This window comes from Lepisosteus oculatus, chromosome 6 (genome assembly GCF_040954835.1).
Source record: "Lepisosteus oculatus isolate fLepOcu1 chromosome 6, fLepOcu1.hap2, whole genome shotgun sequence".
NCBI lineage: Eukaryota > Metazoa > Chordata > Actinopteri > Semionotiformes > Lepisosteidae > Lepisosteus > Lepisosteus oculatus.
Window position 1 is genome coordinate 25715358 of NC_090701.1, and position 279401 is coordinate 25994758.

The 279401-nt window shown below is 38.7% G+C and overlaps 7 protein-coding genes and 1 long non-coding RNA gene across 20 annotated transcripts; 2 read left to right on the forward strand and 6 right to left on the reverse strand.

The window, feature by feature from the left end:
* Positions 1–31878: 31878 nt before the first annotated feature.
* cnbd1 (cyclic nucleotide binding domain containing 1) lies at positions 31879–114618 on the reverse strand. Of its 9 annotated transcripts, XR_011189889.1 has the most exons (15): positions 114444–114618; positions 113729–113801; positions 113182–113295; positions 109964–110098; positions 66848–66993; positions 52507–52601; positions 51932–52066; positions 50999–51155; positions 46431–46540; positions 45718–45853; positions 44537–44604; positions 43131–43177; positions 42503–42562; positions 40044–41844; positions 34431–34583 (listed from the first exon to the last, which is right to left on the reverse strand). XR_011189889.1 is itself a non-coding variant. In XM_069191108.1 (14 exons), exons 1-13 carry the CDS (start codon positions 114502–114504, stop codon positions 42538–42540), a joined length of 1302 nt encoding a protein of 433 aa, XP_069047209.1. In that variant the 5' UTR covers positions 114505–114618; the 3' UTR covers positions 34431–34583; positions 42503–42537. The 9 variants fall into 9 exon arrangements, 2 of the variants coding, with proteins under 2 accessions (XP_069047208.1, XP_069047209.1); XR_011189887.1 differs by lacking the exons at positions 40044–41844; positions 43131–43177 and adding an exon at positions 31879–33053 and having other exon boundaries at positions 33102–34583; positions 52507–52565; XR_011189886.1 differs by lacking the exons at positions 40044–41844; positions 43131–43177 and adding an exon at positions 31879–33053 and having other exon boundaries at positions 33102–34583; positions 50999–51131.
* On the reverse strand, positions 83646–91182 carry LOC107078260 (uncharacterized). Its single transcript, XR_001479204.2, has 3 exons — positions 90898–91182; positions 83954–84334; positions 83646–83768 (listed from the first exon to the last, which is right to left on the reverse strand). It is a non-coding gene; the product is annotated as an uncharacterized lncRNA (long non-coding RNA).
* A 1880-nt stretch (positions 114619–116498) lies between the features above and the next one.
* LOC102695735 (cyclic nucleotide gated channel subunit beta 3) lies at positions 116499–140406 on the forward strand. The gene is made up of 18 exons (XM_006634331.3): positions 116499–116686; positions 117779–117845; positions 121128–121242; positions 124426–124586; positions 125681–125881; positions 126243–126451; positions 127036–127086; positions 128198–128284; positions 128732–128796; positions 129468–129590; positions 132072–132213; positions 132514–132673; positions 132963–133060; positions 134001–134084; positions 135788–135906; positions 138251–138397; positions 138488–138638; positions 139009–140406. Exons 1-17 carry the CDS (start codon positions 116543–116545, stop codon positions 138630–138632), a joined length of 2118 nt encoding a protein of 705 aa, XP_006634394.1. The 5' UTR covers positions 116499–116542; the 3' UTR covers positions 138633–138638; positions 139009–140406.
* Positions 140407–142428: 2022 nt separating this feature from the next.
* Positions 142429–167451, reverse strand: cpne3 (copine III). 3 transcript variants are annotated; one of them, XM_015354481.2, is made up of 17 exons: positions 167343–167445; positions 164060–164166; positions 163201–163339; positions 162534–162713; positions 161867–161941; positions 160991–161062; positions 158084–158164; positions 157183–157272; positions 154258–154356; positions 153366–153452; positions 152733–152792; positions 151686–151819; positions 149516–149570; positions 149323–149374; positions 148908–149041; positions 146955–147191; positions 142429–144705 (listed from the first exon to the last, which is right to left on the reverse strand). In XM_015354481.2, exons 3-17 carry the CDS (start codon positions 163330–163332, stop codon positions 144586–144588), a joined length of 1608 nt encoding a protein of 535 aa, XP_015209967.1. In that variant the 5' UTR covers positions 163333–163339; positions 164060–164166; positions 167343–167445; the 3' UTR covers positions 142429–144585. The 3 variants fall into 3 exon arrangements, with proteins under 3 accessions (XP_015209967.1, XP_015209966.1, XP_006634349.1); XM_006634286.3 differs by lacking the exon at positions 164060–164166 and adding an exon at positions 145473–145584 and having other exon boundaries at positions 144615–144705; positions 167343–167451; XM_015354480.2 differs by lacking the exon at positions 164060–164166 and having other exon boundaries at positions 167343–167451.
* Positions 167452–169085: 1634 nt separating this feature from the next.
* rmdn1 (regulator of microtubule dynamics 1) lies at positions 169086–178805 on the forward strand. The gene is made up of 10 exons (XM_006634330.3): positions 169086–169256; positions 170620–170728; positions 171625–171712; positions 172269–172428; positions 173527–173616; positions 173989–174044; positions 174224–174311; positions 175162–175192; positions 176618–176751; positions 178106–178805. The coding sequence occupies exons 1-10, from the start codon at positions 169131–169133 to the stop codon at positions 178148–178150; spliced, it is 927 nt and encodes a 308-aa protein (XP_006634393.1). The 5' UTR covers positions 169086–169130; the 3' UTR covers positions 178151–178805.
* A 1079-nt stretch (positions 178806–179884) lies between these two features.
* LOC102695344 (NEDD4-like E3 ubiquitin-protein ligase WWP1) lies at positions 179885–227610 on the reverse strand. Of its 2 annotated transcripts, none has more exons than XM_015354424.2 (25): positions 227480–227610; positions 216501–216559; positions 213434–213524; positions 208445–208583; positions 205539–205663; positions 204888–205025; positions 204529–204592; positions 201598–201773; positions 200452–200749; positions 199755–199850; positions 198078–198252; positions 197714–197768; positions 196751–196835; positions 196079–196207; positions 195399–195471; positions 195230–195301; positions 195043–195131; positions 194649–194808; positions 191045–191178; positions 190599–190739; positions 188862–188982; positions 187995–188099; positions 187330–187426; positions 186510–186582; positions 179885–186000 (listed from the first exon to the last, which is right to left on the reverse strand). In XM_015354424.2, the coding sequence occupies exons 3-25, from the start codon at positions 213501–213503 to the stop codon at positions 185901–185903; spliced, it is 2715 nt and encodes a 904-aa protein (XP_015209910.1). In that variant the 5' UTR covers positions 213504–213524; positions 216501–216559; positions 227480–227610; the 3' UTR covers positions 179885–185900. The 2 variants fall into 2 exon arrangements, with proteins under 2 accessions (XP_015209910.1, XP_015209911.1); XM_015354425.2 differs by having other exon boundaries at positions 204529–204595.
* Positions 227611–230318: 2708 nt separating this feature from the next.
* On the reverse strand, positions 230319–242474 carry LOC102686622 (V-type proton ATPase subunit d 2). Of its 2 annotated transcripts, XM_006634285.2 has the most exons (8): positions 242288–242474; positions 239245–239416; positions 238816–238994; positions 238554–238633; positions 236141–236218; positions 234376–234552; positions 232936–233013; positions 230319–231100 (listed from the first exon to the last, which is right to left on the reverse strand). In XM_006634285.2, the coding sequence occupies exons 1-8, from the start codon at positions 242415–242417 to the stop codon at positions 230939–230941; spliced, it is 1056 nt and encodes a 351-aa protein (XP_006634348.1). In that variant the 5' UTR covers positions 242418–242474; the 3' UTR covers positions 230319–230938. The 2 variants fall into 2 exon arrangements, with proteins under 2 accessions (XP_006634348.1, XP_015209842.1); XM_015354356.1 differs by lacking the exon at positions 236141–236218.
* Positions 242475–250736: 8262 nt separating this feature from the next.
* Positions 250737–257827, reverse strand: asip2b (agouti signaling protein, nonagouti homolog (mouse) 2b). Its single transcript, XM_015354381.2, has 4 exons — positions 257748–257827; positions 257420–257586; positions 254707–254783; positions 250737–251913 (listed from the first exon to the last, which is right to left on the reverse strand). Exons 2-4 carry the CDS (start codon positions 257565–257567, stop codon positions 251746–251748), a joined length of 393 nt encoding a protein of 130 aa, XP_015209867.2. The 5' UTR covers positions 257568–257586; positions 257748–257827; the 3' UTR covers positions 250737–251745.
* Positions 257828–279401: the final 21574 nt, after the last annotated feature.

Sequence of the window (279401 nt, forward strand, 5' to 3'; positions counted from 1 at the left end):
CCTTTTGCTTGAGTACTTTCACATTCAGCTTTCTTTCTGTTCTCCCTTCTAGGAATTCTCATTAAAATCAATCTCAGGACACACTGGAATTGGAATGTTCCCCTCCTGTGATTTGTCAGTGTCAACTGGTCTCTGATCTTGGACTTCCGATGCTTCTTCTTCCCCAGAGTAAAGATTTCTGGCACAACCTCACACACCAGTCTCTGTACTTCTCAGGTGCACACAACTTTCCTAAGGATCCATCACCAAGGTTCTGTCAATTATGTTATTAGGTACTGCAAGTTGACATTGACAATATATATATAAACAGGGCTCAGTGCAGAGAGTTACAGACGTGACATCACTCCGCTGAAATCAGTTTAGATCTGTGCTACGGCAGAGGACCTGGTCGTTTAGTATGGCAGAGCTGTCCACTGTCGGGGGAGTGGAACAGTGCAAGCTCAAAGCATACAGCAGAGTGTGTAAAGAATCCCACCAGGGCCAGGGAAGAAAATGCTCTCTCACTCTGTAATTTCACACAATGCACACAATACAGCGTGGCATTTCAGATGACAGATATTAATTAGAATAGATGTTTCTGGCTACTACTGGAATGGGAGTCTAGGAAACTTCTTTGCTTCTGTTATAGATAATGTTCATCCTCTCCAATATATAAAGCACTTTTGGATTTCTTTCAGCAAAAAATGCTATACAAAAACAATATATTCTTCTCCTTCTAGGAGAATTTAGAAGTTATTTGAGTGTTTTGCATGTTTTGTATGCAATATTTATGAGGTAAGCACATAATTGTGGCAGGCTGATTTGTGTAGAGACTGTTTACCAGCCGACCCGTATTTTATGTTTGTAATATACTGTACACAGTGGATGATAATTAGTTAATTCATGTTTAATAAATAAAACAATAATCAGTTATAGATGGTGGTTCAATTTATCAGACAGGTGTAATTAACAATGTTTGAGGATATAAAGCACTTCTACAAGTTTGCAAGGGGGGCCTTGAAAGTGGGGGGAAGCTGCCGATGAGTATTTTGTTGTTCAGTGATAAAGATCCCTGTACTTTGAAGTTAATCATGAGTTTTAATGTGTTCACACCACTCAGGCCACTTTAGTTAAAGCGTGGTCTGACACAGTAATGAAGCTCAATAAATTAATTGTCAGTATAACAATAGATGTACAAAAAATTATATTTACAACAAAAACAATGGCTGGGTTTTGTAAATCCTGAAATGTGTCACAAAACTGCTTAAGGACAAACAGTGAGAATAGGGCTCAAGGGCACAAGTGGGAACAGAGATGGCTGAAATTTGAAAGCACTTTCTGGAATATTCCTGAGTTCTTCCCTGGGATACAGGAAGTGCCTGTTCAAGACTCTTTCATTTGTAAAACTAATGGCATATCTAATAACGAATGCCAACCAAATAAGCAAGATGGGCAGAATGGACCTGTATAGATTGTGAAACTCATTATGTTCTTATCTCAGTTTTAACAAAACCTGTAAACTACTGTAAAAACAACCCAAAATAACTAAAACAGTCTAACAGAAAAGTAACATTCATCTTAAATCCATAATAAAGCTCCATTGTTTTGCCATATTATTCTCCCTTTTATCCTAAAGCCTGCACTTAGAAGGAACATTTTGGTTACAAAACCTAAGTGGATTATTTCAATTAGACCTTCAATATAGGCAATACTTAAGCATTCTTAGTGTGCAATCCATTATTGTTAGAAAAATGTAGTTGCCTTACTGAGACCCTGCAGTAACTTTGGTAGCACTGCACTGAACAAATTCTTCTTCAAGGTTTACAATTATAGATTTTAAACAGTAGTACTACAAGTTCTCCATTAAATATTACCAGGTTTAATATTTGTATTTAATTTACTTTCTCATGGTTTACCATACTTCTCATTACTTTTACATATTTCCTATGTTCTTTCATTATTTGAGTAAAAAATAACAAATACCCCCATATGATAAAAAAATAGTTTAAGAAAAGAATGACACAAAAGAGGCTACAATAGCCTTAAAAAATGTGAAACCTAAGTGAACATGAAACCCCCAGTCAAGTAAATTAGCTAAACCAAAAAATAATCTTCATGTTCTTTCAATCTTAATCCCTACTCTATCCCTAGTCGATACTGGAATAAGAGGGTCTCAGTGTTAGGTGAGCCACCAAGCTATACTAACTGCATATGGGAGACTGAGGCATAGCAACATGTATCTGGTACCAGATTTATACTAGGGTAACGCACGATGCTGCTTGGTAAGTAGTAGGTGCCCCAAACAGAACTGGTGTGGAATTAGTAAAGGTGCCAGAACTCAAGTCCTTACTCATTTCCATCTAAACTGACTCTCTCTTGCCCATGTATCCCTAACCCTAATCACCTTCTTAAAAAGGAAGAAGGCATTGATTTTACTTACAGCCCTACCTGCAGCCTTTATCTAAACACATACAGTATAGACATGAATCTGTCTAAGCAGGAAGGGTGGAGTGTGACCATAATACTATCAGGGTTCAGAGCCAGTTGTCTACACTACTACACACAGGAGCCAACGAGAGGAGATCGTTTGGTTACTCTGGGAACACCACAATTAAAAGGAGGAGTCAAGGGAAATCCAGGAAGAGTTTTGTCTAGTCCCCAATCTTAGGAACAAAAATCCAGTTGTCTTTCTTTGCAAATCAGGTCCAGACTCTCTGTGGTTATTAAAAATCCCAGGGTTTCTCGAAAAGAGTAGGGGTGTAATCCTGGTGTCCAAATTTCCCCCTGGCCTTTACCAGTCATGGCCTCCTAATAATCCCCATCCATGAATTGTCTTAATACTCTGTTCTCCTCCCCACTGACAACTGGTGTGTGGTGAGCGTACAGCACTATGGCTGCTGTCGTATTATCCAGGTGGGGCTGCACATTGGTGGTGGTAGAGGGGAGTCCCCATTACCTGTAAAGTGCTTTGAGTAGAGTGTCCAGAAAAGCGCTACAGTATAAAAGTGTAAGCAATCATTAATAATTATTGTTATTAAATCAACATCACCAGGAAATGTTACATTTTCATTCTAAGAAAACATACTGTAGAACCTAAGCATTAAAGATAATATCACAATATGATTGAAAAAACTGCATTTGCGGGGATACAAAACCCAGCATTGGAATGTGAAACTCTATCAAGTGAATAAGATAAAACCCTCCAATTAATCAATACTAGAATGAGAGGGCTAGAGACTGAAAGTGCCGCAACATCACTGTGTGGGAGAGACTGTTTTCCTGATATTGAGCTGCTGTCAATATCATAAATACCTTTATATCTAACCAGAGAATGCCCACAAATATTTGTAAGTGTTCAATTTATCCAAAAGCAGATGTCACAAATGTAGTTAACAGCATTGTGAAAAACCAAAGTTATAGTCATTGATTGTAGAAAGCCACCACCAGCTGCAAAACCAATAGTCATTGAGGAGCAAGAAATTCAAATTAAGTTACAAATTGTTTTTTACAAGCTAACTTTTGAGGACAATATGGGTGCCATATGTAGGAACATCCAACAGTGATTGTTGTACCTGAGAAAACACCAATCTTTTAATATATACCAATAGAAAAAAGAAACACAATATTTTCTGCAATGAGAAAACTATAGTTATACAGTAGCTTATGTACTTTCACAAAACATGGTCAATTTGTTTTAAGCATTCTGACCAGCAATTCAGCTTGTGCAGTGAGGCATTGCAATTTGCCAATCACACCAAAGCTCATTTCACGAGGAATGACAGCAGCCGAAAGTTTGGAAGAAATTAGAATTGTTTATTGTGATGTGGAGATTTGGCGTAACCCGGCCGTTAGACGGGGAGGATAGGACCCCCATGCGACCAATTGGGTAGCTGCAAAGGTGGAGGAGGGATGCAGAAAACGAACGAGGAAGAGGACAGGGTGACGTTTGATATTTATGGAGAACGTTTGCTTACGTCAGGATTTAGTGAGAATTGCAGCAGCTGTGTCGAATGAGCGTGGCTGCCTTCATTCCTCCCGAACTTTCATTAAAAACTCCATTTCACGAGGAATGACAGCAGCCGAAAGCTTGGGAGAAATTAGAATTGTTTATTGTGATGTGGAGATTTGGCGTAACCCGCTTGGGTGAGGGCCAACCTCCCGGCCGTTGGACGGGGAGGATAGGACCCCCCAAAAGAACCAAGCGGGACCCCCAGTCACCAGTGCAGAAAAACAAAAACAAAAGATTATTGGGCCAATTCAGCTGAGGAGAGAAAGTGCCTGCTTGAGGATACCGGGGTTAGTTTTAATGTATGCATGGTAAGCCTTGGAGGATCGACGGCCGAGTTGCTTGATGAGATACTGGGGTATGCCTTGGCGAGCGCATCCGGAGGATGCGGCCCCTGATCTAAAGTGCCCGGAGAATTGTTTAGGAGGGTATCATGATACGGCCCTTCTCATTTCCGAACAGAGGGACAGTAGGCAAAGCTCCAGCAGAGGTGCGAAGATGTGCGTAATGGCCAAATGGATGAGGACCGTTTTTGTTTCCAATTGTGGCCCCAAAGAGAAGCATCAATGACAATTGGAAATATTTCTTACAAGGCTGATGACTGGTTGGCGAGAGGGATTGAAGAGAAATCAGGAGGCCAAGGGGCCGCAAAGCCTCCGAAACCGACTGAGGGGGCTGCGTCTGGATATCCTCAGTGTCAGAGAGGAGGTCATCGTAGAAGAGAGATATGCCGTTCCAGTTGGCCAAGAGAAGCTCCAAAGCCTGAGCTCGGATTTACGGTTGGCTGAAGGGCTTACGTGGTGGTAAAGAGAGATCACGGAAGAGGCAAGGTCGAGAAGGTAGACCGTCCTTGAGGAATGATATGCATGGCGTAATTGAGGTGGCCGGGCAGAGAGAGAAGTTCCCTCTTTGTGCAAAATTTGGCAGAAGTATAGATAGAGATATACATCTGGATCCTGTCAATTTTGTCGCGAGGCAGGGAAGCGGAGAAATTGATGGAATTGAGGGTGATCCCGAGGAATTGGATTATATGAGAGGGGCCAGTTGTTTTGTCCATGGCAAGGGGTACCCCTAGTTTCCTAAAACGGAAATAAGTGTGGAGGAGGCTCTTGCAGGTGGGGTGTGAGGAAAGTCTATGGTAAGGAAAAAGTCAAGAAGGTGGACGAGAAAAGGAAACTTATAGTTATTCGACGGGATCCGGCCGAGAGCTTCGGCTAAGGTACCGAAAATGTTTTGGGCTACCCCTACGTCCGAAGGTAAGGTGGACTGCGAAGAACTTGTTCTGCCAATGAACTCCGAAGAGGTGCCAGAGGTCTGGGTCAGGAGGCATAACTTTAACGGCACTGGTGATGTTGGCCTTAGCGAGCCAGGCGCCCAGACGGACCGCTATACCAATGGGATTGATGTGGTATGCAGGGAATGGGGAAGAGTCAAGTGGGCTGATCGTGAAACCAACCATTCTCGACTTTGGATGCTAGCAAGGAACAAACGGACTGGAGATCGGCGGTGGCAGATTGCAAATTTTTGCAAAAGACGAAGGAAGGAAGTGTGCACGGGCCTGGTGAGAATCCGAAGGAAAGGCCGTCGAGTAAGATGTGGGTGGAAGAGGGGTCAGGGTGACGGAGCAGGGCGAAAGCAAGAGTGGGGATGTCGATTGGGGTAGACGGAAAAGCCAGTAGTCTTTTGGGAATGCTGAAGGTGGAGCGAGCATGAAAGGTCCGGCGGGGGCAGGCAGAGCGAGCGAGCATGAGCTTCGCCGCAGAAGCTGCAAATGTGAAGGAAGCGACGAAGGGGAGAGGTACGTGTAGAGGAATTGAAGATGTTGGAAATTTCTTGGCCTTTGATCATCACGATGGGGCGACCGCGAACGTCTTTGGACCGGGAAGGTTTGAAGAAGACCTGATGGGAGAATAGATGCTGTGGGGGAGAAGGGGCGAAGTCAGGGTTGGGCTTGCGGACGGTATCTGGGCAAAGATTTGATGAATGTGTCCAAGAGGAACAGAAGTCGCAGGAAAGAGCTTGGACACCGGTGAAAGTGCGGCAGTAAAGCTCAATGTCGAGGGCTCCCCAGTAGGTGCGCTGGTTCCATTGGAGTAGGTGGGCAGCGGCCTCGGCCAAGAACTGCTTATGGTAATCGTAGAACAGGGAGCCCTCGAAAAGGACAGATAAATCGGGGATGCTGTGCATGTAATCGTCGAGTTCCTGACGACGTTGGGGAAAGGCGGAGCACGTGATGTCGCGGAAAATGCTGAAAGCCAAACAGAAGTCGAAAATTCGAAGGACTGAAGCGGAGTGAGGGTCAGAAGATTTGAGAGTAACGGAAATCGAGCCGCAGTCGACTGTTCTAGAATCGGAGTTGTAAGTGGAGGAAGAGAGAAGGTGAGCTAGATTGACGTCCGCACCTCAGAATTTGCTGCCGGAGTGAAAAGGGGATGGGAGGAGGACTAAACTTTAGTGTTAGGAGGAGCTGGGAGAGGAACGGCTGTTCGGAGAGGAAAGTCCTTAGTAAAGGGGAGATTGGAATCCAGGCCCGAAGGCATGGGATGACGTATGCCGTGTTGGACACCGGGGAAGGGAGAAGATGAGGAGGGAAGAAGAGCGGAAAGCAGATTGTGGTAGGAGGGGTTTAACGGATCTGGGACCTGGAGCTCGGTGGCTTGGGATATGGAAGCCGAAGACTGTTGAGGAATTGAAGCAGGGGCGAAGGCTGCGTTAGGGACTGAGGAGGCTGCCGAGTCATCTTGGACGCCAGGGGGTGGGGGAGGGTAAGGGCCGCCTGCTGGCTGAGCTGGGGGTCGTTTACTAGCCGGCCTTGGGGCCGTGGAGACAGCAGCAGGGGCCGAAAGAAAAGAAACCGGGGCGGAAGGCACCAAGCTGGCGGAGCTTGAGCCGTGTTGGACGCCGGAGGTAGAGACAGAGGAGAGTGCAGAAATTAGATTAAGCGGAGAAGGGGGGGGGAGGGGCGTGAGCCTGGGGCCTTAGACTCGGCAGCGAGGAGATTAGGGCAGGAGGCCGGGTGGAAGAGGCTAGGTGCAGTTGTTCAGCAGAGGAATGGATTGCTTGGGAGAAGAGACAGACACGGATATATCAGGACAAGACATAAGATGCGACAGGCAGAGGCGCGGGCGGCCTTGGGGTCCTCACGTTGGGATGAGTGGCGGCGATGCGGGTGATGTCATCAGAGGGCGCCGGGGGAAGCTGGGGAGTTGATGCTTCCTTGTGTAGACTGCGGTTAAGTACAGGGAAAACAGAGCTTTTTTTTTGGAAGCGTTTCTTTTAAAATGGACGCCATGTTTTCGAAGTATTCTCTGGAGGCTTGCTACGGTCCGGTTGGAAGTCGCGAGAGATGATCCAGGAGAAGGGGGAACAGATGTGCATGAAGCGCGGCGGCAGGGACATCCTCGAGAGAAGCGGGGGTTATTTGGAGATTTTGCCGTGGAGGAACGGGAAGGCTGGGTTTGTAATGAGAGAGGGACTACGACAGCGGAACGCAGTCTTCGGTGAGGAGTTGGATCTTGTGAGGACTGGCTGGGAGATGAGCGGCGCTGATGTGGCACGGCGGCTGAAGGAGGCGATGAGACGGAGGTGAGGGGAGCTGTGGGGGGTGAACTGGACTAGAAGGGTAGGAGAGTCTCCTGCGCTGCAGAAAAGGTCTTCATCGGAGCGGCGGATTTGTAGATCCATGAGAAGGGAGCACAGATTCGAGCTAGGCGAAAACAAACCATGCAGAAAACGAACGAGGAAGAGGAGAAGGTGACGTTTGATATTTATGGAGACCGGTTGCTTACGTCAGGATTTAGTGAGAATTGCAGCAGCTGTGTCGAATGAGCGCGACTGCCTTCATTCCTCTCGAACTTTCAATAAAAACTCCATGAGGTGTACTTTTACCCAATGAAGTCCAAGTGGAACAATGCTTGATCAGGTCACCTTTAAAAGGGCCTTAATTCAAAGCTTAGGTCACTACAAGAACAAGGCCACACTTAGTCAGTTTTCTGTGCATTCCATATTGCCTTGAATGTCACCAGAGGCAAAGGAGAGGGCAATTGGCATGCTGCAGGCAGGCATGTCATGTGCCAGTGTTGCCAGACACTATGGATTAAACAGCTCCACTGTGTCCCAACTGCAGAGAAGGTTTCATCAGACTGGCAGGACAAATGAAGGTCCAAGACCTGGTCGCATTGAGTGACCACACCAGAGCAGGACCGACACATCAGACTGGTCCATCTGAGAGATCATTTCAGATTTGCCACCCGTACTGCTGCAGAAACTGCCGGCAAACACAATTCCTGCATCACTGACAGGACAGTGAGGCTCCATGCTGCTGGCCTTAGAGCAAGACGACCTGTTAGAGGCCCTCTGCTCACACCTCCTAGACGTCACACCCGTGGCTTGGGTCAGACAGAGGCTGTGGTGGACTTGTCAGCAGTGGCATCAGTTTCTCTTTACGGATGAGTCTTTCTTCAGCCTGTTCCACGCAAACAGGAGGGCCTGAGTCTGAAGGAGGTGTTGTGTTTCTTTATTCCATTGGTATACATAGTACAATGATGACTTTATTCTCCAGATTTTTTTTTTATTCTGTTAGAATCAGTTCTACCAATTACTGTGGTAACCAGGTTTGGTAATCTGAATATACACATTAAAGAAAAACTGAGCATAGTGAGATAGCCAGCAAAGATATCAATGCAAAAGAGCTACTGTACAGCTGGCAGACATCTTCATCAAACAAATATAATCATTCACTGTCATGACCCCCCCTTGCACATTGAATTGAGTTCATTCCATCAGGACATTGATGTTTGCTACCTACTTTAGATTTAAACTCAAAAGAACCTAGTTATCCTTTATTCCTATGTTAATCTTCTTAATCTGGATAATTGATTTATTTTATCTTACTTATTTTTTCATCATGCATGTATCTTATGTAGCAATCTCACACAGTGATGACCCTATTTCTTTCTTTATTTTTATAAATTGTGAGGATTACTTAAAGCTGCTCATTTATTTTTCTTATCGTGCATGTACAGTACGTTTCTTATTTGTTAATTGGTTAATGATGTGTTAAATGCATTTATGTATTCTGTTGTAAATTTCCCATCTGGCATATATATTTTGTTTCCTGATGAGACCCACCTGCGTCTCGTTGTCTTTCAGACTGAGCCCTTTCCACCTGCGGGTCAGCTGGTTTCTCTTAGCGGCCATCTTGGTCAGGTCTAAGTCAAGTATAGCGAGCAGATCGTTCCTAAAATACCTGTCCAGGATGACCCTTACTCTGGTCCTCTTACAAGAGATACAAGTAAATATGCTTTTACGATCTTGAACTAAACAGCAAACATAAAGAAAGAATGCAAAAAAAGAAAAGTTTTATATTCAAAGATCCATTGGCCATGGTAAGTTTAAACTTCTTGCTGAGAACACAGAGAGGAGCTAGATTGGTACATGGTCCTACTTGGCAGCTGCTTGCTCTGTGCAAAGTGTCTCCCAGGTGCAGAGAAGAGAGAGAGGAGAGCTTTTCCTAAATGAAGGGCAGCTCTGCATGGAAGTAGCATCTCTCTGACATCTGTCTTTAAATGTAGCATTTAAAGCAGTCTGTGCAAGGTTGTCTTCTTAGGGTCTAGCCACAATGTAAGACATGTGGGAGACCTTGGTTATAGCTTAGTGCTGAATATGCTTGGATATTTAGGATGTCGGTAAAAAGAGTCCATTTGTTTGATTGCATCGATTAGGTAAAATACAGTGGCTTCCTGAAAATCACATTCTGGCAGGGAGTGGCCTGCAGTCTTTGGTTGTTACACACAACTGCAGTACTCCCAAAATTGCATTCCCCATCGTCCCAGCCTGTGAAGACAAAACTGGTGCATTTGTTTATTAGAACAACTGCCTAGGACCGGCGCTCAGATATTGTTAAGCTTCAACAAGTCAGGTAGTAGACAGCTCATCATTTAGCTACTGAACTCTGTGTTACTTTTCACTCCAGCTAATCTTTCATCTCACGTTTTGAGCAGCAGTCTTGTTCCAGCCAGACCCATGACACCAATTCTAAGCAGACTCTTTTCAGCCGGTCATTCGGTGTCACTCACAGCAGCTTAATTCTAGCCCGATCTACAGCACCAATTCTGAGCTGCCTTTCTCCAGCCAGTCAATTGGTTTCAACACAAAGCAGACCCGCTTTCATGGTCCTGCCTTCCTGCCTGCCTTTCTGTTTGACTCCTCTCAGCTTCCTCCACAAAGACCCCAAGCCCTCCACTTGGAACCCTGACAGCTGCAGTCCGCAGCACTGCAGGTAACTGCGCCAGAACAGTGAACATAAGATTTATTTTGTTGCAGCAGGAATATATTGGGCCAAATATGTTATTAACTCACTCTCTCCGCTAGGCATCTTGGAGAAAAGTTCAAGTCCTGACTCAGACCGCTTGCAGACACGTGATTGGAAAGGTCACTTTGCCAGTTTAGAGAGACAGAGGAGGAGCCAGTGAGTTAACCAACTAAAAATGAGTCGGATGCTAGCTTTTATGGTACAACATCAAAGTTTATGATTGGTCAGGAGTTTATCAGGTAGAGTCCTGGTATGCACTCTGCAGGTCCCCCATTGATAGATTGTTTTTTGGGTGATGGACAGTGACCTTGGGAAAAAAACAGACTACAGACTCAATCTTTCAATCTAAGGTTGTTGCTGGAAGAGGTGTTTGTGGGGTCAGAGAAGCCTTAGCCACAATCACTATATTTACAGAGTGGCACAAGCTGCCTTGTCAAGACAACACAAAGATTATTAGAATACTATAATACTTAAGAATAAGTATTAGAATACTTAGAAACTTGATTCTAAGTTTAACAATAATCAATAATTTGAAATGTTTCATTGGCCCCTACATAAACACAGTATGAGGTTTCAGTGTGCGTGGATGTGGTTGAAGGTGCTCAAAGTAATCTCCTGCTTCACAGTCTGCTCGAGGCATAGTGATACTGTATACCACTACAATAAATGTGGTAGAGAACCACAATGTTTAAATATTGTACTGTAAATTTCTTCCAAGTAGGTAACTAATAGTTCATTTATGTGTAGCCTGTAGATATCCTATAAGTCATTAGGATATCATTACAATAAAACTACAAATATCAGTACAAATCTCAAAGCTGCTTTGAAACAGTCATGTATCCACGTTTACCACAGCAGGTAAGAATAGCAAATAACAAACTGTTGCAAGCCTATGCCATATCCTAAATTTAAGCTCATATTCTATGACTAATGACTCTTATAACCATTTGTGACTTGCATGTAAAAAAATGCATTTTTTTTCTAAAACCCCTTCAGCTTTAAAATAAAAGTTTAAATAGGCCAAGAATTTTTAACAATCATGTGTGATGGAAGACTAATGTAAAGAGACAGTCCATCATTTTGAATGAATGGCCAGAGACAAAACCATCCAGATAAGTTAAAAAAACCAGTCAGACACAAGACACATGAGAAAGCTTGTGTATGTTAGATAGTCTTCTGGAATGTGAAGCTCATTTTAATTCCTTAATCTGTGTGTCTTGAAGATTGGTATTTGAAATAATCATTTTGTATAATGAGTTCATTTATACCTGATTGTCAGGGCCTTTCTTCCCCCTCTCCAAGGATTTATGTGTAGCTCACAGATTCACAGCAGGGAAGAAGTCATATGTCAAATGTGTTCTGCTGATGTCTTGATTGAGTGTGGCAGATTTCGAGGTCCAAGCTAAGGTTCTTTACACTATTTCTCTCACAGCAAAAACATCATAAGTCATTGATGCAGTCATGCATTATTCCAGGCACCTACTTACGTGAACTGTAAAAATGCTATCACTCACTTATATAGGTGACAGACAATAAAAGAAAAGGTCTAATATCAAAGGTAAAGTGTAGAATGTAAAAAAAGCTGTCTCCTTTTTATCAAAGAAACAAACAGCATTAACCAGATCATATATGTAAATATTGGTCTGTAAAGCACTTTAGAGAACATTTTCTATTAATATAGGTTTATGAGATAAGAGTTTTAAGGGAATTGAGCTGTTCCAACAGCCTGACAGTCACTACCATCTCTTGACGATGGCATTATTATTATTATTATTATTATTATTATTATTATTATTATTATTATTATTATTACTATTATTATTACTGAAACAGATTCAGGTTTTAGGGCTTGTGCCCTTGCCGCTCCCACCCCAGTTCATCCCTCCACCACATGGGCACCAACCCAGGTCTCAGGCAGGGGCATATTTATTACATTATTAATAATGTTGATGAATATTTTGCAGATTTTTCTAGCAACAACTTTCAGTTGTGCTTTTCATGCAGTTACAGAGAATAAAACTATATCACTATCATAACAAACAAATGTAATTGTTGTGAGAGCAAAATTGAGTCAAAGGGTGCACAACAATATCTTGGGAAATGTGGCCCAGCATTGTATCAGTGGCTCTAGCCTTTAACTGGAGGACAAAACCAGAAATTGCCTCTAATGAGAATAAAGAACCAGACTCAATGATGGCAAACTGTTTTGTCATTCTTAACAGAAAGTAATCTGTTTTACCACAGCTTCATTATGTCAGCTAATCAAGCAATGCATAGACGGGGTTTGCTTTGTGCCCTGACATTTAATCTGCTTGAAATACTTCTGGAAAATTGAGTGCCAGGAGGTACAGTACTGGATGAATTAACACGCTACTTGCAACAGACCTTATGGCCCACTTACCATTGTTATTAAAGTATAAGCACTCACAGACACACAAAGTGACTTCAGTTTATTGTAATTTTAAAGAGTGAAGAGGTATTATTAGTTATAGTGTTTCTCTATTTTTCAACTTTTACCCCATAGTCACCTTAAAATTTAGTCTACATCAAATGAAATGACTAATATTTCTGTCAAAATTAGGCAGCTTTTAAGGTGTTCCTAAATTTTGCTGGGATGAAAGTGTAGTGCGTTCAGTCTGATTAATTGTATCAGGATAGAGGATCGTGCTGAGGTTGACTGCATTACTTAGAGTCTTTCACTCAGCTATATTTATCATAAAATGTTTCAATACAAGACACTAATAACAATACAGCAACACAAACCTAAAGTGTGTTTTTCCTATTTTTGGAATAACTGATTAATAAAGTAAGCACTTCAATGCATTTATTTAAAGAAAAGAAACGACAGACTTTCTTCTCAATTATTTTTGAGAAATTCACATGTAGTTTTACAAGTTACACTACTTAATCAGAAAAGTCTCTTGCCCTGCTGTGGTGATGGACTGAGATGTGATGATTACAGCTGTCACTCTCCCAAAGGGTTAACAGGGAGCTTTCGTTGCCATCGGATCTGAACTTTCTTCAGTTAATCCAAATGGAGATATATGATTAAAGAAGAAATGTAGATGAACTTTCCTCTTCTCAATTCTCTCTCAGATTCATCTGTTTACTTTGGGACAATCTATCCTGCCATACTCAATAAAGAACACAGACCTGGGGACAACCAGAAACTATGTTGCAATATAACACAAGACATCAAAGACATCAAAGCCCCTGCAGAGCAGTGGATCAAACATGATGGAGACAAATATGAACGACATTAACACATACTGTATGCATTCTTTTGGGAATTCCCTGTTCACTAGTTCACTGAAGGAAAAATTGTTTCAAACAATTATGTTTCTAGTGGCAAATTATTCCCATTGATGTAACATGATCATGATTTTAAAAGTACAGTCTGCCAACTTAACCCCATGAAATCAGGGGGAAATGCCCCCAGTCATTTACTGACCATGTTCAATATACAATAAAAAATCTTTAGGGTCTGTTTTGAACTGACTTTAATTACCAGTGGGTAGGCCCTTCATCCTATATTTCCCTCTACTTCAAGAAACATTTATATCTAATGCTCAGTTCATCAGATTTCTAGTTCATGCCTTCTATTTTCCAAAAAAAGCCAGGAGAATCTTAGATTGTATTACAGTCATGGTATTGTGTTTCATACTTTGTTCACAAAACATGAAGTGGTTTTGTTGTTTCTGTTAAAAGTGCAACTTATATCCTTACAAATTTATGCCAAAGCTGTGGTAACAATTTTGTCATTAACTGTATGAAATGATCTAGCAAATGTGACTGAGGTTGTCCACCTGACAGCTACTGCTCATTACATACACATCCTAAGAAATCAGGTTTTATGTATATAATACAAAATATAGTTCACAAACATCTCACATTTTATAGGATCATTCAGCATAGCAGTTCATGTGAGTGAGCTTGTGTATATCGAGTAACTTTATAAGAAGCTATTTCGCTGATTTCAAAGACGTCAGGTTGGAGTGATAACAACCTGTAAATCTGATTCCCCAACAATTTCTCTTTTCCCTCAACCCCCTGCAATAGCTGCATGGACCATGAGGTTGCCAAAATCACAATGATAAAACAACAATGAAAATAAAACCTTGAGTGAAGAAATTTGAACCATGCCAGTCACTTCACTAAAAAGGTACTGGACAAGCAGCAATTCTTATATTACATTCATAACAAATATTCCTTAGAAACATTTCCTAAAGCTTAAACATGAATTTCCAATGTCCAGGGTGGGAAAACACAAGAAATGCATGAAAAAAACATAGGAACACATAGTAAAAGTAAGGTAAAACTTCTGGAAAGTGGGAAAAAAATATCAAAGGGAAAACATTTGTTTGGGGACTCTATAATTCATATAGTTTCACTTTTTTAGACCACCTGACTCTGCTCTTTCCAAATGAATATGATTTATAAAAAACATTAATAGCAAGACTCAGGGTTGTTCTTGGTCGAACATAATGTGCAGCCTAAGCATACAGTGACAATCAGAATTCATTGTCTGCATCTCAGACCAATGAAAGTATCGAGTTTGGAGAGTGCAGCTACTTTATACTTTACATTTAATTTAAAGCAGGTGTACTATTTATCTACTCAGTTTGCAGCTATCCATCTCATAGTGTACTCCAGAGTCACTGTTCTGACTCTGATGATGAACAACACCTTTAGATCAGCTGGTTTCCTTGGATTTGGGGATTTGAGAATCGTCTTTTATGAGATACAAAAGAGTGTAACATTATAGTATTGTATTGCATGCATTGATAGACAAAAAAGTAAATGAGAGCATTCTGCACTGTGCAAAACCCCTTAATCCCCCTTCTCTCCATGCTATACCAAACCAACAAGTTATTTAACAAATCATTTAATTTTTTTCTGCCTTGCTTGCATTTCAACTGAACTTAGGATATCAGTCCTGTGGCTCCTTTCTTTCACTCACCTCCCTGTTATCTAACCTAGAACTGGACAGCCATGCTCAGGAAGACAGCTCTCCTGATACTATTCCAGGATTTTCATCCACCCTTCATACTGTGTCAAAAACTGCAGAACTGCAGTAAACCCTGATCCTAACCACTGAAAGGAGTGCAAGTTGGGGGATCATAAGAGATTATAAAAATACTCTTCCCAAGCTGCAGCCAGGAAAATAAACCAGCATAACAAGATAACTGTCTCTGACAGCTGAGCATGAAGCAATATTTCTCCTTTGCATTGAAAACCCTATCAGTTTTTTTTAAAATATTTTTCAGAAAATAGAAGGGAATTTAGTGAATAAATCAACTCAATTTCTCTAACCTGTTCAGTATGATTTGCTTATAAACACAATTTTTACCAATGAAATAAAGCCAACACCTTCACCTTCTCAAAATAACAAGGTTTGAATCTTGTAGCATCAGTACTCTATAAGGACGTTTCTCTTCACTGAAAAGGAATACTGTCGGAGTACCCTAGTGTAGCTTTTTTCTTCTTGGCTTATTTCTAAACACTGAGATGTACAAGGCAAGTTTTCTAAAAACATTCTATGATCTTTGCTGCTGAGACAGAATACAGGTAGACAAAAAGGTAAATAATAATATCACTTTATTAACCCTTTACAATTTCTTGCATTAGGAATTGTCTTTTCACATACCCCAGCTTGCTCTCCATGAGACACAGATAGGGAGAGAGCCTGGGGTCAGAGTGCAGGGTCTGCCATTGTACAGCACCCCTGGAGCAGTTGGGGTTAAGGGCCTTGCTGAGGAGCCCAACAGAGTAGGATTCTTCTACCAGCTGCAGGATTTGAACCAGCAACTTTCCAGCCACAGGCACATATCCTTAGCCACAGAGCCACCACTCCGCCCAATGCTACATCTGTCAGCCTGACTGACTTTTCCTTCTCAACTATCAATCTAATTTTGTGCTTAAAATCTTCTGGGACAGAACACATGCTACACATTCAAGTACAATTCAGTTGCTCAAGAGAGATTCCAATAGCAAGCAATGGAAAAGCATTTTAATCAAGCTTGGGTAGAGCTACTATTAGTGAAGTAAATAGTTGGGGAGAAAGTAGTGAAAGCACAATAGCAAAATGAACAATTTAAAGTTGCTCTTCCTTGCAGTGCCAAAATATTAACTCTCTTTGTCTGCTGGTGGAAGCACTTTCCTTCAAGTGGATTCCTATCGTGCGTCGTCCCATGAGGTCCTGACAGTAGCTCTGATCAATGTCAGACTACTGCAGCTGCTGAAAGGATCAATTCTTATGTTACCACCTCCTAACAGCAGCTTGATTTGCCACACAGAAAAAGTTGCCAGTTTAAAGGACATGCATGGAAAGCAATCTTTTTAAATGTTTGAATGAAAGAAATTTAACTGGTAAGACAAGACAAGTATTTTTTCCCTCAGGTACATAGTGATTAAAATAAAATAATCAAAAATTACACTTTCTCTAAGAAGCAAAAATGTTCTGATCTGCACCTAAAATTAGATTGGAGATTTACACTCATATTGTATTTTGACTATGGTTTGTTTGTACACCTTTAAGGTAATGCATCTATGTATTCACAGGAGTCTGGAACATTCAGACTTAAGTTATTTTTTAATTTGGAAAACAGGTCATAATTTATTTGCATCTTACACATCGCCTTCATATAATATCCAACTTGTCTGCCATTTTTCAGACAATTCAATTTTTTTCTTCACAGAAAGACCCATACTGTTAAATGGAAGAGAGGTACAGAAATGAAAATACAAAATAAATTGAGGGAATGTAAGTGTTCAGTCCTGTTAGCGGAGTGACATTAGCTTTTTAATATTACATTAAATTTAAAGTTAAACACTGGGAGTTCCTCAACATTACATTCACATTCATATCCCATTCTTGTGTCTAAAATGAATATCTTTACAAATAATTCTTTTGCAGACTCTGCAATGGCTCTGTCAGTAACGATGTTGGTTCAGAGTATACTGTATATTGAACCTTATTATCCAGATAATACAAATATCCAACTGGTGATGTGGTTTTTATTCTGACTGGCCATCCCAAATGGAGTTCCACTGAGTCTGAGTCAGAAAACCTTTAATTTGCCCAGGTGTCTTCCTAAGCACCCTATGCATTTGTGTTTTGATTGGAAGCTGCTGCTTCTAGGATATTTTAAGTGTAAAGTATGAAAATCAATGGTAATGTTTTTGTGGAGTCTATGGGACTCTTACTGAGTAAAATGGCAGTTGGTTCTGGCACATGCATGTTTTAAAAAAATACCAGATTCTATCAAGTCGAACAGTTGGTGTGAAGCCAAAAGAAGAGTGGGTGTTGTTGGGGTGTTGTCTCAGACAGTTGGAATAAAGTATTATTACTATTATAACTGGGTGACACAGAGTTCTGAAAAGAGAGCAACAATATTTTCACGCATATATTCAAAAACTGTAAATAACTGAGAGAAAAAGCTCTCCTGTCTAGTTAACTTGAATTTTAGTCAATCATTTACAGTATACTGTATGCAAGCAGTCAGTTTGCCCTGCAAATATGAGTACACACCCACTGTATATGGATAGCATTTTGCTTAAGTATAATAGTGAGCTTCAGACCTTAAACACGCAATGTTTAGTGTGAAGGAAAATAAGGAAACATAAATTAGTGTCGGGCATAAATGCCTTAAACACATGGTATGTTATTTGGTATTTTTATTTGGTGTGTATCATTAAAATCTGAAAATGTTAATGATTGCTCAAAACTCCAGTTTGAGTCATTTCTAAGTTGGAAATAACTTAAACTGGGATGCTGACCTGGCTGAATTGTAGTAATTGCTGATATGAAAATATAATTTTTCGGTTTAAAAGTGTTCATACTATCCCATTGTAGCTCTTGCATAAATATTGGAGTGTAAAATTAAGGAAATCAAATGCACACTGATCCAATCCAATGCCGTGTGTAGCCATTTCAGGATTTGTTAATACTTTCATCTACTGTGTCATGCTAAACAAGTGTGTACTAAAATTAAATGAAATAGAATAATAAAAATAGAAATAGAATAATACTCAACAACACTGTCTTTAAGTGAAGAAAAGAGCTTTGACTAATGACAGTGAAGTAAAATACTGTCTGCTTGCATAACTTTTTGAAAGATGAACTTGATTCAGACCATCTGTAATTGTTTTTAAATGCTAAACATTTCAGTGGAACGAAAACCAGACACTAATCTTCCTTATCCCTCAGTTCTTACTGTACAAGAGCATTATCAGGACTACAAGGCAAACATTACTCCACTTGGGTTGAAGACAGTTATAGATTTTTAGGTAACATTTTTAAATATTATGGTGGATGATATATTGAAAGTCAATGTCAAAAGTCAATTCCAAATATTACCTTAATCTGACATTTAGTTGCTGGCTACACAGAATGACTTTCGTTTGTTTTAATTCCCACAGATACATTTGCAGAACATGTACAGGGGAAAGCAGAGTGCTCTTCGCTCTCTATAGAATTCTGTTTCAGTCTACCATGAGATCATTGGGGTTCAGAAGTCAGGGCTGGTTTAAAGAATAAACCAGAATATTGAGTTTGTTTAATGGCTGGGGCAAACTGTAAGAGTCATTCACATAAATATTTATCTTGAAATTAATGTGAGAATATAAGAACAATCTGCAATTAAAACACAGTTTAGATGCTTTTCTAGTAAAAAAAGCTGTCAAGTAGCTAAGGAAATTATTAAGGAAATGATTGAACACTTCAACACACACTTTTCAACACTTTATTTAAATGTGCTCTCTCAGGCAAATTCTAGGCTGTTTTTATTTAATATACAGATTCTAAAAGAATAAGTAAACATACTGTTATTTCTTTAATCAAGCATTCTCTTCCCCCTTTTCTGTAAAAGTTGAAAAGTTAAAGACAAATTACCATAAACAATAATCAAAGATTTCCCCTTACAATTTGGTATAAAGTTGCTGAAGAATCTAGCCATTATCTGATAATCACCAAAAGACTACTTCAAACTTAATAATCAAACAAGGATCCAAGGACATACTGTACAGTACGTTTACGTCCATGTTAGACAGAAAACAACAGGCTCATTTCTAACCAATAAAATAACTGGACACAGCCTTTGGCTCAATAAGTTACCAACAGCCAGCCCAGCAGAATAGGCCAAATATCTACCCTTTTCTTATTTTCATTTATGAGCTAATATTTATTATTAAATTATTTTACTATTATTATTTTAGTTATTGTTTTTTAATTATTAATTCCTCTTTACCCAGCCTGCTGTCTAAAATAAAGTCAGGCAGACTATTTGTCATGACTTGATTAGGTGGGTAGCTGCGTCAGCATGCGTAGGCTGCAAAGGAACAAGTAATAGGTTTATTCCATGCTGAAAAAAAGAAGAAAGAGAACACAACGTTTCGGCCGTGGAGCCTTCTTCACCTGAAGAAGGCTCCACGGCCGAAACGTTGTGTTCTCTTTCTTCTTTTTTTCAGCATGGAATAAACCTATTACTTGTTCCTTTGCATGACTTGATTATATCTGTAGCATCACTCCAAGATTCCAAGCCCTTCCTGACGCCATGGATCTGAGCAGTGGGGAGCTGTCTGAAACAATGTTACATGAGGCCAAACCCCATTGGTGCCAGGAAACTCTCAACACTGCACCTGTATCTTTTCATCTACTGTACCATCAGACGATCCAACCCTATCTATCTCACTGCCAGAAGCCAAGATTGACCATTTTGGAAGTGTACTACATGAGAGCTTGGAATATTCTTGCTTAGAATAAGAAGGACCTAACTGCATTGACAATTAAAAGTTTCTGAAACACCTTTTCATATTTTGATCACTATCATCTTATTTTGGGGGACCATCTTCTCTCTGTTCATGGTCTGTAGTTAGAATAGTAATGTCCATGTCTAACAAAAGTATTTATATTTAATGTATTGGTCAATTGTTTGTCTCATCTCCTCACTTCTGATGTTAACTCATAAATGTATTTATTGAACATTTAATTGGATTTTTATTAAATCTTAACAAAACCATTCTACTATATTTGATTTCCAGTGCACTATAAACAACTGCTTCTTAACATTCACTCAGACTCTATATGGATCTCTTGCAAACGTTGTACAGGCACTTCCTTATTTGGGAAAATAATGAAATCCTGGTCCTCAGTTTTGAATTCAAAGGAAAGCTGCATGAAAAAGGAAGCATAGTTTCCCAGACTAAACAATAGCTGACCATTTCTTCATTAAATATTATGGAACTTGTAGGATATAAGCTGCTTATTAATATGAAGGATAAGAAACATTACAAGAGCCCTTTCAAAACATCTTGAGCTGCATCTTACAATTTTCATAAAACATCTTGGGAAATAATGTTTGTGTTCCTACTTTTACATAAACGATTACTAATCATATAATTGTCATCTCCTCAACAAGAAATGAGATCTGCAATACCAAGCACAAACTTTGTTTTTGTTTTTTACTACATTTCTGAAATAGCATTTTCATTTTCTTGAGGATTTTAAAAGATCATGGAATGGCAATGTTTTTTAAAGTGAATAACCAATAAATTCTGAGATTAAGTATATACTGTAAGTACATGACCTCCAAACCTAAAACATTGTACAATGTTTATATACAGTATAAAGAGGGCTGGGGAATAAGGTATGGCAGACTGCAATCAATTTAAAGCTAAATAATAATAATAATAAGAAGAAGAAATAAATCTATACAACTCGCAAGACACTAATTTGCTTCAAACCTCGTCACTAAGGTTATATTTTCTTGTCAAATGTTGTCTTGTGAACTTCACAATTTATTAAATCTCTGAAAATTTGCAAGTTATCTGAAACTCTTTGTATTTGGATACATGCACAGCTCTTTGGGCACAGATTGTGAAGAAATACTCTCAAAGTCTGTTAGCATACGGTTAAATTGTTCTGCTTGCTACTGTATCTTTTTTCCTATGGTCATCTTTAAACATGATAAATTCATCCTCTGTTCAGAATTCAGGTAATTGCTGAGGCATTCCTTAATGAAATATTTAAAATATGGAGTATATATATACAGTCCCATATTTACTACACGGATGAAGCAGACAAACAAAAACTGTGAGGAATGTCAGTGGCCATACAACTATGCTTATTGCATCATTGCATGAATAGCTTCTATTAAACCTGTCCAGATAGGTTTCCACAGGACTCAACAGGTAGTGTATGCTTTGTACTTTGTATATTAAAAATATAATAGGAGATTAGTGAAATCTAAGCATTTTGTACAGTATCTGTACTGCATGCCTTGTGGCATACAGACACACAGACACACAAACCCAGCTATTTGGTAAAAACAGCACTTTTTATTTACAGTGCTGAATAAAAATACCCAGACAGAAAAGCCCATACTCCTCCTTGAGCTCTAACTAAACTTCTTCACTACCTTCCCTAGGTACCTCAAGCTGCTTAGTTTCTCTGTGAAAGACTTATATCAGGGTTTGCAAAACTATGAAACACTTCTCCTTGGGCTGTGTAGCACACATTGTTCCACGGGCTTGTCCTTCGGTCACTTCCTTCTCTCTCTAATGCAGCTCTTTCAGATGCCCTGCACTTCTCTTGAACAGTAGCGCTAGAGCCACCAGAAGCCTGTTTCCAGACCAGTTTTCATCCACCATTTGGTCAGATCTTTCCCCATTACCCTCCGAGGAATTTGGTTCAGACAAGAATCTCTATCTTGTCTGCACCTACTGCCTTCTTATACTATTTTACATCACCCCTTCCATTAAGGCTCTTATATACTCATAGGCATTAAAAGAGCATCAAATACATTTTGGAAACAATGGTATTTGTTGCCCTTTTAATGTGTTTGAGTATTAATAAGTACTATAGTACTTCTTTATATGGCAGATACCATGTATTGTAGTTCAAATATTAATTCCCTAATCCAAATAAAGACAGTAAGCATTTTACTATCTCCTTACTTATAATAGTGAGTCAATGCCTACACTTATAATGGATAATAGAAAGCTTATTCACATTCTTAATGAAAAATTCAGAAGAGACTAGGACTAGAGTCCAAGCACATTCTTGCATACACATACTAAAGACTTCCTTTACGAAATAAAGCTGTTGATTTTGTGTCAGTTTATTTATTGCAAAGTCTTATGATGTGGTTTATTTTTTACCATGAATTGCTGCCTCTGTCCAATCGTGGATCAGCTTTAGAATGGGACGGGTGGGGGTGACCAAGGAGAAGTGAAGGTGTAAGTATGCTCAAGAATGAAAAAATACTGTAGTTTCAGAACACATAGACAGATGAGATGAGAAAGCAGACTCTTGGTATTTATCTCCTGTATTTTCAGTGTGGCATTACCATTTCATGTATGCCAAACTGTGGTTTCAAAGATGAAATTAAGTCACTGATCTTCAATCATGTCACATTCATCATTTTACTACTTTTCTCCATGGTAAGGCTGTGATGAAGCCTCATTTACATCCCTTCACACTTCAATTGTTCCTTCTTATGACACTAAAAAAAGATTGAAGATTAGCTGCAGTGTGGAGTTCTGTCGCATACAGTTATCTTGGATTTGACCTTTGTACAGCGCAATACCAGTGGACTTTTTCTAAACTCTGAGATTCTGGTGTATCTAGCTGTGACACAAAAATAAATTAAGTACATAGCAGGGTTGTCTTCTTTTGTTTGCTCTTTGTAAAGCCCAGCTGAGGCTGGGAGTAACTATGATTGTTTATAACTATAGTACAAGGGTGGAGTGTATTTTGGGCCAGACCACTTGAGGTTCTGTAATTTTCAGTGTCAGTCTGGTTAAAACCACTATGGACCTAATTCAAGACTTACAAAAAAGGTCATATCTAAAGACATTCTTTAAGATATTTTAGAGGTCCTACAGGTATTACATATCTTAGCATTTATACTATACTATTAGTATCACACATACTATTATTACAGAATAAACTGTAATTTATTTTAACTGTCTCTGTTCTTTGCACACAATCATATACAATAAAGACATTTCTAACTTAAACTAAATTAACTCCTTTTTACCATCTGGCTGGTTGAGTTTTCCACACGGTATGGCTGTACTTTAGAGGGTATTGATGTACTGTATACACAGCACAGTAATTAAGAACTACCAGCACTACAGAATTTTGCTTACCTTTCATTCAGTTTACTGCTGTTTTCTCTGTGTCCTGTTATCACTGAATGCTACCCTGGCATTTTACATTAGTACATATAGTAAACACCTCAGTGATTTGTGTGCTGGACTTTCCTGACTTTTTATATAGAGATAGTTTTACTGCTAATATTTTATTGCAGTGGTACTTTCATTTCCATGTGAAATTATCTAGAAATTTGCTAATTACTCGACATTTCTCTTTAAATGGCAAATATCATGTTTGGATTATTTTGGAACCTCAAGCCTCTATTTCTCCATCTTGTTTCTTATTAAATGTCCAAAGGACCGTGTGTAAATATTTCCTTTAAGCTTTTAATTCATTTGCTTTTTTTTGTCCCTTAAATGCTTAACCATCTAGTGTTCATTGTTTTTTTAAAGATGTCTAAATTCTAAATAAGTTGTTAAGGTTTAAAAAATGTCATTGTTTTTAAAATAGTCAGCACATCCAGAGATGTCAACTAGTCAGCTTGTGCAGAGAATGCTAAATAAATACAACTGAAAAGCCAATATAAATGTAAATAGCAAGACCCATTCAGATTAAAATCACTGATGTGTAAAAAAAAAGGTGTTTTATTTTTTGTACTAAAAGTAAGTTCCTTTCTTATGAAGTTTAAAAGACCTTCAGGTTTGAACAACTGCAGTAATTTATAAGGTTAAAGTAAGGTTCTTTACAAGAACAAAACATTAATAGCACTTATTTCCAGTTTCAGAAATATTGTGAGAAGCACAATATACAGTAGTACACAACCTGTGGCCCCTCCAGTCTACTGCAATCTTTGACACAAACTGCATGTTCTCTTTTACTGTATATTGATGCAAGGAATGGTCCACTGAACATAGAGTCAGTTGCAGTGGAAATTGGCACCATACTGTGAGCACCACAATCCTGATATCAATTATTCAGATTCTAGGAATGATTTATAGATAAAATTTTAAAATGCAATGGGACAGGCATCTGATGTTTTTCTTAGAAATTGTTAATTTAAGAGAATTCACATGAAAATAGATTTTTGCTTGAATGTACATTGTATTCTGAAACTATAAATAAACCACAATGTTGGCTGTCTGCATCTGTATTTGTGTTTTAATTCAGAAAATGTTTCTATGCATGTTTTCAGTAGCTGTCACTCAATCACTGTTATCTTTGGTTAGAATGTCAGTTTCCATAAAGTTGAAATGTTTTGCTAAACCAGCTAAAACACCCTCTCCTGTACATTAAAAACAATCTCTCTGCTTTTGTTCTCATTTTGACAGATTTCATCACCATCAATGTATTTACTGTGTATCCCAGTGTGTTCTTCATATTAGCCTATTTCACAATCTATTTTCCGTGTTCAATGTTGGCTTTTCAATAATGGGTATTTTACAGTAAGAAAGCCATTTAATTTTAAGCATTCAAAAAGTGTTGTTTTTTTGTCAAATGTAAGTCTAAACTGTTACACCAGCACATATCTATGAATTGGCTTCATTACTCTCTGCTCTCCTCCCCACTAATAGCTGATGTGTGGTGAGCGTTCTGGCGCACTATGGCTGCCGTCGCATCATCCAGGTGGATGCTGCACATTGGTGGTGGTGGAGGGGAGACCCCATTACCTGTAAAGCGCTTTGAGTGGAGTGTCCAGAAAAGCGCTATATAAGTGTAAGCAATTATTATTATTATTATTATTATATGTGACCATTATAAAGAGGAATCAGTTAAACACTAAGCCAATCTGTCTCGCAGAGATGCAAGTGGCTGTTATTCACAACTGCTGTATATAAACTGCCTTATCTTATGTATAGTACAGTGGTCAATGATGGTTTCTTATGTACAGAAAGTGGACAAACAAATGGAAACACCAGGGTTAATGAGGGATACCAAGTATATTGAAATGAGTTTTCATACAGGTTTTCACATGCATTAAGCAAATAACATCATCTGATGTTTAAGGTAAAATGTTTAAGGTTCAAGCCAGCAGCTATATCACTCTGCAACTCACAATTGACAACCCGCTGAAGCTAAGTGTCAAGCAGGGGCTGACTGCGGAGGATAGGGATCCAATGCGGTTCCCTAGGTAGGGTTGGCACTAGACCTAGGCGTAGTCAAAGTAAACAGGCAGGGGTCCAAGTCCGGGAAGGCATAGTAGAGGCGTAGGCACAGAATCGGTAGGCGAAGGCGTAATCGATGAAGCAGGCTGGGGTTGGAGTCCGAGAAGGCGTAGAAAAGGCATTGGAGTGGATTTGGAAATCGAAGAGACAGGCAAGTGTCAGGATCCAAGAGAGCATTCTAGAGGCGAAGGTACAAAATCAAGTGGCAAAGAGGTAGTCGAAAAAGCAGGGTCGAGGTCCAGGGGAGAATCAGTAGTAAGGCAAAGGCGTAGATAGTAGGTAAGCACAGGGAGAGAATCTCAATCGTGAGCACTGAACGGGGGACTGATGAGGGTTTAAGTAGTGGACTGATTGACGCGTGCACGTTTGGTACTGGGGAGAGCTCATGGGAATGCAGGAGCGCTTGCCTGAGTGAGGGAGATTCATGACAGTACCCCCCCTCTTCAGGGGTGGCTTTGGACGCCGTAGATAGAGGAGGAGGACGGGAGTGAAGAAAGTCCGAGATAAGGGTTTTATCTAGGATGTCCCGTGCAGAGACCCAGGTTCTTTCCTCAGGACCATAGCCGAGCCAGTCGACCAAAAACTGTCTCGAACCCCTGTGCCAACGGCATTTGAGGACCTTATTGACTGTATAGGTGGTGGATCCAGTGATGGAACGAGGTGGAGGCGAAAGAGGTTGTGGTCTGGAGAGGGGTGACTTGTGGTAAGGTTTGAGAAGGGAGACATGAAAGGCGGGGTGAATGCGAAGAGTGGGGGGGAGAGCCAAGCGGTAAGTGATCTGGGAAATGACCCGGAAGGGACCAATAAATCGAGGGCCCAACTTGTGGGAGGGTTGATGGAGAGAGATGTTGCTGGTGGAGAGCCAGACAAATTGCCTTCTGCGAAGTCTAGGAAAAGGGCGTCCGTGCCGATCCACAAAAGATTTATAATGGTGTGAGGCCTTTAGGAGGGTGCGCCGGGTCGTCTTCCAGAGTTTCCTTAAGGCAGAGATATATATTTGAACAGAAGGGAGGTCCGAGTCCGAAGGCGGTTTCCGGAGGAGCGAAGGTCGATAACCCAGGGAGCATAGAAAGGGAGACATGCCAGTAGCCAAAGAGTATAGAGCGTTGTGAGCATACTCAGCCCACGGGAGTAAAGAGGTTCAGTCATCCTGTCATCCTGAGTGGCTGAGACGTAAGGTCCTGGTTAAGCCTTTCGGTCTGGCCGTTGGATTCTGGATGATAGCCAGAAGTAAGAGAAACGTTGGAACCCAGAGCAGAACAGAAGACCTTCCAGAAGCACAAGATAAACTGTGGACCCCGATCAGACACGATGTCCTCTGGTGTCCCGTGGAGACAAAAAACGTGCTGTACAAAGAGATTGGCCATTTGTTGAGCAGAGGGCATTGAGGAGCAGGGAACGAAATGAGCTGCCTTGGAGAACCTGTCAACGATGACCATAATCACTGTGGTGGTCCGTGAGGAAATCCACAGCAATATGGGACCAAGGCCGTGCGGGTACTAGGAGAGGTTGGAGTAAGCCAGCCTTCCGGTGACGGGGCGTCTTAATCTGAGCACAGGTGGGACAGGCTCTCATGTAATCCGAACCATCAGCCCGTAAGGAGGGCCACCAGAAGTCCTCAGAGACAAGTTCCAAAGTTCGGCGGGCACCAGGATGACCCGCAAAACGAGAGTCATGAACCCACTGGAGAACCTCGGAACGGACCCGATCAGTCACAAACAGCTTATCCGAAGGGCATGAGGGAGGTACAGGCTGGTCCTTGAGGGCATTTCGGACGATGTGCTCAATGTTGGGAAGGATCGCCGCAATTATCTGATGAGGGGGTATGATGGGTTCAGGAGGGAGTTCGAGCTCCAGTGGATCAAACAGACGGGAGAGGGCATCGACCTTGATATTCTTAGAGCAGGGGGTGTATGTGATAAAAAAGGCAAAACAGGCAAAAAATAGGGACCATCTGGCCTGGCGAGAATTGAGACGCCAAGCAGACTGGAGATAGGAGAGATTCTTATGATCTGTGAGAATGGTGAACGGATGTTGAACTCCCTCCAGCCAGTGCCTCCATTCTTCCAGGGCGAGCTTGATGGCCAAGAGCTCTCTGTCTCCCACAGCGTAGTTAACCTCGGCAGGGGAGAGACGCCTGGAAAAGAAAGCACAGGGATGGAGAGATGAGTTGTCCCCAGATCGCTGCGACAGGACTGCTCAAACGCCGTGCACCGATCCGTTGACCTCCAGAACGAAGGGCAGAGAGGGATCAGGGTGATGAAGGACGGGAGCTGAATTGAAGAGTTGTTTCAGGTGTAGAAAGGCATGATCAGCCTCATCGGTCCACTTGCCCAGAGTCGGACCGTTACGAGTGAGGGCAGAGATGGGAGTGGCAACGAAGCTGAAATCATGAATGAAACGATGATAGAAGTTAGAGAATCCAAGAAAGCGTTGAACTTGCTTCAAGTTCCGGGTGGTTGGCCAGTCCCTAATGGCCGCCATCTTGGAGAGGTCTATTTTGATGCCCAGGGGAGAGATGACATAACCTAGAAATTGGACAGTGGAAACATGAAAAGAACATTTTTCCAGTTTGGCATAGAGGCTGTTCTTAATAAGGCGGGTGAGGACCTCCCTGAGGTGAATAACATGCTCCTGAAGGCTACTGGAAAAAATTAATATATCATCCAGATAGACGAGCGCATACTGGTGAATGATGTCCCTGAAGATGTCGTTCCTAAAATTCTGAAAGACGGCCTGAGCGTTGGCAAGACCAAAAGGCATGACAGGATATTCATAATGGCTGTGAGTGGTGATAAAAGCCGTCTTCCATTCGTCCCCCTCTCGAATGCGGATAAGGTTGTAAGCACCTCACAGGTCGAGTTTGGAAAAAATCTTTGTGCCACGAAGAGACTCCAGAGCAGCAGGAATGAGAGGCAGAGGATAACGGTTCTTAACAGTAATGTCGTTCAGACCGCGGTAATCAACACATGGCCGCAAAGAACCATCCTTCTTGGTAATAAAAAAACTGGCGCAAGCAGGAGATGAGGACGGGCGGATGAAACCAGACTGCAGGGCGTCCTGAATGTAGGTATCCAGTGCCTTGGTTTCCTGCATGGAGAGGGGGTAAACACGCCCTCTAGGTGGTAAGGCTCCGGGTACCAGATCAATAGCGCAATCGTAAGGGCGATGAGGAGGAAGCGAAAGAGCTCTTCGTTTGCTAAAAGCAACGTGAAGATCGGCATATTCGGGGGGAATAAGTGGGGAGGTGACATGAGAGATCTGAAGAACATGAGGTTTCATGGGGAGCTGACACCAGTGGGTCAGGCAGTGATCACTCCAGGCAGTGAGTTCCTTGTCGGACCAAGAAATACGGGGATTGTGTAACTGTAGCCAAGGGAAACCGAGATTAAGTGGGAGAGAAGGAGAACGGAGGAGGAGAAGCTGAGTACGTTCCAGGTGGGTGGCACCAATACGCAGGGAGAGGGGAATGGTCTGCCACTGCACCAGTCCCGGAGAGAAGGAGGAGCCATCGATGGACTGGATGCAGATGGGTGGGGAGACGGGCAGTAATGGAATCTTCAATGAGGCAGCGAGTCCGGAATCTAAGAAGTTTCCCGGTGCACCTGAATCAACGAAGGCAAACAGGGATTCGTGAGAGTCACCCCAGGAGAGCGCGGTAGGGAGGGAGAGTCCAGAGGCAGAAGGGTTGAGGGAGAGGATACTGACCTTTAGAGGCGGACGGACAGAACTAAGGGGTCGCACCGGACAGGAGACTCAGAGGTGGTCGGAAGCACCACAATAGAGGCAGCACCCCTGACAGCCTGCAGTTGCGTTCCTCAGGAGTAAGAGTAGACAAAGAGGGCGTGGGAGGTGCGGCAAGAGTGGAACTGGGAGCGTTGCGGCTGGCAGCCGAACGGAGCATGAGATGTTCAGTCCTTTGTTGTTGTAGACGGACATCGATCTCGGTGGCCAAGAGAACAAAACTCTCCAGGGTCGGTGTATGGTAAGGGAATTGGGCTAGACAATCCTTAAGTTCCTCAGAAAGGCCAGCACGGAACTGATGAATTTGGGCTTCTTGATTCCAAGCGAGCTGGAATCGGTCCAGTGTGGGAGGAAGCAGGGGAGAAGAGGAGGCAAGAGCAACTGGTGGCAGAATGGGATTTACAGGAGGGTGGGAAAAGAGAGGCTAAAGAGGGGAGCTGGAGACCAGGTTAGTGAGGTGTTGAACGCTGGCATTGAGCTGGTCAAGAGCCTGAGAGTGCTGGGAGAGCAGCGCCATGGGGTTTAAAGAGCCCATGGGATCCATACTTTGGCTCACGATTCTGTCATGCAGGGGCTGACTGCAGAGGAAAGGGATCCAATGCAGTGCCCTAGGTAGGGTTGGTGTTACACGTAGGTGTAGTCGGAGTAAATAGGCAGGGGTCCAAGTTCGGGAAGGCGTAGTAGAGGCATAGGCACAGAATCGGTAGGCAAAGGCGTAATCGAGGAAGCAGGCTGGGGTCGGAGTCCGGGAAGGCGTAGAGGAGGCGTAGGGACAGAATCAGTAGGCGAAGGCGTAATGGAGGAAGAAGGCTGGGTTGGAGTCTGGGAAGGCGTAGAAGAGGCATCGGAGTGGATTCAGAAGGCGGAGGCGTAATCAAAGAGATGGCCAGGGGTCTTGATCCAAGAGAACGTTCTAGAGGCTAAGGTACAAAATCGAGTGGCAAAGAGGTAGTCGAAAAAGCAGGGTCGAGGTCCAGGGGAGAATCAGTAGTAAGGCGAAGGCGTAGGACTGATGAGGGTTTAAGGAGAAGACTGATTGACGCGTCCTGGCCAATATTCCCATTGGCCTTTACCAATCATGGCTTCCTAATAATCCCCATCTATGAATTGGCTTCATTACTCTGCTCTCCTCCCCACTGATATCTGATTTGTGGTGAGTGTTCTGGCACACTATGACTGCCGTCGCATCATCCAAGTGGATGCTGCACATCGGTGGTGGTGGAAGGGAATCCCCATTACCTGTAAAGCACTTCGAGTGGAGTGTCCAGAAAAGTGCTATAAATTATAAGCTATAATTGCTATAAGTGTAAGCAATTATTAATTATTATTATTATTATTATTATTATTATTATTATTATTATTATTATTGTGATTAAGGTGGTCAGAATATTTTTTTTCAATTTCAGTTAAAGACCTTATCAGCAAAGGGCAAAAACAGACAGAAGAGCACACTCCAGTACTAAAATATCAATAAATTAATTTGAAGTGCAAGGTTAATTAAGTGCTCATCTACAGATCAACGGACTGACTGCCCGTTTCCACAAAAATGGTCCACTCCCAGAGCACCCTTGTTGGGTTACAATGCACAGTGCATTCATCCCATCACACCATCATGTTTGTGAGTGCAGTACAGCAAAAAACACAAGCAATGGAATACCAGTGGACTATGAAGTGTAGAAATGCAATATGGTCTGTTGAATCATCCCACATCGTGTATGTACTCAACAAACATAGAAGTAAACATGTGGCACCAAATTTAAGAATTGTACAGACTTGAGTTTTGGTTCCAGTGAAGGGATCTGATGGTTCTGTTATAATGCTGGACAAGGTTAATGCTAGTCACTATGGACGAATAGATGGCTAACACCATTTTCCAACAGTATCAAATATTTCACAACATGTACGGTCACTTGCTTTGTTAGGCACCATGGGGCAACCTTGCTGTGAAAGGTGCTATATAAAATTAACTTGAATTGAATTGACATGACCTTCTCATGGAAGAATGGTGCCATATCCCACCTGCATTATTCCAAATGTTGGTAGACACTATGGTTAAATTCAGTACCTTTTAAAATGTCGTGTAAAATGTATTGGTGTTTACATTATTTGTCCACTACTTTTATTAGCATATAGCAAAAGAGAAAGTTTTTAAACAATCTCTTTGTCAGAACAAGGCTAAAACCCAATGTGTTTTTTTTAAAATTAGATATATATTCTTGTCTTGAAAAACAATTCTATATTATTCTTGGCATATAGACAATCGCTTTTCCTTATGCAGTATTAAAGTCAATTGTGGGTTTTTTATCAGCTCAAATTGCAGTTTAGACAAGTGCCAGACTCATTACACCAAAAGGACAGCCCCCTCATTTTGGAGTTTGAGCAGGGAAGTTCTAGGTTACATTACTGTAACATTCTTCTCTTGTTATATATAATTAGGAGAGAAATGTTTAAGAGACAAAATCTGTTAATATATACTGTAGCAATCAAATTTAGCAGCATTTTGTATGTTCGTCAACATATTGATTCTCAGCTTCCATAGTAGCAATCACCATATAAGACACATGGGGAAGGTCAGTTAGACACAGCACAGGAGTTTCCATACTTTATTGTGTTGACTACAAATGTCTTTAGGTAAAGAGGGTTTCTGTTCATTGGAATAAAAAAATGTGTTTTGTTGTATTTAACTACACATAATGTAAAGACAGAGATGAGTCACCTTAGAGATCATAAACATTTCCAGTCAAAATAAAACAGAAGCTGTTGATAAAACAGTTCAGCTCCCAGATTAAACTGAATCTTTATTACATATTTATTGTTATGGTGAAACATTCTCAGTGCTTTGCACAAACTATGACCAGTGCAAGTACAGTTTACAATAATTGAATCAAAACCAATGCAAAACCCAGCAGAAAACTACAACTTTAAAAAATGCAATTCAAAAGTCCAGCAAACCCTGTGGAGGTGCAGGAAGGTTTTTGAACAGCTGCTGTGCTCTTAGGAGTCTCGTTCCAACACAGGGGTGTAAGGGAGGAGAACAAGTGGATACAAGACGAAACAGTCTAATTTCGTTAGAGAGAAAAATGAATAAAAAACAGGGAGATGTGGTATGGTGGTGCAGTTTTTAGCATTGCTACTTTGCAGCACTGGGGCCACAGGTGCAATTCCTGGGGTACTATCTTCCCAGAGTTTGTAGGTTCTTATTAGGTTTCCTCCAGGTGCTCTGGTTTTCTGCCACAGTCCAAAGACATATTAGTAAGCCTACTGGCTTCTGGGAAAACTGAGTGTGAGTGTGTGCATGCCTATTTGTGTACTGTGATGGACTGGCCAGGATGTATCCCACCTTATGCCTGTTTCTTTCCACAATATGCTCCATGACCCTGTATTGTAGCAGTAAAACATGGATGAAAACAGGAAGACAGTTCCATGGAAGAGTTTTAAGGTAAAGGGTTATGGAAGCCTTTTTAAAATTCATAGGGAAAGTAGGCAGAGGGTAGAGAGTTACCAAAGAAGATTGAAAGTTATTAATCACTGTACTGTTCTCACTTTATTAAACTTCTGAAGCAGGATTATCATTATATTTTTAATTTGGTTTTTGTTTAGAGTTTAAGTACAGCTTGCTCTAGGCTTTAAAATGCTTTAAAATGTAAATAAAATGTACAACTAAATGCAAATGATAATCATGGAACATAATGCATAAATAACGTATATTGGGATTTTTAAGTACTGTAAGTAAATTAGGGTTCTTAAACCCTTGAAAGTTAGAAAACTTTCAAAGTTAGAAAGTTAGAAAACTTTCACCTTGAAAGTTAGAAAACCTGATGTGCTGTACAACAGTGCCCCTGTAGCCAGCTTGTTGCTAGTGAGTGTCATCAGTGAAAGCTGCATCTGACCTCCCCCCAGACTTTGCTCTGCTGCTTACACTGTGTGCTCACAGAGAAGAAGTCAGGTGTTTGACACCACTGTCTTCAATTTTCATGTCACTGTGCCAGCACAGCAGTGAAGTTGTAGAGTTCATTAACAGTTAGCAGTTCCCAATTGTAATAAATGTAGTTTTGTCTGCAAGGTTTTAAAAGAAAAAAGTGAATGAGCCTGTGGTTCATAGCAAAGTTCTGAACAGAAGAACAGAAAATAAAACCAGAGTTGGAGAGTTTGGTTTTTCTTCAAACCAAATGCACTACACCAACTATGGGGCCAACTGATGATTCTGTGTTTTCTTGTGAACAGTTTCTTTGTTGTGTGTATTCTTTTATGGAGAAAACAGAGGGCTACTTTGCTACAGGGTGGAAGAAATCCAGTGAGAGGTCTCATGTTGAGTAAAACTAAACAAATAATGTGCAGGAAATTAATGTAATTCTATGGGATGTCCTGCACAACAGAGAGAAGAGAATTCGATCTTTTCATAAAATGTTGATTGAATTTGGGCATTTGCAGCGTGATTCCTTATCAATAAATTATTCAAGCCCTCATGAAAGATTCACCATCATGCAAGGCTTGATGCACTTTCCTTTTTAAGACGACAGTATATGCTGCAAAGGGAACTAAAGAAGCCTCATCCTCTGGGATCAATCAAAGAAACCAGTCTGAAGATTCAGAGACGGGAAGAAACCAAAGCTTGTGGAGAACTAGGGATTTTGCTTTCCAAAATAACACTAGACAGTAATACAAAACAACACTACACAGTTATGATTAGAAAAGGGTATTCCCCTAGCTGGCTGTCCTGAGAAGCTGACACTTTAATCCAGCAGGAGGTTAGTTTTTTTATTAACCACCCTTCTTGTTATCTCAGTATTTTAGGATTGTCATTAGCTGGAGTAAATAGGCTAATTGTGAGGTTATTTTGTGTTCTGAAAGAGATTTCCTTCCTTTGAGTTTCCAGCATGACATTAGGAAGCACAGCAAGCTGGCTAATTGAGAATAATTACATTGTGTTAAAGTTTTTTATGTTTAATTTTCACAATGCAGTGAAGAAAACAGACGGAGGTTTGCTTGCAAGGAAAAGCACAAAGATCAGAACTCAGGCAATACTTTTCCTGGGTTCTGATGAAGGTTTAGGTGATGGCGTTCTGTCAAACTCAAACTGTCAGTGCATTTGGTGGAAAAGAGATGGAAAGAAAAAACATCCCCATATTCATTTATGATGCTCATGTATAGCTCATGTATTTACTGAGACTGTGAATGACAGGCGTTTCGGTCATGTTGTCTTCCACCCCTGCGTGGAGACCACTTCCCAGTGCCAGGCATGATTCCATTGTAAAACAGGGCCTCTGCAACCACTGTGCGCTGAGAGGAGAGAAGAAAAAAAACTTCTAAAAAATCAGAATCATTCATATGATGAAATTGTATTCTTATTAAAATGAAAGTGTCCTTAATGAATGGCTCTTTGTTTTCCCAGAATTCCATGTTAAGGTATTTCTATGGGCATTTTTTTCTTGTGTTGTACATGTCTCTCCGGGTAGTCCTATAAGTCCTATAAGAAAGACATCAGCCACACACATTCTGAAATTGAGAAGCGTCTTTTTATATTACAATTGAACCTTCAGGGCCCCTGCTGTTTATTGCTATTTTATAACTGAAAAGGTGCAAAGGTAGAAATAATAAAACCATGTAGCACACTTTATATATTTTGCAGTAATATATAAAGCACATACTGTATACTCAATATGCCTATAAATATAAGTATCATATAAATGCACTTTATTAACATTCACAAATTTACTGAAACTAAAAGCAACTCGAATATTACTGAGGCGAAAATGAATCACATCTTCCAAATCTAAGAAGAAGAGACCAGCTGCAGTTATTACGTGATTTGCACATGAACAATGATCATACCATAGTTTTCATTTAATGCTGATTTTTATGCACACTCTCAAATGAAGGAAACCTGCTCCATTGGTATTACTGTAGCAAGGACTGCATGACCAAGGTAACTTTCTAATGCCTTTATGAGATCCATTTTTGAAAAAAATGTGATAATTACAATAAAATCCATCCCACATTTGACTTTATTTTCTTCTAGGTTCAATGATTCACTGGCATGCTGTGTATTCAAATGTCATTGATTAATTCAAGAGATCACCCAGGCTGTTGTACCAGAAGAATCATCTATATTGCTGAGGAGGAAATTGAGTCATATTATATTAGCTGCAAATTCTTCTGAGCACATTGGAGCATTTGCTCTCTGTCTGCATACACACAAATGTGCATATTTCTGTTCTTATTGTTATAATGTTACAATTTGTCTACTTACCTGTACAAATAGTGCTTGTATCTGCTGAAATATTTAGTTAAACTATAATAATATATAAATATTAAATTAAAAAATGTAACAATTCCAATGAGACCATAAATTAATGCAAATTTACGTAATATTAATTCAAACACATTTCTCTAGAGTGTCTCACAAAGGATGTCCCAGAGATCCTTAAGACACAGAGGCACAGGCCAGTGACACTCCATACCCTCTGTGTAAGACACTAAAGATGCTTCAGCCATTAGACTACACACCTGAACTAAAGACCTCTGGTGAATAACAGGGAGGCAGGGCGACTCAGCCAGGCAGTGCAATGAGACTTTTGCTAAGACCCAACTGAGAGACTTGTCTAAGTCATTCAAAACCTTCTAGTTTTCATGAACCAAAATTAACTGGAAAACTGTTTCCATGCACATTATACCACCAAGAGATGAGACTACTCTAAAGCTACCTTTGTTTGATGTCAATTGATAAGATTAAACAAAATGGAACTCTTGAATCAAATCATGCAAGTAATAAAAGTTAAATCCACATACTGTACATACCCTGTACAAGGGGGGTCTGTTTGGTCTGTCTTAGAAGAAAAAGCTTCATATAATACAATGAAAGAAGTGTCATTTTAATTCCACCATGCAGCAACAATAAAAACTAGAATAAATACTTCAGCTGCTCAGCCATGGAATTCTAAAAGGATTGCATATTCAGTTATAAACTATAGTAGGTTGAACTAAATACTGAATGTACCACCACAGCAGTTAAATGACCAATAAAAAGACATGATGAAACATGCCTGTTTAGAATTAAATGAAATAAAAACATGAATTTTAAACTGCTCACTCACAAAACGTTAAAAGGTTTTAGTAAATTCAGGATATTCCTCAGAAAACCTAGCAGGTTGTTAAGTAACAGATATACATCAACCAAATGGCTGAAAGGTACTGTAGAAGCAAACATCTCAGAGATGGCATATTGCAATTAAGTTTCAGTAACATGGCTGAAAAAGTTTGGAATTTCCTCATTCATACCAAAGAAAAAGGACAAATTAGAACTGACAGTAGGGCAACCAACCCTACCGTCTCTAGAACTTCTATACAGAATTCAGCAGGACAGATATCAAATTAAGAGACAGACCATCTGACTCTGCTATCAGACATTTACTAGGCTGCATTCATCACACAAAACATCTAAGGATCATTAATTCCAAGAGGACAGGTAAACTACATACAGCTTAATTGCATTTGTATATAATTTGTTTAATTTGCTGCTTAATCACAGGCTGCTTTGAGCTGAGGACTTAAGATATTTGATTTAATTTACAGTACTTAATTAGAAACTGGGACATTAAATTCAGAGAGTACCTTATGACTACTGGGAATCAACCAATCGGAATAAACAGCAATGTACAGAGAGATTCAAGGAATACAATATACAATTTTTATAATACAACAATAAAATGTGACAATCAATACTAGATTATATAAGGCTTAATCAGCCATGATACACACAAAAGACTGAGAGATTGTAAGAGATATTACAAATACAGGGCTAATCACATTGGCTATAATACTCAGGTTAGTGTAGTCAACCTCATCAACCTTTATAAAAACTCAAAACACTTTCTGCAATTTCCCTCATGGGATCAATAAAGTATCTATCTAAAACACAAGTAAATATTAAATAGCTTTCCTGAATTCATCTTTATCAAACAATTACTTGTTTGGAATAAAAGTTTAAGTTTAAGTTTAATTTAATTTAAGTGCTAATATGCAAACTTCCGATATACTGTATACTCACAGGAATTTGACATGTTTGACCAAACACAGTTCTGATGAGGCATTAAAAGTCCCACAAGGAGAGAAACAACTACATCACAGGGCACATGGGAAACAGCCACAAGTGAGGCTTAAATGGGAAGAAACCTAAGAAGTCTGTTTGCCTGTATTTTGCTGTTGCTATGCTGAATTTTAGTTGATATCCAGTGGCATTGACAAATGTCTAAATGCATTATGTCAGTAAAATCAGTCAAAATCACAACTGGGAGATTAACACAGAATGTCTCCTGTTGCCAAGGAATGGTCTCAGTCACATGATCAATTCAATGTCAAATAGCCAGAACTGCACAAACTGCTTGTGCAATGACTTTTACATTGTCACAGGTGGTAATTAGTTGTGACATCATCAGGTGTAGTGAACATTCCCACATGGCATGTTCCTGGTGGATCATTCTGGTCCTGTAAGTGGATTTATGACAGGTGTGTGCAGATGTCCCTTCCTCTTGGAGATGCAGACAGAGAGGCATCAGTTTTGGCACTTCAACACTGAAGGGGTCACAACACCTTACCACAGAATGTGGAGAATTTTTTCATATAGTTAGGCATGTTTTCTTGTCTGTCACACCCTACATCAGTCCTGAATGTTACAGCATTCCTTCGAGCAAATGACCAAGGGCAGACTTTCTCAAGCTTGTGCTTAAAATCTTCCACAAATAGTAACACCATAATTACAAGCGGAGTCTTTGTCTTCTATAATTAAACTTGGGCTAGATGCATAATCCATGTGGTATTTTCTGTTTTAAAGAAAGGAGACAACCAAGGAGAAAAACAAACACAGACAGCATTCTCTATCCCTAGGGCAAAAATCCTTATTTGTAAGTAAAGAAGTGCACATAATGTATAGAGTTTGCCAGCCCACATAGATATAAAGACAAATCTGTGAAGCAAAAAGTAGTCAATGAACTTTCAAAGCAAAACTCTTTCAAGATTAATTTAAAAAAGGAATCAGAGATATTTGACAAATAGTTATTATGTGTTGAAATGTTTGCTGCCGCTCATTTTGCAGCTTTCTGTTTTGGATGTACTGAGGAATGCATTTCATAACCTCTTGTCATAATCAGGACATATTCAAGGAAATACATCAAACTCATCATTTAAAGACGCATAATTCATAATAACTGGTGATAAAAATATATATACTGTATACATACAGTATATTGCATTTCTAAAGTGTTCGCACATTTTCAGGAAATTAATATGTGATTCTCCCAGATTTATCCTTCAATTCTTTATGGCATAACTAAACTTGGTATCTAAATGTGTGCAATGTTTTCTTGTAGTGGATTCAAATCCATTCAACTCATCCTGATGTTGCAAATTAATGTGTAACTATCTCCAGTTTTTTTAGACAAATAAGAAAGCCTAAAACATCAAGCCTGATCTGAATTATCTTCAGGGTAGGACATACACAGCCCAGATCCGGGAATGGAATGCGAAGGTGCTCAGTAGCTGGCCAACAAAAGGAGTCTCAGCGGAAAAGGTGAGAGGACTGGAAGGGTTAAAGAGTGCACTGACACAGCAGGGAAAGAGCAGTGCTAATGAAAAGAGGAGCTGACAGATGGCAAAGCTATATTCTGCTCCGAGGCTCCTGGAGATGTGAATACTACATCGATCTGAGGAATGCACTGAGGCAGTCAACAAATAACATGTTTGTCTTCCTTATTGTTGTCTGAGTTCTTCTCCTTAGTGAAGACTCAGACATATCAACATTAATAACGGTTGTTTCTTTTTTCTTTAATCTTTCCCAAAATATACATATTCTTTACAATTTTAGTGTTAAAAATCACAACTTTACTTATGATGTCCAAAGCAAAATAAAAGAGTTATTAAAAAAAAACTATTTATATACAGTAGCAATATATAGGTATATTTAACACATTGATTAAATATATAATAGAGGTGGCCATTTCCCCACTAGATATTTGGTAGGAAGACACACTGAGGTTTTGGTTGGCTGTCTGTTCCAGGGAGGAGTTAAGAATAACTGGGGGTGGAACTCCATGTTGCCCTGGTTATGGGAGAAGGTAATGAGTAGTACAGTGTTCACACCAGAATAACCAGACAACTAGGACACTCACTTAATCCTCCATTTGCTTCCTCAAAGTTTATCAATTAATTCCAGGATTAGTCTGTGCATTAGTTAAAGGTATTAAAAGTTCATTCTCTATACTGTACACCAGTGTTTTTAAAGGCTCCATAAGCTCATGCCACAACATGTTTAAGTAAAATTAGTCAATCAATCTTTATTGAATTGGGAAATTTATTTTTTCTTTCATGCTGACATAACTATGTTACAGTATAAAGAACGGAGGAATGGGGAATGCAGAGAACTCGGAAAGAGAGAACTGATGGGTGATGTGTCATCTCAAACATTGTGAGCTTGCAGAAATAGAATTCATTGTTTATCTCTGTTGCTCAGGGCCCAGGACAAACAACTACTCACTGCTTTCACAGCACTCTACCAGGCTAATTAGCTGTCTCTCTGCACTTCCTTGCAGTCACCTGAGAGACTGCTTTTCAGACAATGCTTGTACGTGAAGTGTTGTTTATTAAGACATGATACACAATACAAAACAGGATACAAGAAACATGAGAGACTACAAAATACACATGCAACCATATCAAAAATTAAATAGTGTATACACAGACACCTACCTTAAGAAGTACATAATATCTGGAGTGTCTCTTAACCTTTCCAGAAACAAGCAGCGTTCTCCAGGTGAGTATTGTGTCACCAGACTTTCAGAGACCAAGAGTTGAGTGTTAGATTAATGTAAGGAAAACATTAGGATCATTCTGTATATCAGACAGGGACAGAACTTAACTAACAAAAAAGTCTTTCTGCATCACATACAGGAAAAGGGTCTTGCTCTTTCAAACCAGTTGTCTTACTCCCATAGAACAGGTACACAGAATCAAGTGAAAGTAGCCATATACTTTAACATAAAATCCAAAAAAATGCCATCTGATGACTGCAAAGTGGAAGACATCATTAACACTACAGCTACATGACCTTTTCTCGCTGAGAACTGGATTTGTATTCCACATTTGTAATTCATGTATTCTGTAGCTGATTACTTACACTGCTCAAGTGACAACTGTCAGCTGACTCACTGAACAGAAATCAAATATTATAATAGCTCACTGTTTAACTTTAAGGACTAATTTTATTTATGACCAATAGAATAGTTTACATGGAAATGTAAACACAGAAAAGCAAATTATAAAAAGGAATAATACATTACTGGGACACAAGCATTCAAGAATCAGTTTTTGTCACATTGTATTCAATTAAATCTTTCCATTTAATAAACATGTATTTAACACTAAATCCTAGACTTTACCAATCAACCATTCTGCAGAGTAAGCCTGTCTAAATTTTTAACAAAAGCAGTGTTTATAATGTGTGCTGATTAAACACATAAAGATGTGTTTATTTATTCATTCATTAACTCTTCTTCCTTAAGATGAAGAGATAACATCTGGTGGAGTATAAGGAAAGTTGGTTTGCAATAGATATTACCTGAACTCTCTTCAGGAATGGTGAAAGGTGAATCTCTTCATTTCTAAGTGATGCTCCTATATGTAATTACAGTACATGTATAATCCAACAGGCCGTGGAAACATATCGCTGACCTTCTGTCCACACTAAGAAACCCTGTATCTTTAAATAAAATTACTGAAAATTCTTTAACCACTAGTTTTTTCTCTATGGAGATGGATTTTTATTATAGACCTACTTTAATACACAACTACTTTTGCCTGAGAGAAGGGGGCCTCTTATTAAAATTCATTCTGATACATCAAACGTTAAAATATCTAAATGTTACTAGGAACAAGGACTTTTTTCTCAATACTTTTTTACCTTCATAAGAGTTTATCTTTGTGTTAGGGATAGTTCTGAAAAACTGTTATCACCTGATGAACAAGAGCTATAAAAGGAAAACCACTGAAATCAGCACGCTCCATCTGCAGCTGAGTATCACTTCTGAGATGTGCATATTCAACTATATTCAGTGAAGGTCCCCTGTACTTCAGCAGTCTTTCCTTCAGCTTGACTTACCTTGCTGTGTTTAAGGCATTTAGACAGTTCGGGAAAGTATCAAACCTTCATCTCTGCATATTTCATTTCCCATGGCATTACATCCAGACTACTATGTCAACATTTTATGTTTTGTGCTACATCACCATCATTAAGATAGTACAATACATCAAAGAAGGTCACCCCAAAAAGTCATCATTCATACACAATGTAGATTATTAGATACATATATTTCATGTTTCATAACTGAACCTCTGAATGCCTGTATAGAAAGAACTGGTAAAAGAGCCCACTCTGCTTATGGCCAAGTGATGAGGCAGGGAGCCCAGCCACTCCAGGGACCAAGGATCAGAGACCAGGGATCAAACCCTGGGCTGACACTCTAAAGTATCCAATTAAACCTTGCCTGCAGGTCTTGAGAGGGATGAATCCAGAGCACCCAGAACGAAAAAAAAAACATGTGGAAATGTAAACAACCCACAGAGAGATGGTGAAGGACAGAATTGAAGCCAGGACCCTGGAGCTATGGGTTAGCAGTGTTGAATCACTACTAAATTAATAAAAGATAGTTTATGTATTGTACTAGATAGTATACTTTGTACTTGTATATTTTTTTTACCAATATTTAATTATTAATTAATTATTTTGATACCCTCTCTCCACCACCTATTCAGAATTACTAAGTGGTACTCAGCTCGGCATGACTGCTGTAAACCTACAGCACATATACAGTATATAGCATGAAGCACATATGTAATGTGAGATTTCCTCCTGAAAAGCATATTAGTCAGAGCCATCCACTATTTTTCCCATTCTACACAAGAGGTGAACCTGCTTATGCTTCCAAGCTCACAGGAATCTAGCAAGTCAAAGGTCACCATTGTGCAGCAAGGACAGGACTCTGCTCTACCAACTGTGCACTACTGATAAATCTAAGTCATGGTTGGTTATTGGCACTTCTCTCAGTCCTAAACTCATGGTGGCATTACATCCAGACTACTATGACTCAGTCTGCACTGAAAATTGGACAGAAAGTTGTTGAAAGCCTGTTAACTAGATGTATCCACTATACCTTAATGTGCTCCCATTTTTTCTGCTTCTCTCGTCTCAGATACTCCTTGTTAATCTCCTCCTGTGGGAATAGAGTAGTGAAAGAGCCAATATATTAAAATATATTTAGCATTCTACTTACCTCATTTTTTATATGTAACTTTAAGTAACTTATTATGTGATCATCATGAGATTTTAATTCTTGTTTTACAAAATGAATTGTTTTATCTGAAAGCAGTTCTCAGTGTCCAAATTAAAACAAATGAATATTACAAATGTAAAAGGACTTCAATGTATGTTATATTGAGCTCTATCGCAATGTTTTTAAATGTTGTAAATAATGAAAAGAAACTTAGTGCAGTACTTTGTATACTTTGGTTATGCTTGCATATCTGCATTTAGTCAAAATGTTAAAATAAAAAACACATATACCTTCTAAATTTCACTATCTATCAATCCATTTTCTAACCACTTCAGTCAATTAACTGTCACCAGTGAGATGAAGCCTATCCCAGAAAGCAACGAGCACAAGGCGGGATGCGAGATGGGATATCTTTGCGGGATGTCAGTTTATCGTAGACAGCACACAAAAACAGACATGGACACACACTCACACCAGGGCCAGTTTTCCCAGAAGCCAATTGACCTACCAGTCCTGTATGTCTTTGGAGTGTAGAAGGAAAGTGGAGCAGCACAACTGCAGCAAAAACATACAGGTTCACAGGGTGAAAATACAAACTACATGCAGACAGCACCCAAGGTCTGGAATAGAACCCATGGCTCCAGGGCTGTGAGGCAGCAATACAACTGCACCACCATACCGCCTGCTAAACTTCACTTTTTATCACCCAGTGTCAAATTGCTGTACAGAGTAATTGCTGTACATGTTATACATTTGTACATTTATTAAAAAAACTCCCATTTACACTGAAAAGAGTGAAGAAACCTGTAGGGAATCTATGGGAAAGTAATTATTCTAATGTAATGAAGGAGGTGGGTGTGGTGGTGCAAAGAAGCCAGAGAAGAAGGGGCCTGGGTGCAGAGTCAGGCGATTTCCATAGCTTCACGGTTTAGAACATATGACTCGGCTCCTTATTACACCATGGGAAGAGCTCAAGTAACAACAGCATGGAATCACCCCCTGGGGGATATCACTAGCAAAGGAAACAAACAGTGTTTTTTTGCCTGAATACAGAGAACCCTGAAGCTCTCACACTCCTGCAAATATTAATTCCAAGGTTCTGTACTCACTGGCCTGGTGAACCAGCTGCTTTCCTTCTGTTTTCTCCTTTCAGTATTTTTGAGATACAGAATGCAATGAACACATGCGAGAGTGCTTATAACGGCTTCAAAATCCTTCTGAAGATTGAGGAAAACTTTAAAATGTTTAATGAAGAAACCTTATTTATTAGTGTCTTGAGCAGATTATATTTAGCCAAAGACACAGAAAGAGTGTATTACATCAGCTTTTTATTGTTTTTGGTAATATGAATACTGTATATATCAAGAGAGAGGTTTCTTAAATCAATGCTGTTGCAAAATACCAAATACCTAAAATACTACTTTTTCATAGCTTCATTCAACCCAATGTTTGTGATTACACAGACCTTGTAATAAAACATGCTGTTGGGATAAAACATACTATATATATATAAAATATTCAGAAGATAATGAAAACCAGTAAACTAGATGTGCAGGAATTGCAGGAGAGGGTTCTATCATGTTAATGAAAAACTCTCCCAACATCTGTATTATGGATTATTGTCCTCATTTAAAAATAAATAAATTCAGGCTAACATCTTTACTGTTTATAATTTTTCCTGACTGGTAAATTCTCTCAGTATTTAAATATCTTAGTCAGATGATTAATCCACTCATTTGAAGGGAATCAGAGCAACAAATGTGGGTTCACAGGAATACAGGCATTGCGCACTCTTCAGTCTTTGTCCAACTCGTGGTTGAAAAGCTTTGTGAAATTCTCTATAAAATATATTATAAATGAATTATATATATATATAAGCGTGTTGAAATATAAAGTATGTGTAATTTCCCTTACCTGAGATAGTTTTCCATATGTAGGTTGTGCTGTCTGTAGCATCAGTGATCGTGTCACTTTATCAAGACCTGGGTGAAACAACACACAAGACAAGTATATGGAAACAATTCATGAAAGTTGCTTGAGCAGAATTCTGGTATGTCAGCCCAAAATTAAGGCCCTGCCACAGACTCAGACAAAATCTTTTTAAGTGACTTCTTTATTTTTGTATAATGAGTTTCATTTCTGAAGGGACTGTGGGGTGGAGTGTGAAGGAAACTGGACTCGGTTTCCACAAACAGAAACTAAAAAAGAGGATAAATGGGTTTGAAATGGCCAATGTGCTACAGCAATCTGTGGATCAGCAAGCGCAGCATCTGAGAATGGCTGTGGCAGTGGAGACCCCTCTGACTACAGCAGAGATAGAAAATATCTATTCAGCAAGTCAAAACTGACTTTAAACTGGACTACATTTCAGATGAGCAACATGCACAATCAAAAAAATATTAAAACACACAGCTAATTTGGAAAATATAGCACAAAAATTAATCAAGCATGAAGGTCAAGATTAAATAAACTGTCGAACTGTTGTCTTCCTGGAGGGATCCAAACAGAAATCCCTGACTGGATTCCTTAATAAAGCTTGAAATTATCACATATTCACATCTGGGACATCATATTTCCATCTTCAGGAGTGTCTCCAGCACACAAACACAGTATTTTTTGGCCCTGCTCACTCAGTAGAGGGATCAGTGCTACATTTCTGCCCTGATTACAGTCCTGCAACAACCCAGCACAGACAGTTTTTGCAGGAGTGAGATCACTAAGGGAGGTTGCTGGTGCTGTGTCCAGAGCCTCTCAGCCCCTCTGCTGACATCACTACACCTGGCGTGTCTTGATATAACTCATTTGGAACTTCTGACTGCTAGGTTCCGTTGTGGGAGGACAGTGGGGTCCTGAAGTTCTGCTCCCAGTGCAGTCAAAGCTTTGTTACATGGGGGTTCCGTGTGTGTGGGGTGGAGAATGGGTATTTTCATTTTTGTATTGTGTGCTTAGAAAACAAATATTTCTTCACAAGAAATAAAGTTTATGGAAATTATATGAAAGGAATCTTGAGTTAAAAATCTCATTCTCATTTTTTCAAATGTATAATAAATAGGGAATAATTAAAGAGACTTTTGAGAGATCAGAGAAAATGTTACCTTTTAAAGCTTCTGGCTGGATGACTCCTAGCTCCACCTCTGTTGCCGTGATGATAGTGCAGGTAGAGGGCTGCTCTGAAAGGATGCTCACCTCCCCAAATGACTGTTTTTCTGTCAGCTTTCCAACCACAACATGCTTTAGGATAGGACAATGAACTTTACTTACAACTTAAAAACCTTTTACATTGTCAATGAAATGATTGTCACTATACTGGGGCATTAAGGTGTTACTACAAGGCATGCTGGAAATCTGCTAAGTAGAATTCTGGTCCTTCTAAACCAGAACTGAAAGCTTCAAACGGCACTGAATACCTATGTCTTTTTCATCTCAAATGTATTTTCAAAAATAGACAATTATGTTTTCCTTAAAATAGCTACTGCAATAATTGAAAAAAATGCAACTGTAGAACACAGAGCAGAGTGCACTCAGGAAGTCCACCACCGAAGCTACACAGCATGGTTCAGTCGACACATTACAGCTGATTACGATGGTGCCAAATTTCTGCACCTGCAGGTCCAGCCAACCACATTCTACGATACTGCTAGTTTTATTGGCAGTATTTATATAGATATAAATCTATATGAACTGGCTTTTGCATTTCTATTACTAAGTACAACTTTATATTTTATTCCTTCTGACTGTTTCTGTTTGTTGTTTGAAATTGTTGTTTTTGTTGTATGAAAAACTAGGAGGATGATAATGGAATTTTTACCATTTTTCCAAATCGTTTTTTCACCAAAGCGCCAATATCTTGTAGAATATTGCACTCTCCATGCCGGATGTAGGCAGCAAAGGGACAGATGTCACCTTCTCTCACCAGCACTGTGAACATAAAGAGAAATTGATCTGTGAGTCCCGAAACAAGCTGGGTGCCACATTGCTGTCACACAGCCTGCTCAGGGAGTCTAAAAGTAAAGCAGATGTGAAGTTTTACTTTAAAAGAAATTTCATACACACTTTACTGTGCTAGAGAAATGCAAATGTAGCCACTGCTACACGATCTTAGAATTAAGATCTACGTCACAGAAGAAAGAATGTTTGTTAAAATTTAAAATTCATGTATTCATTTCTGCTTCTCCATTCCTGTGGCGTTGATCTTTACCTGGTATGCATTTATATTACCACTTTCATCTTAGGCATGTTAAGTAAAATTGATAGTTCATTTATATTGGCAAAAGACAAGAACTGGGATTATTTCTTTATATGACAAACCTGAGGTCAAGTTGTGGCAGTAAATATTAAACTGATTTATAAGGGATTTTAACAGCAAGAGAAATGCTGTATATCAACACTGACAGACAGTTTTAAATCCCATTTCTGTGAGCACCACACAGGGCTAATGCAGGCCATTCTTCTGGTTTCTGACAGCAGTGTTGCCTCTCAGGTATACCTGTTTACTGAGCAGAGCACCAGAAAAAGGAAACAGACACAGCATCTCGGGTAGTGACAGGTTTAATTTTATCTAGTGGAAAAGACCTCATGACACAGATTAAATATTAACATGAGAACATAAGAAAGGTTATAAATGAGAGGAAGTAATTTGGGCTATCTAGCCCCTTTGACAGTTGGTAGGGAATTGATCTGAGGATCTCATCCAGACCTTTCTTGAAAGAAGCCAGGAAAAGGTACTGGCTTCAAAAACATAGCTGGTTAGCTTGTGTGGAATTTTAGGATGAAAATTTTAATCTACATAGTATACCAAAGTGTGCTTATTAACATTAAAAATAAACATAATATATTATCCATCCATTTTCTACCCACTTTATCCAATATATGGTCATAGGAGAGCTAGACCTATCACATCAATCAATGGGCACAACTCAGGATACACCCTGGATGGGACTGCAATCTATCACAGGGCACATACTGTACAGACATGCATATACTCACATCAGGGACATCTTTCCATCATAAGTGGATACTGAACAAATAAATGATGATTCTAACATTTAAACCAGTTCACAGAACAAAAGAACACTTACTAGCCTAGGCCTGCAATACTCTACTCCATTGCTGCTAAATACCCATCCATTTTCTAACCATTCCCCTATTGCTGGGTGATGGGGGAGCTGGAGCCCATCCCAGTAGGCAACTGGCACAAGGCCAGTCGATCACAGGGTAGACACAAAGACACAAACACATCTTCACACCTAGGACAAATTTTCCTAGAAGCCAGTTACCCTACCAGTATGTTTTTTGGACTATGGAAGGATACCAGAGCACCCAGGAGAAATGAAACCCATGCAAACAAAAAAATGAAAATATATTTTTTTAATATTGCTGGATATTAAAAAAAGTGTAGTATACTTAATGCTACACGTTTTTTTCTTTCATGGACTGCAGCAGAAATCATATGTTGCTGGGGTTTGACAATTTCCACCCTAGAGGGTGAAAGACTGTGGCGTCAGATAGGGCTAAAGTAACATGGCTCACCACACTGACATGCCTAATCTAAGTCCAACCCTTTAGAGATGATAAGCAAGGTCTGGCTGACCTGACACTGAAGCTTAAACTAATAATCGATTTAATGAAAGGTACTTTCAAAACAAAGCAAATTATGGTAAGAACAGGCTGATGAACAATCTGTTAAACCTCACAAAGTACCTGACAGAAGCTTCTCTTGAATGGTTTGCACTATTATACCAAACAGAGAAGAATATCATTTTATAAACGTTCGTGATCACAGATCAATATTAACTTTTGCTGTACTCTACTATTTAGACAATATAATTAATCTGTTGTCAAATATTGTTTTGCAGTTTTTCATGCCTATTAGGCATGAAAAGAATTCATCGAAATTCCATGACAAACCCTGGATACAGTACATCTAAGAACATAATAAAGGCTACAAACTAGCTAGGCCAATCATCTAGTTGGTTATTGATAGAAGTATATCATCCCTTCATTTCTTGAAAGCTGTCAGGATATTCAACCACATGGCTGGGCAGCTTGTTCTATATTCCTACTACTCTTTGGGTAAAGACGTGCTATTTTAAATACACATACTGTACATCTATACTGGAAGGATGTGTTCATACAGCTGAAAATGCGCACATCAATTTAAAGGGAAAAAACAGTTTCTGTTGTGCTGTAAAAAGTCCACACAAAACCATTTTGACAGAGCTGGAGAAATGTTCCATTACTGACTCTGACTAGAGTAATTCCACATTTTGAGAATAATAGGCAGGAAAAAAATCGTTTTCTGTCAGACTCCGAACATCTGCTGATGAAGCCCAGCACAAGCCCGTCTAATCATCTCATTTTTTAATGTACTAGTCTGGCAATCCATCATGTGCGCAGTCAGATAAGAAACAATCAAAATAGGTTTATTTCAAAGTTTGTAGTCTTGCATTTGGTTATAGTAATCACAATAAAAACTTATTTAAAATAAATGCAACCCATAACATATCTGCTATACACCGTTTATTTCATAGAATACTATTTATTCAAACTAATTTAAAACAGACTGGACTTTAAGAAAAAAATAATATTATAGTACAATAGAGGATTTTATAATATGGCACACAAGTATACATTTTACAGTGAATTTTTAGCAATTACTAATTTTTACAGTGGTTCAGAAATCCTTGAATAAGACTCTTAATTTTCACTTAACAAAATTAAGGATTTTTGCTCAGGCAGAATACACTGCCTTTAAAAACTCCTATGTAACCATGCAAGCAAAACATTAATATGAAAATCAGAAAATATTAGCATGTCAAGTAGCTCAGATGTGACCAAGTGTGTATGGATCTCATACGTGGGGTTAATGATCACCAAAGTGCCACTGGGCTCTAGTTAACAGACTGTTCCCTGTACAAAACTTCTACTAATTAAGACCCTACATATGCATTGCAGGCAGCAAGAAAAGATGAATGAAAAAAAAAATGTAAATTAGACGATTATCTAGAGTGCAAAAAGGCATGAGTTACAGTTCCGATGTCCTCATGAAATCTCAAAAAACCCGCCACTCTTATTATTGCAACTCTCACAATCTGGTTGCCAAGGGAGACCGAAATATTCCCATGAGGAGCCAGTCATCCTCAAAGGATGCGGAAAGGCCAACTTTTGGGCATCTTCTCCCTCTACCACTCACACACTCATCAACTATTCAACTTTTTAATCCTGAAGAACTACAGAAGGGGTGCTCTGTCATTGAGCTCATTCAGCTGCCAGTGGCAGTACTGACATCAACGCAATCACCACTGGATGTGCAGGAGTTCTGTTTTAGGATTGCGGATCCCAAAACCGGTCTATGCCTCAGACAACAAGTGTTTTTCCAATATCATCAGCCCTAGTCATTAGCCAGTCTCTGCTAAAATTGCCAGAGCCGACATTAGACAGAGATGACATTAGTTGCTTCCCCAGTTGACAGTCTGCTTCAGCTTTGACTACAACTGTCTCTCTGGTCCGCCCTTACCTGACAGCCAGTTCCGGAACCAGCCTGTTGGTTTGTTCAGCTTTACCAGTCCACTGTGGTTCCTGAAAACAAACCCAGTCTCTGCTGCTCAATGTAACTCCCCTCTGTTACCTAGTCCTTGTACCCCATCCTTGTACCCTGATCTCCGGAGGACCAGAGTCTGCCAGGGTTTCAACAACACCGCTCGTCAGCTGCAAGCCAGGAGTCACATCATCAACAGCCCAACGCTGTTGTGACTGATTCAGCTCTGGTGGATTAAATAAGGTTAATGCCTGTCCACTGCATTCACTGTCACAGTCACTTTCAGTCCACCACCACTGTGGCGATCCTGTTTACCACTTAAAAGATCGCCCCCCTCAGCCTTCGAACTTCTCTGGTTAGCTCAATCCTCAATATTAGGATCAATATCTCCAGGTACCTCCAAAATTCCCCAAGCCCAAACATTGCAGGAATCAGACCTGAACCCTTCCTTCAGTGAACAGACTAAACATAACAGCCACATGATTCAGAATTACAAAGCAGACACCTCTGGGATGTCCTCAGAAGCAACTGTACATTTTAGGAAATCATCATTAAACCAACTGCACAAAAGAAGGGCATATGAAAATAAGAAAGGATTATTCAGCCATTTCCAAGGGAATCTGCTTAGCAACATGGCTGGACAATTTGTCCCAGACACTCATTATCATGTAACACTGAATATACTACAGACAATAAAAAACAGATTCTCTAGATTGAAATTCCTAATGACATTTCTAAATTCAAATAAAACATGTAATCAAGCCAGTTTCTATGTCACTGGCTTATGCATTATCAGATCAGATTATGGAGCTACAGGGAATGTATGAAACATGTTTTACCATAACTAGCAGGCAGATTTCTCATCTCTATCAGAGTGGCCAGTTTACTAATGGAGAGTTTAGGCCACTGTTCATAGAAGGGACACTGTCGAATGAGATCCTCCTTCATTGCTTGATCACGTGAAGCAATCTCCTGATAAGCAAAAATATAATTTTCCTGCCAATTAGAAGAAACAATTGTGCACAATATCAATGGGTTTAAAGCATTTTCACATTTTGAAATATGAATCACTATTATTAACTTCTGATTAACACAATCTATCTCTTAGACCAGGTTACCAGGTATAACAGCATCATGATGATTAAGTTAAATAGAAAGCACAAACAATAAATAATCCATATCCTTACAGTACATTTGCACACAAAACAGTAGAAACTCACATTTGAACCACCATTTGAGGAATAAACACAGAGCATAAAGCCCAAATGAACACTGCATCAACTAGTGCTGGGATAAGCTGGCCTGTACTCTTACAGCTCTTACAGCAACATCAGCGCTGTAACTTTATTAGGCGCCTGTAGAAATCAGCAACAATCCAGTCAGCTCCTCTAGAGACTGTTGACTATTAGATGATGAAAAACTATTTCAAGTAAGGTGGGCAAAGTAACCAGTGATTTAAAGTTGCAGAAAAAAAATATAATTTTAAGGAAACATCACAGTGGTTGTCAATTATCAAGAAAACACGTTAAGCAGAAGAGAACAGATGTGTCCTCAGTTAACATTCAACAAGGTGTTTCCCTCAGAAACTGCTGTGTAACCATGTGATGTACAACAGGCTAAAGACTGTCCCTCTGGGTCTCACTATCTGAGGGGTTATAAAGAAGATGGAATCAGAGGATTAGATTTGTCACAAAGGAGCACAAGGGGTTCTCTTATAAAACTTCCCAATGTTGTTTTAAAAATAAATCATTTTAAATACTGGTGTTCCATACCTTTTTTATTGTGGCGTAATCCCGATGGGATATTTTAAGGATTTCACAGTTTTCTTGTGCAGTGAAACACAGAACCCTGTTTGATTCATAGTTCTGTACTTCTTCCAGAGTTCCGAAACAACAACCAAAACCTAGCTGTAAATAATGAGAAACATATCTAAGCAAATTCAGTAAACAGCAATCTGAATATTTCTTGTTATCCTCAAGGAATAGAAAATGTTTATAATGAATAATGGTTTCAAAGCAAAGAAATACATTTATGCCAGATGATAAGTATTAAATACCATCATAAACGTGGATTTGTATGAACATAAATTTACTGTAAACCTTTGGAATGTTTTCTTTGTAAAGACATTTTTTAAGGCAATACATAATACATGAAATTCTAAAATGTATTATACTAAGGATGTAATAGGACTTTAGAACCATTTGCTTTGCAAAAATACTGGCTGTACATCAATATCTGCAGCAGGCATGAAACATTTAATGATCAACACAAATATGAATACTTGTCACACTCTTACAGGTCTCACAGTGTGCACTTAAATAGCAATGTAAACTATGAGAAATCTTACCACAGTATTTTGTTCTTCAGTTTGCTTCTTGTCCTGCTGGGTTTGTGATTTGACAGATCCTTTCAGTATAACATAAAATCCATTATTTCCAAATACTACAAAAAACAAACCACAAACATTAATGTGTCTCTCCACTTCTTTCAACTGCAACTTTTGTAAAAAAAAATATTATTAGGGATACGCAATACTTTCTCTATAGGAACTGTTCTATCAGGTTACATGGTTATCAAATTAAAAAAATGTATCAGTCGCATCAGAAACAGCCCTGAAACCAAGAAGGATGCAGACTAAGAGGGCACGCTAATTCTGTTCCACTCCTTGTGTGCAGTCAGACTTGCAGGCCTCAATCTATTACTCATCTAGTCAGCTGGAAGAGAGAAGCTTTGAAAAACTGCCTAAAAGACAGAGCAATATGGCATAGAGGAAATAGATCAACTGCCTGGTATGTTTCCAGTACTTAATCAGATCATTTGGTGAGAAGCCATGAGCGTTGGACAAAGGAGGAATAATAAAGAAATCACAAATGGCGTCACTGCCTCCAGTTCAATAAGTAATAGCTCTGAAAACTGACCTTTTTTTTAAATGCCACTAAAAACGAGCTTTTTATGAAGTCATTAGTCAGAGGCCAACTACAGCAAAACAGGTAAACTGTGCTTAAGACAGACCCTGTTGAGAAAGACCCAGATTACAGCATTTCTAGAGGTGCTTGGGAGAATTTGCCATTCATTTTCTAACAAAGTTCCATTAAATTTCTTAACTTGTTTTCTAGGCTGAATATCCCACATTTTACTAATTGTAACAAATGATTTCCCTCACACAACTCACCAGGATTTGTGTTAAAGGTATCCTCCTAATATTTGTAATATTGCTTTCAATAACTTTCCTAATTTCCTAAAACAATGAATATTTAGAATATTCATGATCTGTCCAACCATCAACAGAAAAACACTTTTTCCTGATGTATGGTCTTGAAGAACTAGAGCCCATCGCAGAACCACATGGCACAAGGTAAGACTGCTTCCTGCTAGGATTACCTCCATCACAGAGCACAAACATACAGTAAACATTGAAAGACAATTTAGATAAATCCAAGGCCAAATGCACCTGGGAGGTGGGAGGAAACCAGAGCACTTGATAAATTCCAGGTGCCTCAAGCTGGAATTGAACCCAGGAGCTGTGTGGCAATATGTGTGTTGACAGTCATGTCATCATGCCACCTAATACCGACACCTCCCTTCAACACTAAATTTCCTTCTACTTCTACCCTCACAGCAGAAGTGGATACATCCTGGAATTGCAGATTGGTAATGTATACAGTTCCAGGACAGGTTTGAGGACAGTTCCAGCTACCTACAGTACAGTGTAATTCTCATACCCCATTGCTTTTCAAACTGATTGCACCACTTTTTGATCTTTCTAAGGACAACCCTGCTCTGTTGGATTTTTCCACAAAGCAAATAGTTTAAGTGAAACAAATTGTTCTGTTATTGTTAGTGGCAGGTCAGTTTTCTGTAATTTTTGTCTTGCATTCTCGAGGGAAAGGAGGGTGTCTTTTACTGAAGTTCATTGTGTCTATTTCTTGGGATGTTTCTATATTTTATATTACGCATAAAAATACGATTGCTACAGGATCCCCCACACTTTACTTTGGGTTTCTGGATGTGTTTCATATGTTGCTTTTCAAACACAGAAGCTAAACTTAAAAAAAATTATTTCTCTGTAATTGAGTTACAGGAGAGCTATTATTTATTTTACTTATTTTAGTAACTTATTTACTTATTTTAGTAACTGTCCTGTAACAATAAGTCTTATAATTGTTAATGTTTGTTAGATTTAATCTGTAGTTAGTAGTTAAGTCTTTATTAGTTTACTGTTATACTGATGTTACATTATTTTTTTTTACAATTATTACTTTTCTCTACCTTTTTCAAATGAGTATATTTCATCTGTTTAATGTTAACTATATTTACTTATTTCATTTCTCCAGGGTTGGCCTCCTCTATTGTGTTTGGTAATATCTGGAATGAAAGTATTATGCCACCTCTTATTTGTTCCTGAAGTTGGCACTAGTTGGCAGCTAACTTCAGCTGGGACTCTAGTTGTTACTCCTATAGCTACAAGCCACCACTCAGTTACTGCACTGCTGATATAATGCACAATAACTTTTAGTAGGAGATCTAACTGTCGCTAAAAAACTATTCTGCAAGATTAAGTGGAGACTGATACTTATTTGATCCTAGTTACATGATTTACAGAACTCATATAAAGTAGTACAGTGTAGGAGTTTTGTGAATTTACTGGGACAATTTATTAATTGTAGCAGTAACCACGAGATGATTTTTTTATGGCAATTAAAAAATCAATCGATCAGCAACACACACACATGGATTCAATACACGAGATACATTTATTAAAACATAAATTGTGCATATAAAACATAATAGTCTGCCTGGAAACAGATGGCAGATCTTACTGTGAGGGTTATCAAAATGCAAGGTATATTATCACGAAGAAATGCAAAACACAAAGAGATACAAAACAAAGAATATACTTCAGTATACCATTCGGCTATAATATCGTTAATCAGTCTAATTATGATTGAATATGATTAAATAATGAACATTGAACATTGTACTTATCCACTATATATGGATTTGGGTTTCCCGTCACGGACACCAAAGACCCAAGACTTGTTCATGTCATGTGTTTTGAAAATGTAATACAAATTTGTTAATAAGCTAGTTTTATAACTACAGTACATGTGGGATTTAATTTGAAAGAAAAGGAGCACTAGGGAATAAACCAAGTGACAACACTTTTCTCCACTGCTTGCTGTAATTATGCAACAGGCTAGTCAACCGCTTAGAAAGGTTCAATCTCATCAACTGGACAATCATATACTTCAAAGTGACAGTTTTTGTCAATAAAATATTCTTCAATTTTGAATAACAAAGGAGAACAGCTAAATAATTAAGAAAAAAACATTTAAAGTATTTTAGTCTCAGAGACTCAGGCTCACTTTTGCTTTGATACTCAGCAAAAAAGTATGTGCAAATTATCTGTGAGAGTGAATCACAATTTCAACAACTGTCATCAGGGTGGCTGTGGCAATACAGCTGTCAGAACACACGGCCATCTTCACTTGTTACCTGGTATTTCAACACACAGCTCCACATCCACCTGACAAAGACTTTTAAACTGTATTTTTGATTATTTTTGTTTTATTATTCTATTGACTGCCATGCTTGAATATGATGCTTGTTTGACCATGGTACAAAGCATGGTACATGGTACAGAATAATAAAAAGGCCATTGAAAAGGCCAATGCTGGTAACAGCACTGGGGGGGAAATAAAGTCTAGAGTACAGCAAAGAGAGAGTACAACAATAGTCTAGGAAAGTGTTATGACCACTGTCCTGTAGTGTAGTAATCAATTATTCTACTATCACTCCCTTTCACCACTTTTACTGGAGTGCTCAAGCCCCAAACGAGTAGGGTCTCTTTAAATATTTATTTCCCTCTCACTTGCACTTTTGTTCTGAGCTATAACAACCCGTGTGGCTACAACCAATCCTGCAGTGCTGTAACAGAAAGCTTAATGGCATAGGACAAAAGTGAATAAGAATATGGCATAACACTGGGCTTTTAATAAGCACTCGTTGACTCAAAACTGCACATGGTTAATTTATTGAAATTGCAGCACTCTTATAAAGGATGCAATAGCAAATTTCACTGTAGTTTTCCCCTTATATTCAACTTGAAATCAAGGATGTTGCATAAAGTACCTGAAAGCACTGAAGTCAAAGCAAAGGGACATTTAAGGTGTTTTATGCCAACAGCCAAGGTTCTGAGTACAACTCAGTTTTCATGATTCACACACATTGTCAACAAAACCTTACTGAATGTCACCTCTGCTAGTGCCAAGTCCACCTTTTGAAAGCAAGAATATTTCCATACATCCACATGATGGCTGTCAGCAGTTGCCTTCTGTCACATTGTTAGTCAAAGAGGATCAGCTCAGCGCTCTCAGTATGTGGTAGCTATAGGATATCTGATGCTTATTTTCAGCTACTAGGGTCTAAGAAGCAATAAGAATTAAATCAAATGTATTTTTGCCTAAGCAATTATGATAACAGGAACTGTTTTAAAATATTGCAATGAAAGAGTAAACAGTAAAAACAAAACACAGCATGGAATATTTCACAGTATTTAACAATTAAAGTTGATAGAAAAACATCTAAATCCAGATATACAGGCAAACGTTAATTTACATATTTTATACATTTTTAATATTATATTATTAATAATAATATAATTAAGTATATATCTCCCCTTTTGACAAAACATACTGTAGGTACAGTAGCTTCACTTACAGCTCGTAAAGTTGAAGAACTCCAGAATACATGATGAACGTTTTATATATACAGTAGACACCAAATTTATTAATATTCATGATAAATTGTACCTTTGCATTGAGCATGAAAATTCAAGTGTTTGTGATTATTCAATACAGATAAAAAATAGGTTTAAGAGTTGAGTGACTTTCAATATTGTATGTTAAAAAATAGAACACTCCTCAAAAATAGCTACAGTTCAATTATAGTACATTCATACTCCAGCATTCTGAATTTTGTGATCTTTATCACTTTGGCTTCAATATAGGAAACATTACCTATTGTCTTTAATAGGTCCTTAAACTTGTCACCAGGGAAATGTAAAGGTACTGATAAGAAAAGAGGACACAATGTTTTAGCTATGGAGCCTTCTGTCTTCTTGAACCTACTTGATCAGGAAAATGCGACCACTCCTAAAACAGAGAAGATCCACTTCTATTTTTACAGACTGGGGACCATTCTTCTTGTCAGGGTGATCTTCACCTTTCTGTGCCAATTATTCTGCTAGTGAGACTGTACAAAAAAAGATGGTGTTTCACCAAGTTACATTATTTGGTCCCATTAGAATGGTAAAAACTCAGTCACTCCTTTTTATGTAGCCATGGAGCTCTGCTTCAGACACCAAATCCATCAAGTCAACCTCCTATTGTAGCCTTGGAGACCTGATGTCTTGGACACACTGTATCCTAATGTTTTCAGAGTTTTTAGAAGATTCCCAGTCATTGCCAATAGGTGTGAGTTACTGTAGCTTTCCAAACTACTTTTCTGATCTCATATTTGGGTAAAATTTCACAACAACTACTTCCAGGTGGGTTAGCAACCATCAAATTAGCCTTGAACTTGGACAACACAGTGAAAAATAGAATCACTCAGGTATTTTTTCTTTTATTTTCTTTGATTATGACTAGATGTTAAGGTAACAGTTTCATGCAATTCCCTGAAGTTCCTCATGATGACTCATTTTACTTGTGTTCAGATTCCTTTAATACCCTGTCCCAAACACTATGACTTTAAAAAGCATCTATAAACTCTCCTGAGTTTAAGGAAGCTATAAAACTACCACATTTTGAAGTACACCTGTATTCTCTTTATTTAACCAACATTTAATGAGGAAACTACTGTAAAGTGAAAGGCATGCTCTTCTCTGCATCCTCCTTATATAGATATTTTACAGTAGGTCTTTTGGACATTTAAAAGCATGGTGCAAAACCATGTACAGTAGTAATGAATATACAGTAGTAATCACATTCAAACTCGGGTAAGAAATGTGAAGAAAAGCTTGCCAATTTCAAACTTTGGATAATATGCTGTTAACATGCATTTGACATTGGAAATATTCCAATATATCACTACCTGTGGTGCACAATTAAACTAATTCCATGCTTTTGTTTTTTTGCTCTTGTGAAAGGGATTAAAGTGGGTAACTCCCTTCCACTGTTTTTTTTAAACAATTACATAAATTCCAAAACTTCTCCAGAGACTCACAAAATAAACACCTTTAACAGAGCTTGCATGTCCAACCTTTTATACTCTATGTCTGTGAAAGTTGGATAATTTACTCAAACTTCAAAAAGAGTCTAAACAATTCTTCACAACCAATTGTTTACTGAATAAGGCACAGCATAAAACATCTGGACATGCTGTTGAACGGAAACATAGTTGCAGTTCAGAACTGAACCACCAGTACAGGTTATACAGAGACATCAACATCAATTCATTGGTTTCTGCCTCAGAACATATGCAAAAGAGCAAATAAACATCTATGTGCTTTATCAGCCAACACTTTTAACACATGGAAACCCAAAGAAAGAAAGAAGGAAAATACTTTGCAGTCAACACTAATCAACGAAGAAACACCACCAACAATTCAAGAAACAATCAAAGCTTTGGCTAAGGGATGTTTAGAAGAAAACCTTTGCCGTGTGCTGCAAGCAGGCTGTGTTTATACTGTAGTTGACTGATGATGGCTACAATAATTCACAAGCGGTCAGTGTAAACCCTTGTTATTCCATGACCAGTGGGGAATGTAAGTTTTAAAACACTGACTTGAACAGGAATGGAATTATTTCCTGATTCTCTTGAAGCTTCTCTTCCATAATAAAAATTAGTAACTTGAGCTCACTTAAATAACTTAAGCTTTTTACTTCTGTTAGCATTCTCTCTCCTAAGGATATTGGGAAAGATCATGGGCACCTTTGTACATGTTTTGGGAAAGGTTTGAAGAGATCATTTGTCTTGTGTCCACCCTATTTTAGATAAGAATATTCTTGTCTGGGCCTGTTGCATTTGTTAAATAACTACTCCAATCTCTGTCTTTGGCAGCGGCAGAAACAGATCTCTTTGGATGGACTCTTTGTGGTGAAAAATGTGTCATCACTTCATCAAAAGTATTCAATGTCCCTTCCATGGCATCCTTGGCATGATATTTTTGGAGGTCTCTACTGCTTGGACACATGGTGCTAGAAATGGGATGGGGACATAGGGGGTAAAAAGTGGTGTGGTTTATGCCACCAAGTTGTTATTGCACTGCATTGCCTCTTCTTATGTGCAGTATGATTTCACTTCTGAGGTACTTCTGAAGGGAAACTTGGAAAGTTGAAGGAGGGTGCCATCTGAGTCCATGGGGATTTTGTGTGGTAGAGAACATATTTTGTTCTATTTTTGGTATGTTACGGTTTGAAATATTAATCAAACTAATATTTGGGAACAAACTGGTTCCCAAAAAAAGCAATCAGAATATATATTAAGTATATGACAGTCTAAAGTGAATCAACTATGAACGTAATTATGCAGCTGCTTAAAAATTATGATTTTAAAAAATATACTTTTTTATAGCACAGTGTATAAATAGTAAGAATACCTTTACATTTTATTTCCTTTTAATATGAAAAGCTTTTACACGACAGGAGTTTAAATTTACAAAACCACTGGAAGTCAAAGTATAGTACAATATATAGTATAGGCCCGTTTCCATTTATGTTCCAGTGGGAGTGATCAGGATTGCTGGAGTCTGGACTGGTGACAGTATAAGCAGACAGGAATGCACTGAGCAGTCTGAGTGCTGATGGTTATGTCATTTGAAGAACTCCCTGTCACATCATGAACAGTAATTTTTACTAAAGGCCCATGGGGCACACAGGGCATTTGAGGTTCCCTTTTCATTAAAGCCTACAGTATGTATTTACACTACACGTATGTCAGGTGAACCCCCCTATGACCATTAATGGAGGGTGCGGCCACCCCTATTTTTTCCCATCTGATGACACCCCTGAGAAAATCTTTTACCCTTTACTGTTGGAGCCTATACAATCTCTCTTTCATCTGTTGTGGGCTGATTTTCCTGTTATTAACATTCAATAACATTAATCTGCATGCTGAATTCTCTTCTTGCAATCATAGGGTGCAGCTTTGTTGCTTTTCCAAAAACCAGCAGGATAAGTGCAGCAGCAGTATTTAACACCCCCCAAAAATTGGGCGGACTTGGCGATCAGTCTGTTCTTCAGACTGTGTAACATTTCTCACTCTCTCACGGTCTTTTATATTCACAGCAACCATCTGGCTGCATAATCACTGGGGTGTGTTGAAACAGGAGTTTGAAGTTCATCTTAAAGTGAAAGAAATAAAAATGTAATTTAAGCCTTATACCTTTGTTAAATTAAATATTGTTGTCTGTCAGCATTCTGGAGTTCATGGTGCAAGGTGGTCACCCTATTATATTTAATGTTAATTTTGTAAATGAAATGTCTGGCATATTGTTACTGTATATCAATATTTCCAGATTATATCTTCCATTATATTTTTTGTATTTGAAATATATAAAAAATGTAACAGGAAAAAGTGTGGTTTGACCTCTAATTATACAGGAAAATAAATTGATAAATTTCAATGAATTGACATAGTATTAAATTTCCCCTGCCCACATCTCGACTCACGCTGCTTCGGTTATTAAAGGGACACTTCTCTTAATATTCTTCAATGATCTTTACCAAGAAAAACTTTAGGTTTTCAAAGTAAAAACTTGACAATACCTTTTGAAAAGCAGACTTTCTAGCAGACAAGCCAATGGATCCTCTTTATTAAAGTCTGTGCTTCCTCTTCGTTGAAAAACATGATCAAGCATAACTTAGGGTTGTATTGTTTGTACACATTTTTATTTTCTCTTTTTCTATTTTCTCATTAGTTTCACATATTATGTGAAGCCTATTTATTTTGTTATGTACAGTACAGTTCAGCTGGTTATAATCACAAGAATATTGCAGTAAAACATATATTGATTGATGCACTAATCACTCTCTTAATCCTTTCATTCTCTTTTTCTTACAATTTTCATTAGAAATATCTGGTAAAAAAACCAAGATGTGCATGTAATCTAAGAAAAAAAAACTTTTTTATCATCATTATCATCACTTTCAAGAACCGCTTGTCCAAAAAAGGGTCATGGTGGCCCAGCAGGGTGCAAGATGGGATACACCATGGATGGGATACACACACAGACCCAAACACACATACTCACACCAGGGCCAATTTTACAGATATCAATTACCATAAGAAAAGGACACAAGACAGGATACACCACTAGTCAATCACATAGCATACATAGACTAGGGGAAACACGTTTTCCCAGCAGCCAATCAACCTACCAGCATTTTTGGACTGAGTGAAGAAACCAGAGAATATCTGTGACACTCTGAGCTGAAAGGATCCTGGGCAGAGTTCCAAAAAGAGATTACTGGGGAAAAGTTTAGAGAGTTTAACAAAGCGAAGGTTGAAAGACGGAATCCACAAACCATAGTTAGAAGCCAAGCCAAGGAGTTCAGGTAACGAAAACAGGTGAGTTACAAAGATGCCAAAACCAGGAGCCAAAATCCACAGATCATAGTCAAAACATGCTAAGTCAAAAGCCAGAACAGCCTGAAGTACAGAACACAAACCAGAATTGCAGGGGGTAGCTCTGAATAGGTAAAACCAATACTGAGCAGTGAGCATAGTGTCAGAAGTTCCTAAAATATAGTAAAGTCAGAGGTGTGGTGCTGAACAGTAAGGTTATTGGTTAACTGTTTTGGCTTGGTCCACGCCTTCTTAAGGGGACTGCGGAGGGACTGCGTGAAGCTGAGGTTGTAACAATATCATTGAAAGACTACAGTTCGCCATTCCAAACCCAACCAAAAATTAACACTATGAGGCCCTTCAAATACTACACATCCTTTAATCACACCCAAGAAAGCATCTTCATTAATAATCCAATTAATTAACTCATATTCACCCAGTATTTCTATTTATAACGATATTTAATGGTCTTTAAGGGCCTCTAGCGGCTAGGCAGTTGTAGCTGCAGTCTTTCCTGAACCAGCTTGTCATATGTTTGTGTAAGACTTTACAGGCATGATATTATTCAAACCATTCATAAAGTACCCATATTCAAGTAAAGTTGTACCATGATAAAAACAATTCCTTGCATCTGTATGGCATCTTCTTCAAAATGGAACCCATTGTTTATGTAGGAAGGGACTCACATCATCTACTGATAAAGTGCAACACCCACATGATCACATATCTCCCATCCCAGTACCAACTCTGCTTAGTTTCATCTGCTATGATCAGGTTACAAAGTACCACTGCTGATGGCTGACTGAAGTTCAAAATTTCAATCAACAAAACATTCCACAAACAGTTCACCCAACAAAAGTTCAATTCAACATCATTGAAAATCACCAAAACAACCCCAGCCATCTTTTCTCAACCATCAACAGACTGCTCAAGCCAAACTGCCCTCCCACATTACCTGCCTCATCCCAACTTTGCAACACATTCTTAGATTTCTTTAGTTCTAAGATTGACAGCATCACAGTCTCTCCACTACGCATATCATTTCCATACCTCCTCCCTCCTCATCCAACTTCTCTGGTTTCCCTCTCTCCAGCTTCTCTCTTCTTGACTCAGCATCACTCAACAAACTAGTTACACACATGAAGCCCACCACATCTATTTTAGATCCCATTCCCACCACTTTATTCCAGTCCTGTTTCTCTTCTCTCTGTCCCATTGTCCTCAATATTTTACATGAATCCATGAGCACTGACGTTGTACCAACAGTCCTCAAAACTGCTGCCATTACCCCTGTGCCCAAAAAGCCTAACGTGGCTCTGGACAATCTTAACAATTTTTGCCCCATCTCCAACTTACCCTTTCTTTCTAAAATTCAAGAACGTGCTGTCACACTTCAGTTATATAACCACCTCATGACAAACAACCTTTTTGAACCCCTCCAATCTGGCTTCCGTCAACTTCACAGCACAGAAACTCCCCTGGTCAAAGTCACCAACGATCTCCTAATAGCTCCTGATTATGGTTCTCTTTCTATACTCATCCTTCCTGATCTCAGTGCTGCTTTTGATACTGTTGACCATAATATCTCTCTCATCTTGAGATTGTGTTTGGAGTTTCTGACACTGCCCTCAAATGGTTCAAATCTTACCTCATTGATCGCTGTCACTTTGTTTCTCTTAATGGGTACAGGTCTGAAATCGGTCTTGTTAAGTCTGGTGTCCCTCAGGGCTCAATACTGGGCCCCTTGCTCTTCAGCATTTACATGTTCCCTCTTGGTCAGCTTTTAAGATCACATGGCCTCAGCTTTCATTTTTACACTGATGATACTCAAATATACATCCATACCAAACCTGACACTGATGTGGCTGTCTCTATTCTATCTAATTGCATCTCTGACAAAAATGTGGATGACTCAAAACTTCCTTCATCTTAACTGCAACAAGACTGAAGTCATGCTTATTGGTACCCCCCATCAACTTCATAAAGCCAGTCCTGTAACCCTTTCTGTAGATGGCTCTGTACTTGAGCTTCAATCAAAATTGAAAAACCTTGGAGCTATATTCGATTCTGGCTTAACATTTGACCCACATGTGCAGCATACTGTCAAAACATATTTTTTCACCTTAGAAATATAGCAAGACTATACCCTATGCTATCATTAACTGTGGCTGAAAAGCTGATCAACACATTTCTATTCTCTCGAATTGACTACTGTAATGCTTTACTCGCTGGGGTATCTAAATCTACTCTGAACAAACTGCAGTATGTCCAAAATTCAGCAGCCAGAATCCTGACCAGGTCTAGTGCAAGTGTTCACATTACTCCTGTCCTGGAGTCCTTGCACTGGCTTCCGGTCAAATTCCGTGTAGACTTTAAAATCCTCATGCTCACCTATAAGGCTCTGCATGGCTTGGCACCTCAGTACCTGTCTGAACTATTATCAACCTACTCCCCACCTCGCAACCTCCGCTCTTCAAATTCTGCCCTCCTTACTGTCCCCCAAGCCCGTCTACATTGTATGGGTGACAGGGCCTTCTCTTGTTATGCCCCCAAGCTCTGTGACTCTTTGCCCAAGGATATCAGAGAGTCACCTTCTCTAAACTCCTTCAAATCCAGACTCAAAACCCTCTTCTTCAGAAAAGCCTTTACTTAACTGGTTCCATTCTTCACCCCTCTGCTCTTCTTAGTACCACCATCCATGGTCTCCTCTATTGAAACTGTTGTATTGTTGTAATTGTTTATTATAATTGTGTCTTATCTTGTGTATTCTCCTTATTTATTGTTGTATTCTTCTTATTTATTGTCACTGTCATCCTGTAAAGTTTTTTATTATTATTATTATTATTATTATTATTAATAATAATTCCAACTCAGGATTTCCAGTTCATACGTTTGTATTGCTTATATCCAGTACAGCAACAAACATTTACAGCCACAATATGTTAGCTGTATGCCCTGTGGTAACAGGGCCATGGCGAATGATAAGCCGTGCTCCAAGCACAGGATTCAGAGAGGCCTCCAGAGACTTCAGAGGGGCTCAGGGGGAGCGAAGCTTAAATGAGTGGATGGATAAAATGATGCAAGCTGACTGGAGAAGTGCGATGAGTGAATAATGGATTCTTAACCAGCAGGAAGAATCTGCCTGTTAACTGCAGTGGAAAGGCTGGAGAACAGCGCTTTAGCAGAAATGAAAAAAGAGATACCAGCAGAAAAAGGCGGTCAGGTAGCGGCAATGAAGAAGACTGGGGAACAGAAGCCTCAGAGGTGACAGCTTGTCAAAACAGGGGAAAGAATAGTGAGCTGGCAGACAGCTAGGATAGCGAGACCCCGGTGATTCAGTGCTCAAATATTTAGGAAAAAGTTGTTTGTTAGGGCGAGTGTAAAGTGGAACAGAAAGCTAGCACTGAAAGCTCTAGCTCAATGACAGAGTACTGAATCTGCGGGAAAAATGCCTTAAATAGTCTGCTTAATTGCCTTATTCATTTTGGGATTGATCACTTGAATGAAAGACGGGCAGTCTTTGTGAAATGTGTCCCTTTTGCATTAACACAGGGTAGAAAGGAGCCTGAGGGCCTGTTTGAGTTGCCCGGGGCAATGTCAGGATGCAAGTTGCTACCAGCCAAAGAGTAACAGCGCCCCCCCTTAATGGCCTGTCTCCGCACTGCTCCCAAGGGCAAAACATAGCACATGTGAAAGGTCCATATCATATGCAGGCAGTTGAGTTGTTGAGCTGGGATCCAGGTACATTCTTCTGGTCCAAATGGTGGTCAGTACGGGCTTGGGAAGCAAAATGTGGAATGCTGAGGACAGTCTCTGCCCCAGGGGGCAGGTTAGGACAAGCAATGAGTGTTAGCGCTCACACGTTCCAGGATCTTGTATGGGCTGATGTATTATGAAGCCAATTTCTGAGATGGCAAACGGAAACAAAAATATAGAGTAAATAGCCAGACTCATAAGTGCCCCATAAGGGAGTCTTCTCATCTGCATCGATTGGCTATCCTCTCTTGCCACTGGGTTGCTTTACAAAGGTTAGCCAATATCACTCGCCAGACCCCCTCTGGGTCTTGGGCTGCTCTGTTGGTGGCCAGAACATTTCTGTTGAGAACCTAAGAAGAAATGGTTGGAACTCCTATTGACACTGGAATGGCGATTTGCCTGTGGAGGAGTCATTAAAATATTCAAAAGAATGTTACAAGGGAATTCCTCCCAGGGAATTGGGAGTCATCCTGGTACGCAGTCACGTGCCAGCGCAGGTAGATCTCCAGGTCTTGGTTAACCCTCTCTGTTTGCCCATTGGATTCTGAGTGGTAACCTTAAAGATAGTTCTGCAGAATCGGTTGAGAACCTGCCATATCCAGGGTGAGGACTCCTAGGAGATGTTGGTTTCAAAGGCAGGTCTTCTGGCAGTTGGAGCCTCTGGCGATGATCTGCCTACTTGCCCAGTCCAGATGGGGATTGTGAGAGCCAGGGAAACCCAAGCACTAATGTGCAGAGTGGCAAGGTGATTCAGAGGAGCTCAAGCTGTCCTGGGTGAACTCCCAAGGACAGAGTCAAAGGTTTTAAATTCCTCTGAATGGGCAGCAGGGGCAAACAGGGAACTAAAGGAATTTACAGTTATCATGCCTTGTAAGGTCGATGAAGTTCCCAGCACTCCAGAATATATAAATGCCTGCCATTTAGTTTGTCCCCATTCTAAGCTGGGAGAAAGCGTAAGTCGTCATGAGGGGTGAGGCACTGTCATCATTCTGCTTAGTAGGGACTCCTCTTCTGCAGGAGTGGGACTTTTCCTTGAAGAATGGGACAGCCACAGAGCTCCGTATCGTATCATATGGCCCCCCCTGCTAGAGGCTGAACAAGAGGTTGCCACAGCTCAAAACACTGAGCCGACTGCCAAAGTTGCTCCGCCAGATAAAAAAATCATAAGTACATACGGATGTTGCTTTTCCCATCTACCATGCATTTTCAGTAATATGGCACAGTCAGTGTGCAGTATGAGTTTGAGCACTGCTTATGGAAGTACGCATGCATTTTGAATTTCATCAAATTCTCATTAAAGAAAAGTACTAAAAATTAGTAAACAATCATTGCACAGCTCTGAAGTAAAAACCTGAGTCACTTACTGGTTTGACCTTTCTCCCAGGACTCCGTGATCACAAGGGAGCTCAGCTGCCGCAGCTCCTGTTGTGAGAGCTGGCCAGTGACACCAGGGAATCCTCTCAGCAGCCTGAGGACAGCCTGGTGCTCAGCTTGCGTCCTCTCTATAGGGCTGGAAATCAATGCACACCAGAGTCAGAGAAAGGATGCCCTTGGGTTTCAGATCAATACCCATAGAGTGTGACAGGACTGACCCAGATGTCATCACACTCTAGTGACTTTATCAGCTATGTAGAAATGAGAGGATGAAGTTTAAGGCTTACTGTATAGGGAAAATAGCAGAATGGTGAATGGAAAATGGAAAATGCCAGCAACTTGAAGAGATTCAAAGACATCAAAGGCATTAAACCAGTGAAGCACTGATCAAACTATTAGGACAGGAATATAAAAACCACCACCAATCCAAATAACCACCATCTTGTTTTACATACAGGCAGCATTTAGTCACTAACCACAATTATAGCTTTGTCACACAAAAAACTACAGAAATGTATGCTTCCATTTTGACTTTCAGACAGGACAGGACTTAACCACACAATGCACAACAACAGAAAGTATTACTGTAAAATAGACCACAATGTACTGATTACAAATACAAGATGACCATCTTTTAGTTGATTTTCTGTTTGCCACTGCTACTTGATCCTCACTGCTCTAGCAGGGTTTAAAGTCAATCATTAAAAAAAGAAAACATCAATTAATTTTTTTTAATGTTTTTAAAACATGTTAATTAACAATAGACACATTTACATTATTTCATCTAACTTTCATTTTGAGAGACTTTAAACTATGCAAATACATTTAAATGAACATGTAAAACAGACACCAACAACTTTTTTGATCTCCAGCACCCTTTAGTAATGTGGTGTGATTTTACTTTTAATAAAACCAATATTTGTTACCGATGTTTGATACATTTGATCACTATTTGGAAATAGGTGTGCAATGTTTAAAAACTGTATTTGACTAATAAAGCTTGCAATTTGTCCTTTTGTATTTTGAGAGGAACGCTACAAACATCATTAATTTTGGGAAAATTGTACAAAATTCAGATCTCCACTTTAAAAAAATAATAAATAATTATTTAAAAAATATCCAAAAAAGATCTGCAAAGACTTTTTAGAGCTGAAGGAAATAAGCTATAAGGAGAGACTGAAAGTAAATGTGTAAGAGAAAATTGGATTAAAGTCTTCTAAAGATCTAACTAAGCTAAACCAGCTGGTTATGGCTTAACTGGAGCAATCTGGCAGCTTTTCCCAGATCTTCGGGTGCCACTGCTTTAAAGAAACCTAAGAAAACCTGCAGATACACTGGCTTTTCAGGACTGGGATTGGACAGCTCTACTCTAGGTGATGTGGTCAGCTGAATGAGACAGGGGATTGTCCATAACACAAGCACTAAAGAGCTCAGTCAGTGTTACAGAACAAAAAATATGCAGCTGTTAAAATGTTTGCCACTCTAAATTCCCCTGCCCTTGATTTTGTTTCTTGCAATACTCATTAATATTCTTTTTTCAGTACGTTCCCATACTCTAGTTGTATGAAATGTATTCCATGTACAGCAACAGCTGTTTTACACAGTCTGGCTTCCTATCATTTAATGCTGGTCAGGTTCAGCCTCGAGCCCGCTATGTAGCCCCAGGATTCATTTTGGTGAGGTGACCTCTTTTTCAATCAGACATTTTGTTTTCAGTCCACTTCAATGTATCAAATCAAAATTTCATAGCAAATAATAGCACTTTCACTGCTTAATGTCTGAATTATTTTTCATAATTGCCCATGTGAACTTTATACTGGGGTCAGTACACTTTTAATTTCATAACACTAACACCAACAGCATTTGTACTGTTTTGATAATTGATCATGTTTTTCCGTTTAGTAATTGTAACTACAACTGATTATAACTAGACTTAAAAATAATTACAGTTACACAGTAAACAGTATTGAGGCAAAAGTGCAAAAAATAAAATACAGAACATATTCTGAAAACCTGTTTCTGTCCTAACCTCATCAGATTTTCAGATTTTATTGTACATATTTTCATGCTTTCGTGTAGCCTCATGTTACAGAAGAGAAGCAGCTGCAGTATTTTACTTGCTAATTCACAGCTGTTGCTGCTGTTATTTGGGGAGTAGTCATTGTTTCTTATGCCCTCAGCATTTCTAAAAAGAATGGAGTCACTTCCTCTCCTTCCATACAGCAAAATTAACTACAGCCATCCTGAGTAGTTATTTAATTAGTGAAAAATTAGAAGTGATTTTAAGCTGTCATTGTAGAAATTAAAAAAAGAAAAATCAGCATTATATTGGTGCATATCCTGTACATATCTGTTTATTTCTAGATATATAGATATATCTATTTTACTTTAGTAAATTAACTTGGAAGAGAAAACAATCTTGTATCAGATTATGCTTATATTTTAAATCAAATATGTGGTGCCTTAATGATGAACTGTTATCTGTAAGAGCTCTAACAAATAACTGAAGATGTGTATATAGACAACAAAAATGGAAATAGAGAAGATCATTTTATATTATATTTTTCTCATGCTTTTTTATTAGCTGTCATGAGTGAATCAGCTGAAAAATCAGACTCACACTATAGAAGTGTGGAAACTTACTTTTTAAATGTTTTCTACCCAAAATGGTTTTTATTTTACAGTGCTGTATGCCTAATCTTTTTGCTCAATATTTTGGCCAAACAATAAAGAAGAGCATTGTTTTAAAACAATTCCAGAAGTGTCCACATTACTGCATACTTGAAAACTTACAATATGTACACAGAATGCCCTTCACCAATATTAAGACAGAAAGTGTTATTTTTTGCTGTCTAGTCAATTTCTATTTGTGATAATGCGATAATAAGGAATAGCAGTAGGAATGATAAAAAAACATATTATGTTTAAATTTTGGACATTACCAAAATACAACCATATTTTAAAATAATGCATGTTCTTCGTGTATTCACAAATACTTCAAATTGCACATTTTAATTAGCTTTTTTAATGGGGGAAAACTTGCAGTTGTGTTTGTTATAAGTCTCATGCTTAAGATATGCAATGTGAACAGAGCCATTAAATTAACTTTCTGTGCTGCCTTTTGTTGAATTACTGATATTTTTATTGTTACTTCAGCAAGCCAAAGGGCAGCCTATGACATATTTTGTACAAGCCATATGGATCCTGTATTATATCATTTTTGCTCTTTGCCCCAAAAAACACGAGTCTTTCTCAGGATCTGTCACAAGTTTATTTAAAAAAAGATACCTGACCAAATCAGTTAAATGACATCTGTCACACTTACTCAAAAGTCTATTTCTTACAATTTAGTAAATGCGTCCTCAGGCTGCCCTGTACTTTGTACAGATAGAAAGAGAATGTCCCAATGTGTGAAGGTAGAAAACACAGACATCCAGTATCACTGGTAGAAGAAAGTACAAGAAAGACCCCAAAACAAAAACAAATCATAGCAAGCTGACACCAACTTGGATATTTGTGAACTCCTGTCAATATGTCTTACTGGATGTGTCTGGCACAAAGCAAGAAAGTGTACAACACACAAGAGCTCTGCAATGAGCAGTCATTGAACTCTTACACAGATGAACCTTTAAAAGGGTTTATAATCAGTCTCCAACCAACCGATTCCAAGCTATAAGCCACTTCAGCATTTATTATTATTGCTGTTTATGTGAGGATTGAATGAACTTGTTATCTGCTTCTGTTTATCTAGGACCAATGGCAAGACTTTAGGCCTTGAGTATCTACCACTGAGCAAAGAGTTTTGTTTCCCGTGCCTTTGAGCAGGGATTCTCAGACACTGTGAAAACACAAGGTTGCTTATCTCAAAAACACAAGATATTCAGAAAAGTTTTGAAAGACTTACTGGCATTGGCAATCAAATGTTTTTAATCTCCACATAGCAGGTTAATGGCTTTTTAAATGTACTTAAAAATAATTTACAAAATTAAGCCCATCAACACAAAAATGAATCAATTAAATTTGTTAGTGTACACCTACAGCAAAACCTTTAAATTAAGGTCTCTAACCCCTTCATGATTATTTTTTCCCCTAAACATTTATCAGCAGAAAAAAATCTACTGTATTTTCATTCAACTACAATATCACCAGCGATATAAAAATGCACTATTATATGCACTATCTGAAGCACTTACAGAGTTTTCAAGTTCTCTGTCCAGAACACAAATAATGTAGCAGGTTCTGGACAGTAAAGTAGTCAAGTTCTTGATTGTGAAATAGAAAGTAGTTTAACTCACTGCTTACTTAAATACAACATCTATGTATGAACACCTGCTCTGGAGCTTAGCTGACCATTCAGAACTCTGTTTTTAAATCTTATTTTGTGATTAAAAGCTAATGACCTTATATCAAATGTTCCTATTCATTGTAGTCTTTTGTACTTAAAACACAACTTGTCTCTGTAATAACATTAGTTAGCAAAGCATCCCTAAAAATAATCACTGCTTCACAAGTCAATCTCATGGCAGTGAAGGATCAGAGTCACTACCCCTGCTCACGGTTTCAATTTTCCATTGTTCTCCTGCTGACACAAGACCACTCTGTCCATCTGGCAACACATCCTTGTTTCTAATTCTGCCTAACAAAGTGCATATGGTGTTTGTCATTCATTGTAGTTTCATCTCTCTAGGTGTCCCCCGAGTCTGAGACCCCTGCCAGTTTCAATTCTCTGTTTCTGCCTGATAAAGGTTTGACTTCATCCTGCCCTGGTGAGGTGCAATAAGGGCTGTCAATGATTCGGGATGCAAATGAAAGTTTCCATCTAAAAGGTTTGCGTTCCCTAATTAAAGCGATAGGTTATAAATTCAGACATGCAGAATTGCACTCTCTTTCTTTATTGCAATCTTTCTTGTTGCAATTACTGACAGATTACTATTTTTCATGTTTGATGATGAGCCCTGGACAAAGAGGAAAGCCTTAGGAAAGCTGGGAACCTGCGAGTGTCATCTCTAGGAGCGTAATCATAACAGATGGAAAGTATGAGTGAGACATGAGCCCTCACTCAGCCTGAAATATTGCTGAAGTCCCAGCCCCACCCACACCATACCCACTCCGTCTGTGATAACTGTGGGCTGATGTAACTCTCTGTAAGGAAGCACAGATTATGTGCTTTGGCACCTGGTGGATACAAGTGATGATGTTTCCAGAGCTTCTGTGCAGTTTTCCAAATAACACAGACTGGAATATCAGATCTTGTTTCAATTGCAGAAGCTTGTTGTTTAAAGTCCTTTTGTCTATAGAGCTCCAATTATAGAGCTTTGTTCTTATTTTTTTTTTTTAATTTATTTAGCAGTCACCTTTTTCCAAGGCAGTTTGTGATACTTAAAAAGATATATAATGCAAACACTTAACATTCAGGGCTAATAAGGCTGTAAAATACAACATATTTCAATAAATTTCCAAACATAATAGCAAGTACCGCAGGAATCATATATGTCAGTATGAATACAGCAAAGTTAGACATGTATTGTGATACAGTAGTTTGTAACCTTCACCTGTGTGATTCTGCCCTGTGCACATTGTCAGGTCTTGATTTTATTTATTTGTTTGGTGGCTGGGAAACAATAGTGTCCCAGATTATGAAAGGAGTCTGTGGTATTTCAACTGAACAGACAAAACAGAGGTGACATAACTAAGGTACTTTATAGCTAACAGATACAACAGCCTCCATTAATAGCTGAAATGACACTCAGTTTGTGGACCCCAGAATATCTCACCCTTAAAGACACAGTTCATATTGGGGCTTTGTCATTATGACAATCCCCCTCCCTCAGCTGGTGTGTATCACATCTACAGGTCCTGCTACACTGCAGTAGTCAAGAAGGCTATTGTGGATACCGAAGTACTTCAAGCAGGGAGCATGCATAGGATGCAAAGGAGCAAGTAAAGGTTTATTCCATGCTCAAAAGAGAAGAAAAGGAACATGTTTCGGCTGTGGAACTTTCTTTATTTTAGCTGTGGACCCGAAGAAGGTTCCACAGCTGAAACGTTGTGTTTGTTCTCTTCTCTTTTCAAGATCGAATAAACTTTTACTTGTTTTTTATTGTGGATACTGCTTAAGAGGACTGTGATGACAGGGAAGCAAACTAAGAAAGAGGGGTGGTGGGATGTGGAGGGTAAGAGCAGTGCTCTTCAGCAGAGAACAATCCTGGTGGCACAACTGCCACAGCAGAAGGAAAAAGATACCACAGGCCGTTTCTCACATAGACATTAGACATCTTAGACATTTTTTAACCAAGAAAATATTTTTTTTTCCTATGTGTGGCAACACATTGCAAAGCTGAACATGATGTTTTAAAGGGGAATGCTTGTAGATGTAGGTTATCACAAGTGTAATGCTGGGCTGTAGTGTTATAATGCACAACAAAAAGGGTCATTTTGGAGGCATAGCCAATAACATCCTGAAGAGAGTTCTCACAATGCTCAGAGACCAGAGGCACTGTCCCACTCACTAGAAAACCAAAAATGCCTTATTTTCTCATATGATTTGATTTATATATACATTAAAGAAGGTAAAATATGGAGCATGTAGTGGTTAAATAAATATAAGAAGAAGATTAAGAAAAATATTAAACATTTGCAATGTCTGTTTTAAAGCTTGTGCTGTAAGAGACTTTGCAGTTCAAGGGCAGTTACACATCCTTTTGCAGCAGTAGCTTCTGATTATGTTGTTGTAAATGTAACAGGAGATTGGTGTGTGCTGTAACCGGGAATGTGCTACTTAAGGAAATAAACTGGTTTTAGAATGGTGGACAAAAGGCAGGAAGTTTCAGCCAGGATGCAAAGTTTTATGCAGTACAATGGCCGCAGGACCCAAAGGCAGGAATATTATTTTTTCTGTTTTCTAAGCATGTACACCCTAGAATGAATATCTTCAAAAGAAAATAACAGCCCCCTTACCATACAAATCTTGTTTTAACTTTATATAATAGGTACTACTGTAGGTACTTATACAGTAGGCTTGAGTCACAGTTGTCCACAAAAACATTAAAAATGGTATTATTTTCATTGACTATTATCAAATCACTTTAATTAAGTGCATCAATGCTATTATAGACTTTATAATGTCTATAAGATAAGATCACTTTATTAGCCATATACAATTTCTTGCATTAGGAATTTGTCTTTTTCACATACCCCAGCTTGCTCTCCATGAGAGACACAGACACACAGACAGAGAAGCTTGGGGTCAGAGCGCAGGGTCAGCCACTTATACGGCACCCCTGGAGCAGTTGGGGTTAAGGGTCTTGCTCAGGAGCCCAGCGGAGTAGGATTCGTCTGCCGGCCACAGAATTTGAACTGGCACCCTTCCAGCGACAGGCACAGATCCTTAGCCACAGAGCTACCGCTCCGATGTCGAATATTTAGACTTTCACTAAAAATCTGTCAGTAATTGCACAAGGTCTTATTTACAAGTAACTATATTTTACTTTATCTGGAATTCTGTTCTGCCACAGCAGTATCAAGCATTTCACAACTATAACTAGAACTGAAACAGAAAAATCAACCAAGACAGCACAACACATTGTAGGAATAAAATACCATATATTACTTCATTCACTTGGAAAAGACAAGCTAAGCAATATAGCTATATAGTATTTTGACTGGAAAATAAAACTGTAGCACAAAGTTCCATGTTGCTTTGAACATAGCACAGGGCATACTTAGCATAATCCATTTAATTACAAAATGTTGCTTTATTACTTTATACTTCATTCAGGTTTTGTTGTTCTGTTCATTTTTGAAAATAAATTTGAGTTACCCACAGCCTACTACACACTACAAGTATCATTTGAATGCATACAAAGATGTGTTTTAGCACCACAATGTGAGAAAAAAAGAGCATAATCATCGGTAATGTGAATCAAATTGTCAAAAAAACATTTGCATCTATTTTCTTTATTTTGTGCGTTGAGAAGCACACTAACATACACGAGGTTTAAATAAAATCTGCTTTGAAAATATAAAAACATTAGAGGTAAGATTTTTGTCCTCCCAGAAATTCACTTAATCATAGATGTCTGATGAGAAATATGATTAATTATGTTCAATTTTAAGTATGCCTGTCAACGGCCTGTGCAGCAGTTCGTAAGCTGTAAGAAATTAAGTACTAAATTGTGTTAAACAGCGATTGGGGGTTTATTGAAAGAGAAAAAAGATCACAGACCACCAACCCAACTGGAACAACAGGAAGGAAGCATGACTCTTATTAATATATCAGGAAGACCACATATGATGAGGCAAAAATGCAGGAAATTACACATTAAAATTGAGCTAGGTATCTACTGCATGTAAATACTTCTATATCCTCATTAAGACAGTGTGGAAAGTAATAAAAATGTAAATACAATGCTTGAGTACAGAGCACAAAGTATGGAATTAAAAATTCACAGATGTTATGCTCAAGAGTTATGCCACATTAGTGAGACCTCATTTAGAATATTCAATTGCAGGGTGTTCCATCACAGTAACCACATAAGAAAACGTTTTGCCCTAGAAAGAGATCAAAGGAGAGTAACGAGAAGGATTTCTGGTCACATTGGAATTGTTATATTTGGACTGGCTAAATGAAACTAATTTCTTCAATCTAATACACTAATAATCTAATATCTAATAATCTAATAATAGACTGAGTGGCAAATACTGACAAATATATAAAATCCTAAGCAATATAGGGTTAATGCAGATAATGATTTCAGACTCAAAAGCCAAACAAGGACACAGGGTCACAATAGGAAATTAAAACTAATTTACAGTGCCAAGAAAAAGTTTATGAACCCATCGTAACTATGGGTATTATAAGGTTTTAACAAGTTAATAAGTTTAACATCATTCCTATTGTCAAGCATAGTGGTGGAAATATCATAGTTTGGGACTGCTTTGCTGCCTCAGAGCCCGGACAGTTAGCTATCATTGATTAAACTATGAATTTGGCATTTTATCAGCACATTCTGGAGGAGAATGTCAGGACAAAAAGTGAAAGAGGGTCTGCAGCAAGATAATGATCCTAAACATACAAACGGATCTATAACAGAATGTCTGAGGAAGAAGAAATTCACCATTTTGGACTGGACAAGTCAAAATCTGGACCTAAACCCCAGAAAGACCTGAAGGAAGCTGTCCATGAAAATAAACCCTCAAATGTCAATAAAATGAAGCAGTGCTGCAAGGCAAAAACAGTCAAAATTCACAAAAGCAGATGTGAAAGATAAACGGTTAAAGGAAATGTCCAGCAGCCATATCACCCTGCAACTCACAACTGTTAACCCACTGAAGCTAAGCAGGTGTGAGCCTGGTCGGTACCTGGATGGGAGACCTCCTGGTTAAAACTAAGGTTGCTGCTGGAAGAGGTGTAAGTGGGGCCAGCAGGGGGTGCTCACCCTGTGGCTCATGTGGGTCCTAATGCCCCAGTGTAGTGAGGGGGACACTATACTGTAAACAGGTGCCGTCCTTCGGATGAGACGTAAAACTGAGGTCCTGGTCATTTAAAATCCCAGGGTTCTTCTTGAAAAGAATAGGGGTGTACCCCAGCGTCCTGGCCAAATTTTCCATTGGCCTTTATCAATCATGGCCTCCTAACAATCCCCCTGTATGAATTGGCTTCATTACTCTGCTCTCTTCCCCACTGATAGCTGATGTGTGGAGAGCGTTCTGGCGCACTATGGCTGCTGTCGCATCATCCAGGTGGATGCTGCACATTGGTGGTGGTGGAGGGGAGTCCCCATTACCTGTAAAGTGCTTTGAGTGAAGTGTCCAGAAAAGGGCTATATAAGTGTAAGCAATTATTATTATTGGCTGAAGCCAATGCTTGCTCAAGGAGGTCCCTCCAGTTAATAAATCTAAGAGCTGACATGCATTACAGTACTATACTTATTCACACAAGGGTATTTACTGTTGTATCATTTTGTTAATTAAACAATTCAAATATATCTGTCTTTTTGTTAGACACTTAATTAGTTTATCTCCATCTTTTATTAAGATCTAATTACTTTAAACAAGATTTATTTTTTTCTTGGTGCTGTTAAGGATGGAAAATAGGAAATGCTACTTTATACAAAGAGTTGTGGGTTTCAGAACAAGCTTTCCAGGCAGGTGGTAGAGGTCCTTCAGGAATTGGGTGGACATTATTTTATGGTCACTTAGCTTTTAAAAACTAACAACCAAGCAAAATGTGCTGGATTGCCCCATTTCATTTCCATCCTTTCAAAAGCTCCACTTTCGAATGTTTTCGTCTTATTATTTTTACAAAAATCATTACCTAAAGATGATAAGTAATCTTTGGATTTTTATAACATCATACAAAAAAAGATGCTAAAGTGCATCCAAGATATACAGGAACTGTAACAGAGGCAAGTGCTTTGTTTTCATATACCATTGTTTACACCTGCTTAGATTTTTTGCAAATCTCTATGACATCTTCAATAATAAAACCATATGAAATTCCCAAATTAAAAGTCCAAGTTAAAAACATCATGTGTACTTGATGTTTGAAAGGAGTACTTTCATAGCCTTACAGTGTTCCTGAGTTAAAGTAGACATAGCACTTTTCATTTAAAGTGTAACTTTATACCCTTTTATAGACTCTGATGTATGTTTATGTAGTAATTTACTGATAAGTGCTTCTTAAATACGTTTTGGAGAAAGATAAATTAAACACGCAGTATTTACTTTTTCTTGAATGACAGTGAAGTAAAACAATCTGACTGAAGGTATCGGACCTCAATGTCCACTGTTCTCTAAACAGCACTGCCTTCTTCGGTGCCGCTTTGTTCTGTGTCAGTACAGAAATGTAACAGTAGACTAATAACACCTGGTCTTTTCACAGGAAAAGTATACTTCATGTTGGGGTGTCATCCATTTCAACCCTTTAATTTTATATTATATTTTATAAACATAAACATTCATAAACATTCTGGCCTGTTCTGAACACAGCAATTGTGCCCAAGTGGAGAACTCAAATAAAGTTGATCCACCGGTCTTCATTAACTGAAAATTAAGCTCAGTCCTTTAAAGGTAAGTGGGAAACATTTTGGATTATCTCTTTATCTTGAGTGAGAGCCACACAGAGCAACAAGCCTGGTGATGAGTAACTTAAAATAAGCACAGCTTCTGCCATGGCTACTCATGTACAGCTGGTACTGAAATTCACAAAAGACATCTGAAGGGAGCAGGTTCTGATAGGATTCTGTGAGCACATTTGACATGCATGAATAATACATTTGACCACACTGAGATCACCAGACCTGTGAACAGAGGATGATGAAAGTATAAAATTGCCCTTTGAAATGTACAAGAGCAGTGGTCAACACAGAAGCCAAATTTAAGGTCTAAAAGCACTATCAACAGTCAACAGTACGCAGCCACATAAACAAGATTAACAAAAACTTACAAATCGCAAACTATTAGCATCATTATATAATTTATAGTAGGTAATTCTTATATAAAACTGTTTTAAAAAAGATTTTAAACAAAAGTAAAAGGGTTCAATTATTTTTGGAAACTGTTGAAGACAACTTAAAAAGCCTTGGTTAAAGCTGTTTTCCCAAACAGACCCCTTCACTTGAAGAATTCCATTAATTATAAAAACAATATTAATAAAATTATAATCTAATTAATCAAATTATGTGATATCTACCATTTTGCATATTGTGTTACTACTGTACATGATACTTTCATTCAGGTCATGTTTCCACTGCAGTCTCTGCCCAAGGCTCTTTCTGGTTCTTCATATACAGTATGTCTTCTGTATGATGTTCATGGTTTGGCATTACCCTAATCTCTTACATGTCCTTCTCTCTCTCACGCAGGTGTGCCTAGTTACATTTGTATACTCAAAACTCTTCAGGTGGTTGGATGTATTTCCCAGCAAGTCAGTACATTGTAGCTGGATGAAACAGTGAAACAGTTCGGACATTACACAAACATACCTACTGTAGGTACTGAGCAGTGGACATAGCGAGATTCATAACCTGACCTTTTTCATAAGTCTGACCATCCATTCAGAAATAAGATTCACACAGTTCAGCCTTCTCAAGAAATTCTTTTCTACAAGAATTTCCATTTCTTTCTTTCTAAAGAAACATACAGTATGTGCACACTTGTGGCAGATTTTTGTCATTTGAGGTGTTACATTTAAACATACAGTATAACCCTTATTGTTTAGTTTAATGCAAGTCAACAGAGCAGAGAATTATTCTCTTCATTAAAGATTATTTAATCACAGCATTGTCCCTTACTGACCAATCAGATTATAAAGCAAAAGAAATATCTAGAAATTAAAAAGCTGCATTTCCAGAAATCATTTAGAGAGTACATACTGTATCTTCACAATACAAATATTAACAACATCTTAATATTATTCAACTAATTGTGTCATAAGAGGAGGAGAGAGGGAATACACATATTTATCTTTAATTTATGAGCTCGTCTAATGTCAGGATTCTTAAAAACAGTTTTGCATTATTAACAGTGTGTGAAGGGGTTATAGAAAATCTCATAGATTCCAGGACAGGAGGTATGTGTCAGGATCCTACAGTAGGTAGCATACTAGACCTTAAGCTTTACCTATAGGAAAAAAAATTGGATGAATGTTGGGGCAGCACAGGGATACAGTGGTTAGCACTGTCCTCTTGCAGTGCTGGGGGCATACAGTAGGTTCTATTCCTGTGGTACTATCTGTGTGGAGGTTATACTGTATGTTCTCCACGTGTTTGTATGTCTTCAGCAGGTGCTCTGATTTCCTCTCACAGTCCAAAGGCATACTGGTAGGTTGGTTGGGTGCTGGTAAAATAGCCCTGGTGTGTGTGCACATTTCCCCTAGTCTGTGTGTGTTCTGTGATTGCGTCCCATCTAGGGGGTATCCTGCCTTGTGCCCTTTTCCTGCAGGGATAGGCTCCAGCTCCCCCACAACCCTGAGAAGGATAAATCAGTTAAAAAAATGGATGGATGGGTGTATGTTGATTAGAACATTGCATACAGGTGTTAGAACACACTAAAAATCCAATTAAAACAATTCTATGTTCTAAATTCCTTACACCACTCACTTTTGTAAGAAATGTGTCTCATTGATTATGGTAGTTTGCATTCTTAACAAGAGTGGGGCATAGCTGATGGGATTAGTTAAGCAACCATCTTTAATTGCAGGGTATGCTAGCAGAATAGCAGAGTTTCAGTCACCAGTAAACATGCCTTTACTTGAACCAGGAAAATGGCATTTTACATTGAGTACAATTCTGTAACTCCTATAAAAAATGTGAGGACTGTATGCTGAATACAAGGTGTTTCATTTAATTTTATTATTCCTTTGTAAATTTGCCCTTCTTGTGTATAATAAGTGGCATACGTTTGTTCTTGATGAGAAGACTAAGGTTAATTGTTTGTGAGCACTGGAATGGAAACACTGCACCTCGCTCTCAGGATGTGATTAATGCACTCAGGGTAGTCATTGTTCAAGCAAGAGATGACAAAATACTACAGCAGTCAGAAATAATCTTAGCTTTTCTTTGAGATTGTGCTTGCAGATGCATCTGAAATGAGAGTATGTGTGTGTTAGGGAGTACTACATTATAAACTATAAAATTTAACACTAGCCATTCTGTTTGCTTTTTCATATTTAGATCCTGTCATACAGTATTTGTTTTACTGGGAACTAGATTTCATTTTGTTTCTTAAAAGTTAGGTGTTTTTTGTTTTATTTTACACCCACCAGGTTGGAATCTCGGACTGGTATTTTATATTTTGGCTCACATCAATGTCCCTTGTACTGACTGTGTGGATTGAAGGAATGAAGTGAACAGTTTGGAAGATAAGCCACTCATCATTTGGCATGCTGCCTCTCAGCTACACAGCCCGTAACAGGAGAGCTGGTGCCAACTGGTTTTAAACAGTGAGTCTCTTCCTAAAGCCACTGCAAGTGCGAAGGCCTACAGCACAGAAATATTAATTTCTGAAGCCTGGAGTATCTTTGAGTGACTCCACTCTCAGGATGCTGACTACGGCATTCCCCACAACAAACAACTTACAGTACCTCTCTGCATACACAGAAAGAATAACAAAAGTAAGATCTTCTTGATTCAACAAAAATAAAATAGGCAACAATGATGATGGTAATAATAATGATAAAAATAATAATTAGCATTAATATTATGCTTTTGAACTCAAAGTATTTCAACAACTGTACAAAATATTGTACAAGGGGAGCATCATTTGCCACTCATAAAGCCACAACTGCCTTGGTGATGCTCAGCAGCCTTTTTCCACAGCAGTTCAGGTAGAAAAGGGAGAAACTGCATCACCAATTGAACTAAGAGGAAATTTAAGTAGGCCTCACTGTTCAAGCCCAGAGCAAAATGTAGTCAGGACATCGGGATTATACCATATGCTCTAGAAACTAGAAAGAGTCTCAGAATTTAGAGCATGGTCACATTCTGGAATCCACAGTTCAAATAATATTACATTTTCATCATCTTGACATTTTCAAGCTTGTGGACTCACGTTTGTGGTTTTTTAAGCTAAAATAATATTTTCTATTTCAAATTATTTGCTGCAATGTTTATTCTTGTCTATAATAATGACTTGAATAATACAATATGATTTCTCTTTGTGTTTCACCTTTTAAAGGGCCATAGGATCTTAAGTTGAACATTTCACGTGAAGGACAGCACCTCCTATAGCACGGTGTCCCCGAACTTTGGCATTGGTATGCAAATTCTTGTCCAGAGGGAACAGTGACACCTACTGGTCTGCCAACACCACTTAATACAGCAGCTCCATTTACAGGTTTCTCCGCTCCCAATACTGACCAAGTCCAACCTTGCTTAGCTTCAGATAAATTAATAAATTAGAATCGAATGTGACAATGCTGCCACACATTAACAACAATAATAATATATATGTTAACTACCACCATGCCAAACAGGAAGTCCAGAATGAAGTCAAGGTTAAGCACAAGAAACTGGAGGTTAAAAGCTAGTTTCATTAAATGTGTGAAGTGAGAACAACAGCTCTGTGGATTCCCAAAAGGCATTCATGCAACAGCATAAGTTTTGAAGGTGGGAAAAAAGCTAGAAAAAGTCACAGAAATTAGAGCAATATGTGATTCAAATAACACTGCATTGCCATTATCTTGACATTTTCAAGCTTGTGGACTCTGTACAATCATCTGTTTTTTAAGCTAAAATAATGTTTTCTATTTCAAATTATTTGTTACAATGTTTATTCTTGTCTAGAAAAAATGGCTTAAATAATATGATATAATTTCTCATCGAGTTTCACCTTTTGAATGCAACAATTTTAAATGTCAAAGTCCATGAATGCAATTACAGTAAAGGATGCTGTTGTGACAGCTTTCTAGCCGATTTATCAATTGAAGAAATGCATACTGCTCACAGGCAATAAAATTCAAAAGAAGCCCTTAAAGGAAAGATGGTCAGACAACCAGGATTAAAACCATGATCTCTTACCTTTTATCTTCACCCACAAAACAGACTGAATGAAAATGTAATTAGAGATCCTATAAAGGAAATTTAGTTCCTTGCTCTGACAATCAAATTTCAGCTGAGTGTCATTTTTCAGTGAGGAAACATGAGGATCTCTGCCATTAAAGTAAAATATCTTTATCACTACTTTCATTTGCATTATCATCTTAGGACCAAGAGAAGGAATTGAAGAGAGAGAAAAAGCAGAACAGAAAAAAGATAAAGATAAAGCACAGCAAAAGAAAAAAAAAATTCAAGTAAACCAATATCTGAACATTAGGTATCTGATGTTTTTAAGAATATTCTGTATGTACTACCAAGCTTGGTCACCTTTTTAACATTGAGATTTAAGTGTGCGGGTTTCTTCTACTTTGTGGAGCTTGCATGGTCTCCCTGTGCTTCCCCCTACCTTTCAAAGACAAATTGACTAGGTTAATTAGAGTCTCTCAAACTTTAAGTCTATACCTTTTTTGATAGATAGGTTTATGGTGTAGTCCAGGCCTTGCATCCTGTGGTGCCAGGTGGATACAACTCTGACCAGACATAGCATTTTTCCAATACTGGACTGGCTGGACTGTTAGATTTAGAAAAAGACAACTGAAGCTGAACCCTCCTCATCCACAATTAGTGGTAGCCATTATAATGCTTCTGCTAAATATTTAACATTTGCTTAACCAGGAAGTGGCATGACATCAAAATCTTGTTCTCGATGCAGACTGAAGCTAAAACAGGAAAGACCTTTAAGGTAAAGAGAACTTTAAACAGGCCAGATGCTACAGTCTGTTTTGGTATTTGCCACTGGAAAACTGTGCCAGGATCTTTTATGTCCACTGCATTCAATTTACATTAAAATCCTAAACAATCTACTGTATACTGTATGTACATTCTCCTACAGCTCGTACTGGGGCACCAGTATAAAATCTATGGTCTAGAGCAGTGGTTTCTCTATGCAATCAGATTAAGCAGAGGTACCACTCAGTAGACACATGGGTACTCTGAGTCCAGGATTGAAAAGCAGTGGTTTAGAGGAAAGGGGTTAACCAACATCATTTTCCCATATTTGTCTCCTCTCCAAAATACTACCTACCCCCTCTATGCTGACTCTCTGAATTCAGATGAGTTTAGGCTTGAAAATAGTATAGCTGCTGGCAGACATGAGAATAATGATGAATTTCACATAATAAATAAATAAAGCGTAAGGATTCCCTTCACACGAACTAGAGCAGTTGAATTTACATATTTCACCCACCAAAACTGAAATGCGGCAAATTAGATTCTCTTCCCTCAACACTTTGAGGCTGCAGGAAACAGCAAATGATGGCAACCAAATATCGTCCTGTGCTTACAGCCGGGTAATGTTAGAAGAGCTCGTCCTTCTCTGAAAATTATTCAATGAGTGAGACAGTTAGAACCATTATTTGTTAAATCTTTTCTATCAAATTTAAAATGCACAAGGAATTTAAGAAGAAACTTGTCACGATTATAGTCCCTCCTCCTTAAGGGTGCTCCAGCCCTTTCACTTCAGACTTAATTCTGTGCACCTGACCCCTTTTCCCAGCCCACCTTAAAAGCAAGGCGCTGACGTTCAGCTTGGCTCTGCATCTGGTTTCCGCACCGTGCGAGTCCGGGACCTGCAAGCGCCTGGTCCCATTAAGGTTTTAAGCTCTGTTCCTGTTCCTTGTCTGCCGGTTCCAACCCAGTTCGTGTTTTTAATTCCTTGTTTGGATGGATCACCTGGCTATGGACTTTCTTGTGTTTTTGGATTCCCTCTATGGATTACTTTTGGATTGTTTGCCTCGGCCACACCTTCCGCGTGCACAAGCGCACTTTGGACACGCCCCCCGTTTTCAGCCCCGTATCCCTGCATGACTTTTTCCTAGTGTTTCCCACTTCTTCGGATTGTGTCATCCGCATAGGGTCCGGAAAGAACTGTTCGTTACAAAACTGAAACGATAATAACAGACACTTAACTAGAAGGCTCTGCAGCAAAATAAAAATGCAATTACTTGTCTCTCCATTTTTTTTCAAATGATTTTTCACTAATGCAAAATTGCATCTTAGAGCTCATTTAAAGGTTGTTGTTATTATTATTATTTTATTATTAATTACATGATTATTCTATGACTTCTATTCAATTAGTAAAATTTAAATAGAAAGAAGGAAAAACCTCTGTTGTATAAAGGTGTTTGGTCCTTCCTGGTTGTTTTTACAGATAATAAATTTGTCAGTATGTCCTTCTACCAGAAATACAACATGAATGGATGGAGATCAAGGCCTGTGATGTCACCATTTCAGAACTACAGTGCACCTCTGTTGTGATGGTTGAATCTGACACATTTCCACCATCTCAAACCATAAAGCATCTCAAATGAATTCCATTATGTGAAATATCGCAAAAACCAATAGGGGTTGAGATGTCAAATGAGGGGGGCTGCAGTGTGTTTTTATTGTGAATGATATTTTTACTAAGTGACTGAAGTCTTTTAATACAGGCTTTCAACACTCAAACATTAAAACATAACATTAAAACATAGGATTTTTGTATTCAAAAAGTGACACAGAGATTCTTGAGAATTCTTTGCTTTTGTGCAGCTAACCATTATTCAAAAGACTATAACACCTGCCACGCTTTGTCAGACATACTGCTAGAATGATATTTACTTTGAGATGAAAAGCATTATTTTGTATCAGAAGGTATTCATACTAGAATTGCAGGTGAATGCTTCTCATTTCATTTCTCAGGTTTCAAAAGGGAAATGTTGGAAGGAGACAGAAAGCTGATTCACACAAAAAAAGAAAGCAAACAACAAGAACAAAATGCAGACACAGCAATTCCACACTCTCACTTCCTTCATGAAACAAGCGGATGTCTTCTGCTGGCACCGGCATCCCTCTCTCCACCATCCTCCTGCTGTCAGGAGGGTGCAGCACTGATGGAAGCACAGTGTTTCCTGTCACTATGGCCACCACACCGCCCAGTTCAAGATTTTGGCACAAACACACTCTCACGGGAATGTTACAATTCTACAGGAAACCTGTGTTAGCACTTAGCCTTTCCACTTTAATTTCTCCCCACTGGGAAGGTAGACTGGGGATGTCGAACAAGCTCTGTGGTGTCTACAGCCCTGTTTGAACTGATCAAAGGGTCCTATCATAAGCGCTGCTGTGTGTCCAAACTTTTCATTAAATAAAAAAGCAATACATCACAGTTAAAGTGTAATAGAAAGGCACAAAACAACAGAATGCCAGAAAAACTATAACACTTTTTGTAAACAAATTATTAGTTTTCATTCACGAGGAATGACAGCAGCCTAAAGCTTGGGAGAAATTAGAATTGTTTATTGTGATGTGGAGATTTGGCGTAACCCGCTTGGCTGAGGGCCGACCTCCCGGCCGTTGGACGGGGAGGATAGGACCTCCATGCAACCAATTGGGTAGCTGCAAAGATGGAGAGGGGGTGGAGGAGGGATGCAGAAAATGAACGAGGAAGAGGAGAGGGTGACGTTTGATATTTATGGAGACCGGTTGCTTACGTCAGGATTTAGTGAGAATTGCAGCAGCTGTGTCGAATGAGCGCGGCTGCCTTCATTCCTCCCGAACTTTCATTAAAAACTCCATTTCACGAGGAATGACAGCAGCCGAAAGCTTGGGAGAAATTAGAATTGTTTATTGTGATGTGGAGATTTGGCGTAACCCCCAGTCACCAGTGCAGAAAAACAAAAACAAAAGATTATTGGGCCAATTCAGCTGAGGAGAGAAAGTGCCTGCTTGAGGATACCGGGGTTAGTTTTAATGTATGCATGGTAAGCCTTGGAGGATCGACAGCCGAGTTGCTTAATGAGATACTGGGGTATGCCTTGGCGAGCGCATCTGGAGGATGCGGCCCCTGATCTAAAGGAGTGCCCGGAGAATTGTTTAGGAGGGTATCATGATACGGCCCTTCTCATTTGCGAACAGCGGAACAGTAAGCGAAGCTCCGGCAGAGGTGCGAAGATGTGCGTAATGGGATAGAGGCTCGTAAGGGCTTATGTAGGAACAGAGTTTGAAATAATAGATGAGAGTGGCAGATCCGAGTTGGTTGGTTTTGCTTTTCTTGAGATAGAAGGTCAGTGTCTTGGAAGATAAGATGGAGATGTTGGATAAGCAGGGTTGAGAAGAAGGATCGTAGGATGTGGAATAAGCGGTAATTTCGGAGCACCTTAGGGAGATAAAGAAGGCTAACAAGAATAAAGATTCAAGAGGGCGGTTGACCCAGGGTGAGTAGTAACCTGACCTGACAACGTAGATGCAGGATTCAAGGATGTCTGAGGTAAGTGGTACGCGTAGGTTCGGAAGTGTTTTTTTAAGCCACCGGAAGCCTTTAAGGAGAGTAATTTGAGGGTAGATAAGGGATGGACAGATCGTGCCGAAAAGGAGTGGATGCCGCACAGGTATACTTTGGTGGTGGATGCTCATGCCTTGAGTGAGTTTCTACGATAGCGAACGAAGGATGATACGGTGAGAATATCAAAAGAACAGAATTTTATGTTCGCGGAAAGGTGGAAGGATTGGAAGCCCTTCCAGGCAGTGCAGTAAGAATTGAGAGTTCGAGGGGCGATCCCTAAGAGGATAGTTTGCTGGGCCAGCTGGAGATAGCGATGGAAGGGATGATTCAGAGGAATGTGAGCTCGGAGGTACTGTGCAGGGGTTCGGTCTTCCATCTGGTGCCGAGTTCCTGAACTGAAAGCGAGAGAGAGAGAGTCGGCTATCTCATTAAGGTGGCCTGGAATGTGAGCAGCTGCGCGGATGAATTGATGTGAGAGAAATCCATTTAAGGCGGCAGAGGAATTTCATGATGGATTGGGATGAAGACCTTCCTTTGTTGATTATATGAACTACTGCATGGATGGCCAAATGGATGAGGACGGTTTTTGTTTCCAATTGTGGCCCCAAAGAGAAGCAGCAAAGACAATTGGAAATATTTCTAACAAGGCTGATGACTGGTTGGCGAGAGGGATTGGAGAGAAATCAGGAGGCCAAGGGGCTGCAAACCATTGGCCTTTGTAATAGCCTCCGAAACCGACTGAGGGGGCTGCGTCTGGATATCCTCAGTGTCAGAGAGGAGGTCATCGTAGAAGAGAGATATGCCGTTCCAGTTGGCCAAGAGAAGCTCCAAAGCCTGAGCTCGGATTTACGGTTGGCTGAAGGGCTTACGTGGTGGTAAAGAGAGGGCACGGAAGAGGCAAGGTCGAGAAGGTAGACCGTCCTTGAGGAATGATATGCATGGCGTAATTGAGGTGGCCGGGCAGAGAGAGAAGTTACCTCTTTGTGCGAAATTTGGCAGAAGAATAGATAGAGATATACATCTGGATCCTGTCGATTTTGTCGCGAGGCAGGGAAGCGGAGAAATTGATGGAATTGAGGGTGATCCCGAGGAATTGGATTATATGAGAGGGGCCAGTTGTTTTGTCAATGGCAAGGGGTACCCCTAGTTTCCTAAAATGGAAGTGTGGAGGAGGCTCTTGCAGGTGGGGTGTGCGGAAAGTCTATGGTAAGGAAATCGTCAAGAAGGTGGACGAGAAAAGGAAACTTATAGTTATTCGACGGGATCCGGTCGAGAGCTCCGGCTAAGGTACCGAAAATGTTTTGGGCTACTCCTACGTCCGAAGGTAAGGTGGACTGCGAAGAACTTGTTCCGCCAATGAACTCCGAAGAGGTGCCAGAGGTCTGGGTCAGGAGGCATAACTTTAACGGCACTGGAGATGTTGGCCTTAGCGAGCCAGGCGCCCAGACGGACCGCTATACCAATGGGATTGATGTGGTATGCAGGGAATGGGGAAGAGTCAAGTGGGCTGATCATGAAACCAACCATTCTCGACTTTGGATGCTAGCAAGGAATCAACGGACTGGGGATCGGCGGTGGCAGATTGCAAATTTTTGCAAAAGACGAAGGAAGGAAGTGTGCACGAGCCTGGTGAGAATCCGAAGGAAAGGCCGTCGAGTAAGATGTGGGTGGAAGAGGGGTCGCGGTGACGGAGCAGGCCGAAAGCAAGAGTGGGGATGTCGATTGGGGTAGACGGAAAAGCCAGTAGTCTTTTGGGAATGCTGAAGGTGGAGCGAGCATGGAAGGGCCGGCAGGGGCAGGCAGAGCGAGCGAGCATGAGCTTCGCCACAGAAGCTGCAAATGTGAAGGAAGCGATGAAGGGGAGAGGTATGTGTAGAGGAATTGAAGATGTTTGAAATCTGTTGGCCTTTGATCATCACGATGGGGCGACCGCCAACGTCTTTGGACCGGGAAGGTTTGAAGAAGACCTGATGGGAGAATAGATGCTTTGGGGGAGAAGGGGCGAAGTCAGGGTTGGGCTTGCGGACGATATCCGGGCAAAGATTTGATGAATGTGTCCAAGAGGAACAGAAGTCGCAGGAAAGAGCTTGGACACCGGTGAAAGTGCGGCAGTAAAGCTCAATGTCGAGGGCTCCCCAGTAGGTGCGCTGGTTCCATTGGAGTAGGTGGGCAGCGGCCTCGGCCAAGAACTGCTTATGGTAATCGTAGAACAGGGAGCCCTCGAAAAGGACAGATAGATCGGGGATGCTGTGCATGTAATCGTCGAGTTCCTGACGACGTTGGGGAAAGGCGGAGCACGTGATGTCGCGGAAAATGCTGAAAGCCAAACAGAAGTCGAAATTCGAAGGACTGAAGCGGAGTGAGGGTCAGAAGATTTGAGAGAAACGGAAATCGAGCCGCAGTCGACTGTTCTAGAATCGGAGTTGTAAGTGGAAGAAGAGAGAAGGTGAGCTAGATTGACGTCCGCACCTCAGAATTTGCTGCCGGACTGAAAAGGGGATGGGAGGAGGACTAAACTTTAGTGTTAGGAGGAGCTGGGAGAGGAACGGCTGTTCGGAGAGGAAAGTCCTTAGTAAAGGGGAGATTGGAATCCAGGGCCGAAGGCATGGGATGACGTATGCCGTGTTGGACACCGGGGAAGGGAGAAGATGAGGAGGGAAGAAGAGGGGAAAGCAGATTGTGGTGGGAGGGGTTTGATGGATCTGGGGCCTGGAGCTCGGTGGCTTGGGATATGGAAGCCGAAGACTGTTGAGGAATTGAAGCAGGGGCGAAGGCTGTGTTAGGGACTGAGGAGGCTGCCGAGTCATCTTGGACACCAGGGGGTGGGGGAGGGTAAGGGCCGCCTGCTGGCTGAGCTGGGGGTCGTTTACTAGCCGGCCTTCGGGCCATGGAGACAGCAGCAGGGGCCGAAAGAAAAGAAACCGGGGCCGAAGGCACCAAGCTGGCGGAGCTTGAGCCGTGTTGGACGCCGGAGGTAGAGACAGAGGAGAGTGCAGAAATTAGATTAAGCGGAGAAGGGGGGGGGAGGGGCGTGAGCCTGGGGCCTTAGACTCGGCAGCGAGGAGATTAGGGCAGGAGGCTGGGTGGAAGAGGCTAGGTACAGTTGTTCAGCAGAGGAATGGATTGCTTGGGAGAAGAGACAGACACGGATATATCAGGACAAGACAGAAGATGCGACAGGCAGAGGGGCGGGCAGCCTTGGGGTCCTCACGTTGGGATGAGTGGCGGCGACGCGGGTGATGTCATCAGAGGGCGCCAGGGGAAGCTGGGGAGTTGATGTTTCCTTGTGTAGACTGCGGTTAAGTACAGGGAAAACTGAGCTTTTTTTTTTGGAAGCGTTTCTTTTAAAATGGACGCCACGTTATGAAGTATCCTCTGGAGGCTTGCTACGGTCCGGTTGAAAGTCGCGAGAGATGATCCACGAGAAGGGGGAGCCGACGTGCGTGAAGCGCGGCGGCAGGGACATCCTCGAGAGAAGCGGGGGTTATTTGGAGATTTTGCCGTGGAGGAATGGGAAGGCTGGGTTTGTAATGAGTGAGGGACTACGACGGCGGAACGCAGTCTTCGGCGAGGAGTTGGATCTTGTGAGGACTGGCTGGGAGATGAACGGCGCTGATGTGGCACGGCGGCTGAAGGAGGCGATGAGACGGAGGTGAGGGGAGCTGTGGGGGGTGGACTGGACGAGAAGGGTAGGAGAGTCTCCTGCGCTGCAGAAAAGGTCTTCATCGGAGCGGCGGATTTGTAGATCCATGAGAAGGGAGCACGGATTCGAGCTAGGCGAAAACAAACCATGCAGAAAACGAACGAGGAAGAGGAGAGGGTGACGTTTGATATTTATGGAGACCGGTTGCTTACGTCAGGATTTAGTGAGAATTGCAGCAGCTGTGTCCAATGAGCGCGGCTGCCTTCATTCCTCCCGAACTTTCATTAAAAACTCCATATCATAAAATACAACACATGAACATGTTTCCTAACCGTTGAGAGCTCGATACGCCTAAGATCAGGATGGGCCAGGATCGGTGGATATTCCAAAACAGTGCCAGCATTTTTTAGTTGCAATCGACCAGCCAACCAGAATCTCTATTTTTAGATAATTTCAAAAGGATTTCAGGATTTCAATAGCTGCTATGATACTAAAACTGTGAGCTGACATACCTCATGCAATCAAAAGTAAATTACTCACATTACTCCTCACAAGAAAAATATCCTGTTTAAAACAGTGAAAAAACGTTCCTCTTTTACTCCATCCCAGCCAGAGACCTCTTCTGCCTTCTGTGTTAATGGATGCAACAAGTAGAGCTGGACCTCACATCTCCCTCAGTGACCTCCCCATTCCTGCAAAAGATGTCATCCTGTCGCTGGAGGCTACAAACACAGCACAGACCTCACCACTGATGGAACTGGGTTAGACCACTCACTGTCTTTCAAATTAAGCTGCTAGTCTAAGTAGGGAAGAAACTCCCAGGGCTTGTTGTAGCCTCCCGGAGAGCAGTCTCTATATATCACGTGCATTTTCTTGACATGTAAGATTTGGAAACCAATTAAGGATTGTTTCTCTCAGGAATTCCACAGGATCATCTTGATCAAATCTGTTCTCTGCATATTGTTCCTATACAAGTGTTTTCCTGCTGGACTACAGTACCTTGAGGTCCTGAATTTCCAGCTTTGCTGCATTTTAAGTTCTCAGCCTTTGTACTATTCCATAAGTAAGTCACCACCACTATTTCAGTTTTTACCACCTGCACTTGTTGATCCAGTGACTGATAATGTGTGGCAGCTCAGGTGAGTTAAAGTCCTACAGTTCCTTTTTGGGAAACGAAAGAAGAATTTTGGAATCCCCAGTATTTCAGAATGACACAGGCAGTAAACGCAGCAAAAACAAAAAAACTGAGGGCTAGAAAATCAACAAAAAGAGAGATGGGAATGTGAGCTCTACTTCAGAACACCAGGATAGTATCCCAGTGTGGTGAACAGTAACTAGAAATAAATTACTGATTTTGTAAGATTAGTAAATGCAGAACCAATAAATAGACATAAGTTTGGGATGGAGGACATACCACATAATCATATACAGTACCTAACGGGTAAAAAAGCATCCTTTTCCCAGTGTTCACTGTTTCTCACACCTGCCTTTCCAGTTCAACCATCAGCAGCATCCTGGTTCACCCAGTTGGGTATTCCAACAGTTGTCTCCCCATTGAGGATCTCCAATTTCTCATCCAGCAAAATACTAACTACTATGAAAATTATTATAATTCAGTCTATAGTTAACAGCTGTAGTGTGCTCTCTGAAGGCACCAGTTCTGTAGGGTTTGGGCATTTACTGGGACAATTATTAATTGTAGCAGTAAATCACAAAAGTGATTCTTTTGATGGCTTTAGAATCCAACCATGCGACATAACTCAAACAACGCGCACACACAGGTACTAATACACGAGGATACATTTATTAATACATAGAATATGCATATAAACCTAACAGATCTTATCGAGAGAGTTATCATAATACAAAAGGTATATATTCAGTCAGTTACAAAGAGTTACATATATCAAGAGGACATAGGTTCAGTATATCATTCATTTAGACCATTTCGTAAATGAACTTGGTTATATCTTCTACATTAGATACTCAAAACAAGTACATAACTCTTAGGAATTAAATTGATATCAACTGGTTGGGATAACAATTGAATTCTTGAGCAGTAATGCATTGAAGTTGAATACTCATCCAATCTTTGGGGATTCAGATCTCCTGCGGGCACAAAGAAACAGTTGCAGGCTGTTGCTGTCCAATCCGCGCTCTCTGGCTCGGTGCCAGGCTGTGCTGTGCGGCTTGCGACGGTGCACTGCTGATGCTCACTGACCGGCTAGTTAGTGTTGGCTTTAACTAGCAAAGTTTGCGCACAGGAGAAAAGATGACTGTGGGTCCCAGCAAGTCAGGAAGAAGACCGGTTCGTTCCTGATGAAGCACTAGGTCTGAATAGTGATTCATCTGTCCACAGTTCCAACCTGTTCACGAGGCCTGCTGCTGGTGCTAACCTCGGGTGGATCCTCTGGTTACTCTCTGGCAACCTCCGCTCTAGACTCTTAGAACAAAGGAAAGTTCTGGCACTCGGACACACTGGCCGTTCCGTTGTTGTCCGGGCTGAGTGTCAGGAGGGTCAGGAGGCGCGCTGCGAGAATGTCCTGCCCTTGGGAGCCTTCTGCTCCTGGGCCATCCTGCCCTGGAATTCTCCTTTGAATTCCCTTTAGAATAGTCTCAGAAGTCAGAATTCTCCAGAATCCCACAAGCTCTCTGTGTTGCCTGTTTTTACCTGGAGGAACTTCAGCTTATTGATTGGCTGAAAGTTCCATGGGCATCAGAGTCCCACGTGGGTTACTCGGCCCTACCAGTCCCTGATTGGTTGATCAAGGTGAGATATGAGTCATTTACTCCTGACACCTAGGAATGCAGTCCAGATGTCCATCTGGCACTCCCCAGACAGACAGGCGCCAATGGATGACCATTGATCATGATAGCCAGGCTTAGCTAAGTGCATCCCCCTTTGGGAGCTGTCCCTTATCAAAGGAAACCTTAAATCAGCCTGCATGAATAGTTTCTCTGTGGCTGCACCACAGAGATGAACAGAGATGGGGCCTCATTTGGGAAAGCTCAGAACACTTAATTCTTTCTTATTAATAAGCCTCACCGCTACACAGCTGAGCTACGGTACATGCAGTTTCTGCAGCAGCACAAATTATTAGGGTAGCATAGCACCTGTGGAAACTTCTGAATGCACGTGGCAGAAACATTTCAGAAAGTACAGTCAGAAGTCTTAGCTTAGGTACAGAAGGCCTGTCAACTCATTTTCCAACATGTCTGCTGATCCCTTGTCTACAGTTAGAAACCTGGGTGATCATTTGGATGCTTCTAATTATCATGGAATCTCTCTCTTGCTACAACAAAACACTTGACAAAGTTCAGCTCTTATCTCTCGCAAACAGCTGCTGGTCATGCTTTCGTCTCTTCGAGCCTGGACTTTCAAAGAGCTTTTCGTACTGGATTCCCATTGCACATCATCAACAGAGTCCAGCTGACAAAACATGCAGCTGCCAGAAGTCTAATTGATTCCAACTGGTAAAAACACAATTGTTCCACCACTGGCCCACCTGCACTAACCACACTCCTCCTAAAGCCAACACATTTGGAAATGTAAGGCATCTCAAAATAATAAGTATTTTGACTTTGCAACCTGTATTTTTGTTAACTGTATTAAAACTATTGCATTACATTCTAATATGTAACTTCTTCCAATGAAAGAGGGCTTAATATATGAAAAAAGGATTCAATACAATGCCAGACATAATGAATGTGTGAAGAAACATCTTCACGCAAGTCTTTTGTAAACTGAAATAAGGCTTTACAAAGTCCGTGGCTACTTTTCACACACATACAATTGTTTGTACATACAACAGCCAATTTAATAAGCTTTCTTTCTTTTAACTTTGAAGTGTATGGAGTCCTAATGGATGGTTTGTTCAAAAGTTGTTGATCCATTAAATGTACTCCGTGCAAAAAAATTCTGTAACTATTTGTGGCGTACTTCCATGTATTACAATGAATAATTTTTAATTATACACAAAAAACAAATGTTCACACTAAGAGATGATTAATTGAAGAAGCCATGATTTAAGATATTTAGTTATATTATGTCAAAACTGAGTTCAACATTCAATTAGTATTTCTGTATTAGGGAGGAGGAATAGTCACAGCAAATGAAGACATATTTAATTTAAGAGAATCTTATTTATCATCTTATTATGGGTTAACAAGGAATGTACTGTACAAGGATGATGGGACTACATTTCCACTGTGCAGAATCTGTAAATCCATTAAATCATTATAATGAACAGTTCAATGAACAGAATTTAAAATATCTTGAATTTAGATTCTTACACAGTGAACATGTGATTATGTAGAGAATGGTAACTGTAACGAGGCTTGGTAGAGGTGAAAAGGATCCGATGCAGATGCAGGAGTCCTTGGGAGGTGAGTAAGCGAACAGAGCAAAACTAGGAGCCAAGTCGTAGTCAGAAGGCGTAAGGTAGGTCGAGATTCAGTAAAGGCACTGGTGGCAAACAATCCAGAACGTAAGACAGATTCTTGGTTGAAAAGAGAGCGGCAGGGTCAAATCCGAAAATAGTCACAGGTAGCAAACAATCCATGGGGCGAGACGAGATCCGAAGTCCGTAGGCAAAAGGTGTAGTCAGAATTCCAGTAAGGCAAAAGGTAAAGAAAACGCTAGGTAGAGCAACAAGAAGTGAACTCAATATCGAGCAGCAATATGCGGGTAAGGGAGGCTTAAATAAGCGTAGGTAAGGCATCTGATGAGAAATTAACATGTGCGGCGATGTTTGTAATTATCACCCTGCTGCTGGAACTGATTAGTCCTCTTGGGGGCTGGTCTGGGCAGGTTAGTGGTCGTGACAGTAACATTTCCTTCACAGATTTAGGTAACGTCAATTCAGTTAATCAATTTCAGCTGGTCTTGTAAGCTTAATGTTTAGTATTCTGTTACATCATGGTATCGGTGAGAATTTGAAATAACCAGTTTAGAAAATCATAGAATTTTTTAGAGAAAAAAACTTGACATTTCCTCTTGATGAAAAATATTACAGATTACAATTTTACACTTTCTCCAGGCAACAGTAATTATTTTTGTTGACAAGAGCAAAGTATTAATTATATAACGGCAAGTGTTTGAAATAATAGTGGAGGTTTTTATTGCAGGCAGGCAGTACATGAACACTTGGAGTTCCAAAAATCACTTCATGAAAGACTCCAGTTGATTTCAGCCCTCAGAGGCTCTCAAAATCCCAAAACAAAGGCCCAGTTTCTGCACTTGACTTCATCTACTCCCTCCACATGGGACTTCTTATGAAAGAGTAATTCTTCTAAGGACCTGTTGTATCAAGTGCTCTTATAACCTGAATACAATCACTTGGACTGTCAAAATCTCCATTATCTTCAACATCCACTGCATTAAGGTAATGATACCATCAAAGTAATGCAATTACAGGTTAAGGAGAAGTGATATACAGTATGTGTGCATCCAGAATGTTTTTTTTCCAATGGGTTATGATATAACAGCATTAAGTTTATTTTTCTTCATTCCTAAACTGCAAAGATTTAGCTCATTTTTCTTGTTCTTAAATCAAGTCCCATTTAATTGAGTCTATATTCAATACAAAACATTTTCACCACTCCAAAGTGACATACTAAAATAGCAGCAGAGTATTCCTGTAGTTTAGCAGAACTTTAGACAGTACACTTGTATACAGTACAAAAGTATCAAAAGTATCCACCACCATGTAAAGTTTCCAAATTTTGTTGCTATCTGAGATTACAATTCTGACATTGAAGTAGGGATTTATATTTAGAACTTAAACAATTTACTACAAACAAAAAGCTAAATAAATGTCAATAACATTAAATGAGTTAGAGAAATTAGTGGAATGGCCTATATCTGACTGTAATCAAAGTTTTTTAACTTGATTTCAGAGTAAATGCATCTACCTCTATAAATTTCCACAGATAGTAAATTTCAAGCCACAACTCACATAATAATACAACAAACCATCCATGTACAGTAAATCAAAGAAATGTCAATGTAAGTAAGCTAATTTTTACAAGTAAATGGTAAGAAACAAGCCACTACTGAAAAGGAATTTGTAACAAAGAATGTAAACAAATTTGCGAACATGGAAGACAGATTTGTGCTCAGGATAAACTAAATTGAACTTCTCCAAATGCAAAGTATTATTCCCGGTGCAAGTCCAACACTACTGTGAAGCATTGTGGTGGCAACGTCATGTAATGGGGCTGTTTCTCATCATCAAAGACTGGGAAGGTTTTCAGGATTGAGGGGAAATGGATAGAATAAAGGTCAGGTGAATCCTAGAGCATAACCTGCTTAAGTCACTCAAGAATCTAAAGGTGGGTTGAAAATTCAGATTCCATTTACCTGAAGCACAAAGTTACACTGAAGTGTTCTGACAAAATAGAATAGAATAGAATATCCTTCAGCAGCCCAATCAAGACTTAAAGATTACAACCCATCAGTGATTCCTAACAAATATGTTAGAACTAGCACTATCAGATCGGCAGTATTAATGTAGGGGGCTGAAAACTTATACAACTGAATGTTTACTGATTGCATTTTTGCTGGATTTATATATATATACACACAGTATGTTTTTGTTGTTCAGGGCTACATTTCATAGATCGACATTTTTGTTGAGTGTTTAAAGAATATAATAGATAAGTCACCATGCCCTTGGAGGCCATAACAGTCACTTCAACAGTAACAGTATAACCACTTTAGTATTCTTGTGGAGGTCAAGAAACTATCTTTGGGAAGAAGTTTCCACTTCCAGCTCACCTTCAAAGTTAACATAAGCTTTAAGACAGCAGGCTTTATTGCTAGCAGTGCTAGAGGCTAAAACAATGAGCCATCACTTTGTGAAGAAATTCAACTGTTTTTACTGTGTGGGCTGTGGTGATGCTCTTGTTTCCCTGCTGACAGTTACATCAGCTGAAGACTTGCCTAAAGGACACACAGCAGGAACTGAATGTGAAGCCGGCTGGTGTCAGAATGGCAGGAAAACAATTCACCCTCTATTACTGGTGAGAGGTAAAACATTTTTAGTTCACATCACTGAATGATGTGTAAACTATACTGGTTTACATAGTTCATGTCTGTTCAAAAGAGACCATGTATTTTATCAGAAAAATCAAGTACATAATTCTGGACATTGACTATATGGTTTGGGTGTCTGAATAATGTTGGCCATTTTGATTAAGTCCTCTTCAGAAATCAATAAATTGTTTCAATATATTGTAAACCACCCTTATGAAAGTCAGCAAGAATGATGAAGGCACACAAAACAATAGGGTAATTGTTATGTATAAAAGACCAACTGATGGGATGGTTCAAATGTCATGGCCTGGACAGGATTACTAAGTCACAACAAAACTCCACTTGAAGTGACTGATGGCAACCTGACTGCACAGCACTACATTTAATAATATCTGACCTTCTTACAGGCTCATCTTGCTAGTCCTTATGCTGCTAATATAACAGGAACTTTCTTGTGAGATGACAATGTGACAGTTCTGCTGTAGATGCCATAACTGCCAGACTCAAGACACAAACAAGTGAACACAAGTGGAAATGATAGGAAATGCATTCAAAACTGAAAACAAGACTCCCTGCTTTACCCAAAGGGTTGTGGGAGTATGGAACAGTTATGGGAGTATGGCATGTTGTTAAAGCCAATACCCTTTCTTTTTTAAGAAATGGCTGGATGTTATCTTTAAATAAATTAAAGAACAAGTAATAGGTTTATTCCACGCTGAAAAGAGAAGAGAGAAAACACAACGTTTCGTCTGTGAAGCCTTCTTCTGGTGTGAGAAAGACAGGGCAGACAGCAAAGATTAAATAGCACAGAACAACAAAAGCTGGGAGCGGGGAGGAGGCAGGAGGAGCAGAGAGGCAAAGAGGCCACTCAGGAATTGAAAAGTGCAGAAGGGTGAAGAAAGGTGTGAAGTCAAAACCAGCATGAGAATAGAGAAGGTTAGACAAAAATAAATCGGGCATGTAGATTGGGTGGTCGGTGGTCAGAAAAAAGGGTACCGATTGAGGGATCGTCCTGTAAAATGGAGTAGTTGTTAATAATGGTCCTGGGGCTAGAAAGTGTGTTAGAGTGGTAGGGAAGCACCAAAGGACTGCGGTTGTGAGAACGAGTTACTGAACGAGTTGATGATCTGAAGGCTGTTTTTGTCCCTGGTGAGGGCCCTATCAATAACGTGGTAATCTACGTAAACTTCTTGTTCACAGCTCCCTTGACCACACTTGGCAATCATTCCAACCAGGCATCTTCCCCTGCAACAGAACTCGCTGCATCACCTGCAAATACATATCTAAACACGCTCATTCAGGGACCCTCAGGTCAATTCCGGATCACCCAGACGACATCCTGTACCTCCACCAACCTCATTTACTGTATATCTTGCAAAAACTGCCAGCTATCTATGTTGGGGAAACTGGAAGGAGACTAGGAGACCATTTCAGAGAACATGTTAGGGCTGTGAAGATTAAAGATTTCTCCAAGCCCATAGTTTCTCACATCACCTCAGACGGCAATGATTACACTGATCTCTCAGTCTCTGTTATCAAAGAAGGGTTTCTAAACCCCCATAGCAGAAAGACTACAGAAACTAAACTCATCCTGAAACTAGGTCACACCTTCCTTCTTCTCTCAATGACGACTATATTCGTGTGATCTTCTCTATTCTCATGGAGGTTGTGATTTCCCACCTTTCTTCACCCCTCTCCACTTTGCACTTCCTGAGTGGCCTCCCTGCCTCTCCTCTCTCCCCCCCCCCCTCAAGTTTTGCTCTTCTGCGCTATTTAATCTTTGCTGTCTGCCCTGTCTTTCTCACACCTCAAGAAGGCTCCACAGCCAATACATTGTGTTTTCTCTCTTCTCTTTTCAGCATGGAATAAACCTATTACTTGTTCCTTTGCAGGCTACGCATTCTGATGCATCTACCCACCTGAACTACTTCAAATCAATTAGATGAACAATTTAGTTAATCTAGCCCATTTCAGCAGTGAAATGGGCTAGATTAACTAAATTGCCTCCAAATCTCATCACCTTTCCTATGTGCTGATATGAGCATTTGTGGAATGAGGTGAGAAATTGGGAATCGGGAATGAGGGAAATCATCATTCAATGATCTCTCATCCATGTACTGGCCAACTGCTGAGCTTCAGTGGGTTGTCAGTTGTGAGTTGCAGGGTAATATGGCTGCTACTCTTAAATTTTTACTTAAAATATCGACCTGGCCAAGAGACATAGACATAGGCCAATTTTACACAGAAGATGAATGATAGAAAGGAAAAAATGGTCAATTAAATGTAAATATCATTAACAGGACATATAATAGGTGGATGTAGTAAGTGTCAGGAAAGATTAAATCATTCAACGGAAAACACCCTCATATACAAAGGTACTGTAGTTTCACCTCACTCAGCAGATTCGTCCAATGGCTACAGCAATGGCTACAACTTTAAGTGACTTGACTGTCAGTAGTGGCTCTTGGGAGGTCGAATGAAATAAAAGAAATTAGTACAGAGAACCAATAAATTACCAAGTTATGAAGGTGTTTTAAAAAAATGAAATAAAATGTGTTAGGCAAAAAGCCACTAGAGAATTAAAAGAAGCTTAATGGCCCCCACATTTCTGCTTTCTTTTCAAAGAGCTTTCAATCTTTTTTAACACTACAATTATATTTCAATGCCCACTTGTTTTCATTCAGCACCAAACGCTGTCTGAATCATCAACCGTGGTTGTGAAAAAAGAAAATTAAGCATCTTCATAAAAACTCAAAAAGTTCAATAAAAAAGTTCAGCATTTGGCCATAAGATTGAATACACCTTAAAATACACCTTTCATGATTACTATCATCAACTTTTTAGAGCTTATGGTTTGGATTTGCCTTGCTCTTTACAGTATTTCAAATTGCAGACTATGCTTTATCACTTAATGCAAAAATGTCCTTACTTTTTCCCACAAAGGGTTTAAAAACTCATATAGTGGAAAAAAACTATGAAAATAAAATCTAATGGTGATAGATTGCATATTCCAGATACTATGCTCAAACATACACATTCTCAGGTAAGTTCAGGCCAAGATTGCTAAAATATATGGAGGAATTACGTAAATTATAGTGTCTTTAAGCAAGAAAACAAAACTACACCTTCTTACTTTAAATATGTGTTTAAAAATGAGCTTCTGAAACTATATTATTGTGTTATACAAATATTCACATGATTTTGAAATTTACACCGCTTCCAGTGACCGGTGTTCAGGTGTTCTCCTACAGTCAGAAGTCACTCTCTCTAAGTTAACTAGTGTGGTTAACGTCCCCATGTGCGTGGATACTTCCAGCTTGTATCCTGCCTCAAGCCAGAAGCTTCCTGTGTCAGTCAGTCTTGTGTCTGTGCCATTCACAGAAGGGAAAAAGACTGACCATGGACCAAGAATCTGTGAGGCTTTGTAAAAATAACTGAGTCTAAAACAACTAGAAGTTTTTGAAAAGTATCTCAGGGGAGGCATCAGAATTTTGTGTAGCTGCTCAGCTGTGATAGAGAGGAACTTCAAGAAAACAAAATTAGCCAGCAGTTCAACAAGAAGCTTAGGTTATTGTTTTGTGTGTCTATTGGCCTGGACCTGCCTATTTTTAAAGAACTGCTATGACGTGCCCAGTGGGATGAGACAGGGGGATAACCAACATGTGCTTCCTAAACCCTGATGACAAAAATGGCTGAGAACATACGGGGTACCTACCAAAAGAAGAACAGAAAGCATGGGTGATAGCCTCCTCTACAGACTACTTTTCCTTATTCACTGATAAGATGTCAGCCAACCAATATTGATTCACCCCAGCAGAAAGCCACGATACAAGCAATCGATAAAGTAACAATGAACTAGCACTATGCCAAATGTCTAAAAATACAGTTTTAGAAATACAGATATCTGGCACCATGGAAACCATTACATAATAAAACAGACTCACTGTCAACATTTGCCCAGTGGCAGTTTTTATATATGTGGGGGTTTGGCATAAAAGTTGACCTACAGTACAAAGACAGGCTTTTTCTTCTGAACACAGGGGACTCTTATCTTAAACTCCCTTTCAGCACCCACATTTCTGTAATTTGAGTCAATAAAGTTTACTTTTCAGCATTTCACTTCCAATGCTACAATTGCAACTTTTCTTCATATTTTCATTTCTGAAAGGCATACTTCAGATTTTACATTAAGATATTTTTTTAGATGAGAATTAAACTTCTGAAGTCAGATTAATGTAGCAATCTAAAATTAAGGGCATTGAAACAGTACTTTATTGTTTTGTTTTGGAGAGACAGTGCAAAATTCAAAACAACAAAAATTAATTAAGCTAGACATATACATGACATGTGAAAAGAGGGGAACACTAAAGATGGGGGAAAAAGACAAAAACTCCATGTTTGATATATAAAAGAATTCCAATTCTGAAACCCAGAGAAAAATAAAAACATATTCAGTCTTTTCTAGAAACAGTAACCAAATTAAATTATGGGTTGCACAGAATCTAAAGCCACCAATCTCCACATAAACCACTTTCTTCTGATGAATACTTGACTAAATCTAAACACAGTTTACAATGGCCTCGAAAGGGGAGGAAAAGTCCTAACCACTATTTTAGCTAACTAAACTAAATTACTGCTTCCACTGAGAAGAAAGCTGCCAGAGACCTAACGGCCTCCCTTGTATTTTGTGAACGCTCCCTATTCTTTCAGACAGATGTTATTGATTTAATATGCTGTGTATGTCAGGATCATTTCTTGGACGGAAAATTATCCAGGGCTGAATCTGGCAAATTTTTTAATTAAAACAACATTTTGTAAACTTAGTTGCCAAAGTAAATTGGAAATAGCATCACTGAAGTCTGAGCTTTTTCTAAAGTAATTAGCTGCCCTCTTGTGGCTGCTTAAGTAATCACTGAAAAAAGTAATACAGTATAAACATGCTTATATGAGAGATTTAGGACAAGTTTCACATACAGTACTACCAATTACATCAATACTGGTTTTAGGTAGATTAGGTAGATTTAGATAAATATTAATTTTGTCTAAGAGGACAGTAGGTTCACGTAAAATGAAGATCTGGACCACTTTCCTCAGAATGCTGTGGACTATGAGCTGCTGGCCTTAGGCACCTGACCAGTTGGGATAAGACAGTCGCTGAGGTGATGACCAGGAAGCTGAGGCTTTTGTGGTTGGTCTGATGTGCTGCCTGGAGATACTGGCAGATTATCTGCTGTGTGATTTCACCAGAGGAAGAATGAAGAGACTGACAGTGGAACTGGGTAATCTACATTTAAAGTTTAAAGAAGTTTGGAAGAAGTCTGAACAAAAGCATTTTTCAAAAAACACTGTTTTTGACAAATGGTGTTAGGAAATGTGTAAGCAGCTTAGCTGCCCGACATGTATAGAGTGGGACTAGAAGATGTCTAATTACAGTAGGAGGTCAAAGATCTTGGCATTTGTCTCATTTATGGTGGTTCTGTTTATTTTCTCACACTGTAAATAAGATGTACTTTCTCTGTGCCTTACAGCTGCATTTGTGTCTGTTTTCCCGAGGCTCATCTACAGAATTAAAAGATTAAATGCTATAGAACCCCAACCCTGGGTGTGTCACACACGGTACAGTATGTCAAACTACAGTACAATTGAAATTACAGGACCCTTCCCGTTCTGACTCATCCCATGGAATTTCTTTGGCCCTCTTCACATCAACTTTCACTGCTTAAGTCATTGTCATCCTCCTCCCACAGCCCTGGAAAACAACTTATGGGTTTGTCTAGTTTTTAATTGTTCTTTAAAAATTTGCAATTGAAAAATCAAGTGTTGCTTTATACTGGTTAACAATAACAAAAACAATTTTATTTATACATAAGTATAAATATAAGTAATGTGTGAGCTACAAAAGTAGGTGTTTTCAGTCCATACACAACAGCAGAAAACATTTTCAGATGTTGAGTCTTCTTCTGGTGCAAGGGAGCCAGAGAAAGGTTATGAAGGGATATGAAAGCAGAAGAAAACAAAAGCAGAAGCAGGTGAAAATTACAGATGCAGTTATTCAAAATGCACGGTACAACCCCGTACCGCACAAAATTATCCGCATTGTACAGCAGTACGTTATTGGCTGGCCAAAATGACCGATAGGAGCACTCGTGGTGCATTGGTTGTTAGTGAAATGATTTAATCATTTAATCTCTTTACTGCATGTTTTAATCCGTTTAATATTGAATATTAATATGGAATTTTACTACTAAAGGGAAATTTTAGTAGCTGAGCATAAAAAGAAGAGGAGCATAACGCGTCTGAAGGCCATAACTGATATTAATTAAGAAACATAAACATATTATGTAAACTGTATTTGGCTGGTATTGGTAGTATAAAAAATACACACCAGCGTTCCACTTTCTTCCTAAATATTTTAAGCATCAAACTCTTTCATTCGGTTACGTACTGTGGTTATTTTGGAAAAGTCTTTATGTGGTCCTTCTGACTATAATAAGTTTATATACTTCATAAAAGTTATAATGTTTTAACCTTTTCTATGAATATTTGCGCTCGTTATCGCAGTAAAAAACACACATTTTTAGAATTTGATTAATAGGGAATATAATATGGAATCGAATATCTAAAGAAACTAATAAAGATATCATTATATTCATATAGCTCAAATTATCACAGTAGTTCACTTTCTTTGTAAACACTTGCATCAATTTGACTCATTTACCCGTGATTACGTGAAAACATTTTGCCTGCCCTTTTCAGCTATAGCTTAAGTTGTTAAGCGGCGCATTGGTGTAATGGTTTTTGCATGTGCCTTGCATGCTGGAGGTCGGGGGTTCGAATCCAGTTTTTGCCATTAGAGTTTTCTTTTAACAAATAAGCATGTCTTAAAAAACTGAGTAGAGGGATTTGACAATAATAAAGAAACCATAACAATGACCCTGTGTTGCTAATCATGCATACCCAACTGAAAGAAGGAAACTTAAATCGACACGTGATGGTTTTGTGTTTAAGCATTCTTAATGGAAATCTTTAAGTTAAACAAGGGAGGGGGGACTGGTTATTTTTTTACAATTGCAGTAATCGGAGAACATCCTATCAACATGATGGGCAAATGATTTTTAATTTTTAAGATACAATGACGCGTTCCTGCCTAACTCAAACATCGCGTGACTTTAAAAGCTGTAAAAAATGGTTTAGATAATTAAAAACCACTTTTTAATTAAACCTCTAAAATACTTGAATGACATAAAAGTTGTAGTGATTTAATACCTCTTGGAAGTAATATGAATATGGAGTCGTGTAACTAAGTAGCTAAAATGTTTTGGAAAAATATTCACAATCTAACAATGCAAGACAGAACAAAAGCATCTGTGAAATCACATTGCCCCCACTTCCTCAACAATCTTAGGAAGAACACGAAACAGCCTGTTAATAAAATTATTGCAACTTTGTTCTGTCAGCTCTTCCTCCCAGAACTTGTAAATCGCTTTGATGAGTTCCTGCTTTGTGCTAGATTTTGCCATTTTCCGAATATGGTCTTTCAGGGAATGCATATTGTGACTAAAATACTGAAAATTGACACAAGATGCCACATTAAAACAGAAGTTGTTGATATGCATTGATTGGTTGCTTTGTGCTTACTGTCTGCTGCTGAGGCTGGGAGAGAAAATCTTGCCCGGCTTTTTAATAGAATTGCATGAACTTGCTAATGTGTCTATCACATTTCCTTGCGTATTGTGTTAATTTTCAGTATTTTATACTGTGTTTGATCTGAGGAAAGAAACGTTTCCCAGATATTAGCTCATCAGTATAGTACACGTTTATCTGTACCATTTGTTGGGACAGACAACTTACTGCACTTTAGCTTTGGTAAGGAGACGGACTATGGCCAAAATCAAGTAGATCTCTCACACCAAACAATGAAGATGAAAAGAAACGGGAAGTCAACAAGAGACATTGTACAGCATTTGACTTCTATGGATATCTTTGTTTGTGAAAGCACAGTGACATTATAAAGTTGAGAGGAAGCAAAGAAAATCTAAACCAAGGACAATTAAAATAATGTGTCTGGTCATTATAAACATTATTAATTTAATAATAATAATTTCAAGCTTCTTGTTTCTTTTTCAGATTCATTTTTTCTTCGGTTTTCATAAGCTTTGCTTATTAAAATACCTATTTATGAGACACGATGTTTCAGATGACAATAACTTTGTGAACAAATGACACAGAGCCTTTAACCCGCTGATATTAGGACACAGAATTGTTAAAAATGGGAACAGGTGAAGCAGGCAGAGGGAAGGGGGAGGTGGGAGACGTCTTCCCACCTCTATGACTATAGAAAGTGTATTAAAACACTCTTTGGTCACTACACTGTCCACTTAACCTCTTTCCCACAGTGTCATGGGGACAAGGTCAAGTAGCTGATTCACAGCTGGATACAATTTTATCTTGCAAAAATTCATATATTTGTCAACATATTTACTAAAACTATCCATCTCAGCAATCTCACTGTTAGTTTCACTGTACGCCCCAATGCTTACTCAATGTTAACCCTCCCAGTAAAATAAAAAACCTGTTTCCCGCATTGTCACCTCGCAACAGGGGGGAAGGAAAAGTCCCCGTGGTCATTTTTTTCACTGACAGACAAAGTTGATTAAAACTCATTCAAAGGGAATGTCAAATGTTTTCAAAATGTCCCCTAGTGATATTTTAGCTGCTTAGTTACATGACTCCATATTAATATTACTATCAAGAGGTATTAAATCAGGACAACTTTTATGAAATTCAAGTATTTTAAACGTTAAAATAAAAAGTAATTTTAAACTATCTAAATCATTTTTTACAGGTTTTAAAGTAACGCAATGTTTGAGTTAGGCAGGAACACGTCATTGTATCTTATTTTTTATGTCAATTTTTTTTTAAAACCGTTTGCCCATCGTGTTGATGCTCAGCTGGCTGCCACCGAGAGAGGTAGGAGACGTGGAGCTCAATGGCTGTTCTATAAAGCGGGGTGCGAATGGCACCGATTGCATCTGCATTCATAACTTAGTGTTTAAAATTAAACAACGTAAATCACTTTCTTTGACTTCTAAGTCCCTTAATTATCATTAAGCACAGCTTTCTCACCACTTAGATTATTTTTTTAGTTTTGATATGTTTTGATTCATTTCAGAAAATTTTCATCTGTACAAACACCACAAAACTATTCTCGATTGTATTTCTGAATGTTATGTCACACTTAGTTCATTGTTTTAAATACATCTAATTAAGAAAGTTAGACATTAGCATAAACTATTAGTAATCAATAGTATTAAATTTAGCACTATAATAAATTATTGCACTTTTCCCCACATCTTGTAAAAATATATTTTCATTGTTCAAATATATATTAAATCTATCAGAAAATAAGTTCAATACAAAATTAAAGAAAAAATAGGGTAAGACATAATTCAGAATATTTTGCTAATGATTAACTGTTTATAAAAATAAAATGTATTAACTAAGGGATAGGATGGCACTGTTGTTAGCATGCTTTTTATATGTTTTTTTTTTAATAAATACAACAGTAGAACCAGATGTCTCAGTGGCTTTCAAAATTAAATTATGCATGCAAACCTGTGAACTAGAAAGATAACTAAGCTATCCATCCATTTCTAGTAGTGGCAAAGTGGGTATCAGTGCTATCTTGGAGCACTGGAGCCCTAGGTCCAATTCCTGCCGAGAGTTTGCACGTTCTCTCTGGGTTCTGTAGGTTTTCTCCATATGTGTGATATGATTTCCTCTCGCAGTCCAAAACTGGTAGGATAATTGGCTTACGGGAAAACTGGCCCTGGTGTGTGTGTTTGTGTCTGTTTGTCTGTCCTGTGATGGATCGTTGCTATGTCCAGGGTGTATTCTGCCTTGCATCCGTTGCTTGCTGGAATAGTTTCCAAATCCTCTGTACTGGATAAAGAGATTAGAAAATGGATGGAAGTAACGGCACCTTGTGGATGGAACTATACACAGTGTTGGAAACCTACAGTGCTATGAGATGGAAGCATCTCACTGAAGATAAATTATTTTATAGTGCTGGCTTAAGGAAACAGCCTTTCCACCTCTCTTGCACATCAGTATCCATACCTAGTTAGTTATTTAAACAAATTGCCTCTAAATATAAACATCTTAAGATTCTGGCTCTGTGGATCAGTATCAGCTGTTTGCCCATTCCTTCAATTTATGTGCATCAAACACACAGTTCAATGCTAGCAACTACACAAAATCTAAAATACAATCATCATTTCAGTATCTATGTAAACATACAGTACAGTCTGTTAACTTCATCATCTTCCTCTGCAGTCTATAACATCTCCTGTCATTTTGTCAAAAGTATGCATAACCCTATTAGGAAGTGTTCTTGTTATCGGCGTATTCCTCAACTTTCCCCAAATTATATTTTTCTTACCAACATCTCTAGTCTTACATCCTGCAAAACACTGCCAACACTGAGTCAAAAACTGCATGTGTTAGTTTGTTTAAATCACAAATATCATACGTAAATACTGGCCATGTAGTACTCTGCTTTGTGGAATAATAGTTTCTTTTAAAGGGAACTAGAGAAACTAGAACTAGAGAAATCAAGAAAGGCTTTTTTTCTAGAATTAATAAATACACATCCTGTTCACTGGGGTAATTAAATCCACACTGAGCCATCTCCAATACATTCAGAATCTGACAGTTATAATCCTGATCGGGTTGCATTACGCCTGTCTTCAAGTCCTTGCACTGGCTTCTTATCAGGTTTTGAATCAACTTCAAAATCTTCATCCTCATTCAGCACCTATCTGGCTTATTATCTTTCTACCTTTCTCTCCACCTTGAAACCTTTGTCCATCTGACTATGGTCTTCTAGCTGTCCTCAAGATCACCTACATTCTGTGGGTGACAGGACCCTCTCTAGCTGCACCTTCAGACCCCAGGTGTGAAGAAGGCTCCACAGCCAAAACATTGTGTTTTCTTTCTTCTCTTTTCAGCATGGAATAAACCTATTACTTGTTCCTTTGCAGCCTATGCATGCTGACGCAGCTACCCACCTGAACTCCTTCATATTAATATTACTATCAACTAGTATTAAATCAGTACAACTTTTGTTCTTTTAAAGTAACAGCAAGTGGTGTATTCTTAGGAAAGGATAAAATGCTATAACTTTTTATAAAGCACACAATATAAGCTTAATAATGTTAGAACAAGCACATTAAAACCAGAACCCATGTAAGTTAGCAAATTAAAGACTTCGATGAATAAAATATGTATGCATAATTAAAATATTTATGATGAAGGTGGAAGATTGTGTACTTTTGTCCGACTGTGCAATCTTGCTTTTATAAAATATAATAATAATAATAATAATAATAACAGCACTTTATTAACCCTTTACAATTTCTTGCATTAGGAATTGTCTTTTCGCATACCCCAGCTTGCTCTCCACGAGACACACAGACACATAGATAGGATATACCGACTTTTTCATGTTTAATGATTATCATGCTGTGATACACAGTTTAAAATTATTAAAAATCTCAAGAGTATACAACTCAGATTCTTAATTGGAAAAACATTGTCCCTCAGCAGTGACCAGGATTTGAAACTGGGCATTTTCTGGTGACAGCTCAAATGCTGTACATGAGAGGTTAAGCTTTATTAGCTTCACCGGGTGGTTTTACAAGGTGCTTCCGGATAGTATTATCATAACTGCGGAATGATGCGCCATGCCTACCAAGTTTTGACACAGCGTACTTTCCGCCTTTTGAATGGCTGGATCTGTAGGACGGCAGGTATTGCTGACATCTGTAAGTGGGTGGAGAGGTTTTAAATAGAAATTAGTCTGTCATGGAGATTGAAGGTGTGGTTATAATTTTAGGACCATCTTGGCTTCTGATGTCTTTCTGGAATAAAAGTCCATGGACCCATTAATTCTAATACAATTCACAACCCCTTGCCACCAGATTCCCTGACTGTTCCTGTAACTGTTAATATCTCTTTATAGCTTAAAGCAGATGCTTAAATACTTAGTCTGTAATGTTTTACAACCTTTGGCTTTTTTCTCCCTTACAAGGCCTTCAATCAAGGTACATGAATATACTGTAGTGTCATGAATTGTAACTGGCTCAAGCCTCATGCATCCAGTCTTCACTACTTTGCAGTCAGGTAATGCTGTTGATCTAAACAGACCCTTATCTCCACTCCTCAAGATACCCTTCTGGCCTTGTGCTTACAGCTGAACAAAGGATAAGATCACAAAAAGCAGGAACATTTCTCTAGGTCTGCCAGAGTCAATCATTGTAGTCTTACAAGCTGTGATTTCAGTTCTCAAGCACAGGTATTTTTACTATTTAGAAATCTGAAGGCTTTTTTCTATTATAGTTTATTTTGACATGTACCTCATTGTATTACATTAGGGAAATTCAATATGTAATGAATGGTATAGGAAGTAAAATTCTGTTGTTAGTTTCAAACTGCCTGAAAGCTGGAAAATTCAGCTAAAATTACAAAGATGACTAGGTCATCAGAGGGTTGGAGTAGGGCTTCACTCACATTTTTTTCAGCACCCTTATGACCAAGCCTGCCTGGTTACTGCTGGTTCTGATGGGGTCCATCAGTTTCTTTCCCATCTGGTACTGGCCCTGTCTCTTGGATATTTGAGATGCTTTTTTTTGACTGGTCTTCAGTCTTGAAAATAAGAACAAAATGTTTTGAAAATTAGTTTCACACAGCACAGCCTTTGCAATATCTGTGGTTTAAAAAGAAACTTGTAGAATGAAAGGCTTCATTAGCTAGCAAAGGACCTGAATTATCATGAACATGATAACAATATTTTACTTATTATAACATATATGATATACAGTATATTCACAGAAAGGCATGACTCAGTGGTTTGCATTACTGCTTCTTAGAACTGGAGCCCTGGGCCCAGTTTCAGACTTGGAGTGCTTTCTGTCTGGGTGGAGTTTGTACAATATACTCTCCTTGTGTATAAAAAATGTATAAGACAAATTACATTATGTAATGCATTTCTTATGTTGAGTTAATGGGTCTGACTATTCATGCAATCAACATTTCAGGTTTTTCTCTTTAGTTTTTGTTTACATTTACTGTATTGTTTCTTATACTTGAAAGGCCTCAGTTTGATCATTCAGGTTTTGAATAAAGTATTAAGTTTTAAAAACGTGTGTATGCAGCATTTTATAATTTCACAAAATAATAACTGAATATCTTCGCAAAGAAAGGAATTTGTCTTATAACCTTGTTTAAATGTTTGGTGTCGAGAAGGTTAATTTTATTCTACTCCTCTATAGAAAAAAAGCATCTTAACAGGTCTGTGATGTGATTCAAACAATAAATATTATCATTAACAATAAAAAGTATAAAACTAGTTAAATAATTATTTCACTGACATCACTGGAACTCTGCATATACAACTGTATTAATGGTTTACTTATTTTAATTATTGTTTAATCAGAACTCTGATTATGTGTCACATTAAATCTGACAGCAAATCACACTATAGAAATTTAATATTTATTGTTACCTACCTTACAGAACTAGTTTTACAATCAAAGAAGGAATTAAAGCATGAACTGTCCACTCACATATTTCCTCAAATGTTTCGCATTATTTTTCATAAAAGTCTTTAGTCAAACAGGTCAAACAGGTTTAGGAAGGAAATGTACAGATGTGAACGAGTGCATAATTTACAGATGTGAAACGTCTGCATCTTTCCATTCCTATAGGTTTGAAAACAGACAAAAACAAGCTAACTATACCAACATTGCCCAGTTTTATTTTTCTTTTGGTCATCACGATTTTAATTCCAGTAAGACTAAGATACCTATCTTAAGCAAAACAACAGTCTTCTAGCTCTGTTCACCTTTTCAAAGAATCTGAATAAAAAATGCATTAGCACAGTCAAAGCTAACCAGGGTTATTATATTTAACCATGTGAAGAAAATGAAAAGCACTTCATGGGTGTGCGAACTGAGTAAAGGTCTGTTCATTGCTTTAAGATTGGAATCAAATCATAGGGGAAAAGAATCTTATTAGATTTCTTGATTTTCTCCTTGCATCAGTATGCATTTGAAACAAATAATTTGTTATGTGCTTTTTCAAAAAGAGCATCTACTCAAATGAAGCATCACTTTTGCCGAAGCATAAAACGAGCTTTGTATTAGTCTGTCCGCAGCCTTTAGCTTCCATCAGCTGTCTGACATCAACTCTCCATCACTGACGGAGAAAAGGCCTCACAGAAATGCCCCCTTCGTGAATAATGTGGTACAGAAACAGCCTACTGTAAATTATCAGCAAAAACGGCTAACAGCCAGAGCGACCTTCCCAGGGTCATTGTGAGAGATCGGCTAAAGATTTCACAGTGGAGACAGCTGCGGCTCATTAGTATTGTAATGACTCAGCGCTGGAAATATTACCACAGCAGTTTTACTAAATAGTTTCTGAAGAACTCCCTTTAGACTTCAGACATGCACTGCCAGTACAGTTAGTTATTAAAATGTCATTTCTAGGACTGAGGTTCTTAGTCCTAGATGAGAATTGCCATATTTTGACTTTTCTAAATTCAGTACAGTCACTGGATCTCAGTACTGCTCGGTCATTGACAATCTGTTAAAGTTTGTCACCTGTGGAAAGCTGTTGGTGTAAATGATGATATATAGTAGGTACAGTATGCTATCATGCGTTCTTCAAACACTTATGTACTCTAGGTTTTGATCAATCTACAGTAACTGAAGATGATTACAATGGTAAATTATTTTAATCATGCAAAATGTGTATTTCTTTCCTGTCAATAGTGTTCCAATTAAAATATATGTGCTGCTGTATGTTAATATGCACTGATCTTTTCAGTTATTTTGTATGAGAAATGGCATGCTCTTAATTATACACATGTTGGCATTCCGAGTAATCCTGTACTAGAATGAGGGTAAAATATTGAACTCTGTTCAACACGACAAACAACATGCATAAAAACTACATAAGCAAAATACAATTTCAAATAATATTTCCAGGGGCACTGTTACTGAGCTGCATCTGCAGAAAGTCTTCAAGTCTTTAATGGTGTCTTCCATCATTTCCATCAAGAGTTCTGCTCCTAGCTTTAATCTGAAAGCAAGTCTTGTTACGAATCATTATGAATTACTGCCTGCCTGTAATATCATTTGCACAAAAATTTTATAAATGATTATGCATGTTGTAATATCATGTTGTGTAACAGTTATGAAGGAATTTGAGTATGACAGAGTTTTTTATCTTCCATTAAAGTGTTACAGTGCAATGTCCAACCAAATACAAATGCAAACTATCATACCAGTTTATATGCATATAACTATACAGTGTTAACCAGTTGAGAAACCCCATTTAATGTCTTCTGGATTTGTTATACAAGTAGGGCATACTCATAATTCCACATACTGTACAAATGGGAAATGTTATGGGAATAGTGAAGATGTGATTCAGGAACTCGTAATTCCCTTATTACCTGTAGTTGCAAGCAACATCTCTCCCTGCTATCCACATGTTACAATAAGATTGCCTATTCCACTAATCCACAATAAATTTCAAATTTCAAAATGACTCACATTTTTAATAGAAACCAATCAAAAAACAATATCTTTATTGTATCTGTAATATTATTTACACACTGTACCAAAGGTCCACCAAATTTTTGAAGGGTGGAATGCAGGAGCACATATGCCCGCACATCTTTATCAGGATGCTAAAGAACGGCAATGTCATTATGTACTTACAATTTGGAGTCTGACTGAGGTATACTGGGCAGAACTTTCTTAGGCTGGAGAAATAGTTTTGGATAAGACATCATAAAAATGTCATGGGCCTCGTCTGTGGACTGCAAATTGCTCCTAAAGAATGGAGAATAAACAGTAAATTGGTCTTAGAACTCTTGACGCAATAGTTTGTAAATTACCATTCAACATTATTGAATACTTTTGTCAAAATTTCTAATTCTCACACAACAATAAGACACTTCAAAAACAGCTCATATGCAAGTTAGGATGACTTTCTCGAAATCTACATCATGATCAAAACTTGAACCCCAACACCTCAGTTAAAAAATAAAAAAACGACCTTATATTTATTGCCATATGCAATTCAACACCCATTGGAATACCTCAAACTGTTCAGAGTACCTTAGAGCCTCAAATGCCAAATAGCAGTTACTGCTGAATAACTTAAATACCAGTCGCCATTTGCAAATGTTCAGCTATAGATCTATGGTATACCATTATATACAGATTGATTTCAATTACATAAAACGGGACAGTCATTGTTTACCTCTCACAGAGCCTCTTGAGGTTACATAAATCTTGCAGTCGAGTGTAATCTATACCAACAAAATGTGGAGGATCTGCAAAAAGTTCACATTTACTTAAAAGCATAATTAACACAAGCAGATAACATACATAATGCAATGAACAGCATTTATTAGAGCAATACGTTTTTTAAGTATTTAAATGGAACACACTACATCTCACTATCATATTAAAACCATACTCCACAATTAACACTCTGAAAGTAATCAGAGAAAACTCATGGGATAATATTAAGAATATGTTTTTCCGTTACTTCATTCTAGGTAATTTACTGTACATTCTAGGTAATTTACTGTACATTCAAAACAATATCACACTGGAAAAAAAATAGATATTTCTTTTAGTATAAACAAACCTTAACCAATAATTGCACAGACTGATCGTGGGCTGCCTACAAATGGTAATTTAGGTTAGTAACCTAATTCTAATCAGAATTTTAATTCTAATAAAGCAATTAAATGAAAGGTCGTGGTATAATAGCCGAATAATACAAAGTGTGTATATACGCAATATGGACTTCAGTGATGTGATCAATTATGTAACGGTGAAGTTTTATTTAAAATATAGTTATAGTTAAAATGTTTAAAATATAGCAAGACACTTGCCTAATCAAGAAAGCGTTTAGTACTGTATGTGACCTACACAGTTAAGCAATTACAATACTAAAGTTTACTTACGAGCTTTCTGCAAACGAAGTGCAACAGATGAGGACCGTGATACATTCGATGTTAAGTACATTTTAGATATCTCTTAAGAAACAAAATATCATTAGGGCTGAAAAACTTTAAACTGTCAACCTTACAATTGCTCCAGCAAAGGAGCTGGGCTCCAGTGTTGATAACACGTGTTATTGTGACAACAATTACTTCTTCCTTGTCCCCCGGCAACAGATGACGTCACAGTAATAACGTATTTAACATAAACAAACGTCATCGAGACTACACCCACTGACCATTACTATTATTAACTATATTTTACAATTTAGTAATTATCTTGGTTGGAAGTCACATTGGATAAACCTGAACCAAACAATAATAAACCATATGTAGTATATACTAAATGTTATCATGCATAGCATTAAGGCATATGAATCTGGATGATTCAATAATCAGAATACATTTAAACATTTAAAAGGACATAGTGTTAGGAGTCTGTATATGATACAGACCCCAGGTCTAGCATATGAGGTTTTATATGACAAAATCAGGAATCTATGTATAAAGGAAGAAGTGCATTTCATGGGAGGTTTGCATTTTCCTCACACAGATTGGGAAAAAAAACAGAAAGAATGTTATTGGCAGACATTAAAATTAGGCTAATAACTGCTTTCTTTCTCAGTTTGTCAGAATGCCTACCAAAGAGCATGCTTGTATCAGATCACATTTAACCTCTGAATAAATCAATATCACCCAAGCACTGACCCAAATGATAAAATGGTAATTAAGATTATAATCTACAAAAACACACTATATAAAATATTCAAAACAAGCATAAATATCCAAAAGAAAACCAGTATAACGAGCTACAAGAACAGGTTAAAAGGGAGTCAATTGCATGAGTCTGGCCACAACACTCAGGATTGAGAAGACCTGCCTCAAGTCCTGTTTCACAGTCCAGTGCACCATTACTGGTGATCTCAAGGTGTGATGAAGAGAGTACCACATCGAAAACATATTTCATTGCTATTCACAGTGCAGGAAACTGTGATGCTAAAATATTTCAACTTGGAACTGATACTTCAAGGGGTTTTGAGTCTGTTGGGTTCCAGCAAGGAAGGAAATGAGGAATCCCAGCTCTTTGCCAGCCTTTGGGTTTATCTCCCATATGACCCGAGCCAGGTGTCAGACTCTACATCACATTTAACAAAGAAGAGAAGGACATGCCGTCAGAAGCCAATCTCATTTTAGAAATGATTCTATAGCACTGTGTAATGGGCAATATATAACTGACTGTACTGTAGCTAACTGGAAACTTCAACATTAACTCTGCTAGTTTTCAAGAAACAGAAACCCCATTACTGCATGACTGCTTGGAAGAAATTATATTGTTTTTTTTATAGTACTGCATGTTTTAAAGGACACATTTATCTACTGTATATGCTGTATTAGCTGTACAATTAGATGGAGGAATAAGAAAACACAAGCTGTGAAAAGCTAAAGGCTTTTTGGCTCAAGCTGCCACAGTATTAATCTCCTTAGTTAGCCCTGCTTGTGAAGTTCAATCAAGTAAAAGCTCTCTGTCTGTGCCACAAGATAACTGCAGTGCGTTAGTCTGAGAAGACACCTGTCATTATTTGCACAAAAGGTTCATGCTTCACAGAATAAGAGCATCACAAAAACAGTAAAATGTGTTTTTCTTGTAACCAAAGTGAAAAAACTAGCATTATATTTTAGAACTGAAAAATATAATTAAAATGGATATTTTATAAATTAGAACAAGAAAATCAACAACAGGACATAAATTATAATGTATAGCTCAAATTAACAGTAGCAGCACTAAACAACACTAAGAAGGAGATCTTGTTCAAAGAAGACAAAATGACCCAAAAATCTAATGTTTCAAACCAACAAAATAAAAAGTAAAATGGTATTGTAAGGAAGCCCTGAAGATACATTTCAAAGCAAAGCAAACAACTGAACGATAGTGGCTTTTCAAAGTGGGTGTTCCTCTGAGGAATTAACAAGATGAAAAGACTAATTGCATCAGGCTCTGGTGGCAATTGCTTCAGACAGTGCGGGGGATAAACATCTTCTCCAACCTCCATTCACTGCCAAACATGTTCAATAAACTAAAATCAGGCCTTGGAAAAGTAATTCCGCAGAAGTCTGAAGTCACAAAGAACCCAGAAGACTTGACTCAACCTGCTGCCTCTGTAGCCCCAGCACCTCCATCCACAGCAAATGCCAAGCCAGAAGCCCAGGTAAGTCATAACCTGTTTCACCTGTACTGCCCTGCTGAGATGCCAGACTTCACTGTTCATGTTATAGAATACCGTACTAGAGCATGTCAAAAAAATACAGAATAAGCAAAATAATTATAAAAATTTAAATTACACAGGATTTTCTAAAGGTTCTGCTCCAAAATAAAATCCATAGTTAGATATTTGTTTTTGTTTCAGAGATCAAGCCAGTTACAAAGGAAAACACAATGCATTCCAGTCTTCATTGGTTTGCAACTCTGGTCGGTAAACATACTATACTGTAACTTGCTTTAACCACTGGAACATTCCTACAAAAAACAGAAACATTCCAGTGGTAAATGTTGATAATGCTGTGCTAATAAGAACACAAAAACTGTCCTGCTAACTTTTATTTATAATTTTAATTAATTTAATTCACACACAGATATATATATACGGGGTGTGGATTGTTTACAATGGGTGTGATACTGAGTTCCAGGGCATCTTTTTTACAAGAAAATATCATTTTCAGGGAACAAGAGGGTTTGCTATTAATATTCGTTCATTGTATACATTAATCATCCATGTAATGTCAGTCTATGAATACATAGTATGCAGGGGCAAACAATGCTTGCATCCTGTTATTGAAACAATGTTATTTAATAGTGTATTCCTGCAATTGTATTGTTTGTCAGTGGTGCCTCATCTAAGATTATTAAACACCATTTATCTTATCAAGTTGTAGTTAATTACTTAATTGTGTAGATACCCAAGAGGACATCTTTATCCTGGAAGCACTCAGAAAAATGGCAGAAATTAAGGTTAATGCTTCATGGAGTGTGGAGGAGATCTGGAAGACAGCAGGGAGTTTGGGGAATAAGGTGTGGTGGGACTTTATTCATATCTAGTCTACTGATTTTTGTCCTTTCCACTGACCTGATTTCCCCAACATTAACATGAAGCAAAATATCCAGGAGGAAAGATTGAGGAATATGAGAACAGAACTGCCCTAATATTTATTGTTTTTGTTTGCACATCTGCAATGAAGAAAAAAGTTTGGTGATAAAGGACGTTATTTGTATGAGACGATGGTGTTGGGTTTTTTTTCTGAAGGAGCAGAAGCCCAAAGAAAATCAAAATGCTGCCACAAAAGAGGCGGACCCCAAGTCAGCTCCCTGTGGTGAGTAAGACAGGTGGCAGTTATTTCATCAACTTTCCTAGCACTCTGTGCTTGCAACAGCTTTACAGTCCCCGTGACCCATTAAAAACCACCTACATTATTTGTTGGTAGGTCATAACATTTGGCATGGATTACAGACACCAGTATCTTCTGGCTATTTGTTAAATATTTTTTAGGCTTTTAATAAACAATAATAAAAGTTTTATAGATCCATTTAAAATTTATGATTGCTAGAAGCATGCACAATAAGAGTAAATTTGCACAGTAATGAACAGATGTTTACACACTTTGTAGATGAAAATTCCACCATTTCAAAGACAAATTAGGTGACATTGTATTAGAATTGTCCAATACACCATAGGACTTTCTTTAGAATAAGTAGAATTGTGGTCACCACATTACAGAAAAGATATTGCTGATCTGTAACCTGTCCAGAGATTAGCAACCTGGATACCTTCCAGGGTTGAAGGGAATATCTTACATTCTCAGGGGTAGAGGAACTGAAATGTTTTAGTCTTTAACAGAGACTACAAGGGGACCTGATCCAAGTACAGCTATTCCTCAAAAAACATCCACAATCTTAAAAATGATTTATTTTTGTATTCTCCAACAATTAAAAGATTCTCGCTGTCTGCGTAAAAACACAGAACACATGCACCACAGAAACACGTGAATGCTCATTGACCACAATTGTCCAAAAACCAATGACACAAAGTCTAGAATCACTGCTCTCCTGAAACAGCTTTGGTCGATCACGTGACATGTCTCCTTCTGCCACAGAGAAAAAACTCTGAATTGTCTTTCAGTGGTCTTGGGCATCTTCTTCAGTCCAGGCCATCCTGAACAATGCTCTCCACTATGCTCCCTCTACCCTGTTTTGTCCCTCACAAAATCAATAAAGTATCTATCTATGTCCAATAGCAGGTTGGGGGGAGAAGACAGTGTGGGAGCCCTGAGCTGTCCACCTTCTCTATGTTGTCCAATGGTACAGTCTTATCCCCCCAAATACGTCTCTGCCTATTCTGTTCTTTTTAGTCCTCCTGAGACTTTTATAGCCCATTCCTACCACGGCTCAGGACCCATTATGGAGGGAAAGGTAGAAGTGTCTTTGTGATGTTGTGATGTTCTTGGTCACTGCCTAATTAATGAACTGTTTGCCAAAGGCCAGGGATCGTGGAGCCCTGGCTCTCCTTTGATGTCTACCTACCCCACCAAACACCTCAACATGCCCTCCCTTTCTGAGAAGCAATTGAGTCTGAGTCTTTAATCGCAGTGTCTGTGCTAGAAGGACCTTTGATTGGTGGGAAGCTCAAAGAAGAAAGAAAGACATACACCCCCTGTTAGAGATACTGGCCATTACTGTATATGCAAACCTAAAGTCAACATAGTCCCCAATGGCCAGAAACTTGAAATATTAAGCATATAGACAATGGTGAACGAATCTGACTGGGTCAGTGAGGTTCGTAAAATTATCAGTCTATATTTTTTTTCATTCTTTGTTTTCATATTATAAAATTTAGATTTTTATTTAAATTAGAGCATCTTGTGAAGCGTAACTTTTTTTAAGGAATCGTACCAATGCATACACATGTAAAACCAGTCATTCATGTATTTAAATATATAGTACATTCATGCTAATAAAATATTAACACATACATGTGTGCATGCTAAAACATATTTGGACACATGCAAACACATACTGTACTTGAAAAAAACTATAATAATAATAATAATATATATGAAATCTCAGCCAAGAATGCCAGTCTTGCCTTTTCATTTATTTTTAATTAGAAAATCATCAATCCATTAAATATTTTCACATAAAGTACAGACATGTGGTGTTATATGAGGGATTACTGTACTCAGAATACTTAATGGTATTAACAGAGCCAGCCTGGCACACTTTTTCTTGATCAACAGGGAATCAAAATCCAGAACGCAAAAATGGTAGCTTTGGATTAGTGAATTTAAAATTGAGAACAGGAATCACTTTTGTTTTAGTTTTAAACAGAGAAGATTGCAAGGGGACATTATACATCTATTCAAAGCCCTCAAAGGCACTGACAAAGTCAATCCAGTGAACTTCTACAGAGTGAACAGAGAAACACAAACAAGGAGGAACAACATGGAAGTTCAATGAAGAAGTGGAGGCACTTTTTAACCAGAGGGTTGTGGGAGTGTAGAACAAGATACTTTGCCATGTTGTTGAAACTTCTTTCAAGAAACAGCTGGTTGAGATCCTTCAGTCAATTATACTAGCAACCAAGTGCACTAGAAGGACTAAACTGTTTGTAACCTTATGTTTACTAAGCTCATGTTAATATAAAGGGGCTCCCAAGAGTCAGCCTAAACGTAATAAAAGCATCTAGTTAAAATGAAGACCAAACAGGAAGGGCGATATTTCTGTACCTCCTCTTGTGATCTTTATGTGGCAACAGGAGTGGTTGTGCAAGTGCAGAGAGATTGAGCATCTACTCCACCTGTAATTGGCACAGTGCGGCATATCTGTAGAGGCCTGTGCTGCACCCCAGGCCACGCTACCCTGTTCACACTGGAAGCCTGTCTTTTTCCAGAACAGATATCATACTTTAAGAATAAGTAAAAAGTCTGGGTACACTGTTTTTCAAGATACATTTAAATAAAACCAGTATCATAGTGGAAATATCAAAGTTGTTTTTGTCATTTTGGTATTTTTAGCCTTGTTTCTTTTCTTGAAAAAGAAACCAACGCTGACAGCCCACACATGTCAGATTTAGATTCTCCAAGAAAGGAAAGAAAAAAGAATGACTTGACTCACAACAAATAGAACAATCAGATCGTGTCAGTTATTGCAAAAAAGAAACAATAAACTCTTTTTTATTAATTGCCTGCTTACGTTATTATCTTTTCAGTCACCTTCAATTCATATTGTATTATAATATATGCAATATCCTGAAATAAATTATAGCCTGAGTGGGAGTTTTTTGTGAAGTCATTGTGAGTCACTCCTGGGCTCCTTGTAAAAACACCTCCACTTTCTTTTCTTTTTTTGTGTGGGGGAAAAATGCTCACTATCCTCATCCCCTCTCTGCTGTTATTAGATTCAGATTATTAATTATTAATCTTATTAACAATTGGTGATTTCAAAATGGGGGTCAAAAGCAAACATAAGTGTCAATTCTCACTTTAATATACTGTACTGCTCTCTTTCTGCTCCCTTAAAGGATGCACAGTCCCCCTGTAGTCTGGGAGATCTGCTTGGCAATTAAACAGGTTCTTATTCTTAACTTTGTTGCTCTACAGCCCCAGCTCCAGCCCCACAGGCCCCACCTTCTGAGCCCCCCCAAAAAGCCAAAGATGTCCTGAATTCGGAAAGGAAGGCAGAAGATCTTGCCGACAGCCCAGGCGATCCAGCTTGGTAAGATGGCAGAAGGACCAGGGAGGTAGTCACTGAAACTTATGCAGATTAAAAAAGAAGTACCTGTTTTCTTTATGAAGGTTTGTTTTAGCTTTGTTTAGTTTTTGCCACAGTGCATTTTTTTCTGATAGATATTGTTTATTAAAACACATTAATCAGATGTATTATTGTTCCAAACCGAAATATGCCAGACAAGGCAGTTGAAATACTGTACTGTATGTCCTAAGATTATGCCATTGCCCAACGACAGAGACTCTTCAGATCCTACTACACATTTGAATCCCTGTGCTAAATGGTGGGTTTCTACTTGATAGGAAGGAAGAAGCCTCTGGCAAAGACATCTCAATCTAAGTACTGGGTATGTGCTTTGTGATGGTGAGCCAAGTTGAAATTTCCAATATTTGAAAAGTTTTCTCAATATATACAGCTCACCCGTGTCGTCTACACAGCAGACAGTGCAGGGAGCATTTAATGGCCTATCGTTACAGACCTTATTAAAAAGCACAGTTAATTCATGGCAATGCTCAAGCTGCTGATGTCTGAGGAGAAGGCTGTTAACCGCTCATTGTGGAGGAGAATGTGCAGGAACCCTGCAGTCGTTCAGAGGAAAGCAATTTTAAGCAACATAAAGACAGTTGCACCTTTCAATGGAGTCAATCACAAATCACAAAACTTCATAAAGAGATAAATTAAAAGGTAAAAAATGGTTTGGTCATCTGTCACCAGTATTTATGAGTATGGCAAGAATAAGGCATCTCTGGTCCTCAAGAGCCCTAATTTAATTAATCACCTGTTTTCCAAGTTAAGTTTTTTAGTTTTTCAAAACCTTCAGGTGTGAAATACATATCTGAGGCCAAACAAGCATGGCTGTGTGCTGTATTTGCTACCTGATGCCATGGTTCCCACTGTGCTCCACACTATTCTCCATACCCACGGTGTAGAGTGAGGTGGACACCATTCCATACCACAGGAAGTGACAGAGTTAGAAGAAGTGATCATGATGATGTTTATGCATGTAATTCTCAAGTGGTACAAGGATAACTGGAAATTAATTTATGTATATTGCTTCATGCGTCATGCTTATTGGGACCCTCCATCAACTTTGTAAAGCCAATCCTGTAACTCTAACTGTAGATGGTTCTGTACTGCTTCAACCAGCAGCCATATCACCCTGCAACTCACAACTGGCAACCCACTGAAGCTAAGCAGGTGTGAGCCTGTTCAGTACCTGGATGTGAGACCTCCTGGGAAAAACTAAGGTTGCTGCTGGAAGAGGTGTTAGTGGGGCCAGCAGGGGGCGGTCACCCTGCAGTCCATGTGGGTCCTAATGCCCCAGTATAGTGACGGGGACACTATACTGTAAACAGGCGCCGTCCTTCGGATGAGACGTAAAACCGAGGTCCCGACTCTCTGTGGTCATTAAAAATCCCAGGGTGTTTCTCAAAAAGAGTAGGGGTGTAACCCCGGCATCCTGGCCAAATTTCCCATTGGCCCTTACCAATCATGACCTCCTAATAATCCCCCTCTATGAATTGGCTACATTACTCTGCTCTCCTCCCCACTGATATCTGATGTGTGGTGAGCGTTCTGGCGCACTATGGCTGCTGTCGCATCATCCAGGTGGATGCTGCACATTGGTGGTGGTGGAAGGGAGTCCCCATTACCTGTAAAAGCGCTTTGAGTGGAGTGTCCAGAAAAGTGCTATATAAGTGTAAGCGATCATTATTATTATTATTACTTGAGCTTTAGTCTAAATTGAAAAACCTTGGGGTGATATTCGATTCTGGCTTAACATTCGACCCACATGTGCAGCATATTGTCAAAACATATTTTTTTCACGTCAGAAATATCACTAGACTAGGCCCTATGCTATCACTAACTGTTGCTGAAAAGCTGATCAAACAAATTTGTGTTATCTCGAATTGACCACTGTAATGCTCTACTTGCTGGGGTATCTAAATCTACTTTGAACAAACTGCAGTATGTTATGTCCAAAATTCAGCAGCCAGAATCCTGACCAGGTCTAATGCAAGTGATCACATTACTCCTATCCTGGAGTCCTTGCACTGGCTTCCTGTCAAATTCCGTGCGGACTTTAAAATCCTCATGCTCACCTATAAGGCTCTGCATGGCTTGGCACCCCAGTACCTGTCTGAATTATTATCGCCCTTCTCCCCCCTGCTTCCTGTCAGAGGTTGGGGCAAGTAAGGCAACTTGACTCCAAAAAGGAGCTGAAAGGAGATTAAGGGATTTTCTGTATTCCTAAATTAAGAGGATCATGGGAGCTACTTTGGCTGGAGCACTAAAAACAACTACAGGCAGATACTTAAGTTGTAATGCAGAGAAAGTTTTTATTCTTATATAATATGGATTTTAATTATTTCACCATTTGTATCTGTGGGTAATCTGGTAATCCTGTGCAAACACCTAGGAATGCTATCATTCCACATGTGAGATGCTATAAAAATAAGGAAGAGTTCAGTACTGTAGATACCATAAAGGAGTTTAATCTGTATTCCAAGTACTGTACCTATAGACTCTAAATGCAATGAAACCTACCTGACATGTAGTGGGATACTGTGAGACACACCGAATGAACTGTTTTCTTTATCAACAGATAAGAGGAATGCAATAATGTCTTTTAAATGTCACTGTTAAAGCTTTTTTTTTTATTTTACACAGAACACAGAAAGATTTCAGTCACCTTATCCTGGAATCTAAAGTACAATAGAGCAAAGTTAGTTCAAGTCATTCTTCATTGTAAATATTCATTCAGTCATTAATAGTTATGCAACCCTCAGATCTAAATTCTCAGAAATGCTCAGATTATTCTTTATTTTTAATTTATGTTTCTTGGGCATCATGTAATTTACACTCTTTTAAATATATGTGGTCTAATCAACCTTACCCTGTTAACAACATAAAAACAAGTCTTCCAACAGTTGATCAAAAGGCTTCACAACACAGAGAGAAAGTGTGCTTGTGAGGATGCCAGAAAATGAGATTAAATCAAGCACATTTAATAAGACAAGTCTTGAAAAAGTCATTAAGTAGCTTGAAACCCACAGATGTCACTTTAGGGCTTCAAATATTGTTCATAACAGGTATATACAGATAAAACAACACATTTGCCTTTTGCTATTGGCCTGATTTTCTCTTTATTGCTGTTCTCTGTATTGCTAGTCAGGAAGAGGTTGGTCCTGCCTCGGTTCCCATCATCATCAACAAGTACACCGACGATCATCTCCGTGACCTGGTGAAACGGCTGAAGGAAAGAACAGCACTGTACAGGGAGAAAATCACAGATAAGAACGCCTCCTCTCCTGAACCCAGTCCCCCTCCCTGTAAGCCTCCTTCATACAAAACACAGTACAGGGAGTAGTATTTGGAAATCAGACTCTTTGTTAAAGTAACTGCAGTAGAGTATAAGATGTTTACTAGTATTCTGTCTTCTACTCAGTTTATACATGTCTAATATCAAAATATCAGACTAAAATGATCAGTTTCTCCTAAAGTAATGATAAGCACTAAGTAATAAATAGTTTAAGGTAAAATAATATAGCCTTTATTACCACTTTCTGGCAAGGACTATTTAGTAAACTAAAAGAACAACTTGAAATTTAAATACAGGTTGACAATATTTATTACACTTAATAAACTACTAGACAGCTTGTTTTAGATAATTATCTTTGTTTATGTGATTGGTGTCTGTAGAGGAATGTAATCCTATGTTTTTGTCATATATGTCTCCAAAAAAAGTCTATAACTGATTAGATTTATGGAGTGAATTCAGTTTGCCCAGCTGGTTATATAATATTATGAACCTTTTTTAATCTTACTTCTTCTCACAAGCAGAATCAACGCACCATACAGTACACACACAATACATACCAAGAATTAAACAGCTTTAAAGTATTCTTCATTTTATCCTTAAAGAGGTTGTGTTCTCATTGCATTGAAATAATGTTTAAAGTTTTACCCACACTGAAAATCCACAGAAAAAAAAACAGAACCTCACTCATTACAAAATACAATCTTGGATCTTCTCTACTAATTTTGAGTGCTCAACTCTTTTTCTTACAATAGATTATATTTCTTTTTGTTTATATGCAAATATATGTAATTTAATATTTTGCAAATGGGTTACACAATGTAAGGCAGTTAGGGCTGTTGCCTCACCAATGCCGGGTCCTGAGTTCAGTTCTGGGTTAGTGTGCTTTCTCTGTGGAGTCTGCATGTTCTCCATAATCCCTGTCCATGGGGGTTTTCTCTGAATGCTCTCACCTTCCGAAGATGCATGTTTGTAGCCTTGGGAAGAGCAGGCATCGCATCCAGGATGCAGTTGTACCTTGTGCTCTGTATCTGCTACGTTACAACAAAAAAACTATAGGGAATGGAAGAATGGATTAAAAAAAAATAATCTACTCCTTTTTTTAAGCTCCACTCAAAAAGCCCCCTCCGAAAAAGGAGGAAAAGAAGGATGAAAAGAAAGACGAGAAGAAGGAAGAGGCTCAAGTGGAAGAAGCCAAGCCAGACGAGGAGCACTACTGCAACATGCTGTGCTGTAAATTCAAAACCAAGGCCCTGAAGGACAAGCTGAAGAAGTGTAAGCTGCCAGAGAGTTTGGATGAGTTCACAGGTAAATCTGTCTCTTTCAACGAACATCATTCAAGGTTATGGGTGTCTTTTTAAGAGCATGCAGTTGCTTCAGAATACAGGTATTAATATTTATTAGTCTTGTACTTTCTTTGTGTGTGAGAGGCAAAAACGTCATACAATCTCAGATTTGTTTCTGCTTCCAGTGTGATGATAAAATGGCAAAAGACCACTAATATTCCATTTCTACAGCATCTTATACAAATACTGCAAATCAGAAACTGTTAAATTAAAATGGTAAATTAAAATAGATATTGTTAGTGACATTTTTTGTAGCCGATAATTTTAATAATGATTATAACAATAGATTTTGCAAGAAATCATCTTGTTTGTCTTTTTCTCAGACCGCAGGTACATCTTTTGGCTGTTTATAGTGAGCTTGGCATTCAACTACAACTGCTGGTTCATCCCAGCTCGTATGGCCTTCCCCTGCCACACAGCAAAGAGCATCCCCTACTGGATCTTCTTCGACACGCTGTCTGACATAATTTACATCGTGGACACGCTGGTGTTCCAGACGCGCATACAATTTGTCCGAGGTGGTGATATCATTGTAAGTCCCAAATGAACTTAATAAAGCACTATTTATATAAATTGATTTGACAGAATTTATAATAGAGATAAAATTATGTAATATTAATATGTTTCTTGTCCTTAAAAAAACATACCTATAGCAATTCCTACTTCTAACAAGAGCAACTGAAGATGTGTATATACAGTAATATGTTTCCATATACAGTATCTGTTATCATTGTTTGCACTGCAATATTCCAATTTGGTTTTGAATTCCAAATGACATACTGTATTATATCAAAAAAATAATCATACGCAGTAGCAGTGTTTGTGCCTCCTTCATCTTGGGCTTGGTGTCACATTCAGGTTTTCTGTGTCAAGGCTACTCATCGTAATAAGGCAGGGAAAGGCAGCTTCTGACTGGCCAAGCAGCATCAGTAACAGGTTGATTGTGCAACCTATCCATAAATGTGAGAAATGTGAAAGGTGATATCATTTGCATAAAGGATTATAACTGATAGCAACAGCATGCCTTACACGACAGCTTGGAGCACCTGCTGAATATGTTGCTAATTAGTGCATCACATTCAATCAACTTTTTCCATTTATTTCACTTTCTTCCAGTATGATAGAAAGGAAATCAAGAAGCATTACAGAGAGTCTGCAAGATATAGAGTAAGTAGGCTGCAAAATTACATATATATATACACATATACTGTATAAAGGTGTGGGTTATTGCAATTCTAATATAATATAAATAGAGTTCCATTTTAAATAATTTCATTATACTTTATCTACCATTATAGATTATAGTTCTCAGAGGCCCACAAAATTATGAAAACAAAAGGTCCCTGCTATGCTTGCTTTTTTGCATATTTTCAATATTCTTCACTTACAATATTTAACTTTAAGTTTGAAATGTACTCCAATTAAATTCAATTCAATTTATTGTTATATAGCGCCTTTCACAACAAGGTTGCCCCAAGGCGCTTAAAAATGCAATTGATGATACATTTTGTCAATACAGAACATTCCTGATGTGTGTGTTTGACTGTGGGAATTTGAACAAGTCAGATTCCTTATTGGAGCCAGTCCTGTTTCCTTTTAGTAAATATCTTGAAGTATTTTATTGAGGCTGCTGTTTACATTCCATTCCAAATACATAACATAAATTACACAACAAAAATTACTTGTCAGAAAAATGCATGAGTATCCTTTGTTTTATGATTTTCTCAAGAACTTAAATTCACCTTTAATCCACCTGCAACCACCGGAGCACTGTTGGATGGAATATTGATTTTTCTTCAGAATAACAATACTGATACAGCAATTTGATTACTAAAACCACTACTATTACCATTACTATACTAGCAATGTTCACAGCAATAAAGTACAAGACATTGATGCAATATGAGCAGAATAAAAAGAAAACTGACTATTGAGCACAGGCAATTATTGGTAGAAAGTGACTGACACTGCAGTAGGAAAATACATGTGATTGTGAAGACAGTATGTTCCCTCAGGAGCCAGTCACAATATTCAAGCAAGTAAAACAGAGAGGGATTTATGGTGGCTGCTACCAGTCCAGCTTCTTTTTAAGAATTTTTGTGTGTGTGTGACAATAGGATCTCCATTCTCTGCCTCATTCAAGATTCAATCACAATTGCGGGAGAATTCTACACTCTCTAGGTTTCTAGGGAATTGCATCACCATAACAGACTCAATGAGCTCTGTTATGTGTGTGTAATATAATGAAGTGGTCACAATCTTTCTGTTCTCCACACAGATTGACCTTATCAGTGTGTTGCCCATTGACCTGCTGTGCTTTCGTTTTGGATTTAAGTCAGTATTTAGAATAAATCGTTTCATGAAGGTAATTATGGGTATTTCTTTCGCCAAAAACAAAGTATTGATAGAACTGTATGTGATATTGTTGCTGCTAATTATATAAAAGGGAACTTAGAATATACCACTCAAAGAAAATGGTAACACATTCTGTAAATACAGTAGCATGCACATAATTTCCTAGTTTATTTATGGTGTGTGCAAAATAGTTTTCTTTTACTGAGGTAAAAGATTGTGTTCAATCTTTGTGTTCAATGTAGCTGGATTGTGTTCAAACACAAATAAATCCAGTACTGGCATTCACGTGACTATTAGTGCTATTTCATTAAATATTGAACAGTCATTATGAGAGTTAGAGTTCAGATCTAATGGCTATCATACTTTTATGTAAGATACTGTAAATGCAACAGACAATAGAAAAATGATACAGCTTCTATGTTTCAATATAATATGAGGTTTCTTTTTTTCTTTGTAGCGTGAGTCATTCTTTGACTTTAATGATCGCTTGGAAGGTATCATGAGTAAAGCCTATATTTACAGGTATGTAAAAAACAGAAAATAAATTAGCCTCACATGTTAATTGGTTATTTCTGAGACTTTTCTATAAACGCCCTTACAAAACTTCACACATAGATCTGAGCCTTATGGCCACACTGATAGGAGTACCTTGAATTCTTCAGTTATTAATAGATCAAAACATCCATTGAATAGAAACAAAGAAATTATAATACAGTAGTATCTTGCACCCCTTCTTCCCCTGCCTCCACCAGCTTTTGGTGGGTAGTGGCACCACTCTGGCCCGTGCTCAAGGTTTTCCACCGATCAGGCAAGTGAAACACCAGGATGATTTGAGCGTTTACAGGGCTACTTCCAATGCAGTTTCACTGACCCAAATTCCCCTTAAGGCAGTTTCTTTAACTCAAGATACACACTTGAGTGTTTCTTTCATACTGCCTGTCTGCTAGAGCTTAACAGCTCATGAAGAGTAAAGACTTTCCCAACAGTTCATATGCACATTTGAGTCTGTTCTTCATGCCATGAGTGTCTTCTGTGAAGACAAAGATGGTGCTTCTGGATGCAACTGTTTGATTATAATCACCAGCATCATTGCAACAACTGCACTACAAGTTGTATTGTAACTGCAGTGGTTGGCCTGTACAAAATCAACTGTTCTACAGCCTGTAACAAGATTCTTTTCCTGGGTTTTCCAGAGTGATACGCACCACAGGCTACCTGCTCTACATCCTGCACCTTAATGCCTGTTTATACTACTATGCTTCAGACTATGAAGGTATTGGATCCACCAAGTGGGTTTACGATGGCGAAGGCAATGCGTACGTACTGTAGGTCCTTTCCTTTTTATGATGTAGCATTCCAAGAAGCTCATCATGAGTACTCAGTACTCACTGATGTTTCAGAAGATGCTGCTTTTGGTAAATGCTGGAGTGGTATGCTGTGTCCTTCATCTACCTCACTGATGAGTGATGCAGTATTTCATAATTTTACTTTACAGAGTGACAAACTGCATCACTTGCACAATGCCTTTTTTTCCTAATTAATCTGCAACACCAAAAGCATTTTTATGCTACATCTGAAGCACTGTTTTTGGTTCCTAAGGAGCAAAATTATTTTACCCCAAATAAACAATCCAAGGGAAATATTGATATTGACAAAAGCAAGAACAAAGATTACTCTTTTCAGAATGACACCACCATGTGTTATTATGTTTAGAACCTAAGTTTTAAAACATAAGCAGTTACAAATGTATTTCTACAGTAGTTCAGCTGTTTTTTGAAGCAAGCCAGGGTATCAGCAACAACAACATGCATGAGTAGATTGTTCCATGCTCCCATGCTCCTTGTTTCTACACTCTGGTGGATGTTGTCACAAAAAGAGGACAATTTCACTTTCAATATTATAACATCTTCCCCACAACGCAGCACTGTTCATTGTTTTGGATCTCTTCATGTTTTTTACACACGGCAAAATGTGCAAAAACATTCTGTATTCAGAAAGGAAAAGTTTTGAAGTCAGCACTGAAAAGCTATTTTTTCTACAGCTTGGACGGAAGCAACAAAAACTGTCCGGTAGGTCCTACAGGGGACAAGGTTACCTAATGGGTTACATGCAGCACCCAGAATACAGTACACTTTGAAGAGAGCAGGTTAAATGAGGCCACATCCCAGATAACCTAGAGAGCATCAGCTAGAGCATATTCCAGGATTTGAAGAGCAAAAGAAAAGTCTTGCCAAACCTTAATTTCTCAGCATGACATACATGAAGATACACTAGATGACTATTATAATGGTATCATGGTCATAGATCAAACTGCAGTGAATCGGGAGGTTCTTCTCAGCACTTCCTGTCCTTCATGGGGGCTGGGAGTCCAACATCTTGGCTGGAGACACAGTTTTTTAAGTCCCAAAAGTGATCAAAACTAATAATACTAGATTCAATATTTCTTAGCCATTTTTATGAATCAGCAGCATTGCATTGACACAGCTTTCAATTTAAAATTTTCTTATATTTTTTGGGGGGGTTGCACAGGATTGGGTGAATTCGTACCAGAGAGAAAATATTTTCTATTTTGAATGATTTTTAGCCTTTTCTTCCTCCCCTCTTGTAGTTACCTGAGCTGCTTCCTCTATGCTGAGAAAGCCCTGTTGATGATTGCGGAGCTTCCCTTCCCAACCACCCTGTTTGAACAAATGTTTCAGATGACAAACTATTTTTTGGGTGCATTCTTTCTTTCAACATTTCTTGGCCAGGTAGAACTTTTTCACCATTTTACCTTTTTTTTTTCTGTTTTGCACAATAGTTCAGGATGGACCAGAAAGACAACAGAACCAGTATGTCCAGTATATATCAACACAATATACTGTATATACTGTATTATACATTATATATACAGTAGATACAGTATTTATGTTTTAAAGTTGAAAAACAGTGACAACAGTATACATGTGTAGGAATATTGCAGAGCTGCAGGAGATAAGAAAAGTGATGACAACTCAAGTTTTTGGACTTGAAGTTATCATTTTGAAGGAGCCCTGAAGCTTTTCCTTTTTCCATAAGCTCAGTAAATCAGCTTTGCTTCAGATGAAGTCACCGTATTATACTAGCAGATTTTCTTGGAAGACTTCAATCTTTCTCAGTTTGACCAATGCTTTTTCAGGTGTCTGGAAGTTTTGGGCCACATTTTTTACTGGACGTTTTGTTTTCTCTTCTTTTTTGAAGCCAATCCATTGATGTGCCCTCAATTTCCTTTATTTTTTATTCAATTCCATATTTAATCAAAAATCAGCAGACTATTAATCTTAAATTCTTCCAAACATTTTGCTTTCCTCTTAACTCCTTTTGACTTTTGAATTTTGGTGTCTTTGGAATGTTTTTGAAGAATAGACTAATAGAATACAATAAAGTGCATTTACATAACATCACTGAAGCTGACTTTACGAAATGATTTTATTGTATTAATCAAAAATGTTCAGATTAGCCTGGTAAGATGCAATAGTTTACTTTGATGCATTGCTCTATTGAGCCCTAATGTTAATATCTAGGCAAGCAAGTTATAAAACAGTATCTGAGAATGATATTTTAAAACAAAGTAACATCTTGTAGTTACAGTCATTACCAGGCGATAATTTTCAAGACAGGTTCCAAATTAATTTTATAGTTCAGTCTTTTGTGCCTTTTGTACTCTGTGACTACAGCAGAGGTTCCCAGTCTTAGAAGCAAGGACTCTAGGAGTTAGTTCTATGTTTTGGGTTGTCTCTACTGTATGTGGTAGTCCTCTGAACTCTGCCCTTCCGCAGGTACCTGCGCTGTTACTATTGGGCAGTGCGTACCCTCATCACCATTGGGGGCCTACCGGAGCCAGTCACAGTATTTGAGATCGTGTTTCAGTTGTTGAACTATTTCACAGGTGTCTTTGTGTTCTCCAGCTTGATTGGGCAGGTAAAACTGAGAGAGATGAATGTTGGTTACTGCCAGTGCATTCATTGGGAAAACTTCTGGTTTTAGACTAGCTCACTTTCTTGTGTCTGCATGCATGTCCCTGTGTGTGTATGGCTCTGTAGGTTGGATCTACTATATAGAATATCTTATTTGCAAGTACATTACGGCAAAGACAATTATGAATGAGCTTGCAAAGACAGACCCTAATCTGTGATTTTGACCACAGTCTTCCCTGCAATACTAAAATGAGTACTGGACTACCACTTTCCATGTATCTAAGTACTGTTTTTATTTATTTAGATGAGAGATGTCATTGGAGCTGCCACAGCAGGTCAGACATATTTCCGAGCCTCTATGGATAGCACTGTGGCCTATATGAACACCTACAATATTCCCAAGCTGGTTCAGAACAGAGTTCGCACCTGGTACAACTACACTTGGGCATCCCAGGGCATGCTGGGTAAGTACATGGAATTTATTGTGCTGTCGTTGTGTTTATTGTACAGTTTAATAAAGGAAAAGCATCAAAATTATTTCAGAAAACTATCTCAACCTAAGCCATAAAAGGAAAGACCTACAGTATAGTTCTTTTAACCAACTTTAAGGCCGTTTCTTTGTTGTTGATACAGGATCACTAACAGATTCTTTTTATTTCCTTCTTTAATGGGGCCAGATGTAGTGATTCTCCTGATATACAGTGAGGACTGGTGTAGTTCTGTACTCAAAGCACATTTCGCATTTTTTGTCAGATGAGTCGGAGTTGCTGGAGCAGATGCCGATGACAATGAGGACAGCTATTGCCGTAGATGTGAACTTCAACAGCGTCAGCAAGATCGAGCTTTTCAAGGTGAGCGCTTAGTTTGTGACATGGGGGTGTATGTATGCCTCCTGAGAGGAAGTCATTCTGTTCTGCAACTAGAAATGCACAGTTCTGCTTTTGGAATGTAGATTCAATGATAACAGATCTCTGTTTTCAATCTAATTGGAAATCTGATGGATGGAGGGAAAAAATAGAAGAAAGAACGTATTATTGCATAGCTCCAACTTTTAACAGTGAATATCTTTCATTTATATCGCTATATAGAAGACAAGTTAAAAATAACTTCAAATTCAAATCAAATCCAAGTCCAGAGACAGTGTGGTCTTCTGAGACTGGAACTGTATATGCCGGATACATTTCTTTGAAATTCCACCCTTAATCTTTCTCTAGCTTGAGTTTCCGGACCACATTCCATGTGGCACAAGATAACCAAACTATGTGAGCCCAGAGGTTGCAAATCACTTCATTACTACAACATGTTTTTTCCACTCTACCATCTCATGTTCCTGTAGCCGTGCTGCCCTCTGCTGACTGATGGCTGTTCAATACGAAAACATGTTGTCAGAGTCTGGATTCACTTTCTAGATGGATTCCAGTGCCTCGGCAATCATCTGTACACATGCACAGAACATACTTTATCTGATGTAACAATGTAACAGAAACACTCTGTTCTGTGTCATCTCTTTTTACTCAAAGCCCCTGTTTCTCTACTACATTGTAATAGTTATATTGCACGAGCCGTGGGACTGTATTCATAAAATGTTTACACTGTCTTAGTTTTACCATTTTTTAAATTAACAATGCAGACTCCTCATGTTACAAAATAAAAGTAAAATGACATTAAAATATCCATTACTAACTCTCAAATTTGTATTACCTGCAAGTTTATCTGCTGGAATTTCATCATGCTCTGCAGACAGTAACAACTTGCAGACTGACAATCTGTCACTGTATGTGCTTGACTCAGGGATGTGATAACCAGATGATTGTGGACATGCTACTCCGGCTGAAATCCATTGTGTATTTACCAGGAGACTATGTCTGCAAAAAGGTAAGGACAAGTAGCAAGTGCAGCAATATCTCTGAGCGTAACCATCTTTTCGGCAGTCCTGTCAGAGAAAATCTTTCTTATAGCTAAGTCCCAAGGTACCTGATGGCTCTTAACAGTGATTGAGTCTTCTAAGTTAAATAATAGAAAAGCTGATGTGAACTAAGAGTGGAACAATGGGATATTATACCAGTTTCTCTAAAGGTTTGTGTGTGAGGACAGTACATTACACTGCACAGCCTAACTGTACATAGGTTCATATCTACTTCAAGAAATGAACCAGCTGATCCCCTTTAAAGATGGTATTGAAACAGGTGGCTGAGCACAGCCATGCTTACTCTTGTCCTAATCTCTCAGTCCCTGAGTATGCAGCTCTTTCAGGCGAAGCTCAGTGTGCAGGAGGAATCATGATGGTATATGAAAGCCTGCTGTCTGATTGAGAAAATAAACTCAAATTTCTAAATCATACACAAGGACACAATTTAAATTAAAAGAATTCAGAACCTAAGACCACAGAACTCCTTTAAAAAAATCACTTTTAAAAAATCCTTTTAAATTCACTTGGAACTGCAACAAATTTGCCCTGACACATTACTGAGCAGAAACAGAATAGGTAACCTTAACATTCGACACCTACAGTAAAAAGGTGATGAGAAAGGGTCTGCTGTGAAAGGCAAGTTGTATGTGTGGCCAAATGCAGGAATGAATACAAGCTGTCCTATACAGCTGCAAAATTACCAAGCTAACCATGGAACTGTATAACTGCAACGTGTGATTAGCTGGTTGCACATGCTGTCTGAGATGCTCCATGTCATGTCAGCCCATCTCTGAGATATTCAAAAGAGCTCGAGTCGGGTGAATAGAGTATCCACAACATAACTGGCACCTTCTCATCTGGCTAGAAAGCTGCTGTCACTTGAGCAGCATGTGTGCTTCTGCTGGAATGTTGTTGAATTAGGATGGGCCCACAGGAAAGGTGGCAGCTGAGTCCTCGGTCTCGATCAATGCAGTGCTGTTCAGTCAGGTTGCCATCAATCACTCCTGAAGGAGTTTTGTAGTATCATGACATTCCTGCCTAGATCATCACACTTCAAACTCCTTATCAGTTCTGCATGTCTGTGTCACACTCACTGACATCCATCAGACATTTATCTGGTGCAGATGGCACAGTCTGTTTTTATCTTTCTTGATTATTTTCACCTGGTTATTTACAGGTAATGCAATGGTGACAGTCATTCTAGTCAGTATATTCATGAATGACAAATAAAAACATACACGAAGAGAGCAATAATGTCCTTTGGATGCTTAATATACAATAAGCATTATAATACTTTTACATTATATGTATTTTATTATAAAATATATAATAAAGGGTAACCAATGTAGCAGTATTATACAGTTTAAACAAACAGGAAAACAACACAAGTAATTTACAACCCCTGCTTCTTTACATCAAATTATTTTTATGACATTAATATCACTGAAATGTTCACCTGTATTTCATAGTAAAGGATGTTTGTACAGTACATGCAATGACCCACATAGTCCGTTGTTTTCAGTGTGAACTTTAAGTGATTTTCTATGCCTTTAGCCATCTGTAATTTAGTTCCTGCAGGGCACTTTGAGTTCTTAATAAAGCTGATATGTTTGATTAAACAACTTCTTACTAATTGCCTATGTTTTCCCTCTTGTGCGCCTGTTCTCAGGGAGAAATCGGCCGGGAGATGTATATCATCAAGCAGGGGGAGGTCCAGGTGTTGGGGGGCCCAGATGGCACCAAAGTCCTGGTCACACTGAGGGCCGGGGCTGTGTTTGGAGAGATCAGGTAGTTCTGCCCTCCCCACCGCCAGCTTCCCAGGGATGACTCTAGCTAGTACATACAGTAGGCACAGCTCCAGCTGTTGTTGGAAAGAATCCAGCAAGTTCACTAGGGCTGGTTAAATCAACAGATGAACACATCTGAATAGTGTGAAAATGATCCAGTTACAGTAGTGATGAGCTCAAATGGGGCATTAGATCAAAACGCCACCATGAACATTCAATCAATATCCAAATCTGTAAACCTTCTTTTTGATAAAAACATATATTCTCAAGAAGGTAGTTTACTTCTTCTTTCATTATTCTTCTTTTTGTAACACGATAGGCATTTTGTTTTATAGGTTTAGCACCATTAACGTCAATATCGTGGTTTAACACATTAGTCTGAGTGGGAATATCACCAAATAATGTTGGAAACTGACTAATTAAATTAATGATATCTTCACTTTGTGAATCTGACACCTTCGACATGTTTACATGGCACACTCGAGTCTGTCTCTTGCGGTCAGGAGTTCAAGTAATAACAGTAGGTATGAAGCCTTCTCTGTACACACAGCAGCCCTCCAGGATTGGTGTTGTATACCAGTTGTCCAGAATAGCTTGGTAAGAATGTTCTTACAAGCATCCATTCATCCACTCTTCAACTGTGTCTTCCAATTCAGGGTCACAGGGGAGCAGGAGCTCAGCTGGCAAGCCATAGGCGCAAGGCAGGATACACCCCTGATGGGACACTAGTTCATCACAAGCAGACAGACACGCACACACACCTGGGCCAATTTTCACAGAACTCAATTAACCTTCCAGTATGTCTTTGGACTGTGGGCGAAACTGGAGCACCCAGAGGAAACCAACACGAATATGGGGAGAAATATAAACTTCACACAGATAGCATCCTAGTAATTGAACCCAAGGCCCCAGCACTGTGATGCAGCAATGCTAACCACTGAGCCATCGTGCTACCCTCTAATATAAATGTCACTAGAGTTCACTTGTTCTTATAAACATCCCCTGGTTTAACTTGGGAAATGGAAAGTTGTCTCTGTCAATTTTTTTTGACCGATGGTAACTCTTTGTATAAGCTCAAAAATATTCTTTTGTATCAAGGCATGGAATAGTGGTCTGGGCTCTGGAAGTGTTACCAGGGTCACACGTTCAAGTCCATCCAGCTGTATGAATGAGTACCATCATTGCTGGGATGTTATACTACAATGGATATGAATACAGCACTCTCAGATTTTGTAAAGCCACAGAAACAAAGATATGTGCCAGTTATAGTGAAGTTACAGACTCATTAAGCCATTTAACCTTCCTTAATTCAACAGCACCATCTCACCCATTTGCCTCAGACACAGTCCACACCAGCACACAGCAACATTCAATCATGTGAAATGTACTCATTGGTCAGCCATTGATCCAGCTTTGTCTGTACTGTTGACCTTTATGTTACTACAGACTGTCCATCCATTATCATCACTGCAGACTAGGCTTTAGAGAAAGAAGAACTATTATTTTCCATCAAGGTGATGAGTTTTCCACCAGGGTTAATATTCACACAGTATACAGTACAACATGACGTTTCTCAGGATAGTTAATAAAATTTATGTCCGTTCAATAAAATGTCACTACACCTGCTACAAAAAGCATGTTGAAATTTTCCATAAATAACTGTGAACTTGTTGCATTTTTAAGTGATAGCCTTCATTTTATGCTGAGAATATGAATAGTGATCTTTCCATATAGTCTATATATTATAAAGCTTTACCAAAGAAAGTTTTAACGTTATATAAGTTGTTAACTTTACCACTTACAGTATGTGTTAAAACATGTCTTATATCAGATTATGTGTACATCTCAGAAATTCTAAATACATACTTAAAGTTTCTTACAAAACAACATAAAATGTAGTTCTAACCATGTATGGCAATACTTGTCCTTTGCATGTGCGTATACAGACACTTACACACACTTATATACATATCCAGCTATCCGTTTTTCAATTGCTTCTTCCAATTCATTGGAGCTATCCAGGCAAGCAACAGGTATGCAGTATGTCATGGTACTCCCTGGAAGCCAATCTATCTGCAAAGTAGACAGACACAAACACTCTCACCAGGACCGCTTTACCCAGAAGCCAATTAACCTAAAGTACCTAAAGTATGTTTTTGGACTGTAGGAGGAAACTCATGCACACAGGAGGAAAACATACAAACTGTATGCAGATAGCACCCCAGGTCCCAGATTGAACCCAGGGCCCCAGTGCTAACCACTTCACCAGTGTGCCACACTTCCTCCCACTTACACACATATTTTGAAGAGACAGCAGGAATGACACTCTAGGCTTCCTTTTGCAGCCTGCTGGCAGCCAGCGGGGGAAACAGAAGAACAGCCAATGTTGTTGCCCATGGCTTCGCCAACCTCTTCATCCTGGATAAGAAGGAGCTCAACGACATCCTGGTGCACTATCCTGATTCTCAGAGGCTTCTGTCAAAGAAGGGCAGGTAATTCTGCAAAATTAATCCCTCTTTTCCTCCAGCATCAGGTTTGTCTCAATACTAAATGCTGTGAGAATAAGATTTTTTTTTTTCTAGAAAACTGATGAAGGACAAGGGGAAAAAGGGGGGTCCGCCAGAGGAGAAAAAGAAAGGACTGGCCTTGTTCGACAAAAGGGCTGAGACCCCAAAATTGTTCCGCGCTTTACTATTAATCAAAGGAAAAGGAGGCCTCTTCAGCTAGCTGAAGGTAAGGGAACAACAAAAGGAGACTGATTCTTTGGCACTACAACTTAATTTGTCTTTATGAAGCTTTTCCTCCCATTGGTATGTCCTTGTTCTCACATTGACATCTGTAACCATCCTGTTAACCTTCTACATGTAGACATTCATGTAGACATGTTTGGCCTGAAATGCATAACTGCATGAATGAAGGGGAACTTGTGTTAAGAAAATCAGTTCTACTGTCCTTCCACACTTGGACAATGAAGGAGATTGTGACAAATGTCAATATGGTTTTATTGGCAACTGTTATTTTTGAATCAGCAGTCAAGACTTGTAAAACTCATGAGGAGAAAAAATGTTAACATCCTAGGAAAACATCTTTATTTTTTTTCTAGACTGAAGCCTGAAAGGCCCAAACACTTCGTCTTCCTGTGATGTGTCTACAGGTTCTCCGGTCAACCTGTCTTTGCAGCTTTTTATTGTTTTGTTTTTTCTTTAGGCTTGTACCATAGTAAAAAGTCATCAGTCTGCAGATATTTTCCAGCCTTTTCTCCTTTACAGCATCTTCCAACTTTTGGAAGTAAAGGGAATTTCAAAGCAAAATAAGCTCAGGCCACTGTGTTTAGTGCCATAGAGTACACTGTTATTGGATATTAGCTTTTCTGGCTTGGATGAGTTGAAATAGGATCATGATTAAATGCCCCATATTTCTGAAAAACTTTCAGACATGACAGGCTTTAAACACAGACATTGAAATGAAAAATATTCAATGCCCAAACTGTGTATTAAACTTTCACTTGAGTGAAATTAAACAGGAATAGGGCAACAAACACATATAACATGACTGTACTGTATGAAGTCATTTTTTAAAATAAATAATATTAATAAATAATATGTTTTAGTTCAGTCTCCATTATTTAAAGAGAAAGAAATTGAAAATGAGAAACATTAATGTCCGTCAACAAGGCGGGAGGTCTGAGTGTCAGAAAGCTGATCTGTACTATCAGTCAGACACAGGTTCTAAGAGATCACTTGGGGAATCATATGGAAGAGAAGTGAGCTGAATCACAGGGGCGATGAATGTCCTTATCCTTTCTCAAAACACAGATTGTTGCATTGACTTGTTCTGAACATTCCTACAAGCTGCGCTACCTCATCTCTGTCTGCACCAAGGCCTGCTGGCTGCACGGTCTCTTTCCAGCACAGGTTTTAGAAAGCAGAAAACATGTTCATCCAAATTCCAAGATTTTCAGGTGCTGCTGTCTGATCTCCAAGATCAGGATAGTAAAGCCTTACTCTCTTTTTGGGAGGTGGAGTATTACTGTTATTAATTTTCACTCTCTTGTTAACATCTCTTGATAACAAAATGTATGTCCATATTTGAGTTCATGTGTTAGGATTTTTTTAGTTTCATAGATGTGAACAAGCAAATTCTTCCAAATGATTAAGATAGCATATAGAAATTAGTTTCCAATTAAAACAGAAACCTATTTCGAAGCAATGCTTTGTGTCTTGGGGTTGCTTATCCAGTTACAACTTAGCATTGCTGGCCTCTGCTGAAAACGTTTGTCTGCAATGTCTCCACCATTCTGGGGATTTATGGTGGATTTAATGTTCTTCCACTGCTGCAGTATCCTCAGGATCTGGATTCCAGCTAGTCACCTGATGTACTGGTCCCGAGGGCAAGTTTAGTTTTAAAGCTTCGCAGCCACTTCAGTTCAATACCAGTCTGCAAAGCACAGGGCACTCTGTACACATTACTGATGAACTGCAGAGGTGGACAAAATAATGGAAATACCAGGCAATATATATATAATAATATAAGGAGTTTGCTCTTTGGCTTCAGAACACCTTCAGTCCTTTTGGAGTACTGGTACACAAGTTTTGAACTGTTTCTAGTGGGATACTGAGCCATTCTTAAAGAAAAAAGCATCCAGTGCTTGAGAGATGAAGGAGGTGGAAATCTACTCTTCATTCTACATCCCAGAACTTCCCATGAAGGTAATGACGTTTAGATCTGGTAATTTGGGAGGCCTTGGAAGGTGTTTTAATTCACCCTGGTGTTCATGAAACCACTCTTGATTCTGTTAAACAGTATGTTTGGGGGGGTGATTATCTTGGAATATGGGAACATTTTAAAGAAACAATGTTTGCACCATTGGTACACCTGGTTGCCTAAATTGGCTTCATATTCATAGCCATAAGCTATAATTATCCCATGCAGAGTAATAGTGATGATTAATTAATAATAATCAATGATGCAACCAGATGGGTGCCCATATGATAATAGATCCACTACCATGTTTAACAGCTGGGAAAAGGTGTGGTTTGAAGGCTTCCACTGGCTCTCTCCAATCATTAACCCAACTGTATGAAGGAAAAAGAGTAAAAGACCATTTTCATCAGACCATTTTACATTCTTCCACTCACAAGTACAGGATTTGTGCTCATTACACCAGATTTTGCATTGATATGCATTCCCCTGGATTACAAGTGGTTTCCAAATAGCAGCCCTAACATAAATATCAGCTACGTGAAACTCATGGCATTATTTTTTCTGAGACTAGGTCACTGAGGTATAGACTAAGTTCTGTGGGAATTTTTGAAGCTGTTGATTATGGTTTTTAGCAAGTATCCTGTTGAGTGTCTACCTATCCCCGTTTGCAAGCTTTGACTTGAGACCACTGAAATTCTTCCCCGTATATTTAATACTATCCCCCCTGACACACTAAATATTTTTTCTGATTCTGTGGCTGATACACCTGCAGTTCAAGCAACAAATATTTTATTTCAGTTTCTTTAGAGCTCTCATGTTTTAGAAACTCACATACTAAAGTGTTTATGTCTTCTACAGCTGAAACATATTGGTAATTAGTATTGAAATATGAAATACACACTTTGCGCAACCATGCAACCCTACAGTATAACCATTGTTCCAAAACATAGGTGTGATGGTGCCAGCTGAGGCCTGGCCAAAGACTCCCCTGCTGGAGTTAAACGGGACACACCTATTTATTGCCATATTGGCTGATTAGTATTCTGTTGATACTGTTGTGAGAGAGTCAGGAGAAATATGAACTGTAGAGTATAGCTAGTACAGGAGTATTTTACTTCTTTGCTTTAACATCTGTAGCCATCCGGCAGCCCTAATCCCAATTAAAGTTTGAAGGATTTTAAGAGAATTAATGGCAAAAATGTACACAAGTATTTTGTTATGGAGTGGATTTAGCTAATGAATGATAGCTCTAGAATGAATTTAGTATGCAATTTAGCCATGTAAGGCACGCCATTATGTCTCTGAGGAGTCAAGGGACATACGTTCCCATTAAAGGGGAAGCCTGGCCATATACTGTGGAGCGAGCCTGGCTCAGTGAGTCAGGCTATCTCTGTGAATGTGAATGACTTTAAAGAAAAGGAATGGAGGTTGTCAGGAATTCAACTGTACTGGCTCCTCCGGGAAGCTTATAGCTTGAAGAGCTGGAACAAAAGATATTTCATGCAATACCTCTGTATTGGACTGTTTTGTGGGACTGAGCAGGCTCCTCTGAAAGAAGACCACTGGTACAACACAGAAACCCGGAGGGGTTCCACAAGCCAAGTGCAGCGACAGAAGTGCACTTCTGATCCAGGGATACGCTCACTCTGGGTTACATGATGTGGCCTGAGGGTCGGCATTCACCACAGTAGGAAAATGTAGTTTGAGCAGCACATTGTCAACTATCACTTCCTTTGTTTTTTGTATGTTTAAAAACCTCTCACATGCATCCAAAAAAAAGGTTATGGAATCAAGCAAGGAACGACCCAAGTGGAAAGAGTTGGACTAATAAACACATTTTTATTTAGAATTTATTGTTTTCTGGCTAATAGAGGTTGGACAGTAACACTTAAAAACATTAAAAGCTGACTAGACATTTATGGTTTATGGCTGCTATGATTTCCATAATTTGTGTAAACAGATAAGCAATGTACCATAAGCTCCTAAAATCCTCAAATACTGACTGCGGTGCTGACAAAATAGGCTACGATTCCCATACGTAACAATCTTCATTGTAAATTTGCTCCCATTAGTTACTCATGAAGTGATTAAAGATTTATATATCATTCCATTCCTTGATACACAGAACATACACCTTAGCCACCTTACCTTCCAAAACTATTTTAAGTGACTTCTTTGATTTGTGCCTTTAAACATTTATGATTATTTTCAGAAAACTAGGAACAGGTTTTGGAAGGGAGCAAACTTTGTGAAAATCAACCAGTGTTATGGCACAAGCATACAGGAGCTGCCCCATATACATAAGGTTTTATCTCAATTTGACAATGTTTTCCTCCAATCCCAGTGTATTATGGCACATTTTGAGTTTTTAAAAAGTCATTTTCATTGCTATTAAATGTTTGTCATAGCATCCTTATGGCACTCTTCATCTCAAAGAATGACAAGGTACTTGGAATTAGCCTTGACGTATTAAGGAGAAAGATGATGTGCTGTATATTCCAGATCTGTGAATACTGGGCACTTTCATCAGGCTTCTTCTTCAAGTCCTTGTCTGGGGTATTACAAATTTACAATATCAATTTTTTAACAGATGCATTTTAAAAATGAATCTTCTTAATAGTATAATTTCCAAAACATTGTGGTATTCACAGGCCAATTAAAAAAAACAGACGAAGTTCGTGTAAATTTTCCTCTTAAAGTGAGGAGCCACCACTGAGGTCCCCCTAATGACAAACAAACACCTTGCTGAAAAGAATATATAGTGCTTTTGGTGCAGAGAGCTGATGCAAGTAAAGATTCACATAGTGCTAATATTATTTACGCTTTGGAAATGTTCAAAATATGTTCACGCAGTGCCAATGCCAAAGGACGGCATTGCTGGAAGTTCCCCTACTCTTGCCTCAGAAAACAAGAAAGGCAAAAGCAAACAAGCTGACAAAACAATGAAAAGAATGTAAAACATCTTACAATGTCACCAAGTGTAACTATTATTATGGTATCAAACCCCACACTGCTGCCCAATAGATGGACCCAGGAGGCACTGCCACTGATCATACAGCCATCAAATAAAGCAGTTCAAATGTTTTAATAGATTCTCCATGTCTTTAATTGTGCCAGTTGTTAAACCAGTGTCAGAGAACTTTTCTTGTCAGAGGGCACATTTCTTGTTGCTTAATTTAATGAATGACATGTCCAATGCATTAAACATTAATGCATGCTCCCTTGTATAACTGTTAGGTACTGTATAACTGTTACATTATGCTATAAATGACCTCCCCATCCCCACAAAGCAATAAAACATTCATTAAAAATGTCATACAAAAAACATGTTTCTCTGCATCTGACAATGGTACTTTTCTGGTTTAAAGCATGTGTAGAATGTGTAAACAGCTCAAAATATATAAGCATTGGATACGCAGTGCAAATACTGGATCTTACTATACTGCAAAAGAGATTGAACTATTATTGGAGGAGAATAAACCACCATTACAGGATGATAACTGTTGCTCTTTCCAAGCTCACTATATAAACCTTCGCAAAGTCATACAATTATTTCACTAAAGGAATCGACATTTTTGGCATCTCACCTCTCAGTTTACATACTGTAATATGCCTTGTTACCTTAAAAAGACATCTAACCTAGGATACAAACTTTGACATACTTGCAAATTTGAAATAAACTGGGCCCTTAACTGTGGCCAGTGCTTGCCAGGGGTATCTTCTTTTAACTTAAAAAACCCACAATGAAATTTGAAGATGGGTCAGAGTCAGGACACAATGCCCAAGAATACTCACTCTAAAGAGGATATGTAATAACATCGGTATGTACAGTAGAGGTTTTCTACTGCTCTTGTCTTTACTTAAATTTATAATAATCTTACTTTTTAAGCAGTCAGGACTTAAGCTTTTTCTTTGATGGGTTTTCCTCTTATCTGAACATGTACTGTATACAGGAGAAAACAAGAGAGAATTCCCGTTAGATGCTGGCGGCTGGAGTCGGATCATTGGGTGGGCTCAATTTCATCATGTTGAAGTACGACATAACTTGACCAGGGATCTCCGCCAACACACACTGTGCCAGAGCTTCTTTCGGAGCCTAGGGAAGAAAATCAATTCCAAAATGAATTGCAAGAAAGAGACTAGCTAAATAGCAGATCTGAAGTGCTGTTCTCTTATTGCTGTCTCGCAGTCCTCTTTAGACAGAAATTGTATAGTCATGGAACAGACAGAAAAATAACAGCATAAATTCCCTGAAAATTTGTTCTGCATGTCTGTTTCACTGAAAAGACTTCACAAAGCAACAGAAATCGAAGCACAATGAGTCAGGTTTCATAGTGCGCTGTTTGCTTCTTGGGAAAGTGAGGACTTCAGAGAAAGATTAATCACTTCTCATCAGATATGGTGCCAAGTTAAGACTGGAACAGTCAGAATGACTGACAGAATGCCCCCCTGATCATCATCTCTATTGCTGAATGAACCAAACCATTACAAAAGAGGTTTATTTCTGTTACTCTGCCAAGTCCCTGTACTGGAGTGTCTTGTATCCTGCCTGTTCTAGCTGAATGAGTGAGATTTGTCAGGAAACAAACAGGCATTACTACAAGGATCACCTGTTAGTACAAGCCTTCCCCGACATTACTGGGTTCTTAAACAATGCTGGTCTAATTCCTCAAAAAGCTTCTGACCTCTTTCCTTTTACGATAAAATAAGGTATTAAGCTGTACAAAAGGCTACTCTTACAATTTTTTTGCAGAAGACAGAAGGCTTTTATATATTACTGACAGTTAATTATTCAGATCTATTTTTGTCATTTGTCATCAGAAAGGTATTATCTGTAAGTAAAAAGCAATGCTTTCCCCGTACATTATGCAGGACTACTGTCATGGGGAGGCTGCAGGTTTTGCATTCGGAAGTAGGAGGTAACTTGCTGAGGCAATTCTGCTAATACACATTGGGCAAGAGCTTCTTTTGGTGCCTGAAATGAGATTCAGAAATATCGAAAGATGACAGAACAGTGACAAGAACTTCTGAAAGATCATTATGAAAAAGTGCAGTTCTAGATGCATTGACAAATCATTTGATGACTTATAATGAACTAACAGGAGGCCTTCAACAAGGCTGTCTGATGTTTTTCTGATGTCTAATATGTTTGTAGCACTTTGAAGAAACTCAGTTTAAACCAAATCCCTTTTGAATAATGAGCCATGAAAATGTTATTGCTACTGACTGAAAGGACATAGGATAAGGAAGGAAACCACATACAGTATATATTTTTCCAATGTGTACTGGAAATATGTACAGTATATGTATGAAATATGTATATTCATTATTTTTATTCCATTGAGACAATTGAAACATTGTATTAATACATTGCGGCAAAAGTGCTTCATTTTGAAATGCTGACTGATTCAGCATATGGTGGTTAACACCTCCATGATAAAATGCTTCATGGAAAAAAAAATTAAATAGTTATAAAATGTAGGTATTGGGCCTTTCCCAAGAGGCAGTTCTAGGTTTTGTAATGAAATGGGATAACTGAATGTTTTATTCAAAAATCCTACAGCAGACAAATCAAGTTCAATGCATCTTTTACAGAGCACATACAGCCTCATAACATGCACCTTGATTTTAATCATAATTCACTGCTTTTATATAGTGCTTTTCATCTCAGGGATCCCAGAGCATTTTCCATAGGACAGATCCAATGCTGTAGCCACCTTGGTGATGGCCCACAGCCATCAAGTGCCAGCTGTCCCAATAAACAGCAGACCAGGTGGAGAAGCGAGAAACTGCATCATCAGCTGAATTAAGGGGGAACTTTAATCTAGACTGTTGAAGCCCAGAGTTGAACTTAGCCAAGACACAGAGGTTACACCCCTGCTCTTATATCAGAGCCACGGAACCTTAAACGACCATGTTGTCAGGATCACCTCCTACAGCTCTGTATCCCTGGAAACCATACTGGGAATAATGGTCTGGAAAAACTGGTCTAGTGGGAACAGCCCCAACTACTGGTCCATCAAAACCACGTGCTGCAACAACCTGGCTGTCCTTGGAGATTTCCAACCCAGTCCTGATTAAGCTTGCCAATTTCGTGTGATCTTACAAGATCAAGCTACGAGACAATATGTCTTGTACAATAATTTATACATTAGAAAACTTTACAATACTTAAAATGCTTTTATTTTAATTGGGAAATTTACATCAACTGTTCTTTAAATTTAGACAATCTCAAATTGCCCACAAAAAACACGGTGTGGTTCATTATCAATGATATTTTCAGCAAAGTTAATGTGGACAGACTTGGGTTTTTGGACCAATTTTGCTGGGGGTGCAGTTACTCACGTTTTGGAATTTGCGAAAAGGCACAAACTGGACGATGTCGCGGAGGGCAGGCTCGCCCGTGGGGGCCTTGAGGTTCCCATTGTCTCCATCAAGAAACTCCATAGCACTGAAGTCTGCTCCCCCCACGCCAACGATAATGATGGACATGGGTAGCTTGGAGGCATTCACAATGGCAGTCCTGGTCTGGTCCAAGTCTGTTATCACTCCATCCGTGATGATGAGGAGAACAAAGTATTGCTTTACATCGTGGAAAAAAATAAAAAGGGATAATGAAAGACAAAAGGGACAGGCTTTCTGGTTTCATTCTCAGGCAGCAACACCATATATCAGCAACAGGAACCTGTATGAGCAGCTTTTCATGAACAGTGTATTTGGGGTTTGGAAGTAATGTATGTCTGAAACATATCTGTAGATGTTTCAGATTGCTAAATATTATCCCAAGTTATAAATATAGGCTAAAAGAATTTCAGAAATTGATGCAAGTTGATGCAAGTGTAAATTAATGAGGTTATGTGTTGCTATGTCCAGTGCCGTCACTATGGGGCTACAGACGGACCTTTGTGCCAGTCGTGGCATCTCTGTTCAACCTCTTTCCATCATAATTGTGCTTGCTATAATTTTGTTGGGATGGTGTGTTGGTTAGCATCTGCACGCCTTTTTGTCATTAGTCTGTAGCGGGATGTTTTTCCATAAACGGTTTTCAAGTTGTTTTTTTCTTCATGTTTCATTTTGCTTTCAAAGACTATTTGCTTTCGTAGGTTATGTGCTGTGTGCTTTACAGCGCATATGGGTGCGATCGTTAATTCACCCGGATTGCACGGTGTTGCACCGGTTCGTCTTTGATTGGATTTGATTTATGAAGTGCACCAAGTTGCGTGCCGATTCCTCATGTCCCTAATGGAAGAGGAACAGGCCCCAGGAATGGACTGTTCAGAGACTGCTGTCAGAAGACCACAAAACCATTTAAGCAATGCCTGCAGTAGCCTATTGATAACATTTAAACTGGCTTTAGCATGCTGTGCTTCGACAGCAACATGTGAAAACTCTTTCTCCACACTTCAAACTGTTTTCCGACCACCGTTCTTAAAAGTTCAGTTCAGTTCTCACTGAGCATGAGCCTCTACTGTTATTTGTATTCATCACTGGTCAAAATGATTACGTTGTCTTGACTAGTTTTATCAGCTAGGCTACCACCCATGGTCCTGATTGTCACTCCTGCCTCAAGAGTAAAACACCTATTTGCATTTTAGATTTTGTGTGATTTGCGTTATTTAACGTTATTCTTTGTAATGGTGCTTGTGTTTTCGAGTGGGCAGTGGTTGAGTCTGTTGTTCTGGGAATAACGTAGGAATGTGGTTTCTGTTTTTTGAGAAGACCAAAGAATTTTTGAAGTGGCCGAAATTCGTATGTCAGAAGTACGCAGGAAGACTTCACATAAAGTAGCCCATAATATTGTGCTATTAAGAAATATTGAGTAGATACTATATTTCGTCCATTTATAGACCATAAACATATTAATAATAGTGCCCCCCCGGTGAAAACCGGATGCCCCCCCGTTGATCATTGTCTGGCACAGGTTCTGGCTATTTCCCTATTAACACTTGCGTAGACAACTAAATGTCACAAGGACTTATTCAACAATGGCAGTAAGAGGATTTCACTTTTGCAGATGTAAGTATTTTTATCATCTTCACAAATTATCTCTGATAATTAATCAATCTCTATGTAATTTGTAACAATCATAAGAATTTACAATTTTCTGCCATGTAAATGCTCAAGACATGTCCAAGGCCTGCAATTTCTTCAGTGCAAACAGCCTCTTCAATGAACACATGTATTTCCCTGGCACTAGCCAGAGGTAACAGTAAACTACATGTCATTCTTGGCACAGTTCACAGTTGTATTTGTATTTTACAAAGTTAGATGCAATATGATACAAGAAATGTTACTTACAGATGCAGTTTTCTGCTGTGCTGCTTGGGCCCCAAATCTGGCTACATGGTTTATGATGGGGGAGAAGTTTGTGGGTCCGTACAGTTTCACCTGAGGCAGACACACTCTGTAGGCTTCCACAATTCCCTCTATGCCTGAAGGAAAAAAATAATAATGGATGATTAGAGTGGTTCAATCAGCTCACCACTGACACAATCCTAACTCCTAAACCCTAACCGCTGCAAAATCATACCTCTTTGTTTAACCTGGCACCATGGATCTCTGTTCTCAAAACCAGGGGATTTCTCTCACTTCTTGAGAATTGTGTGGGTTAGTAATGTTTGCATAACGGTAATAATGTTCTGGTAGACATTAAATGTTTAAAGCACAATAAAGGCATCAATGATTTTGACTGTTCTGTTCAAAACAATTTTACCTGCACAGAATGGAGCTGATGAATTGAAGTTCAAAGGAAATTCATGAGATACCTGCAAAAAATTGTCAGTACCATGAGCAAACAAGCACGATGAAATGTATTTCTAAAAGAGTTCAAGTCATCTTGCACAGCTTTGTTTTAGATATGAAAACTGTAATGAAGTCTTGTTCTTTATAAAATCATTCATATTTACCTGCCAAGAAGGTGGAATCTGAGCACCAAACCCAAAAGCCGGAAACATTTTGTCACTATTAAAAACCAACAACAAAAAATTATATAGCAGTGAAGGTAATTAATAGTTTTGTGGAAATTATTTTGTTTTGAAACAATATCAGCAAGCATAAATTCTGTCAGGGTTTTGAGAAGACAGAAGGCCTGAATCCAATAACGGCAGTAATTTATGAACTGCATTTAGCTGCATCAAAACAAATCATAAAAATCAGCATTAAACATTTAGCTTATTTTATTTTAAAACACATTGTAAAAAAGGCTGAAATGGTCTCCACCTCTGGCACATTGTCATCTACCAACTGCAAGCACAACAATTAAATAATAAATTCAAACAAACTTTGAGCTTGTGATCCCATGAAATACTGATTGCTCTTAATGGGACAACACTTTAAGTACACTGTAAACATGAAACATAACATTTGAAAATTGTACAATTAGTTTGGAGTGGATTAGCCCCTTCATTCGCACTGGGATGAAACCTGATGTCTGTGAGTATAACCACCCAGTGGGACACACGCGTTGGAGAAATGCTGAAGACCATTTTACAGAGAAGAATTGATCGAATTTGATGTTAAGCTAAAAAGTTTGTTTTTTGTATTTTTCTTCAACTATGGCAGACTAGTTGTAATAGAGGCAGCAGTGATGGAAAAAGGTTTCTGATAGCCTGCAAGAGATGGATGGGCAAGTTATAGATGAGCTTGCCACTTGGGGTGAACAAACCTATTTGAAGCTGAATGCCTCTGAAACCAAAGAAAAGGCAATTGATTTCAGGAAGAACCCTCAGTCTCCCACTCAAACCTTCATCAGTGGAGATCACTCACGTCGTTATACTGATACTGACCTAAGTATTTAGGGACTGTTCTGGACTGCAAGTTAAAACAAAATATTGAAGCAAATGTAGTTTCTATTTTCAAAAAAGAGAGGCAGTATCTATTTTTCTTTTAAAAATGCAAAACATTTTTTTTTTAGATTGACAATTTGTTGCCTCGAATTGAATTTCAACTTTTGCCCTGATCTGCTGGTTAAGGAATCTGGATCTGAAGAGTAAGAACAAACTGTAGAGTATTTTGTTAAACTAATCAAAAAGTCATTGGTGCTGATCTTTCCATCCAACCTCACCTTACATAAAGATTATATAGATTATTATCTATTCAATCCTACAGGACCCTGTAATCCCTTTGTTTAATGAATTTCAATTACTGCCCTCAGAATTCAGATACAGAGTTGCCATTATAAAAACAAACAGGAACACTAGGAAAAAGTCATGCAGGGATACGGGGATGAAAACAGGGGGGCGTGTCCAAAGTGCGCTGGGGAGGTGTGGCCGAGGCAAACAATCCAAAAGTAATCCATAGAGGGAATCCAAAAACGCAAGAATAAATCCATAGCCAGGTGATCCATCCAAACAAGGAATTAAAACCATGAACCGAATCGAAACCGGCGGACAAGGAAAAGGAACAGGGATTAAAACCTTAACGGGACCAGGCGCTTCCAGGTCCCGGACTCGCACGGTGCGGGATGCAGAGTCAGGATGAACGTCAGCGCCTGGCTTTTAAGGTGGACTGGGAACAAGGGTCAGGTGCAAAGAATTAAATCCAAAGTGAAAGAGCCAGAGCACCCTTAAGGAGGAGGGACTACAATCGTGACAGTTTCTGATGTTCATGAATACTTTCATTGCCAAAGTTTCTTCAATGGTGAATATTTTGGCTCTGGGTGGCTGAGAGCAAAGGTACTACTATGAAAAGATGCTACAGTGGGTTGATGAGAGTTAGAAAGATGATCCCCCCCAGCACACTGTATAATACTAGTACATAATGTTGCCTCCACAAACTCAGTGACTTTTAGAGAAATTTTCTGCAGCTGATTTAACATCTTTCTGATATGCTCCAAAGGGCTTATTTTGTTCATCAGACAATTGTGATCATAGTGATTTAAGGACAATATTTGCTAAATGCAAATTTTGTTATTGCCTATTCCTAGTGTATAGAGCTGTACATGAGACTTCATATTTTTATTTCCACTTGTACACTCTATATACAGTATGGAGTTTATTTATATGGAAAAAGAAGAATCAGAACAATAACAATTTCCATGTAACCATTTCACAGATGTGTGGAGAATGGCGGAAGTACCTGTCATAGTCTTGAATGACCATGCCGACAGACCATATGGCCATGAGATACTCGTTGTGACCATTTGGGCTGATGTAGTGCAGGGAGTCCGGTGACCGGGGATCTCCATTGGACCCTGTGAAATCTATTCCCACCTGATCAACGAGGACAGAGTGAAAATCTATTAGCGTCTCTGTTCAGGCAGATAACACGGTTACAAGACATCATTACTGAAAGCAATAGAAAGAAAAACATTTGTGCTTACCACATCTTTTTCTGCTACTAACACTAGGTTCCCAAACCCTCATCAGGGCCGTAATAGAATTTGACTTAGGTTTCACGCCACTCCATCTGCACTGAATCAAGTAAATGCCATTCGTAACTGCCACTGGAGAAGAAGGCAGTAGGATTATGGGAACCTGCACCACCTGTTCTTGCATTATGAATAACAAGAGGGCTGTACTGTACTTAAAACAGACTTCAGCCAGTGCAACTGGTAAACAGGTGACAGGTGGTAATGATCACTCAGTTCACACAGATCAATCCGTTTGTCTCACAGTTCATTCTTCCAATAACTTAACTTAGCTTCCAACCTGTCTTTGCATGTCTGATTATGTTTGACACAACTAACAGGAGATCTGCCAACACAATATTTGTATATCAAATATCTAGGTACTTGTATGCTGTTTGAAAACATAAAATTGAAGATTTTAATACTTTGCTAATCACATCTAAAATGTATTCCACCTAATTAAAACAAAGACATTGTAATTACTTTTTTAACTATTTAAAGGGAACCGTATTACCTAGCATTTAACACATAAAACCAGATTTCCTACTGGAAGTCAACTATCCTAGTTTTCCAACTAAGGTAAGCCAAAGGGAGATGTCTTGGACACAAATGTTTAACAATGCAATAACAATGGCTAGGGAAAGAGAAAAATTGTAGAAATTCCTCCCATCCACCCAGTTGTCACTGAGAGCCACTAAAAAGGCTGATCAATTCAAAGCAGACAAGTAACAAGGCTGATTTTGTGTATCAATGGATAATTACAGTGCTATACTCACAGTGAAGTTTAATTGGCAACCCCCCATGATGTAGTCCAAAAAGCTGTACTCCTTCACCACCTGCAATATTAAAAGTTCACATACAGCATTTGCGAACATCTGAGACATTCTTATTAAGTGAATTATTAAATTCTTCTATGCCCTCATCAGAACAAAACAAGTAATAGAAAAATAAAAATGATGTGTTCAACATAGCGGACTATTTCACAGTCAACAGTGAAACAAGGAGATGGGGTTACATTTTGAAACTAAAATAAATTAATTTAGGATGGAGAACAGGAAATGCTTTTTACACTCAGGGTCGTGGTTATCTGGATCAGGCTTGTTTGTCAGGTGGTAGAGGCACAAACTCAGGTATCTAGTTAGAAATTATATTCACTTAGCTACTAAACTACCAAATAAGATGCACCAAATGGCCTCCATAATTCCCTCTGCAAGTTAATTTACAGTAATCATTAGTCTGGAAACACAAGTGGACATCTCTATACAATTACTATTATAGTATATTATTACTAGCAGTAGTGGAATGATTAGTAATTTTGCATTTTAAAATGAGTAATTCTGGGTTTAAGCATTTATAAAGGAAGATCCCATAGATGAACATTACACGCAGCCTGACAAGTATGTACATACCTGACACAACTTAACACTCACAACCCCAGAATTTTTATAGTTCTTTTTCTTCTGCTTCTTTTTAATGTTTACACAGTCAAATTCAGCCTGCAGAAAACAATATGACAAAGGGTTACTCTGTTTGTGAAACGCGAAAGTATAATCTAGATCCAAAGAAAATATCAGCAGATCAGTCCAGACCAACTAAAACCTAGAAACTCTGCATTAATATTAGACATCATTTTTGAATTTGATTCATAAGAACTAATACAGGTTAGATTTAACTTTACAGTTTGTTTTCCACAATAACACTCTCTCTCACACACCCCAGTTATAGCCATTTTGAACCCCGCCCTTTCTCATTCCTATTTTAGTTCAAACAAAGCCCTTGAGCGATAGGACACCTAACCTAACTTGTTCTTAATAGTTCAATTGTAGGATGAGCTGCTCCCTGACTGGAACAAACTTGCTCAAACAAAATAAATTTTATGAGGAATGAAAATCCCCAATTTATCACTTAATCAGAGACTTCATAATATAATATCATAATAAATTAGATACAAAAATAAGTCAATTGACCAATATCTTACAAAAAATTCCATCTTAAAATCATCCGTTGGTCTTCTGTCCAGGACTCCAAAATTACATTGTATCATTCATGTTTAGGCTATCAAAATTAGACTCACTTTTTGCTGATGTTTACAATTTTCCACCATTATTACAACTGAAGGGGGACAATTATTTTAAAAGACCAAAGGGCACCTATCAAACACAAGTGGATATCATGGTTCAGTGCATTTAATACTGAGAAAACAAAGGACTGTGGGAGACTGGAACAAGCTACCTAGCCATGTTATGGAAGCCGATACTTCCACTTCTGTTCAATTTGAATTTGGGCTTTTCAGCGACTTACCGGGGAGGTGTGGGATCCCTGCTGCATCCTGGTCAGGTTCGTCTCAAAGGTCCCTATGAGATCATGGGACCCATCATTGTCGTAGTCGTAGCACTCGACCTGCAAAGGCAGCAAGGAGAGCAATGCTGAAATGCTGCCAGGACCAGCTTATAAAACTGCAACCCAGAACATGTGAGATGTTTTAAATGTGCTTACAACACAAAGAGCTCCCTATCCCTACACTTGTCATCCAGAAACCTTCAGAATTGTTCATGCCATCTTTAGAGGTCTAGAGTTTAAAAACTGCAATCAGCTTTAAGGTCCTCATGTTTTTGATGCTGCTCAGATGTCATCTGATGCCTGAGTGTCCGTATGGCTGTTATACCACTGGCACATCATCAGTGGTGTGGAGGTGGACGACTGATTGCAGTCAATGTCCAAGTTCATCCCAAACTCCATGTTTACAGTGTCAGGTGAGTCAACCATCCAGGTAAGATCTAGAACGTTTTGACACTGCAGGAGCAGTAAACAATAAGTAAGCTCAGAACACGTGCTGAGAACAGTTATTCTGTCTTATTCATGAACTTGAGCAACAGTAGCAGTGGACGAGCACTAATCTACACTAATTTAATTTAAGAGCAGTGGCTCAATTAACTAATGCAATCCATATTTGTAAAATGCTTAAATATGAGTGTAATATATGCCAAGGGACTATAGACTTTCAATTCCTCCTACAATGACAGTCCACCACTTAACATTTCCATTCCTCATTACAATAGTGTTAATTTTGACCTCCTGTGACTCTTCTGAACTAACAAAACGAAGCATGTCACAAAAGGTTTCTGTACAAGGCATGGCATTCTACAGGAAAAGGAAACATACATGTCTCTGATCAAGATCTTCTCAACTTCCACAAGACAACAAAAACCAACCAAAACAAGCTAACACACATAGCAACATCTATCATGGACTTTGACAAAAAGTAAAAACTTAAAATTCCTAACTTGGATAACAAAAAGAGTGCACCTGAATTTTAAAGCAGGTCCTTTAACTCTGCCTCCTTACAGTGGCCAAGATAGAAGAAGCTGATTGATTACAGTAGGCAAGCTTGTTAGTTGAGAAGAAACTTGAAAATATTCAAGATTAATTTTGTTAAAATTCTAAGAATTTAATAGATAAACCTGTCATCACATCTGTCACAGTTTTGCAGTTGCTGTCTTTTTTTTAAATAGAAAAGCACTCAAGCAAAACCAGTCATTAGCCATCCAGTGACAGGCACTTGCTGGAGTGTCCTGATGGTACACAACACACAACACACATCACACATGAAGAGGCACGATGGGTGACATTTCCCATATAGGATTTTCATTGAAATGGAAATGGAAGCAGTAAAGATGGTTTTTAGCCAGTAAACGTGCTGTCTTCTAGCCTGTCCAGGTGCATCAAACATTAGTCTCTTGCAGCACGTTCAGTCATATTGTGATTTTAGACGTGCCTAATGTGGGCAGCGTGATCTCAGACAGATCCCAGGTCTCAGACAAGACAGAATTTGCACTACTAAACTGCAGACCAAGCTGGGAACACATGGCAGTCATCATGCCTCAGCAGATCCATGGGAATTAAGGAGAACTTAATCTTGGTCAAACTGTTGAAATCCAACCTGGAACTTAGCCAGGACATCGGGATATGGTTTTGAAACTATATGTGTGCTCTTCTATTAAAAATCTGTGTCCACCAACACTTGCTGGAGGGAACACTACCAATTCTGAACAACACAACCTAAGAGAAAAGGTTTGATTCTGAAGCTATTGCTACCAAGTGGAATTAATTAAAAGATCAGCCACTTATTTAATGCTGGTTTTCACTTTTCACTGACATATAACAGCAATTCTACCATCACACAAATGGCTTTAAAAAACAACAAAAAGAGTTTTGCCTAACGTACAGACCCCTTAACTTGATCCAGTTACTGACCATTAAAGGTGGAATTATGGTTGTTCAGCACCCTGACCAGTCCAACAACAACACACGGCTTTGTGCTCAGTACATGCTGCAATTCCACATCACCCTTCTTCAAGACACTCCACAGCACGGTGAGCCGCAATTGGTAACTCACTCAGCCTTCCCTATAGTTTCCATCCTCTCATCCTCCTAGGATCAGAATGTCATTTCAGCTGAAAATGACCATTTGTTAAAATCGCAAGCTATTTTCTCACATCCATAATCTAATTCCCTGATCAATGGAACTGTTTAAATAATAATGTTTATTATTATTATTATTATTATTATTATATATGGGGAGTTTTAGGACTATTGAGGCAACCTCCAAATTCAGCAGAGAATTTTACATATAAATGCAGAATTTGTGTAATTCTGAGAAATCCTTTTATGTGAGAAATCCTTTCAGATGTGCACGAGTACTGTTAGTAACACTACTTAGTAAACAGCTAAACCAATAAAAAGTCACAAACATAATACTATTGAAAGAGACTTACAGGTTGTTCACAATCTGTCTGAATATTTGACCAAAATTAAAAAAATACAAGTCCTAAAACATAAGCAATGATAGTACAAGATAACCTTTACCCTTTCTCTGGTTTTTTCAGTATTGTAAAGTGTGATTATATTTCATGTCTGGAAGTAGATCCTGGTGGAACATTTACTATAATTGCACCATGTGGCTAATTAAATATCAATGGAAGTTCTCTGAAGGGAAAACTCCAGAGAGAGATAAATTCATGCCAATCAAAAAATTGTATTGTAGTAAAGATTAAAAGATTTTCAAACAGAATTCAAATCATTTAATCCTAAAAATCTTTGAGCCTCACTTATACATGGTCTGTATTGAAGGGTAAACTTCTAAATCAAATCACAACTGTGCAGCAAAGTAAAAATGTAACCACACTCCCTGGATCTATATTGCAGCATATAAACCTCTTGTTCTACCTTAATGGGCTTCTCCATGTCACTGTTGCAGAGGGACTGTAGGGGGATTTTAAATGGCTTCCACGCAGGGTTCAGGTTGTTCTTGACCACCTTGAGGGTAACAGACAGAACAATAAATCCACAAATAAATTATATAATAATTTAATTAAGAAGTGTAGTTACATACAGGCAACATTATAAACTACAGAAGACACAGCTGTACAGGCTTCACTGAGGGTTTGCCCAGGTGTTTCTATGTATGCAGTTTCTCTACCACTACTAATAATATTTCTTGCATTTGGGGAAAACTAAGGGCAAGATGTAGTTTGAACAGATTTAGCAAACCTCAACTGGAATTTAGTAAGGACACCAGGGTTATCACGAGCAATGGGATCTTTAATGACCAAGAAGACAGGACCTCAGTTCGACATCTAATCTGAAGAAACTTAATTCCTATAGCAGTGTCCCAGGTCACCATACTGGTCCTCCAGCACCAATGTGATTTTCTTAATACTATTATCCCTTCTGCCTTGTGCTAGGTTACATTTAAAATGCTGCTATTCATGGAATGTGCATTGAGAAAATTTGCCAATATCCTTAAAGTATATACAATATTTAAAGCTTATTTCTAGCCAAACAGCTTCCCGTATGATTCTGTTTTTTGTATTTAATTGATATTGTGATATTGGAAAATTAATTACTGTGTGCCTTCTAAACTTGTGCATATACTGTATATCTCAAAATGGGTTTTGCACTCACCATGAAAAACACCAATCAAAGGTCTATAGATGACTATGCAAGTTTGATTTTTTATGGGCCTTCTCATTACAAATCATATTCTATCCAGGCTTATCCTCTTCAGCATGTCCTCCAGTGAGCCACACCAATAGTTTATTCTCATTAGAAACAAACAGAAACAAACCTCTGTTCTGTGTGCCAGCTGCCATCCTGTCTCAGTTTGTCTGTAGAACTCCAAATAAGGATCTGACTTCCCAAAGAAATCCTAAAGGAGTTAAAGCAAATAAGGATCTCAAAGATAAAGTCTCTTTGAAGTTTTACTTACATAATACACATACGGTTTGCTATATATAGTATGAAGTACAATTTAGTGATCAAGCATGAATTACAGAAGAACAAGAAGAGGTTAATTGCATACCAAATTCTAAAGTAGAAAAAAACATTGTCTTTTTCTTCAGGAAGGGTTCACACATCCTTCAAGTTTGTGGAGGCTGCACAACCCAAACATTGTATTTCTTCTTCTTTCTTTCTACTTTCCTACTTTTTACTTTAAGGAATTAACCTTAACTTGTGCTTTTGCAGGCAATGCACACTGACATGGCACCCCATTCAATGCAAACGTGATTAAAATGAAGGCTTTTTTTTTTCAAATACATTTTCTTAAAATAAGTAATTGCCTCCTTTCAGATTTTCTGAATTTTTGCACATTTTTAACGCTGAATGTTGACAGAGCTTTGTATGGGACCCTGTGATTTTTAAAGGAAGTCTGAGCAAACAGATTAAACCAAAGTTTGGTGATTGTTTCATTTAGTTCATAAACAAAGTCATCCAACACCCAATGTTCTTTGTGTGAAAAATTTCACACATGTGAAAAATTTCTGGTGAAAAATTTTGGTGAAAAATTTTCTCCAAGTTGAAATCAATTCAATTTAAGAGATGACTTGGGCCACATGTGTAAAAACTTTATGAACCAATGAGGTCTGATTTGGCCAGCTTTGTTCTATATAAAACTCAAGACATCTGCTCTCATCATTGCAGCGAAGTTCTCACCACACAGTATCTAGAGACACATCATGCCTCTTAAAAACAGATATTGTTGAAGACCTCCAAAAAATTCATTGATGCCTATCAGTCTCGAAAAGGTTACAAACCATTTCTAAAGCTCTGAGGTTTCACCAATCCACAGTCAGAGACATTCTTAAAATGAAGAAGATTCGGGACAAGCAAGAGTGAATGTTCCCAAGTGTGGCCATCCTACCAAAATCACTCCAAGAGAGCAGCATAAAACCAAACATGAAGTCACAAAGAACCCCAAAACATTCAGACATATGTAGGCCTGCCTTTCCTGCCGTGGCTAAAGTCAGTGTTCAGGGTTCCACCATCAGAAAAGCCCTAAGTAATAATGGGAAAGCATTGCTCACTATGAACATTGATGCTTGCCTCAAGTTCGACTTCCAGAGGAATTTTCTACGGACAGATAAGTCAAAAGTAGCACTTTTTTGGGGAATATGGGTGCCATTATGTTTGGTGAAAACCGAACACCGCATTCCACAATAAGAACCTCTTACAAACTGTCAAGCAGGTGGTAGTTTTCATGGTTTGGGGATGCTTTGCTGCCTTAGGACCTGGACATCTTGCCATCAATGAAGCAGCTTGAAATCTGCTTTGTATCATGTATCAGAGAATTCTACAAGAGAATATCAGGCCACCTGTCCAGTAGCTGGACTGGAAGTGCAATTGCGTCTTCAAGCAAGAAAACAATTATCCCAGACATACAAGTAAGTCTTTGAGAGAATGGATGAAAAAAAAGACAGTGATTTGGAATGGCCAAGTCCAAACCTAAAATCCCACAGAAAAGTTGTGGAAGTACTTAAAATGAGCAGTTCATGCTAGAAAACACTCAAATGATACTAAATTGAAGCAGTTCATCATGGAAGAATGGGCTACAGTTTCCACACAGAAATGTGAGAGACTGGACAACAATTACAGGAAGTGTTTGATTGCAGTTATTGCAGCTAAAGGTGGTGCAACCAGTTACTGAATTTAAGGGCACATTAACTTTTCACACAGGGACACTGGATGGTGGTTGACTTTGTTTATAAAATAAATGAAACAAGCACCAAACTTTGATGTTATCTGTTCATTCAGACAATGGGAAACATTTGAAGCTCTGATAACATTTCTCTGGTGAAAATATGTAAACATTCTGAAAATCTGAAATGGAGCAAACAAATTTTCATGAAACTATATATGTTTTATATCGCTTTTAAACAAAATAATACAAAATAAACAGACCAAATCTGACTTAAACCAGTGGGTTCTGAATTTGATGCTGAAAATGATTAATGTTAATGTTGTGCAAAGAATTTTAACAATAGGATGAAAAAACAGCATTAATATTATGCATTAAATAATTAGGACATAATTGGTACAAAAAGATATCAAAGCACTGTCAAACATTGTGTGACAAATGCCAGACTGCAATAAGTTCTGATGGCACATCCCCCTTTTTGGTTGGTTGCTAGTATTTTGACACAAATTTTAATTCAAAAGCGAATTTTAATAATGCTTACATTTTCCCGGGATTATTAAATTTGAGCCCCCATGCCATTCTGGAAGCAGTGTAAAAAGAGAAACCTCAGAACCTGATGTTTAAATGTTGTGGGTTAAATGGTGGTCATCTCCTTGAATTAAGGTGAATAAATGTCATTCAAAAGTCAGAACACCAGTAAGAGGTCAAATATTTCAATAGCTGGTTCCATTCAAAACAGTAATTGCAAAATTAATATCACAATGGAAGTTGACAGAATGGGAATTATTTAAGCAATTCTGATGTGGCAAATGAGCTAAACATGTGTCTTAGCTAACAAAACTGAAATTAATAAGGGACTGTTACTCAACACTGTTCCTTTCAAAAGCCAATCAAAATCTAATCTAAGCCAATCTAAGAGTACTGTATGTATTATGGCTATTTAACACAACACAACACTATTCACTGCATCCTAAAATCTAGTAAAACATGGCCAATATATGTTTTCAAAAACAATGTCCCTTTTAAAACAGAACCTATATCCGGTGTTCCCTCACATACTTTGTTATCCAGTTTTCTTGCTTCCACCTCAAAATTCACCACCCTGTTGTCCTTGATTTCTTCTGCGTTAATCTATGTCAATAGAAAATGAAAAAAAAATGATTATCAAGAAAGCCTTTCATTTAACAGTGGTTTTAAAACCATTCCTCAGCTGTGAGGTTCTATACTTGTCATCTCTTCTTAGACACAACATAAACCCTGGCGGGCTACAGTTCAACATCCCAACATCAGGGCTTCCCCTGCTTCTGTAGATTACATGTTCACTCAGAAATCTTACACATTAACAGTTTCGCACAGCAGACATTTTGATTAATAAATACAGACCTAGAATCACCACTGAAAATACAAACAACAATTAAGTGCTGACATGCATAAACTGTATTTGTGAAGTCAATCAGATATTTTTAAGTGCCTATGGAACCATATAAATATAACGGCATTGACCTAGGCCTCTCCGTTTTCATTTTGTGGCCTCTTCACTAGCTAATGATACATTGAAATAATTCATTTCATATTTAGCATCAGACATTATCTAATCCCATCTGTTCGGCTGTGTATAATGTAACATGCATAGGGAAACAATCTATAAGACAACCAGGGAGAAGTGGGAAAGATAAAAAAAATGGTAAGGTTGTAATGGGGTACACCAACCCATGTGAAAGAGTGCAGGGAAATGGTGCTTTTCAAGACTCCTACCAAAGCCAGCATCAGCAATCAAAGTTAAGATGAAATCTTAAAAGTCCTCTCTCAACCAGCCAGTCCTGAAATAGGCCATAAACCCTTATAAAGCTTTAGATTGTTGTGCAGCAAATTCTTATTCTCTCTGTATAAAAGAACTGATGTGCAGGCACCCTGCCCTTTTTAAATCAAACCCACTGTTATTGTTCCCTTTCCTGCTGGTCTCTGATTCTTTAAGACAAGTGGTCGAGTCAGTTTCTTGCTGGACACGATCTAAAAACAAACACAAAAGTCACATTTTAGCAAATGATCACTGTGAAAAATGCAGATTGTCATTCCAAACCACAACTGAAATCATGCCAGAATCCTCATAACCATCATTGAATATTTCTGTGAAAAAAGGCAATTTATATTCATTTTAATATTTTGGGTGGTATTAGGTTCTTTATATAGCAGAGACACTGAAGCTGCTGAGCTTTATATCCATATGTTCTGCTTGTGGGCTAATGGAACATTCAAAAGCTATCTAGAGGCCTTATATTTTAATCTGGACCTCCTTGTAAATATTTTTTTTCTCTTACTGATACACTCTAGAATAGATTATTTAATTGTGGCAAAAATGCAAACCCCCAAATTTGGCACTTGTGTCTGCATTCTTTGCAAGATGGGTGTGGGCCTTTTGGGAGAAACTATTTGAAGAAAAGCACCCAACATGTAAAAAGTAATTGGCTAATATCTATCTGGGAATGATAACTGTTTGCACAACCCCCAAAAAAAGAAGGGTTGCCTGATGAAGAAGTTGGCCTTGAGCTAACCTTCTAAATTAAAAATAAAACCACAAAAATAAAAAAACAATGATGCTTACCTGACCCAAAGTGCATTCCAGCTCCCCCAAGAAGTCATCATCACTGAGGTCAATCGTCTTGTTGTCAATATCATATATTCCAAACTTCAGTTTTTGTACCACTTCAAAGTAATAATCAATAACAAACTTCTTGGCAAACTTTGGACTGAGGCAGTTTTTTACTCTTTCAGTGCGGTCCACCTGAAGAAACATTGTATTTTATTTATGGATGTAGGCCTCAGGACTTTATGCAAGGTCACTCAATCAACAAAATAAATATTAACACATCTTCACCCCTGGCTCCTATTAAACCAATCTACAATTGCTTTCAACAGAGACCAGGTGTAAAAACAACAGAAATGAGCCATCACAAATTTCTGCTGGTGGTACCATTGAAAATGTCAAAAGTAGATCACTATTCCCATTGCTGTACATAATAGAAGGAATATCCAGTAGGACAACAGACTAACTTTACCAAACCACAGCAGCACTAAAGCTGGCACCTGATAATGCCAAGAGTACTTCAGTTCAGCTGGACAGAGTCACAAACCTGAAAGTCTGTCTTTCTGTACAGCAGCTCAGTTGAATGTGAAAGCCTTTGTGTGCAAGAGAAAAATCTACAGTCTCTGTCAAAAGCCAGAAGTGGCCTTTTTATCTAAGCAATAAAAAGGAAGGAAACATTGCTGACCTCAAACCACTGCGCTCCTGTGGTGTTCATGAGGAGCATGCAGAGGGGATCAGATTTTGAACCCACATCTTTATCTAGGAGATTCTCACAGGAGACTGTTAGTTCAACTTTCGTTACACATTGCGCTGCCATCTGGATCCTGCAAAACAAACAGCTCAGAGAAAATGGCCACGAACTTTATGAACTTTTATTTTCATAATATTTTAGAAAGTATTACACCACCCACCACCACCACTAGCATCAGTGGTATCCCCCTCCAAGACCCCTAAAAAAGTGGGTGAATCACCACAAGGCAACCACCATCAGAAGAAATATCCCCTACAGAACATTGTAGACACATAAAACAAAACCAAAAGCCTGTAAAATATATACATTTAATCAGTACCAGAATAAATGCAAGGAGTTCAGGCCTCTTTGGACAATTATAAAAACACAGGAAAGTTTAAGTAAGGGAGATCTTAGTTCCCAGTGATAATTACAGCATTAAAAAACTGAGCTATCACCACTCTATGCAATTAAAAGTCACTAATAAGCTGAAGCAGTAAAAAAAATCAAAAACCTCATTCTGATTTTAATTACTTGCATGACTATAACACAGGAATATGACACAGAGCACTTATAAAAAAATAAATGTATTCCCTCTAGTCCATGAGACCTTCAGAGTTAACACTCGGGTTTCCTCCAATGAAGTACACAAGCACTACTATGGTGGACTCTGAGCACAGCAGGGAACAACAGCCAGCCTCCCTCAGTGATTCCCTCACCACAGAAACGGCACATTTCATTTTGGTAAACTTCTGGGCTATAACCCAAGTAAAACCTCTGCAGAGGTTTTAGAGAAAGTATGGTGGAAAATCACCTGTTGTTTTGCAGAAGTAGAAGTCAGTATATCAAAGACGTTTAAAAACACCCTGGGTTTCAGGTATAACTTCTGCCATAGTACCGTGTGCTGCTGTCTCCACCTCCCTGTTCCACAGAAACATCTCGTTGAGCTCCCTCTGGAAGACCTTTATAGATGTTGTTAAACTGTGTTTTCCCTTGCACCTCAACAACCTAGTCTTCCAAACATTTCAATGTCACTGCATGTGTTCTTCATACATTTTTCTGTTCCCTTTATTCGTCCAAAATCAAGTACACTTTCTAGATCAATTGTTGAATAGCTGACATCTGACACACCTATTGCTGTTGTTACAGCTATGCATTTGCAGAAAACTAGGCCTTTTTCAGGCCACAGGTATTGCTTGTGGTGTTTGCCTAGCTGCAGCTGGGCTGAAAGACAAGTAAACACAGATACATTGAAAATAGTATTCACACCCATGAACTCATGAATTTCTACCAACTTCACACACAGGCTTGGTGCAATTTGTTCCCCATTTTTCATTGCAGATTTGCTCAAGCTCTCTCAGGTTTCTTGGGGATCACTTACGGACAGAAGTTCTCAGGTTTTTCCACTGAGTCTCAATAGGATTTAAGTCAGGACTTTAACTGGGCCAATAAAGGACATTCACTTTTTGTTCTTAAGCCACTCCATTGTAGCTTTGGCCTTGTGCGTTGGGTCATTCTTCTGCTGAGTAGCACATACATGTCACGGACGTCCAAAGGGACTAACCATGGAGAGCAGGAGAGCGGAAAAAGACCCATATGTGTAGCGGCGGAACGGGAAAAAGGCCCGGGCTCATTAGTGCAAAGAGTTCAGGAATGCCGTATAGAAACCTATGCCCTCAGGTAGCGGACGTGGGGCGACCTGGTGCTAGGCGGGTCTCAGGACATCTGAACGGCAATGCTGAGCGAGGGCAGAGTGCAAGACCCGGAAATATATAGCCCAAGGGAAAGAGAGGGACCAGAATTACAGCAGGCAGAAAACTAGGGACAGGACAGAGAAGGAGCACCCTCTGGCTGCAGAGGGCGTGACATACATGTATTCATCCCAGTCTTAGATATTCAGCAGAATGAATAATATTCTGCAACATTATAGCAGGCTTTCCTCTAGGATATGCTTGTACAGTACTGTGTGTATTTTTACATCATTTCTATAACTGTGCCTTTCTACAACTTTATCCTCAGGTTGTTGTTAAAGTTCCTCTTCATGATTGAATTTCACTGACTGTGGATCCAATGTATTTATTCTGAAAAAGACCAGTCAAGTACTTGAGAGGCTCTTTAAGGTAATTTAGATTTGCCATAGCAAAGGATTTGAATACATATGCAATCATAGTTTTTTCATTTTCTTTTCTTTATTATCTATTAAATAAATATTAATTACTACTTCAATGTTTTGACTGCAAGTTTTAAAGGAACAAAGTCTGAAAACTGTTCTGAATTCTTTAGCAAGGCAGGGAAGGAGTGGTCTGCCTCCCTCTTTCCTGTGTGCGGTCCCAGGGCTCGCAGTTGTGAGGCAAGGCATGGAAAACACACAAAAGACCACTGTGTTCAATTTAGAATTACCAGTATGTCTTCTACACTCACCCACAACTGACACCATCAAAGGAAGACACTTAACAAATACATGATAATTCTAAAATTCCCAAAAATAAAATAACCTGTTTGAGCACTTGCTAGCCTAGGTCTGCAATGCTGTTAAACATTCATTTAATTTCTAGCTGCTTCATCTAATTCAGGGTCAGGGGGGAGCTGGAGCCTATCCCAGCAAGCAATGAAGAGAAGGCAGGGATGCTAGTCCATCGTAGGGCACACAGACACACACTAAGGGCCAAATTTCCCAGAACCCAATTAACCTACAGTATGTCTTTGGATTGTAAGAAGAAACTCGAGCACCCTGAAGAAACCCATGTGAACACGAGGAGAACATGGAAACTCCATGCAGACAGCACCACAAGTATCGAACCCAAGGCCCCAGCAATGCTAACAAGTGTGCCATCATACCACTGTTGCTAAATATAAGAAACAACAAAAAAATAGTGCTAATGTAGAGGAGTCTCAAGCCCTTAGCTATCTACAAACACATCTTATTGTGGCTGATGTAAGATCAGGACTTCTCTATATTGTATTATCTAAACAAATACCTCACACTCTTATGAAAACAGAGCATACTAGAGAATTAGATTGATATGACTGACATGCATCTGAAAACTAAACCTGAACATGTCTGTATGCCCTAATTAAAAAACACTACACCCTATATATGTCCAAATGGGCCACTGTCAAGATGACAAGGCGTGCCCTCTTGTCACAGGTCACATGTCAACCCCTGACAGATACCACTTAAAGGTGGGTATTCGAGAATAATAATGTACTATATAGGCAGAGCTGAAAATCAGAAAGAGTTTGATATTATTTTGCTTAATTCTAGGTCTACGTAGTGTTTTCAGTACTGTTCGGGTGCCTTCATCAGCGATGGATGCCACACCTTGAACATTTAAGGCACTTCGGGAACCTCTTCAGAAGTCCATTTATCAAGCATTAAGTACACATATGCCCAAAAATGAAAACGGAGGACTTTGCGTTGACTTTTCAGATTTAGATTTATTTCCTAAATCATAAAATGTACTAAAGACTGGGTAAGGTACTGACGTACAAAGCAGAAATATGCGCACAACAGGAACCTCTCAGACCTGCGCCAAACGTCTACACTATTCAGCAGATCGTATTGCCACACCATTCTGAAAAGCTAACTCCGCCCACATTATGACAGACAAGCAAATAGAACAGTAGTGATTAAAAAAAAAGTTTTCGTGGTTTCGTGTTTTTCATCTTACGATTTGTTATTACTTTTAAAATAAAAAGCTGTTGTATAATTCGTTATACCTCATCCTCAGCAGCATTGAAAAATAATCTTTCTTTTTTGCATGCTTTACTTTCTGTTTTCTTAGGCGTTGTGAAACGCCTATTTAGCTACTGTACCTACTTTTGCGCATTTGACTAAAAACTGGATGTCAAATCAGCTCAGCTGTCAAACAGAAAAATTATCATTAAGTGGCACGACGTTCGGTAATCGACGAACAAAACATAAAAATACATAATTCAAAAATTCTATAATCAATTTCCTTAACTGTTAGATATGTCTAGCAAGTCACAACAACTGTAATGAAAAGGATGAAAAATTATTTGTTGTAGATGCTGGGATTTTCAAAACTGACTATCCTTTAGAAATTATAAATAATTAACAAGACATTTCCACTTACCGATTTTAAAAGCCGAACGGATCAGGGGGACTCAAAGTGCACACGCAAGACAAGCACTTCACTGCGCCTTAAACTCCTCTAAGCCCTACCAGCTCTCACGAGAATACAGCTCCCAAGCCCAACCCCTTTCAAAGGGAAGAGAGCTCAGTATTTAACGTTTACTTGCCTGCTGTACTGACGGGATGTATTTACGCTTCTAGGAGAGCTAGCTGATTCCAGATTAAAAGCGCGGAACTAACACAGAAACAATCAAGAGCACCCAAACAACACAGCAATAACTCAGGCCTCTCAGTCCCCGTTACAGCAGCTGGACAAACTGTCCGTCTCACTCCCGTCTACACAAGTACCCACAGGCCTACTTTTCAATTAGACATGTCTCCATTTTTTGTCCATTTCAGAATAAACATGTATCATCAAGCTATTTTATGTTTCAGTATCGTTTTCTTGTTTTTTTTTCTTACCCTAAATTAAGATCAAATAAAGGAATTTATTCTGTATACTAGAGTTCTTATTCATACCAATATGAGCATATTTCAAGTACAGTGAAGTGCTATCAGTAGTACATGACTCGAGTCGACTACAGCCTGCGTTTATTAGGATTATATGTAAAAAATTCAACTGCTTCACGTCGGCAAGAGCTGTCATTTTAATTTTTTTAGTCCCATGTACTATAATTAATAAATATGTACAATATGTCCAAAATTTGGTTATGGGCCCAATTGTTGTATTCTACCTTTCTGCAGCTCATAGCGATACACTGTTCCTTCATCGCTCATTTAAGCAATTCCTGAATATGCCCACCTTATGCTACAGCATTATTTGTCAATTGTAATTCTAGCAATTAAAATGGTCATATTAATATGGTATTATATAGTTAACTGGAACAACAATGATTCTTTCAAGTGTCTCTGCATACAAAGCTCTGACACAGTGGAAATCAGAAATTGGAGAGGACAAAAATACTACTTTGACACTAATTCTTCCCCAACAGTCAAAATTGATTAATGCAAAGGGATTTTACTACTTAAACTGGCAGGCTTTCCAGGTATTTTTTTCATCAATCGATAACTTCCTAAAATAATGTTGCAGAAATACCAGGCCATGAAGAATTCAAAATGAAGCTTGATGGCAGTTCACCGTTTCTTAAAAGGGTATACAGTCTAAGATAAATCATGATCTTGCATACATTTCCAGAGTGAGAAAGATGCTAGCAGCCATTTTCACCCTGCAACTCACCATTGGCAACCCACTAATACTAAGCAGATACTGTATGAGCCTGGACACTACCTGGATAGGAGACCTCCTGGGAAAAACTAAGGTTTCTGCTGGAAGAGATGTCAGTGGGGCCAACAGGGAGTGCTCACCCTGTGGTCTGTGTGGGGCCTAATGTCCCAGTATAGTGATAGGGTCACTATACTGTAAAAAGGCACCATTGTTTGAATGAGATATAAAACTGAGGTCTTGACTCTCTGTGGTCATTAAAAATCTGATGTCCTGCCCTAATTTCCCATAGGTCTTTACCAATCATGGCCTGCTAATAATCCCCATCTATGAAGTGGCTTCATCATCCTGTGTCCAGAAATGTGCTTTATAAGTGCAAGGAATTATTATTATTATCCTTTAAAAAAAGCGAACAGAAACAGTCAGACAGGGAACTGCTGGGAACTATAAAACTGACTTCTGTTTCCAGCCGTAAGAAACCTAAGAGGGACTGTAGTCCAGCCCAGCTTCCTTACATACCAGCTGTTGAGTTGCATTCGCTTCAGCATTCTGAGGTTGACAGCCGGGATGGCGGGGTCGGCGTTGATGCGGCTGCCTGTGCGGACTCTGCTGGTTGCAGGTGGTGGGCACTGCAGAACCAAGACACACTCCGCGTTTTGCTGGATAAGCCGCAACAAATACTTCCTGAAAAATGTAATTTGTGTTTCTGTTAAATCTAACAGATCTGAAGTTAGGCTCCGGTAGTATTTAGCTTTTAGTTAAAGCCCAACGTTATCTTGGGCAGCGGGAGAGTCAGTAGCATACTGTATTATTTCAACCGGGCGAAACGGACTGTAAGTGTTGTGATGTGTTGCAGTTATCTTTCACTGCTAGCGTGGAAATGTAACGTTTAGTTAGTGTGAAACCTGTAGATCTAATTTTCCAATTCGTTTTTTATTTAAAGTATTTTTCACTGTATAATTTAGAGTTGGGGTGGTTCTCTTTTATTGCTTTTTTCAATCATTTGAATCGTATACTACAATTTACAGCGATGTTACCGACTGTGATCATAACGACTGTGTACGCTCAAGAAAACTGTAAACTTCATTATTCAGACAAAAGATCCACAGGAGAAACGTGTTCAGGCAAATTGCACTTTCTTTGCAATAGGGTAAATGGAACTGTTTGTTACGATCACATTACTTTTTTTTAAATAACACAATGATAAATTTAACTAGCTAGTGCCGAAATACTGTTTTTAAAACATCATTCCTAAAGGAAAATATGCTTTTTGTTAATGATTGAAAAACTAAAGTGCATAACGTTAAGAACATCTGAAATAAATGAGTAATCGTTAATTTTTGTCTTGCCACGAGCTAAATGAATGTCGATTTTGCTTAATTCGGTATTTTTCTGCAAGTCCAAGGGTCGTTTTGTGCGTAATTGAACTACATTGTGCATTGTAGAGCATTCAAGACAAAGACGAAAAAAGAGGCTAAAATTGCGTAGGTTTTGTATGCTACACTTTTTTCAAGTTTTAATATGGCCAGGTTACTCATACTAAAACAGAAAGACTCTGTCCTTATCCGGTACATGGAAATTAACTGGCGCAGAGCCGATGAATTAGAGTTGCTTCTGAGTTCTGGCATAGCACCGGCTACTATCGGTCAAGATGAGTGCTGTGGATTCGTTAGCCTGGTTAAAATGGACTGCATGGTCAAAGTGGACTCTCATTTTTTCACTTTTTAGTGTTTGCTTTTTTGTGTGTGTTTTTAAACATTATTATTATTATTATTAATAATAATAATAATAATAACAATAATAATAATAATAATTGCTTACATTTATATAGCGCTTTTCTGGCAATGGGGACTCCACTCCACCACCACCAATGTGCAGCATCCACCTGGATGATGCGACGGCAGCCATAGTGCGCCAGAACACTCACCACACATCAGCGATCAGTGGGGAGGAGAGCAGAGTAATTAAGCCAATTTATAGAGGGGGATTGTTAAAGAGCATTGTTCGTCTACAGTAGTTGTAATGTTTCACTTCTCTGTTTTTCCATTCTGTTCAGGTCGGAGGGAATTCTGCATTCCTGGTGACTTTGCCAGCCCTGTCGTTCATGGGTTATCAAGCCTACAGATTGGTTTCTGGCTCAGGGGTAGTTCATGCTTTTGACAAAGGTACTGTGAAACTGGAAATGCAGACAATTATGCTGTATGCAGGAGTGTCTGTACGTGGTCCTGGAGAGCTGCTAACAGTATTTACAGTTCAGTATTTACATCTTTAAAGATTTCTTTAAAGCAGAAACACTTGAAGAGATGGGAAAAGCTGGAAAAATGGTCAGAAAGCCAGAAACCAGCTCGTTAAGTTATGACCCACAGACAGGCTGTGACTCCAGGACCTGGATTGGACACGCATTTTGTGAAGCAAACTGACAAAAATTCCATAAATAAAGGCACATTTTGGGATGTGTGGGACAGGCGACAAAACATAATGTTGCTATCTTGGCAGTGATAGTTTATAAATTAAACATTTTCTGTACTAAGTACAACACTCTGATATTATGCAAACGAGCCATGAAAATGTTCTGACAATGAATTTAATAAATGATGTATGTTACATCAGATGGCTTTAATGCCAGCAATCAGGTGTCCCAAAATATTTTTTTCTGTATAATCTTTGATTTTAGATTGTGTCACATCATGCTTTTCATGTATTTACTATTTTGATGGAGTTTGATCAGCATGTCTTATTTTATCACAAGCGTAGTCTGTCCTTCTCATTTTCTTTCTGTGAAATAGCCTGTTTTATCCACTGTGGAAAATGAACTATACCATTATAGTTAACATTATACTCAACATTTAAAAGGTTGTTACGGTGTTAGGCAGGAGTGTGTAACACCAGGCAAACTATTGTAGTTTGTAGTGCAGAATATGTTACTAGTTCATATTTTAGGCATTGAAGGAAAATTATATTTTTTTTGTTTTGAATTAACTGTAGAAACTTCTAGAAACTGGTGTTAGTCACCTTAACCACACAGACCTTTACAGTGGCTGTTGTTTGCATTTGTTTCCAGCTCAGGATGTAATTGAACAAGCTGACTACCTTTACAGTTGTGGAGAGACTGAGAAGCTATACCAGCTGCTGGTTCAGTATAAAGACAGGTGGGCCCTGGATTACTGAACTGAATCATTCTGCCTTGCTTAAAGACATTACTTCACGGTCTTCCAACCATTGGAACCAACTCTTGACCATTGGAAAAGCTTGCAGTTGTTGAAAAGCTCCTGATGTGCAGTGTTTGCTACTAAAGTAATTCTGATCTTAAGATAAATTGTTGAACTATGGAGAAAAGACATTTAATGTTAAAAATGACTGGAAAAACCCTGGAAAGAAGCCAGGGTTTTGACTTCAGCAAGTCAAAACCCTGGCTGGGTAGCCTGTAGCACTTGAGCCCTCGTGTTCATGCTACATGGCTGGGTAGCCTGTAGCACTTGAGCCCTCGTGTTCATGTTTCGCTGTTCATATTGAAGGAATCTGCAAGGTTGAGTTTGTCAATATCTTTGAGGATTTTTCATATCTATATCAGGTCTTCTCATCTTTATTCAATACTTAAAAGATTAAGTGCTTTCACTTTCTTTTAAGTCCCAGAAAAATATTGTTTTTTCTCCCCCTTTCAAATCATTGTCCCGCCAGTGCCAGTTGTGCTTTCTCTCTTCGCAGTGACAATGCTGAGTTCCTGTGGCGCCTGGCGCGAGCCACACGAGACCTGGCCTTCCAGTCCCACATCTCCACAGAGGACAAGAAGAGGCTGACGTACGAGGCCTTTGACTGCGTCAAGAAGGCACTAGAGATAAACCAGTCCTGCTTTTCTGCCCATAAAGTGAGATGTTGTGTTTAATACATGAAGAACTCAAAATCTCAAGTGCAGCACATATGAGTTCATTTTGGTACTTTCAAAGCTCCACATGTTTAGACATCGTTGGGTATGTTAGTAACATATATTTTAATTTACTCATTCAAAAGTTAAAAACATGAATATTCATACAGCTTACAAAGACTAATGAGAAGTGGGATTGTGGCCCATGTTGCTCAATATTGCCACAATATTCACACTACAGGCATCCTGGGGTCCTTATTCCCATAGCCTATGTAACATATACGGCATATGTAATGTTTCTGCTTCATAGCTCCTACACATCTTATCCCATCTTCATCACAGTCTTCCAGCCGCTGTCCGGATAATTCCATCACAAGGCTTCCTACCTTTCACCATATAGTTCTCTTGCTGTTTTGTACAATGTGAAAGCTGCAGTTTCTGAGTGATTTACTTAGACTAAAAAAAAACATGACTATTTCTTTTTATCTTTGAATCTTCAGAGATTCATTGCATTTCTAACTTTTCCAAAAGAGTTGTCCACACAACATTAAAATAGTTGACAGCATGCTTCTCTGTCAGAGAGGGAATACAAGACCTCTTTAATTTTTACATGGATACTGTGTACAAGTAAAACCAGAGACTTGCAGAATTAGTAAAATTCCTATCAATTTGTAGGATAACTTTTCCAGCAAAAAGGAAAATCAACGCTTCTATTCACCTTCTTTCCAGTGCATTTAATTTTCAGAAATACAGTACGTCTCTTTCTGTAATTAAGTAATTTGCATTACTTAAATATCATTGCTCCAAGAGGTGTTTTTACTGTCAAAGGATACACAGTATATGACATGCAGTCATCTTAAATAACACCTGGTCCAAGAGAGTCATTTAAAAATGTTAATGCACACCCATGCTCTGTCGGTACAGTTGTTCAGGAAACAATAGCAATAAGTCCCAAATATACCTATATATGCTTTCTCAAAACAGTCTGAAAAAAAGTGTATGTCTCCTAAAGTGTAGTATTTGAAATGTGTTCCGTTGTGAAAGTAGTGTACTTTTGTACTTGTTTTAAACCAGTTATTGCTATGTCTGTTGTTATAACAGTGGTATGCTGTATGTCTCAGTGACATTGGAGAGTATGAAGGAACCAAGATAAAGATTGGAAATGCTTACGTCATAAGAGAACATTTGGAGGTGAGTTTTCTGCCTTTAGTCTGTTAAGATCTAAAATTCAGTACTTGTTGGTTCATTACAATCTTTAAATTAAGATAGTTAAAAGCTTTCAGCATTTAATGTAGCATTCTTGGAATTGTATTGATTTTATGTAGATGTAATAATGTTAGTGTTATATATATTATAATTAGTTCAGGTGGGTAGTTGCGTTAGCATGCGTAGGCTGCAAAGGAACAAGTCATAGGTTATTCCATGCTGAAAAAAAGGAGAGAAAACACAATTTTTCGGCCATGGAGCCTTCTTCAGGTGTGAGAGAGACCAGGCAGTAGGTAAGTATATTATAAATAAGTATATTATAATTATGTAACAGTATTTTTATGTATTTTGTCTTAGAAAGCTATCACATTGAATCCTAAAGATGCTACCTCAATCCATATCCTTGGCCTATGGTGAGTGATTTGCTTTCTCATATTCAATAATCTAATAACTCTTTTCAGCACTTATTTGGACTTCTCAAAACAAGTGTTTTATCCCTCTTAAAAGATGGTAATAATGAAAAAAATAAAATGCCTTACCAAATTGGTAAATTCTGTACTCTTAACAGGTTTAATAAATTCAATTTTTAAAGGTGTTTTGCTTTTGCTGAGCTGCCCTGGTACCAGCACAAAATTGCAGCCATGATCTTCGCCTCTCCTCCCAGCTCCACCTATGAAGAGGTGAGGACATGTGCACTTTGTCTCAGTGTCCCTCCCTTCTTCATGAAACACTGCAGGAATTTAGTACACTTTGGAACATTCCTGTATCATTGTAGTACCAACCTTCTTTCACTCATTTTAAGCAAACCCTGTAAAACAGGGCATTGGGTGATCTCTGGAAGACAACTTCACAAAGCTCATTTCAATCTGTCAAGATTTCCAAAAGCTGTTTGGGTACCTTTTTGCTAACTGGGTACTAGAAAACATATTTATTTTTCTTAAAGGAAGACACCGTGACCTGTAATTTATTCTGGGGTTACACGCAGGGTCTAACAAGGTATTTACACCAGAAGCTGGTAGTCCTGGTCCTGAGGAGCTCCGCATCTGCTGGGTTTTATTCCACATGATCTCTTTTACACATTTGAACACTTAACCCAACCTAATATTATGATTAATTATTTAATCCTATAATTGTTCACAGTTCCTAAACATTTGGAGGTTTTGTCTATTAGGATTCATAAAGCTAGGATCTCCAACTTCTGAGCAGAAAAAAGAAACTTAAAGAAGGAAAGACTCCAGTCAGCCAACCTCTTAGTTGAGTTAACCTCTTCGGAGTTCAGTTAAGGAGACAGCTGGAATGAAAACAGCAGGTTTGGGAGGCTCTAGAACCAGGGACTAGAACCTGGGTTCATTTAGGGTTCTAATAATTCTGTAATGAAGCAAGTGATAGAACTAATTGGAATTTCAAATCAACCCAATGTGGAATTTACCAGTAGTGTATGAAAAAGTTGTGGTTTCTTTTGCCTACTTTCTGTATTTTTGATTTTTATAAATACTTCAGTTAACATCAAATCCTTCTGTACTTTTTCAGGCTCTAAGTTTCTTCCTGAGGGCAGAAGAAGGTATGATGAAAGAAAAAATGATCATTTAAAACTGAGAAAACCTTATGGTTCTCACACATGCTTGTTCACTCATATCCATCTATAGGTGAAGGTATAGTATTGTCTGACTCTGAATGTACCTTGTTTCAGTTAAGTATTGGTAAACATTTAATACTGTACATGGAGGGGCTCAGCAAAAGAATAGCAAAAACTCAGTCTCTACTCAGTATTTGAGTTTAAGACGTTTTTTTTTGACAGATCATTTAACTAGCTAATTGCTGAAGGGTCTTTAGTTTAAATTGAGAAGTTGGAGAACACAGTGTAGGACCTGAGAAAATCTCACTATTAGTAATGTTCCTGGTTTTCTTTTTTAATTAGATAGTATCAGCACTTTGTTTTTTTGGACTTTATGCTAGGTGTGAAAATTTCAAGTACACCAAAAAAAAAAAGGAATTTTGAATAAAGTGCCGCAACAAACATTTATTCAAATGGTCTTTTTTTTCAGTGATCTACTTTAAGCTAGAACAATAGCGTTTTTATCTTTAGTGGTTAGTTTTAATGGTCATGTATGCTGTTCCAGTAAACAGGTGTTTAAAACAAATGTGCTATATAAAGCATTTTAACTCTTAAACAAGGGAGAGTAGGATCACTTGCTTTTTCCCCCATTCCATTTGAAATGTGACCATATAGTGGTGAAGATGTCTCTGACTCGTGTGGCAAGTGTACAACAAATGATGTTTCTAGTGTGCTCAGATTTACGTACTAGTATATCTCTAGACATCCATAGAAATAAAGACATTGTGGAATCCATAATGGAATGTTAGGAATGAGGAAGCTTCTACTGGCTGATAACAAACTTGTTCCTGTTTGTAACAAAGTCATTGCATATAAGCTCCAGGAAGAATATGCTTTTGTTATAGGATATGGTTTTAGCTGAATGTTTTGGTGAATTAAATTGAAAACCCTGTTATCTTGACAGTTGTTTCTACTGCCCAGTGACACTAACATCAAGTGGGTTTGAACGGGTCATTGTGATGTCACGCCTCATAGTTTTCAAGAGCATTTAAATCCACTGGTGTTTTGGTGTAGTGGGATTGTTTGGGTTGTGCAGCTCGGTAATGTGCCCAAGATGCAGTCTGAATATGGGTTCTGCCTAAATGTGTTAATCAAGCTTTTAAAGAACTACTGAAAAAGCAAACCTTACAGTATAATTAGGTCACTGAGCCTTAACACACAAAGCTTATGTACTTAAAACTCCAAAAGCTTTTAACATTTACAATGAGAAATCTTACTTATCCGTGTATGTTTCTGAATATGCTCTATTTATGTTTCTATGACAAGATTCCCTTAATTTAATTGCATCATGCTTTCCACTTGATGTAAAAGGAGGAATGCATCCTATTTGTTGATTTCATTTTTGTTTTTCCCCTGCCTGTCCCAATGCAGTTGACTGCAATTTCTATAGCAAGAACTTGCTGATGGTGGGGAAGACCTACATGATGTTGAAAGAGGAGGAGAAGGCCAGGATGTGGCTTTCTAAAGCCAGGGACTATCCAGCTCACACGGAGGAAGACAAGCAGGTAGGAATCTGGGTCTTAGCCCAGCGTCAGCTAGTCAGAGATACTTGATAGTCGCACATATAGATCACTTCTGGAGAGTCTGATTCTTGTGGTGTAGTCTCTGTGTACCAAGTGCCTCCCAGCTTGGTCCTTTTTAAAATAAATATCTGGTGCTTTGATGAAACAAAGTAACATGCTCTACTGTTAAGACAGAAGGCATTGGGAACTCTTAAAGGGGAACGGCAGTCCCAATTTCTCAGACTGATAATTTTGAATTTGAGAGAATTGTGACATGAAAGCAGCCATGTCTGCTCATTAGGCACTGCAAGGAAATGAGAAACCTTTAATCCTTTTTTGTCTTTTAGAACTATATATAGATATATTTTAAATGATGCGCCACTGTCAGGTATTTGGCTGTTCAGAACACGATGGTCGCACACTAAACAAATGATCAGATCACCAGAAAGTCTAACTTGTTTCCTTTTCCACGGGATATTCAACTAGCTAAGAGATGGGTGATAAACTTGGGCACTGATGTTGGTCCCATTGACACATTTCTTGGTGCGATTCAGTGTGATGTACAATCGAATAAGTACAGTGCAGCAGATATTTCACCCCAGATATTTTCGAATTAGAATTAGATCTGCATAATGTGTTAACAAGTATTATTTGTCGGCAAAAGTCTTGAAGTCGATTTGTCGAATTCAATTCAGTTGTGCTCTTTCAAATTAGCTGTTGAGGCAACGGCAACAATACCTGCAAAAATATAAGTCCTATTAGAATTTTTCTTCAGAGTGCGGTTTACCATGAAATAACCACTAATGTAAACGATGGAGCACTTTTTAAAAACTTGAAAATGAAACTTTTAGTTGGTTGGCAGGTTGCTCTTTTTTTGTAATACATAAAGTAGCTAAAAACACATTGCCTTTTGTTGGTTTCATGAAAATATTAAAATTAATATCAGCAAAATCCACTTGGTCCACATGTTTCCAATGTAATAGGGCTGCTTTCACGTCACCAGACATTTTGTTGCCTCCTTCTGAATCGCAGACAGCAATATGGCACTATGCATATTGTATGTCGAAACTTCTCTTTTGTGATGTAAATTGGAAGTTGTACACATTACCATGTACCTGTTAGTTTCATTGTGGTTTGAAATACACTCATCATTGCCAATTCATTAGAACCTCAAAATGTAAAAATAGTGTTGCGGTTCCCCTTTAACTCCCCTTGGTCATGCCTCTTGATTTGATATGCTGTATTTTAGTTCACTGTTAAAAGAGAAAATAACCAAGAAAGCCCTTATATTGCAGAAATTATTTTTCTGCATAAACTGCCATCAACCAGGGATTTGACATTTTTTCCTTCTTTCTAGGTTCATAAAGAGGCAGTTGACCTTCTTAAAAAACTCAATAACTGACAGCATGTCCATCCAAGAACTGGATCTCATTCTATATTCATTACCTACATGAATAACATTTTTTCTAAATTGTTTTATGCCCTTACCAAGACATTTTAGATTCTTAATTACAGAAGAATTAATTCTAAACTAGCAGGTTTTAAGAAAATATTTTCTTTATTGCATATTTGTGACACCTTCTGACCTCTTTTCTCACTTTTCCTACCCACTCTCAAATGTTTTTTGTTCTGCTTATGCCTCCCTTATGTCCCACTTACCTACTACAGTTTCTACTTTTCAATGTGAAATTAACTTCTACTCATTCCTTTGCAAATTTCACTGAAGCATTTCCCCTCTGGAGTATATATATTCACATATATACACAGTTTATATATATATGAAATACTTATTTTGTTTACATATATAGCTCTAACTTCAACAGCATTGAATTACAATTACAAATGTTTTATTTGGCTATGCTTTACCTAATGTAGCAATTTGTCCATGCAGTGGTTTTGTTACAGAAATAAAACAAAATGACTCAGCTTTTGCTGGGAATCAAGACCTTCAGCAAAAGATTCTCATGGTACATACTGTACATTACTACAATTTCCAAACTTGGCTGATATGAAAATCATGGTTTTCTTGTATTAATAAACTTATTTTCAAAAGTGTCTCCAACAGGCAATAACTTCTATCAGAGCATTTTAAATCTTTTAATAAGAGTCAGTCTCTATGTGCACATGCTTGCTAGTCTGAAGCTCACCATCACTGAGACCCATTAGGTTCTGTTTCAGGCAACAGGGGTCTGGCTGCTCAGGACAGGAATTGACACTGGTATGAAACTCTGATGGCATGAATGATAATAGCTGTATCAAAATTAATTGAGGAAACACTAAATACCCCCTTTTCCACCAGTTTGGTGATGTCCTTGGAAAATCTGAAGAGCGTGTCAGAGTGTAACTGGAATGTTAGAATTAAGCTGCAAATTCTGAAGCAAATGTGAAGACAGGCAAAGGTGCCAAGAGACAAACCCTACATTAAGATGTGGCACGGAAAATGTTAATTAAGCAATGCACACCATTGATTTAAGTTAAAATTTAATCTCAATCCAAAATCCAAAAATTTCCTTACTGCCATATCACACATTTTCATAGAGTTTCTTGAAGAAATTGCTTTTATATTTTAGTAAACTGAAATGTTTGAAAACTTTTTTTATTCATGGTGTAAATTAGTTATGTCAATCTGTAGCATTGTTTCTCTAGACTAGTATATTTTAAATCAAGCAAAGAAGCACAGAACATGCTCGAACAATTTAATTTGCTTACTTTTTACCACCAGTATATAAACCACTATGCAGCATGATCTTGTCATCTCTGACACTAACAAGGCCAGGTCTGGACAGTATGGGATACCCAAGTTACACCACGTTGCCCAAACTTAGTTGCAAGGTGGAAATCAGAAAGAAATGTAGGTATGGACTGATCTGAAAGGCTATGATGTTACTCACAATTATAAGAGGAATGGACATTGGCACAGCCTGGTAGGCACCACTTGTGTCTTTTGCACTTACTTGCATTCTTGCACTATGAAGCAAATGCTTCTGAAAGATTTACAACTTGTGCAATTCTAAATAATTGACAAGCTAGAATGCATCAAGATGAGGTAGGAGGCTTTTTTATTTTTATCCTAGAAAGAGGATTTAAAGATCTATTTATCCCACACAATTGAACAAATAAAAATATCAAATGCAAAGACTGTCAAGATACATTTATTAAATATGGTTCTTTCCACAGGCAGGTCTGAAAAAAATCCAACAAGATAAATCCTGAGCAAAGATTTTTAACCCAATTTTTAACTATAGGACAAGTTTACTTAAAAACCAAATCATTCGATGGTAAGCAGGTAAAAATAAAATCAAATCCTCTGTACATGTTTTAAACAGCTCGAGCTGTACAGTATACATTTTTACAGTGTTGACTACATTTGATATGTTACAGTATTTTGTCATTGATAGAAATAATACATCACAGAACCCCAAAAGATCAATTTCCTGGGACTGTAAAAATGTAATGAAACTGTATGCTATATATTCCTTTGATATAAAGAGTACATTTTACAATTGTCTTTTTCTTCTTAGGAAGCACAATTTACCTAAAGTAGTTTTTACTGTAATTAACACTAAGGGTTCTGATGGAATATAAAGATCTTTGATTTTTATGTAATTACAAATATAAGTTTATTTTACATATTTGAAATTACACAATGAAAAGCTGTACTGTACTTGGGGGCTATCTACATGACACAATTAATGCAGTATGAACATTATTCTTTCAAAAAGACTATTATGTTGTAATGTGAAAAATGAATTGCATGACACTGAATAACATTGTGCTAGGAATTTTCCAGCACACTAGAATGTCTTTTATCCTTGGCTGCACCGAGTCTCCAATAATGGTGAAAACCCAAAAGCACTATCATCAGTCTTCTCTGAATTTCAGTTCAGACAATGTTTTACAGCTCAGTGCATGTGAAGATGTCAAAGCCATAATTACAGACAATGTTAAGTCTAAAAATCAGTACACAGATTAAATCAATGGGTAAAATTCAGATTGCTGTTTTAACACCTGTGTGACAAGAAGTCAAATATGCACACAAACTATCTCATAGCAAAAGACGAATAAGCTGAAATTTGTAAAATGAATGTAAGCGGACTCCTTTAAACCTAAAGCAGATCGTTACTGCAACAGGAAAACACCGCTGCATTGTTACTACCTTTAAGAGCAGTACGGTGAAAAAGACACTGAGTCCCGTAGATAGGTTTAAGTAAACTATAAGCCCTTCCTGAACTGGCAAACTGACTACATGCGCCAATCTTATAGAGTGCAAGTCAGTGCACTGCCTACATAGCATTACACTTATTACACTGCGCTCAACAACTGCCTAGTCAAGGTTCTGAGGATGCATTAGTACAAAGGTCAAAGAAGCATTATAACATTAGGCTCTATTCACTGCATGGTTAGCAGCTGTATCTGCACTCTGCAGTCCAGTATTTTCACATTATGAAATGCAATAAACCTTTTTAAAGGATGGACCAGAGTTCAGCATACAATGCAGATTCCCTCAACCTTAAAAGTTTTCCTCTGAAACCCAAGATGTTGTTTATTTTCAAACTGAAATTACAGAGTGTAATGAAAGACTTTGTACAACTTTCAAACATGCAACATTAACAAATCTGCCTTTTCAAATGCAAACTTGTCCTTACACCTTTGGCAGGTATTGAGATATTGCAGCTTAACCAGAAAAGGTAAAACTTGTATTTTACATCTCAATAGCTGTGTCCTCTTGCAACAAACAAATTGTAGCCGTCTCCTTTTTGCTAGTAAAATAGTTATTTAATAAAAAATCAGTTTTACATCGCAAAAAGAGACTGCAGCAAGTAGGAAGCCAGAACATCAGTTTTTATTCTTGAAGTATCAATGTTGGTTGCTTTAATTTTTTGTACAATATTTTTGAAATCAAGATAACAGAAGCCACGTTTGACCAAAAGGCCTATGACAAACCCCTCTGTGAAGTATTCATCTACATTTTCTGCGCATTTTGTTCCATATTTAATCCTATCTGAAAAGTCCACTTTTTACATAATTAACCCTTTTTCAGCTGAGGAAATGTAACTTGTTTTTTTAGTGTGAGTGATGTGGAGTCCAAGGAAAATTACTGATGAAGTGACAGAAATAACACTTTCTCCCAACACTAGATAAGGGTTTCAAGAGCTGGTCTGCCTTAAAAAAAACAGTCTTATTTATAAAGAAACGAAAATGTTTTTAATACACTGTAATTAACTTATATGCAGCTTCTGAAAGGTGTTACAATCACCTTTAGAATTAATACTTTTCAATCTGAAGTCCTACTGGGTGTATTGATTCTACAAACACCTCAACCAAAATAACAACTACATTCCATATTATTTATACATTTGTTCTGTCTTACCATTTTCAATTGAAGCTAATATTTTAATTTATCCATCAGTCTAATTTATTGTACTTTGTGCCATATGAAAGAATCTCTCCCTCTGCACTGATGGTAATCTCACCTCAAGAGAGCGAGCGAAGGTGGCAAGAATTCACTGCTGCCCAAGACACTACATTGTGATGTTTGAAGGTCAGCATTTTTTCTTCAGGTTAAATAGTTTTATGTAACCTAATAAAAAAAAACGTTTGTGCAACAAAGATATACTGTGAAATATTGCTTTCCCCTGAGCACTCTTATTTTACTAGAAACTCAGTGGTTAACAATCCTGGTACTGGAGGAGTCTGTCTTGATAATTTTTTATCCTGCTGAGTTTTTCCATCACCAGTACTAATTGGTGGCTACAACCGATCTGCTTGCAAGTGTAGATTTTTTTCTGCACTCAGTCCTTGGTTTCAAATACATTATTTCCAACAACTTCAGCATACAGAACTGAATGAATCCTTTCTTTAACCTGCTAATTAAGAATTTGCTCCTTTATTTCCCATCTTAACAGCTCATTATTTTTGATCAATTGATGAACAGACACAGATGGGAACAGGACTTTCAGACACTCCAGCAGTGTCAGTGGTTTTTCTTTCTGATTAAGTCCAGTTGGCTACATTTCAGTTAATCTTTTGAGCTTAAAGTAAGAACTCAGCTGGAGCAAAACCAGAACAGATGGGGGATACCCAGAAACAGGATAATCACTGTATTCAGATATTTTTGAAACCGAGGTCTAAGTGTAGAAAAAAAAACAAATAGGTTACTAGCAGCAATTCGCCCTGGTGATTAGCAGCCAAGATGGAACACAAAACAGCAGAAAGAGTGTAGAACCAGGGCTGAGAACCACTGTTTACACTAGTTACTACTAAATGAGATAGACAGGGCTGCCTGTTCCTTTAAAAGAAAAGCAGCGCATTGCATAACAGAGCTCCTACTCACACTGCTTTACACTCTCCACCAGGACTGCTACAGGCTCTCAGACTCACATGTGCTTATATAAACAGGGCTGCAAATTTTAATACTTATTTCTTCCAAAACCATTCGTCTTTAAATGCGTCTTAAACTAAGAAGGCAATTACCACTGAAACTTTAAATGAGCCTCTATACTCTTGTTTTTTTCAAAATGCAGACTGCTGTATGTCCTCCCCAGCAGTAAATTCAAATAATGCATGTCTGTTAATTACCTGTCAGTTAATCCTGCCATTCATTTCTTTGCCATTTATTTTATTTTTTTAGATTTATTAAACAATAATGTGGTCACTAGTCTGTTTCATCAGATATGTGCAATTCAATATGGTTTAAAAATGCTATTTCAATTGTGAACCAAAGAAATAAACATTAAAAGCTGGCAGCCCAAGCTGATGCCTTTAAACACACATAACCAAGAAACGAGATACGTTTTGACAGTTGCCTCCAAATGTAGTCACCCTGGATAAAATGTATTTAAAATCTAATTGAGCTGAGAAAATGCAGGTGTGTAATTCAACAATTACAAAACTAAAAATGTACCATATCAATAGCATATGTTAAAATAAATAACTTAGTCATACCCTCTAGACTGCTCACACAAAAGCCATAAATGTAATTCTGCAGTTTTTCCTTTGGTAATGTGGTAGGTCCACAAAGAGACCAGAACTGGGAATGTCTCAATGTTTGCCAGGACAGACAAAACCTGATGCTGTGTGTCAAGAAGCACAAATTTCATTGCAAATGCACCAGCAGGTGGACAATCCAAAACACACATAAAGTCTACAATCAGTTGGTTACGACAACATTAATTCAGCCTTCTTGATCATCTAAAATGCCACTGTAGTTCAGCCTAAATCTATAAAAAGGGTGCAGGAAGGTTACCCAAGATTAAGGATCCACAAAATACTGATTAAATACAAGATTAAGGATCCACAAAATATGTTCCTATCAAAGTATGTCTCATTTTGAAAGATATGCTATTAAATCTAGTGATAATCATACATTTTTTTAATATAAGTGCACACATGAATTCTGTTTGATAAATAAATTTGAGTACACTTCATCCAGAGCATAGAAATTTGGTTGAAACTAACAGTGCTTATGTTTTTAAACAATTTATACAGACTTAGTGATTATATTTCTATATATTCTTAAGGTTTGCCAAGTTAGAGCATCACTAGGTGTGAACAAATTTGTGATTGGCTTTAACAAAAATGTCTTATCTTCAGGATGCAGCAATAAAGTTTTTATTACACAGATTTTCAAATTAGCTTTTGATGGGTTATTACAAATACTTCATTTCTACGTAAATGTTACAATGCTAGGTGGCGTTAAAGAATGAGGTCTTTGAACCCAGTAAACCCACTATATGGAGTAGTACAGGGGAGAACACCAAGGGCAGAAATTACACAAGAGCTCTATTTGACCTTTCTGAAAATAAAGCTAAAAAAGCATTAGACCTAGCTAGGAGAAAATAAACAAACAGGAGAGCTGAGTTAAATCTGCAGTGTGAAATCTTACCATTTTCGCAGCATTCTTCAGAGAAAAAAAATAAATTGAGGTTACAGTGCCTGGGCTGAATCTCGCTACACCTTACCAATTTCATTTTGTTTGTTCCGTACAGTGGGAGAGCTTATCATATACCCAAATGATAAACCAAACTGATGATGGCTTTGACTGGATTATAACCTTCATTTGAATATAAGTTTAGGAAAACTGCATAGAAATGTGGCAATTGCTGGATTAAATTTAGTAACTGTAAACCTTAAATGTTTCCAGGAATATTTACTAACTGAATCAGTGCAAGTCAAGCTGCAATCTAAGCCTTATCCCACCTGCAAAATATGAGGTCATCATCAAGGCATGAAGCACAATAAACCACAAGATTAGCCATGTGTAGAAGAAAATTTAGATGGATACAAAAGGCCATGTTGAACAGAGCTCTCTATCTTTATGTCAGACAAGGTATGTTAATTTCAGTGATGCCTTGAAACAAGGCCAGGTGAGCTTCATTCTTTTCACTTTCCCTTCTGATCACAACATTTGCCATGTGATGGCCAGTCAGATACAGAGATCTAATGGCAACATTTCCAACACTGCTCACAGATACAAGTAGCAAGCAGTGAAGTAAATGTTACACTGCATAGTCAAATAAAAGGGAAACAAATATGAAAAAGTACCAGTGAATACAGAAAAAGATATGAGAGAGGGTTCACAGAGCTCTAACTAGACATGACATCCCTATTAATGTAGATGCAGAGAAAATCACCCATTCCTGCACATAGACCTTATCAATATTATGAGAATATCATCCCAATAGGCCAGCAGCATTTTTTACTCCCCAAGGCAGTCTTGGACTTCAAGCACTGCTACAGACAGCCATGCAAGAGCTGAACACTGGGGAAACACCACTAGAGTGACAGGGAACTGGGTGAATCCAAAGTGCACAGCCGAAAACAAAGAAGCCAGCCAAGAATGACCAGTCACCTTTGAGCTCTATAAAACTAGAGCCATAAACTAAACGTAGCTCCTCTTCTGAAACCCAGCCAAAAAAAAATCCCCCATTTTTGAAGGGGGAAAAAACATACAGTTAAAAGGAAGTTTTGCATATTTATGAGGCAGAATGAAGGGAAATTTGCTAGATGAGTTTCAGAAAAAAACAGTTTTAAATGACAAAATAGCTTATATACATTAGTAGGTATCTGTGCAACTTGATTTTCTTTTTTACTTGGCTGGGTACATTACTGAAGTTTTGCTCTTCTGAGTTCTGTTTCCACCATGAGTCCATCTACTCTTGGCCAAACCCTTCTGTCTCTTCAATGGCAAACAGGAGCTTCTCCTTCAGCTGCTCATAGCTTTTATATGGAGGCAGGTCTAGTCGGTTGAAACTGAAAATATATTTAAAACAAAAAATTCTTATGGAGTCTGTTCTAAATAAAATTTAATAGCCTTGATCACCAGTTTAATCTTACTGATGGTGTTCCAGCCTTTCTTTAAAAATAAATGTAAATTACATGTAAAATTAAATAATTGAGGACAGCCAAGTTTTCCAACTCCATGAAAGCAGGATAACTATGTTATATGGAAATCACATGGAAAAAACTGTTTTCCTCTGCACGGACACTGCTGAGAATTCCAAAGCACCAACAAGGCTGTCCTGTGGCTGGCACTCAGCCTTCACTCAACCAGCATAGACAGCTGTCCTATGAGCATAAAAGTGTGCATAAAGTGTGTTCTTTCAGTTCTGCACCTTCTCCTCTGCAGCACTCATTATGAATTTATACTACAACCTGACACCAAATGACAAGACACGAGACACAGTAATGAATGCAGCACAATTTTTAAGTATTGGCTACAAAAAGTTTTGTATTAGAGTTGTGGTAACAGACATGCTCACCATGTATGGCTCCTGGGCAGCCATGTGTCTTTTCCCACCTTCTCAATGCAGAATTTCTGAGGACCATTGCTCCCTTTAAGGAAGAAAGAAACCAACATCCAGAGCCCAGGTAAACGGACAGAAACTAAAAAATAAGTTTCTCTTCCTACTTAAATTACAAACAAAAGCAAGTCAATACAAGGGCCATTACTGTACGGATATACACTTTTAAACAATCATAATAATCTTGTAAATATCACTGCAAAAATAGTCACAGAAAAAGGACATGATCATTTTATTTCTTTCCATTTATTGCCATGAAAAATCATCATTATTGATTTCCAAGGCCAGTTTGCCTCATGTCCCTTCAATAGATGAGGACTTTGTACATCGAAAAACATTCAGCTCCACACATTTAAGATTTACATTTGACTGCGAATGCATATTTACATAGATTAATGGTTGACTTATCTAATTTCTCAAATAATTCCTGTTAGGAATCTGAACTTTAGAAGGGTTGTGAGCTCAAATATACAGTTGGATGCTACTGTTGTACTTTTAAGCAAGATACTTGCATTAGTAGTATATTTTATGTCCTTTGTACTTATAAAAATGACATTAAACATTACAATATTTTCAACCAAACAGATAAATCGTATTTCAGGACACCTGAATTGCATTGCCCAAACCATGTCTATTAACATTAATTGTTTATAAGGTATCCTCTTTTATCTAATGTAACAGAATTAATTAAAATCATAATACAAGTTTAATAAGAGATGTACTGGGATTACAATTCACTTTTTTAATGGTCACTACAGATGCCACAATAACAACTCACCCATCAGCTCAGCAAAACCCCCAAGAGGTAGCCTGCAGGTGCCCGTGACAAACTGCATCAGTCGGAGACGAACCTCATTATCCACCTCCTTCACAAACTGCCCAGAGAGGAAGAGAGACACTTGCCTAACATGATCATGATCTTTTATTCTTTTTTACATTTTAATTGTGCCTTATTTATGATTCTCTGCTAATATGCACTACATGATATAATTTTGGAACTGCTTCCCTCAATAAGCTAATACACCCTCTCCTTTAACTGGGAGCAAGACTGAAAAAAGGAGAGGGAATGACAGAAAAGTGAGAAAGACCAGGAAAAATTATTTATGCAATATATCTGTTTCTGCAGGTACAGAGTACCAGACATATATTTTTTTAATATTCCAATTGCGTTGTCACTTGAAAGTACCATGTTTCTCAAAGTCTCGTCTGAAAAACAATATTGATATTTCAATATCACTGAAATACATTGATGAATCAATATCCTACTCAATTTCAATATATACAGTTCATGTCTTGCGCACTATTGTGGAAACGCTTGACTGCGGTGCAAACTTCTGAAGTTACTATAGGCTGATCAAAGACTGACAGTTTCAGCGATATTTTGCATTCCCTGTATTTTAAAAAGGTGTTCAGGGTCTGTTTCTAGTACTATGGGTTTCACACCTGCCAGAACCAGATGATCTGTTTGCTGTTTCTGGTGTAGTGGCGATAGACTGTGTTTCTCTGCCAGTCCTGCAAGTCCACCTCCTGCATTCCGCACAGCATCACCTTCAAAAACACAAGCTCTGCTTACAAACCCTCCCCGGTGATCCAAGGAGTCTCTTCACAATAGCATGTCAGGATAACCTACACATTCCCTTTTAATTCCCACCAATTAGAGTGCACCACCTGCACAGACTGTAACTATAATAACTGCATATTAAAGGGGGTGTAATAAAATGCAAAGGACAAAGGTTTCTGCACATTAAGCCGAGTTTCATTACACACATTGCACCAAGAGTCTCCAAATAGCAAAGCAGCTCCACACCTACTCAACAAGAACCACAAAAGTTAAAATGCACAGATGCCAAAGCATTCTATTTAAATCTGGTAGCTCTATACCTTGTGCTTCCTTGCAATTCCATCTTGGTCTAAACAGATGGAATTGAAAATTCCAATTTTCAGGGAGGTTAAATGTACACTATAGGGAGACTGAATTAATGAGTTTCACAGAATTTAAAGACTGCCTTCTAAGGTTCTAAGGCCAGGAGAATTTTTAGATTTAAGGACAATTTTTCACTACTGGTTGACTTTTGCAAAGTCAAGTCAGGTGGACATTAAGAAAGAATAACTACAATTTTTAAACTCAAAAGTACCAAAACCACCCAGGTGAATTTTCCATTAAGATTGGAAAGGGTCAAGCAACAAAATCCCACTTTTCTGCTTAGGTTTTGTGGAATGATCTATGCATAAAGATCATCACCAGGGAAATCGCACTGAGGGAGAGCAGGTGTATTGGTATGCAGAGTTTGGCAGTCTTTTCAACCTTACCTCCAGCTCCTTTTCATCAAAGTACTGTAGCCACTGTAGAGGCACCACTTCATTAAAGCCGTCCAAAAATGCTTTGGTTTGTTCTTCCACTCCCCGGGAAAAGCGCCACTCTGCCATCAGCCTGTGCACAATGCAAGCACACCTCCTTCAGTTTTCCTTTCATAAACTCAATTTGGCTCATGTGTGCCTAGATTTTTTTGGGAAACAGGGACTTGCATGCCTTCAGAGATGCAATCTCTGACTTATCGCTCAGATCAAGATCAGTCTATCCCCCTAAACTTAGTTGCCAGACAAGAAGCTAGCGACACTGAACGAGCTACAGAAGTCAGTGGCTGCAACAGAAGATAACGTACATAGATCAACAATCTCCAAGGAATTACACAAAAGGGGAGGGTTGCAAAGAAGAAGCCTTGGTTGAAAAAAATCCATATCCTTGTCTGCAAAAGAGCTCACAAAACGCCATCTAGAAAATACTGCAGAGATGTGACAGAAAGTCTGTCTGAGGAGACTAAAGAGGAAACGCTTGGCCTGAATGCTAAGCAGTATGTATGGGACAAATCAAACACTGCATGGCAGCCACGTAAGACCATCACCACCATTAAGTATAGCGGTGGTAGAAACAGTTATGGGGATGCTTTACATTGGTGCGCATTCCAGACAAATCCTGGACAAAACCTGATACCCTGTACCAGAAAGCTCAAACTGGGGAAGAAGTCTGTCTTTCAACAGGACAGCAACACTAGAGTCGCTTAAAAATGAGGAAAAGTGATGTCTTTGAGTGGCCCAATCAGAGTCCTAACCTTAATCCCATTGAAAATCTGTGGCAAGAACTCAAACTTGCTGTCCATTGCTGCTCTCCCACTATCCTGACCAAACTTGAGCCCTTTTGCTAGCAGGAATGGGCAAATAATACTCCATCTCAATGTGCAAATTTAATAGACTGGCTGCAATAGCTGCCAGATGGTTAAATTAAGTATTGACCAAAGGGGATGAATAATTATTAAAGGATGACATTTCATTTTTATTTTTAATTGACTTATGGTTTATTATCAGCTTTCTTTTTATGGGGGGACTCTGTAAAGATAAATATGTGACTCACAATAAAAATTCCCATTCTAAAAAAAACTTCCAGGCTGTGAGATTCTTAAGTGTAAAAAAGGGATGGGTGCTGAACACGTTGGCACTGTACAGTTTTTGTGCCAGTTACCAGACAAATGGCTTGAAAAAATACCAACAACATCAAGCAGCTCACAATGGAATAATAAGTCAAGCATATTCTACGGACTCCTGTGGTCCTTGCACTACATGGTCATCCATACTGCCAAGGTGTGAGTATGAAATTGTCCTAGTGCTTAAGATTTCTTCTCTAGCTTGTAAACAAGCATGCTCCTACCTCTAACAGACCACTAAAATAATGTCTTTGTCATGACATTATGATGCCCTGCAGTGTGGCAGTTCTAAGAATTGCACTGTACAAGAAATTGCTGGCTACATCACTGCTTCACAGGGAACAAACTGACAGTTCTAGTGGGAATCTTTGATCAAGACTGTCCAGAATCAATTTAATTTGGTTTAATAGTATGATATCCTAATAACATCAAATTTCCATTTTTACCTAACGTGTAAGATTGATCTGAATATTCAGAAAGGATAACCGATAATTGACAGTCTTCAGGACTGTTTTTTGCATCTTGTGCCCAGGGGAGGAGTGTGACAGTAGGAACCCAGAGGTCTTACCCAATGTATTCCTCCTTGTTCTCCTCCGTCACCAGCAGATTTGTACCACCTGCCTTCAGATCATGTGAGGTAACTTTTCCCAGAATTTCCATGTCCACCGAAAAATACATTTCCAATCCGCACTCCTCAATGTTGTTGTCCCTTTTGTGACAGAAAACAGTTCTGGTAAAATATGCACATGCACACATTTTTACACATACAAATGAAAACATTTAACAGCCAATTTTCCAGCATATCTTTGTATGTTTGCCCCATGTTCAAGTGGGTTTTCTCTCTGTGCTCGGATTTCCTCCCACAGTCCAAACTTTACACAGGTAACACCCCAGGTCTGGAACTGGACCCCGGGCCCCAGCACTGCAAGGCAGCAATGCTAACTACCAAGCTGCCCTTATATACACCAGTTTTATACATATATTTTAATTGTTTGCATGAAAACCTTAGCATACCTTATCCAGATAAGAGAGTTGTAAAACTCTGGGTCGATGGATTCCAGATCTTTGATTGTGAGCTTCTTGTTCAACATGCGCTTATAGAATGGCAGGGAAAACCCTGTGTCAATGAATTTACCATGAAACAGTGCCTGTTGAAAGAAAGGGAAAGAAAACAGTAATTAGGCCAAGACAAAGGAGCAAGAGTTGTTATTCTTGAGAACTCTTCAAATGTAGACAAACACCAGCACAACAGATCAGTGAAATGCTCTCCTTGTGGAGATGACTACTTTCAAAATTATGGGGTATCAGTTCTAAAAACATACAAGTTCTTACAAACAAGAGAAGGCAGTCTAGTCCATTTTACTCATTTTAACTTCTAATAGCTGATCGATCACCAAATCTCAACAAACCACCTAGTTGAAAGATCCTAATATTGTCTATGTAAGCCTATATGAGCACTTTGTTCCAGACAAAGTAACTCTTTGAGTATCTTATGTACACAAATACATCTCTTAGTTGTCTGTTCTGTATATACAGTATAACTCTTTGTAATGTATTTAAGATTCAACATCAAAGAAATCTGGCACACAAAGAGGCATGAAGTTTGTGTACTGAACAATAAACAGAATTCAAACTTAACTCAGAGTTACACACACAAACCTTAAAGCAACTAAGCTCCGCACTGATGGATGTTATATAACAAGTCACATATCTTCTAGCTTTGAAAAGGCAGTTGTGGAAATGTTTTCAAAGGAGTGTGCAATATGACATAGGGTTTTCCATTGTACTGCATCCTTTCACTTTGAATTTATGCCACAAACAATACATTTTCTCAAGACTTGGAAAGTCTGTGTTTGTATAAGTTTTCATCCACAACAATAAATAACTCCTAAAAGGTCAAGTCACCACTACGTCAAGCATTCAGGAAATTAAAAAAAAATTCTCAGAGGATTTTTTGTTTTGTTTTCCAGTAACCAGTTCTTTGCATCTCCTGCAGCACTGTGAAAGTGAGCTGCCCTTCCCACTGAGCTGCAGATACTCAGCTCAAAGCAGCAGTTGGCTGTAGTCCTATGAGTGCCATTATCAAGCCCTTAAAACAACCACATCATCCAATCAGAAGTGGATGAATGAGTAAGTACATTATTTAAGTAATGATAGTTCAGTGCTGAAAGCTTACTCCTAATTTTTCATCTTTAAATCCCCTTATCTATCCATTCATTATCAGTAAGCTGCTGATCTTCACAATGCAAGCTAGAACCTCACTGAAGCATACGGCCCAAGGCAGGACTGACAGCAGTCCATCACACAGACCAGTTTGAGTAACAAGTCTAAATCTAGCTAACACATCCTTGGGAGGTCAGAAAAAACACACACAGTTCCCACTAGATTACCAAGACTAGAATGGATCCCAGTAATTTCAAAATCAAGGCTTAGCAAAATGTTTTAGATTTACTGCCCACTATTTTAAATGAATTTGATTAATCCACCATGCATTACTTTTATACAAGAATGTTTAACTTTCTTCCAAAGCCCAACAGTTTTCCTTATTAAAACAGTGTACATGTATCCATGTCAAAGCCTACCTGTAAAAGTGACTCTAGTTTCAAAAGCAAGCACAGTACTACATGTTGATATGCATGGAATACCTGATGCACATGCATATAATCTATGCAAATAAAAGCACAAATACATAATCTTATAATGGAGTTTAAATCCAAGATGGAAAGTGAAGAGAAAAGAATACACCATGCTCTGGCTGTGGAACCTTCTTCATGTATGTGAAGGAAAGACAAGCTCCACTGCTCTATATTCCTTTCCACAGACTGCTACAGCTTCCTACTCAAACCTCTTCAGAGGTCTAGTATACCACTGTTATTTCACAGAAAATTCACCAATGACTATCTGCGGGTCACATTCATGTTAAAAAAACAAAATCTGAAAAAGACCCCATCCAGAGAGTGGTAGAGGCTACTATGTGTGCTCACTATGGCCAAGTGGAGGTGCCCAGCCAGCTTGGGAACTGAGGGGATACAGTGCCTTCAGAAAGTATTCACCCCCTTGAAGTTTTTCACATTTTGTTCCTATTACACGTCAATATTTTAACACATTGAAATAATTTTTTCTCCCTTAAATAACACAATAAATTAAACACATTTATGAATAAAAAATATTTTTATTCAAAAACATTCATTTACAGTTCTCATTTATAAAAGTATTCCCCCCTGAGTCAATACTTTGTACATAGTCCTTTAGCAGCAATTACTGCAGTGAATCTTCTTGGGTATGTCTGTATGAACTTTGCACATTTAGATTGTGAAATTTGTTTCTATTGTTCAATGCAATATTGCTCCAACTCCGCCAAATTAGATGGAGACCGTCAGTGGACAGCAATTTCAGGTCATACCACAAATTTTCAATTGGATTCAAGTCTGGGCTCTGGCTTGCCCATTCCAGAACACCAACCTTTTTTTCAAGCCATTCCTTGATAGTTTTTGCCATGTGCTTTGGGTCATTGCACTGCTGGAAAATGAATCTTTGCCCTAAACACAGAGCTCTGGCTGACTGAAAAGGTTCTCCTCAAGGATCTGCCTGGATTTGTCTCCATCCATGTTGCCCTTGATGGTTCACCAGTTCCTCCTGGTGAAAAGCAACCCCAGTTTCTCCCATTTCAGCCAAACAGCTCTGCAACTCTGTCAGTGTTGTAGCTGGCCTCTTGGTCACTTCTCTGGCAATTGCCCTTCTTGTCCAGTTGCTCAATTTGGTAGGACGGCCTGATATTAGTAGTGTCTGGGTTGTGCCATGTTTTTTCCATTTTGTTACAATGGACATCACGGTGCTCCTAGGAAGGTTCAAAGCTTTGCCAATCTTTTTATAACCATCTTTAGCTTTTTTCCTCTTAACAACTTCTTATCAAAGTTCCATGGGCAGCTCCTTGGTCTTCATGACAGCAGGGCTGATCTGATCTGCTATTTTAGTTGTGAGACCTCACAAAGTCACAAAATGATATTTACTGTGCAATCAACCAACTGAACACAGGTGGATTCAAAATGAACACAGGGTGTACCTTGTTAACGTATTTGGTGTGATCTCTCAAGATAACTGAATACCTCACCCAATTTAGTTGTTGAAACAAAGGGGGTGAATACTTATCAAGTAATTTTCAGATTTTTATTTTTAATATAATTCTGTAGACATCAAAATACATTATTTCATTTTAACATTATAAAGAATACTCCCTACAGGAGGGAAAAAAATCACATTTAAATATGCTTTAATTTGACTTTGCACCACAACAGAACGAGAAATAATCAATGGGGGGGTAAATACTTTCTGAAGAAGGCACTGTATGTGGGAAGAAATGGAAAACCAACCTCACCACACAAAGGCAGCTCTGTTGGACACATCAGGCACCAATAAGATACACATGCCTGAGCCTGGTTCTCCCTGGACCAGGTCACAGTGAAGACAAGAAACCTCTGGCAGAAACACTGCTCTTTGTTAAGTGGTAACGCAGTAGAACGAAACAAAATTCCAGACTGAGATATAAACTGGGCAAGAGGTTTAAAAACCAAAAGTGAAATGGCAAAAGGGGAAAAAGGTTTAGGAGGAGCACACTTGCCATGGCGATGAAACGACCAATGAAGCAGAAGTAGGACAGATGGTCAGGGTTTATGGTGGACGCTGGGTTGATCTGCAGGCAGTAGTTGCTCTTGCCTGCGTACTCAAACAGGCAGTACATGGGATTCAGCACCTCGTGGGAAAGCAGAAAGAACCACTCTCTGAAAAAACAAAATTATAGCAGGAATGCATTATGAAATGAACCTGACATGGGAAAATTCTTAATTTATAAACAAATGCAGGACCATCTTAAAAAGTTGTAAAAGTATCCAAGGTCACCCAGAGAAGGAGGGAATACGTTTGGTTTTATAGAAAGATATTCCCTGGGAGAGAAAATTTCGGTGTATGATGGTAAGGCTTCGAATATATGTAATCTCTGCCTGCTGCTCACTCACCGTGCCAGTCCTCCATAGTCTAACCCCTCCTCTCCCCTGAATATGACATATAGCCTCCTCCGCAGGTCATAAGGCTTCAGGGCCATAATCTGCAAACACAAACCAGCAGGATTAATTTCAATGCCAGGTCTGATGATGACAAACACAGAAGTAAAATTTAATGGACAGAAAAAAAGACAAGTCTTACCTGCTGAAAAGAGTCTTCAAACAATGTCTGTCGGGACACAGTGATTTTTACATGGCTGGGCAGTGCATTAGACTGTAAAGACAGGTGGCACAGAAACAGATTGAGCTGAGTTTGTAGGAAAAATTAACCTACTGAGGACTGAGACATCTTAAAATACATCAGGCATTACCTGGCATAAATAGCGGAAGTGGGCCAGTTTCCACCTAAAGCTGCGTTCATATGCGATCTGTGGGCCTTTGGTGCTGCAAGACAGTAAGAGAAACAGTTTTACAGTGTTCTGTCTTAGTAAACTGTCCTGCACTGTTATAAAAACCCACAACACAAATGAGTCTGAATGGGTTGCAATTCGGCAGGAAACCAAATGAGCAAACTGCTGCTAAGGTAGAGTACCTACAAAATGACTACCTACTGCTAATTAGTCCCAAACTTGTGCATATCAGTGAAATGAAATGTGCATAAAAGCAATGTAATGTTAAAAAGTATTTCCAGAGTTAAATAGCACTGTCAAATTATCGAAACACCTGTTATTCACTTTTACAGAAACAATCTGACTGACACGCATTACACGTATTTGGGAGCAACAGAATACACAAATAGCTATATAGTTACACTGTTTATATACTGTGTTTCATGCTCTTACATTACTGTCTAGCAGGTTCTAACAGACCGGAATAATTGACAACAATGTTTAGAAGGATAAGACTTAGTAATCATCCACTTTACAGCTGAAGAATTGGAGCTTCCTCTTATTACCAGTACAAGCTCCCCATTGCCTCAACAGCTGGACACAGAGCCTGTGTCCCTGAAACCAGTAGAGTCAGCCCTGAGCTCCTGGTGTTGCCCACTTACACAGAGGACTTGCCGGTGCGGGGGTCACTGAAGGTGGTTGTCCTGGTGTTGTGATCCACAAAGTAACGCACCCCCTCCCGAGTGTACCTGATCTCCCAGCCTTCAGGAAGTGGATCCTCATTCTGCAACCTGCTCCAAAGAAAACGCATCACTAGCAACATTTTGCATCAGGAGCTCCAAGCCTTAGTTTATTCTATAACATGTCTTCTCCAAAAAAAAAAATCTATCAAATAAAACAGCCATGATAACACAATCTAAAGCAGCTACTGCATCTTTACAACTTATAGTTCAGGTGGATAGCTGCGTCAGCATGCGTAGGCTGCAAAGGAACAAGTAATAGGTTTATTCCGTTCTGAAAAGAGAAGAAAGAAAACAACGTTTCGGCCGTGGATCCTTCTTCAGGTGTGTCACCTACTGCTTGGAAATGTCTTGACTAAGCCATCATAACTATGTTGCCCTACTGCTTTTGACACATACTAGTGCTATATTTAATATACTGAGGGGCCGTTATAAGATTTATTTGAACTAGAGCTTTCCTAGAGCACAAAGGATTATGTATATGTATCCCTTGATCAAAAAAATTCACTTATCTACACAAGTTACAAACTGAGATAAATCCAAGTTAAGGAAAACTTGCAACAAAACTTAAAACAACTGGTCTCATACACCCACCCTTGAGTGCGAGGGTCCTCCCACTGTGTGGTTTTGGTGTTATGGTTCACAAAGTATACCCGGTCGTTAGAGTCCACCCGTCGCTCTGGAAAAAACAGAGAAAGAGCTTCACAGATGAGGTGGGGCAAGTCTCTCACTGCTGGACGGCACATTGAGCTCTGTGTCAAAGGAATGAGAGGCAGGCTTTGTTTACATTGTGCTTGTGACATTCTAAATAAACTGCCCTAGCCCTGTTCCGTATGTTCTCATGTATACCTTCTCCATATAAATTTAGCTCTACAGCATCCAACCACAAACGCATGTAAGGTAAGGTGGCCCTCTGATATTGAGGTCTACCATGATCCGGAACAGCTGATATTCTAAATCACACAAAAAAGCTCCAGGAAGGCTATAACTGATCTCACTGGGGAACTGTTCTACAGGTGGCTGAGACTAAGTGCTGTGGTAAGGAAAATGAATTTACTGCTGTCTACAACTACTAGCAGCTCAGCATGGCCTGGATTCAAACCAGCAATAACAATAAATAAATTGCAAACCTCACTTGGCATGTTCTTCACTGTTCCAGCAGTCACTCGTAGGAAAAACTAATCATTCTACTTTAAACTTTGGGGCTGATAAAAATTATGGTTTTCCAAGCTAGTTATACATCCTTAGGAAAAAAAAACATTCAAACGGTTCTTCAGGCTTGTCTAGAGATTTCACTGAAACTTTAAACAGTTTTCAAAGGCAATCCAATCTGCAACTTCAAACACTGTCTCCCCCAGCTGCATTTGTGAATTTCATTAATTTTGTAAGACAAGTGGAATTACAGCTATAATTACCAACATGTTAATTTGTCCTGTATGTTAACATCACCACTAGAAAGGAAACTGAACTGTTTCCTTTCCCTGCCTCAGACAAGGGATTACTCTTGCTAGTTATCCAATTCAAAAGAGCTTGTCTGGAATTCACATCATTACGTACCCCAGCCTGGAGGCAGAGGACCCAATGGATCATTTTCTGCTGACATCATTGAGGCCTGTTTACATTAAAATAAAGATCTATGTTAGAGGGAGAAAAAAAATCACAAAAAACCTGGCCTTTACAGAGAAGCTGTATTCTCTGCTCCTGACAAGTCACTCAAGTGCTTAGCTGGATGTTTTTCTTTAACAGCAACTAGAAGAGTGACATTTCTGGCCATAAGAGAATTACAAGTTTGCTGGCCTTAACAAATTAATCTTAAAATGTTAATAAGTCCAGTAAGAAAGCAACTGAGGAGAACAGTTCATCTGTTTAAAAATTCTGATTCCTAATGGGACCTAAACTGAACTATTCCACCAAAGCATACCGAGTAGAGGTATCGTTGGTTGAACTGGTGCATAGCTCCTTGCAGCTGGCTGCGCTGTGACTGCCATTGCTCAAAGTTGCGGACAGACTCCATTGTAGGGCGCTGCCAAGTGGTTGTTCGGGTGTTGTGATCTACATAGTAGATTCTTCCTCTGTCATCCACTCGTCTCTCCCAGCTGCAGAAATGAATACCTTGACATCAGCAACAGTTTATGCAACACATTCACAGCAACATCATTTCACCCCACACTGACTCCCCCAGAAAGGACACTTATTCTGGGGAATTTCATGTGTTATAGAACTACTCCCCCGTAGTGCCAGAACGCTATGACAAACAAGTCAATATTAAGATTTAATAATTTAATAACAAAATACCTCCATGCCTTAAAGCACAAGTCTTTTAAGCACTTTCCATAATTATCTAATGTTCTAAACCTGGTTGCTATTATTTAAAAAAATGTTTTCTGAATTTCACAATGGAAAAAGCCTGGTTCCAAAAACTATGAAGGTCTGGAAATAAACCTTGTTTACTTCCAACACTTCAATGAAAAACTGCAGTTTTTGTTAAACTGATGATGCTTGTTAGTTGCTGTGAGTATGGAGATAGTGTATGATCATCTGTCACAGCTTATGTTCATCCAAAAAAAGTTGTCTTTCATGAACATCTTGTATGACATTTATGCTACAGGCTTAGCCAACTAGGTTCATACCCCCCCGAGTCAAGGCTGACATACAATCAAATCTATGATGCACACATGCCTTCCTTCTGGAAAACTATGTTGATTAGGATGCGCGTATACAGAGATTACTTTCACAAAAAAATGTATCTAAGACACATGTATAAATCACATTTACACGTATGTAATCTGGGTCCCATTACTTTTCATGCACATCCTCTTGCCTTGCTCAAGAGGGGCACAACCTTCTATCCTTTCAGCTCAGGTTAGGGTTAGGTTAAAAAGTTTTGTGTGTACAAGGAGGCAAGGTTTTGCATCCCTACTTACAGGCTGAAATGGGCAATGTCCACAAAAGTCTGCTCAGAGCTACACAGTCCAGCATAGAAAAGTGTGAGCACGCCTTCCTCCAGAATTTGCACCGTCGAGCTGCCCCCCATTTCTTCACATTGCCCCCAGCAGAGCACGCACTGGGTGATGAAAGCCCTGCAAGTTCGTGGGCACACAGCAGCCACAGGAGGGCACTGTTGTACAGCATGCTGACGTTACCTCAGCGCACTCTTGTACAGCTGCAGCTTTTCAGTGCCTGGTCAACTAGGAGGCAATGCTTAAGTAGTCCTGATTTAAACAGTAGCCTCTGAACTATGATGCTTTTTGATTCACAGGATGAGCCTCTTAGGAGCCCTTCAAAGCACTCTTGCCTTTATAGGCAGGATGGCTTTCTTTTTGCACTGCACCTCCATGATTGCTATGACAAACTAAGGAAACATTCAAATTAAATGCATTTTGAGGAAGACAAACAGAAATTATTAATAGAACCCGAGACTGAAAAGACAGTACAACAGTATAAATTACTAAACAGCACTTTCCATTGCAGGAACATTTCATATACTATAGTTTTTGGGATTTCTGATGCTCCTAACAATTTCCGTTGTACTTTGTTTTTCCTATTACTAGAACCATTCGAGACAGAAACCGTGGTTTTTGTCTTCACTGCAGCTCACCCTGGCGGTAACGGCTGTGGTCTCTCCCATGTTGTGGTTCTCGTGTTGTGGTCAACATAGTAGGTCCTGCCATGCAAGTCTTTCCTCTGCTCCCACCTTCAGGCCAAAACACCAGAGAGACATTAATAAGAGCCAAGCCATTGTAATATTAACCTTCGCTTTCTGAATGGCTATTACAAACATTCCACCTCACAAACTTTGCCCTAAAATTGTTTTCTGTTTTTGCTGACATCACGCTGGGCCACTTCTAGAAAACACTGTGGTGACTAGGGCAAGTACAAACCCCTTTCTTACTAGGTGCTGATAAGCAGTTGTAAAGCATCGCTGTTTTAAGTCTAAATCAACATGAGAATCAGGGATTACTAGATCAGGAAAACTTTATGCCCCTCACAAAGCCTTAACCTAAATTGCCTAAAGGAGTGACACAGGCAGGTTAGGATTGTTTGCAAGCTCACAGTGACAAAAAAACTAGGCGCTTGCACAAGATCTATTCAACACCTAGCGTGACACGACACAACATTAAGTATAGATTAACTCTGAGAATTGGGCCAAACAGATATGAGTTGGTAACCTGCTTTGAAGATTTCAACCTTTCATATTTACAAGACAGAATTAAGTGACAATTTGGGATATTTTGGTCCTCGATTGGAACACACAAGACCATGTTTCTATCAGCTCCTGAAGGCACCAGACTCACCCAGGTGGAAGGGGATCTGTGCTGGCACTGCCTGTCTGCTGTCTGGGTTTTCCTCCCTCTGCTGCACTGCTGCTGTTGGCCCTGGCCTCGCTGACCGACGTGGAGGAAGAGGGAGCTTGGGCACCACCACTTGTTGCCACCATTGGAGGGCTCTCAGGCACAGGGGGTGGCGGTGAGGGAGCTGGTGCAGGATTCACTACTGGAGTAGATGTGGCAGCATCACAGCCACCTGCCAAACAGCCAGCAGAAGGTAGCACATCTTGCATGGCAGGAGTACAGCCAGGAATATCACCATTTACTGGGGGGAAAGGGGAAGAAAGTAAAAGGGTGGTTCTCAAGATACTTAACTCTCAAATCGCCTATATATAGGTATACTTTATTGCTATATACTCAAATATGAATATTAATCAACACTGTTATTTAATATTGTGACACAGGTTTAATAAAAATAAAATTGTATAGGTACATATTAAACTGTATTTTAAGTAGAACCCCTTTAATTTCAAACTACTTTATAGACTCTCTTCACTATAGCACAACCTGTGTACTGACAAAACAAAATCCTTATTGTATTTTATTGTGCCTGGAAGTGATACAGAGAGGTAAAGAGGGAATTAGAGGGGGAAGATCGGGAGAGAGGCTGAGGGGAAGAGATGCTTTACTCCCCATTTCAATTATTGCTGGTTTTGTGATAACAGTGACCTACCCTAATTGAGTAAAATAAACAGCACATTTATTGGAACAATTCACATTTATAAGAACACACAGCACAAACAGTTTTAAGACAAGTAATGTCTTAGCTGTTTGCAGCTGTAGCAAAGCAAACTGCATTACGACCTTCACTTGTCAAACATCTTAAGACTTTTCTACATAAAAACAACAGTTTGGAAAAAAGAACTCACCAAACTAAAGACATCCAATATTCAAAATGAGCAGAAGCCTAAAACCCTACCCAAGTTCATTACTACAGATCAGCTGACTGGCAAAAGCAAAGGAAATAAGCCTCCCTTTAAAAAAATGGAACCTGTACTGCAATAGAGGGATCTTTATCATTATAGCTCTGCGAGATGGTAAAAATGCAGAAATCCTGCAAGATTATCAGTCTCTATTTCATTCCATTTATTTACACCTGGATCTAGAGTTTACCTGTCCTGTCAGTTGTCTCAGTGTCTGACGGCTTTGGAGCTGGGGTGTTTCCAGGGCTGGTTGTCCCGTGCAAGGGAGAAGAAGTGCCATCTCCATTTACGAATACTGAGACACTCTGCCCAGAAGATGTGGAAGGTGCCTGACTGTCTACTCCACTGGAGCTGCCACTGGTAGAACTGGAACAAATCAAGGCAACATGGATCAATTACTGTTCTCCCTCTTACTGGCCTGCCACTGGGGTATGTAGTCTATGTATCATTATTCTAAGAGGTACCCTAGCCAACACTAGGAAATCCTGTAGTTGTGGATCTCCTGAATTTAGAAGCAGACTCTTGATAGTGGACAATGTACTGAATGATGTCCATGAACTGTTTTCTTATGGAAATACCAGCACAGCAAAGACTACAAGGGATTTTAGTCATCCCCATGTGTGACTGTCCCAACATCACAAATGTCTGACTCATCCTTACTACATACATAAGATGTTTAAAATTCCAATAAAGCAGGAAGAACATTAAAGTGTGCCTGAGTAATGGTCACAGCTTTTCCTCAGTTCTGTTAGTCAATTTCCCTAGACAGGCAACTTCCTATGTGAATGAACCTGCAGCAGCAGCAGCAGCACTTCCCCTTTAGGGAAGACTTTCAAAACACTTTCTCACTCAACTCCAACATGATGCTGTCACTTATTTCATGAAAAACAACTCTTACTACTTAAAACTAATCCTTATAAACCTCCCATTTATAACAACTATGGCCCCACCAGAACTCCACATCCTAAAACGGCCAGAAAACTTTAAAGGTAAGGGGAGGCATTCAGGTCATTCAGCCCATCTTGCCAAGTTTCTAAAATGTAATTACAAAGTTTCACCCAACCATTTACTTTAACTTCATGGGCTTAACTGTGGGGGTCTGATGTAAAACAACACAGTAGGACTAAAGAGATATTTCTGGTAAAACTAATAACTACACCCTCATTTGGCAAACAAAACTCAAACTGTTAACATAATAAAACTGGAAATGACTATCTCTTAAAGTAACATTTTAGTCAACTTCTTAATAGTGGTACAGAAAACACTAGGAAGATTCAATAGTCTCTAAATAGTGTTAACCACCTTCAGAATAACACTTCCATTTCAACACATTGTGGGGAAAATGTATATTATAACTTATTCCACAAATATAACATAAAATCTTTGTACAAAGTACTTTAAATACAGGAGTACATCAGAGTCACTTTAGACACATTGAAAGACATACCTTCACCAATATACTCTTTGACACCGAGTAAAAAACTACTTCAAAATATTTTAACCTAACCCTTCCCTTTGCTTACTTCACACTCCACTAAAGTCTCATAAACAGAAGAGTACTCTTGGGTTGCTCCACCCTTCTCTGACACCTGCCTATGGGAGATTTGAACATTCAATCACCCAGCAACTGCAAGGGGAGCCATTTCACTGCCATAGACACATCACAGGCATCTGTAGTCTTTTTATGTCTATTCAGCATGCATAAATACAGTGGACCCAAAAGTCTGATGCATACAATTATTTCAAATTCATCAATGATCCCTTGGACAACATATAGATTAGAAAACAGTAATAATACAGTAGGCCTGATTTTTTTTATAACTCTTTTAAGCTCATAACTTTGTCTTCAGGCTACACGGCATCCATGATAATATCCAGAGGAATGCAATGCTACCAGCTTGAGACTGGCTATATACTCAAATATTGTTCAACTGTTTAGGTTTTTATACAAACTAACACAAAATAAGCACCAACAAAAAAAAAAAAAGACCGCGTAACATTTTTGCAACATGCAATTTGGATCAAGCCAAAAATCAAGAGTGAACCACTGCTCACAAAAGAGCTATATCTTTGTGCAAATACTGATATGTCATACTAAGCTACTAAGGAACTCACTGAAACACTAGCACCAAAACATAACAGCTGAGAACTCAGTGAAATCTTACAAAAGGAAAACCAACTGGAATCCTGCTAATTTTGAAAATTGAGAGACACTATTGTCACGCTCAGGAAACGCTTGTGGTCACATGGCATCCTTGATAAATCAGGCCTTTTGTTTTGTCAACATTGTTCTCATCACAATGGTGACGATGGCCTCACTTTTGGGAGCGCTTACTCTCTCACTGTGTTCTGTCCATGGGTGTGACCTCCAAACAAAAGCAACGCCTGTCTTGCATTGTGAAAAACAGAGGGGAGATGCTTATTTTTCTCTTGTTCAACTCCATAACTTATTATGTGGCAGCACTCAAACCACATTTTTCAGCTCTGCAGAAAACTTCCAAAAATTCCCCAGGGAAGCTGGCCTACTCTAGTATTGTTACGCTGTGCAACTGCCCCCTCTTGTTTTACTATCTGATCAGCAGCATCTAGTTTGTAATATATGAAATATGTTCTGCATCTAAACAAGTAAATTCATTGTTGTGTGGTAACTTTTAGCCAAGAAGTAACATTTCCTTTAAATATAAAATTATATGAAGGCAACTGGACTTTTTTGGCTGTTTAATTTAAATAATCATTTAATTACTCCACCTTATGTGCATAAGAATGTATATTAACAATGTATATGGCTATTGACAACAATGAACTTTGTATTACATAGTATCGTAGATAACACTGCAATTAAAAGGATTAGGAACTTGTAAATACTATGTCAACAGAACAGTTTTTTGTTTCAAGACATAAAAAAATATTGAAATCAGGTGGAATAAAAAACTAAGCTGGTGTAGCCTACAGAATAGAATGTAAAGTTAATAAATAAGTGTATAAACAAGCCAAGGACACCTCTGGACTGCTGTCTTCCCCTGCAGACACATCCAAATTCTCAAGATTCCAAATATTTCCAAATATTATGAGACATACTGGGATGATCTGTTGGTAGATCAAAATTTTCAAATGGTTTTACCTTGATCGAGCCCTTGTAGAAGTTTCACCTCCATTTTCATGAATAGCGTTACCATTCTGCTGAACTTCTAGGGAACAGAAGAGATCAATTACTCACCAAACCACATCAATAAACCTTCAATAAGCCTTGCCTAGATCTTGGGATGTCATTAAGCCTTAGCAACCAAATCTGAATCTCCTCTGCATTCTCAAAATTTTAAACAGGGTTCAGATGACACATTCAGAGTTCAATTAAAATTATGGACGACAGCAGCAATCCAGTCAGTGGAATGGACCTTTCAGGACAGCAGTCTGCATGTAGGAGTCCGATTATAATTTGGCCTGAAGCCATTAAAAACACAGAAACCGTGAACTACTTACTGGTCAAGTCTGTATTGCCATTGGGCAGTGAATCCTGATCGAGGGCCAAGCCATCGAGTATAACTGTCAGCTCCCCTGTGGGGATCACTCCACTCTTGTTTTCCAGGGTGAGCTTCAGGACCTCTCTGACATTCTCCACTGCAAAACAACAGAGCCAAGGAGAGATTATTAATGGCAGAGTCCTGCTTGCTGTAGGAGTCTAAACTGTCTTAAAGAGCGTTCAGGGTTTAAGAGTCGTCGTCTTTTATTCAGATAAACCTAAACATATTAAAATAGAAAAATGCTCAAGCACATCTTAATATGTACTTAATATGGATAAACAAACTGAAAACTTAAGAACGTAACAGCTTACGAACAAGTACAACCCAAGTATCTAGCTCAGCTGCCTCCTACATACAGTACAATTAGATATTTTTTGGCATCTATCAGTTTCATATTCCCAAAGGTTTCATCTTAGCATTGATCTGTAGCTTACATTCAGATATGTGAACTCTCATTATTAACGCTGCATTGATTTTTTGGGAAAAATGAAACCCCCTCACTTGTGGTTTACTAAGTATAAAGAAGCTGTAACATAAGTATAAGTGCAATTAGATTATTCTTAGCCTCCTTCTAGAGTAAAATATAGAAAAGGAAAACTCCCAAGCATACATTTTCGTTCATGTAGCTCCAAGACCTGGTTAATGTCTAGAGTGGCTTTTCCTAACAGAACATCGGCTTTCAGGGTATGATGGCTCCATACTTTAAAGTCCAATTTGGTGTGTGGTGTTACATTCCTGAAAAAGAAATAAAGATGTTATTCTAGGCACATTCATAAAGATTCAATAATTTACAAGCAAGTCAGAGCCTCAAGGACACCATTTAAACAGAAATGTACCACCTATGTAGCCATCTATATTTTTCATTTTTCATCTCATTATGCCAGTCTTCCACAGTTTAGGTGATTTGGTATTTATGAGCCAATGAGTCTGTGCATAGTGATACATGGTGAAATGGAAAATACACACAGTAGTGTACATTCAATACATTTAATGTATGTTTACTACTATTAACTATATAACAATATAAAATATTTGTAGCTCTGTACCACTTGGACATATGTGGTTAAGGCCTCTCTGTGGTGGCTTCTGCCTATACCATAGATTTTCAATCTTTTTTTGGCAAAAAATCATTTTCTCAACAAGGACCCCATATGTACACACAAACATAAGACTTCAGCATGATGATTATAATATTATAAAATATTAAAAGCAGTACTACATAGGAGATCACCGCTTTAACAAGACTGATTTTAAAGGTTACTAGATTTGAGGTTCCCTTTATTTCTAGGGACCCCTAGACAGTCTCTGAGGAGCCCCAATGCCCCCCAAACAGCTGGATAAAAACCAGTGGGTTAGTCCACAAGCAGAGCTTGTGTAAAGCTTAATTTCAGAATGAATGGAGGAGAAGCAGACAGACGTCATCCCAGGTATTCTGTCCATTCACTTTGTGTCACTTAGCTTCACGAATTCTTCTCAAACACAATTCTTGTTAGATTTCAAACATATCAAAAGATACTAAGGAAATCTCACGCAATGTTAACTTGAAAAATCACATGTGCAGTTAATGCAGGTTGAGTATGAACAATGTTTAATAATTTACAAAGCAAATTAGCATCACAGTAACACTAGTTAGATGTAGGCTAACAATTCAATCATAAACACTCACTCAAGACTTTGAAAGCTATAAACTCCTCATTTTAAAGTCACATTTAAAAAATGGCAGTTTCAGATATCTTATCTTTCACAGCCTCATGTCCACAGTGGCTAAAGTCTGTCACACCTGTGTGTATTACTGGATATCAGTTCCCTTTTCTATCACTTACAAACCAGAGCGGAAGTCAAGATAATGCAGTTTTACAGACTTGTGTTATACCTGGTTTTACCATAGTTTTCTTCTTGGTTGACTCTGTCACCTGCTGCTCAAAATATTTATTATGGCAGCTCAGAGAAATTATTTTGAACAATCACTTAGATTAAGGATATTTTTAATTGCTTTTTAGTACGAAGTACAATTTAAGAAAATATTATATGACTGATTAATATGCTGTCTGATGTTCACTATACTTGGATGAAAGTAACCTATAAAGTATTGTGGAGTGTAGTACCAATATTAGAAATCAGTTTCGAAATTGTGGAATGTACAATGTTATTGAAACCCACTTACTTGATATTCGCAACCTTTAAACTCTTATGAGAAGAAATTAAATGCAAGAAAATAAAAATGCTAACTCCACAAAGAATTACACCTTCATTTTAATGGCAAGAAGAAGGTCCTGAAAACCAGCTGTCAGGCAAACTTTCATCTCTGCAGTGTGATATTAATATTCAGCGCACAGGGAATCTTGAAGCAGAGCATGAAGAGGGTGCGCAGTGGGTACTAGACTGGCATTAAACTCAATCACTTCCTCCTATTCTCCACACTGTACTTCAGCCATTTTTTAACTGCATTTTTCCCCAGGTTAGATTGTGAATTATTAGAGACACTGAAATGCACAGCTGAAAAAGCAAACCTGTAAACTGCAAAAAAACTACCCATTTGTTATCTGAAATCTAATTACTCCTGATACAGGTCCTGGTGACTCCTGAGTCCACACAGAAAACACAGGGTACAAGACCAGACACGCTGGACAGAACACCTGTCCTTCACAGGGAACACACAAGCACACAGGGACAACGTAGAGACACTAACCTAGCCAACATGCGTACAGAAGGCGAGAGGAAACCTGAGCACACAGATTAAATCCAGGCTCCTCACAGTAAGCACCCAGTCCAGAATCAAACCTAGGACTCAAAACCAGTGCAAATTCTTTTATGTGCATCTGATGTCTGCCTGCCACTGTTTTTATACCCCCATTGGAGTCGATGCTGCAATCTACTCTGGCTGCCCAGCACAGCACATCACAAGGCTTCGTATCCTCTGCTTACAGAATGGCTCCAATGAACTCCAAAACAAATTCAGCACAGACTATTCGTGTATTTTAAGTATGCTGAGGATGAAGAAAACCAGTATATGCTTTTCACATACTGAACAGCTGAACTACCAAAAGAAAATAAATGCTGTACTTCAAAAGCACTTGTTTATTTACATATGACACAACAGCAAAAAGCTGGAACCATAGGAACCAAATCCCTGATGCTCTAAATAATAACTAATAAAGGTTTTGGGAGGAGTACCCTGGCACAGTGAGAAGCAAGAGATGCTGAAAGCTACATAACTACACAATCCCCCAGTCACCTCATACTTCCTGTTCATTTGCATTTTAGCACACAAAATATAATCAGGCCAATGCTTCTGAGAAACAAATTACACAGCAACAAATACAGTAACAAATACTGATTAATGGATTATCCATGGACACAGAACACAAAAATGTATATTATCACTAAGAGACAAGACAAAGATACTGGTCACAGTTTCACATTAAAGTAAATGACCTTGAAATCCCATGACTGTAGCTCAAGAGGTTGATTCCACAGACATATGAACTATGACAAGAAAAGAAAAAACGATCTTACAGCGTCAAGCGTTCGTCCCACTTTGGATTAGAAGAACTGTTTGATTTTGCAGTTTTCTTGGCCTCTCCATCCGTAGCTACCTCCACATAGATAGCAGTTCCAAACCAGTTCTTCTTCCTCTTGAGTTTGGCAGAGGAAACTACAAAGAGAAAAGAAAAGGAAATAAGGGGAAAGGAAAAGCAGGAACCCTGAAGGAAACAAAGTAGTCAGATTGGATACCACCAGGCCCCCATCTTCAACTTGAACTATCATGACCTCAACAACAACTAAGCACCAAGATGAGAGAGGTGGGGTATAAACCATTTAAAACACAACTAATACACACAAAGCCATGACCCACATGCAGTGTAGTCCATAAGTATTTAGACAGTGACACAATTGTTGCTCTTTTGGCCCTGTACTCCAGCACATTGGATTTGAAATGAAACAATGACTATGAGGTTAAAGTGTAGAATATCAGCTTTAATTCGAGGGTACTTACGTCTATATTGGGTGAACCATATAGGAATCACAGCCCCTTTTATACAAAGTCCCCCCAATTCATGGGACCAAAAGTAATTGGACACATTCAAATAAATCTTAAACAAAATTTGGCATGTTTGCAAATCCTTTGCAATTGATGAATTAAAACCGATTCTAGGTTTTTCTTCACGATTGAAAGTATTCTTCTGTCATCCACTACTGTGGTCTTCTGTGGTCTACCAGGTCGTTTGCTATTGCTAAGCTCACCAGTGCATTCTTGCTTCTTAATGTACCAAACAGTTGATTTTGATACACCTAATGTTTGTGCTAAGTCTCTGATTGATTTATTCTAATTTTTCACCCTCATGATGGCCCACTTTAATGGCATAACACTTCTTTGGTCCTCATATTGAGAGAGCAAAAGGACTCCAGATGCAAATGCCACATTTAGAATCAACTCTAGACCTTTTTGTTAACTTTCTTGTGCATGAACTAATGATGCAACAACACACAGCCGGCCAAGAAACAACTGAGCAGCCAAATGTCCAATTACTTTTGGTCCCCTAAAATGGGAGGACTATGTATAAAAAGGGCTGCAATTCCTATATGGTTCACTCAATATAGACATAAATACCATTGAATTAAAGCTGAGATTCTGCACTTTCATTTCAAATCCAATGTGCTGGAGTACAGAGCCAAAACAACAGAAATTGTGTCACTGTCCAAATACGTACAGATTGCACAGTAAGTGTCTGAAATAAACAGGATTGATATACTGCATCATCAGTGTGCTAGAGGGTAACGAAACCTTCTAAAACCCTCAGCACTGTCCACCACTCGACAAATAACGTTTTCTGCTTATTTAATTGGTACAGTGTCTGTCACAATAAATCTGGATTATCTGCAACAATGCAGATTCAACACAGTCATGGTGCAGCACATCTGCTGGACTCCTGTGGTCTTTCTGAAATACGTTTTTTGTTTAAATCCATGCACATAGTTCCTTCAATTTTATTTAATCTAAAATTTTATTTGACCTGTGTTCTCTAGGACTCCTGGCTGGCAAAGAGACATTTTATAATATTCTACAGTAGTCTTATGGTATAGTCTTATAGTATTCTAGGATGTCACATCACAGTAGAAGCTGCAGTCGTCATCACTGGGCAAACAAAAGAATCTAGACTGTCTAAAAGCGCCTGATGATTATTCTCAGTGATCTATGCATTAACTGATCTCTGTCTCTTTAACTGTGAAATGGAATTCAGTGGAGATATTTTACATTACAATGCAGCCAGCAGCCATGTCACCCTGCAACTCACAACTGGCAACCCACTGAAACTAAGCAGGTGCGAGCAAGGTCAGCACCTGGATGGGAGACCTCCTTTGAAAAACTAAGGTTGCTGCTGGAAGAGGTGTTAGTGGGGCCAGCAGGGGGCGCTCACCCTGCGGTCTATGTGGGTCCTAATGCCCCAGTATAGTGACGGGGACACTATACTGTAAAAAGGCACCGTCCTTCGGATAAGACATAAAACCGAGGTCCTGACTCTCTGTGGTCATTAAAAATCCCAGGGTGTTTCTCATAAAGAGTAGGGGTGTAACCCCGGCGTCCTGGCCACATTTCCCATTGGCCTTTATCAATCATGGCCTCCTAATAATCCCTGTCTATGAATTGGCTTCATTACTCTGCTCTCCTCCCCACTAATAGCTGATGTGTGGTGAGCGTTCTGGTGTACTATGGCTGCCGTCGCATCATCCAGGTGGATGCTGCACATTGGTGGTGGTTGAGGGGAGTCAACCATTACCTGTAAAGCGCTTTGAGTGGAGTGTCCAGAAAAGCGCTATATAAGTGTAAGCAATTATTATTATTATTATTATTATTATTAAAGGTAATAATGCCCCAAATAAAACAGCTGCACATCTTAATTTAAACCTAAGTCAAATACATTATCAAAACTTTGTAAAATAACTTTGTTATTAAACTAAAATGTTTGGAACCAATATTAAATCTACAACCAAGAACTGCAGCACAATGTTACTTTAATTCTGTGTATTTGCTTGTACATTTACTCTGCTGTATTGTAACCTGAGTCTTTACAGTTCTTCAAAATGACACTCACCAAGAATAGGCACTGTATGAACTTCTGCCTACAGATTTAAAGCCCCAGCTGTAGATTTGTTTGGGCTACTCTTTAGGGACTGGAACATATTATATACTTGTGATCATGGCAAAGACTAAATTTAGAGGCAAAGGGCTGTTTTTATATTTCAGTAAACCTGTTCATTTAGTGCACAACAGCAATACAATATCTGGTCTAGAGAAGCATTTCTCATAATTGGGCAGCGGTTTAAAAAAGCAGACTGTCCTGTGAAGAGGCTTTTGTTAATGAGAACCCAGTTTTGCCTCCATGAACTACTAGATCTTTTAGTTTACAGTGAGGCTGGTTCATCTCAGTGGAGACAAATGGGAGCAGCTTTGGACCATACTAAACCTAGACCATAGAGAACTTGTCTACTGTGTGTTTTCACTGTTCTGTCACCTCACTATGCCAGAGAAACCAAGACACCATCTGACCTGTTGGTCAGTTTTCATTCCTAAATATAGGGAATGTTTCATCTGAACTTAATTTGGTATCACATTTTTTTAAATAAAATTATTTTCTAAATACTCATTGGTTGCATTTTTATTACCTCCCACTATAAAGCAGTAAGCAAACTGCAGGACCTAAATGAGACAAACTTAGTCTAAGATTAGTGATCAGTATTGTCCTCTAAGACACAGGGAAAATTGTCAGTGGCTACGTTATTCAGTGACAAGCAGCATGGACCTTGTTCCCTAATGAGCAGTTAGTGTTTTTAACTGTGAAGCAGAAACTAGCCCAACTTTAAAGAGGACTTTAGGCAGAACAGCATCATACATCTCACTAAAAACTCTTCATCAGCATAGTGAAGAAGGAAACTTTGCCAATATATTTATGAAGTAGAAAAATAAACATAAGAATGAAACAAAGAGTATGTCTGGCAACAAGAAAACAACTAACAGCCTGAACAGGAGGAATGTAGAGAATTAAGCTGGGATTTCAACACCTCTAACAAGATCTAGATTCTAAACACACATCACAGGCCCTGTTAAGGCTCCGGTGCAGGGCAGTGGCTCTGTGGCTAAGGATCTGCCTGTGGCTGGAAGGTTGTCGGTTCAAATCCCGCAGCCGGCAGAGAAATCCTACTCCATTGGGCACCTGAGCAAGGCCCTGAGCTTAACCCCAACTGCTCCAGGGGCGCCTTATAAATGGCTGACCCTGCACTCTGACCCCAAGCTTCTCTCTCCCCACCTGTGTGTCTCATGGAGAGCAAGCTAGGATATGCGAAAAGAAATTCCATATGGCAAATAAAGTCATCTTATCTAATAAGATGTATTATTAGTTTTAACAACCTTTCTTTGAAAAACAGAGATAAAACTCTCTTCACTGAAAAGTGCTACCAGAATAACCTTGCTAGATACTTTATCGGAGGATGTCTCAATTCCCTTGCTTTCAGAAAAATTGAGCTTTCTTCATATGCGCATTACAATTAAAAAAAACAAAACACAAAGTTCTGAATTGTCATGTGCACACCCAGTGCCAACTGAGCTTTGATATATCCAATGGGGCACAGTCACACTAGAGAAAAGCAAAAATATGTCAATTTAAGTTACACTATAGCATTTATTTACATTATATTGTACATTTTAGCAACTGTAACCACTGGTTCTATAAGTGAAAGCTCTCAAGATGTGTACAAACCTACACTCCCACCTTGTCAGAATCTGGTCCCCACACAAAGTCAACACATCAGATATGGACATTGGCTCTCACTAGCCAATAAAGGAGCCTGTAACATTGTGTCTGCTATATCTTTCATCTTCACAATTGCCTACTTTTCTTTAACAGAAAGGTTTTTGACTTTCAACTATGGGCTCCTAACACTCAAGTGACCCAGTGACTTGACAGGATGTTCACAGCTCTTTTATGAGGATCCCTAAACTTCTGCACCTTCAAAAGAAGGATGTTCAACACTATCAGTCTGTTCGAATTGCCATTATTAAAATACTCAGTTGTTGTATTTATGCATCACAATTTTCAACATGAGAAATAGTTATTAAAATTCAGTGAAAATCCATGTTTAGACTTTAGAGGGCCCTATGCAGTAGATACCCATGAGATACACATGTGTATATTACCTCCACATGCGCCGCAGTCACAGTACTATCAATTGAAATGGTAATTCCCTAAGGCAACAGGAACAGTGGTGATTTATCAGTAAGACTCCAATTTTGCTTTAATGATCACTTTGCTTTAAAAAAGGAGCAAGCAAACTTCACTAAGCACTTACATGCCCTCTCAAAACCAGAGTAAATTTCAGAAACTCTGAACAGAATAAGTTGCCAGGTTTATTAGCTACAAATGCTGGATCCTTTTAAAAAAAAACAACAACAAAGAAACCCAGAAAAGTGTAGTGGGGTTCCCGTGGCAACACAGTTCAGCTCCTTACCAGTTGTGTGTAGCTGTGATCTCCCATTGTGACGATTACTGCTGTCTGACCTGGTCGAGGCTGTGGCCATGTCATTAGCTGCTGTGAGAGCCTAAAACACAAAAAAAACAGACGGCATTCAGATGATATTATAAGTTGATGAACAAATTAAGACGGTGACTACTGTTTTTAGAATTTATTATTTTGATAAAACTCAAGATTTCTTCAATACAGGTAGTGCAAGAAATGTTAATGCAATAGGCATTTTATGCTCTTTTTAAACTTTACATTATAAAGCAATGGCATGTTTTAGGTAACACAAAATATTTAAATATAGCAGCCAAATTGAGCTTTAGCTGAATTGTGTAATCTTCTAACAGTGTTGAATAAAATAAAGATTGAACATCTGTAAACAAAAGGCTAAGGAAGTTTGTCTGGAGTATCTTAAAAAATGACTTGTTTGCCAAGAAGTAGAGTTGGTAGCACATCTCTGAATATTGGAGAGGTAATTAGACTCCGGCACTTCTGCATGTCCTCTTTATTACTGTAACCTGGATGTTACTGACTAACTGTTTTATTTCCACAGATAATGCTGAAAAACCCTTTGCAGCAAAGCATGAGCCAAACTTTCCACTTTTGGAGAAAGCAGGGTTCCCAAACCTGGTCCTGGGGAATCTCATCAACGGGGTTTTGTTCTAGTCAAGCTTTTATTTTACCTTATAGAGTTATGACGAGACTACATTTTCATTTCAGGTATTTCAGATGCTGTTAACTACTGCATTTCATCATGTGAACTTTTAAGCTGTAACTTTCAAATGACAAATAAGAAGGTTATTTAATTAAAGGTACAATTAAGTAAGAACTTGGCTGAACCAAGAACTAGCTTATGTGTGGGACCCCAGGACAAGTTTGCGATAGTATGGTCCACGTAGTGACGGGATCACAACCCACTCTAGGGTCCTGTGGTCATGATGCGTCTAAAACCCTCCTGCCAGCTTCAGACATCTTTCACTGTGGACTCCTCAACAAGTCAAAGTCAAAGAACTGCAACAGTATTACAGTACATAGTGTTTTTACAGACACTATACAATTTCAAACACTTAAGCAAAAAAATATGAATATACATCTTATTTTTTATTTTTAATTTAAAGCAGTAAGATGTACAAGCTTGCAAAAGCTTAATATCACAAACGCACTTCAGTTACACAGGACTGTGCAAAAAATCAAGGACAGGATCAGGCAAGTTTTCATTTCACGTCACTCACACTTGAGCTGCTTAGCTCATGCAAAGTTCTGAAAATGTAATGCCAATATTTAAACGCTGGTTGGTACACTTTGCACCTTTAATGAAACCTCTGATGCTTCTATTCAAAATTGACAAGTAATCGATTTCACATAACATTAATCATTACACTGAGATGCTTTACAACAACACAAAATTAAAACCGATATCCACACAAATTTAGCATTCAAAAGTGCTGCTAGACCTAATATAAACTTGGAGATGGTTACATTCCATTCAGTATAACTAAAAAGTCAAAAACCGACACTGTATTTTAGTTTTAAAAATATATTCCTATAGGGCTGGGCAAGTCAAGCTCAACTTATAAATAGCCTACATAGACTATTTTATTTCCCTAATCTTAAAAGGTGGGGCAGGTATGATGCTGATAAGAACTGAGCTACTCAAACCAGGACTGTATAAACCTGGTCCAGGAGAGTCAGTATGTACACAGGTTTTCATTTCTTCTCTTGTCAAGCTAAATCAGCTGGTTACTGGTATAATGGGAAGACATTAAAAGGAGTGGGCCTCCTGTCTACCACTGAACTAAAGGGCCAGATGAATGGCCATTTCAACTCACCTGGATCACCCACTTAACTGGGCAACATGTCTATCAAAAGAACTCCTCTTTTACTCCTCCTCTGATAAACTGATTTCCATGTAATACATTAAAGCTGCCTGTACTGCAATTTTCGTTCCAATTACAAGTAATCAATCTTGACAGAAACATTAAAAGCCCTGTCAAAGCAACATTACTCCCTCTGCACGTCCTCATGTCCCTTCCTGAAACGTGGATTCAATGATAACATTCCTGGAGCCTGGCACAAGCACCAAAAGGATATACAAACATAAGCATACACTAAAGCAACAGATGCATTTTTAAATATCTAACCGTTTGTCCTGCTGCTTTAGAACAATCTCTTTGTACTGTTTAGTTGAACATATACAGTATTACCAAAGGTGGCACCAGACTTTATTGCTCAGGGTTCCCACCTACTAACCAAAGCAAGAAGTAAATTAATAATAAAGAGGACATGGAGAAATATAGAAGTATTAGTAGTAGTATCTATCTTTCTAGCATTCAGATTGGTTACAAAAAAATGGTTGTAATATCGTCGCCTTATACTGTAGAGTTTAAAAGGAAGCAAAACAAGTACCTATTGCATTAACAATTCATGCACCACCTGGACTGTAGATGTATCTTTTCAGCAAAGGTCCATATCAAAGAGATTTTGCAAAAAAATCAAAACCTGGGCTTGCTTCAATGTTAAGTTGAAGTACACAATGGCCTTAGTTATTGTGGCCCAATGGCCTAATAGTTGTGCCCATTTAATGGCCTTAAATCTTATAGCTTTTTTTCCTTTTTAAAAAGATCACACTAAATCAAACCTAAGAGTTCTTTCCATGCTAGACAGTTGGCTACTAAAATCTGACAAAAGCTGTTACTTTACACAGTAACCTGTGCAAGACCTCCAGACCACCCTTGTACAATAATGGAAAGGCCAGCTGTTGTCAAGGGTTGGAAATGGCAGCTGCACTCACTCAGCTAGCGTCACAGCTTGCACTACTGTAGGTTCGAGGACCACTGCTGCCTAGTGTCTTAGGACACTAAACGTTATGGCTGTCAAAGTCATTTAAATGGACTATTGTTAAGGGAAGAAAGGCTAGATCCATAACACATGGAGCCGAACCAGGAAGTACAGCACTACAGGAACTAAATCATGTTTGTGGTCACCAGTAATGACACTGTTTGGCCCAAGGGTGCAGACTGATCTCAACACACGTGTACCTGATGGAGGTACTTACGATTGCGTGATCACTAAGCCGTCGGAGATCCACACCTGACACTGCGGCCCATGATTCTACTGTAGAAGGAAGAAAAAAATAAGGATCAGTTTGACTTTGATCATCTCCCTTTCATAATAAATACCACATATGTTCTGCACACCTCCAACTGGGAAATGAGAGAGCTCAGACCAGCAATACCAGCATCTATTGTTTACGCACAGTGATGCCCAAGACCTAAAAGCTTCATGCCATTCTTCACACAAGACAAATACACATGGGCACAAAGTCTGAAAATCATTCAGGTGCCCAACTTAAAACACCCAGAGGTTTACAAACAATAACTCATAATTGTTACAGTCTGATCCCAGATTCATTAAAAGCAACTGGACAGGACTATATTATTTTCTTAGCTTCCTTACAGCTGGTTTGAAAGCCAAGAAATTTTCCACAATCAGCAAAATGAATCCTTGCTCACAGCTGAGCATGACTACACAATGCAGCAAGAAAGCACTGCTCTGTGCCTCATTACTCACTCTGCCTCAGAACACATGGCACACAAACTACTGAAATTCAAGAAGGGGAAGGTTAACCACAGGTGTGCTGGCAACAATGTGTTTAGTGCAGAAATATTCAGACTATTTTCTATCTGAATTGAATATTACAGTACTCATATAGAAACTCCTTTACGTTAATATTTTTTTTTAATTCAAGAAGATGCACTGGAAAATAGTCATGAATCTCTTAAATAAAAGTCCTGCCTTCCAAATCTCTGTTCTGTATATGGATGTAAAAAAAAAAGTGTCAAGAGCATTAGAAGTAGCAGATACAACGTAAGAGCTTTTCATTATGTTCAGCTGGTTAAATTTAAATATTAAATATTCAGACTCCCACTAATAGGTTGCAATTAATGTTATGATTGTGAATAGACCAAAGGCTGACAATGAGAGCAGTGCTTTAGCAGTTCCTCCTCTAGAAGATCACTTGGCGGCTCGAACATTTAAGATTCAAGGCAGAATTTAGTCCCCATGTCAATTTCTTCACAAACTCGCAGCAAAGAATTTGGAGTATCTGACGTGCTTGTTTAAAAGATGCCCCACTGGGATTCACTGACACACAGATTTTCCCCATTAACCACACACTATAAAGCACTGCTGCACACAACTAACAAGAGCTACTGCAGCGCAACGACATGCTTGAAATCTGGAGGATTCATCATCGGCGTTGCTGCTGTGGCTTGCGACCAGCTTGACTGTGCAGAGAGCACAGTGAAGACACCTGGAAAAGCCAAGAAGAAGCTCACAAGGCTCAGACAAGTCATGTTTAAACCCACTTAGAGAGGAAAGGTTAGTAGATACTTCCAACAGAACATAGCATGATGTAAGACACTTGGAAAAGGGATTCAATAAGATTGCCGATGCCGCATTCAGAGTAAAAACACAGGTGATACAAACTGAAGCACCAATTCTTGAATCCCTAAAGCAGCCTCTCGGCACTTTCTTTCTCAAGTTGGTTCACAATGGCCTCAGCATTCTCATGAGAAGTATAATCTCAAAGCAGCAAAGAAAAACGGTGATAAGAGAACATGGATTATAATCATGTCACTTGAGTCATACAAGTTACTTTAATTAAGCATTAATCTAACAAATATATAAATGAAAGACATGTTGAAGCAACAAACTGTACTGTAGCATCTGACATTCAAAGAAATTAAAATGGAAGGATTAAGCAAATTTCTAAAACAAGGCATTCCACTGTCAACAAGCCAATTTTTGGTCCCAAATATACAGCACAGGAGAGGAAGTGTCATGTAAAGTAATATTATTCACTTTATATATATTTAGATATATAATTGTCATGAACATCCACACACAATGCAGATTACCTCAGCACATTTAAACATCTCAGCATATCCTCCCACACGTAACTGTTACATACAGGGCTCTTTTACACAATCTTTTCAGTACTAATAGATCTGCACATCGGTGCAGTTATAACAGCCAGGTTCTTCGAACAAGTCTGAAGTTCCTGAGACAGGCCGAGACTTATCATTGTTTTGCATTATTGGACAAAAATTATTTTTTGGGGATTAATTTCGAAAACAGTTAAAAGAATCTTCTCTTTCAATTTAGCGAAAGTTGGAAAAAACTGAGGATATAATATAAATCGTTTGCTCAGAGACATCATGTCTTTTGAAGAATTTAAGAGGATCCCAAAACGTTATCACAATACCTGGATCTCATCAAAATGCTTGCCCTTTAATGGTTTCTGAGCTGCTTGTATTATATCAACTGGAAAAGTGAAATGACAAATTCCCTTAAGTAAACACTGAAGAAACCATCATGAATGTTATTAAAATCCTAGATTTGATCTTGCTTTTTCCTCAATTGACCTAATTACGGTTTACAGTCTGACAAATGTTTTGAGGTTTTCCCAAAATGGAACCTAAACCCGATTCACTTAAAAATTAACATTTGTAGAGTTTTGCACCTTATGACTAAAGATAGAAAATAAAGTAAGTAGGACATGGTCATCCACAGACAAAAGCAGGTCCAACCACAGCTGCAAGGAGTAGGAAATTGAACTTTTAACACATGTTCTCTCTGCCTGGGAGCACAGGGACCAATGTTATAGCTAAACACGCTTTCAACCAACTAGATTACTAACACAGCAGTATTCTGCATGTTGAAAGAGCATTACGCTGCACTGATCATGATGTTCCAATACGATCTCTAAACAGCACATTACCAAAGCTGTATGAGACAACTGTTCGAATTGTCAGTCTACCAGCATTAAAAAATGATTGAACAGTGTTAGACTTGGTTTTCATAATTCATAAAACAATTCATATGGTCAAATAAATCGGACAAAGAAACTATACTGGATCTCTACAGGTGTCCCCCCTGAATGTGTACAGCACAGCTGTATACCGTCCACTTGCAGTACACTGGTCTAAGGGCCCTGGGCTATTCCATCAAAATCTGTCTCAACATCAGGGAAACCAGGAAATTAGATATCTTTTTCATGATTAACATTACTTTGCATTATTTACACTCTGCCATAAATATAAAGTACTTCTTAGGTAAAACCAAATTACTGCAGTAAAAGGTTTAAAGAAGAGATCTGCATCACTGTGCAGAACTGTGTGAAGAATTGGGTTCTCTCTTTTCTTAACTGTGCTACTTTAACCGATTTCAATTATCCAAACTGCAACAAGACTAGCACAGTCTTACTCAAAGCACACCAGCTGCACTGATACATTCTGATTATCTAACACACATGCAATCAAATGCATGTGCAAACACTGTTCATATTTTTAAGATTCATGCATCTTTTTTCATGACGATAAAAGTTGCTAATTACACCTCTATGGACAGTCAGATCCACTCAACTAAAAAAACCTGCAGTCCTCAACCGCTGGTCACTTTCTATGTGAACAAGGTTTGGAAACGCATTTTATGCAACCCTGTAAACTTCACAGGCCTATGTACACCCATGTTTTCAAAGCCTACATTTACACAAGGGAGCTAAATTAAATTTTGCACAACAGGTTTCTACAGCAGTTCCAAATTGTGTGGCTACTTTAAAAGCACAGTTGACAGTTCTCTGACAGCATCCCTCTCTCACCATGCAGAGCACGGTAGCTCTAAACACAGCAATGACATTTGTTCACTCTTCCTCCTCACACAAGAGCATAAAACAAGAGAAAATGCCCTTTTCTTGGTCCCTTCTACATGCAACATGTTCAGATGGTGACAGGCAGGTCTTGCTCTCCATCAGATCATCTCTGCTGTAAGACGGAGGACTGGCTTATGACTGGCAAGCAATTCCCATTCATATAGAAGACAAGATTATTATTTTAGGTCTGTCTACAGTATAATTACTTCAGATGGTCTTCTTCTGTAAATGTTTTTACATTTTACTTGCAGAACATAGAGACAGCTCTTATAAAGTTGTACAGGGGACAAAATGAACATTCAAAATAAAGCTCATTCACTAATTGCCTATTTGAAATTTTCTTTTTCCAAATGTTTTTTAGGCATGTGGATGATTTATCTGTTGCTGAAACATCACATTACAGCTCCAACAGAAAACTTTACGAAACTGCACAGTGCTTACTTGACAGTTTGCTGTAGTTCCATCCCAGCCTGAAATCTTAACTGAAATATGGCAGAAAGACAAAAGAAAATAAACGCAGGCAAATTAAACAGAAAAGGCAGTGGTCATGAATTCATCTCCGTAACTGCAATAAATGCCACGGCTTACTCAGAAATAAACAATATATCCAACATCATTGAGAGCCACTGAGATCTGATCACTGTAGTGCAGCTTCCAAGCAAGCCCATAATTGTTCAATATTTAAAAAGCTCATAGGAAGGATAGTCGCCTCTGCTTCCACCCACTCCCCCCAAGACCTCATACAGCTAAAAGCACATCGCAAAGAAAAGCAGGCGTTACCCAAATCAAAACCAGGCCAGTGAGCATCAAATGCACAGAGGTCCAGCCTGGTGGAAGTCAAAGAGAAAGGCTGTATTGATTCCAAAGAAAAAAAAGTCCTTTATGATTACTACATACAAGCATTTAACTTGAAGTGCACTGTGAGTATACCAGCCAACCATGGGTGAAGAAACTGACGACTGGCCAATGACAGAATGTGCACTGCCTGTCCACTTCTCACTCACACCACCAGCAGAGCTGTTGCCCAGGTGTATCCAAGTTCCTCCATGTCCCTTAGGAAAATATTAATATAGGAAACAGTGCAGAAAAATTAACTGTAACCTGGAATGGTGTATTACAGGATACTGTAAGAAACACACTGTGGGACAAAGCTACAGTGAATCGAAACAGCAACACCAAAGAAAATCATATTGTTAAGGCCAAGACACAGGTATTGACCCCATCTCATAGCCAAATCAAGGCTATTCAATCATTTCACTAAAAATGATCCACTTTGTGCTGAGCCAAACTGATTAATCAACGATACTTCACGAGATGACAGAGAGGCCATTCATCCTACAGTGGCTGCCCAGATGAATTAAATCAGTGGAGGTGCATACAGGATCCCTCCACTTCTGCCTCCAACTCTCTCCCTGCGGACCAGCCCGAAAGGTATGCTCCAGCCCTTCAGAGCCAACTCAGCATTTCCACTTGCTCTCTGTTTTGGAAGATCTCATGACAAGCACACAAATCCTTAACTTATTGATTTGTCAAATTCAAGAGCCAAAGCTAATGCACTATTCACATTCAATAAGTAAAGTGCATTTAAGGAGGCCATTTTTCAGAAGACAGGAAACCCCAAAATGAAATTTGCATCTCGTGTGGGTTACTGCCTCTAAAATACTAAGACAGTACACAAGCTAAATAGTTGTCTAAAGAAGACAAGCGCCCTGTTTGTGGAAATACGGTGCTCATATTATTTGCTTTGTATTTACTTGAAGCAGTCCAAGTACAGAGCTCAATCTCATTACTGAGAGCAGCCATCTTTTTGTCTCAGAGACGAAAAAAGAGTCTTTAGAACTTTGCAAAGAATTGCAATTACATTTCAAACATTTGCTGCAATTATTTTTTTAACCTTTGAAAGCAAAGCCTCTCTTGGTTCACCTGAAGGAGACCATTTTAAATTTTCCTCTTAAAAACCAAACTAAAGTTACTGGCTATAATAAACATTCTGGCAGTGCTCTGTTATAATATGGCATAATACAGCCAGCACTCTCCTCACTTATTCTAGCAGTGCAGCCTGAGAGAGGAATTGCTTATGGGGTTCAGTGTATGTTTTGCTTCCTAGTCATGTAATTATGGATGTTTTCCTTATTTTCAGGAAATGAGTAGTCATAGCAGAGATAAACACTTGTATGGTTTTGTAGCAGACAAAGGCAACAGAATAGACCTGAAGAGGAAACAGAGATGTGGGAATTCAAGATGAAAGCTCTTCAACACAAACATAGGGCAAATTCTTTACAGCCTTCCTCTAAAACACTAAGACACCTGGCTTCTTGTTACAGAGTCTACAAAGAACTACTGAGGCTAATAGGATACTTTGACTACTCATTTAACGTTACTGTTCCTTTAATACAAGGAAACTCTAATCTTAATCTGGTTTAGTTTAAAAAGCTGACACTAAACAGTACTGAAGTACTTTCATGCCACAAGTGTTTTTTTTTTTCCAGACTCTTCTCTCTATATTAATGTGCTGGGGGTAATGCCCTACCATTTCAAAGAAATAGCAAATATGGCTAACCTTTAAATAACCAAATCTAACATTTATTTTTCCTATGGCATGAACTATAGAAACTGCAAATACTATGTCTGGTTTGTTGTATTTCTGTAACTCCAAGTATTATTAATAATAGTTTCTTACACTTATATAGAGCTTTTCTTAACACTCCACTCAAAGCACTTTACAGGTAATGGGGACTCCCCTCCACCACCACCAATGTGCAGCTCCACCTGGATATGTGATGGCAGCCACAGTGCACCAGAGCACTCACCACACACCAGCTATCAGTGGGGTGGAGAACAGAGTGATGAAGCCAATTCATAGATCGGGACTATTAGGAGGCTATGACCAGTAAAGGCCATTGGAAAATATGGCCAGGACGCTGGGGTTACACCCCATTATATTTAAATATATATATATTTTTGTATTATTTGAAAATTGATAAAACAATAACACTGCAGACTACTGTGCACTCTGCAATTCTGTGCAATGTCTGCGTTTTGGACCGGCATTCTTCTACCTCTCCAGGTTTTAGAAATGTAAGTTATTCTGCTACATATTATTGACAAGTTATTTCCCCACATGAATCAAAGCCATTCAAAGATTTCTGCATGTCCCTTGAAAATAGGCTATGGAATGACAGCTGACAAAATGTTATGTACAAGAACCATCTAAGAATTAAAATTATCTGGTTTCTCAGGCACATTTTATCAATGGGTTCTTAAAACCTTAAGTTTTTCATTCATACATACAAGACTTTTTATTTTCACATTATTTTTTCAACTATTTCAGCTTCTTTATTTGAATTTTTTAAACTCCTGCAACGCAGGTACAAAAACATATCAACAGGTAAACAGTTACAATTCAGCCTTTATACCGTCTTCCGAGCAGCTACAAAATAAACACGCTTGGGTTGGAGACCATGGATAAAGAGGAGAACAGATTTGTTTTTTCAGCACCCAGCCAATGAGCGTGCAAGTACAGTACATCACAACAATCCAAATTAGATAGCTTCCTGAGCGCTGCGCTTTAGGTAAGCTAATTTCTTGCTGGTAAGGGTCCAAGCAAGAACCAACAATATGAGACAAAGCTGAACTTCCAAGATTGTCTGCTTTCACAAGGCTTTTTGTTGGCTCCACATAATGTGGCCTAAAATTCAATGTCCTCTTCTTCCAACAGCCATGCCTCACCATGTTCAACCTCCATCCTGACAGCTAACACTCCTGTACCCTTTCTGAACGCAGCAACAGAGACTGGCTAGAAACTGCCATTGAATCAGTACGAAATTAGTGCCAATAAGCAAGTGAGACCAATAACTTTCCACTAAAATGCCAGTGACCAGTTTTACTTACAAATGAACAATACGTTTTTACTGTCACTTTAAAACAGCACCTGTTTAACATATGTGTAGATAAGATGGCCAGTTCTCTAGTTCATTCTGAGAGTGAAGTGGAGATTAAGGAGATTCTTCACTGTAATTTTATTTACTAAGCTGTGATAGGTACAGAATGTACAGAAGGTACAGAATGGAGGTGTCTGCCATCAGTCCCATTTAGTCCCAATTCAGGGGCAGTTACAAACAGCACGCCTCCTTCAGGCTAGAGCCCGATTACAACAAGTGACATCTGCTTACATCTGCTTCCCAGCTCTGTTGAAGCCACCATCCTACCCTGAGCACCACTGCCACACCAGCACAGTGGAAAGTGAAAGGATGTGAGCCAGCGTATATGAATGATTTTGCCCTTCTTCTCAACCTCTCAGAGTTCATTTGTCACATTGCATCAATATTGTAAGTAAATATAAAAATGCATTTTAGCTGAGAGGAACATTCCCACAGCTATTTTTAAAGTCTGCTGCACCACTATCCCTGCATGCCTACCCCCTCCTCTGTCTCAGCAAGACCCATCTCAGTTTCTTCCACACCTTAACCTCATGAGGAGGAGACCATCCACTGTGCAGTACCTCTCAATGGTTAAGAGGCAATCAAACATCAGCACCTAAAAAGATGCTACCTATAAGTCCATCACCATTGCAATCACTGCACAAAATAGTGAGGAACAAGTATTCATACTGTATGGAGGAGTGTGCAGGGATTAATGCTGAATCCTGGACAACATCAATTTCCCTTTCAACAATTCTCTAAAGATTCACTTGTTCCTGGATTTTTCCCCAACTTGTTTGAAGCACAGAAGGTATAATTTAAAGTACACTAGAGTCTAACTTATTAATAAATACATTTCAGGATTAATTATTAGCATATAAGAATTTAGCTAATATTTCAATAAGACTGACATAGAAATGTAGATTGACAACATGTCTAAGGCTTTTGAACAGCAGTGTCACTGTATAATGCGGGATAATACATTATCAAACAAAAGCATGTTAAAAAAATATTCCAAAATATAACATTGAGAGAAATGTTTAAGCCACGTGGTGACAGACAAGTGCCAATGTAAAGTCACTGAGGGTAAACACTGTCTGTGTTTTAATTCCAACTCATCACTTAACAAGCAGAAAACAATCTGACAAAGGCTTTACTTAGCTTTACTTAGCTAAAACTGAAAATCCAGGTGTGAGGTTTTACAGAACAGGGCAACAAATGCACAATATCTACCATACCAACCTACCAAGAAACAAAGTCAAACACTTTACAAGAAACAGTAAGTCTCCTATCCTTTTCTTTAAAACACAAATTCTGTAAATCACGGCTAGCCCTGGAGGCAGCTGTACAAATCAGTGAGGCTCTAATTCCTGTTCCAGAAAAGCCATAGAAAGTCAGCTCTGTAACAGCCGTCCACCTGGTTAGGAGAATCAGTCGAGGCCTGGAATACCCAGCTCATGTGGAGCTGAACAGATAACAGGGGTGCTTCACTTTCATCTACCCATACTGTGCTGAGAGCACATGATTATAGGGAGAGCATGACACTTCAAAACAAGGCTGAATCAACATACCCACTTGTGGCATGAAGACAGACAAAAAGGCCCTGTGAAATCTACTGTGTACCACAATTAGGCCTAGGACTGTGTATTGATGCAAAAGGAGTACTAACACCTTGCAAATACATTTTTTGCAACATTACACATTTACAGTATATAATGCACACGCACCATCCACACCACCAACAGCTGTTTTCAAAGGTAAAATCGTTTGATTAAGATGCGTGATCATTCGATATAAACTGCTTTCCAAAGAACAATTATAGTGCAACTAACTGGACAGTCTTACTGGCATAACTGTAGCCGAATCCCATAGTCGTGGATCTTGTATTTTGTTTTATCCTTCATTTAACCAGATAACTCAAACGATAAATTCTCACTGTTCAATGACAGACCCAAAGAGACCCCATTTAAATGGCAGGGCATTTACTGGAGCAGCTTGAGTAAAGCACCTTTACTACAGAGCACAATCCAATCCAGTCCCACACTTCAACAAAACGTAGGGGCTTTGCACTTCTCAAAATGCCCAAGCTAACTCCAGTACTCACTCCCTTGTGTCAAGTGCTGGTCTTAGAAGTCTTCCCCAGGTCAGCCTTCCCCCCAGTGAGGTACTTCACTCAAGACTGCTCCAGGAAAATACCCAGCATGTACAAATGGGCCCAAATGGATATAAGCATCAGACAAACGGATTAATAATGGGGCAACCCAAAGGTACAAGTACACTATTTCTAATAAAAGGTTCATGGAGACAGAGCAGCAGAGACTGCTCAGACTGGCAGCCCCCCCCCCCAATTACTTCTGCAAAACAAAGCAACTAAATAACACAACACTATCGCAAGGGTCACTGCGTGCTTGACTTGGCAAATTTTTATTGACGTACAAACACGATACAACCAGAGATAACGGTAATTCCTCTAATAAAACCGCCTGTGAACAGGGAGACTACTGAACTTTTCCCCCAGCTCAGCACTGCTCATCTGAAAGCCTGGTCAAACATATTTCAAACTTTGCAGATTATCGCTCTACAGACCCCTCTCAGCTCCCCTGCGCCACAAAACAAAAACATCTGAGAATACTGCGATTTTTATACCACATGCTTGTTGCCTTAATTGATAAATCTGTCTTCATTTTGTGCAGATCATCCTGGCCCACCAGTCTTGACACCAGTGAGGGAAAGCTGAGACGTGCCGATTGTTTATTAAATGTCAAATCCGATTTTTATCACACTAGTAATACTAAAACTCCTATCATTATTATTTTCCCTGCAGACTGAATTATTTGTAATCCGATACACAGCTTAATCTGAAGGACTGGACAACCCGACATTCAATTTGCTTGCGTTTACCAACGGGAACTTCGGCGGTGTTGAAGCAAGCGAAACAGGTCATAAAAGTTCACTTTGAGGAAAACAAAATATTTATACGACACAACTCCAGCCGATGGGTTACCGGGTTTTATCACCGGAGCTATGAACACTATTCATCTGCCAAGTCTCGAAAACGCAATACCATCTTTTTACACATAATAGTAATAATAATCATAATCATCATCATCATCATCATCTTTTTCTCATCGGTGCACAGAATCCAGCCCGGCTAGGGATTATTAACAGCCAGAACAAACACGGGACAGGCCCCCAGCACTCCAGACTTGAGTCCGCCATCTTTTCGTACAGTGCAATACAACACAAACAACTCTGAGCGCACGGACTGCACAACCTCTGTAAGACACACAGAGCCTGAAACGGAGGGGACGAGACAAGACCTGGGATAAGTGACCCATCTGAAGAACATGGTACCACCGTATTTCCAAAACAGCAGCTCGGAGGTTTGGCGGAAACTCTTACCGTGCCCGCTGCTCTTGTGCCCGTCTAATACAGTCTCAACCACTCCACCGCTTCGCCAGGCGAGCAGACCTTTTTGCCATCTCTCAGTCTGTTTCTCCTGCTCTACCCGCAGCGTGCGCGCACACGCAGGACACGCACAGCTCCCGCCTGGCGACGTCACCACGCACAGTTACCATGTTGCTGCGATACCCAGGCGTGAGTAGATGAAGCCCAGTCTGGCGTTGTGAGCGCTAAACTTGCATACGCGGTGTATTCTTCATCATGTACTGTATACCCCCCCCCCCTCTTTAGCCACAGCCAATACATACAACACGTATGAGCAATGTCCAGGTTTTTCAGAGGCATTATCTAAATATCTATATATGTCGTGTTTCTTATACAAACAAAGTGTATAAAATAACAACCCAGGACGGCGATGCACCACTCAAAATATTTTAACTCGTAACTCCGAACGCGTTAACTCCTACATTAAACCATAGTCTGTTACTCCCTTATTCCCGCTCTGCCCTCCATCAATCAACGCGCAGTTTCACTGCTGACGCACACAAATATTACAATATAAACATTAAATTAAATTAATATTAATGAACCGAAACGTAAAATGCTCGAGAATTATATCCATCGCAGACGAGAATTAAAAGTAACATTCCCGTTATTATTAGTAGTAGCATTAAGTCTTGTCTCATGAGTTAGTGCAACTAACCAGGTGACAGTAAACATCAGTGTTTGGGAAGAAATGGAAATCCCTTTAGTTTCTTATGTATTGTTCTCAAAAACTAGGATCGTTTTAAATTGCAATGATGAAAATTAGAATAATTTTAAAATGTATTTTAAAATGTTCTAAACAATCCAATTTGGTATATTGTTCTATTGGTCATTTGACCTCTTACATTTTAACCACAATAATCACAATTGGACTCCACTCAAAGTACCGATTTTACAGATTTGCGGTTAGAAGAATGTGTCTTGAGAAGTAAAAAAATATATTAAAATGATTTGGAAATGATGGTGGAGCATTTCTAAAGTATTTGATGCACTAGATGGAAAGGGGGGCAGTGAAGACACTGTCAGATGAAAGAAAAATACTTATTTTGTTAAGTTATGACAGTTTTTGTACTTTTATTTTGTATCCACAGAATTTGCTACTTAAACATTAAACACGAATTTTAACAGGTAGGCTAATCTGGTAGGCTTATTATCTGTTCAGGGCTGTTATAGCTGAGAGACTAAAATACTAATATATTGACCTCTTCACAGCTAAAATAATGGATATGGATATACAGTAGTTTTCTCTTCTTTAGAAGCTCTCACTTTTAATTAAAATGAGATTTCTGGGTGTCTACACCATTGCATGAATTTATTTGGTTTATATCCCATGTTCAAATATTCATTTAATATGTTTCTCGTCTTCCTAAGTACTTTCCAAAAATAATTTCTTCTTGTGAAGGAATTATTTCTTAACAAGATTTTTTTCTTAATAAGAATACTTTTAGTATCAAATCCTTATTTTTTCATTTGTTCACAAAACTAAAAAGTTCAAGTCAGGAGTGGACAAGTCATCAAATTCCACAGATCAGCAGATTTTTATGAGTCACCCTTAAATCATCTTTTCTATAAACCTCAATGTTGTTTTAACCACTGAGGTACTGTATATGATTGAAATGAAGCTGTTTCAAAAACATTTAAAATGAAAATACCAACACCCTTTCACTCTCTTCAAGTGCACGTAGTTGTTCTTAATGTCATTTAATCAGTCAACTGACTAAAGGGACCAAAGTTCCTTGTGATCCAGTGATTTAAGGGATATACAAGACCCGAGGGACTGTGGCTCTGCAGGACCAATATTAGCCATTTCTCTGGTCTATGATTTGTCCACCCACTAAAAGAGCTGTGGAAATCTCTTAAGCAACATGGACTGCTGGTTCACTTTCTGACAGCCTTGTCCATCTTGGACTTTGCATCCTTTTAAGGAACTGTTGCTTTGTTTGACTATGTCAACTACAGTGTCAAGACAGTTGACTTTAAAACCTTCCAGAAATTGAGAGAGGTTTCCGTCTTCTGAGTTATTTGCATCTGCACATTGTTTTAATTTTAGATCTTTGATATTTTATTAAAATAATTTCTATAATTATAGTGTTATTCATTCCAAAGCAATGCTAAAATGGTTTACATATTGGAGATACCAATTTCATCCAATACTGAAGTTCAGTAGTAGCCTTAATACACAGCAGGTCAGGTAAATAATTGAACTTACAGGGACACCTAGGGAGACCAGATTGTGCAAGCACAGAGTGGAATTTAGCCAGAAAAAGCGGACTAACTAACTCTTACAAACATTGTCATTGGATATTTAATGGCCAATCTGTCATAATGTGGTACCATACAGGGACATTGGTTTTATGCTGTTGTTGTTATGTCATGCTGAGATCCAAGTGAAGGACTACGTTGGAGAAAGCGCTGAGGTTTGAAAGAAGTGAGGCCAGTTGGAAAAGACCACAGAATTGGGGATGCAGATGACAGGCTGACAGGAGCAGGGCTGCTGGGAAACAGGCAGATGGTACGGACTGACAGGAATGGGGCTGCCGGGAAACAGGCAGATAGGTACAGGCTGGCTGAAACAGTACACCACTGGACCAGTGCTGACACTGAAAGACAGTCACTGTGGAAGGGTTTTGTATCAGGATTCATGGTCTTCTAGTTGACAGAAAGGAAGGTGTCTCATAGCAGGTGTAAATAGGCTATGTGGAGGCTATGAAATAGACCAGGCCCTGTATGGTGAATCATAAGGCCCAGATGTGCCCAGGCCTAGAAAAGCTACACCCCTTTTTTAGATGTGTGCTCTTTGCTTTTCAACACAACCTCAGTGCAACACTAAGTACTAAGTACTGTAAATAAAATGTTTTTTATACATAATAATGCATTTTTTCCCCACAGTGACAGAATCCAGCCCAGCTCAGGATAAATAACAGCCTAAACAAACATGGGACAGACATGCAACACTCCACACACGAGTCTTCCATGTTTTTCTACAGTGTAACACTACTACAGTGTAACAGAGTTTGTGATGAACTCGGTTCATTTATTAAAATGAATGTCTCGGGTATTTTATATTATGTTCCATTAAGATAGCTCCAACACGTATTTTTGGATGTACAGCAAAAATTTAAATGGACAGTAAAAGCATTCACAGAATTTGCATCCAGCTTCTCCACACACAATTGAAAGTTTAAAGTTGTCTATAAAATAAAAAGTGGAATAAATGAAAAGGACATTCTAAACACACTATTTGTATTGTATATGTATTATGTCCATCTACAAAATATGTGCTGCATTTTGTATATCCTTGTTCTGAAAGTGTGTTATTAAGTTCACAGTGAAAGACAAATTAAATATATTGATGTCTGTAGGTTAATACACAATTGCTAAGCTATTGGTTGCCTTTCTGTCCTGTTTGTTAATTTAGAAAATGGGGATGTAGTTGTGAATCTTGCTTTTCTGTCTCTGTGCAATGCATTCTGCAATCCACACGATGTTCCTGTGTTCTTGTTCTTTCAACTTCACGTAAGCGTAGAACACCCCAAAGTGGAACTGGTTCAAGAAAGCCAGGGTATTCAACTTTACCTAAAGGAGACAGGAATTAAAAGCACATCATGTGATTGCCTAAAGAAGACAGGCATTAAAAGCACATCACATGGTTAAACAAAGAACTGCAACTTTCTCCACTCTGTCACAATATTACCTCTTAGTTGTTACAACCAGTTACAATGTGCCAGTCTTAACTGAATTTTGCATCTTACCTTCAAAAGCAGGTCTCTATTTGTACACTTTTAAAAGAGCTTTTACAGCTGCTGTTTAATACCGTTTCTATCTGCAAGTCACTCACATTTCACTTTTTCTCTTTTTTATCATCAGTAAAAAAAATTCTCCAGAAAACCACAAAAAATATCACATAGGCTACATCTTTCAAAATGGTCATTTAAACTCACTAAAAGCAGGTTGAAGGTTCTTATTTCTTTTGCAGTATTAGGAAACAGTCTTCTGTAAGAAATCAGTGCTAAAATTAATGGGATAGAAATATATTTAAATCAAATCAAAGAGATTCTGTTTCATTAGACTTTGCATTTACCATAGATCTCATTAGAAATCGAAACATAAGTCATCTGTTTTCTTTAATCGTTGAGCTCCAGATATGTGATCTGAATCATGAATAAGTCCTCAGTGTTGTACCAGATCTCCTGACACAAAGGAGTAGTCATTAAAACTCATGGATCAGAGCTACAGCTCGCAGCACAGAGTCACTGATCATATTCAATCCACTTGGCAATTTTCTAGGCAGCTTCAGCATTTTTGAATTGAAGCCAGATCTCAGGATCATCATAAAGAAAGCCAAGAGACCCAGGGCTGTGGTAAAGCCTTTATTATATTATTAGAGGAGACCATTGGCCATTTTGCCCATCTAGTCCATCTGGTAATTAATAGATAATTGATCCAAGGATCTCTTCTAGTTGCTTATTGAAAGAAACCAGAGTATCAGATTTAACTATATATAATTATATAACTAATATAATTATTAGTGTCCTAATAATTATTAGGTCAGCACTACCCATCAGAGCATTTCCAGGAACGTGGGAAGAAGCAGCTACAGGTATGGAGAACCTAGATGAAGAGCCCTTGTAGTATCTCGTCCTTGTAATAACTTATCTCTACATTGTAGCCAAGGATATGAAAGGTAATGTGTGCACTTTCTATATGCAATCATGTTAACATTTGCAACAGAGAACAGAAAGGCACATTTCATGAAAAATAGTAAGTTAAAGGCTGATGAGGTACCTCTACTTCCAGTGTAATTACAATGAAATTTTGCAGGGCGTAGGTTTTCACCAATTGCAAAAAAGAGGTATTTAGAGGTCAATATTTCAGATTGTGTCATATTTCCTGGCACCACTCTAGTACTGTCACTTTAAGGGAACATTTTACTCACAGAACTACCACAGCTTCCTTCTCTTTGACAACTTGCTAACTTAGCTTAGCTCAGCAGCATTATTTCGCTCAAACCACCATTTCATAAAATAGAATAACTCTCTTTACTGTTAAATCTTAATACATTTGTGTATTTATATACCATGTATTCATGTATTATTTTAATGATGGATTCCTAACTAGATTTCATTGAAGAACATAGGAATGTAATGCATAGTACCATATGTATAAATGGTGTAGCTCATTCCTGTGACTTACTGTCACTAACGGACTATGCTCTTATGATACTTCTTCCCACTTGTGAAGCAACACTGAAACATTCTAGTACTTAATTAGTGCTAGGTTAGTATTTTCTGTGGTTGTTTTACAGTATGCCCCTGTTACAGTACATGCACCCTTGACCAGATGAAACTGTAAATTGCTTTGGATAAAAGCTTCTACCAAATGAAGAGATTTCAACGTAAATATGGACTTACTTCATGCACAAAGAACTTGTCCTCTAGTGTCTTCTCAATAGAACCTGGCTCGGATCCCTCAAAAATCAGTTTATATTCCTGTGTTAATCCAAGTAGAGATAATCTTAAATTAATCAGAGAAAATGGCTATTTTCTGCTACTTTTCCTCTCCTTCCACATCTGTGGTAACTTGTTTTAATGACGTTACTATCATTTCCTTTCCTCAACATGGTCAGCTCATGCTAAATGTTTTGGCAGAACTCTAAAGCTTTGCTGTAACAAAGTGAGAATTAATGGATTTCCTTCAAGGTATGTTGTATCAATAACATATTGATTTTGCGGTTACAAAATTATTCACATGTTTTCATGCTTTGGACTAAATGAAAGTAAATATTCATTATGAGCCACTTGGATCATTTATCTTAAAACATTTTCAAAATTTTTGCTGACTCCTACAGATTGCAAGAATGCAAAAATGCTCTTGTATGTAATATTAAGGTATTTTGTAAGATTGTATTACTCTTTCTTTCCTGATAAAGCCAAACACAGTACAGCGAAACAATATGAGTAAACCTATTATTCTTTTTGCTCAGATTGTTTGCTATGTTAAGAAGATGTTCTCCCAATTCAAATTAGTCAGGATTTATGGCCAGAGAAATAAAGTAAGTATTGCACCTTGGAGACATCTGCTAAGGACTCCTAGTAGCACTCATTTTCTTCTGAAGACATCTCCTCTTTCAACATCATTTTTTACAATAACCAGATATTGTAAGTACTGTAGACTGAGCAGGAGCATGCAAAAGTTTATTTATTATAAGACAGCTCTTGGTCCTGGTGAAGCTCAAGGCAACCAGAAGCTCGTTCAGAAGCACTGGGAATAGCACTAGATTGAAAACCCATGACTGATCTTATCCTGCACAGCAAATGATAGTGCATCGCAGGGCCACAGACAAAGGGACAATTTAGAACAGCCAATAAAACCTATGCAACATGAGTGTGAGTGGTAGGAGGAAACCAAAAATGACCCACAAGAATACAGGGAGAACATGTAACTCCACACAGAAGGTGCTGGAGGAAATAATCAAGTTCAGCACAATGTGGGGATCTATGAGACAGCAATGCTAACTGCTGCGCCACTGTGCCAACCCTAACCAGAAACAAAATGTGATAATTGCACTACCTGTACAGTGCAGCAGAACAGGTAAAAGGCAGGAAAATATAGATAACTTCAGCTGTTTCTCAATTGGGCTGCATGGCAAAATAAAGTATTATTGAGCTGCCTTTTACAAAAGAAACAAATGGCTGAAATAAAAAGCTACAGGAAGTGTCATGAAGTAAGTTGTAGATTGGGTAACTTCAGTTTGGTTGCTCTTCTCTCCAGACAACTGTATCTTTAACATAAAGATTATACTTTAATCATTAAAGTTTTGCGAAAAAAGCCTTTGGGAAAAAAGAGCTCACAACAAAGTAATCTGCCACAGCTTTCACTTGCTGGTAGTCCTCTGCTTTGGCCAGCATGCTGAGACCCTGGGGATAGAGCTTCCCACAGGATGGGTACAACTTCCTCCTCTCATCCTGGCTGAGGTCTGTGCCAAAGGAATTCACTGTGATGATAAAAGCCCTCCGGTCAGCTTCAAACTGCGAAAGAGGGGAACAAACATACAGAACTATCTGTCCACCTACTGTACATGTGGGTAAAGGTACAGTACCTTGGATGAGGTATCACATGGGAAAATAAAAGGTTAGTGTTGAAAAGCAGACAGAAGAAAAATTCAGTCCAGTACTCAATGGCTATTAAGAAATAATGAAGTTATTTATCTCTTTTACAAAAGTTTTTATATAATGATAGCAGTTGTCTTTGCTTACAAAGATGAATTTTAAGGCATAGACTGACAGAGACTTAACAACAGTCCAAAGCTGAGGTACAACCAACGTTCTTGATGGCTGTCAAACACTTCACTGTGGGTGCTAGAGAAAAGATCTCCTATTTCTCACATAATGAGAGCATTACTGGATCGTATTATAGTGTATTCCAACTTCCATTTTGCTTCAAGCTTAAAAAAACATAATTGCCTGGCAGAAACTGGATAGCATTGTGATTTGCTCCTCAGCTATGAATGTTGTAGAACACAGAAGGGAAACATCAATTAGGACCTTCCATTGAAATATCTCACTGACAGGAGGATGCAAAGTCTAATGATCAAGGTACAGGAGTGCCCTACTGAAACTCCAACTGTACCACTGACTCACCATACTGTATAGCTCCCAGTATGGCTCTGACAAGTCTAAATTACTTCTTACTCATGCAATAAAACGGTTTTTTTTAAAGTCCAAAACCAGAGCAGTTCATCAGGCCAGACCTCATCCTGGTTTCTGGGGCATTAAGAGAGCCTGTGACTGGTCCATCTCATGGATTTCTCACCAGCAATGCTGGTTCCCATGTACATTCACTTGGGTAGATGGGGGCAAGTGAGGTAAAGTACCTCACTCAAGATACAACAGCAGCACCTGCAGCAGGGACCAGAACCCACAACCAACCACACAACCCTCTCTACCTAAAAGTAAAATAAAATAGTTGGTGCTGATTTGTTCATTTCCCCCCAGTTTCACAATTAACACTGTGGTTGTAGGTATTACTGTCTGATATTTTTAATTCTGGCATGGCGCTGCACATTGGCGAGCAGATAACTGCATCACACACAAAAAAAAACAATCAATTTTTAATAACTACTTTGTCCAATGCAAGGTCACAGTGAACTGGAGCTTAGTCTAGCAGACAATGGGTACAAGACAGGATACCCTGGACAGGATTCCAGAACATGCACACAACATACACAGGCAATTTAGAGATGAAAGTTACTTCACTCAGCATGTCTGTCTGGAGAGGAAGCCAGAGCTCTAAAGAGAAGCCTCACACACAGCCATATAGAGAATAGGCAGACTCTAGACAGAAGGTGCCCAATGCCAGTATCAAACCCAAAACTCAAGAGTGATGATCAACATCTGAAAGCCTTGTTATAGCTGCACATTCATTCCCATTTCCATGTTTCCTATACATGTTTAAACTCCTGCATCTCAGTGAATTGGGTGTTTTTAAAAAGAGAGTTCACTAAAATTGGGACCAAACTTTTACCAAAAATGAAGGATTTATTATCTCTTAATTGATATCAGATTCTGAAAAACTGACAGAAGATTCTGAAAGATTGATATCAGATTCTAAACTTACCTCTAGGATGGGACACATTATGTCTTGTGTTGCCCCGCCTTCCTCTCTACAGAACTTGTAGAATGACTCTAAATAAGACTTTCAAAAGAGAACATCATTACAAAGTGTTATGTTGTTGCTTGACTATTTGCAAAGGTTTTGGTGTGTCTGGCAGTCGTGATGTCCATCTGGTCCCAGTGATAGCAGGGAGCTCTGCAAGTCAATGGGTAATGCATTCAATTTCTTAGACTGACCTATTTGTTCTGCCACAGTATTAGCCTTTGATGAAAAAAATATCAACAAAGGGAAAACACAAAAGGTGGAAATTCATTTGAATTTTAAGAGTTTTCAGCTGGTGATCTTTACTAAATAACTGACAGAATCAGCCATAATACTGCTTCATCTGGAGGAAGATAATAGGCAGAATTTCGGACATAAGAAATTTGTATGACTCCAAAATCGCTTCAATTTTGTGTGAAACAGTGTTTTTGAATTTTGAATGAAACAATCAATGACCACTCTTGATGTGCTCTAGTACATTTGTTACTTATTGAAGAAACTGAGGTGTCTGAAGAATCAAGCTTCTTAAAACAATAGTCAAACATCTAGCTAGTGTCAACATTTGTAGTTCTCAGGTGCTCCAAAGCAAGAAAGGAAATTAAGAGTTTACTTCATTCACACTGAGGAAAGGAAAAGTCTGGTTTACCTTGGTTAATTACGTTCTGAGTAAACAATTAAGAGTCATCAACATAGGATGAAGGTCCTTGTTTCGATCAGATTTAAGTATTTGAACCTTGTTAAGAGAACTTGCTATTCTATTTTTTTCAGGAAACTAAAGGTTTCAGTACAGCAAATCCCTAGATAAAAAACGAGATAGGGAATGAATGGGAGATACAAGTATATTTCCTATTCACTTTGTAGCATCTGGATTTATAGAAAGTGATTTAACCCTACTGTAGGTTGTATTCTATTAGGTGCAGAAAGCAGATTTATCTCTATTTTGGGGCCTGTTAGGTGTTATATACTGTAGGATTTCAATACTTGGTAGGTGTCTTGGGTTTTTCTGATTGGTTAGGGTAGGCCTTTGAAGATGTCTTGTCTGTAAATAGTTTAATTGTTTTATGTTTATGTGTTGTGTCATTATTAATAAATATTTGTTTACCTATGTGTACCTTATATGCCGGCAGCTATATCACCCTGCAACTCACAACTGACAACCCACTGAAGCTCAGAAGGTGTGAGCTTGGTCAGTACTGGATGGGAAACCTCCTGGGAAAAACTAAGGGTGCTGCTGGAAGAGGTGTTAGTGGGGCCAGCAGGGGGCACTCGCCCTGCCGTCTGTGTGGGTCCTAATGCCCCTGAATCTCTATAGTCATTAAAAATCCCTGGGCGTTTTTTAAAAAGAGTAGTGGTGTTACTCCGGTATCCTGGCCAAATTTCCCATTGGCCTTTACCAATCATGGCCTCCTAATAATCCCCATCTATGAATTGGCTTCATCACCGTGTTCTCCTCCCCACTGATAGCTGGTGTGTGGTGAGTGTACTGGCGCACTACGGCTGCCGTCATCCAGGTAGGCTGTTCATTGGAGTTGGAGGGGAGTCCCCACTACCTGTAAAGCTCTTTGAATGGAGAGTCCAGAAAAGCCCATTAATGGTTGACATCCCTCCCCTAGAGGGCGCTCCATTTTACTCCTATCAAATAGTTCCCTGTGATCATTTATACTGTATGTGTTCCAGGTGTGCCTTGTTGTGTCTCCCCCTATTTATTCTTAGCTCCTCCAGGGCTCAGGGCTCAACATTAGGGTAAGGAAGTCATGAGGCCCACCTAGCACTAGGGTGCCCTACAGCCGTCTCCTGAGGGCATACAGTAAGCCTCATCCCCGACACCTCCTGCTTCCTGAGCCCAGGGTCTAGAGGATCTCGCCCCGTCACCCTTGGACCTCCATGTTTTGTCTGTTCGTGTTTTCCCCCTTCCTGGGGATTTTAACCTTTTCACGTCTCAGGATGGATCTCTTGCTAATGGACTCATGGACTGTGCCCTGACCTGCCTTTGGACCTGCTTGGATTTGGACACCACTCTTTGTATTCCCATCTCCTGCCTCCTCCGGCTCTTACCGCATCGCATAGGGTCTACTACAGAACCCGATACAGATGGCAAAACCCTGTCCACAACAAGCGGACACTATATAAGTGTAAGGAATTATTACCTTATTACTCTTTTCACTAAAGCTGTGCCAAAGAACAAAGGTAATCAGGTGCCGCTAATTACAACAACTGCTCAGGTGTTTTCTTGACACAATCTTTACAATTTGGAGGTTATGATTATTTTAAATATTAATTAACCTTTAACTCAGTCTGTTTCTGGTATTTCTCTGTTTTTGAAACCCAGTTGTAACATTATACAAAACAACAGTGGAGGAATAAAGTACAATACCTTATACAGTTTGTTTCTGATAATCTCAGCATTCATTTCATCCAGGTCATTCTCCGATAAAGTGTCTTGGAAAAACTGAGCTGAAATGAAAATAAATCACCCAAGAAAGAAACAAGTTCTTACTGTTATCAAATAAGAGAAATTCAGTGATTTTGTACTGTATTAAAATTGCAACACTATCAATTCTATTGTTTGTCATGTCTTAATGAAGGTGTAATTTAAGACAACGAATTGGACTGCAGGAATGGCTCCCGGGTTTTACCTAAAGGGGTGTCAATCAAAATCGCATTGAAGAGTTCAGCCGGGCTCTGTGCAATGCTGACTGCTTCCATCTGCTCAAAATGGCCCAGAGGATGGCACTTTGGGAGTAGTTCTGAAACTGACCGCTGCCGCAGGGAGCCAGTGATGAGCAGAATGACGTTGTCGATCATATAACTGTAGCTAAAGCCAATGAGAACAAAAAAATGATTAACTGTAACTATCTGGCAAGATAGCAACACTAAAGGATCAGGTCTATTTTAACTGTTCATTGGTCTATTGCAGTTGCAATTAAGATGCAAACTGACATGCCTGTGTTTAAGGTGGATTTAAGTACAATGTTACAATCTCTTTTTCTTCAAAGGCAGCAGGATTAGAAATTCCCATATACCAGTTGAATGGGAAGGAACTAGCAGCTAAATGTTACACTCACGTGATGTAGCTGAGGAAGGTGGACAGCGGTTCTAAGGATTGTGATCTGAGGTGGCAAAACTCTGTCAGCAACCTTTTCTTCAGCTTGTCATCAATCACAGACACAGTCAGCTCACCACTTTCACTGGCTAGAAAGTTGCCGTAGTCTGTGCTTTGCAGGTGCGATTTCAAATCTAAAACAAAAAACAGCTTGAAAGCTTATTTTCTTCAGGTAAGAAAATGCCAAAATCAACACCCAAATAATCACTTACAACCCCCTAATTCTGTAATCCTCCCATGGTCCTGCAGAGCTAGAGCCCAGCAGTACTTTAAAGGAAGTTGATTAAGTCAACAGCTCTCAAGTTTGAATGAAATCCAAGTCCTGTGATTCTCCAGGAGCAGGAGTGAGGAGCTATTTATTTAATTAGAGGGAGATGTACAGTACATTTCATTGATCTTAGACAAAGGGTGTCAGACTTACTTCCTGGACTACCTAGTGTCTGTTCCAAATTGCATAGTGTGCAAGCTCTCATTTGCATGGTATGTCTGATTATTTAATTAACTGCGTTATTAAAATACGTAGACATGTAGTACTTATAAGTTGGCTGGGCGGTGTTTTACAATTGCACCTAAATAATGAAAATCGTTTTTCAGCAACCAACTGTAAAAGGCGCTGTGTTTTTTTTACAACGGTTGTGACTGTGACAAGTTATTCCCTAAACTGGCTTTATTTCATTTTGTCGGTGTTGTCCAAGTCCCGAGTCTTCCAAGAGAAATAATTCTCCCTCCCTCATCCCTACTACACCCAACCGAGCGTTATTTCATAATCAGACGTCAGACAAGCGAACTAATTTTGTTAAATATGAGGATTTCGTTTCACTCAAATCTTTATTTTTTAAAAAAAAAAAGCAATATCGGCTACCTTTAACTTACAGAGAAGCAAGCAAACCGAAACTCCGAGCGAACGATAACAGGATTGAAGACTTTACTATTTCTCAGAAAAGCTATAGTACTAGCGTTCACTTTTGCCAATTCAGCCAATATTTTTTCATAGAAAATAAAAAAATACTAGTCCCAAGCAATTTGTTGTTTTTTTTTTCTGTCTTTGAGTCTGGCAAATGATTACGGCTTTCTACCCAGGGTGCTCTTATAAGACTTAAGGAGACATCCGTGAACAGCAATGACAACTCCCCGTGAGGAATTCGTAAATTCTATCGAAGCAATTAGACAGCTATATTGTTTACGCTGTCGTTGACACCCTCTTGTGACTCATGGCGGTATTGTCACACTTTAGTAAACAGTATCCACAGTAAATAAGGTCTTACCCTAGTGCATGTACATTTTTGACATAATTTACAATTTAAGAGTAATCCTCCTATTTTTGATATTACGTTTCAAATTGACTATTTTTCTTAACTATACCAGAATCTAGCTTGTTGATATAAATTATAAAGAGCAGTGGTACAGATCACTGGTACTATTTACTGTACATCATCCGGTTGACCATTATTCCCTTATCTCTTCTCAATCAAATACATGCATTTCTTTAAATACCTACAGTACTTCATAACATTTGAGAAATAATATCTTTATGATGAACAAACTTTCCTCAACATTTTCCTTTTATTTTAAATCAAATGGTTTGTTCCATCACTGCTGTTGGTTGTTCAAAGAACTCATAACAATTTAAGTAACAAAGACTTGCCTTTTCCTTGTCAACTGTTCATTGCCATCCTAATGCCATACAGATTATCCTTCAGATGAATTCTAACAATCATGTCCATAACCATGCCTGCAGTAAAAGTCAGACTTAGTCTCCAATTGATTCAATATTTTGCTTTTTAATGAATGTGTGCTACTGTACATTCATATTACCTTTGTAATAAATGACTCTTGGAAGTTAATGAGTGGCATTGCTTAGTTTCCTTCCTATAGTTGGCAGAAATAGGTGTTGAGTGCTTCTATATACAATAAAAATAAGAATACGAATAAAGCAATTACGATTAAAATAATAAAAAATATATTTTTATGTGGTAAAACCTAAAAATCAACCCTTTATTTCATGGAAAACCAGCACAATTGACAAGATACATGATTTATATGCTGATTTAGATAATGTTTTTAATATATGAGAACTATTTAAGACAGAATTTCGTCTTAACTCTGAAGCATCCTGTCAGTTTTTCCTTGGGAAACACCTGTGTGAAAAATTCATTTAATAGATTGGTCATTCTCTTTCCTTGTCTAAATCCTTTTATAAAATGCAAGGAATCTTGTTTTGTCCTTTAATCCAATAGAAAGAGTTAATTGTGCAAGGCTTGTCTGTTTCTAATTTTTCCCTAGATTGAAAAGTCTATCTGATGGTGAACATTCAGACAAACCGTACTGTAGCCCATGACTAAGCAGTCATACTGTGCTTCTTAATAAAAATGGAAGTTCCTCTTTCCCTCTGTAAATAAATCAATTTAATTTGTTGGTCATTTCAAGCAATAACTTTAAGCTTTCATTATTTTGGTTCTTTCTCCATACTGAGAGTGTTACTTTTAAAGCTATTCCATGTTTTTTCCTCTTGGACAAAGAACAATTAGTTTTACTTTGGCACTCTGAACCAAGAAATAGAAAAATATTTCAAATACCGTGTAATTGATTAACATAAATGTGCAAATGTAAGCTAACATTGAAATACCTTTGAATGATCTTATGTCAATATGTCAATTGGTTTTCTGTAGTCAAATATCCATTTAAAAACAAACTAAATGCTCTTAAAATGTCATGTATTATTTTGAGTGAGTGATTGAATCGTATTCTCTTTTTGGGATAAAGCAATTAATTATGAATAATGTATGCAGATATTAGTTTTGCCACTTCTAATGCTTCATATATGGCACATCACAAACAAGCTTCTTCATCAATTAAGACACAAACTGATTTTGCCATTGCAGTCAACTACATTTATCATCTAATCATTTTTTATCATCTAATCAACTGAGACTCTTGGGTACAGATTACTGTCTTTATGCTTATATCTTTTCTGCCTGTTCCTTGTTTTTAGACTTTTCTCTTACCTTCTAGAGTCTCACACTGAGCCAGGTTCTGATAATCTGCCTGTTTTAGGATTCCAGCCTTAAATCCTCTGACCAGGCCCTCCAGATACCCACTGTCCACATTGAAGTTAAGTTCTGAGCAACCAGTCATCTTGTAGTGGGTAGTTTTCTTCACTGATCCACAGTGCTTTAGCGGCTGTCTGCTTGCTGGTTTCCTTAATCTAAACCCTCTGTCACTCCCTTCTTTGTCATTTCTCACAGCACCACTGATCACCTGATGTCTTATTCTGCTTTCCAAAAAGTCATTCCTATAAAACATTTGCTATTAATAACCATGTGTCATTTTTAGTCATGCTTACCAATGCATTTGAGAGGCTTAATGGTTCCTTTAAGGAATTACTTGTTCAATCTACTTTGTTTAGGAAAAAGTATCTAATCTCTTTCTTATATCAATGGTTAACACAAAATTGAGGTTTAGAATTATTTATAAATTTTAATTAAAGTAAAAATATGCTGTCTTAGTTAATCTAAATTGTCCCTGTCCATACAGTATGTGCTCTGTGATAGACAAGTGTTTTCCTTGATTCCTGCTGCAGACACAATTTGAAAAACATATTAAAATCATTATTGGAAAAGACAAAAGGTTTGAAAGCATGAAAATCAATATAAAATATAGGAATTTTCTGATGTAAGAGGCATTATATTTCTGACAATAAACACTGCTTTAACATAATGATAAACTAATACCTTTATCTTCTACCAGCAATTCATCAGCTCCAGCAGGGGGAGCACAAACGTCCTTTCCGAGCTGATTTTTGTATGGCTTTTTTCATTGTATCAGCCCTACCAGGAAAAGGTCAAATACAAGGTCCTCATTTAAAGTGCAATGTCCTGGACAACAGCCTTGCTCAATTACTTTTATTTGCTTGTGCCACATGTCTGGCTCAACTTTTCTTCCCTTCTTCCATTTGAATCGTGACTGGGATAGTGGCAATAACAGAATAGTTTCAGCCTCAAGGTGTTGAACACATGGAAGTGAATTTATACAGAATGTCATTGAAAACACATTTGGCACACATTATAAGACACGCAAGCATATCTGAAATGTTTTTAATAAAGCAGTCATTTTATAAATCAGTAAGAAATATTTTTAACATTTTTACATGATCTCAATGCACTTTCTGTTCTCAATTGAAATCAGCAGGTAGACATGTTGCTAAGCCAAACAGTTACAGAGGCGATCAAAACTCTCAATCATGGCTCTGTAAAACTGTATTAGAATTAGTTGAAAGACACCAAGGTTTTTCAGTTGGCACCAAAAGTACATTCTCTGCCGTGCTTTCTTTGTGATACTGGGGATGTTCATGTCCCATTTAAGGGTATTTAAGATCATCATTCCCAAAGACTTAAAGGACTCCACCACACACACATCTAGATCATTGATTACCAGGGGAAACAGGTTTCAGAGAATGTTTCTGGAAATCAACCACCATGTTCACTGTTTAAAGGGTGTTCACCCCCAGGTGGTTGTTAGCAGACCATGGAACCAAGCTACTCACCTCCCTCCTGTACGTAGTCTCATCCTGATTAGTGCTGAACCCTACAGGGTCATCCTCAAACTGAATTAGTTTGACTGAAAAGTCACTGGTGTACAAGGAATTGAGTAACAGGGAAAACACACATTCTTGGTCCCACTGGCAGATGGAAAGCAGAACATCGAACTGTAACAAATTATTGTAAAAGTGTTCTAGAATGATAGTATTAAATGCAGAACTAAAATCTGCAAAAATAATTATTGCATGCATGCCTGAGGATTACAGATGTTGCAAAATATAGTAAAAGCCCATGTTAACAGCATCAACTGACTTGTTGGCCCTTTATGCAAACTGTAGAGGATCTAAATGTCAATCTGCAATAAATTTTAGATCATGCCTAAAGTATCATGCCTTCAAAAGTCTTCATTATGATGGATTAAGAGATACTGGCCTATAGTCATGAATACAAGCTATTTTGTCCTTCTCTGGTAAAGGAACAATAATGCAAGATTTAAAGCAGGCGGGGATCTTACACTGATCTAGAGACTGAGAGGAGGCTGAAGAGGAGCAGAGCAAGCTGAAAAGTCAGTGTTGTCATAGCACTGAGAGCAATGAGGTAGTAGAATTGGAACTGGTCATCAGAATTCATGAGCTATGGTCATCATTAAGGTGTAATTTCTAAGTGAAGTGAAGCTGTATCAATGATACACTGTTATGTGAAATTATTTGCTGACAGTTACAAAGCTACTGTAATTTAAATCTGTGAAACAAGAAATCTCCTCAGCTATTTGGAACTTGTTTAGATTTAAGATAAGGATGTATTGTTGTTTTATTTTTAGGAGGAAGAGGAAATTCAAATTTACAGTATCACATATGTTCAATAGATAATTTGTCTGAAGTGTTTTCTCCCATTGTCTATAGATATGATGAAAGAGAGAAGGAACTTTAGACAATGCGGGATTCATCTTGCAAGCATTAACACTGAAATGAAATACTGACTAGTATTGCCTGTTTACAATATAAACACAGGGGAAAAAGAAAAGAACAGTTAACATGCAAGTCATTTGCTCTCTTGACACTTTATAGTGGAATTTATGAGCAAGATTTAACCAGCCTGCTACTCTTAAAAAATAATTAAGTCTCATAACTATTCATATTTTGCCACCTGTCAAACAAATGTTTGTTTGATTTCAAAACAAGCATCTTGATGGTCTTTAACAAATACCAGGAGCTATGGGGTGAACACTGCTTTCAGTATCCACCTTTCTTTTTCACATTTAAAAAAGTGCTTTAACACAGTTTGAGTTTACTCCACTGTCCAATTTTGCACACAATCAGACATGTATTAAGGTCCCCAGTTGCCATTTACACATTTATCTGTGCAGTGAACACAGGTTAAGGAGGGTAGTCACTGAGCAAGATTAAATTCCATCAGCTGCTTGTGTACAGATACCAGCTCCACAGATACCACCTGTTTCCTCCACCCAGATGGAAAGAATGCAATTTTCTTCAACTCGACAGCTAAGGAAGAGCAAAGAGTGAACTGAAAAACTGAACACAGAGAATTCATTTTGTTTCTAAAAATCATAGGGTCACAGACTTAACCTTGCGTTAATGAAATAAAAACAGTTTCCATGTATGGACTCATGCTGCTGATCACACTAGTGCACTGAAGCAAAGAGTGTGATCATTATTTGTCCTGAGTTTATCCATCCAGCCACCTACTTTCTAACCTCTTTATCTAATAGGATCTCAGGGGAGCCAGAGACAATCCCAGCAAGCAACCCACATGAACATGAGAAGAACATACAAACTCTGCATAGCTAGCTTCCCTATTTCCAGCATTGAACCCAGGGCCCCAGCATTGTGAAGCAGCAATGCTACAATGTGCCACTGAGCTGCCTTTCCTGTTTTATTTTTTGTTGTAGTTAACAGCCAGAGGATACCCAGTATCATGGGAACTGAAAGACCAAGCTTAGTGAAAACTAGCGCAACCAGGAGAGAACTGAGGCACTTTGGGAACTGTGTACTATGGGCAGGTGAAGGACCAAAGCAGCAGGGCATGACGACACTACAGCACTGAGGATGAAGCAGCAGCAAGCCGAAATAGAGAGGCTAGTTGAGGTGCACCAGCAGCATTAGGAACCACTGCTATTAAGAGGAGCAAAAAATATAATGAACAAGGAAAAAAACTACTTTTTCTTTCTGAACTATTTCTGTTTTGAAAAAAAAGATTGACTCGAGAAAAGATGTAACAACAAAACACCTGGCAGATGACATTTAATGTAGACAAGAGCAGGTTTTGCATGCAGGTAGTAAAAACAAACTAGAAATAAAAATGAGAAATACTACATGCATTATGCTTCTAATGCTTAAGCTACTCATGACAAAGTTAGGTATTTATGAAAAATGTTAGGCTACATATTTAATATTAAATGTTATGGTTAAATTGTACAATGCACTAATTAGGGCCTCATTTAGAATACTTTGTGCAATTTTGGTCACTACAAAAAAATATTTCTTGCAAAACAAATATTACTGCTGTACAATCAGTCCTGAAGAGAGCACTGAGGTACTTTCCAGGACTTAAGTGAGTGTCCTACACTGACTGAAAGAACTGAACCTTTTATTCTTGAATAGAAAAGAATATGAGGGGAACTGATACCAGTATTCAAAATCTTCAAAGGCAATGCAATGTACCGGACTACTTCAATATGAATAGTGAAACACAAACACAAGTAGAAACTATGTGAAAGTGCATTTAATACTGAGTAAAGGAGGGACTACTTCACCCAAAGGGTGGTGGGAGTATGTAACAAGTTTTCCAACAATATGGTTGAAACTTTGTCATTTTGACTTCCTTCAGGGATCAGCTGGATGAGATCATTGGATCAATTTTCTATTAACAACCAGATGGGTCAAACAGCCTCCTCTCATTTATAACCCTTCTTATGTTCTTAATTTCCAATCAGGCAATACTGAACTGTCAGCTAGAGAGCAGGAACAGACAAATAAAGGAGCTGGATTGAGACACAGTTCAGAAAATAAATATATAAAGAGTGAGCAAACACCTTCTGAAAGGGACAGTTCTCAGCTTTCTTCTGTGACCATCAACGGCAGAGCAGACCAAATTGTTATTAGAAACTCATATCTGGGAGCACTACCCCATACCTGAGGGTTATGACTCTGAGAAACTAGAAAACAACAGCTTAATCTGTCCAGTTTACAGGAGCTACTCCATTGCTACTGTCAGATTTTATTTTCAATAAATATTACTTCCTATTCTAAGGTTTATTTTCTAATAATTTGGAAGAAACTTCCACTTCTAACTTAACTGATGGATAAAGGTGTAACTCTTAAGAATAAACATAACACGTCCTGAATTCACCTCAAACTATGTGAGAAGGAATTGTCTTAATTAAGTTTCAATGAGTCAATTATTATCATAAGACAATCTTTCGCAAAGTATTTGTCAGGATAGGCAGCACAGGGTGGTATACCTGGCTCAAGAACATAAGACATGTTACAAACAAGAGGTTTTAGCTTAAAAATCATAGTTGGGTATCTTGTCCCACACTACCACAACCTTTTGTGTAAAGAAGAGTGGTAGGTCACCCTGCAGGAAAGGCAAACAATGAAAATAATAAATGATAGCATGAAATTAATGTCATTATATGAACAATACACATATTTAAATACATTAAGGCATGGGTGAAATAACTAACAACTACATCATTTCACACACCAATTGTAATACGTTAGGGCACAAACAGAAATAATTAGGGGGTGTTTTATAATATAAAACTCAAAATGCATCCATCCATTTTCTAACCACATTATCCACTACCATGTTGCTGGGAAGCCTGAGCTTATCCTATTAAGCAATGGACATAAAGCGGCATGCACCCTGGACAGGAAGACAGTCCAACGCAGCGCACACACAGACACAGACACTCACATTCACACTAGGGACAGTTTTTCCAGAAGCCAATTAACCTACCAATACTGTATGTCTTTGGACTGTGGGGGGGAACTGGACCTGGAGGAAACTCACATAAACACAGGAAGAACAGAAAATCTGCACGCATAGCACCACAGGCCCAAAATTGAACACAGGACTCCAGCACTGCGAGGCAACGATGTTAAGTGTGCTGCCCAAAAATCCTGGCACCCATTTAAAATATTGTAACAGATAAGGCATCTACTGTATAGTTAGGAATGAAAACAGACCAAGTGGGCTCTGTAATGTCTTTATTTCTTTGGAAGTGTGATATTTGTGTAACAAATATGAAACAAACGTAGAATACAAATAAATATTTACAAACTAAAACATTAACACTCAAAATATTATTTACAGATTATTTAAAAAGACTGTGGGATCTAGAGTCAAGGCTTTATGAAGGCTGAAGCTACCCTTAATTCACAGCTGTCATGGCAGCCAGTCATCAGAGATCGACCCACAAACGAGCTAATCACAACAAGCGATGCTGCTTGTTAAACCATCACCACCCTCTGTACTGTTCTGCACTCAGCTCTATTTAAACCCGAAACTTGCTACTCGCTTCTCAGTATTGATTTCTCTCCTAGAGAACTCCTTCCTCATCCCTTTTTGAGAATCTTTTTTGTACAACCACATTCAGCTTTTTGAACTTACCTTTGCTCTTGACCACAGACTCGCCTGTTGATTCGGATTGGACACCTGTGCTGTTTCTGCCTCTACTCTCTCTCTTGTCTGCATAGGATCCTTTTACTTCTTCACTTGGATTCCTTACAATAGCTCCCTCAAAGATAGATCATCCTTAGTGCAAACAAGTATTTTAAAGAGGTATCGCTTAGTACTGTATGTCACAGTCAGAATTTAAATTGCCATGTGCCGTTAGCATTCATTTTAATTATGCCAGGCTGCAGACGTTAGTTCTTCACCCTATTGATTAAGGCATTCAAATGTTATTATTTTTATTTTCTATTCATAGATGCTCTGATCATACCCAATAAGAAGCAAGAAATTCATTAGAATGAATGCAAATATAAAGCTAGGGTTAATTTTCTTACCTGCTCTTCATGTATCTTATCATGGGCAAATGGAGACTCCTACAAACCCGTGCAGGCCTTCTGGTTATAAGACCCTCTCATAGATGTGTTAATGTGTTTCTTATCTCTGCAGTGGACAGGGAATAAATCAGAAAGGCTCTGCAGTTTAATTGTGCATGATATTTAATTTTTTAATTAGCTGAAGACCACATCTTTACTAGAACACAGGCAACAAATAACATATTATAATAAAAATAACAACAAAATTGATGATAAAAGTAATACTAAATCATACCATTAAAAGAAAATAAAACATAGTCAAAAACAATACAGTAAAAAATGTATGATAAAGGGAAACAAAAACAGATAAGGGAAGAAAGAAAAAGCAGCAATGATGTATGGCAAATATATTAAAATGGAAAATATGACAGAAGTAAAATGTTTATCAGTATCCAGTGTTTCCTTGATCTCATTACCCAACTTCAAAGTGTGTAAGACTCCTGCAATGGCCTCGACACAGGCTGCAGATTGACCCCATTTAGCAGTCACAGGAAACCCATATATTATAGCTTCGTGGCATAATCCCACAGACCACGAATGTCAGTCTCCTCCACACAGTGTGCTATGTGTGTCCCTTGCATAAGACAAAATACAGCACACAATATTAAACCAGTGTTACAGAATTGTTAGCTTTCTTCTGGACTCTCGTGACATATACAGATCAGAAGTTAGATGAGTTGAATTTAAATATAAATCAAGACACAGAGAAATAAATACATGCTTTTGTATACAGCAGGTTAGACTACTGCAATGCCCTACTATCAGGGAGCACCCACCACTCTTTCAACACCTTACAGCGAATTCATAATGCAGCAGCTAGAATTGTTACTAGGAGCAGAAAGTACGACTATACTTAGCTCTCTTCATTGGCTTCCTGTCAGGAACAGGGTGGACTTTAAAATCTTTCTACTTACTTATAAGGCTCTCAGAGGTCAGGCACCTGTCTATGTAATGGAATTGATTAATGTATATCATCCAAGTCACCTGCTTAGATCACAGAATGCAGGTCTTCTTCATATTCCACACATTAATAAAAAAACAGTTGGTGATAAAGCCTTTAGTTACAGGGCCCTTACTTTATGGAACAGTCTCCCACCCCATGTTCGGGATCCCGAGTCAATCTTAGTATTATAATCCAGACTGCAAACCTATTACTTCAGCCTAGCCTACTCACACCTAACATTATAGTCTGCTGCAACCATGGCTGCTGGTGCTGCTGTACATGCCATTGTGTATCTCTGTGTTGGCCCACCAGGTAGATAAATCTGTTCTGACCAAACTATCCTATTCTCCTCCCCACATGTCCGGATGGCGCCCGGGCAGGGCACCATCTGAGTTGGATGCTGCATCACTGCCATGGATCCACGAGGGACATTGTGAATATAGCTATCGTTTAGGAGGATTTTGCTGGACTACAGAGATCCGCATGGAGTACTGACATACAGAAGACATGATGGATGGAATAATACCCTTATTCATTTATTTCTTTTTTTAATTGTATAATGTTAGCATGCCCAAAGTGGTTGGGCAGCCAGTTGACCTTGGACCCCTAGAGGTTTTTTATTTCCTTACTAAGGAGTTTTTGGTTCCTCTCCTGTATTGTCTTCTGGTCTTTTCTGTCTTGTTCTGCCTTGGGGCAACCTTGTTTTGAAAGGCACTATATAAAAATGAATTGAATTAAATTTGACATGGAACATCTGTTACAAGAAACAAAAGAAATAAGCAAGGAGTGATTATGTGTACAGATTAAACTAATGATACAATGATTCTATTAAAATGTTGTTTTCATATTAACTTAAACCCAGAATAAATGATAAATATTTCAGGCAGTTCACTTTTATTTGCATTTATTTTTTGCTTACTAAAATGTAAATTTATTAAAATTTGTTTTTTAAATGGTTGCACAATATTTCAATTAAGCAATCATATCAGTAATCTGATATAGATTGCACAAAAAATGGAAGATTCGCTGAATGTTTCCTGGACTTGGATCAGCTTTTGGACTTTGGTAAAATGGCATCTCTGTGACGTCAATGAGGTCATAAACCACTTGACTTGGGGCTAAACTGAGGAAACTGGCTCTTTGACCGGGAATAGCTGCTTGAAACACCCCTTCTTATTCCCCACCGTGGAGCGGGAACGTTCATTTGATCACAGAAATATGTGTGCAATAAGATCCATTACAAGAAGAGTCATTGAGGGATGTGTTCGAGGTAAGCAGTGTCACTGAGGGATGTATTCAGTGTAAGCAGTGAGCGATGTGTTCAGTGTGAGTAGTGTCACTGGGAGATGTGTTCAGTGGTTAGAGATTCAAACAATTTTCATGTTTGAAAAGTTTATTCTGTTATTAAAGATCATGTGAAATCAGCAATAACCACATACGTAATATACAAGGACACAGCTACACATTTTCAGCACGTTATTACAGTACAGGAGCCCTGTTATGACACTTTAATTGATGTTTGTTTAGTTGTGTTAAATAGGCTGACCAGAGTAACCATGACAATAATGAAATATACAAACCTCTCCACAGGTCAAGAGACTGCTCTGGAGAACTCTTCTGAAGAGCTATTGTCTTACACTTAACCTATCAGCCTCCAGCATCCAGAGAATACAGAACTACTGCAGCTGTCAGGCATCAGGCCCCCTGATCTAGCAGAATGCCACTGAAATGATACAAAAACGCAGCTGTTTTACCACACACCCTGCAATACACAGATGGTTGTGAAATTCAATTACATCACTGTCCTCTCTCTGGGAACAAAGCTGCAGTTCAGAACAAACAGAACATAGAACTTATGACCACTTATGGCGATTAACAGAGATGTTCCAGTTTGCTCTGGCATCTGGTCACTAGGTCTTCTTCTGGCAGTGGCGGTTCAGCCGTCTGCAGTAGCAGATAGCGTTGAAGAATCGGCAGTGGCAGGACGCACACGGATCACAGCACAGGGAGTGAAAGATGCAGCTCTCCATGACACGGGAGCATCTTCGACTCGGGGGCTCCGGAGCCTGCTTTTGTTTCTAAAATGGAAAAAAAAATATTTCAGTGCTTAAAGGCAGAGAACTGAGACCCAGGTATATACAGTATATATACTCTTGTAATTGAAGAAAACACCAAGAGGTAAAGACTGAGTCAGATCTACTGACAGGAAAATTAAAGACTAGAAAATATTAGACCATATTAGAAAAATAATGTGATAATTATAAAGTCATTTTAATAACCATCTGTCCAATAGAAGCTCACAGTAAGTTGGGGTAAACCTAACCCAGCGGGCAATGAGTTCAAGGCAAGATAGACCATGGATGCGACACCAAAAGCCTCCCCAGGCCAGAATTAAACTCAGCATTCAGAGCCCAGGAGAAGAGCTGCGAGGCAGCAGTGCTGACAACCAAGTCCCTGTGTAGCTCATTATGAGGTAATTTTATGCTAAATTGATCTAAAAGAAAAAGCTCTGTTTCAATCCATTTTTATTCTGAATGAAATTAAGTGAGACAAATTCAATATTTTGTAATTACTGTTTGAGTAAATCATTAAGTGATTGTAATCTGATCTGATTGCTTCAGGCGTCCTTTTATTAACTTAAAGCAGGAGAACAGCAGACAAAGCTTAAATTCAATTTAGAATTTAGACTATTTTTCTGTGTCTCATGTATTCAGCTGGGGATGTTGCTGAATCACAGAATGAAGTCTTAAAATCCTGTTGGATAAGGGCTCTCAAGTGCCTCATCAAGTAAGGTCTGGGGGGAGGGAATTCCCCAAGCAGTGCCACTAGGGCTGGGACTGGAGTCAGTCACTGCTTTCTTGTGTCCCCACACCATGTGAGCTGGTCTCCATGTTATTCCATCAGAGGAATCAGTCTGGAGCGGAGAAGCCAGTTATATTCCAGGGCTCCAGGGATGGTCCTACTGACAGGCTGAAGGAAGTGAATGCCTTTAGTCATGAACAAAAGAGTATGAGGGAACCTAATGTAACTATACAAAATCCTCAAAAGCATCAAAGTGGGCTTCATCAGAATCAATAGTGAAACACGAACCAGAGAAACTCTGTGGGAAGTGCATTTAAAACTGAGAACAGAAGGCAGTTCTTAACTCAAAGAGTTGTGGGAGTGTGGAACAAGCTACCCAGCCATGCTGTTGAGGCCAATACCCTGGCTTCTTTCAAGGAAAAGCTGGTTGAATATGGATCCCTGGATCAATAAGTCACTAATTACCAAATAAGATAGATGGTTCTCAACTGATGTTTGGGAAAGATGACAGCAACATAACCTCTTATCCCCACAGTTTTAAATTGTAAGCATTCATTTCTCAGAGCAGTATGCAAAGCTCTTTTCATTTCGAGTTTCACCCTGTGTATCTCTCCTCTGCCTCCACCTTGGTCGCTCCTCTCTACATTGAGGTCCTTGTCCTATAGCCAAGGGGCTGGCCTTCAGCAAAGAAGGTTCAGCTAAATATCACTTTGCCTAAATACCCAATAAACATCATCAAACACATCTAAGCTTGGGTCATTATTTCATAGCTGTGAAGAATGTTTCTCTCATGGAAACACATGGGGGTAAAGAATGCAGAAAGTCTCCTATTCTCATCCTGGTACAAGGGTGGCTGTAAGAAGCTCTAATGAATAACGCTCCCAAGTGGGTCAGCTGCTCAAGGTGCCTAGGCCGAGCTCTGTTATACAGTGTTGTGTTTAATCTGGGGGCATATCAATACCCAGCTGTGACTGGCTGGGTGGTTTAAATATAGCTTACAATTTTCATCACTACATGTTGTGTACCAGCTCATACCTGGAGCAAACCCCAGGCAGGTCACCTCATGTTTTTTAAGGAAACCAGGTTGTGTTACTCTTGAGGTGCTACATATAGAATACGTTATCTGTATTATACTATTCAGGGACTAAAACACTTTCAAAACAGAAAAAAAGTATTGTCTTCAACCAAAACCCTACATAAAATGGTTCAAAAACAGACACTAGGTTTACTGTTCATTGCTCATTGAAGGGCATTATAACAATAGCACAAATATAATTTGAATTTATGCAAAAGTCAGTTTCCTGTCCCATGTGTCAGGTTACTTTCTCATCTCCTTGAGTCAGTGGAGTTGGCTAATTCCAATTCATAGAGAATTACATTTCAACAAACATTTCATTTCTGGAAAATGACGTAAGCAGACCTGTAGCCTGTGGGCAGATAAGACTGTTTTCCACAAATCTGCTAAATTGCAATTACTGGGCTTCCAAGTGCTGCTCTGTAATACTGTTCAATCCTCAAAAGAAATGTGACCCAAGTTACAGCTACAAAACAGCCAACAGCTTAAGGCAATAACAGAGCGATAAGGCTCTGTCACAATATCGACTTTTTCTTACAGAAACTTTCTTAATCCTACAAATACGAACCAACAGTTTTCTCTCTGATTAGAAAAGCACTAATCAGTGAAGGAAAAGAAAACTCTTGATTACTGGCGGCTATCGGTCTGGTACCCAACTGAGCAAGCAATCCAATTTGAGGTCAGGCATTGAGTACTTAAGAAGAGCAGAAGAACTTTGGAGTGGCTCAGGAAGGGTGAGCTCTACTGCAGTTAATTGCTTTTTTCGGGAAATGTCAATACCCATGATTTTTTTTTTTTTAAAAACTCCACACTAGCTCAAAATAAGCTGACAGCCTGATGAGGTTCTTTTGTCATTATTCACTGCTGCTATTACATTGCAAAGAATTACACATAAGGCACAAAATCAACAATGTGGCTTGAGACCGCAGATCCAGATCTTTTTGTGAACCTTGACAATTACAAAAAAGAGCAGTAAAGTCAACATATCACTCACCAGTGCACGGAGTATCTGCTGTTCCTTAACTGCTCTTCTGGCAAATACAGTCTTAGGTTTTCCCTGGTTCCAAACTCCTGTAAGGAAAGAGTTTTATGGCAATTACTGTTTATGTTAACAGTCTGCTTTATACTATAACTTTTAACATTTTCTTTTTTAATTTAACAGGATTTATGTATTTATCATTTAAATATATTTGAAATAATTGTAGTTAAAAGAAAATTTCAAATCAGATATTTTCTACAGTATATTTATATTATATATACTGTATATAGCTTTTTTATACTTTTAACAGCTCTCTCATACCCATCAATTCCAATCCATCAGGAATGCCACAAGCTAACTGGATAGATACACAATGAAGTGGGATCACTGGGCTGGGAGCTTATTGGCTGAGATGAGGCAATAGGGATTATTAATGTTATACTTCCTGGAATCGTATACATTACATTTTGAAGAATTTTATACCCAGATAAAATTTAGTTATTTTAGTAATTTAGTTATTCATTCATTGAAATACAAAGCTATGTAGCTATATTTGTGCTATTTTTCATAAGTCAGGAACCTAACAGGAAATGATCTCAAAAAGATGAAACCTTTACACAAATACTGAAAATTTTGAAATGGTCAAATTAAGCATTACACCATTGCAATGAAAATAGATGTCATTAAGTTCATTTAGATCTGATTATACTGTACATCCTAGAGTAAAGCTTTAAATAAATTTGTAACATTCTTTCATTTATCTTTTTGTGCTTGTGAAAGGCTTCAGAAGGTGAAGAACAGAGTTTAGGTTTGGAGTTTTACTTGAATTTCAAAGTCTGGAGTGTACATGAGAAAAAAAAGTCAGTACATATGCATTATGTTGTAAAACAAAAAATAGACTCGCTTTTTCTCTTTCATTGATAAAATGGGGAAAAAATCACCGAAATTATGGGTCTATAACGACACATAGTGTTGTTTCCTAATACACTTAAACATTTAAAAGAACAACTAGCAATCAAAAGGCTGCAAGTTTTTCATCCAACAAAAGTACAAGAGGTCAGCACCAAGAATTATAATAGCCTGCTTTGCGCTGTGTACTTATCAGAATGCTGATTTTTGATGTGCCAAAGACAACGGAAGAAAATTCTGCAATGGAAATAATCCAGACACTACATTCTCCGACTCAGAAGTGCAAGACAACGTAAATTCTGATCAAAGAGAGGACTAAAGCCTGGTTAAGCTCCGGTGAATTCGGAGTTGAATCTGGTTATAAATACAGCATTCCTGTAACGAGGATTATCACTGGAGTGAAGAGTTTACCTTACATGGACATTCTTAAGGAGAAATGTTAAAGTGGGATGAAGGAATGTTTCGCGAAGAGTAGATATTTAAAACCAAGAAACTGACTGGGATGTTCAGCTTCACTGTCGACGGGAGAGGGCATCACCTGAAAATAAAATTGAAGTTCTTTTCTTATCCGCAGAGCGGTGTGTGCCTGGAACAAATCACTAAGACACGCACACACTCCCTACTCTTTAGCAAGTTTGCGGGTTCAATTCGTTACATATAAATTAAGCAGATTCCTTGATTCTAAACTATAATTCTGAAACCTGAGTATTCAGGGATGCTGCCCGTCAAAACATCAAAAAACGAGGGCTTGAGGACAAAACGCAACCTGGACAACTACGCTTCGGCTATTACAGACAGGAAAGTACAGAGCAGGAGAAAAGTTCCCTCTTCTTTGTCCTGAAGAATAACGTTAAGATATTGTGAACCTTCAATTCTCCTTTGCTTTCAGCAAACAGAGCAGAAAATACGCCGTACCTCTTAAGCTTCCGTCCACCGGTAAAAGTACGTCGAAGCCTTCATTTTAATTTCACACTGCAGTACTTATTTGTTACACTTCCGAAGTTCACAAATACCACACAGCTTTCAGGATGACAACCGAAGATGCTCCCCCTCCCAAAAAAAAGGTGTTCGGTATTATTCTTGAATACGCAACAATATGTTTTGCACTTTTACATAATTCCCCAAATATTTCTTTCCCTATGGGGACAATAGCATTATTTGCGTCAGAACTGCTCAGTGTAGTTCGATTTCAATATTCGGCTTTTATCAAACTGTTCCGTTATACTGCTGGTAAAAAACCAACAAGACTGATACAGTAGGCGTAGCACTGGACAACACTGGATAACGTAATTATTAATACCTATATGCAGGTACTGGTTTGCTAAATTTGTCTTAGTTATTAGTTATGAACGAATACAATTTTAAAATAAGTTGTTTTTTTTATTTTGAAGAGCCAAACATGTTTACAGCTTTATTTGTCACGATATGTAAACGTTTAACTATAATAATAACGTGTATATAGTATGATGCCAATTATCTTTTAAAAATCTATTTAAAAGAGGAAATATCTTCTTTAATTGAAAGTACCATGGCAAGTATTTATAATATAATCGAATTAAATTAAAATCTAAAAAATACTAAATAGCAATCAATACGTGTTGTGATGAGACATTAACTGAAAATAATTCTGAAATACAATGGTACCTCGTATTGTAGTTAAAAACAATCCATTTGAAATTTTCTCAGATAAAACAAGAACATATTGTAATAAATGCAAATAGTACCAGTTACATTTTAACTGCATTTTAGTGAAAGTATCTATTTTACAAGAATAACAAAATAACATTTAATTTCCCAGGCAGCTCTCGAACAGTCTAACCTGTTTCGACGGAGTATTGGTCTTCGCTCATCAAGTTCATTTCAGCCCTGTCGGAAATATTTCGCTTCTCTGGATCCTTGATGTCGAACAGTGAATGCACAGCGGCTGCATGGATCAGACACGCGCAGACCAAAAACCTTCTGAACATCTCGGGGCTGTCAGACCACCTGAGCCACAAAAAAAGCAAGAAGACAAGAGGTAGCCACAATACAAGTTCAAGCCAATAGAATCTGAACGATTATGTTTAACAAATGGAATAATGTAAAATAGGTAATAGGTGATTATTTTACAGTCAAATGTTGCAAATGTTTACAGTCCAATGACTTACTTCAAATCGAAAAAAATCAGAAAATCAGCGTGCTGTCTTCCCCAAGTTGACTGTCAATACTATCCCAAACCCAAAGCGCACACCGCCCACATCTTATATGATTGGGTATCCGGAAACTATGACTCTCTAATTGGCTGTTGGTCGATTGTGGCCTATTGCATAAAATAAAATCATGCACTGTACTGTATTTCAAGACATTATATAATAGTACAATTTGAATTATGGAGTATAGATCCTTATCTCATACAGTATGTGCATTACATAATGTTTTATTAACATGCGGCACTGTGAATGTTTTGATCAGAGGTCAGGTGGTGGAGTCTCATGGTGGAGAAGATTAGTGGCCTATGACTGTCACGGATGTTGGAAGGGATGAACCGTGGAAAGGCAGGAGAGCGGAAAAAGACCCATATGCGTAACGGCGGAATGGGGGATTAGCCCGGGCTCAGCAGTTCAGGAGTCATATAGAAACCAATGCCCTCAGGCAGTGGACGTGGGGCGACCTGTTAGGCGGGTCTCAGGACATCTGAACCTCAATGCTGAGCAAAGGTGAATGAGAGACCTGGAAATATATAGCCCCAGAGAGAGAGACACCAGAAGGACAGCTAAGCACAGGAAACTAGGGACAGAACAGAGTAGGTGCGCCCTCTGGCGCAGACGGCAGGACAGTACCCCCACTTCATGGGCGGCTCCTGACGCCCATACAAATAAGTGAGCTGCACAGCACTGGGGGGAGGAAAAACATTTAACTGAAAGGAAACCTCCGGGAGTACATGGCTGAGAGCTGCCCCCTCCTCCAGGGTAAAAACCTTTATTGGGTAGAGGGAGGGGGGGTCAGGTAGAGCTCCGGAGACTTAAAACAAAAAAAGACAAGTACACAAGCACAAACCACAACAAAGATAAACCTGGGAAACCAGGGAAACAAATCACAAAAAACAGACAGGAACCAAAAGTTCCAAGACACATGGGACAGGGGGACCATAGAGAAGGGGGAACCAGGAAGTGAAAAATCAAAACACCAAGCAAAAAAAAACAAAAATAAAAACACAAAAACCCGGGGAAAATACCACAGACTGGGCAATAGGTATGTTCACATTCTATCACTGATATTGGAGTGGACAACCCGAGGGAAGCCAGGCCGCAGCCCGCTCACAGGCACGAATGACCGGAGTGATATCCAGCAATAAGAATGGAGGAACGACAAAAAGTCTCACCAAACTAAAGCTGATATCGGCAGAAGACAACCCGAGGAAAGCCAGGCCGCAGCCTGCTCACAGGCACGGATGTCAGGAAGGTCATATCCAGCAATTAGAACGGGAGAGGGAAAAAAAGCTCACCACCCTATCGCTGATATCGGAGTGGACAACCAGAGGAAAGCCAGGCACACGGCCCGCTCACAGGCACAGATGACCGGAGTGATATCCAGCGATGAGGACAGGAGGGCCAGCTTACCCCGCTCACAGGCACAGGAGTCGGAAAAAGCATCCCGCGATTAGAATAGGAGAGCTGAGAGAAAATAAAAGCCCAGGGAAAAAACAAAAAAGCGCCAAAGGGGCTCAGCATTCTGTCACGGATGTCGGAAGGGACGAACCGTAGAGGGGCAGGAGAGCGGAAAAAGACCCATATGCACTACGGCGGAACGGGGGATCCTTATCTCATATGTGCATTACATACAGTAATGTTTTATTAACATGCAGCACTGTGAATGTTTTGATCAGAGGTCAGGTGGTGGAGTCTCATGGTGGAGAAGATTAGTGACCTATGACTGTCACGGATGTTGGAAGGGATGAACCGTGGAAAGGCAGGGGAGCGGAAAAAGACCCATATGCGTAACGGCGGAATGTTGGATTAGCCCTGGCTCAGCAGTTCAGGAGTCATATAGAAACCAATGCCCTCAGGCAGCAGACGTGGGGCGACCTGGATGCTAGGCAGGTCTCAGGACATCCAAACATCAATGCTGAGCGAAGGTGAATGACAGACCCGGAAATATATAGCCCCAGAGGGAGAGACACTCGAAGGACAGCTAAGCACAGGAAACTAGGGACAGGACGGAGTAGGAGCGCCCTCTGGCTGCAGAGGACATAACAATGACTGGTTTGTTGTGCTAATTGATATATACAGTATGTTGGTGGGAGTCTGGAGATGCTAAGGCACTTTTTTTAAACTGATCCTCCAGGAATCTTTAACAAATTAAATTAGTTTTGCAATTTCACATGTGCAGTCACACAAGGTATCCTAGTGAAAACGCAGGAATAATACAATCCTTTGTTTGCAAATTCTTTGTGTGCTGGGTGTCCCTTTCAGGACATGATCATGACAATGACAAACTCAACTGTTCCAGGGGACTGTGTTCTGCTGTGAGAGACTTCTGCACTGCTCAGGTTCCAAGGTTGATATCATGTTCATTACCTTAATGAACTACACATTTAGTTGAATGACCACTTTGTGTAATAATAGCGGTTTGTATGATTTTACAACACATACACCCATCTCTGTAAAGTCCCTCTGTCAAGCAGTGAATGTCAAGTAAAGATTCAACTATGAAGACCAAGGATCTTTCAAACTGGGGAGGGAAGCCACTGTGAGGCCAACGGCGACTTGGAAAGAGCTACAGAGTTCAATGGCTGGGATGGGAGAAAATGTACATCAGTTAACACTATCCTGGCTACTCTAGAAAGCAGGCCTGTGTGATTGAGTGGCAAACGTATCTCATATACCCTGTGGAGTTTACAAAATATATCTGGGTGATCCCGAAAAAATGTGGCAAAAACTGTTGTGGCCAGATTAGATAAAATTTGAACTTTTAAATCTAAATGCGAAGTGTTGCGTTTGCTGCTTACAAAATATACAATAGCACATCTCTAAGTCATTCCTGTTGTCAAGCATGTATGAGGTTGCTTTCTCCTAAGCAGGGACTGGAAGGCCTGTTACAGAGGAAAGAAAGAAAGAATAAAAAAGTAAATATCAACAGACCCAAAGTCCTGACTTGAATTCTACTGTGAACTTATGAAAAGACTTGTAACATGTCCTATCCTTAGACGTCTCAAGTTTGAGCATTCTGGTTTTGAATAAATTATTAAGTGTAAACAATGTTATTTGCATCATTTTGCAATTTCACATAAAGGGACATCATAGGAAGAGTCTAAATAGTTTTGGAACGCAATGTAATCTTATTTGTTTCTATTGTTATTTTCACAACTAAAAAATGTTCATTGGTGGGACAGAAACAGCCAATGGTACTGATAACCTTTGAAAGCAGCCCTGAGTACATTTATTTACTGTATGCTTTCTTTTTTTTGTTGTACACAAATAAGACATGATTCTTTTCAGAATATGAATATGAGAATATGAGAATATGAAGGGATTTGATACAAATATTCAACATCCTGAAAGGTAATGGGAAAGTCAAGCCAATGGGTTACCACCTGCTTAGCTGTGAAACAAGACCCGTCAGGGTGGGTTGTCATAGCTGTCAAAGTTGTGGGCAACTGGCACCCATTGAATTAGCACCAACACCCCCAATCTCTTTCTGGCAAGCTAAATGGTTGGTAAAACATTTGACCCATTTTTCTCTATTTTTTAAGCTTTAGTTTAAAAAACAAGGTTTAATTATTTGCTTTGTACACAACAGATGGATAATATTTTAATTCAGTCCAAATTCAAATAAAACATACAATTGAGAATGTTAATTATATTTTTTATTACAAATCCAAAATTCATTCATTATCTTGCTTTAACTGCTACTACCACCACACCCAATCTAGAAACAACTAAGAAAATTCCCCAATGAACTTTAACCTGTATTTACAAAATACAAAATAAGAAACACTCTGTGCTCCTAAAACAGGATTTTTCTTGCCTTGCGTTTTGAATATTGAGTCACTAGATCTTTTATATTCAGTTTTCCAGCTATTTCATGCTCTGTTGACATGGTGACAAGAAGTTCACCAAGTTTCTCTTGCACCACTGTTTAACACACGTTTTTATCAACTACAGCTTCTCACTCTCTCAACTAGCTACGGAAACTGACTAAAAGTTAAAAGAATGTACAATATAGAGCTATAAAACTGTTAGGAAAATTGTCTGCACAGAACAAGGTCCAAACACCTGGTGCTTCTTTCTGTCTCCTTTCCCTGAACTATCTCTCCTGGGTGTTTTTGTGCTGTGTTCTCTGTGATAAATGTTTTTTTTTTCATTATGTTTAAGCAGAGCAGAAGTTACCATTTCATTCTCTGTCTCTCAGGTCCCACCAACGGCTATATAAATAGTTCAGTTTCTACCCATTGTTTTTTTAATTTTATTTTATCATGTCTTACAGTAAGTTGAGTCAATATTATCAAATGCATCTTGGTAATTAAATACCATGGAGTTTTATGGACCTTATATACATGCAATGAAATATCTTACATCTTACAAGAATGAATATAAGCTATATCACTCTACAGCTCACAACTGGTAACCCACTGAAGCTCAGTAACTATGAGCCTGATCAGTACCTGGATGTGAGACCTCCTGGGAAAAACTAAGGTTGCTGCTGGAAGAGGTGTCAGTGGGACCAGTAGGGAGTGCTCACCCTGTGGTCTGTGTGGGTCCTAATGCCCCAGTATAGTGATGTGGACTCTATACTCAACCTTTGGATGAGACATAAAATTGAGATCCTAACTCTATGTAGTCAATATAAACACATAAATCTTTTTCAGGGGGTTTTCAAGATCAACGTTTCCCATTTTACAGTATATTCTATGTTTTTCATGCATGTAACACTACACAAAATACTCTGCTGTTTGCCCAGTCTTGAATTCTAAATCTACTTGAATTCCCTTTGCAGTTTCTACAGTTTTGTTAGTTGTCTTATTTTGTATCATCTACAAACTTGACTATGTAAGAAGGTGGTACATCAAGACAGGATGGTGGTTCTGGTCAGAATCACAGGCCCCAGAAAACAGTCGGGAATGACTTGCTAAGTTTTCAAAGTTAATGTCTGGAAAGTCCTCACACCATCCAGCATCATATTACTTTGTGAGTTTAAACATGGATAGTTCCATTTTCACAGACTAACAAATTTATTATCCCTGTTCTTCCCCAGTTAGAAAGTTAACCTTTAAAAGCAGATGCATTATGATGTACAGCACAAATATCTTTTTTGTCCTTAACAACCACATTTAGAGATCTATTGTAACAGGGTTCAATTTCACAAATTTTCACCTGTACATTGTTCTGTTTGTATTAATTCTTAATAGCCCATCATTGCTCACCACAGTATTTTTTACAGCTTTGTAGAATACACCTGGGACAGAATGCAATTCCATAACAAAACACACACAGACACAAACACGCACACACTCACACTAGTGCCAGTTCTCCCAGAAACAATTTAACCTACAGTACCAGTATGTCTTTGGACTGTGGGAGGAAACAAAAGCACTTGAAGAAAAACCTACACAAACACAAAGAGAACATGCAAACTTCACACACATAGACACCCAGGAATTGATCTCATTACCACAGCACTGAAATGCAGCAAACCACTGTGCCACTATGCTATCCTTCAACAAACATGTTCTTAATTTACTTTGTATTTTGCCATTCTATTAGCAAAGACACTTTCTGGGTCATTTGGTAACTCCAGTATATTTCCATAATATCCCCAAGTTTGAATTCTATGCCTTTTACTACGTAGCCTACCATTTGGTTTTCCATTTAAATTGCATTCCAACATTGCCTAGATAATGTTAATAATGCATCAAAATAAACTTCTTTTTCATAAGTACCCACTTTTCTAGCTCAGCTTTTACTGTACCATTTTGTCTTTACTATCCACATGAAAATCCCTGCACTTGTCTACAGTAAACGTCATCTGCCTCATATTTGCAATGTCTTGGATTTTGTCTAACTTTTTTCATTTAATTTGCTATTTCTTCAGTGTTTGCCAATCCTCTAATTTGGTTTCATCTGCAAACCTGACTAGTTTACTAACTATACCAGAATCTATAATACTGATATAGAGCTGTGGTCCTCTTACAGATATCTGTGATACTACAGTAATTACATTGCCCTAATTTGATTATTCAACTCTTCTCTGTACCCTGTTTTCTATTTAATATCCAGTTCTTAAGCCAAATGCTCAGATTTCTCTGAATGCCGATCACCTGCAATTTGAGAATGAATAATTTATGAGGGACTTCTTAAAACTTAAATGCACTTTAATGCACGTATCACCTATGTTTATTGTGATGATCCATGAGGGACATGGACAGTGGAAACTTCGATAATGCTCGAGACAGACACACCCAAAACATATTCAGGGACATATTATCAAAGTTTTTATTAATAACGCAAAGGTTCAAAAATTAAATAAGCCTGGTTCTCCTCCCTTGTTCAAGATTCCATTTTAGTTTCAGTCTTTTCATTGTGCATTATTTACAATAGTATCCAGCAAGACCTTGGAAAGCTCTGACTTGCTTCTTTCTCATTAGAGTGGGCCAATCTCTTATGGTTTGTAGGTTTTTTTCTGGAAGCACAATAAGCCCTCTTCCCATAATGTAGTCCAGATAGTTAGCTTCACTTACTGTACCCTTAGGTGGAATTTCTTCAGTTTGCTGTGAGACTGGCATCCCGTAGGGCTTTGGTGACTGTATTCACATGTTATAAATTTTCTTGCCACAAATGAATGTGGATCAAAACATCATCTAAACAGGCTGCTTCAAAGCACCTGTGTGATCAGAGTATCCCACCCGTCATTTGTTGGAACGAAGCAGCAGCTTAATGTAGGCCAAAAGGGAACACTCAGGACTGGTATAGACTGGCAAGGGTAACAAAAGCTGTTTTCTCATTTGAATCCCCCAAAAAAGGCACATGCCAATAGCCATTTATGAGTTCAAGATATTGAGCCAATCAACTCAATGAGTGAGCTCAATTATTCAATCACTGAGCTCAATGAACTCAGTCTGGGATGTGGTAGGTGTCAAACTCTGAGATTTCACTAAGTCTCCCCAAAAACAGTGCAAAAATGTAGTCTTCAGTCTGGGTTGGGTACTACTGCTATCAGATTTTGTGACTCCTAATGATCCCCCTTTTAACTGTATTTCTTCTTGTACTTCTTCAAAGCCTTACTTTGCAAAACATATAGGGGTGGCACTGTGGCTAAGGATCTGTACCTGTGGCTGAAAGGTTGCCAGTTCAAATCCCATGGCCAGCAGAGGAATCCTACTCCATTGGGGCTCAGAGCAAGGCCCTTAACCCCAACTACTCCAGGGGTGCCATATAAATGGCTGACCCTGTGCTCTGAGCCCTAGCTTCTCTCTCTATGCCTGTGTGTCTCATGGAGACCAAGCTGGCGTAGCATATGCAAAAAGAGAAATTCCTGATGCAAGAAACTGTATATGGCCAATTAAGTGATCTTATCTTATCCTTTGTTATTTGTGTATGTGTTAAGCTCTGACCCTATCCTTTTTTAGGTTCAGTGATAATATGACCATAAATGATGAATTCATAATTTTTATTTTATTAAAAAATATATTTCAGTCCATAACTTTATCCAAACTTAAATCATTTCTGAATTAGCATCTTCCACTAGTGGAAGTTAAGTCTGGAGTTAGCCTGGCTGTGAACACTCCTTGTGCAAGTTCACATGATATATCTGCTCCTCTTTCACCTGGCCTAAGTTCCCGGAGGGTAGCCTGTCAGTTGTAACTTCTCCATTGCTGTTCATTGCTCTCTATGTGTTTCGTCATGATTGGGATGGCACCTTCCATTTGTTTTCTAATCTGCTCAATCACCTTCAATGACAACAGGATTCTTTGGTGATGTCGAACATTCCCCGTGGTCTCCTAGAAGGCACCTTATTGACAGCAAAAAGCAAAAAAGGCAATAGCTGATCCCAGTACTGAATATCTTCTTATGGAGCATGCGTTTCAGCATTTTATTGAAATGTTCAATCATCTTGTCCATTTGGGGATGATAGATGGAGGTCCAAAATTACTGTATTCTAAAGATGTTAGAGACGTCTTTTAATTTCCAAAACAAGGTTCCTTGATTAGTGAAGTTTTCCTTTGATATTCCCACTCTGGAAAAAAAAACAGTTCCCTCGAAATAGCTTTGGCAGTAGCCGTTTCTTAAAGGAATAGCGTCTGTCCTTATCGGGAGCTTTAGTTCAGTATCACCAGGATATACTGTACTGTATAAATCTCCTTTAGCCAACTTTACTACGACATTGTGATTCAAACAGTACACATTTGTGAGCAGGTTCTTCCTTGACAATTGAAGGGAAAGTTTGAAAAGATGTGAGTTTGGATACCACAAGTTATAAGATGTGTAACACAGAAAGCATCACAAGCATTTACCAGGCTGTTCATTTGTGATGTTCAGATCTTCCATTGCATGAAAACCATACAGTATGTTTCAACAAGGAAATTTAATAGAGAATCTAACTCAAAAGTATTTGCTATATCTATAACAGTATAAGATATTGTTATTTTGCTACCAAAGTCTGTTCATTTTAGATGAAAAGGTCTTTAATCCACAGACATGTGGAGTAATAGTAACGTATTAATGTTTCCATAATATGAACACTGAAATGTTTGTAGAGTTTTTCATAGGAATAGTTTTTTGTTTGCATAATATAGTGCAGTATTCATGACAAATTGATCAATGCTGTTTCTAAGTTTCAACGTTTTAACAATGTTATCGTGTTTTTTCAGAAATTCTGCTTCAAAGACCATGTAAGACTATGTATATTTCTAATATATACTCTAAGTACAAAGAAAAAACAGTACATGTCTTTTGAAATTAAACTATTTTAATGTTCTAAAATAGTGAGAACATGCAAATGCCTGAGAGTCTGATTATAAATATCATTTTTTGCTTGTTTACATGTAACAGAGCCCGTGTAACAGTGAACCTGTCAGTTGGTTGCCCTGAGCGGCCAAGATCACATCTTGTCAGGGCAGAGCTGAACTTGTCACATGTGGGTGACATTGCCTTGCTAACAAACACTTAAGAGTGGTAACTTTATCTTAGATATTCTTTACTACTTTATATCAAAACACATGCTCCACATACTCAGGTCACATACTTTCAGAGTGTTTGAACTGAAGTAGGTGTCAGCTGTAACTGTAAGTGATTAAGGTAGTGAGGACCTCTGAGGTTTTGGGACTGTTCCTCCATATAAAGATTAATAAACAACTGGCAGGTGCTGACAACCTTTCATTTCTTTCTTCAGAAAATTAGTACAAAAACATCTTTGTTCAGTATTAGGCAGGGATTCCAAAGAACATCATGGAGAGGTCAGATTTATCAATGGAAAGTATAATCAAGAGGTTTGTTATGAGACTTCAGTAATTCTAATATATAAATTGAGGGGTTTTGGTGAAAGATTACTACTATAGTCCCATATATCCCACACTGTATATATAAGAAGCTAAAATACATCCATCGGTGGAAACATGGAAACACTGTACCTGCGGTGTAAGAAAAAACAAGTGTTTTGAAGAGGTTCCCTGTTCATAAGGTAATTAATTATGTTCCTTTTTGTTTTTCCTATGAGATAGCAAGCAATGAATTGGCATACACAGCTGTGGTGATCACAAATTTAAAGCAACATGCATTGTGAGGACCATATAGTCAAACTTTCTCAGAAAGAGGTATTAGAGATTGTTTTCTGGTGGTCAGAGTTTAAAAAAAAAACTTTAACCAGAGGTCATAAAAGTGCAGGTGAGGAATCAGAGGCACTCCAGGGTCTGCAGTTTTCCCTATGTTGGTCTAATTTGACACTAAATATAATCATTGACACTGCTGGGCCAGCGGCGCTCTCAGCTCCATAAGCCAGTCAGGCTGCCTGATCTAACACTGACTCCATCTGACAAAAATTTCACTCCCTGACTATTTTCTCAACACATCCATTCGTTTTCTATACCCTCTTCATCTAGTATAGGATCCTAGGGGAAGCCGGAGACTAACCCAACCAGCAATGGGTGCAAGGCAAGATACACCCTGGATAGGATGAGAGTCAATCATAGGGCAAACAGACACAAACATGAACACACTCACACATACTCACACCAAAGCCAATTTTTATAGAAGCCAATTAACCTACCGCCATGTCTTTGATCTGTGGAAGGAAACTCGAGTGCCTGGAGGAAAACCATGTGAACACAGGGAGAACATGCGTACTCCACACAGATAGCACTCCAGGAATCTTTGATCCACTGCTCCACTGTGCTGCTCTATGTAACACAAACAATAGATTAAAATAAAACTAAAGCAAACTGCTTCTGGCTGCACTACTAGTAAATATTAAAGTCAAACATTTTTAATAATCTTGTCTCTACGAAATGTGCTTGGGTTTGAAGAGAGGCCTTAATAATAACATTTTGTATTTTATATGGCACTATTCATGGTACATTATCTTAAGGCACTGTACAATAAAACAAGAGAGACAGATGTACAAACATATACATTACATTAAAAGCTAGAGCACAAGCTACCATACAGTGCTTTGCTTTCATTATTATTATCAGTTGCAACATGTTTGTCCTTTTCCCTTCTGTTTCTTATAATCCTCATTTAACTGGAATTTATTGTGCATAGAAGAACATTTTATTTAGAAGTTTTTCATGCTATTTGATGATTTAAACTTATTTATTACAGGAAAGGTTTTAAACAAATGACAGTGTTTATATTAATGAGAAACAGACATTACTTGAAACAGTTACTGTAGGTAAACAGGCATCAGATGAAGGCAAGCAGGATATGAATATGAGACTGGAACTGACACAGAAATAAAACACCCTGTGTCTACCTAAGGTGACTTATGTTATGCTTAAACATCCATCTCTGTACAATCTATTAAATGGTTTTCACATCGGATGTTATTAGATATGATATCACTATGTTTAGAAGTACATTGCTTTGATACAGCATGATGAACTGATAAAGCATGTGATGTAGTGAAAAATGGCACTGTGAGGAAGCCACCATCTCGGTTCAAAACCCAGGCCCAGTAGTGTGGACATGAGCCAAAATGGCAGTCAGTTCATTATGATACAAGATACAGTAAAATCATTTTATTGGCCATATACAATTCTTTCTTGTATAAGGAATTTGTCTTTTCACATACCCCAACTTGGTCTCCATGAGACACACAGCCAGGGAGAGAAGCTTGGGGTCAGAGCGCAGGGTCAGCCATTCATACAGCACCCCTGGAGCAGTTGGGGTTAAGGGCCTTGCTCAGGAGCCTAACAGAGTAGGATTCCTCTGCTGGCTGCACGATACAAACCGGCAACCTTCGAGCCACAGGTGCAGATCCTTAGCCACAGAGCCACCACACTGCCCTGCATATGCATGTAGTACACCTGGTTTGAGTGAGACTTTGCCATCTGGAGACAGTTTGATTCCACATGAGGGAAAGAGCTGTGAGGATAGGCTCTGCATACAACTAGCTACTCTTTTGGGCAAATAAGGCTTATTTATTAATTAGAGGCTTATAAGACCAGTTGGTATACAAGTATTTCAATTTGTAGGTTGTGGCAATATACTCAAGGGGCGCATTCAGCTTGGAGGTGGAGTCCTGGACGAAGGGCGATGCATTGCCTTTGGAATCACAGTGGTTCTGGCATATCAAGGACAAGCCACAGCTGTGAAGGCTCTTTAAAAGCACACTGAACACTCCTCAAAGGGACAAGCAGGGCACCCCCGGAAGGAGAAGATCATTCCACCGGCAGTTCTTGAGGGAATTGTGCCCAAGCATGAGACGTAATTTCTCTTCATTCTTTTTCTTTTAGCCTGTCCCATCATGCATCTCTGTTTGGACTGGCTGTCCTTTTTCTACAAGTTGAGTTTTTTTATTTTGACCTTACGTGCCCTGCCTGTTCTCCCACACTGGAACCTGTTAAATAGGGTAAGTCCAGTCTGGTCCCTGCCACCCAGCAGGGTCTTTTAGAAGGCTGGACCCTGTTAGATAGGATAAGTCCACCCTGGGCGCCGCTCTACTCAATGGCAATTGTTTTCTGTTTCCCTTTTGTTTTGTTTTCTTTTCAGTTCTCACTAACCTCAGTAACCATTCCTGAATGCCAGAGAAATTGTGTGTGCATGTGTCTAATCCGTGATGGACTGGGCTGGATGACAGGCCTGTGGGCCTGGGTAGACTGTTTGATAGGCACAACGGGGAAGAAGTGTGTGGCTGAGGAACATGGCTGGTCTGCTGAAGCAGGGAGAGGAGTAAAGGTCAGAGCAGAGTCTTAGTGAAGACAGATAATGTAGAAGAGTTTGACAGAAGTGAATTAAGAATGAGAGATGAAGAGCCCCACACAGTAAATTAGAATGTAATGGATTACTCCAGTGCCTGATAGTGAAGTTAGTAGGCATGATGAGCAGTAAGAGAACTATGGTGAGTGATTACTCATTAATAAACCCAGAAGATCTGAATCATTAACACTGACTGGTGATAGACAGATAAATAGAAAGCAATGACCGTAGAAGTGCTGCCTTAGTGATCTGTCGATTTGTGAGGCTCAGGGTGTCGTACTTTAGAGTGCGGATTCTGCCTTGGAGGCATCCAGTCATCATCCCTCAGATGCTAACTTTGAACTGTTGGCTTCTCCAGCAAGCACAGACACCAGATGTAACACCACTAACCAAGAAAGGGTAAGGTGGCCCACTGGGAGTGTCAGGATGGCTGGAGGATAATGTGGAGTCTGGGCCAGTGTTGTCACATGGTGGTGTGAAATTATAGTCAAGCTATATATTTCAGTGATGTGTCTGTAATACACGGACTCCAGCAAGTGACTGATGCAAACATTGTTTTCTTATCACAAGTCTAAGAAACCTACCTGGACTGTTGTGAAGAGTGGTATACGGCTTGCAGAATGGTAGAATTCTAATAAGAATTACTGCACACACATGATGCATTGTTTAAGTAGAATAAGTAGAATATTGAAGTATATGTACACTTACTGTATGTTATGGTATTTTCACCGTGGCCACAGTCTGACTTTAGTGTGAGACATTGTCTGTGATTAAGGGTCTGACATGCACTAAGCGTATGAGAATAAACCTCTTCTGCAATCAAAACCTGAAGCTCAACCTGCCACACCAAAACTAAATTTCTATGCTCTGTGATTGTCTTTTTTCATTAAATGCTTTCTCCAATGTGGACGTCCAGTGCAGTATAACCCTTAAAAGGGCACCAGTCCATTGCAAGTCGCACAGCCACACTCCTGATTACAGTCCACATTGCCACATGAAGGCCATGCACACTCCACACAGGAGGAACCCCAGGCTGGCATAAAACCCAGGATCTAAGAGTGAGGCACCTGTTTCACCCCCTTGGTCACCTATTCCTTAATGAGCTGCTGAGAAATACATGTGTTCTTATCCCTTTTGAACTTGCTGTGACTTATTAATGTGCACAAGGTCAAGGTAGGTCAAGTGAAATGTTTGTCCATTGTTAAATATCCATAATATTCAGAGAATGCTATTTGAATGTTCTTCGACAAATCCAATATGGTGATCATTTGATCAATTGATATGTTCTGAACAATACTACATTTTGGACTTTAGGTAACACCAAGTTTCATTTACTGCATGTACCTTAATTAGTTTCAAGGACATTTTTTGTAAGAATTTTTTAAATCCTTGTATATGGGAGCCTCACCTTGTGCTCAAATGACGTGACCATGATTAGGTGATCAATCAGCTTCATTTCCACAATCACTGTTACCCTGAAACTAAATGACATTAAAACCTACTTTGATTATACAAGGTTTGGCTGCTTTTGACCTAACAGTCATTTGTGTTTTTGTCTAAATCTAATAGGGTAATCAAACATTTTATCATGGACTAAGCCCGTCATGTTTCAAACCTCTACAATGCTTGATATGCGAGAAGAATAATTTTCAAAACTTCACTCTGACACAAATTTCTGAAGACCTTTATAATCCTTCCTGCCAGTTGTCAGGAGCTTAATGTGTTTTAGATGTTGGGATTTCATAGGAATTTGAAAATCAGGGTGAAAGAAAAGATCTAAGCAATAATAACTGGGTTTCAGGAAGTTTCTTGCTTGGCCTCCTAATAACAACAACAGCAAAGGAAAAGTGTTTTGAATTACATAACCAGACAGATGTAAACTGTTCTGCCTTCTTCACATCACAGACATTGACCCTTCAAGACTAAAATACTGCCATCTTTTACAGAAAAAGATGACATTGTCTAGAGCCCAGAAAAAATCTGGTGATACTGTATACTTTGTCCTGTCCCTCATGTCAATATCATTTTGATGAGTTACAAATAATGCAGACATTTTTTCAAATGAACTCTTTTTAATTAAAACTGTAATGGTCTAACTGAACATTCAAATTGTTATTTGTTAAGGAGAAGAAAATTAACAAAATGTGTAAAAAAATTATGGTAAGTGAGATGTATTGATTGCAAAAGTATTCAGCCTAAATTGCTATATTACCCTGCAACTCTCAACTGGCAGCCCACTGGAACTAAGAGGTGTGAGCCTGGTCAGTACCTGGATGGGAGACCTCCTGGGAAAAACCAAGGTTACAGCTGGGAGAGGTGTCAGTGGGGCCAGCAGGGGGCGCTCAGCCCACGGCCTGTGTAGGTCCCAATCCCCCAGTATAGTGACGAGGACACTACTGTAAAAAGGCACCGATGAGACATAAAACCTAGGTTCTGACTCTCTGTGGTCATTAAAAATCCCAGGGCATTTCTTGAAGAGTAGTGGTGTTAACCCCAGTGTCCTGGCCAAATTTCCCCTTGGTCTTTACAAATCATGGCCTCCTAATAATCCCCATGTATGAATTGGCTGTTCTCCTCCCCACTGATAGCTGATGAGTGGCGAGCAGACTGGCGCACTATGGCTGCTGTCACATCATCCATCATCCTAATATTGTCCTGTCTACCACTTATTCTCTAATTTGTTATAAAAATCTCCTTGGTTTTCATGGTTGAATTGTCATATTACTAGGTGAATGTGGCATTAATATAATGTTAATTATGTACATTAATTGACAAATATACCATTTCCTACACACTTAATCTCAAGAGCATCTGACAAATACTAGTGATACTGTAAATGAACAGAAACTTACAGATTTATTATTATGCTGGCCCATAGACACATGCAGCTGTTCAGAGTATAATTAAATAATGGGGTGTTGATTCAGGCAGGAAAGCCATTTTTTTTAAAGAAAAGCACTGATATCTGCTATTATACCTGTTTCTCACGCAACACATTCTAACAGAATAAGTAAAATGCATTGATTATTAAAGCAAAACAGTGACAGATTTGCCTCTCACTAGAAAACATTTTTTGTGCTTTTCCATTTGCCTATTGATGTGTTTCTCATCTCTGCCCCTACTGTAATATGCTTTATGTGCTTTTAGGTATATTAAGTATATTCTTGACTTCATTTAGCACCTCTGAACCTTTTCTATGACTGACAAACTTTACTCTTACTGTATATTGCCAATGACATATTGTCAACGATATGTCATATGTAAGCTTTGGACATGATGTTACAAAAAGAATATTGTTGCTTTGGAATGCATTTAGAGAAGAGCAACCAGATGCATCCTTGGAGTGAAAGCAGGGTCTTACACTGACAAGATGAAAGACCTGAACCTTTTTAGTCTTGAACAGACTTCTCTTGAACAGAGAAGAATATAAGGGAACCTGATACCAGTATTGAAAATCCTGAAAGGCACTGATGAAGCCAACACAGTGTATTTTTTCAGAATGAACAGTGAAACATAAACCAGAGGACACAAGTGGAAACCTTGTGAAAGTGTGTTTTACAGCAAGAACAGGAGGTATTTCTTTAAACAGTTGTGCACAAAGCCCATCAGGTACCCAGCCATGTTGTTGAAGCCGATACCCTGGCTTCTTTCAAGAAAAAGCTGGATGAGATCCTTGGATTGATTAACTGCTTACTACCAAAATGGCTAGATGAGCTGAACAGCCTATTACCATTTGAAAGCTTTCTCATGTTCTTGTATTAGGGTGGGCCTGTTCAGCTGTAATGTTACATGGTGTTGGAGACCAGCAGGGGGCGCTCCTCCTTCAGGAGCAGAATTTCCAAACTCACAGCCCAGTATGCTTACAAGGGAGTCTGTGCTGTAGGAGGTGCTGTCCTTCAGAAAATACATTGACCCAAGGTCCTGACTAGCCTACATAGTTATTTAAGACCTTGTGGCTGTTTTTGATGAATAGGGTGACTTGTTCCTGTGATGAGACCTGTGCAGTGTGACCTGTGCAGGGTGACCTGTTCCTGTGATCTGACCTGTGCAGTGTGACTTGTTCCTGTGATGAGACCTGTGCAGTGTGACCTGTGCAGGGTGACTTGTCCCTGTGATCTGACCTGTAGAGTGAGACCTGAGCTGGTAGTTTTTTAGAGATGTTTTTTTTTTAATTGCATGGAAAGGACTGGTTCTGGTCATGGTTTTGAAAGTGCCCTTAGGTTTTGTGCTGTGCCAGCTGTTCTCCTAAACTGACAACACAGTCTGGCCCATGACATCTGCCCCCCCAGACCTGCAGGTCTGCATTGCAAGTTACCCTAGTCTTAGTTTGACCAAATTTAGGATTACACCAGTCTTGACTTCCTGTTCTGACTTTTCAAGATGTTTTGAAGGTACAGTAAGTGTTTGCTCACATCAAAATATTTCCAGCACAGCACCAGACAAAGATGAATATGGTGCCACAAAATCAGCAAAAAATGAGTAGTAATAATAAGAAACAGAAGCCTCTTTAATATCTGTCTTTGATCACCACAGCTTGGAAACTAACTCCATTACAAAATGCCTTAGCCTGTATGTTTCCACTTATCAAACACCTGTGTCTAGTTGATTTTTCTAACACATTTGTTTTCGTTGTCTTTGAATTTAACAATATGGTCTGGTCTGTCGGTCATTTCTTTGTTCACTATGCAAAAGTTAACAAGGGTACCTCGTGTTAATTAATGAAAGTGCATGTCATCAGCCAAAGGGAGAATGTCTTTAATGGATTTTTATCACTGTTTATTGAGAAGCTACATCAATTCAATCAACAGACGTCTGCTGTTGCCCATGATTATCAGTTACTGTGTCTGCTCCCTGAATTCTGGCAGCCATATATTATTGTATCTGAGATTACTGTGCTTAATCTTAATGATATGTTAAGTATATTAGCAAGCATTAAGTATAATCTCAGTCAACTGAAGTTGACAAAAACAGAGCTTATTACTGGGTGGAAGCTTATTTTTTCTCAGAATTGTTTAAATTATTTACAAACCACTAGAGGATATTTTCCTCTCTCCCCTTAAACACTTCCAGACTCTTGATGAAAGTACCAGCCAAAAATTATCTGTAATGACTGAATCACCACCACTTTATTTGTATCAGACTTGACACGTCCATAGTTTCAACTGCTGCCAAGAAAAACATGGACTATGCCGAAATCTAAATTATTCACAATCAACATTTTACCCCTTTTGCTTTGTACATTTTTCCAGACACATATGTGTATTAAAATGACCAAGCTGTTTTTTCCTCCAGTACACATGGCGTAAATGAATCCTTTTGGTTTTATTTTAAACAGTGCACGGTAAGCAGAGCAGGATTGTGTTCATCAGGGTGGCACGGTGAGGCACAAGCATCAGGGGCTCCTCCTTATAATCTCATCAAGCTGAGAGCCTGCTTTCAGGGACCAGGTATCAGTGGACACAGGAATAAAATAATTTAAGTGGAATGAAGGTTTTAATTTAACAGTACAACAATAAATAGGAAGCTGGATAATCTTACTTTTAGATTAACTAGGAGAAGTTAAAAGAAACTTTGAGATCCTGCCCTCAGGTGCCCTCCTCTGGGTACAAACCCTTATTACCCTACGAGAGCTGCGACCCAGCATGAAGTCCAGTGCTGAGACCTTCCCAACACAGCACTGCAAATGTGGTGACGTCAGTGATGTTATTGTCAATGCTGGAACAGAACCCTTGACTGAAGTGTAGTCATTTTAAGCCCATGTTGGAAAAGTCATATGGGAATATATTCTAAACTTGCATGATATTGCCCGTGTAAGGCTCTGTCAGATGCTGAAAAATTGATGCTGAAATTGTCTTAGATTTATCAAGATAGTTTATTGGAACACCTTATTTACTGCTGAATCTTCTAATCTACTAAATATGTTTCTGGATGTCCAGGAATCTACAGTTTACATGGTAGGAGCATATATACTATAAGCACATACTGTAGCTATTGCAAGTTCTAGGAGGCCATGCAGCCTATTTGGTTGCTAGTAGCCAATTGATCCAGGGGTCATATTCAGATCAGTATACTGTATACCGTTTATCCTGTGTAAATTGTATTGGATCTTAATCCAATTAAGATTGTAAATTTAAGGATTTATTACAGGACTATAGTCCAACTCTTAATCAGAAATCTGATATGTATGGCCATCATACTTTACCAAAGACTAAGTTCCATGCATGGGAGGTCTGTAGACCCTACTTCCAAATGCATTAGCAACACTGTGAGTGCTGACATTTTAAAAATTCACTTAAAGACCTTTCAATCAAGCATATCTGTTAATGTGTAAAAGCTTTTGCATTGATTTTTATATGTATTTACTGTGAAATTTTAACATTTTACTTCTTTTATGTGTTTTATGCATGTACTGCTGTTCTTTTGAAGTGCTTTTTTATTTTAATACAGTAAATCATTCAGTGTTGCTCAATCGGTTGTAAACATTCTTCTCTATAAATGGTACTGTCTTTAACTGGTTCTGCTCACGTCTGATCTACAGGCAGCATTTTGTTTCCCTTGGTCCTCATAATTCTCCCATCACCCATTCAATCACATTGTGTCACAACTTTCAGTCTTGGGCCTGTTGGTTTTTATTATTTATAATGATAAAATATTAGATATATTTTATATACATTTATAATATTATATATTATATAATATTTAAAAGTTTCCTCTTGGTAAGATGACATGCAAACATTTTTTTCAGTTTCATTGTTAAGCAGATGATACTCAGATTTACATTAAAACCTCTTCCCCCTCGATCTCCTGCCTCCATCACTTATCTGTCTGTGTGACGTCAAGCTCTGGTTTACAGTATCAAACACCCTGAAGATAAATACTGACAAACAGAAATTTTACTGGTGGGCAGCAAATGTCAGCTGGATGTTGGATGGCTTCCTCATTCAGGCATCAGCTGCTGTCAGGAATATGGGAGTCACACTTGATCCTCTCCTGTTTTTTGACCATGTGAAAACATTTAATTTAATTTTTTAACCTTAAAAATATTGCCAGCATTAGGCAATTCCTACAATGCCTGATTCATGCATTTATAATATCAAAGCTTGATTTCTACAACCCTTTACTCTACAGTATGTGCTCACTTACACTCTTCTCAGCAAAAAGTTGCAATATTTCCAAAACTCTGCAGCTAGACTTGTCACACCAGACCTTTGCAGCATATCACTCCTAAACTTAAATCTCTACATTAGTTGCCGATTGTGTCACATATTCAATGTAAGAACTTGTTATTGACTTTTAAGGCTCTAAATAATCAGGCTCCATCAAACATCTATGAACCCCTCCATGTTTATACTCCTTCAGGTAGGTTCTGTACAGTTCAAATTGGTCATTTGCTCACTCTACCCAGAACTAAATAACAAACATTTAGCAACAATTCTTTTTCTGCTCCTGTTCCATTGTGTTGGAATGCCTTTCCTCTGACTCTTCAAGAAACAAATTATTTTCTTTGAATCTTAACTCAAAACTCACATTTGTACTCAGTCCTGTGTCTGATTTTCCTTCTGTTCATACTGTATGTTCTTGTTTTTTTTTTCTTTTACCCTTTATTGTGTTCTTTTTATTATTTATTATTATTAGCAGTGGTACAGTATTAGTTCAGGTGGGTAGCTGCGTCACATGCATAGGCTGCTAAGGATCAAGTGTGAGCACCTGAGGAAGGCTCCACGGCTGAAACATTATGTTTTCTTTCTTCCTTTTTCAGCATGGAATAAACCCGTGGTACAGTATTTACTATTTTGTAGGCAGTTTTTCCAGCCCACAGTATGTTAACAACACCACCTTGTGGTAAAAAGGAGAACATCCTACCTATAACTTCATGTTGTACAGAAGTTCACACATACAATTTCATGTGTTGAATAACTAATTAATATCCTTATATAGTCATATAAAGTGGGAAAATGCTATTTAAATGTGTTTGTATTTATTGTGTGTTTAAATGCAGAGGTGCAATGAACCATAGTGCTTCAATCAGCTGAGATCAGACAATTGAAACTTAATTTCACTGCAATCAGCCACTTCATTCTCCCACTGGGGAAAACACACTACTCAGTACAGACCAGGGATACAAAATAATAAATGGAACAAAGGGAAGAAAAACATCTCTAACTGTATTACCATTTATGAAAAGAACAAAAAAAAGTTAGAGGCATCTTAATGCCTTGGGTCTTACTTTGTTTTTAATAGTAGTCAAGATTAGAATAAGCTTCCAGGTCATGTCAGGTCCTGGTCTTCTCTCTGAAACTATTGCCTAAATGTTAATAAGAAAACCATCTTGCTGAGTAACTTTCCACCCAATCCAGAAAAACAAGTATAGCTGAGCTCCAGGAGACACAGGCTTAAGACTCTAAACATTAAAATCCATTACCTTTCCACCTGAGGATAGAAGAATGAATACCGTTGCTCTGGACAGAGCAAAATAATTAAAAAGACCATCTTTTTCGATTTCCTGTAATAAAAAGTAATTTCTTGCATTTACATTGTGGTTTTCATCTCTAAGTGCTTGCACATAGGAAAGGATCCACTTCATCCTCTATGGAAGTCCAGCTCCCACAGCGGAGAAGTAATTATGCAGTAGCTGCTTCACCTCATACAAGATGAGACACTGAAATGAACTAAAATTGAACTAAAAGCTTTTCCAAAGCTCAGATGGAATTAGTAGGACACCAGAGTTAACACCCTTGTTCTTTCAGAAAGTGCCAATGGATCTTTATAATGAAGAGGTACGCAGGATGTCAGTTTCACATCTCCTCTGAAGGACAACAGCTCCTGCCTGCACAGCAGTCTGACAGGTCTTGACACAGAGATCTGCAGATATAGCCTTGCTTTGCTTCCAAGAGCTGATAAGATGGTGGTTGACTGAGCTTTGGTCCAGCAGCAACTGAGCAAGATGAAGGAGTGGTAGCTGAGACTAACAGAGAAATGCAGGTCCATCTGTTACTGTTTCAGCCGAGTCAAACCACTTGAAGGATGCTATAGGAGCAGTGTGAGGCAGTGGATAAAAAGGAGGACAAGGTCTCCCAGAAGAGATGCAGGTCCAGGAAGGATATGCCCTGGTTGTTGGCGAGGCCTCTCCCAAAGTTTCCAGCAGAGGGAGGAGCTGCTGTTCTCAATACTAGCTGGTGTAGCTTTCAGAGGAAACAGTACATCTGGAATCAGACTCAGAAGTGTGAGGCAGTAGTATACAGTAACCTCCGTGCCACCCGCAGTTAGCATAACCATGTACAGTGCCTTGCGAAAGTATTCGGCCCCCTTGAACTTTTCAACCTTTTGCCACATTTCAGGCTTCAAACATAAAGATATAATTTTTTTATTTTATGTGAAGAATCACCAACAAGTGGGACACAATTGTGAAGT

Excerpts from the sequence above, each read along its gene's own strand:
- LOC102695735 (XM_006634331.3), top strand. The coding sequence starts at position 116,543 with ATGTTCAATAAACTAAAATCAGGCCTTGGAAAAGTAATTCCGCAGAAG. Across the intron at positions 126,452-127,035 it reads TCCGAGGTGGTGATATCATT|TATGATAGAAAGGAAATCAA; the intron begins GTAAGTCCCAAA and ends ACTTTCTTCCAG. Across the intron at positions 127,087-128,197 it reads GAGAGTCTGCAAGATATAGA|ATTGACCTTATCAGTGTGTT; the intron begins GTAAGTAGGCTG and ends TTCTCCACACAG.
- rmdn1 (XM_006634330.3), top strand. The coding sequence starts at position 169,131 with ATGGCGGGGTCGGCGTTGATGCGGCTGCCTGTGCGGACTCTGCTGGTT. Across the intron at positions 171,713-172,268 it reads CTGGTTCAGTATAAAGACAG|TGACAATGCTGAGTTCCTGT; the intron begins GTGGGCCCTGGA and ends CTCTCTTCGCAG. Across the intron at positions 175,193-176,617 it reads CTTCCTGAGGGCAGAAGAAG|TTGACTGCAATTTCTATAGC; the intron begins GTATGATGAAAG and ends GTCCCAATGCAG.
- cnbd1 (XM_069191107.1), bottom strand. The coding sequence starts at position 114,504 with ATGTACTTAACATCGAATGTATCACGGTCCTCATCTGTTGCACTTCGT. Across the intron at positions 110,099-113,181 it reads CCTCAGTCAGACTCCAAATT|ACTGAAGACCAGTCAAAAAA; the intron begins GTAAGTACATAA and ends CTTATTTTCAAG. Across the intron at positions 46,541-50,998 it reads AAATCTGCCTGCTAGTTATG|TGCTGGTGAGAGAAGGTGAC; the intron begins GTAAAACATGTT and ends TTATGTTCACAG.
- asip2b (XM_015354381.2), bottom strand. The coding sequence starts at position 257,567 with ATGTTCAGAAGGTTTTTGGTCTGCGCGTGTCTGATCCATGCAGCCGCT. Across the intron at positions 254,784-257,419 it reads CCAATACTCCGTCGAAACAG|GAGTTTGGAACCAGGGAAAA; the intron begins GTTAGACTGTTC and ends CTTTCCTTACAG. Across the intron at positions 251,914-254,706 it reads AGCAGATACTCCGTGCACTG|AAACAAAAGCAGGCTCCGGA; the intron begins GTGAGTGATATG and ends TTTCCATTTTAG.
- cpne3 (XM_015354480.2), bottom strand. The coding sequence starts at position 163,332 with ATGGCAGCGCAATGTGTAACGAAAGTTGAACTAACAGTCTCCTGTGAG. Across the intron at positions 157,273-158,083 it reads AGCTGGCACACAGAACAGAG|GTGGTCAAGAACAACCTGAA; the intron begins GTTTGTTTCTGT and ends GTTACCCTCAAG. Across the intron at positions 153,453-154,257 it reads AGGGATCCCACACCTCCCCG|GCTGAATTTGACTGTGTAAA; the intron begins GTAAGTCGCTGA and ends TGTTTTCTGCAG.
- LOC102695344 (XM_015354425.2), bottom strand. The coding sequence starts at position 213,503 with ATGGCCACAGCCTCGACCAGGTCAGACAGCAGTAATCGTCACAATGGG. Across the intron at positions 205,664-208,444 it reads TGGGACGAACGCTTGACGCT|GAATGTAACACCACACACCA; the intron begins GTAAGATCGTTT and ends TTTCTTTTTCAG. Across the intron at positions 204,596-204,887 it reads TGGCAATACAGACTTGACCA|AAGTTCAGCAGAATGGTAAC; the intron begins GTAAGTAGTTCA and ends TCTGTTCCCTAG.
- LOC102686622 (XM_006634285.2), bottom strand. The coding sequence starts at position 242,417 with ATGACTGGTTGCTCAGAACTTAACTTCAATGTGGACAGTGGGTATCTG. Across the intron at positions 234,553-236,140 it reads TAATGTGTCCCATCCTAGAG|TTTGAAGCTGACCGGAGGGC; the intron begins GTAAGTTTAGAA and ends CCTCTTTCGCAG. Across the intron at positions 231,101-232,935 it reads ACAAGTTCTTTGTGCATGAA|GTAAAGTTGAATACCCTGGC; the intron begins GTAAGTCCATAT and ends TGTCTCCTTTAG.